The following is a 250569-nucleotide window of genomic DNA, read 5'->3' as shown; positions in this document are numbered from 1 at the left end:
CTGAGACTGTACAATTTATTCATCGTATCATGAGTGAAACATGCTGGTCAGAGATGAAAGCTATGATTCACTAAGCCATGGTGCTATTTCTGTCCATGCTTTTATTCGCTTTGATTTCCCTTTCTTAATCAACATAGATCAGTTCACAGCCTTAGAATTCATTATGTACAATCTATTCATTCTCACTTTCTACCAGATCTTTCAGTAGTTCACGACAGAGACTGATCCTCACTTAATCAAGTTTTTGTTCAGAAGTCAGTGGCACCTTGTGCTAGCTGTGATTAATTCCCTCACAATTCCATGGGCCATACAAATAGCTTCATTATAAAATAGCATATGGTCATGTTTAGAATTGGTTGAGGCTGAGACATTTTCATCTTTGACTGTCTTCTAATATTGACTGCCAGAGCAAATGAAATAACACGTATTTTTACTTTCACTCTAATGAGGAAAAATACTGAATTAAGGCTATCTGAATAGTAATAAATGCTGTCGCTCTTCTCTCACACAGAAGGAATCATACCCATCTGCATGGTGATGGTTTCTTACAAAGCAACAGATGGCTCTAGCAGCCAAGAACAAAAGCCCTGGGATTTGACTCTCACCTTCTGTACGTATTGTAAAATCTCAGTACAGCTAAGGTGTTTGTAGAGATTGTGGTAGTGGAATAAATACTTTTGGAATACAGTGTAGGTATGCAGAAAAGAGCCTGGTTTATTGTATTTCTTTTGTATAGATGTGAGTAAATTATTAACTTGACCCAAAATGTAAGAGAAACCTTTTTAAAAAAAGCATAAATTAAATTATACTTTTTTTTCAGTCTCAAATTAAAAAAAGAAATAAGAACATATTACAGGAAAAAAAAATTGTCTGTAAGCGAATGGAATACTTGAAGTTCTAGTTGAAGACCATTGTTACAAATCTAGAATGATGTGCATAGTTTTGGAAGGCAATTGAAAAACCTGTGTGTCTGTGTTTTCTCCTTTGTTTTTTACTGAGATAAAGCCACAATTGTTCCCATACTCCAGTTCAGGAACTACTTAGACTGTTTTACACTAAGTATAGATTCTCTTCTGAATTGGTGCTTCAAATATAAAAGTGATATGGAAAACAGTAGAAATTTGCTTCCAATTTAAGGAATTTTCTTTCTTCCCACCTCCTCAGAAAACTCAAAGGTACCTGCAGTATCTTTCCTATTGCTTTGGCTCTTCATCTTTTATTGAACTATTTCATATGTTTGCTGCTACTTTCCTTTGGGGGATGCATGAAATACTTTTTCACAAGTATAATGTGGAAAATAATGTAGAGAGCACTGTTTCCAACAGCAGCTACCAGGCAACCTTAAAGTTCAGGATTTTTCATTCTGACACTTCTTGATACTGGAAAGGAAATATTTTTGCTTTGACTGGTCTGATTTGTTAGATGGATTGAGTAGAGTACCCCAGGTGTTTGGAGCTCTAGCACAAAATAAAAGGATTAATTAATACGAGTTTAGATAATTTTAAAGATAATGACAGTGGTTTAATGGGAGAAAAATCTACTGTCTCCATTGTACAAAATGAAACAGAAATAGGCTGGTGCCAGCAGTTAAACAATGTAAAATAATGACATTGCGTTAGCTCTATGAGCCTGTTTAAAGTAACTGACTGAAATTATCCCAATGACACATTCACAGTTCAAAAGAAAAAAATGAACCCACAATGTCATGCATTTCTGGCCTTCATAATTCCACTCTCATTTCACTTCTGTATGCATTCTCCCTAGAATTTGGGATACCAGTGCAGGATTCTAGAAAGCTAAATTGCTGTCAGAGGGCTTGAAAAGGATTAATTATCACCATGCCAAATTAGAAGAGGTTTTATTTTTCCTTCCCTGATTTATAATCTGATTGCAGAGACAGAGAGCTTAATCAGTAGAGCATCCTATACATTTGTGAAGATACTGAGAACCTGAAGTAATTCTTGAGAAAGAAGAAAGCAAAGAGCTAAACTGGAAAGTATACATGAGCATTGAAATCCAACCTAGTTAGACTACTGACGGTCCCAAAGATGTTGTATTCTTCCACCCTCCTTTCCTTTCTGTGTCCTGTATTTTATAAGGAACTCTACAAGCTCATAAACATTCATCTTTCCAGAGTTTGTCTGCTAAATCTTTCTCTGCAATTAGCCTCCTTGACACGTTAAGACAGAGGGAGAAATCTATCACGTGAGCCAGTTGCTTTTCAAAAGTAATTTGCTCAATGACTTCTGCCAAATCAGTTAAAAATTCAGTAGACCAAAAGTGGGGATGATGAGTTATTTCACGGGAGCTAGTGGAAGCCTGAAGGCAAATATAAAGGAGCAGCAAACAGTAGAATGGCTGGCTGAGGTGTAGTGAGATGTTTCATTAATGTGCAAAAAGAAACAAACATCCTGAATCCAGCTTTATCTAGGCTACATGAGGATACCTCCTGTATCACAGGATGCAAATCTGTTGGTAGAAGGCGAACAGGATGCCTGACATTTGTAGGAAATAGACCCTTTTTTTTAATGAGATTTTTGAAACTAGTCAATAAGGGCTTTTTCTTTCTTGTAGCTCCATGTGCTTTTTAGCCCTGCTGTGAAAGAGGAGCCGGTGACAGATTGCCTGGGGGGAGAAAAAAAAGGGGGATTCCTAAGAGTCATTAAAATGCTGTGGCTCATTCCAGCATTTAAATAGTTATTGCAGCAAATTTAAATGTCTTTAAGCAAGAGGAAATTCTCTGGATAATTATCTTTGACCTCTTAACTTGGTAGGATGGAAGAGGGAGTGGATGCTTCTAGGCAAAATAGGAGATACGAAATGAAAAGCCTCCCTCAAACTACTGCAGAGTTGTGACTTTTGCAAATTTTGAGTGAAAGCCAGAGTTACCTGAAGCCACTGTTCAATCACTGCTGGTGAGATTATCCACTTAGTTAGGGAGTGGAAAGGGAGACAGTCCAAAGGTGGCTGAAGATATTCAGCTGTTTTGTATGTACCTGTTCAGTTTTCAGCTTGGTCTGAAATTGGGGAAGGAGGAAAATGTGCCTGTCTGTCACGGTGGCAGCAATTCCCTCTGCAAGGCTCGGACAAGGCAATATGGGACAAAGTCCTTTTCAGTCAGGGCGTAGTGCTTTTTGCTTTGTTCATTATGCAATGTGTTCTGGGATTTCTACTGCTGAGTGAAATCTCCTACATCCCCAGAGAGCTCAGCTTTATTATGCCCATTTTACAGGTGGTTAAAGAAGGAATTTGCATTGATTTGAGTCTACAAATTACTGATAAGACTGTATTAAGCATAGGGTAAGCGATTTTGATGATCACCCCTGCTTTACACCTAGCAGCTCAGGCTCTCAGCCTTGTGATGGAGGTTATAGTTCCTTAGCATCTAAGTCTTCTGTGTTTACCTCTGTATATTTTTGGAATTATATCCACACTATCAATATGGTTAACTACAAGTCCTGACTGAGCTGAAATTGCGACAGTAATTCCAAATATATTATGTGCTGTATTATACAGTAGAACAGGAGAGTTACAGCAAAATGTTTACCCTATAGGGCCAGCCAGAACATTATTTCGAAAGAAAATAGAAATAATTAAACCATTATGGCCTCTAACTCTCCAGCTTGGTTGACAAGGTGTAGTTGGTTAGAAGGTTAGATAAATTTGATGACTATGTTTAAATTACTAGATATGATGATAACTTTTTAAGAGGATATATATTTAGTAAATGTCTCTAATAAAGCACTGCTTCTAGAAGCTTTTACTCACATTTTCTTTAGAGCTATCAAGATGGCTCTTTAGCCAGTGACTGTTATTGCTTGTCTCTATACAATGTTTGTTGAGCAGCTGATTATCTGATAATAGAACAGTTTCTGGTATGCTATGTGATAGAAATTTTACTTTTATTTCTACTGCTTCAGCAGGACAATTTCATATCGAGTACAACTGTTATTAGTCATAGCTAAAGTAACATGAGGGAGCCCCGAGAAGCTATATAGATTTGTGACAGATATATTGCTTTATGACTCCCCACTGGCCTGATTTTTGACATATTTTGAAACGTGTTTAGCTGGAAGCATTTTTTAGGATTATTACTGTTAATTATTTTACTTAAAGTAACGAGATGCTTTTTTCATTTACACGGGAGAAGGTTGGTATATACATTAAACAGAATAGTCTGACTTCAGTGCTATTTTGGCATCTCATTTTTATTTTTTAGTGGAACTAGATGAATTAGGAACAATTGTTTGGTGTGTAATATGCAGTGTGGATGTTGTGGCTGTTCTTCTGTGTGTGGTCGTGCAGTTAACTCACATCAGTTTCCATATACTGGGCAGGGCCTGATTTTAGGAAGAAATCTCTAAGGAACACCACAGGCTGGGAGGGAATGGTGCTGTGATTTCAGCATCTGCGAGTGTTTACTGGTAGTCAGTGTAGCGCCGCACTTTAAAAAAAACGCAGTGGAAGCATAAAACAATCCCTGACATCTTATGTGTCATTCAGGATCCTGTGACATCTCTGAAACCATCAGCCTTTGTCTTGTCTGGGTTCTAGTCATGAATAGTTGCTCTGTGCCTCGCTGAATTACCTCGCTGTGTCAAAGGAGTGACCTGCCGGGGCTCTTGGTAGGACTGTGACTGTCGTCACATGCCTGGGACCTTATCACAAGACCTTGAGTTAATCATGAGATATATTAAATGAATATGGCTAATAGGGGCAGTAGAGCCCTCCTAATCCCTTCTGGTCTATCTGTGCCTCATGTCCCTCGGATACAGTGATTTTCCTACATGCATTGTTACTACTTGCTAAGCAGCTGCTGCAGTGTACCCCAGTGGGGAATGATTCCACTGTAGCTCATATATTGCATTGAATCTGCAAAATACAGTTGAGTTCTCTGGATGACGGTGTGTTATTACATCATGTTGTATTTTTACTTTAATATGTATATACCTACTGGAATGGTGATGTAATTAACAGTGTGTCATGTGACCAGCTCACTGCTGCTCTCCCAGGCTGGGTCTGTGGTGGACACAGAAAACTGCATACTCCTAGCAAAGGTCCTTGAAGTTTCTAATTGTTTGGCCCTCTCTGATAGTCCACCTATTTTTCTTTCGTTTTGATGCCTTGTACCTAAGGAGTGGATGCTGGTAAGAATGTCTCCTCTTATACATCAGCTGTAGATGCATTTCCTACTGAGCCTGCAATCTATTTCCTAAATCGCTATTTTTGTTTAATTTGCAGAAGACTTAAGGTCTTGTTCCTTGTAAAGTTGTGAGTAAAGCTCCCTCTGACTTTGGTTAGAATGGAATCAACAGGGACAATGGGTGAAATACCACTGCTTGCCTCTCCTTTCATCTAAAGGACTGTGTCTTAATGGGTTGCAAGCTTCCTCAGCTGAAGTCATCTTGCATTTGGAAGGGATTTATGTTTCTATTTCTTGCTGTATGGATTTCTTGGACTTTTTCATGTAGGTTTAAAATACACAGGAAGTGGCTGAACAGTCTGTCCACAGAGATGCCTGCTACACTGAAGTAATTAAACTTGTGCCAGTGTTTCCACTATAAAATGCATTTCTCCAAGTTTTATTACTCAGCTTCAATAGTTTGTTCTTGTAAACAAGATGTAACTCAGACACAAATTGTTTTCAAACGTGTTTTCAATGTCCATTTGCAAATTTTTGAGCTGTAACACAACCAGAGGAGAGACCTGAGCAGTCAGCTGACTTTTGGCTTTCATAGATCACAGAGAAATGTTTTATTTTTCTTAGTGAAATGGTGCAACTTGTACCTAATGAGCCTCACTGCTAGTGGGGATCTTAGGCTTAATGTTTGTTTCTGCTGTGATTGCAGAGAAACAGAAAAATGAGAAACAATTTCACATGGACTTTCAGCCTTTGCGCCTCTCCAAGTGTTATGGATACTAGGACATAAAGTACCTTGCGAGATCCTTTCCCTCTAACATCCTCAAAATCAGTGTTCGATACACGTTTTCCAGCTGATATTTTTTGCTTTGCTGACAGCGTAGCATGTATGTGCAGTCAAATTTTCAACTACTTCCTTTGAGCAATCTGCAGAAAGTCGAACAGTCCTCACCCAGGACTAAATGTGCCAAATTCCTAGTCAGTCAAGTGCTTACAAGCAACCTGTTCCTACTGCTGTGAGAAGCTCTCTCAGCTCTGGGCACTTCAGCAATGAGCTTTTTTGCCCAGTTTTCTTTGGCCAGGAGTGTGAGCAATTCCTGTTTAGCACTGGCTAGACACATCTGTGCTCAGAATTGTAGTGGTAGTCTCCCTGCATTGTTTTTCAAGTACTCTTACATATGTCAAGAAATTACTGTGTACTTTCTCCTTTTTGCTGAAGAGTTCTCCAACAGTTTGGTTCTTGCCTCCACACATTCATGCATTCAACTTTCACGTGTAGGTTAGAAATTGTATCTAGGCTTAGTTACCTATGGGGCGTGAGACCAGCTGGTCAGAAGTTAGACCGATATGATAGATAACATTTCCAGTCCTGCCCGCGTGCCATTTACACGTGGAGATTTCAGCTTTTCAGTAGTCATTTACACGAAGCATAAAATACAAGCTCTGTGTTTGCATCTGCCACTCAGCAGTTCCAGTCTTCAGGTTTTCATTACTCACATGTTGTAAGACAAGGTTTTCACCTACAGCACTGGTGATCTGCTGTTCCCCAGGGCTGTATGACACACTTTCACATGAATTTCCCACATTCTGCTCAACATTAGCTCCTCAGAAACTGACACTGGCTTTGACTGTAGCAGCAGTAAGTGGATTCCTCCTCTGATGAATGTTCAGTGATCTGTAGATCAAGAAGAAAGTTGAGGTAAAAGGCAAGTGCAAAACACATTAATGGGAGAAGGAATCAAAGCATGGAGAACTCTAACCTAAGCTTTCAGTGGATGGTAGAAGAGAGGGAGATATTTCAGTCTACTGTATACACACATACATAGCTTTGGTGTAGTTTGCTAATTTGAAGGTTTGTAATCTCTTTTCTGTACTTGTGCTGTTTCTACTGTACCCAGTGATTTAAGAAGAAGGAAGTCAGGAACGGCTATCAGTTAGAGCCTGACAAAATGGAAGAATAACTGTTTGTTTGCATAAACCAGATCACTGAAAGGATGTAGTTGAAAATATCTGTTAAAAAACAATTACTCTTTTCAGCTGTGTCATTTTGGTGTTTCAGACCCTGGCAACCCACAAGCCAGGTGTACTGGCACTGTCAAGGAGATAGTGACCTGTAGCCTGGAGTGGGAAAAAAAGGCCCAGGAATGAAGAACTCTGGAGTAGATGGCACCTTCAGAATTGGTGTGTTACACATTGGCTGCGCTCTGAAAGCTGGCACGGGCCTGCAGCAAGTACTTCTGAATGTCTCAATATTACTATAGAGTAAAATACATTACTTATTCTGATACATAGGAATTATTTCCTTCACCTCCTGTAGAGCATACTGTATTAATTCTCTCCTGATATATTCTTTCTGTTGGGGTATTGCCAACACTACCAGGGAAGAGATATGAGCCACCATCACTGTTTTACAGTTATTCAGTTTTCCATTCCTTAAGGGTAAATACCAACTTCATAAGAGAAGAAGAAAGTCTAATACAGGCACTTCAAAGTAGAACTATACAAATAATTGAATATGCATTCAAACTAAAAAATGTTTCAAAAAAGCCAACTTCTGTTTTTTTTCTGAGAGACAAAAAGGTGGATTGAAAGGAACACATATTGGTTGTTTCTGTTGTCCGATACCAAATCGAATGTTTCTTTTGTGTTTCTTTTGTGTTCTTAATTTCTTCTAAAATATTTAAAAGCGTACTTAAATTTTGTCTAAAAACATTAATTTATATGGAGAAAATCCAGAATATTTCATCTAGAAATTAAATGATTTTCCAGTGTTCCCATTCTGTGTCCAGTTTGGTCCTCCTATGACAAAAACCTGTTTGTCAGAAAAATGTCGTCCCTTTCACCAATTATATGAGCCATGTTTCTCTGGTTGTCATTGATAAAATCCTTTCATTAAAACTTGATAAAAAAAGGGGGAAAGACATTCTGCAGTTTACTTGAGAACATATTACTCTGCATTGTGTCATATCATTCACTCTGGGAGATTAACGGGGGGAATGAGGGAATGTGCAGGGATGAGGAGTCTTGCACTTCGATATAAATTATTTTATTACTTCCTTCTCCCACTTTTATTCTGTGTTCTTTTGCTTTCTCCCTCTAACGTGGCCAGGCTTGGCAATAACCCTAACGTCAGTTCTCCTCTCATAGCTGGAGATGTCTAATGAGGCAGCGCATCCTAGCAGGAGCTGCTTTCCTCCTCTGTGCTCCAGTCAATTTTTTCAGGGTTGGCAGAATCCAAAATCTGAACAGGTCCATCTTTTGCTCTTGAGGGACATACTTCTCTGGGGGTTTAATTACCAGTGAAAAGATTTGTTGATAAAGAAAGAGGACCTTGGTTTTTCACCTCAGCTGCTGTTTGTATGGAACTTCAGCCTTTGCATGCAGTCTCAGTTCTTCTTGTCTTAACAGCTGCCTCTGTGCCAGCACTACTCTGCCAGCTGCTTTAGTGCTGTGCTGACAATTCAGAGGAGGCTCCGTTGCATGCAGTGCTCAGAACAATTCTTGCACAAAGTTTTCAAGCAAGGATTCCTTTCATCACCCTATCTCCAGGCACCTTCTAACCCACTGGGATGTAGGTACGGTCAGAGAGGCCCCCTATTGTCAGCACATTTGTGGCAGATTTTTCATCCTTTGATTACCTCTGCATCTATGTGTAGGCAGAATATCTCCCAACTGTTACTTAGCTTAAGCGCAAATGACACATTAAGTCATTCTCCCCTCACAAACAGAAGCCAGAAGACAAACTTTTCACCTGACAGGGCTTCTGTCCCAGGCAGATGTTGGTAGGCGGGTTCCAACACTCAGCAATCTTAAAGGGCGTTTGCTGTACCGACAGGACAGCTGCTTCCTACCGTACAGATCTGGTCTGTCGCTCTATGTGTGTTTCCTATGGTCCAAAAGGCAGCATTTCCTTATGCCACTACCTACTGTAAGCAGGCGCTTCTGCGTGGTGGCATGCATCCACCTGCATGCTGTGTAGCATCTTTGTTTCAGAGTACAGTGCAGCGGGGAGCCCTTGTGCTGCTGCACTAGTGATCTTGTTCAGTCTCAGGTTTTGTCATGAACTTGGAGTGTCACGGGACCTAGCCAAAAGTAATTAACTCTGAAAAACAACCACAAAAATAAACCCTTACGAGACTTTATGGCAGTAGAGAAGTTAAAAAGACTTGAAGAAGAAAAACAATTTCAGTAGGTTGGATGTTAAAGACTATGATGTAACGATAAATATAGCCCAATTAAACTGAGTTGGACAAACTTTTCCAGCAGGTTGTATCCTGCTTTAATAGTTGGGATTTGCTGTCAGCAAACTCCGTCTCCTTGAGATTGATATAAATATAGACATAAAATGGCAAGCTTGACAAGTAGCATTTTATACCAGGCACGGTCTTGCTCGTTGTATTCTCCAGTCACTCATTGTCCTTTAATACCAAACTGTAAACCCAGCTTTTCAGTCAGTTTCAAACCAAATGTTCTGTATTATACTATAACAACCTCTTCAGTAAAAAAGGTTTTGGTTCTTCTGAGCAAAGAATTTGGTCTATGCATTAAACCCACACACATCTGGATTTCACTGTCGATTTTAAATATAATTTGTCATTATGGAGATTTCTTCCAGTTTCTGTTGTTTATGGGTGCCATTATAACTTTTTGGAAATTATAAATGATTTTCTTATTTGCAATTAAAATAACCTCTAGAAGCAAGATCTATGTCAGTAGGTAGTTTCAATCAGCATTGAAGTTCTAGTGAAATTTAAGTATGTGCTTACAAGAATTTGAGTTTTAAGAAGAGGGGACGTCTCCAGCCATAAGTAGCCATACCTGTTTTAGAACTCTGTAGGGGAAAACTGCTTGGTCTCTGCATTATGGAACAAATGGAGAGAAAGTCCTTTGAAGAAATTTAATTAATTCAAAGACTTATGTGAAAATCAGTATTCTAATTATTGTACAAACCAAGAAGAGCTAGTGATCTGTTGAACTTAACCTCGTTTAACTGTGTCTTGGGATCCAGGAACAGTGAAGTAGAGGTGGCTGTATGTTGCTCATGTTTTATACTAACATCTGAAAATGACTTGGTTCATTAAGGAAAAACTTTCAAACAAAAGCTGAAATTTCTACGCCTCCTGCTGGGTTTAACCACTGTGTGGAGGACTGTGCTGTGTTAATTACCTAAGTGAATCCTGCAAAGAACAAGAGCTGGAGGAAGTGCTTCTCCATGTGCTTAACCTCCACAGGGACCAGTGCACCTACTGCCAGAGGTTTTACAAAGGGAAGGTCATTCCCTAGCTGCTCATGGCGGGTTTCTAGTAGTCAGAACTCATCAGCTGTCTGTCTTGTGTCTGACAGCGTATTCGGGTGCGTTATTAGTTGTCAAAAGTAGCCTTAATGCTCTGTAATCGTCAGAGGTGAAAGCAAAGCATACTGCGCATCCCAGGAGGTCACACTGTTATTTTCTCAGGAAGACTTTCTTACTCTCATGCGACCGTGCTGGTGTATTTAGTGTATTTCAAACATTTGTAACAAAGGCTGACCACTGTGGTGCAGACTGAACAGGGACAGGGAGGCATTAGAAGCCCCTGTTTGTTTTGCATTGTGTTGGTCTAAGCAGTTCTGAAGCAGAAATAAGATCTAATGTTGCCTTGCCCTGTGGTTTTCTGATGCAAACCTGGAACTTTTTCTGAATACCTAGTGTCTCTGATGGAAGAAAAAAAAAATTTTTTAAAAATAAATTTGTTACCTTTTGTGTGACTGAACAATCCAGTGAAAAGGGGTGCTACTTTCATGTAACTGTGTTTTTCCATTTAAGATTCAACTAAACCAGACTTGGTTATTCCTGCGCAATCAACCCGCCTTTAATAATGCTGGAAATAAAAGGGAGAAAGCCCTAGATAGTAGGACACATATGTTGGTTGTTCAGGGAAGAAGAAAACTTATTAATGAAGGGAATACAAGATGACCATAATATATGGTTGAAAGGACAAACAGATGATATTAGCAGTAGGATATAAGGTCCTTTTCTGTGAGAAAGAAAGTGCCACGAAGAAGCACATTATTTGCACTGGAGCTGGATTAAGTGACTCAGTCGCCATAGAAGGTTTGACAATGTGAATGCAGCTGAACAGAAGGTCAGGGCATAACCTGGAAACTGCAGAGTAGAGCAAGGTGAGGAAACTGCAAAATCTAGATCTGCCAAGAGGGAACACTTGACATAATTACCATTCCACATGATATTAAATAACTTTAGAGGATGAAGTCTACATTTAATTTACGATTGGGAGACAATCTAGAAGGATTTGGATATCTTCTATTATTTTGCTTTTTCACATTGCAGAATTTGTGAGTGTGCACTTACAGTGGCCTTTGCCCACAGTTGAAATGACTGCTGCGTCGTTAAAAAATAAATTCAAGGACAAGCAGTTGAATCTTGTTAAAAATGTATGCAACAAAGGGGTATAGCTGTACTGGGATAGCATTTTGACTGCATGGCCTTGATACCTTGTTTATGGTGCTGTAAAGCTTCATTGTAAGAAATGACTCAAACGCTCTTTTTATTTCTCGAGTTTATTCTTATATACAGGCTTTGAATGTGAACATTTCCTGAGTGGTAAATTCTGTTTTGCCTTTGTATCGTCTATATCTTCTGTATCCATCTCTTGCCATCTCATAAAATGTTCATTATGTTGCACCCAAAGCAACTGGGCTGAACTTCCATTAGATGATTTAAGCTCAACAACAAAGCACAAGATCCAGCGCACTTGCCTGATCTCATAACTTTAAGCAAACAGTTGTAATCTCTGTGGATCCATAGCGCTCCTCTGACTTTAGAAAGTGCTTTGAGTTTTGTGGATGTAAAACATTATGTAGATGTATTGTTTTATTTATTTTCAACAAGTAAATATTGATGCTCAGAACGACGCTGGTGTTTTAAGAAGTAGGCTGTGGTGAATCTAAATGGTAATTTAGCAGTACATATGCCTGAGTTTACAGTTTGCGGTTACTTTGGGATACAGATATAAGAAGAGGCTCTTGAGATAATACCTCAGATACTCCTGTCAGTATGTTTCAACACTGTCCCATATATTTGTTTGTACTTCTGTTTCATTCTTAGTCTCTCTTTGTCTGTTTTGGGAATTAGGGCAGTGAAGTACATTTCCATGTTTCCTATAGTAATTTGCCTAAAATCTTCAACAACAGATGATGATGTCAACTACATTTGGAACTAATGAAATAGAGTAGTATGAAGTTCCTAATACGCTTCCATACTTCTTCTTCTGTAGCAATGGTTGGGTTCTCTTTAAAGTATGCTTTCACCTTTTTGTGTGTACAGGATCATAAGGATATAGAATATAATACAGGTTGGAGGGGACCTCAAGAGGTCTCTAATCCAACCTCCTGTTGAAACAGGGTCAACTATAAGGTCAAATTAGATTGCTTGGGGCTCTATCTTGTCTGGTATTGAAAACCTTCAAGGCTGGAGACTGCACAGCCTGTTGTGGGATGGTCAGGGGGACGCTGTGTAGGAAAAACTGAAGATTTAAAAGAGAGACTGATTTCTTGCAAACTCTGTTGTGGTCTTTCTGTTACAAAACGGGTTTTCTCAAGTTATCCACAAGAGGGAGTTTAAGCCTTTTCTATAGGGAAACAAAAGGTAGTACTAAAACGCATCATCAAGCACTGGTGCCGAAACTGGTTTCTTCAGATAATCCCAGTTAAAAGGGTTTAATGCATCGATATCCATTACCCAGATCCCAGGCTGAGGGAGTCGGAGGTGTTCACATTATTGCTGCACTTTAATCATGGGGTCTTTCAGGAAAAAGCTGTTTTCTCTGTTGTGTCTCCACGGCATCTATTTAGGTGCTCTGTTGTCACTTAATAGTCCTGTTTTTTTGGTAAACTGTGCATTAAGGATGGTGAATCTTCCTGCTGTGCAGGCAAGGAGCCTGTGGAACATGAGCGGGTGCCGTTCCTTCATCTCTTAACTCCAGGTTTGCTGTAACCTTTGGTTTGTGTGGTAGATAGGTAACTGCACACCAGGCATCTGCTATGTGTCAGCTCAGCACTTATTTTGTCATATGGCTGGTGAAAGGAGTGTTGACATCCTCATCCTCTTCTCTGAAGAGAAATCATATTAACTCCTTCACTGCTGATCTGCTGCTGCAGCTGCTCTGCTGTTCCTGTTCCACTGAAGCCACCTTAGTTCTGCTTTCTCTTGCAAAGACACAAATCAACCCCATCATCGGTTATCTAAAATGGTTTCCTTGAGGAGTTGTGTGTCTCCCCAGAAAAGCAGTAGGATAGAAGTATTTTTATTTGTAAGGGTTCAATTCAAATTAGTGGTTACTGAGATTTTTTCATAAGGTACCTGTTCAGAAACTCCTGAAATAAATATAAACCTCGTGCCAGTCTTTTGAAAAAGGTGGCCATCTCACGACTTAAATCATCACGATAAGCACTAATATGCCTCAGCAAATTCATCAGAGAGGCCCCAGCCCAGGTGGAGTCTGGAATTTGTGTATTACCTTCAGACTATCCTTTCACTGTGGAAACAAGGTGATTACCCTGAAGAGCTGTGAAAAGCTTTTTCTTCTGACTGTCCCTGTGAAATCTTTCTTCCCTGACATTTTAACTAGAAATGAAATGAAGAGTTAAAGTGCCTGCAGCCATTCCATAGCCTCCCTGCTTTTTTCTGTGTTTTTACATTTTTTGATCCACAAATGCAAAATGCTATTAGCTAAATCAGTCTCGATAAATCTCACTGTGTGTAGCTCTGTAGTCATTCTCTTAGGAAAGGCAGTATGAGAGGAAAGGTCTTCTGGTGAGAGCATTGGTCTGCAAATGCTAAGAAGCCTCACCTAACATTGGTCACTTCGGAAGTTTTACATTGGAGGCAGATGCATACACCATCTGTTGTTCAGGTGTGGTTTTCATCCTCTGACTAGAGGGAGTTAGTCAGAAGGCATAGCTTAGTCACAGAGAAATACAAGGATGAATATCAGATGGGTCTGTGGCCTTGAACTGACAAGCCGAGTAAATGATGCTGATTGATGCTGAAAGGCTCCGCTGTAAGGAAGCCAGAAATGGTCTTGCTCTTCACCCTTTAACAGCAACTGTTCCCCAGTTCTGGAGACATCCAGAACTCACCGTGCTTGGGAAGGTGAAAAATGTAAGGGGAGACTTTGAAAGTTACTCTGAGCAATTGATGATGATAATAGGGATGTTATTGTCCTTGTTAAAATTATTTATACAGAGAACAAGACAGAGCGTACTTGTCTCAGACCAGGCAGCCTCTCCAGTTCTGAGCTGCAAATTGTCAAAAATAAAATAAAAAAATTAAAGGGCTTTGAATTTTAGTGAATTTGAAAAACCTTATGATGAAAGTAAGGAATAAAGGAAGAAGTCTGTCTCTACTGAACTTCTCTGAAGCACTAGATCCAAAAAGAGACTTGCATTAGTAAAAGCTAACTGCTTTTAATCTATTGTGAGACTGCACTGTTATGAAAAACCTTCTGGCTGAATTATACATTCACTTATGTTTAACCAGAAAATCCATTAGAGGCACAGAGGCCACAGAATAGATCTTAATTTCAGATCGGATAAAAGGAAGCCAAGTCTGAAACACCAAGAATATGTGGCAGAATCTTAAAAAACTAAGTTAAAGGAATCAAATTAAAGAATTCAAAGAAATATGAAATAATTCAAAAGCCAAAAGAAGGCTGTCATAAAGACATTATATTTTTGATGCCAGCGAAGAGAGATGACACGTACACTGTTCTGCATTCACTGTTTTAAATTCTCAAATGTATTTTTTTCAGGTAACAAGTATGATGTTGGGAACACTGCCCAGTGATTAGCTTTCACCTGCAGAAACTTTCCTGATTTCTTTTCCAGAGTGCAAATAGTCCTTTTTCGGACACATGAACCCCTGGGGAACACCTCTTCCTATGGGCCTTTCTCCAGTGCACTCTCTCTGGAACTCTTGCAGCGTGAAGGGAGATTTGTGTCCTTAACACTGTGTAGGCTGCACAGTCTGATACAACTAGTAGCTGTATGCTCAGAAACATCTCCACGACAAACACAGACGTTTTCATATGGAGACAAACACAATTACTTTCAGCTAAGTGCCCTTCCTGCTTAAACAACTCAGTGCTGATTTAGGGGAATGATTATTATATATTAAATGCATATTCCTTGAGATCAAAACCATATTCCTCTTGGCCGAAGATGAGTGAGCTTTTACTACAGGGTAAGTCTCATCGTTGGTACTCCTGTATTTGTATGAGGTTCTGCTCTGTGGGAAGAAGTGGGTCCTCCTCTGAAGAAATACGTATTCCATGTGTTTACACAGGGTATTTGTTGGCGTGTTGGAAGGGTATGTCCACCTGAAACTTTTGCTTCTGTTATATGATTTCTTTCAACAGCATAATCTTTTATTTTGTCCATCTTCACTTTTTTAATAAAGGCAAATAACTTCCCATATTTATTGGTGATACATATACCCATAAAAATAAATATTCTAAGCAAATTTTAGGAATTCTCCTTTTAAAATATGAGGCATCACTGCCTGTGAGTTTAGAGAAAAGCCAGCACAGATTCTGTGGTAAATCAGTTTATGAGATTTGTCCAAAGCATTCTATAACGCTGCAGTCAATGTAACTCAACATCTTTTCTCTTTGTTAAAGAGAATGCTCAAATCCATTAGTTAATTCAAGCTGAATAAACTCTGTGGTGTTTTCCTGCCAAATGCTATAAAAGGGAATATTGAATTGTTCTTTGGAAAGGTCCCTAGGATCTGTCATGTCTATTCAGTAGTTTTTTACTAAGATGCAGATATGCTCCTGTGTCTTTATGAACCATCAAAATCTGAGGTTTGTTCCATATGACAAAGCAAGAATATAAGCCTGATGCTTCCCCCAATTACAAAACTTCATTAGAGTGCAGTGAATCCAGTGATGGTGCTGATGAAATGAGAGGTGCTGGGGTTTAGGTTCAGTCAGATGGCGATAGATTTCCTGTGTACAGATTTAGTTTTGTATCATTTCTCTTTGCATTGCTGACTTCTCCTTCAGGTTCCTACTTTGCCAGCAAGGGAGGGGTGATGATGAAGGAGACTTTTATTCGGTGATAATGGTGGATGACCCATGATACAGTTGTGCTCGTTTCTTCATAAGCATACGACATGGAAATGCTCGCCCTCCTTCAGCTGTTGTCTCTGGCAAAAGTAGCATAACATGGGCTGCCAGCTTTTGGAGAAGCCTCCTATTGCAGCAGTTCAGAATTCATTACCATTTGAGTTATTAATGATGCTATCACATTAGCTCATTCATGTGTCATTGCAAAATTGTGCAATGCCCCTACCAGGGAAAGGTGAACCTGGGAGAAACTAGGCAGGAGAAAAGATTCATAGGAAATGCTGAAGGTTTAGAGTGTTGCAACACGAAGTGAAGCAGCACTCCCATCTGCTTCAATACACAGGTCTTGGCATCTGCTATGAAGGTCAGAAAACAGATTACCCAAGCTGTTTTCTCTAGCTAGTTAAAATATGGTGAATGGCTGGAAGGTTGGTCAAAGAAATGTTACAGGGCATGCACGAAGGCAAATCTTGGCAGAAGCTGTTACACTGAGGCTGTCAAAACCAATCAAGCAAGATCAGATTGACACTTCTCTATGCAAAGGGCACCAGAGAAAAAAGAAGTGTGGGGAATACAAGAGGGTGCGCCTGTAACCTCTGCTATACTGTGAAGCCACAAAAGGTGAATATTCACATTTGCCTAACTGATAAGAGACGCTATGGTGTAATCTGTGGAACAAATCCATCTCTGCTGGGTGCTCTTCCTTTTGTCCGTATTCTGCTCAGCCTGAGTAATCAGTCCATCAGAGCACAAAACTTTTCCTCTGTAGCAAAACATCAGAACAATAAACAATAGGTCTTCTTTATATGGTAGTAATGTAGAGGCATTGGCACATATATGGGCTCAGAGCTATTCAACTGTTCGAGAGTAGTTACTCTACAATACAGTATATCATTTGGAAGCATAGCTGTAATGAGATTTTACAGATACGATTTCTCCATATTTAATTTATGCCGTGTGTATTCAGATAGTGAAAGATCATCCAGGGAGACCTTTTTGCCATTGGAATAGCAATGCCTTTTCTTTAGAGCCTTCTTCCTCTTTGTCCTGTTTTGAAACTTTATGCTATTTTTCTATAACTATGCTATCTTTATATAACCCAGGTAATATTTCACAAGCATTTCAATGGACAATGGTGCTGTCAAGGACTGTGGTGCTGCTTCCCACATTACATTGCTAAGCAACATACAATATAACAGCATGATATCCTCCTGCTGTTGGTAAGAAGTCAAGCTCCAATATTCAGTAAAATTATTCTGATCTACTTTTCCATCACACAAGAATCCACTTGTTTCAGCACATAAAGATTTCTATTAATAGTAACAAACTCATACACGAGTTGGACATTTATTTTTTTAAATTCCCAAGTGCTAAATACATATACAGTAATATTTTTTTCCTAATTGACCCTAGAGAAGTTGGGCTTTGCCATTTTGCCAGCTGTGTAGCTTTCACTGACTTTGACAAGACTTGCTTTTATCAAAGTGTCAGTTAAGTGAAATGCTTCAACTTTGAAGCAAGTTTGTTTGCTTACGTGCTTAAAATTCCACATGTGCTTGAATACCTTGCAGAACATGGGTCAGCTTGAGAGCAGAGACGGGATGTCTAATCTGTGTTCAGAACAACCCATATATTTTCATAACATCTGCCTGAAATACAAACTCTATTTGATGAGGTGAAATCTCAGTTTTTTCATTTATTCCAAACTCCTTTATTTAGATCCAAGTTAATTATGAATTTGAAAAATCTGATCTGTAATCCAGTTTGTAAATTCCCATATGACATTTCATGGAGACCACTTTTGCCAGCTGATCTCATCTCTATAGAAACAGATGCACTTTCAGTTCAATTTTTGTTTGTATAAATATTTTAAATACTTCAGTAGGATCATCACTTGAAATGTTAGCCTCCTTTGTAAAGGATAACGTCTCTAAAATATTTCAGTAGATCATGAGTGGAGAATTTTGGCTCTTGCAGATGTAATAAAGCCTTTCCTATTAGTTGTTTTTCACTGGCTTTTAAAAGCCATTAATACCAGTCCCGCTTATTGTGCCTGAGTATGCAAAACCTTCACATTGTTGCTGTCAAGAACTGTTCCAGCATTTTACTACTAGCGTTAGCCACTCTGATAGGGATCAAAGGAGACTTTGTATTATTAATCTTGTATCTTAAAGAGTTGGAGCACGAGGTTAAAATCAGTGTTACTTTCAGTAATGAAATCACAAACTACATAATATTGAGCAAGTCAGCAAAACCAGCAATGTGAAACAGTAATTATTTAGTGTGCTTCAAGGAGTTACTGCTAAGAATGGCTGGGCTGATCTAGTGGAGGTGAGGGATTCTGGCCCACTCGTTCCACAGAGGTGGTCTCCCCTGGCTGGGTGTGGAACCCGTGGTTTTGAATGCTGCTCCTCTGATAGCAGAATGGTGTCAGGACCTCCTCTTTCTTTTACATGGCTGCTTGGGAGTGAGAGAAGGCCTAAATCTGGATATCTCTCTTCTTCCCCATAGATCTCTATTTCCACGTCTTAATCTTAAAAAGAGAGATAACAATTTTGGAAGATCTATACCTCTGGAAGGGTAGTTAGCTCTCTAGGTGGCATACAAAAAAAAAAAATAATGGGCTTTGAGGATAATAATAGTGTGTATAAGGGTGAGAAAGAGCAGCTCAGTGTGTGAGAAATGGTCTTCATTTGAACAAGAGCAGAGTAAACAGATTGGCTGATACTGCTGAATACCATGCAATTTCCTTTTAAATTAGCAGATGGGGAGGGAAAGGAATATAAAAGGAAGTGAGAGAAAAAAAGAAGCTAATGATGAATGTTGAACGGGAACAAAATGTTGCCAAGACATCACACGAGAATGAAGAATTGATGAAGAAAGGGAAATTAAATTGTTGCTTCATATGGGAGCTCAAAGAGCTTTGAACCCCTGGCTCCAGTGTCTAAGGTGCACTTTATATAATCCTGTGAGAGACTTGTTTTACTGACATGCCCATTGTGGTGAGAGAATCCGACATGGGGAGGATTTTGTTTGATAATGATAGAGACCCGCAGCAGAAGAGGAACCCGACAGAGGATATCATAGCCTGTGCAGATGGAAGGGCATTTCCTAGAATCAGGCAAAGCTAGTTTCATCAGATACTAAAATTATTCTATCAAGTGATGGGAACTGATTACAGAAATTTGTTATATCTCCTAGTCAGAATAAAAAGGCAAACCAGGACACTGCTAAATCAGATAAAAGTAGGCTGCCAAAAAGGAGGAAAAAAAAGTACTTTAAATTTTTTCAACCATTCTAATAATTTCAGTTACTCCAACAAAGCTAGAAGAGAAGATCGAAGAGTCTGAAGATGATAATACTGCACAGGGAGAAGAACACACATCTGTCTGCAGAAGATGCTGAACAGTCAGTAGGATCAGCAACTGAATCTTAACGCAGTTATATACTGCAGTTAAGTCAGACTTGATAATTCCAGTTAGCCATCCCCCAGTTACAGCACATGCAGTATTCGTGGGGCCACGTGTTCGTGGAAGTAGAACAGGAAAGCTGATTGGAAGGGGTTTGTTTCTGAATATGCTTGAAAACGTGCACAGATATAGTAGGTATTTTCTTAAAGCTAAGCCACCTGGAGCAGTGTTTCTTAACCTGTGTGGTCTGCAGACCGTTCACAGTGTGTAAACTAGCAAAAAATGGTGTGGGAAATAGTAACAAAAGCCAAAGTTACAGAAAAAGCCATTTCCTGCACGCAGGTTTGGAAACAAGCAAATGAGAGGGAAAATAAAACAATAAATAAGCATTGAAAGTTTAGATAAAGTTTTTCTTGTTTGTAAATGAAAACAATTTGGTTAGGCTACATAATATAGCCCATAGTTTTTTCCAGAAAGGTGACACATTCCTTAAATTTCAAATGGATTGTGAAACAGTGACCTGAGGATTGCTTCTGTGACTAAACGCTGAAGTTATTCTTTTTGGCAGAAACGCCAGCAATCTGTGTTTTCAGTAAGGTAGGTACATCTGTGTGTATAAATATTATACGCGTATGGCCATTATATGTGGCCAGCTCTCCTCGGTGGGCAGGTGAAGCTTGTTTCTAGCGGAGCAGAAATGCAGGCACAGATAGACCGGGGTGCAGAGCAGCACAAGTGGGGTTCTGTGTCAGCTCCACCCCTTGCATCGCGGGCGCTCTGGGTGATAGGGACCGTGCCTGTCACAGAGTTGTGTAGGCTGCTCCTCCCCATCTGCTTCACAGCTACGCGGGGCTTTATAACCCACGTACTGGCCTTTGCATAGGTCTGAGTTACCTGTTTACATGTTCACAGGAGGTCGTTTGTAGAGGGGAATTTGACATAAAGTTGCAGAAAAATAAATGGGGAAAATTAACTGGAATCAATCGAATGGAAATATTTTTATTTTTTTGTTTTAAGAAAATGAGGCGATTTTGAAAATAAAAACCCAGATGGGGATGATACACTCTATTATCACTGAAGCAAAATGAAATTGTCAAAACAATAAGAGAAGCTTCTGCAGTTCACCAGGAACCATATGGGAAAAAAACCAAAGAGAAACCACAGATAAGCAAATTGTTAAATAAAGGTGAATACAACTTAAAGCTAATGAGAAAAAATAAATTTCAAGTGAGCAACAAGCAGAGCAAGAGTTACTAGACAAGTGTTACATTTGAAAGGATTGTTCGCTGTAGGAATGTTGCATCTCTGTAAGTTAGCTTGGAATGGCTAAAATCCATATAGCTTCATTAAGAAATTTCTGCTTTTACTACATCACGTTCTAAACCATTGGTTTAAATGATGGTTGTGTTTGTTAAGAAGGCAGACACTCCTTTGCAGTCACCTGTTAGCAGTTTTACAGAGCCAAATAGCTAGAAGGTTGGGGGACAGGAGGTGGCAGAGAGAGGCAGAAAGAATATAAATGGCTAGAAAAGATTATGGCTCGCAAGAGAGAATCTTTAGATGCAGAGACCTGATAATCTTGAGCAAGATAAATTGTTTATATTTGCAAAGGAAAATATCCCAAGGGAAGAGAAGGTTAAAAAATGAGCAATCGGGGCAGGAAATGGACAGAGCTCCTCAAAAGGAGACGTTCTTTCTCATTATCCTATTTTTACGCCGTTGAAGAAGTGGCAGATCTCAACCTTCTGTCGGAGCATTAGCAGCTCCTGCGTACCCTGTGCGCCTGCCCGTGCTGGGAGGTTTTTTAAAAATTAGAGCTGCTGGGGAATGGGGAAGACAGGTGAGGAATTAGACTTGATTAAGACTGAAATCCTTGAAATATTAGGGGACCTGGTCTCTTGTGGAAAAGAATCCTAGAAACTGGAAACAAAGACAGGAAGAGTGGTTACAAGAACAAAGACAATAAGTCAGGAAGAACAGAGGTGAAGTTTTGGAAAGAGGCAGTTGTTCAGCTCATGGGAGATGACAGTGGAAAGGTAAATGGAGGGATAAACACCAAAGTGCAGAGGACAGACTGGCTCGTTTGATTTGGCTGTGTATAGGTTTAGGAAACCTTGGGAAAAGGCAAAGCGAAAGGGCATAATGCACAGCTGACTTCTGAGTTCTTCACCATACCTGGCTGGTGAATGGCAGAAGTGCTATTCGTTGTTAACAATTCAACATGGGGTTTTTTGGTTAGGTTTGGTTGTTATAGGAACTTCATTTCGTGGTATCCCTAAATTAGAGGATAAAAGCCCAGAAGGGCTTCATGTCTGATTTAAGTCAAGAGCTACTAAAGAACTGAATGCATTTATCTCATTTAATTATTTCTATCAAGTGTACGTGTTAATTGTTAGGCAAATGTAAAATAAAAAATTCACAAATAAAATTATGCCCTGATTCCTTAAAGAGAAGATGGAAGTTTTATTCCTGGCTTAGACATGGAGTTACTAGTTTGCCAGTTGATCACAGGCAGTGACACTTGGTCTAGCAAAATGATATTTACATCCCCAGGAAAAAAAAATAACACTTAACTTACTTAGAGAAGCATCAAAATTATGTCCTAGGTAACCCAAACATATATTTTGTGGAGAAGGATGAAAGGGAAAAAGGATTAGGGAAAAAAGAAAAAGAAAATAAGTCTGTGAAAAGATGGAGAAGTAGGATACACTTCACTGGAGCTTCTCGAGGAGGTAAGGTATAGAAAAAGATTAGTTATAAAACCCAGCATGCTCCACCAGGAAAGGGTTTCTGTAATGAGTGGAACTTGTACACAGAAAGACAGAATGCCCGTATGTGAGCAAACCAATGGCATCAATCATCTACATATATATTTAACTTCGGTTTAAGTAGATGAAAACATTGTTCTTTTATTTCTTGTCTTTATAGCTGTGTTGCCTAAAATGCTGTAAATAAATGTTAATTCTATTTTACCTTAATCTGTGCTGAGTTAAGAAATATTGCAAGGTAAATGGAGAAGCATCCCTCACCTGAGGGCAAATCTGTGGCGTATCTATAAACCTAGATGGCGTGATTCCTAAATAGCTGTTCTAGATTCCCAACATATTCTGTAGAAAAAACAAAGGATAAACCCTCACAGTAGCAGCATGGACTGATTGGAGAAATATCATAGAGGTCAGGAAAGGAAGTGCGTGATAGATGATTGATTATTCAGGATTTTTTATTCATGAGGGTAATGAATAGCAGGTTTGAACCTTGCAGTCTCTTGTCACTTGCCAAGATGAGTATTTATTTTCTGTCTTTTCACCTTACCCTTCTTCCTGTTGATTTCTGTAAACATTTCTCATTTTCTAGCCAAGTCTGAAATTAGATTTGCTGTATGTACTTTATATCCACACCAGTATCTCAACAATTCTGTGGAAACCTTGGGTTAAAAAGTGGTTTATCTATGTCAGATAGTTAGATCTATTTCTGAAGCCTTAGCTCAGGCAAAACTAATTCAGTAGAAGCAGAGTCTGTATTCTCATACTTTTATTCTGCCTAAAGCAAGAAAGACTATTGAAAAAGTGAATGTGAAATCAGAAGATACTGGACAACAAAAAGGAAGAATGATAGTAATGTTCCAAAAAGAGACATTATAAGCCTTTTTTATTGGAACCAGATTAGAAACATGAGGAAAAAATAAGATATCATTCATCTTGTGTTTCACTTTTCGAGTGACAGCAGCAAACAAAACTTAGTTCGAAATATTTGCTTTTTGCTGTGTGAATTTCACATAAAGCAAGAGACCATATGGAGTAATTTAGCCTAAAAAAGCTATTAAAATGAAGAGACTGCTTGATCTGGAAGGACAACAATTGGCTGAATCTCTAAACAGAAAAGGAGAGGGAGGAAAAGACAGGAAATAATAAATGAAGGGAAGAAAAGAAAAACGAGCAGGCTCAGAGCAAGCATACTGACAGCCTTTAAGGATTCAGGATATGTGTCTTTCTCAATGCAAGGGCTTTGTTCGTGTGCCTAAACATTGTCTGGAATTTTTTATTCTTTCTAAGTTGCATGTATGTCTGTAGAGAACTTGCAAATGGAAAGCAATACATATTTTGATACCGTATTTCTGTGCTGTAACTGTGGATGCATGGGAATAATCTACTGATTTGTGGAACCCAAGATTTCAGAGGAGGAGATCCGGATGACTGAGTATGACGGTCGCTTTAATCTGGACAGGTCCCTTTCCATACAAAAGGCAAGGCCTTAATCACGTCACTTAACCTTGCTCCCATCTATTTTGGAATCACATAAAGTATACATCTGAACCTTGTATTTGTTTTTTGTAACCTTTCTTATTCTTGTAGAATTTTATGAATGTAGAATTTACTAAAAGCTCTCGGTGCGTGATCCAGGCTGGAGAAACAAATAACAGTTAGTCTTGGTCCCATCCTGTCCAATCAGCAATGTGCAGAAATAGCAGTCTAGCCCTCATCTGGAAGAGGGAAGAAAAGATGACTTTCAATATACAAAAAGAGATTTATAAATGCTCCACCAGGGCTATTTTTCCAGCAGATGTTGTCAAGGATATGTTAGTTTATTTGGATAGCATGTTATTTTAGCCTGAACCTTCACAGAAATGTCAGATGGAACTTCATGTTTCAAGAAACTGCACTTAATTTTCCCCATTTTGCTGTTCAGTAAGATATCCCTCAGAAGTTATGTTCATTATGAATTTAGCTTAATGCAAGGAGAAGTATGTGTAGCTTTTCAACATCTAGCCTACTCTTGTAAGATTATTAATGCAATGTTTGGATACCCTCAGGATCCTGGTTAAGTATCCAAATGCTGTTATGAGTATTTTTCTGAACTGCACTTTCCACTGGTACTTTTTGTCCAAGTTTTTATTAATGATACATCATTACGCCAGTTGCTATTGCATTACATTTACATAACATGGTATCAAAGAACAACCCATTCTTTAAGGCTGTCTATTGATTAAAGAAATACACGTTGATTACTTGTGCATCCTGAATGTGAAGAAAGCTGGTGCACAGTTTTTTCAAAAGAGCTGAGAAAACAGCAAATGCTTCTTGTTCCTGTTTCTAGGAGACAACTGCAGAAACATAGTTAGGAATCTGTAAAGTCAGCTAGGATGGAATCTCAACAGACAGCTCAGTAAATTGTGCACAGGACTCTGCGTGTTGCAGACCTTTTGTTATTTTTGCCCAGGAGTCAGTTCAGTTTTATTTTCCTCCATTAAACTGCCAGTAGGATTTTACTAAGGAAGTTCAAAGACACTTTCCTCAGTCTGAAGTGTACAGTAGGAAGAGGTAATGTTATATTCTAGCTACCCTGAAAGAATGTGCTGATAGTTATTATTAATTATGGGGGTCTTAAAAATATTGACTACGTTAAATTGATTGTTGGCATTTTTCATAGTAGAATATTTAATGTGTATTCCTGTCATAGTCATAGCTGTATTTTCTAATCACGATTCCTATAGAACCCGTAACTGAAGCATTTTGTTTGGTTTATTCTTTAGAATTTTGTTTGTTAATGATTCCAAGATTTAGTAGTTTGTGTCAGAGATTTGAACAGAGATATAAGGCTCCGTCTTTTCAGAAACTGAAGAACCGGTCTGTTTTAAAGTTTCTGCGATCAAAGATGGTTCAGTAAGTTACATGTTTTGGGCATGTATCAGATACTGAACTGCTCTTACAGCAGAGAACATTCTTCTAAACCAAAATTCCTAATGGTTTAAAAACCAGAGAGCACTGAAGGGAAAGATGTGACAGATGCCGATTCTTGAACTGGTATCTTAGCGAATATCTTTCATATAGACTCCTTCTCCAACACAGGTCTTCCAGCTTTTCTCACTCCACTTAATTGTTACACCTTTTTTCTTTTTTCTTTTTTTTTTTTTTTCTCTCTATGGTGGAGCTCTGCTGAGTTCTGGATGAAAAATTGCCACCTCAGATGTGTGATTAGAGCATCACCTTCTTCAGAAAATGAGGATAAAAGCCTGCTGATTTAAGAGTCTAGATTTCCATCTTCCCAAATAAAGGATCCTTAAAGGATGTCTGTCCTGTTGCTGCAGGTTATTCTGAACGGGGACGCAGCTGAGAACAGAGGCTTCCACACAGCACTGGGCAGCCCAGCAGGCAGATCGCCCGTTTGAAAGTTCTTGAGCAATAAGCTTTAAATAGCTGATAGTCTTCTCTTAACCAGCCTTGTGCTTTCTAGCAGGAGCATTTGGACCAATAGAGTCTCAGTAACCGGGGCTGCTCTGCAACTGGGGGGCTTCCTGAAGATCCCAGTTATATCTGAATTTATTAGATTAAACGGTTAAATTTCTATTCATTTCTGCTGAGGCTGGGACATTCTTCCTACCAATATGAAGTATCCAAGGATGCATTATTTTTCAGTTTGTGCTTGTGTCATATTCAAGCACATTTATGATAGATGTAGTTCAGTTCAAGCAGAAAACCAGCACAATAGGGCTTTGGCATGAACTTTTGGAGTAGGACGATCCCTGTGCTTGCTGTCCAGGGCAAGATAAGCTGCATTTCAATGGGAACAGACCCAGCCATGAGCAGTGACTTTGAAAACTTGCCAGGTAAAGCCAAAGAAACTGAAGCTGGTTACTTGGTATGAATTGTTATTCAGCCCTCACAAAAGAGGAGGCTTTGACAACACCCCCAGTAACCTTGGCAAACTGTTTTGTTAAGCAGGTCTGTGCTTCACTGGCTTTTCAACTTGCAGGCATTCATTGCTCCCTCCTACGTATGAATTTATGTTTCAAAGAAGGACTGTGTGGTGGCGGGCAGCTGTGGCATCATGCTGATCTTTTACACTGGCTAACAACGACTGCGTCAAACAGCGGGCAAAATAATATACCACTCTTCCGTTTCTCAAGGGTAAAAGCAACTGAACTTCTTCTCACTCATTTCTGTAGATATGCAGCCTAAAATGTTTTCTCCTTATTTTAAATAATGGAGACCTTTCCATCTCCAACTTGGTCTTCTCACATAGTGTGACACTGCTGAGGGGGCATGCTGAAAATGGATCCCCAGGAATCATTTTTGCAAGGATATTAGCAACTAAAATGTAATTGCTGAACTTTTTTACCTGCTTATACTGGAAAAGACTCATTTTAGGGCTATTAGAGCTTTTAACTATTTAAAGCTCTTCAAGTTTTTGTAACTGTCAAACTAAGTCACGTTCATGATTGCAAAGAAGGTGTCCTGCAGCTCTATGCTTCTGTGTCTCTTGTTACAATATGGAAATGGTAGTGTTTGTTTGGTGTGAGTAAGGCCTAATTGATGCTTGTGATGCACTTTGGCGACATTCTTAGGCTGTAAGGGATAGGCATTACGACAGCAGAATGATGTGTTACCAGAAATGACATAAAAATTATACCGACACTTCCTTCTGGATGAATAGAACATTATTTTGAAGAATGGAATATTGTTTTCAAAACGTTTGTTCGACTGTGCTTGTTTATACATACAAGTATTTCTACTTTTCCTGTAGATCCTTAAACACCTGGTAGAAAAGAAAGTAGTCTTGTCATAGTCTCTGTTGCCGTAATCCATTGCCACTATACATCAAGTAGCAAAACCTGGTCCAAACAGACCTATGAAGCAAATCCTCACCTGGAAATAAATCCAGTTATATCACCACATGCGTATTACTTCAAACTTAGACTATATTGCTTAATCTGAAACTATTAAATTACTTTATGATAAAGAATAACAAACGGGTTCAGTGCAGATCTGTGTAGCTGATAAAGGAGAGGTGAGGTAATTTTGCCCGAAGTTTTACAGCAAGCTAAAAGAAAGTGCCATCTCTCTTGTTTACGATTTCATGTTACAGTGTGAAATAAAGGCCAGCGTGAGCTACGATTCCCATCTTTTATGAAAAGAAACAGTAGTTAAGAAGTCATAGCTATCAATTCCTCCAAAGTAAAGTCTTACATACGGAGCACAACTGCAGTCTGGTATATAAATGATGTTGAAGTGAACATCATACACACATTAGGCAATTAGATATAACTTTATTTTTTGTCTCAAAACTAGCCATGTAGGGGCATGCGGAGATGCTCTGATTAGAAACTGAGTACGTTTAATTTCCACTTCCTTCCAACCATTTCAAAATTCCTTCCTTGAAGAGTAAGCTTTCCAAAACTCTAAATTTTGTGTTCTACTTAACCTCATAGGTATTCCAGAGAATATGTTAGCTAGAGTTCTCTTTCCACACTCATTAGTTCAGTGTGCTTGGCTCATTTCCTAGGATTTGGTCTAGCATAGCCTCTGACCATTTCAGGCCATTTTTTCTGAAAATCATTTCCCTCTTCACTCCTGCAATTTTCCATTCAGTGCCTGAGCAATTAAAATCCCTAGTGACCAAAGCCCTGGTCTTCCAACTGTCCCTTTCTTTTTAAAAACATTGCATGAGCTCCTTTTCCTAACTGCATGAGCTGTGCTCAAACAAAGAAGGTATGACAATTGCTCAATTGTTAGAAGTTGTGAATACTGTCTTAGCCAAAATATTGACATCATTCTGACTTGCACATTAAGGATTAATTTTTACTAGGGCTGTAACTACAGATGAGCAAATCATTTGGATGACATTAAAATCCAATCAGTTGTCATATAAAGTCACTGAGGTCCAAATAACTACTGTGTTTTCACTTTCCTATCTTGATTTCTTGATCTTGGCTGTTCTGTAGCATTCCAGGATTATTCCTGACTCTCCGCAGGGAAGGATTTCACAGGTGTTTATTCTTTTCTGGCACTAAATTGTCTGTGGAAGGTATGTATATGCAGCATCCGTTTCAGAGAAGAATACAAACAGTTTTTCTTTATGTATTTTGTCTGGATTCAGATGTTCATTACAGAACTATATATTCCTTTACATTGACAATCATGTTTCTGCAGGCATTTCTAGTCCTCTGTGACGGAGGTAGGCTGTTACTGACTCACTCTGTGTGTGCCTGTTTGTGTATCTCCACATCCTAGGATACAGAATAGACAGCTGGTATCTGTTCAGGACTCCTCACCCCCAAAACTTCTCTAAATCCCTTCTATAGCTATTACTGTCAGCTTTTGTTAGATCAGACTGGAGGGATGTAATATGTGTCAGTCAAGAGTTAACACACTTTTTTCTATCATATACTAACTCCTAGACTGTATACATGACCCAAAACAGGTGGAGGACTGTTAACAGGCAGAGTGCCATGTTCCTGCAGTCAGAGAGTAGGTGGTTTTGTGGGGAAGGTGGAAAGAGGGAGGTTTTTTGTTTTGTCAGCGAGTGGGAGAAGTAGTGAAGTTGTAAAGAACATAGGGAGCGTAGGGTGCGAGGAGAGAGAATATAGGGTTTGCAGCACTGTAATTTAGACCAAGGCAGAGATCTCAGAACATTATTTAATAGAGGCTATATACTGTGCAATACTTAAAACAAATAGATGGAAATGAGTTTTTCTTCTATTAATATGGCATAATCCTCAGGAACAGTACTAAAATGTTTTTGCAAGCTACAATTACAGTAGAGTCATCAACCTGCTAGGTTAATTTCTGCATACAGAGCTGCATGTTTTTCTCCCTTCAGCCAGCCATTCATTTGTCCACCTACAGCTTGTAGCACCAGGCATGAACAGTCAGCTCTAAAGCACTAGTTACATGACTCTGTAAAGAGTGAGCTAGTAAGGCAGAAGCATTACCCAGGAGCACCAAAATAGAAACTCCTGCCTGCCTCAGAATCCTGTGTCATCAGCTATGACAAACCCAAAATGCACTAAATTTGTTGTAGATGTTTAGAGTGGTCCTTGCCTTAGATTCAGACAAAAATGTACTTTTTCAACAAGATATGTTTTAATGCCTTAGCTGGAGTATTAAAGAAGGAGATTGAATCATAGGTTCAAAGTAAAATTGATCCGGAAAGTTTGGATTTGGAGCATTGTTTCAGGATTGTTGTAATGGCAATACGAATTTAACTTTCAGAGACGCATCTTGGTTTATAGTTGCACATTGTTATTTTTTTTCTGTTATTCTGCGGGCATGTGTTCAGAGAAGAGAAAATTTTTATTCCTCAGCTAGGTAATAAGGTCTTCCTCAGTCCTTGAACCATATCATTTATCCATGAAGTTCAAAGCATGTAAAGCTGGGAGGTTTCAGCTGTATTCCTGTGAGATAAGAGATATTTCAATGTCAATATCATAGAAAATTGAGGCAAAAAGAAGAGTTATGAATTATGTGAGGTCTCGGGGAGTTAGTGGCAGACCCAGTAGCAGAATGAAGGTGACCTGACTTCTAATACTGTGATCTAACTGTCAGCTACAACTGTCTCTGTAGAGAGAGGCTGCAGACTCTGGTATGATTTACCATATGAGTCTAGCAAAGCTGGTGCTTGCCCCTCCAGCTCATTTGCAGAAGGCTTTTTTAAAACGCCAACTTAGCAGCAGCTCCTGGCTCGGCAGAGGAGGTAAATGTAGGACGAGGTCTCCAGCAGACGGCTGTTGCTGCAGCAAGTTACAACTGCCCAGTGCGGAGTCATTGAGTTGCCTCCCTGTTAGGCACCGGCGGGTCTATTCATTCTGCAAACAGCCTCTTTCCTTTCCAAGACAGCCCTAGGGACACAAGGGAATGGCAGAGTTTATTATAAACTGAGTAAAGGAACAGACTATTGCTGGAGGAGATCCAGGGTTATAAAAGATTGTAGCAGGGGGGAGAAGGAGGAGGGAACGGGACATAATTCGTGTTTGTGTGTGAGGGGGTGCACACTGGTGGATTCAACGAGGCATTCCCCAAACCCTCAAGACCTTTGCTGGTTTTGGTGGGATTTTCTGCAGTGCATACTGTACTGTGTCAAACCCCACTTACTTTTTATTGTATCAATCATTTTCTTTATGCAGCAACACGAATCGGAGAACGCTGGCAGGTCCTGTTCTGAATGAGCTCCGCTCTCTGCCAGCTCAGCCTAGTTACTGCTGTAACTTAGTCTGGGGGATGGGAGAAAAAGGTTGCTGCTACTTTAAATATAATGCATTAAGAGGATGCTGGAAAAAGGCCTGCATGCTGTAATACCCAGCCATCTAGTTGGAAAAGGAGCCAGATGTAATACAAAAGAAGAAACACAGCCTCTTATGGATGCAGCACTAATTCATAAATCAGGTGAATCAGCTTAGGCAACTGCTGTGTTTTTATGCCTCTGCTGCATGGAGAACTGCATGTTGGATGCTTTTATTTGAAGTAATGGAACCAGATAATCCTTTGGACCAGGACAACTCCAATGGTAAGAAGTAGCAAACATAAAAAAAAAAAAAAAAGAGAGGAGAAAAAGGATAGTGAAAGAGTGTCTGAGTTACACATCCTACTAAAGGCACAGGGTTAGGCATGTGTTTTTACTGTCTTCTGCATGGATAAGTAGAAATGAATGTGGTAATGTGCTTCACAGTGTCTTAGAAATCACTCTGTTTACAGGGTTTGGACATAAACATCTAGTAGGCTGATACATACAGTGTATTGCAAGGAGCAGTAACCAGGCAGAATTAACCTATCTCCTGGACAGTCTCTGCAGAGAGAAGAGGAACCTATGCATTCTACATTCATCAGTTTGGGGGTCTTTTTTGCCAGTGAGAAAAGAATGTAACTTTATGCCGTATGTGCTGTCAAACGTAGCATTTGGAAACAGTTTCTTTATCTGCAGAAAGCTTTCCTACAGGCAGTTGCATGAGTAATTTACTTAGAAAGATATATTTAGCTAGGGACCGCATAAATTCACCCTGGAATTAAAGTCCATGGTTAAAACTGCAGCTATTCCCTGGATTTATAGCATTCCACATGCTGATGTTCTGGTATCTAGTCTATTGGAAGGCATACAAAAAAGCATAAACTGGGGTAAAAAGTTGCTTGCAATTGGAGTCTTATTTCTCTGTTAGTAGAGTGAATTGACTGCATTGAGGACAACAAATTGTTTACATTTATGAAAACAATTTAAGATGGTGATTTTTAGGATAAATTGATTCTCAGCTCTTTATTTGATACTATTCTGGATACAGTTTGCAATCCACAAAGAATTCCACTTTCTACTTGTATATTGTTGAAGAACTAGCTATGTGTTTCCCACAGCATATTCTCTGCTGATAACCTAGAGCTTCAAGTACGACATAACTGCAGTGTTAATATCACAGCAGACCTAAAAAACTCTGTGGAAGGAATGTGGTTAAAGGAATGAAGTAACATTTAAACTATGTGAACAGTTGACTGGGCATATATAAGTGGGTAGCACTGCTTTTCTTTGGGCTCTGTGCCATGCTCAAGTTGAATTGTATAAAATAATCAAGGACAGATTTCAGTGTTGTTTCAAATGATATTTCCATGAAAAGATTAAGAGGCGAGGATCACACTTTTTTTTTTTTTTCCCCATTTTTCTGTTGTCTTTCACATGTTATTATATTGATTTCTCTCTAGAACAGCACCTACCTCTCATGTCTTCTACCTCCTCTTAGACCAATGGGACACAGAATTAAATCTTATTTTCTTCTTTACAGCAGGAAGTTTTAGGATTATCAGAGAAGTGCATGCATAGTTTGGGCTGATGTTAACAAACGTATAAGCAAGTATTCTTGTCTGTCCCAACATTAGAATTGGGACTTTAGGAGTCACAGAGTGTCTGTGAGAAATAGAAGTTTAACTTCGGTTTCTCAAATATATTATAATGGCTTACTAAATTTAGAATACATGTTTTAAGATACACAGGTTTCTCATTCTTCTCCTTACAGACATGTAAAGTGCATTCTGTCACATTGTGTAGAGACTTGTTTTCCTACAAAATATTTGAATAAGTAGGCAGACACTGGAAATGTTCGTGAACTGGGAAATGAGAAGTAAATAAGCACTCGCGGTACCAAGTATCCTAAAAGAACCTTCACTGGTTCCCCTTCCTAACTACGTAAATCCCCATCTTCCTTTTAGAGTTTTTTGTAATTGCTTTGATTTAAACTATCCCATGGTAAAACAAATAGGTTGAACCATTCCTTGATCAGAAGGTCAGCTGCCGTGTGCTGCTGGGGCTGCAGCAGCAATATGCAGGACTGGAGGGTTAATCTATTATGATACAGCATGTATTATTTTGCATGAATTCAGTAGATAGAAAGTTCTCAAAAATATGCCAGCAGAGTGCCGTTAAGAAAGATTTTCCCCTTTGAGAATGTTTTCTTGTAGCTATCATTCTTGAAGCAGCCCATTTGTCCATTTTATTATCAAACAGCCAGTGAGCTGCTGTGAGCACAGTGATAACTGTGGTGTTTATCATACTGTATTGTTCATGTGACAAACAGTAATGCCTTGGGAAGTGACCAGAACTTGAAACTTCTGTGCTTACTCTAGAAGTGCCTTTTCACCACCAAGAATGTCCAGTCAAATTCCTTTTTCTGTTAGCAGAATGAAAAATGTTACGTAATTTTTGATCGACCTGGTAGTCCATATTGGTTAACCATCTACCTTCAGTGGTTAACCATCAGTGTCAGTTCATTCTTAATTGCTTACGGCCAGCCCAATCATTAATGACAGTAAAAGCTGTTCGGAAGAACATGTGGCAATAATATACTTTAGAGTTGCTCTTTTTGCCTCCTGCAGCCCTTTCATTTGCTTACAGAGATGTATGAAATCAGCTAGAAGGACATTAGTGGAATATTCAAGACTGAGAAGCTGTGTGTCTCATTCCTCAGCACAGCTTTTTTTTTCCCTAATCGGATTAGGTTGCCAGCTTTTTGTGGAGATAGCTCATAGATTTATTATTGCTTGTAACTGAAACAGGGAAGGACCGCTCGTTTATTTGGGTGCCTGAAATGAGATTTAAATTGTGTTAGTTGCCTTGACGTAATAGACCCTGGAATAAAATCATAACCTGTGGGTGAAATGGTTATTGGATTTTTCTCTAGGATTCTTCACTGAGCTGTAGTGCTTGCACTGTTGAACACAAGCTTGATAGCTTGCTATCCATTTTGACGTTTGTGAAAGGAGAAGGAAGTTCTGTAACTTTTTTCCATGTGTGCCCAGTATAAAGGCTCACATGAAGCTACAGATTCTTGTCAAGATTTCAAAAATCATTAAAGCATTCCTTTCTCCTCCTCTCCTATATTTTCTTTCTATTCTCTGAAATGCAGCAATATAAAGAAAGATTACTGTGATTTTATGATGGCTCACAGTTCTGAATTTTGATGTGTTCTTTTTAATGTACTGGCATGGTTTTACTTGATTCTTTAAAAAAAAAAAAAAAAAATTCTTGGAAGAAAAGTGCTGAAGAATGTGCTGATTCTGAAACCATAACCCTAAATTACCCATTTCAGAGGGATGACATATCAGAGCTACAGATTTCTCTTTTGTACTATAGCCACTTGCAGCTACAAGAATAGAAGGCAACTCAGCAGCTTTTTGCAAGCCAGTGAGGATTTATAAGATGTTTTATTTGTGTACAAACTCTTGAGTACAAAATATCTATGAATTGTGCATTCATTGTGTTTTCTAATTGCTCACATCGCAGTTTATATAGCTAGAGTGAACACTGCTACCACCTTTAAGTTTATATTCTTCTGTGTGTCCTGGCAGTATTTCTTTGTGAATTAGTTGTTGATCTTTTAGAGACACGGTATGTTTAGTGCAGTTTTTGAGCAACTTTGTAGACCAAATCCCAGCTGCTGGTTTTAGTGGAATGATATTCCCTACACAATAACTGTGAATCACAGATGCAGATTCCGTACTGCAAAGAAATGAAACCACTGTGCTTTAATAATACAATAATTATAGCATATTTTTTTCAGTCTCTGACATACACATTCAACCAGGTGAATTACATGGATGACAGCCAGGCTTGAACTTTGTCTGCTGTTCGTAATTCAGATTCTTCAAGCAGTGTTCTAGGGCAGTAATGAAATCCTAGCCTCAGTGACACCTTGATGTGCATTCAAAATCACACTTGGTAGGGAGAAAAATGGAAGCAAGAATTGGGAAACTAGAATTTTTTGTAGATTAGATATGAAGTTTGTTAGCAGGGTTGTGCGGGAACCCAAGACCAACAAATTATGGCTGCTGCAGGTGAAGGCTGAGGTGTTGTATTCAGAGAGACGGGGTAGATCTGCCGTAGAGCAGGAAAAGGCCCTGAACATTGCTACTGACCTGGCTTTGGAGATGATGCAGTTTGGGACATCTCATCCAGTATCTGAGCAGACAGCCAAAGGCTCATCACCACTCCAGGCTCTTCAGTTTCTCATACTTGACATTTACTTTCACTGTATGGACAATATATAGGTATTCTTAACCTTATATTATCTTCTTTTAGAGATAATTTGACGATCTTAGAGAGAACAAAGATTAAACTAAAAATAGGATGAAAAATAGCAAAATCTTTTGAAGTGTCTTTTTGAAAGTTCCACAGAAAAGGCTGTGAACCAGGAATTACCCATGCAGGAAGAATTTCTGTTGCTGAACAGTGAGGCAGAGGCTGGTAATAGCGGAGCGGATTTGTCATTTCTTTTCCAGAACTTCATTTTAGGCATATACTAATAAGAAAAAAAAGGAAAATAAGATAACAACACTAATTTTCAGTGCGGTACTCTGAAGCCCCTACTTTCTAAGTAGAAGTAGTACTGAAGATGCCATGCAGTTCTGTTTTGAAAAGTAAATTCCCACTTATCTACCAACAACTGAGTTACATTTTACAGTTGTAGTTCAGATACCTTGTTCTGGAACAAATCTTTTCCCTGATATGAATTCCCTAAGTGTGTGGAGACTTGGTCAGGAATCTATTTTAATAGATTTTGTGTTTTGTGGTTTAATATTGTACCTTGCCTGGAAATTAAATGTTAAATATTTCTTATAGGTGTTGCCATTTTGGCATGCTGTCTGAGGAAGCAAAGTTAATATTACTGACCATTTGTATCTGAGGAAGTAAAGAGAAAAAATAAAGATGCTGTGTGATTAGACTGGTAAGGAAGGTTTGATTTCAATACTGCAAAAGTATACGAGACACAGAAAGAGGTATAGAAGAAAAGAGTACCTGCTTGAAGGTTTTACAGAATAAATTAGGTTGACACAGTTGTCAGTCATAAACACATTAAATGTAGGGAAAGTGGGAGAGCTGAAGAAGATATGAAGTAATGCAGAGAACCAGTAGAAAATAATTATAATACAGTCTTAATATAGCACACTATACATTTTTGTCCGACATTGAAGTTAGTTCATTTTTGCTGTCTTTCTAATGGGCATGGGTCATAGTATATTGGCTTTTTTTTTTCTTTTTTTTTTTTTTGTAGGCTTGCACAAATTGCAAACAGCTTGCTCGGGTCTTTGAAAGGCAAGCACTGATCCTTTTCCTTATGTGAGAGAAAAGGGGGAGTTTTGTCTAGGAGCAGCCATCTTACAAAAGCTGCACAAAAACATTGGTGAACTTTGGCATTTCTTAGCCATGGTACTGTCCTGCCCTATTAAGTCTGAAAACTTGGTTTCTATATAGAGTGAATGTTGGAAAGTAATGAGTAGTAGTTTTAAATGGTAGTAGTTTTTAAAAGTTAATTTCCCATTATTGTCTACTGAAGGACTGAAGAAAAACGGTAATGAGTAGGCTGGCAATTAAACATATTAAACTATCATTACGTGATTAAATAGTGCTGTACTGTGGCCTGTGGCGCAGATCCTTAAAATATTGCTCTTTCTCTGCTTACCTCAGCCAACATTTATATTGTTTGCAAAGAACTCTTTGGGTTAAATACATTAAAGAAACAAAGTGTATATTATGACTAGAAATATTTATCCTAGACATCTGTGAGTAACCAGATTATTTAACAAGGTGTGTTATTTCGTGATATTCCATTAGAAAAGCGATGTCTCTTGAATAGTTTTTTAAAATCTTACATTTTTTTAGTGAATTTCAGCTTTCAAGGCTGAGCTAGCAGAGGACTATGGAGTGTTGGGACAGTTGTGCTTCATTCTTCTCTTGGTTGTAGTTCTTATACCATGTCTATCTTTTGGCTTCTGGCAAAAAAAGAGGTAAAAAACCATGTGCTTGATGGTAGAAAAAGTCGAAAAGAAAAAGACACATGGCAATGTAATACCTAGAGAAGATAAATGCAGACTGATTTCCTGATGAATTGTGCATAAAAGTGGTAGGCTTATTTTGGGTGGCAACCCTTTTCTTTATATTTTGCTGCAGTTTTTTTCATTTAACCTACACTGTATTCGGGTACTAACTTTTATTCATTGGAAGGATGTGTTGTACTGAAAGGTAAGTCTGAAACAGCTATACATATTTCTGGGAAAAATGTTCTAAATCTTGGTGGGCAAAACCCAAGTGGGATATCTACACATAAGAAATACTGGTGACAAAATCAAATAAAATGCCCTACCTGAGGGCGTTATTTATTGGCAAACATCTGAAATAGTGACAGATTCACCCTGCAAGTAACACTAGGCCACTGTTCCACATTATTTTCTGAGGTTCCTACAAGTTACATGATCAGTATTGGACTTACTCCAAAGACATGATCCAGGTATGTGTAATGATTGTTCAAAAAAGATCATAAATAATCTGCCTGAACTGTCAGTGACTGTGTGGCAAGTAGAACAAACGTCACAGAGTTTATAGTAGGTGGGGAGATGTAATTGGGTTTCTGTATTGTCACCAAAACTTTCTGGCAACAAAGGGAAAGATTTAAAAATAGATACAAGCACTATCTGGTAACCTCATTATAATTTACACTAAGGTGAAACAGAGAGATCCAATATAGCTTTAATAAAATGTCCAACAGTATCAAAAAGGCAGAAAGCTCCAGGGCAATAGGAGATGTAGAATTAAGAAGATTACTATATAATGATTAGTAGAACACATTCTACAATCTCCAAGTTTGTAGCTGAATGATGAACAACTGTTGCATGCAGTCTCTTCCTTTCTCTCCCTACTGAAATCTGTAGTAGAGCCAATCAGTAAAGAGGCACCCCACCAGATTATGAGCACACAGTAAGGTAGAACCATCTATATGAAGCCGTGAAGGAACACTAGATGAGCAGGATGTAACCATCCATACTTGGAGGTACTGGAAACAGTCCAAGTAGTGTCTTCCTTCTTTGGTAATAAAGAAGAGGGCCCTTTCATAGTCAAGCATGTTCAAGGCCTCTTATTTTTTTTCTAAAAGAGAGCAACTTCAAAGCACAGCATTGTGGAGCAACCTCCCAGTTCTCTCTCGAAAATACAACACTACCAGAAGTCTCTTTCAGAACTTTCTACATCAACAGCCTACTATTGGAGAGGTGAATTCAATATATTTAACTGGAACTGAAGACTGTACTCTAGTAATGTTTCTTCTGTGACGATTGAAATCTGTCCAGTCAGGACTTGGTGTCTAAAAGTAGTTGTTAATATTAGTGAGGTGCATCAGATGTGTGAGGATGCTACATAGCAAAATGCCTCAGCACGATGTTGCAGGAATAGTGAAGACAAGACAAGTTTTGTTCATGTGTCTGATTTGAAAAATAGGGGACAAAGGATTTCATGGGAGTAGAGACGACGAGGAGTTAAAAGCATGCATCTGTTTTATCAAGGTATTCATACGTCAGAAACTTTTAAATTCATAATGCTCTGGTCATAGGTAACAGAAACTGAAGAAGCTACAGAAGAAATTGTCAGTCCTTATTGACAGCTGAGACCCACATTTTGACAAAGGTTCGATAAATGTTTTTGTCTGAGACCTTAACCAAGGGTTATTGTGATAACATACATGTAACTGCTAAGATGTTGGACAGCAGCTTCCTCTTCTGGTGATGGCCAGAAAGATTGACAACCGCTGACGCTTTACATCCGCCTCTAACAAATGTACTGTACACGAGGGATGTAAAGAAGAAATAGCTCTTTGCCTTCAGCCACTTCACTGTAATACTCCTTAGTATGTCTGCTCAGGATGTTTGCCCGGGAGGTTTCTCAGTGCATACATGGGTTATCATGTCAGTTAGAGCATTATGGTAATAATGTTTACATTTAGATGTGCTTCCTCTCTGAGCATCTCCAAGGAGCTAGCATATGTAAAAGATTTAATTGCAAAGCACTGCTGCTGCTGATACGGGCTCGGAGGCCTACCAGATGCCTCGCTAAGTGAGTCAGTAGTCAATGATTTTGGCTGCTATAGAGCTTAATGCAGTGATCAGAAAATGTCTGCCAAAATGAAGTTTCAAGAAATGTTTGTTTTCTTACCCAATCTAGATATGCTTCTAGTTTGGTTTTACACCTTTAAATACTCCTCTAGATGTAGCTGGGAAGTTGGTAGGCAGCTGTGGCAGATGTAATAACACAAGCCATTGTTCTTTGTCCTGTAGCTGTCTGTGTGGGTTTGTTTGCTTAACCATTGGGTGGGCACAGCATGGCTTATGTAGCAAATTGATGCCTCTGAATGTAGGTCCTGCCGTTTATCCAAGCTGGAGAAATCCTGATGCTTGATGTTTTGAAAGTAGAAAGTAAGATGCTAATAGAGTTCTCTTATTTGTTCCAGAATGAAGAAAAAAAAAAATTACTTAGAAAAATAATAGTAAAAGTTAGACCAGAGTTCATGATGTTTTATTGTCTCTGCAATTGGTAGTCTGTTTTGCAGAAATGCTATTAGACCATTACTCATGGCAGAGAGAATATCCCTGAAGAGTTTTTCACAGTTCATGTGTCAGACAGGAATGCAAAGGATCAATTTACAGCCACAGACAAAGATCTGAAAATGTCCAGGGGGACCTGGGAGAATGCTTCTCACCCCAAATAGTTTTACTGATTTAACTGATTCCACTTGTCTGACTGCAGTGTGTTTTCAGCTAACCCAGAGTTAATTTCTGAGCGGCAGCAATAAAAACATTGTATGTAGACTGCAGTGAGAGCTGGGATAAGAGCATTAAACACAGTGTCACCTCCTTGCAGGCTTTTCTGTTATAAAACTAAGGAGAATCTCAGTATGTTTTGGAAGGCTCAGGAGTGCACTCCTGTATTCCAGGGAGAAACCTGCTGGTGCTGTGCAACTCTCTTTCCTTGAGTAACTTGCTTTGTTTAGCAGATCATCCTTTACTTCTGTGTTGCAGCTGTCAGAAAAAGGCAGGCATCAAGTTGAGGAGTTGTATTTAAAAGTGCTGTCTGGATGAGGCGGTTGCAGTGGTCTGTAAGCTACGCAAAGCAGTTGGAAGCAGTTTTCTGGCTGTTGGGCCAGCTTTTGGGTAGTGGTTGTACTTCACCTGAAAGTTGGTAGTCGCCATTAATTCATTTGCTTCTTAGATGCGTTCGGTTTATTGTCATTTAAAGTTTCCCGGTGAACTTTAGACAAAAGCAGAGGATTAATCTGTTAATCTGTTTAGGAGAGACAGTTTTCAAATTAACCTTTCTTCTTTTCGTATCATTTGCAACAGGATCTGTAAAGTTAGGCCTTAATCTTCAAAATATTTATGTACGTATTCAGCAAGAGATGGCATGTGGAGTTTCACTGAGTTACCTGGAAATTGTTTGTCTGGAAGAGCACGCACACAGTCCATCCTATTGTGACTCTTATAAATGTTTGTTGTTTTTAAGACTGAAGAAAAAAAAAAAAAGGAAAGATTTAATTCTTATTTTAAGTTCTAACCCAGGCTGAAGTTGATCACACAAATTAAAGATAAGGAAAATGTAATCAGCATTTAGGATTTAGGGAAAAAAAGCAGGTGCATTCAACTTGAAACCAGTGCTTAGTACAGTCAGGGTTGCTGAACTGCCTCCCTGTGCCTCTGACTAGGAGAGAGGCGTGTTTTATTTTCCCTGCTTATTCATTTTCTGAGTCATTCATCTTGTGCTATAGCTATTGAAAACTGTAACAGAGTCTGGGAAGCGCTTGGCTTTTGAGTGCTGCCTCCTGATTGGGCTAGGGAATGCTGCTGTTCGGGAATAATGTGTGAATACCATCTGCTCCGAGGAGCTGGGAGTCTCCGTGAATTTTGCTTGGAGAGGCACCTTTAGCCAGGACTACAGGCAAGAGGAGCAAGCTTGCTTTTCCTGTTTCTTATCCAAACTTTTAGTTGTTGCTGGATTTCCTTTCTGTTTCCCTGTTGAAGTTTTTTTGTGCATTGCTCAAGGGCTGAGGTGCTTCTCCTGTGAGTTTTGGGGTTGTTTTTCCTTTTTTTTTTTTTTTTCCTGCATGGGATTTCTTCTGGGGTTCAGCATGCACACCAAATGGGGAAATAAATCAGCAAGTATTGCAGCTGTTTATTGCAGCACAGCAGTTAACATGGAACGTCTGAGTTGCTTTGAGAAACTACTTCCAAAAATTTGACCTGCTCGTAAAAAGGTAAGCAGTTAAAGACTTCTGAATTTCAGGGACTGACTTTTTACTTGCATAGAGGTTTTGTTTCATTAGGAATGAGTATGTCTAATTTGAAATGAACAGTTGCCTTGTAGCAATGCCTGAGATCAAAGACTGTGTTTTGTCTCAGAATTTCTTTAATGAGCCCGAAGAAATGAGCAGAGTTGGAATGATTGTCTTTTGCTCTCTTGTACAGAAATTGTTTTACAACAGATTTTAACCCAAACTTTCTGCGGTGTAAATGTAATTCAAGACAGCATATATTTTTCGGTTTGCATTTTATGAAGAGAACTTTCTCAACTCTTGTTTTCCTGATTATGGAATCTCTTTTTCAGACTGTTATCTCAGACGAAACACAGCTATTTTCAGCAGTCCGGATTTGCAGTCAAATGATGCATTCCTCTTCAAGAAGACAAGATGTAGTTTGTGAGCCCATTAAATCCTGCTTGCTAATGACCTGCTGGTGTAGGCTCAGTTACTAGAGAGAAAACTGTAGCCATTCCTTTAACCTCAAAACAACAGGCCTGACACCACCATGATTGATGGCCACCACTCTCTCCTATTACTGTTAGCATATACTTAACTTTTAATGTTACCGTTTGAAAACAGTTATAATTTTTTTTTTTTTCCTGAAGGTTACATTTCAGTCAGACACTTCTCTCTACACAAGGCAAAGTTAGCTAAGGGAGGACATGAAATACTGTTTTACAAAATCTTACCCTTCCTTCCAGTGAGTCAGATTATTCAATTTACTGTTGTCTGTTCCAAGGAGAAAACTCCAAACCGTATTTTTAAGACTTTGTTTGCCGAAGGCTTCACTGTAATTTATTTTTGACAAATACCTGGTTTTTAGCTTTCTCTTTTGTGTTGGGATGTTAATTGTAGCGGTGTAGTGTATAAGTTTGCATGTTCTAAGAGAAATGTTTAGTACCTGTAAATAAAGGAACAGTGGATTTATGTAACTGATACTTGATCTAACCAAAACTTTTCATATCGAATCAGTTTTAAATAAACAAGATCTTACATCTACTCTGCTTTCTTACCCTCAGACCTTTTGAACTAATGTTCTTGTAATACAGAAAAGAGATGTTTCTGCTTGCAGTTTCACAAAACACCCCAAAAGATTAATAATTAGACATCTTTTCACTTAGTCATTTATGTGGCAAAATGCCATATCATCAAAAGCAACTCTTGTAATGAGATTAAAAACTACTTTGCTGAAGCCTGAATCAGGAAAATTGTTGCTAGCCAAAGAAGGAATGCCTGAATCACAGAGGTGCAACGCCACCAGTACAGTCCGTTGGCTGGTGGGCACTGTACTCACTTGGAATATAGAATATACAGATTAAGGTTTCACTGTGCCTGGTGCAAGCCAAGTGTGTGTCTCATTTTATGATGTTAAAGAACCTTGAAAGGTCATGCATGTACCAGTACAAATGGGGGTTTTCCAGTAATCATCACATTCCTGGAGTTAGAGAAACTATTTCTCATTCATTGCTGCTGCTAATAACAATAAATGCTCACTTAGGTCTTTTTTGGTGAGATTATATTGTCAACTGTAAATTTCCAGGTGTCCTTTTTCAGTCTGTCATTGGGCCAGACGTCATGATTGTAATGAAGTAGCATGAGAAATAAAATTCTGACCTTTGAACTCCGGAGGTGAAGATCACTCCCATTCCAGACATAGCAGAAGGTTTTTTAGCTGTTGGCAGTAGTGACTGAGTATCAGCAATAACCGACAGTATACGGGACTGGAATCAGAGCTTTTTAATTCAGTGCTATGTACATATGTACACTGACATCAAACACCAGCTGGTTGGAAAAGCGTGTTTATTTTTTGCTCAGAGTGGACAAGCTTTTTAAACTTCCCCTTCATCCCATGCAGTAGTTACTTGGTTCAGTGGTCTAACTGTGATACATGTTTTTGCATGGGTGGGGTTTGTTGTTTGAGAACTTAACATGCAACAAGCAGTTCCTGCTAGATCCCTCAACAAAGCTCTCCACAACTTAGTACTAGTTAGTATTTCCTTTTAATGTGATCCTATATAGCTGCAAAGCACTTTTTGTTTGCTTGCCTGTTGCTAATATGCTAGCATGATCGTCAATACTTCAATGCTTAAATGTTTTTCGCTCTCTAATCCACGTATCTTCATGCCAATTTAAATGTGTTGTCCTTATCCTGTTCTTATAAAGGGGAGCGGAATTAAAAGTGTCTTGCCCCGGGTCACACACATGAAGCTTTTGTCATTGTACTATAGTTATGTTGGAACTTGTGTTTGGCCATTCCTCTTGCTCCACGGTCTTCGTCCTTGCCCATTTCCCTTTCTTCATTCTTCTCTTCTTCATTCCCTGCCCCCTCAAAAAAAAAAAAAAAAAAAATTGCTGGAGGACATTTGTGGAGAGCATTAAATGTCTGACATGTCTATATGAATTTGGAAAATCTCAGTGCTGGGTTTTTTTCAGCAGACCAGGGTGTTTGTTTTCTTGAAGATGAAGAATTGTCATTTTCACTATAGGAAAGAGTACTTTCTTGCTAAAGTGGCAACGCTTGACAGTGCAACAACACTATTGTGCATTTACAGCTTAATTTCAGGAATCCACACAGATTTCTTTTCTCCACCACCACAACTCTCTTGTCTGACTTAGTTGCCAGACTTTCTCTGGCAGCTCAATCTCACTTAATTCACAAAGAATGTGGCTCCCTCTGCCATACTTGGTGCCTGGAGTTTAAATCAGTACATTTGAGTGAACTTCAGCTTCAGTCAAATCTGACCTACCTAGAATACAGGTTTCCAGTTTGCAGAAGTGAACCAGAGTGATGAGGCACGACCATGAACATTAAAGTACTTCGCATGTATCTGTGCTAGCTATTTCTATTGCCTTTTATATAATCGAATATTCCTTTGCCAAGGAGTAAAATGTAATAGGAACTATTTTTGTGTTCTTGGGAGTATCTTTGCTGACTCTAAGCTCCTCTGAATAGATGCCGCCTCCTGCTATGATATCATTGCTTCTGGTACTTGCCAGTAGACTACCAAACTGAAAAAAAATCAAGATAACAAAATCAAGATAACAAATTGCTATCTTGCCTCCATTTAGGTCAGATGAAGCATAGAAACTTGTGTTTTAAACAGAAGAGAAGCATTAATGGAGGGAGAAGGACTTCAGAGAAACTGGGACAGTCTAGTGGCAAGCACAGTAGACCAGAGAATTCCTGGTTTCTGTCTCAGACTATGTGAAATCATTTTTCAGAGCAGCTGTGGAAGTGAAAATCAGGAAAAGTGGGTTTGATTTTGAATTTCCTCATGGAAATTTGGAAAGTCCTTCTTTCTCTGAAGGTACTTAAGCCCACATCTGCTCTTTTCTCACAGGAGACTGTGCTAACTACCTTGCTCTGGGGTGGATTGTCTTTAGTTCCCCTGACCCAAGATGCCTCACCTCTTCTGCTGTGAACAATATATAGCGACTGCAACAGGGACTGAAAATGAACAGCTTCGCTTTCCTCCAGTCTTGGGAATTCAGTCTTGACAAAGTAGAGCTGTATGGCAATTGTGTGAAGGGCTTTTGAAGGATCAAAATCAGATTTTCTACAGCATAAATTATTTCCCAAAGAAAATTCAGCTAATTTCTTCTATGTCTCTTTTTTTTTTTTTTTTCCTCCAAACCTGTATTTTTAGAGTACTTCTTTAGCAAGTTACAATGTCTTACTCTTTGACTTTTATATTGTGTAAACCAATGCTATTCCTACTACCAGGAACAAAAAATGAAACATTTTACACTGCTAAGAGTATCAGATGATAGTGATATTTCTTTGAATTTATTAGTTTAGCATTTAATTCCTTAGAGTTAATGCTTTAAAATAGTTAACAGCTAGATTTAAATCAAACTTGGTCAAAACCTGAGTGGTTTTGTGTGGTTTTCCTGGTAATTTGCAAAAGTATACATTGCATTGTACTGCATGCTGAAAATTAATTGCAAAACCTATGCTGTGCTACCTCCTGGCCTTCTGTACTTGCCTGGCTGCAGTTTCCGTGGTTGGCGTCGTGAGTAGTGGAAGGCTGCTATCTAAACCCTAAACGCCGTGTGGGTGTTGTGCCAAGAGTATAGGAGACTAACCACAAAACTGTGTTAGTGATCCTCTCAGCCATGAACTGAAGATTTACCCCTCCTTTATAAGGATTAGTGTAGGCTTCAGAGCCCTTCTTTGTGGGGTTCTCCTTTCTGGGGACTGTCACTTGGCAAACTGCTGGGATAATTCTGTGTCATACGCCTTCAGCAGGCTGAGGGTGAAGCTGGAAGAGCCATGGGCTCTTCAGTAAAGGCTGTAGGTTAAACCAAAAGTGCATCATCAAATATAAAGCTGTTATATTGTAAAGGTCTTGTTTAAGGATTAGAATCCTTATTATTTCAAATAATAAATATTGGTAGATATTATGTGTATGTATCTACATATCATTATTAGACATATATACCTATATACCAAATAATAAGGCAATCTAAAAGGGGCAGCCTGCCATAATATTCCAAAATATGTATTTCCAGTCACTCTTGCTGAAGTCCCGTACAGCATCCTTAGCTTCTGATCCTGACCTCAGCAGCTTCAAGGCAGGACAAGCACCTCCCTTGTTTCGAAATTGTAATTTTTAATGAAGTAACACAGAGTTAAAGGCAAAGATTATTCTCAGTTCAAATGAGCTTTCTACTTAACTTCATTCTGCAGTCACGTGTCTAATAGAACTAAGATTAAATAGTTTATAGACAGTGTAGAAGAACTGAATCTCTGAAATAAAGTCAAGGATTGAAAATAGGTGCCTTGAGAAGAGAAGTGTTTGAAGAGAGTAATATTTTAAATGTGCATTAATACCTTTCGCTGAAAAAAGAGGATGTGGTTTAGATTAGGACAGTATGTTTTTCAAACTGCAGAATATGAAATGGCTGCTGGGTATGTCTGTAGTTCATAGATTTTCACAGAAGAACTTCCTGATAGTATTAATTAGAGAAATGTTGATAATTATTATTAGGATTAAAAAGAAATGGAGAATACTGATAATATATGCAAGCTTGTGCTTTTAATACAGTTCGTGTGGGTGAATTCAGGGGGGGGAGTAAGAGAGAACAAGTCTGTTCTTAAAAAAGAAATTCTTACAGAAAGAGTCATGCCTTAGTATGTATGGTTTCCTCTATTTTCTTATCATTTTATCCACATGACTTTATCTCTAAAAGCAAAGCCCACCACCACCACCCCCTACCCTCACCAGTATCAGCAGATGACACTCACTTTCCTCCTGAGAGTGCTGAATAACATTGTAGTTGTGGAAAATGTGGAAAAAGAGGATGTTCCAAGAGCCAGATTTTCAGGGCAGTGAAAAAGACTTTTTAATGAGTGGAATGAAAAGACTCAAGAAGAAAGAACAGGTTAACAGCTTGCTGGCCTGTTTGTCACACTATCATGCGCAAAAGGTGAAGATCTGCGGTGTTAGGAGCAAACCCCTGACTTTGGAAGAGCTACCAGTGTTCAGGGCTGAAGCAGTTACCTTAAGGGAATATCTAACACAAACGTGTTAACAGTCTTGAGCTTTGTGACAACAGGTTTATCCTTACTTTGTAAAAGGTCACCAGTCCAAAGAGGTCATTCGTGGCTTTAAATAAATTTGCAAATTAACAGGAAAGACCTTCTCCTCTCGTATTTCAAGTCTAAATTAAATTTAGGGTAAGAAGAATAAACTTGTTTTGAGCTTCATCCAGCGTTCTGTCAATACTATAACAGTCCAAGAAAGAATCAGACAGATTGTCTGATTTTGTGTTTTCCATTTACGTGTGTTGGGGATGGGAAGAGAACTGACAGCAGAGGGAAGTTCTGGTCTCCAGTAACGTATTTCGGTATTTTTGGTCAAGAAGGTCAAACACCAAGACCTAGAAGGTTTGATACCTAGGTGCCTGCTGCCTTTCTCCTGACCGTCTTCCTCTTTCCAGGCTTTTCTGGTACCTCATCCTGGTCTACTTTGTCATCATTAACCCTTGCCCCTCCTTAGCCACAATAGCAGAAATTAATGAAAGCTACTGAGCTTTTTTTTTTTTTAACATTTAATCCTGTCTGTAGGGCTGTTCTTATGGTGCCACTGCCCTACTCACGATTGTTCTGACTTTCAGTGGTAGCTTTTAATTCAAGACAAATTTAATTCCATCATGTTAAGGTTATATTTGTCTCATTTCTTGTTTATATATGGGATTTATACAGATAAACACCTGTGGCTGCAAAATATCTGCGAGTAGGCACCTTAACAGCATCCTAAGCGGGCATGAAACCAAGAAGCCAAGACATGGCTGCAGAAGTATGGACACAAGCTGCACATACAAGGCATCCTCTTTTCAAAAGATGTCATTTTGCTTTGGTGGGTTTTTTTCTAACTGCTGGTAAATTGGCATGTATAAAGGAGGCAGTGATTTCTCTTATACAGCCTCAAAATTTTGCATATATAAATATGTCCTAAGGTTGTGGATAAGCTCATCTTGGTTTGTCATGGGCCTTTTGAGATTGCTCTCTGACTTCTTGATCTCAGGCATTTGGTGCATCTAAAAGCAAAATGGAGGATTTTTTTTTTTTCAGGTTCCCCCCCCCAGCATTTTGTGGACAGATGATCAGATTTCTGTCCATCTCTCACCGCGTTTGCTCTCCTTCACACCCTGCTTCTATGTGTAGTGGAGTAGAACTGATTTTGTGGTAGTGCAAGCGGGAGGAGAATCAAGGCCTCTGCGTTCTTTATCTCATTGTAGTCCCATCTGCCCAATAACTGCTCCAAGATGTTAACCTGAAATATAACAAAAAGGATAAATAAACTCGTAGAACACTAATGATCAAAACTGTCTCTGTGAATACATCTCCTCAGCTGCAGGGACACCAGGATCACCCAGAGCTCATTATAAAAGATGTGCAATTTCCACTCCTTCCTCTGCTATTGCTAGGTTCACTGCCACCGAGGAACGGGCAGGTGAGAATCGCTCTCGCACACACGTAAAAATGCTGATGCCTGGCTCGGCAGTTACACCTCTGTGAAGAACCATTGTACAGCTGTTCTGTGCTAGATTTTGGGGTTTTGTTCCCTTCCCTCACGTTCGAAATACAAAAGGCAAAGAATGGAGGAGGAATAGGAGCACTTCAGTATTCAGTCCTGAACGTAACTGTGCTATAAACCATCAGCCTGGACGGTTCTTTAAAAAGGCACTCTGGATGTTGTTCAGGAAGAGCCCTGTAAAGTGACCAGGCTTAGAAAGAGTTGTAAAATTGTGGCATTTAAGTGATTAAATTCTGATATGTATATACTGCATATTTGGGAAATAAGACAGTTAAGTTCAATAGATTTACTTTTGCTTTTCATTTGACTTTAATCTTGCCTCTCGGACCTGAACCCTTCCTCCTTCTTGTTTGCGTACATTGTAGGTACCGAATCATTTCTTGTAACAGGTTCTGAAATCCTTGGTTTACATTCATCTCCTTTACCTCCTCTTTGATGACAGGAATCATGATCTTGACGGGAATTAATTACTGTGTTGACTGACCCGTGACACTGATTAAACTGTTAAATACAACACCATCTAGAAAAACAAAACTGGTCAAGCTGATGCCAATGTCTATAAAGCCCATTGTTAGTCTGGGTTTTTATATGCAGTACTAATCTGTATTTTCTTAGAACCTGGAACATTCTTTCTCTGATGAAGGGAACCAGTGTCCCGTCAGCTCTCTGGAAAGGTGTCACCATTTCATGTAGAATTACAAAAAAGGAGACTGAATCACTTTAATTTACTCTCTGTAACCAGGATGGCCAGGAGAGGGGTCATTACCAAGGGGAAGCAGAATTCTTCTGTCCTCTATGAACTACATATTCATAGAAATTAAGTTCCTTGGTGAGCCAGCGATTTATGCTTGCATTTTTTCAAGTCCTTTTTGCATTACAGTGCTGCTTAACTGAATTAAGAAATAATCTCAGCTAATAATGTGCTTTGATTTCTTCAAAGGGGACAAGTTTATGTGTGAAGTCTGGTCATGTTTGAGGAAATAGACCACGTGATTTTACTTGACATACTTCAGGGTGAAGATCTATGCGTTGTAAACTTGCCAATGTAATAGAAATTTGTAAATTATCAATTTCCATACTCTCTCACAACATAAATGTGTTTGAAAATATTGATGCTTTGTCAGTAAATCAGTTCAGTTTAGTCTTGGCCTTGCAAATGGATCCCACATCAAGGAATGTTCTTAAATATTTTAAGCTAATTATATATGTACATATTTTGGTGTAGGATAGAGATTAAATATAAATCAAAAACCAACACAGAGAAATATAGTCCCCATTGGATTATAATTAACTTCCTCCTACTCTAAAAAACTTGTATCCCAGTAGGTGTAACATATGGATATTTGGAAATCTCTGTAATGTTTAAGGGTTAAGTGTCCATCTCTTACAGATGCTTTGGATTTGTTCTCTGGAGGCCTAGCCAAGGAACAGTGCTTTCATCTGTCCTGATTCCTAATGAGTCAATCCCTAATTTTCAGGTAGTGAATGGGTAGATGCAAACCTTAAGATAAAAGATACTATTTTTTCTGTTTCTGATCTTCCCATGTTTCAGGGAGCATTGAAAACCGTCAACCCTTTACTAGCTGTTCCTTCTTTCACTGCTTGAAAATTTTCTTGGGAGATTTTATCTTGTTCTGTGAATTGCTTGGTGCATTTAGTATAGCTTCTGCTTGCCAGAGTTCTTACTAAATAGAACTGGTTTCAATAAATCATTGTAGCTTTGGAAATTCTGGAGTTCCAGTCATGGCAGTTCAGAAGAGGGAGGAGGAAACAGGAATACGAGAGCTTTGCCAGCTTGGTAAAAAGCAAAGGTTATTCTGAAGAGAGGAGTATGAACAGGGCGGTCTGTGATAGGAGAGGATCGTGGCTGTCATTCTCTTGCAGGACAGATTAATATTTCGTCTGTAGAGGTAGAACAGTTGTCTTATTGTGGGAAGTGGTAGAAAGTCAGTGGTTTTCCCTTACTTTGTCAAGTGTCTCCCTCAATATAAGAGTATAACATTTTTCTAGCCACAGAGAAGCAGTGACCTATCTGGAGTGAGTCCAGAGGTACTGGGGCAAGCTGCGTAGCATTTGTCTCAGGTAAATGCATTTGATCACTGCTTTGCTTTCCTGAGCTGTCAAATTCCCATTCCCAGATTTTAAATCTCCCTTTATCATTGATTCAGGCTAGTCCACAGCACAGTTATTTTATTCAAGATTTATTCCTGTAATTGCTTCAGATAACCAGTATCTGTTAAATTTTGGAGTAGCGATCTTATTTTAATAAATTCTTTAGTATGAAACTGGCTTTAAACCCCCTTGCTATTACTACTCCCTAGTGCATAGGGAGTTCCCTAAGATATATTCCTTTAAGATATTTATTTCTCATGGTAAGTGGGCATCAGTTCTTCATGTTAAAATCAAGTCTGACTAGAAACTTACTGCTGGTAATCTGCAACATGTGATGACAAAATTGTTTTGCAAACTGTCCTGTCCAGGGTAAGCTTGGAAATCTTTTTTCTTTCTTTCTTTTTTTTTTTTTTTTTTAATTGCTACTTGCTGTCGTAAGCCATATGATGCTTTTGATAACAGTCATCAAATTTTACAGCTATCACTATAATCTCACTGCTGTCAACCATCTGCATCACTCCTCGTGTTCTATAGAAACTGAAGAGAAAACAAATACATAGTTAATTTTAGACAGCACATCACTCCTGTTAATGGAGCTTTGTGTGCCAAGTATCATCAGTGTGTAATGTCTGTGCAAATAAGCTCATGGAAAACAGAAAGAATTGACACACAGGTAGATTCCTTAATGGTTTGAAGCCCTTAGGGCTGTGTTACAGGTACCTGGGGTGGGCTGCAAACTGAATCATACAAAAGTCGGGACACTTAGTGTTACAACCTCTGACAGGAGGATTTTCATTTCATGGAATCTGAACTTGACATCATCTGAACAAAGAAGTCAGGTGAAGAGCCTGCAAGTAGTTCTTGGTTATACACCTGCTGTGTACACCTGGTGAAGTGCTGCAAGCCATAGTGAGAGTACAGAGCACCCTCTGAGCTGCAGGGAAGAGAGAAAAAATTGTACTTGATTAAAGAAAACCCGGGGGAAAAAAAGTGGAGAAGCACTACTCTGTAAAATGGTTGGTCAGCATTTATATAAGCCTGTGATACTTTTGCTCTGATTCTGGAAAAGGGAAGACTATACAAAGACAGATGGAGAAAAGCAATTGCGTAGATAACAGGGTAGTCTGTGTTCTACAGCCTAATCCTGTCTATATGGTCTTTTGTTCTGTGGCTTTAGAGAAGTCATTTATTCCTCTTTACTTCTCATCATCCATCCGTAAATAAAATTTGCCAGATGTCGCACCTAATACGGGATTTCCTGTACTTCACCTTGAAATCCTGTGATTTGTTTAAAAACGTGGAATATTACCTTTCTTGTACTTCCCTTATACAGAACCTGAGTTGAAATATGGGAAATCACCTCACAGCCAGCTACCTCCCTTGCTGTGCTCTCTTAACTTCTTTTGGCTCCTTCGGAGTGCCCTCTGGGTAGTGCAGGCAGCGGTCAGAGAAGGTCCCATGGTGTTGGACAGGTGGAAATGGAGCTGCTAAACATCTGTCAGCTCTCTGTAAAACAGGGTAACGTACCCGATGCACAGGATATTCTTTCATGAGAGTTAGTCAGTGTTCTGCTTTTGCGTACCGGGTATCATAGGAAGAGCCACAAACTTAACAAATAATGGTATTTTATAATTCTACTACCTATTGCTTCCTAGGAGTACCAAGTGCTCAGCAGGTGCTGGCTTACATGAATAATGCACAGGAATTTGCCACCGATTGAAATATACATTAGAGGTAGGCTAAAGAGAAATATTTTTTTAACTTACCCCCCAAAGGACATAAAGTGAAACCTGTATCTCATTGTGTTGTTTCACTTCTTATTTTGTAAAAACCACAAAACAAAAGAAGGTTTATTTTTAATATAGAGTAATAGTAAAACATCACAGACAGAGGGCCTGATTCCGAGAGAGGGCTGTCATCTTGAGAGCAAAATTAGGCTTCATTTGAGTGGTCAGGATTGGTGCTTAAGATGACATCTGATTACAGCAAAGCCTTTCAGTGTTATATTTAGTCATTGTAGAGAGGTGGAAGGGGTCCCACAATAAAAATTACATGTTTTAAATGTCCTGATCACAGTGCTTTAACCTTTATATTATTGACACACAACAACAGATAAATTAGATTTTAAAAGGCATGTTCACTGAAACTCTGTAATTTTATCTCCTCAATTTTTTTCTTCACAGGGAATCCATTTAAAATTACACAATGAACCCCTCTTCATCTTTTGAATGTTTCACAGATTAGCATAATTTATAGCTAGTTCTTGTGAATGAGGTGATTGTACCCAGGTGATTGCAAAAAGGTCTGCGGATCTTAGCTTTATAAATATTATTCTGAATCTAACTTTGTTAAAGTAATTTATGTAACATGAGTGAGTGCCGTGCACAGCTCTTCAAATGCCAAGACCACACACTGTGTAATCTTTGGAGCCAATCCTCATTTTGGCTTTGCTTTTCTTAGCAAAAAAATTAACTCCATGATTATAATACTTTACCTCTGCAGTCGGAATCTTCTCACATGAGATTGTTCAACCCACGCTCTAAATCCTACCTTCATTATCTGTCATATTTTGCCTCAGAGAACTGGAAAACTGACTTTACAGTAGCTCAGCAGACCAAATATGTTCTTACATAGTGAGGTATTGCAGGAAAATAGTGGTAGGTAGATAAAGCACCTTTCAGACTGTCTCTGACAATTAGGAAAAAACATCCAAACCCTCCTCTTTGCATAATTGTTTTCATCCACAGCTGGCAAGGCGCTCTAGAAAGTGAAAAAGAGTTATTCTCTTAGCAGACAAAGCACTAACTAAAGGTCAGCAAGATTAATGGAGTTGCCCATGGCCATACAGCTTATTTGTCAAAGACACAGACAAAATCTCAAGGCTCCCAGTCTTGTGCTGAGGCCTGTCATGGAGTCCAGGGCAGCGCAGTGCTTGTGCTGCCAATGGCCAGGCTAGAAAATTAATTCTGCTGAGAAAGTCCCGGTCTCAGCGTGCAGCTGTTTGGCTGCTGAATTGTTCTTGTGCTTGTTGGATTTGCCTCTTTCTCCCATGTTTTCTTTCTACATGAATGCAGTGCTGCCAAAAGGGCTGGATTGTTGCCCGGGAGGTTTTAAATACTCTGGTCATGAATTGGTGGAAACCTTGTCAGTTGTGTTTGTACTTCTCTAAAAGAAGTTTTGTGGCTTGTTCCTAGTCCTGCTCACGACAAGGTTATTTTGAAAGAGGAGGAGAATGCAGGTAGCCTACTGTCAGAGCCCTGCCTCAGCTTGTCGGGGGAGTAACAGAAATGTGACAGGATCTAAAATTTTCTAGAAACTTGGTGTGATTTCTTTCTGTCTTGAAGCAAATTTCTGGAGAACTGCCAAGATGAAAACATGCACAGCTATCCTCTGTGCAAAAACTTGCATGTTCTATAAAGATGAGATTCAGGGAGAAGCTGGGATCCTTCTTACTGTGGAGTAGGGAAATAAAGATTTCCAGCTGTTAATAATAACAGGTCTAGGATTCTTCTTGTTCAAGCTGGAGCAGAACTGCCTGGAAGTCCCTGGTGAATTCCAGTCCAGCACTCCACATTCGAAAGATTTGGATCCTGGTCTGAAATAATTCCGTTGCTTGACTGAAACTCCAAAACTGAACTATTTTTTGTCATAGTCCAGTCAGAGAAATGAAATCTGTAGTGCTGTTGGCCATCCGTTTAAGTATTTTGATAGGAGTATCGTGACTAAAGTGTTTGCTGAGTCTGCAGATCATGAGCACCCACTTTGGAATAAGAAGAGACCTGGAAGAAACCGATGTGTGGTGCAGCTGACTTGTAAAGAAGTAACTAGCAATGTGTTTGAGGTTCTCTTATAGGTGAAAAAAAAGGGGAAAAAAAGCCAAAAGCCAGCATGGTGCACTGTCTGGGCACATTTTCAAGGCCTCTTTTGTTTTGAGTAATTAGTTCTGTGTTTTATTAGTAATGAAAGCAGGGGCTATTTTGTACAATGCTGGAGCAGTGAAGGGTGACTCAGCAGAAGGTTAAACTCTGATGTAGCATTACTTTTGCAATTTATCACCTGCCTGTAGCGCTTACTCAGTGTATAATACATGTTTATTGTTATTCAGACCAATTGTATTCTAAATTCACTTAATAATTACCTCTCAAAGACAGATAACTTTAAACAAGAGATTGTTTTATAAATAACTGGAAAAAATCTCTAGGGTGACATCTCTTCTTTGAGGCAGTCTAACCAGCAAGCTGTTTTTTTGGTGATCTGTTTTGTATAAAGTGATTTTATTGAATAAATATAGGCATTAGGGCTTGAGTGTGGTGCAGCCAGATGCTTGCAGCCTTTTAACAGATTTGTAATGATTGCAGCTGGGGTTTTTTTTTGATTTGGTGGATGAAAAATCCATTCTGTTCTGTCTTTGGTTAAAGAAACTTAAGATACTAGATTATATAAATGTACAGCTTTGAAATTGGTCACAATTATTGGTAGACTAATTGGCAGAATCGGCAGACATAAGAGCTGTGTAACCTGCATACTCCTTAACGTACCTTCCTGAAGCTGCGTTCAAGAAATTGTAGCAAAAGACACTGCTGGCCCGTTGCTCAAACAGAAACCTTTTCTAGCACGCATTGCATTTTGTATTTCCCATCTTGGAATCCCAGTAACACTGAATTCCAGGTAGAGTGAATCGAGGAGCATTGCTGACCTTGCCAGTGTTGCTTCCCAGGAGCTCTCACGGGCACCTGAAGCACTTTCACCATGTAGCAGAGCACTGGGAGGGACAGGCTGGTGCTCCTGACCCTTCGTCACGCTGTCTCATCTGAAAACCCAAAGCTTCTCTGTTGTGTATTTTGTGTTAAATCTACCGGTGCCCTGTTGGTTAGTTGTGCCTTGGTGAACCTTAGAAGCTACACTTCTTAATTTCTCTACAAGAACATTGCGGGCTACAGCGTTGACTTCAACAAGCCACGCCTGGTAACCAGCCTTCAGTAGAGCAAGGTTGGCAACTACCAGCTGAACACAATAGACTAAGCAAAAACTCTCCAAATGATTGCTAAGCTTTTATTTTCTGCATCTTTTTTTCTGCTTCTACAGGTGTAGAAGCCACTTTAACCTGTGGTGTGTCTGGAGCTGGCCCCCGAGGGTCTAAACACAGCTCTAATTGATTATCTGAAACGCGCAGCTTTAAGGGCCCTGCAGTTACTGCTCAAGCGCTGCTGAGTTACTGCACAGCTTTAGGCAGCAGAGTTTTACTGACTGCACCAAATAAATTTGCTGTGCTTTATGGAGCACGGAGAAGCTTGTTTTCTGAATTTTAATCGTCTCAATAAATTGTGTTAAGATTGTGTTCTATTAGACTCCATGAAATTAATGAGAGCGGTTCCAATATGGACATTATCGAGAAAGTGCGATGCTAACAGTACGGTTAGAAAAAAGTTTTAAAATTTGGCTGAGGCAATAATGGGGGCGATAAGGATTGTAGAGATACAGAGTGCAGCTGCCCAGGAATCCCCTTTCAGTCTTGCATTTTACCTATGGGGATTCTGTTGTCCCACTGGGGACTAACTGATGATGATTTTCAGGTTGCGCTTCACAGGGGTGAGGAAACATTTGTAACGGTGATCAAATAGCTCACATATAGAGATTGCGGAGAGGACATTTTCTTGTCAAACTCTAGTTCTGGATCATTTCCGATGAAAACAGGAATTACAACCACTGAAGTTAGCACTTTCATCCTTAGAAAGCTTCTTTGCTGGACATGATGTATACTTTAATATAGTAAGAAAAGTAATAAAGGAGAAAGATTGTATTTAATGGGGGAGTGCAGTAGGATGAGTGGAATGTCCTCTGATACCAACAAATCAATCAGACCAGCAACATCGACAAAAATATTTTGATTCCGTGACTTGAGAGTTTGGTGTTAATGACTGCAGCAAGGAAGATCAGCAAATTTTACTTTTGGCCTCTTCTTGCCCCTGCACTAAGTGGAGGAATATTGTTTTCCTTGAGGGAGTGGTTACGCACCTTAGGGTCAGAGAGTGCGTGGTCTCAGCCTTTCTAAGGCTTGTCATTTGGATAGCTTTCGGATCTTTATTTGCAAGATTAGAATGTTTTCAGTAAGATATACCAGGTTGAAGCCTCTTCATCACTCTATCTCAAAACATTATATTAGAAGGCTGTAATGATTGATGAGCATTTCTCGTTGCAATTACAGATGAAGAACAGCAACCAACAAATCATGCCCCACTGGTGTATGAATTACTGAGATGCTCTCTGTAGTCTGGCCAGCAAATCATTAAATCAAGCGAAGATGAGCAAGGGGCTGCCTGGATGTTCTCGCCTCAGCACAGCAGCTGAGTAAGCTGCTGTCTGTCTAAATCAATCCCCATTCTGGGAATTGAAACAGTGGAGACATGACGCCTCTCCGTAGCCACATAAAAGACACATTATGGCTGCAATTTAGGGGCCTACGCCTAAAGCAGTTCTTTGAATCCCTAATCCTGTCAGCTCAAAGGGAAGAAAATGGGGAGGCTATACATAACTATGTAAAACTTTTCTCTTGACTTTTACTTGAACTGGGGGATCTGGCCTGCAGTTAAGCCGATCGATGGGGAGTTTATGCACAGAGTATGTTGTAATGGGATTTTACAATGCGGATCTTGGCAGATATATTTAATATCTGACAATTAAAATAGCTTGGCTGCCAAACACACTGAACATTGCCAGATTTTTATAAGAGCCTGTGAATTCCTGACCTAGATATTCATTGGAGGAGGGAATTCAAGAAGAGGAGGGAAGCATGAACTAAGTATGGAAGACTGGACTCCTCACTTCGTACCCATTTCCCTTGCTTCTTCTGAGTAGTAAGAATCTAAAACATGCCAAATGGGGTTAATAAAATGATTTAGGGTGATCAGAAGGTCAGCTCACTCTTAAAGTTGTTCCAATTTCTTTATATTATTTACCTTATGTTTGGGGTACTGAATAATGAAAAATCTAAACAAACAGAGCACTAAGCCTCAATCCTACATGTAAATCTGTGCACATGTGCTGCAAACAAGATAGCACCCATGGACAGATTTGTTTGTGTTGCCATGTGAGCCAAATGCTATGTTTTTGCTTCTTTTAATTATTCAGTCCTGAAAGAATTTGCTGTGAAATCCCACCAGGCAGAGATAAGACTAAAAACCTTGTAATCTGCAACTGTACAGGAGGGTCAGTTTATGGCCTGAATGTGCTGGAGAATTTAGATGTGGAGGGAATCTTTCATAGTGAAATGGGTTGAAAACCTGTATTATTTTAGTGCTTTTCAGCATGCAAATTATTTCTCTTTATGATGAACCTAAAGCTTTGAAAAAACAAATGACTAAATCTAATCCAGATTTGCTATTCTGATGGTTTTTTTCATTCTCAAATTAATTCAGGTTGTCACATTAATTCAGTCCCAACATGGCAAAGGCAAGACAAATGAATTAGCTTAAGCTCCATGAGTTTTGAGGGTTTTGTCTCTGTGTACTTTGCGTGAGGATAACGCAGGGCACTGCCTTCAGATGATGAGCCACTAACAGGGGAAGGGTCCCTGTAACTTGCCACTCGCCCTAATGCCACTCCCAGCCAAATGAGAAGATTGTCAGTGAAAATATTTGAATGTTCTTACAGTTTGGAACTGGAGACCACATTCCTAGTGCAGTTACAATTATTAAACTCTTATGTATTCTCCTGAGACCGCTCAGGAATCACAAGTAATGTTTTAAAAAAAAAGACTGTTTAGCTGTAGAAAAAATGGCCCGGTCTGGTCTCATAAAAACAACCAGCCAATTTTTAAAAAATATTGGGTTACACAGTATCTGGAACTCTTAAATGTCGTAACCTTGTTACACGTTAGATAGTTATGGTAAATGGGTTTTCTGCAGGGGAATCCCCTGACATTCTTACTTGGAAGATTACCTCTGCCTCTATTACATACAGATTCTCCATCCGACTAAGAGTGAAGTCTCTCTCAACATCCTTTAAAAATATCACCAACCAAAGAGAAGACAAGACTTAATTCTTTTTTTTTTTTCTTTTTTTTTTTTTTTTTAAAAGGAAAAGAAAGTCATGTCTTGGGAAGAAGGGAAATCAAATAAAAAATTTAATGCTAGAGAAGAAAGGCAAGAAATGCAGTTGCCATGGAAACCAGAGCATAAGTAGAAACTTTCCAGCAAAGAGCAGAAACTAAAAATGAAAAACCAGAGTGGAGAGACTTGGCAGATAGCCAGCAGCTTCCACCACTACCTTCTCTCCTGTTAACTTGGTGAGATTTTCTTAGTCATCCTTGCCACATTTTGGAAGCGTTCTGTGCATTCAGAGAGTAACGCTGGCCTGTGGGTCTGTGCACTTCACAAGGGTGAGGGCACGACAATGTTGCTTGAGATAAGGCAGGCTGTGCCGAAAACCACACTCTGTATGATTCAGCTTGGTGCCACTTCCACTGAAAAAGGGGAAAATTGTCTGGGAGTGGGCATAAGGTCACAGGGAGGTAGGGAGATAACTCAGAGAGCAGAAGCTGTTTCATCTAATAGTCGCAAAACACCGAGCAAATGCTTCTTGATTCTTGTTCAAACCAAGGCTCTCAGAGTGCATTGTGACAAGAAGCCGCATAACTCTTGGTGAGATTGAACGCTTCTCTGATCCCTTTTTCGTAGGGAAAACCCCGACCACACTGAAGTCTGCTCCAAGTGCTGCTGTGACTCGGACAAGGCTGGAGCACTGTAACTCAGATCTCTGCTCCCCTGCTCTCAGCTCGGAGTCACACACTACTCCTTATGGCGGTCTGCCTTGGGCACAGGACGTGTTTCATGGTGGGTCATTAGTTGCAGCCGATGTACTTCTGAAAGCTGGGGTGTCTTTCAGACCTTCAGTGCTATCTAGGGCTCTGGGACTTTTTGTTGCTGGCACGTGTAAGTCAGTTTTTGCAGTAAAGTTAATATAGTCATTGGATTAGCAATTATTAAGTCCACATATGCTTTTTAGCACGCCATGGAAAAAAACAGGTTGGGAAAGCTGGGAAAACTACCAGGCAGTGCAGTAAAACCTTTGTTATGGCCAGGAACTGATTCGGGTGAAAGATTTTGAGCGCACCTAGGCCGGTGTGCTGTTACAGATGGAAGCAATAAACCTTACAGTGTTTAGATTTCATTTAGTCATATTCTTGAAATTAAGCATGCGTGTAAGAGTTCTGCTGATTTGACCTCAGACTGCTCAGCATCTTATATAAATGACTCCTTTTTCATAAACAAAATAGAAAATGCGGTGCAAGCCAAAAAATCCCAGCCAAGCTTCTTTGTACGTGAAGCCTGGACAATCTGACCTCGGACACAGCGCCGTGAGTTACGAACCCGCCCGTGTCTCAGTTTATCACTAGCGAGTCTGCTGGTTTGCCGCTGCCTTTACTACTGAGCTGTACCAGAACTGTCTCACCTGGACTATGCCTTGCCTATGTCTCATTTAAATATTATTCCAAAACAGAAGGGTTTGTGTGTTGTTTTTTAAGTTGGAAGTGTTGAAGCCTTGAGTAATTCACTCACTTGGATACTTCACTGGGGTTTCCGACCAAGTATAACGGATGTAATTTTTTTTAATGTTCTTTAGCATCTGTGCATGAAAATGACTGTACACAGCCATTGCAGAGCATGACCTTGTATTTATTTTCCTAGGCTATTTTTGATGCCAGAGGCAAAGTTTATTCAGCTAAAATAACAAGTATGAGAGGCCTGGCCGCGTGTTTCAGTTCCTGGTTTCGGGGGAGGGAGGAAGAGAAGAAAAAAAATTACTCTCGAAGCTCCGCAGAAAGGACTTTCTAAGAGGAAAACAGATCTCGGGAGGAAACGTAGCCACGTATCTGTTGGGTTAGCGGGGGTTCTGGGGGCTGATGTCCTCGGCAAGGCGGGTTCTTTCCGCGTACAAAACGCGCCCGGCAGCAGCAGCGCTTGGGCCGAGTGCCTGCGGAGCCGCCGCGCAGCCGCCTGCGGGAGGCAGCAGAGGCGTGCGGAGCGCTGCCGGCATCCCAGCGCCCCGGCCTAGCCCCAGCCCTGCCCCGGCCCCGGCCCCCGGCCCTGCCCCGGCCCCGGCCCCGGCTCTGGCTCTGCCCCGGCCTCAGCCCGGCCCCGGCCCTGCCCCGGCCCGGCCCCAGCCCTTGGCCTTCTCTTGCCCGCACCAGGGGCTCCCCATGGGAAGCCAAACACGGCGGAGAGCTCCTTAGAGGCGAACATGAATGTTCACTTGCTGGGTTAGAGGCACGGGAGTAATGAAGGAATTCACCTGGAAGGCCAGTTTTGACCAGAGTAGAGATTGTGCGTTAGATGCTTCCCAGGGGTGTTGCCATGTTATTCAAGAATCTGGTGTGATAAACTCCCCTCTAAGATGTATCTGAATGCAGGTCTATCTTAAGAATATAACAGTTTTCCAGTAGATGTAAAAGCGCAGACAAGGCGCTCAGTGTTTCTGGCATTTTCAGCTGAAAAGGCTTCCTCACATCTTCCCTGTTCTTCTGGGCTCACCGTATACAACAAATGTTTATCCTGTGTGCTCAGCACAGGCTGAGACCCTTGAAGTTGTCTTTGTTTTGTTATGATTTAATGTGAAACGATCCAGTTTCTCTTGGAATAGTCCAAGTATTGATGGACTCTGAGGGCTTCTTTGTTAGTTAGGAATTCTCAGAAAAGTCGAGGCAAATGGAATGGAGGTTCACACTCAATGTATGCAAAGCGTAGCACAGACAATAGCGTAGCAAATAAGGCATTGACACCATTGGCAAAAGCTTCCCAATCCCCTGGATTATGTTGATTTACATACAGCTATGTGTGTTGTGGTATGAAGTTTATGAGTGACATGATCTAAACAAAAAACAGCACTCCAGTTGCTGCCAAGATTAGATTCCAGATGACTCTGACTGTAACAAGATGCCTTCCATGTAGTATTACCACATAGTGTGTAAAGGTAACCATAGGCTACTTCATGGAATTGCAAAGAATGAGCATTTGGGGAAATTCCTGTTCCTGATGTCTGTTTTCAGCATTGCTCCTAAGTATTTTACCACTTCACATTTGTCAGCGTTTGCCAGACTGTCTTGTTTAGATGTGAATCTGGAGGCAATCTGTAGCTCTGACCCTAAGGAGTTCTGTTAGGAGCAAAAGAGCCTTTGTGTAATGAGCTAAACAGGACCCTCCCAAAGCCCTTCAGTTCAAGGAGTTCTGGAGCCTGTTGGGTTTAGCCTAACACAGTCAGTGCGGGGTTCCTGATCTGTGTGAGTGTCTCTGAAGAAAGGAGAGTCTGGCCTTTTCCAAGGCTGATTACTGTCTCTCAACTGCCAAGACAAATACAATGTCTGTAAATGTTCTCTACCCCACGTAGGATCACAGGGGTTTTGTATTTTAGCCTTGGCCAGCACGAATCCCCTTATACCAGTGCTGCCCAAGCTGTGATAATGGTGGTATCATCTGTTCCAGAGAGAGTTTCAGAAACAGTAAGGGGTATTTTTCAGCTAATGTCCTGACCTGAGAGGTCCTGCTATCAGAATTTAATCTCAAGATCTTCTTCAAACATTTCTTCTATCGGGGGTTGGAACTGAATTTCCCAGATTCTTCCCTGATCTCCTGTCCTACACCTTCCATTAGCAGTTCTGTGTACCCTTGTCATCCTATCAACCTTAACAGTCTTTAAATAGTCTATAGGCTCTGGGTGATGATTACCATATTGTTCCTCCTCCCTCTGCAAGCTGCTCCTGGAAGAAAAGGCGAGAATGCATTGGAAATTACTTGCTCATACATAGTTCATAGTCCAATTTTTAAATTATCTCCTGCTTGTATCATTTACCAGGTCCATCGAGCCAATAACCTACCCAGTTACCTGCCCTGTCCACCTCTCAGTGAGCAGCCTACATTGCCAAAGTTACCCTTAATTGCAGGGAGATCTTATCTACCCCCTCCTAACAGTAGGCATCAAAACCAGAGACGGTAGTATCGATGCTGAAAATGGGCTGCACATAAGGCGATCAGGAGATTGTTGCTATTTTTTTCTTGTCGAGGGGAATTCCCTTCCTCCCATTTCAGAAGAGCCTGTTAAACTCAGCCAGTACCAAACTCCCGATGAATGTCCTGTAATAGTTTCAGATTTCAGCTCCATGGCCTCTGACTGTGTATTCCTTTAATATGTTCACAGCTCCTCTGGGAGAACTAAGCCAGGAATAACTGACACTTTCTCAAGCCAGGCCTCCTGCTTTAAGGCACTCTGTGTTTCTCTTCCTGCCGTATATGTACTTGCTCATCTCCGCAGCTCACACGTCCTTATGCTTTCACATTGCCCGTACTGAAATTAGGTGTTACCCAGTGTCTGAGAAGAGAGTGCTGCGTCCACTGCTTTCGATTTTGCTGGCTGAAGGGGGACAAAGGACTCTTAACATTTCTCTGCAGTTGCCTCTTGGCTTGGCATACTGTTCGTTTCAATAATAAAGTGTTTCCTTTCATTCTCAAACAGTCAGGCCCCTGCCAGAGCCATAATTGTTCACAGATGACTCATTTTGGCTGCAGGATCAAAACGAGGGAAAAGTGCTGTTTGCACAGTCTTTGAAACGTACAAGATGGGAAGAGATGTTCACGCTTGATATTTGTACCATATGTTGTTTCTAAATTTTATTATAGAGCCTTTACATTTCAAAAGAGATTCTAGTCTTGTCCTGGGGATGATTTAGAAAGAAAAAGATATGTTGAGTTTTGAGTTAGACTGAGATTAGCAAAGACTGACTGTGTAGTTTCAGCTTTGAAGCAGCAGCCTGCAGGGGCTGGGTGGGAGGCTGCGCCACGGTGGACAGTCTGACGGGTCTCCTTCGGCTCCGATAGATAGATAGATATACGTATGCATTGTTTAGGCCCTGCAGACTCACTTGTGATTTTCATCAAAGTCACACTGAACTTTTCATTCTTTGTAGAATTTGTTTTGAAATCTTGCATTTTGAACTGTAGCAGGTGTTTGCATTTTCTTCTCTGTGATAAGAATCTAATGAATGTATGTAGAGCGCTCCTAACGAACAATCACACACAGGTATTGATCGGTTCTTTGCTCTGTTTGGGTGTTAGCTCTCTTTTTAAAGAGTTACGTGTTTACTCCACCAGTACCCGTTGTGAGGTTCAGCACAGAGGTGAAGAGCAAAGCTCTTCGTTAGGGTGGAGAATAAGGAAATGGCATGATGATTGCTGCGTTGCTGTTCATGAGCAAGCATGTGCTCTGTCAGTTAGGAGCTATTATTTGAGTCTCATAGGAAGTGTGTGTTGAAGCCACCCAACTATTTGAAATAAAACACCAAACAGGCATCAGAAAACCTCGCCTTCTTGTGTGTCAGTTTGACTAATGAATTGTACAAACCCTGCAAACCAGGTCATCCAAGACCGCTGCCACAGGGATATACTGGGATGCTGATGAGAAGCTATCCCTGGATAGCCCTTTGGAGGTGCCTGATGGAAAGAGTTAGACTTATTAAACCAGTAGAAGAGAGTATATTAGAAGACTAAGGGATATAAATTCAGTAGGAAGAGGTTTTGCTGTAGCTTCTTCCCTCTAAAAATATAATGGGCATATTAGCAGAATGGGTATGTGTAGGCTAGATAGTTACTCTTGTGAGTGGAAGAGCCGTACGAATAACTAGGACGATAAGCACAAAAAAATCCATTTGAACTGATACTGTAATAGAAGAACATTACGTCATCATTTGGCAGGAATAACTGTGTGCCTTGCTAGATGTTTTGTAACATTTTTATTTGGAGTGTAATTTATCAGATTATCAACCTGTTCTCTGCACAGAGCTTGTGAGGTCGCTGAGGTAAAGACGCAGCAGTGTGATAATTTGCAGGGGTGGATCGTGACTTGGTAGAGCTTGAGGACTGGAGACGTTAGTTGTTTTCACTGAGGTTCCACGCTTAAAAACATCCTGTCCCTGATCCTGCTCTTAGATTGTTTTTCATATTTCTGTTATTTTAAGGAGGGTCTTCATGTCTTGCAATCAGCTGGACAATAACTTCTCTCAGACCAGCACTGCGGTGTTGTGCCAGAAGGAAGAATGTAAATTAAAATAAACCACCCTCACAATGATATTTAAAAATTGATTGCAGGATTTCCAGTTGGTCTTGTAAACCGGTCTTTAAAAACAATAGCTACATTTTCATTTTGTTAACAGAGTATTCTTTTAAACTAGATGGTGTTTTCTGTGATACACTGTCATGTAAGCCTGATAAGGAAGATGGCTAAAGAACATTCTTGCCAAAACACTCCTTGGAAGAGTAATTTGATGCCAAAAATCAAATAAAACAAGCAACTATATTTGTAGTGTAGTTTGCAAATTATGTGGCAAGGAAAGGAAGAAAATAATCTGTCACAAATGAAGTTTGGATTGTGTGTATATAAATCTGTGATTTGTTATATGAGCGTAAGATCATTATCAGGCATTTAAACATGAATTGGAAGTGTCTAATCTATTAATTAATCAGGAAGTAAGTTTTACATAGCATGTGTAATCAAGTTAATCTTTCATTTCACTTGTCAACATAGATGCTGCTTTCAGCGTGATGTTGTGAGGAGATTAAACACCCCAAGTGTTGATTCATGCTGCTGTGTAAATCTCTTGTGTCCTTATATTGCACTTTGGAACCAGCTGTGCATCGGGAGGTGAGCGTAAAAGTGCTGCTTCCCTCGGAACAAACTGGATTCCTCAGATTAGGTAAATCCTTGTGCACAAACTGAGTTACTAGGCTACTCTACCACCTGTAAAACCCTTCTCTTCTCCCCACCTTGAGTTAAAACAGACTAGACTTCCATGCAAGCAAGGATACTGATGCCCTGCAGCAACTTTCAGAAATGTTGATTTTTTATTTTTTTTTTCTGACCTTTTAGCACACCACATTGGAAAGCTGTTATATTAGAACACACCATAAATAGCTGAGACTTCTGCTAATAATAACTAAGAAATTTGGCATGGAAAGCCAGTGATACCAAACTTCTATCAAATTGTTCCCTGCAGCAACACAACAGCAAGTTTACTGAAATACAAAGTAAAAATATTTTTAGGAGTTAATTTATTTCGTCATAGGAATATTTTGATCAAGCTTAATGCAGAATACATAGTTTATGACGATAATTTATTAATATGTATAATAATTAGATTCCTAGCCTAAAGTTTTGGTGTTTTTTTTAATTTAAATTTTCAGATAGGAAAGTAAGATGAGCACCTAATTCATGTCTGCATAGGTAGGGAACAGCATGTGAATGTGTTATTTGTATTAACTCTGATAACTAGTCATAATAACTGAATACCAGAGTTCCTCATGCAAGCTGTTCATTAGACATTAGGCTTCCCTCTTTATTTCTGAAATCCTGTTCTTCCTCAGTGGCATAGAGCAGTCTGCTAGCTCCTACTTTCTGCAAGATTTGACTAGCAGTGCTTTTCTTTGATGGTTCCACACTACCTACTGCAACGTTTAAGTCTTCTTTGATCATAAAGATTCATCATCTAGGCTCCCTTTCCCACAAAAAGTTGGACCAGATGATCTTTTAAGGTCCCTTCCAGCCCAGGCTGTTCTGTGATTCTACTCTATGGTTCTTGTACTGAACAAGTTGCATGTCTCTGCTGTTTACCATGAATAATGGAGACTGCATCTGGCCAGGATGGATAGATGTCTTCAGAAAGTCTAAATGACGGGAGCCAGATTTGGAAGGTGCAAACTTTGGGCTTCTGTGGTTGGTGTGGTCTCTGGGAAGCATGGAGCCACGCATCTTTAAGCTGCCTGGGAGCTTTGCTGTTACTTCAAAGCTTTCTTCGAAAACATTGGCTTTTCAGACAGTTATCCTCCAACCATCTTTTTAATCTTACCCATTGAGAACAGATCAAGTCCTCATCACTCACAGGAAATCTTACACACCTGCACAACAGTGAAAAATTGGAGAGAAGGCAGCTCACAGAGCAAACATTCCTCTGGAAAGCAAGATAGATGAGCTGTTTAAAAGGTGGTTAAAAAAAAAACAAGATAAGGACATTTTATTTTTTAAATAAGATAAATAACAGCTTTCCTATGCTGTGATGTTTTTGTAATAGGTTTCATTTTTTTCCCTCAAATTTTCAACGTGAGATTTGCAGGATCTTGTACACCTTCCAGTTTATTTTTTCATAGTAAATAAGCTGATTTTCTCATTTTTATCATACTAAAAAAGTGGTAGGGACCAATGTAAAAGTGCTTTTATTTCCAGCTTAAAAAATAATTTAAAAATCTTGACAGACCAGGGTTTTTTTTTTAATCTTTCATTTGAACAAAAACGCTGTTTTAAAAATAATCATAATAGTAAAAAGAAGTGCAAGGAGAAAAATTGCATTACCATATGGTAAATGTCATGGTTAATATAAGCACAAATCTGGGAATAAATTTTCATCATTGTGTATTATTGTAAATAAAAAATTTCCAAACAGTTGTATTACAAGACTGAAGTGAATCATCTCTGAGCAATCCAGACAACTTTTTTCATTCTCCTCTTGACAGAAATCTCTCGAGTCTCAAGCACTGGTGGCACACGGCGCGTTTGGTGCCTCTTGTGTAGCTCCTCCCGCACCAAGGGGGAACCAGCGCCGGTGGCGTCTGTCGGGGGGAACTTCTGCATGGCAGGGTCCTTCTGCTGAGAGGAAACGTGTTTGTTTGAGTCTGGCTGGCTGGGTGACCCCTGTAAATAGCAGTGTTGGCTCAACTGTACTCGGAAAACGAGTAAAAGAGTTTCAATGAATACATTCAAGTTGGCGTGAGTTGAGTTCACAGAAAGCCCCATGGGTCAGCTTACAGAGGGCATAGCAGAGAACTGCTTTAATTTTGTCTTGGAGAAGGAAATGGGAGATCTTTGGAAACGCAGAGCTGAAGTTACTCCGTTAATCACTCAATGGATCATTGTTAACATTTTATTTTAGTAATAAGGTTTTTTGTCAAGAATAATCAGGCTTAAACAAATATTTCCTCCCAGCAGCTACTCATGGAAGGCGCACGGTGCTAGGAAGTGTTGTATAGTTCCCATTTATGTATGAGGACCTTTGTTTCATGTGGGGTTTTGTACAAGATTTTTCTTTCTGGTATGGGAATTTTTGCTATACAATGGAGATTTTGCACTCATGGTTGTTGTTTTGTTGGTTTTTTTTTTTCTCCTGGGTTGTTTAAAGCAGCAGGCTGGTTTGAGGCATGGGATGTTTGATTCTGTTAAGTTTCTTCTTCAATTTATTTTGGACTCCATGTGCTTAATTACTTCATTAGGTCTGTGGAAATTATAGCACAAATCTTAAGATAGATTTTGACTTTCTAAATTTTCTTACCCTCATAACCAGTCAGGTCATAAACCAAATTATCTGAGTATTGTTTATCATTAGGAGTACATGTCAGTACATGTAGAGTAAGTTAACTAATTTTATTTTGGTCTCCCCCAGCTAGCTGAAAGCTGATGTGAAAAAGTTTATGTTCTTTAGCTCTATTGTTCTACTGGGAAGTAGTCAGGAAACATGTTCTGCTTTGAGGTCAGCGTGCGTGTTTCTTCCCTGTTCCCTCGCAGAGGAGTTCATTGCGTGGCACAGGAAACGTCTCCCATCGGGGTCTCAGACACACCGACTCTCCTTGGCGTTACTGTAACCTGCCCGGGGACTGAGCAACCCTTCCTATGTGAATCACTTTGTGTGTTTTTCACAAAGCACTACACGTCCTTCCAGCACAATGAATAACATGTTTGTCCACCTCCTGTTTGCCTGTTCCACATGGATTTGGAGCCGCTCTGTTGGACTGAATTCCTGCTGTCAAGAAGCTGCCTGCTCTGTGCAGAAATCAAGTGTGGTCCAAAACTCAGCTTGTTGATAGACTTGTTGGGAATTAGAGCTACAATTCCCAGGCTCTATTTTTATTTCTCTTGCTTTCTTTTTTTGTGTGTGATAGTTGAAAAACTCTTTCATTCACATGTTAAAAATATATTATGACTAGTTATCAGAATCAGGACATCATTTGTTAGAAGCAAATAACTGATTTTTCTGCTTAACATGGGGCACACTTCTTTGATTTTTTTTTTTTAACCTTAATGAAAAAGGGGAAGCTTGTATGTTTTAAGTACATTAAAAAGCTGAATAAGTATTTGCCAAAGCATCTGTGCTCTGTTGGAGGAAAGACACTGTAGAGAAAAAAGATATTATTATACTTAATACTTATTCATCCTGAGGGGATTGGCCTGAGAGAGTGAGGAAGCTCCATCAATTCTTTGGGAAGGGCTGAGGGATCCTGGGTATAGGCCTAGCTCTGCCCCAGCCTTCCCACGAGACCTTGGATAAATCCCTCCGGGTTTCGCTTCTCCCTGCGTGAGAGGGGCGCGGCAGTTACTGCGCCTGCGGTGTCTGCAGTACTGGGGCATTGAGTTAGATCATAAGTGCTGTGGACAAGGAATCATCTCTTAGTTGGTGGTGTGTGCAGATCCCCAAACAATGGGATGTTGATCTGTTTTTTTCATTTCTGGGCACCACCAGAGTAAATATATAATAAACATGATGCCAGTAAACAGTAGTAATAGTCTGTATGTAGGGAACACTAATGCTAAAAGAATTCATGTTCTATTTTAACTTCTGTAAGACCCCCTGAACGCTTGTTTAATATTAAATTATTCAGGCACACATTCTTCCCCTTTCTTTTTCTTTTTTTTATATATGGCATTGCTTTCTCTACTCATTAATATCATTAAATATCTTTATTATGTGTAACGACTACTTTCCATTGGCATTTGGATTTCATCACCATACAGACAGTGTAGTCCATAGTGTCTTGGTAGCTATGGCACCATTCAATAAATGGAGAGCAGTGAATTCTAGGCTTAAATTTAATATAAATGTTTATTTCTCATTTTGATCCTAAATCGGTGTACCACTTTGTTGCAAGGCTATCAAAAAGCTGCTGCATTCCACCCAAGTGGTAAGGAACTTAATTTGCCTATGCGTAGTCTTAAAATAACCATTGTTTTTCATTAAAATATTAAAAAGAAGTAGTTTGCTTTAAATTGCGTGTATGAAACTTTCCTTTTTAGGTCTTCAAACAAGTATGTCACTGAAGATTTTTGCTATGGGTACAGCTGAATTGAAACTTAAGTTATCCTTACACAAAGGAAATTGCCTTCCTCTCTGGCTCTGCATATGAATTTATGTATCCTTGGTAGCCTTGAGGCAATAAGCCTGGAAATCTTCCAGCTTCATAGTATGCTGAACTGAAGACTGCAACGGTCTTGTAAGCAAATGCAAGCAGACACATCTTGAGAGTGTCTAGGATCACTAACAAGAACAGTGTTATATTTCTCTTACGTTTTAAAAGACAGGTATTTTGTAAAGATTATTCCTGTATTCCTTTTGCCTCAGATTGTAAAAGGAATATAACCATTCTTCAAAGGTTGTGTAGTTACATGTGACAGGGATATCTGGGTTGCAACCTGATTTTTTTCAACTTCTCGATGATCTGTCTGCAGTTCACTGACCTAATGCAAATTAGAAATTAAGCTGATATCCACCACTCCTCTCTACTGGCCAAGGCAAAACCTTGTCTTGTTTGTTTATTTAACTTTTGAAAGCCTTCCTTTAGTTCTTTGCGAAAAAAATATGGGAAACTGAAATGAAATGACTAAAGCTGCTGTCTTCCCAAAGGTAGTCTAAATTCAGAGGCCATGAATTATGTGTGTGGACCCATCGGTGTATCCTCAGACCTGTACAGACAGAGCTTCTGGGGCCGGGCTGGGCCCTGCTGACAGAGCACGGAAACATTCACTTTCAGAGTAAGGAATTCCAGTTCCTTGCCATAAAATCAGAGGGAGTTAAGAGGAATGATTGTTTCCCTCTAAAGCCCTTTGGGAAAGCAAGAGGTTTAATGGTAGGGGCTGCCTTGGGAATGTGCATTCTGAAGTACAGTCATTATTTTTCCAGCACAAAGCAATAAACAAATGATAAAAAAGGCAAGTGTTAGCCGCTGGGGAGGCACGGCTTCTGTCGGCCGCCCTGGACCCCGCAGCCCCGCTATAGCTGAGCAAAGCCTCGGGCAACAGCCTGCTCCTTTTGATGTCAAAGCAAACAAGCCAATGTTTGTGTAGCTCTCCATTCCAGAATTTATTTTGGTGCTAATTTAAAATTTATTCACATGCTGTTAGTTTTGGTAAAGGAGCGAAGTAAATCCAGTTTTAAGAAGGCTTAATGGCAGGATAACAGAAGTAGATGACAGGGGATGTCAGGTCAGCTGTGGGTGCTCTGATTGTTTTCTGAAGCTCAACCGTGTATCAAACTGGATATTTTTCTGAGATGTTACAGCTTGGTAGATATTTAATTTCATGGGTTAGGTTTGTGTTCGGTGTTGGGGAGGAGGAGTTAATACCCCCAGAATCACTGCTACGTTTGGCTCCGTTTGCTCCTCTTATTGAGAGATTCAGCAGAGCCTGTGACTGAACTCGTCCTTCTGCGTTTTGGAGGGAACAACCAGACTGTGATGTGTTATTTTAGAGATAGAGATTTTAACGTTGTCAACTTTCCTCCAGAGCGGTTAATATATCTAACGTTTGCAAGTGATAGATTCTGCTATACACAAAAGAGCATTTGTATCGGGATGTGGCGTTCAAAAAGAAGAAAAAAAAAAAAGAAAGGGAAAAAAAAAGAGCAGTGCTGGATTAATTGGAAAGGTCCAGACCAGTCACATTCCCTCCCAGATGGGTCATTCATTTTGTTGCCTGCTGCTATGTAGCATCAGAACTTAAAGCCTTCAAAACCACTGTTGAAGTGAGAGGGACAGAGGCAAGCTGGCGAAACTTGAACAAAACTCCCGTCCATTTATGCTTTTATAGTAAGGCTGCTTTCTCTTGTCATGATAGTTTATAGTCCCTTATTAACTTCTCCTGTTTTATGGTCACCTGTATGGAGATTTCTGAAGGTACTAGATTAAAAATAAAAATCTTTAAACATGGAACAGATGCTCAAGTACATGTGGGTGAAGGCGCAGTGACTGCCGGCCCATCCTCCCCTATCTCCTGATCATTTCCACCTGCCCACAGTGGTTGGGAGATGAGCAGCGCCTGTGTCTCGCTGCAGCCCAGGTGGTTTGAGGATGAGTCACCTGGCTCCAATTACAAAAAAACAACACACGAACCTTCCCCTTTGAAATTGTCTGAATTTGAGTGAGCTTTTTAAGTGGTTTTGTTTAAACTTTCATTCCTATCCGTGCCTTTTTTTTTTTTTTTTGCTGTTGGGAATGACAAAAGGAAAAATAAATTGGCTAGGCTGTTTTAAAGACATTTCTAGTGATAAAAATGTAATTGTGAAAAGATTCTCTTAAGAGCTACTGGCTCACTTATGAGGACACAAAAGTGCAGAGAGACACCTGAATATTTGGCTTCTTGTCTATAGCAAATCTCTAACTGAACCTCAGTATTTTCAGACTTTCCCATCACTGTCTTCTAGATGTTCTCAGCTCTGTGAATTGAATCAGCTGCACAGGATGAGTCTCTGGTCACCTGGAAAATGGTTATAGTTGGAGTTTTTTAATAGTTTTTTTTTTTTAATATAGTTTTTGTTTGTTTGTTTGTTTCCTTTTTAATCTCCCCAAATATGAAAAAACCCACATTATTCTGGATAACAAGAAGAGGGCAGATGTGTAGTAACTGAAGCCTTTTCCTTTTTTCCTGGGATCTGATGTGAGATTTGGTGACTGCTGGTGCTTGGGGTGGAAGCAGCAGAGGAATGTCCCTGTGCAACATCCCCCTCCCAGAGGCATCGGAGCCTCTGCTGTCCAGCTGGGATCTGCCTCCTTGACCTGAACTTGTCGTTGCCCTCTTGATTGGCTCCGGCACTGCAAAGCCTGGTGCTGAATTCCTTACGTGTGGCCTCAAAACCAGGCATGGACTTCTCTGAAGATCGAGACTTGTTTTTTCCTCCTGGAAGGGCCTTTCTCTGCTGGGTTTACTCTAAATGTAAGCATCAGGGGTTTACTACTCACTTTTAAAATAAGAAAATACAGGTTTTGTAGAATTCTGATGTTTTCCATGACTGTACACGTTTCTGAAATCCTAAAATTAAGGTGCATGGTTGGTGGTAGGGAAGGGACTCCTGTCATGATGAAGGTGCTAAAGCCTGATCATTTCTGCCGCTTGTTATTGTGTCAGCCAGTTGAAGGTAGAACACAGCATAATCCAGGGAAGCTTTTAAACTTCTGAAGAAGCTCCTGCTAACTGGGAAACATAGCTCATCTTCAGCCAAGCCTGGCTAGTCCCGCAGCTTCCACAGACACCACAAAGATAAATTTGCACAAATATCTGGGAAAGATGACAAAACTAGGACACAATACAGAGAGGTATCGTGCAAATGTCATTTTGCAGTTCATCCCACTCTGGTGAGATTTTTCTGTTATCTGCCAACTTGTGAGAAGAAGTGGCAGCGCGTTCAGTTCTTGGCCACCGTTCTGGTTTTCTGAAATGTTGTCTATCGCTCTTCCTTCGGAGCGCTTTTTGTGCCAGCAAGGGAAGGAGCATAGATGAAGGATTCTGGACAATTCGATTCTGACCTCTTAAAACTGTAAACGTGGAGTGACATTTAGTATCTGGTTAGTCAATTTTTTTTTTTTTCCTCCTCTTTTCTTGCCCTCCGTGGCTTAAAGTGTTAATTCTGCCCATTGAAATGTAATTTTATTGAGCAATATGAGCCGGAGGCGGAATCTTCACTGCCATCAGATCCCAAATGGTAAATAGGCTCTTTCTCTAATTTGTGGGATGTGCTATAACTCAGTTTGAATGTTGAAAGGAAATGGGCCTCCAGGGGAGTCTGGAGCTCTGTTCGTTCAACTTCTAATTAAAGTTTTCCCCTCTCAAGTTTCACTTTATTTTCCGGGGCTTTTGCTCCATGATGATTATTAACATGTGTCCCATGGCCAGGAAATCATTATACCCTTCCCCAACGCAGTCTTTCGCAGATACCTTCTGCTGCAGACCCAGCCGCCCGAAGCTGCATCTCCGAAATGATCTGATGGCCAGGGCAGGTAGAAACTAGCTGGCACCCTAAGGCTACCCAGCCGTTTTCATGCAGCAAGCTGTTGATTTTTTTCCAGTACTGTTTGATCAGATGTTGCTGTCCGGCGGAGAGGATCCAGTCCAGGATTTCTTCCAGCCTATTCTTCACGTTTCAAGAGCCCAGGCCAACTCTGGCTTCCTATTCCAACTCCAGCAAGCTTATCTTTTTGGGGGCAGGAATTGTTAGTACAGTTTATCTTGCTTGCTGCAAGTCCTCCCTCAGCTGAGACATGTACTCCGGTGCCGCGGTCTTTTTTTTCCTCTCTCTCTCTTTTTTATGTTTTCTTCTTGTTGTTTTTCTTTTTAAATGTGTAAAGTGAGGAGTTCCTCTTCCCCCCTCTCCCTTTCCACTCCAAAGAACCAACCTCCAGTTAATTAAACGCTGGAACTGTTGCTACTTTGCCAGAAGGGAGAGTGAACCTGTGCCTGCATGTGTGTATGTGTAAAATAGATACAAAAATGTCAATGAACAGCAGGAAAAGTTCTGGGAGACCGTCTTACTACTATCGACTGCTCCGGAGGTCACGACTTCAGAGACAGCGCAGCAGATCCCGGAGCCGGAACAGGCCGCTTAGTAGGGGTAATTGCAACAACAGTTCTCTTTCATTGACAGTGCAAAGACATACGTGCTGTTGCTTACAGGTAGCTTCATTACTGTAGATGAGAATGACCAGTGTGAGTGTTTGTAAGCGTACCTGCTCCCTGTGAGGCGTATTTCGAGCTTTACAGAAGGTCAGTTGCTTGTGTCGTGCTGCAGTTACGCGTGGGGAGGGAGAACTGTTTAATTTGGAGTCCAGCTGGGGGAGTCAGGCTTGGGTGCTGTTCCTTACAGTGGCTGTAACACCCTGTGCAACTGTAACTAACCCAGTCTTTTCAGTTATCCATGCTTCTGGTTTTTTTCAGCGTGTATAATTAAGGTAACTACTTTTTTAGCTAACTGAGATGTTTGGAGGCCTAATTGGTGATTATAGAGATTTGAAAATCCTTGATTAAGAGATGGTATCTATATGCAAAGATGCGTTGCTAGAACTTCTTGTTCTTCACGAGCTGAGTATCACCAGGGGTTTTGAAATTACAAAGCTGAGTACAGTTTAGGGGTAGGATTTTCAAAAGAGCCTAAAGATTGTGGTCCTGAGGCATTGTGGAAACCTATGGGACTTGTATTCCCAAATCACTTTGCGCTTTTAAAAATCCTGCTCTAAAAGGGCCTATTTGTCCTCATCAGCAGGAGTTAGGTCCACAGAGTAATGTTTCTTTAGGGCATACTCACTCATGCAGCCCATTTATTCTACTTGAGGCAGCTCCTGACCCAGTTGCATTTTTAAAATAAGCTATTCTGGCTTTCTCTTCTAGTGTGAAATAAATGTTTATTGATGCTTATGCCTATCGTTAAAATAGTCAAAGAAAGCGGGAGTCTTTCAGTCATTTTGCTGTTGAACTGTCTTTTCAGAAAGGAGAGGGTTGTGTTTGGCCTCTGGTGTGACAATCCAGTCATATTTATAAAGTCTTGAGTTTAATCAAAGCCATTAATTAGAAAGATTTTTTTTTTTTTTTTTTTGTTACTGTGTGAATAAAAAGCCCGAATAAAAAGCCCAACTACAACACTGCATCAGGTGTTTGTGCAAATCCAGGCTTGTACTTGTCTCACTGGAGATAATTCTAATTTACAAAGCAGACTGTAAAGTAGGCTCTAGCACTACACGATTTAGCTTAGTGCAATGTCCTCTTCTTTTCCTGGCATACAGTACGTTTTTCAGGATTTTGAATCATCACTGAGAAAACAATAGGAAGCTAAATCAGTCCCTGAGCTTCATCTTTTCCTTTAATCAGACAGTGTTTTTCTTTCCATGATTTTTTGTTGTTTTGCCTGTCAGGGAGGAGTGTTTGTAAACTCAAGAATGTAGCAGTTTCCTTTCCCCCTTTATGTGTATGTATACTGTTCAGCCTATTTTACTGTCATTTCAGTTACTGTGACCAATGAATGTATTAGGTTCATTTAGGTAACCCAGTATGAACTTAACAATGTAATTTGTAACCAACACAAGGAAGACGCAGGCAGAGTTGATGGAAATGGAAATCAACCCTAATGTTTGTAAGAAATTGGATTTAAACCAACTGAAATCTTGCTGTTGATCCTTCCCTGAGTATTTTGTGTTTGTCACACCTTGTCTCAGGGTTCCCTGCCTGCCAGGGGGATCGTAATACTCAGCACTAGTTGAACTCTGCTTATCTGTAGATCTTAAAAGGGTTTGCAAATCTGCCTAAGAATTTTCTCTTTATTTTTGACCTGTTTATGTAAGAGGTGCAGAAAGCAAGTTGTGCAGTGGCAGTGCCATACAGCGAGGTCATGAGGTAGGTCAGTGGCAGGGCTTGGTCCAGAGCCTGGAGTTGCTGCCTGCTGCTCCAGCACCCTGGCTGCCACTCTGGACAGAGAGCAGGAGGTGCTAGAATACAGCAAAAGAAATACTTTCCTTGGCAGTTTTGATCCCACTGGAAGGTTAATGAACAGGGGACTGAAGGGTGTGGGAGCTACGGAGAATGCAGAAATCAGAATGAGGTTCTAGATTTTTGGAGTTTGATATGAAGTTAATTTCCAAAACCTTCAAATCTGAAGGAGAGCGCTGAGGGTCCCCTTCTCAAATGCTGGTCTGCAGTGTAATTTACTATCTCTAGCTGAAGATACTAAAAGATCAGGTGTCCTTAGTGGGCGGCTACCATGAATTTGGGAGTATTGGAGTTATTTCACGGGAAGTAGCAATGGTCTGGTTTGGCACACATGTGTTTCCCGGTCATGCAAGAGCAACTTTTTTGCTCTCTACAGTCTCTGGACCCTTTGCCCAGATCCCCGCCGAGCCCAGGTAAGCCTGCAGCCCTCTCTGGAGGAGCAGTGATACCTCAAGTTGAGCTTTTCCGAGGTGTGTCACTTCAGCAGATTATCAGCATATTTCTGGACAGGGAACTTGCTGAGGATCAGGCAGTTGTTATACATTTACCAGGGAGGAGGAGATCTCTGCTGGCAGACAACCCCATCTCCCCATCTGGAATCACTCACTGTTTGTGCTGCATCAGTCCTGGATGATAAATCCCTGATGCCGGAGCTGACAGTGAGCACCCATGAGATGCAGGTGCTGCCATCTGCTGCCAGCATGGCTCCTGTTCCAAAGCTGTAACGCGTTTGCTGTGAGTCAAAGAACCTCTTCCAGCCCACTCTAGTTTATATCAGTCAGTCTCTTTGAATAAAGAAGAGGTTGTGTCTAAAAGCATATACTTATATACTGCCACTTCCCACTCCCCCCCCTGAGGGGGCAGTGCCACCCTTGTGATGAGCACTGCTGCATGAATGCTGCCTGCTGGCCTTTTGTAAACCCGGAGCGCAGCCTGCCCGAGGACAAACAAACCCTGGGAGTCAGGCTGGGCTTGGAGCTTGCCCAGCTGTGCCGCAGTCACAGGCGGTGCCTGCTGTAGCCGAGACCTAGTTTGGGAAATTGGTCTTGCTTCCTGAGGTACAAAGCAAGAGAGAACCACTCCCTCAGGAAAGCTCCGTGGGAGCGCGTTTTTAGATGGGCGAAGTGAACAGAATTTGCATTTTCTGTGCCAGTATCTAAGGAAAGTAAGGAATTTCTTTCTGTCGGGACTCCAAATGGAGACAATCTGATGTAGCACTCAGAAAAAGGTACAGGCCTTTCAGCTGTTTGCAATGACAGCCAGCTTATTTGATGGATTGTGTGATGGTATCCTCCATTCTAGAGTGCTCTGGTTAGACCTGGTGCTTTTACCACATTCATCACGTGTTTCAGAGTGTTTGTCAGTCTGTCCCTCGGAGAGGTTTAGGGCCAGAGTAGGTGAAGAACAAAGAAACGGATGGGGAGGGCACATCAGACCAGAATGGGAAGGTATGCTGTCAGGAGGCTCCTGTGATCATAGCTCCAGCGTGTTTAAATTATTGCTGTTTGATAGCGGATAAACAAGACAGGTTTCACCCCGCTGTTAATCTTTGTTAGAATGATGATAATGTCTGAAATCTCCCGTCTCTGCTTTCCACAGAGATTTGGGACATGCTGCAGGTATACATTAGCTAGTTAAAAAAACCTAACTGCAGAAACCCTCTCTCTTCCTTGGACCATCTGTTCAGCTCAGAGATGTGTGTAACTATATGAGGAATCATGGCAGTAATTATGATTGCTACCAGGTGATCCATCTAATGTAGTGGAAGGTACTTGGGAGGCAGAGAGGATAGAAGGAAAATTATCGATAAAAGCAACACCTGCTTCTGACTGCAGTACTTTGGCCTGTGGCTTTCTTCATGGTATCTCTGTTTCTACTTAATTCTGGGTATAATGAAGGAACAGGGATCAGTGGCAAGTGTTCTGAAAATTCAGTTTGCTCACAGAAACTACTCACGGGTGCTCCGTTCACAGTTCCATATCTGAGCCAAATGCAGCTTTGGCTTCAGGTCTTTCTTCTGTAAAACTCTGTAGGCGATCAGTTGTCATCAAAGCTCTAAGAATCTGAGAACATTTGGAGTTCCTGATCTTGAAGGTTTAGTGTTCCTGATACTTCTGCCTCTGTCAGCTCCTTGGACATTAATGTCTTGCTCTAAGTTCTGTTTATCACAGATGCTTTTCAAGGTGTTCTACAAAAAGGATTTTTATTAAACAGGCTTTCTTCTTCTTTTCCTTTGATGGCTGCTGTGAAGAGAAAACTGACTGATCTTCAGCAAAACCCAGTATTTTAGTACACCAAACACCGAGAGCTTGGAGGCTAAGGTCAGACTGGTTTTTTGCTCAGTGCAGGCTATTCAGATGCACATCTCTTGAAACCGGCTGGAATTTAGTCTTTCTCTCTCTGTTTGATGAAATAAAAACCTTTTAAGTGATAAACGAGAGATCAACTTATACCCAAATAGCCAATACCTTAGAGGTTAAGGCACTCGCTTGGGACAAGGGAAGCAGAGACTTGAAAATTGTCCCAGCATGTAACACAATGACATAGCAACAAAGGAGGTTTTGGTATATTTAAAGCTATCTGAAATGTCGCACACTTCTCTTTAATCTTTTCTAGCTGTAGATCTGTTTTGCAGCATGTTAATAAAAAGTGATGTTTGACAAGGAATGTTGCCTAGAACTTCTCCCTTTCCACCTCCACAAGACTCTGTCCTGTAGCCCAGGGCTGTGCCTGTGCCCTGTGTTAGGTGTTGTGGGGAGAAAGGATCCCTCGTTTTGATCAGGAATTTTGGCCTTGCTGAAAATTCTCACTGTATTGTTAAGTAAGATTCAGGGTTCTGTAAATAAATAATTCACACGAAATGCTTAAACAATACTTTCTTCTTTTCATGACCCACAATTCACTTTTCTTTGACTTCCACTTAGCTACATGCCTTTCAGATTGCTGAAAGCATGTGTGCTTCAGTGTGTCTTTTGTCTGCGCTTATCTAAATGAAGTTTAATTTAGTTCTGGCTGTGGCAAGGGCCTGGGTGTTAGAATACCTGCATCATATCTGAACCTACTTTCCTGATAGATCAGTATTGACCAGACCTATCTATCTCAGAAGAACAGTGCCATAATCAACTAATGAATAAATAAGCAAAAAATTAATTTGTCATGTGCTGTCCAAACAGAACACCTCCCTACAATTACAATGCTGCTTTTTTTTGTTGTTTTTTTTTTTTTTCCTTTGGCATGCCAAACCAATATGTGCCACTGAGCCTTGATTTTTATTTCTGTGGTCTCTATTTTTAACAAATTTAAAAGTCATTGTGAATACAGTACCAGCACCAGAAGCCCGTTTATGCACCTGCCTGTAAAGGGCACACGTTACTATAACATCCTCTTTCACGCTCGCTTCTGTTACTGTGTTGTGCTTCTGATCTTTTGGGTTGCATCTAGAATGTTATATAATAAATTTGCTGAGAGAGAACATATCTATCTGACAAACGTTTAGCAGATTTTAATGCTCTGTATGACTAAAGAATATATTTTTTTTATTAAAAGAAACTGGTTCTGCATCAGCATGTAAAAGTTTGAAATACACAGTGTTACCCTTGCAAATACAAGCGTTGCATGTATTTATATTGGCAGGCAGAAATCTGAGTAAAGTGTTCCGGTTTTACCGTTGTTCTCTGACTCATATCCTACAAAATTTGAAAAGATGAGTGATTTTGTCTTTTCAGCACATCTTTCTGTACCAGTGGTTGGTACTGAATGAGGTATGGTCAGTAGGAAATCAAGTCTGGAAAGAAAGATGAGCATAATAACCTGATACTGGTCAGTCTGCCTGGTCGGTCTGGTCTCTGAGGCGAGACGGAGCCACTGCACCTTGGGGCTCCTCTGTGGTCTGCCCTGCTTGGCCACCTTCCCCTCGCAAGTGTCAGCGGGCTGCATTGGGGTCATTTCAAACTTAGACTCACCCTTCCTGTTCTTACTTTATCATTTACTTGATTTTAAGTTATAAGTTTTAAGTTACAAGTTTTAAGTTATTTACTTTAGTAACCAGTTGATAGTACAGTTCTACTGTATTATATTATTTTGCCTTATATTCTGGATAGCCAGAGGTGTACATGTGTACACTTCACCTGTCTCCTGTACGTGAGACTTCTTGAAGAATCCAAATCCTGTCCCTTAGAATACCTGTCATTTTTCTAAAAAATATTGCAAAACCAATTTTTTTCGTTTAAGGGCTGGAAGCAGGCAAGTAGAGAGTCCAGTAATAAACATTAGTGATAGGGTTGTTTTTTTTTTCCAAGGGTGGTATCTTTTAAATGTCAGGAAAAGGAGACCTTCCTGCTTCACAGTTTTCAATGACCATTGCTTTGTTTTTCAAGTCTCTTTTGTGGCATTTGCTATTTAATCACAGAACTTGTGCAGTTTTTCATTGAAATTTTAACAGCGTGGCTGACAGATGCCCATAGAAAAGATATGCAAAATTTTTAAAGCTGTACTGTTTGTAGGAAATATTCACTGGCAGTCATGCTATTTTTAGCACTAGTGCTCCAGCTGAGACTTTGCTCTATTTGTTCAATGCTTAATTGTCTAATAAAAATCTCTACTAAATTTAATAACTTGGGAAGTAGTGCATGATGGAGGAATACTTGAATTGTTTTGATAGCAGAACAATGGATGGAGAAATCTAAATATCCCTTTAATAAACAAAAAATTAGAGTGTATGTATTGTCTGTAGAGGCCAAGATTAGTTAGACCCTTCAGTAGGAGCAGGGTGGCAGTAGTGTCTTAAGCTCCTTAATTTGCTCTTACACCACCTCCTTTAGAAGTATGTCAGAAATGTAGAAACATCAAACTTAGTATTTTCTGTGACAAACGTGTTAATTCCTACTAGATTAAAAATGAAGTTTTAAAACTTCCCATTTGGTGCCATTGGAAACACCAGAGTGAATCTCCAGGGAGTGCTGGCCCTTCCGGTATTTGCATAGTAAGCTAGAAACCCCATGTGTAGTAAGTAAGATTTACAAATACCTCATCCCATTTTGCCATCATTAGTAGTGGAAGGAACTGCCTCTCTTTCCAGAGACGCAGACTCCCTGATCAGCCATGTTGTGAGTAACCACTGGTCAGCACTGCCGTTTAGTCTCTGGAGCTACTGTGCAGTTAAACCGTAATGTTAAGTCCAACACGAGCTGTTAACAATCTATGGGATAGTTTTTGGAGTATGTTTGGGATTTATGGGAACAGTTACTTCATTTGCTCTTGACAGGCTGAGGTAAGACCTGACTGTTTATTGCTCTTCACCTGTCCTCTTAATGACAATATCCTGCGGTTTTGAGAGCTCTGTATTTCCCTCCTTTGATTTTTATGTGCTGTAACCTCTGTCAAATTTTAGGAGGAACGTTGCAGAGGAGGTGATTTAAGACTTGCAGGATATGGAGTTTTGATAGTGAGATGCGAAAGGGGTAGGGGAAGGAAAGGAAGGAAAAGAGAGGTAGGAGAACTGTAGGGAGTAACTTGGAATGTGGGGAAAGGCTCATCCAGGGCAGCACAGCCACCTGCATTCAGTGTGAGCAGCTGTAGCTGTGTATGTGGGCTGAGGCAGGGACAGCGAGCTTTGCAAGTCAGATCAACAGCTTGAAAAGAAGCAGATTTGATGAAAGAACCCAGAATCTTGATGAAATTGGGCAACTGGAAACGTGTATGTGTCTGCTGATACCGTTAGTGTGGGCTGCATGCCCACTGTGTTGTTCTTGGCACGACCCAAACCAGTAAATGTCTTCTGAATATCTTCATGCGTAACCAAAACACTGCCTTTGAGAATTGTTTGATTTTCTTTAGCCCATTTATAAGAACTGCAAATACTCTGTGGATCTGAAAGAAGCCTTAGGTAGATGCATCCTTATTTAACCAGTGAGGTGTGCGGGGATGAATTGCAGGAAATCCTGTGGATGGTCAATGACAGAGTAATGGCACAAACTCCAGTAGCTCTGTATTCTTTTCTGAGACTTCCTTTTGCCCCAAGGTAGGAAGAGAACTCAGGAGTTTTGACTCTCATGTTCCTTCTCTAAAATCTTGACCACAGTCCCATACCTGAATGTCCCATGGTCCCAGCAGCTTCCATCTTTAAGAGGTAACTAAATACAGCAACAGTCTTGAAAAAATTGTGTCAATACTTCTTAAGAGTAACTCGGGAAATTACTATCCAAGCAACAACTCATTTAATGCCGTGACAGAAATTTGGAAATTGTACCAGCAACTTTCAGGCAACTTGAAGATTGACTGTTGTCTCTTTTTGCTCATCTTTTGCTTATCTCTACTTTAAGTCCTTTCCTTCTGATAGTAACCTTACTTTCCCCTAACAGTATTGCTAAGAGGGGCTGATTACTCCAAAAGGAAATAAGTAGGAGAGTTGCTCCCAAGTAATACAGAGTGAGTTTTTATCTAAAAGCCATAGGTAATAAATGAGAAAAAGGTTAAAAACCCTGGTCTGAGTCCAAAAAAGAATTGCTTCCAAAAGCATGCTTAGAGGGGTTTTAGCAGACTTTTCATGATCGCTTATGTATTAGAGTAAGTTTGTCTCCTTACAGCTGTGGCAGTCCAAACAATTTAGACACAGAGCTGCCTTTTAAAGCTTTTAAACCTATATTTCCCTTGAAGGTCTTCTAGTGTGCCACTAATCCCTTAAGTTATTGCACTGAAGGCACTCTATAATCCTTTAATTTACTTTGCTCTCAATAGAGACGGGGAACGAGCTGGGTCACTTCCCATATTTGGGCATTATCAGTTTTGCTTTTTTCGACTCAGACACTAGCTGAAGGTGGTTTTCTTTCCTTTTAAACACTGCCGAGAATATTGCAAATGTAGATATTAATTGCTTGGGTGTCTGTGTATATGTGCATTAAAAAAAAAAAGGCACACAAACCCCAGAACTTTCTTAGTCATCTCCCTGTTTTATTCAGCCTTAGGGTCATGTTTTTAAACTAAGTTTCCTCAGGCGCCTTTGGAAATAAAAATTGATGGCTTTTTGACAACTGTGAATCCATATCCAATATAGAGCTGGGGAGGGTCAAGAGACAGCATCAGCCACAGGTAATTTCTGGAAGCCTCATCTCCCCAGACCTACGGCAGACAAAGCTTCTGACTAAAATTTCTTTGGTGGTGCTGAAGGTAAAGCTTTACGGCGATGGGTAATGCTAGGTGAGTGTTAGGCTTGTTTTTAATAAGCAGAAATACTATAAAAGACTGTCTAGAGCAACAGACTGGTTGCATGAATTTGGAAGGTTTGTCCTGTCCATTGCTTCTTGCTTGCATGAGGGACACGTTTTCAGTGCAGGTTTGTTCTTGAGAGCTGGGCTGGGAGTCCTGATCTGCTCTCGGAGGTTTCGCTTATGAATGCTGGCTACTCAGCATTACTTCAGAAGTTCATTTTAAGTTGAGCGTTGAAGCATTCACTGTGGGGAAAAAACATGCCCTGCAATTGTATAGACTTTGAGAAACATTGACAAGAATAAAGACAGGCAAAGTTTTGCTTCATTAACATTTACACTGAGAAAGGAATCCTCAGATGCTGAGAACTTAATGTTTCTTTTTGAAGAAACCAATTTATTTGAAGTGCAAGTTTCTTTTGTACATTATGTACTCACATTTTTGATTTTTTACAGCACTTCTGCATCAGTGAATTTCTTGTAGAGTCGGAGATCAAGCCTGAGCTTGTTCTGAAGTATCCAAATGTGGTAATAGGTGGACTGTTGTAAAATTTGGCATCTGGAGTTAAATTACAGGATGCTTCCTAAGCTTCTTGGTTACTATAGGAACAAGTAATAGTCATCCTTCATGATTAAGCAGTGTCCATGGTAACCAAACGAGCAAATTTTAAATGAAAGATATTTTCCCTTTACATTTTTAGCAGTCAAAGGTTAACAGTTATTACCTTTATACCCTTAGATGGGAACAAATTTTGATCTGGCTGGCGAATTTAAAGTGAGAACATTTGATGTTCATTTACATAACTTTACTTCTAGGACCAACTGAATTTTGGGTGAATACCAAGATAAAATTTCTGAGAGTGAGGTATAGTGCATTAGTCTCCCCAGGAAGAGTGAATGCTGTTTGCAACATGTGCTAAATTGTTCTGCAGCGTTGCGGTGTGTTGCTGGAGGACTAGAGTATAGCTCCTCGGAGTGCCTGCAGTTCAGCAGTGGAGGGAGGAATCCGTACATACACCCTGCATATTTTTTAGGACAAAAAAATGCGTCAGTGTTAGTGTAGGTAAGAACATCCTCCCGCTCCCTCCCACTTCAAAAATATGATGGGGAATGTACAAGTGAATCCAGCCCTGCTAGATCCCTTTCTGTAATCTGCTACACATTTCTGTTTGTAGGTAAACAGTGGCTATCACTTTAAAAAGCCTGGCAACACAATCCCAAAGCTAGCACGATTGCTGTAGGTTACTTGCATAAAGGAATATTGTAGTTTGAATGGTGGTTTCTGTGTGTCCATCTGTGGCACACTATTATTTAGATGCAACAAGAAAACATGACTGCTTTTTAATGTTTTCTTTCCTATCTCTTTCTCTGGCAATGTTTGCTTGAAAATGAAGAAGTGAGCCCGTGAGGCTGGCACCTGCAAGTATGTTTTCAGAGCATGTATGTGTAAGAGAAGCAGAAATACCCACCCACCAGCAAAGGGAATAGAAGTATCAGTCACAATAAATTAGGATTTACATTCCACAACTAGGAATTGTGGAATGTAAAACAATTGCTTAAAAGAGTCTTCGTAGCTATAAGGAAGATGTATGAGTAACAGTAGTAAGGACAGGAAGCGTTTTCAGCGATATCCTAACCCTTGATCATGGTAACTGGGGGAAAAACAGTGATTTCAGACTTCCCCGTCACTGCTGGTTTTTAATGCTGTTGTTCTTTGAGTTGCTTCATCGGGAGAGATACTGTATTTTGTCCAGTAGCTACCAAAAATTACAGCTATTCAGTTAGTTAAAATTCCTTACTCTTCTTTAGGTGTTTTCAGTGAAACTGTATCCTAAATAGCCCAACCTTCTGCTTTCTTGAACAATACTAAGTTCCTTCAATGTTAAGGCAGTCTAACTTGGATTAATTGGCTCTGGGCATTAAGACTCTTTCAGGCTGATGTAAGAGCTGCATGTACTCTGCGAATTTCAAATCTTAATGTTTGCTCTATTATGCAGATGGATGTGAATAGAGATATGTATGTGACCCCATTTATCTCTCTAATGAAGTGCCATCAATAGAACATCTGTTTCTTTGCTGTAGAAGATGAAACCTCTGATGAATCATGCTTATAAATTAAGTATTTATTTATTTAATTTGCATTTTGCCAGTACAGACCTGTTACAGCAGCCACCATGCACGACTGGAAAAATGGTCTCGTAATTAAACTGTGCGAAGTTTTCCTTTGTACTGTGCTGCTACTCCACACAGAGTAAACTGTTCTGGTTTGTAGTTCACATGCCCAAGTCAACTATAAAGAAAGCCCCAGACCAACCAGAAGAACACTTTGCCAGCGAAACAAACCTCACTGATGGGAGACAAAAAGATGTGTATGTGCCATCTCACAGGGGTTGCCACTGCGGCACTCTGTGCCTCTATACTTGTTAGTTCTCTCTGAAATTGGAAGCAAAGAGGGCCAACGTGCCACGACGCAATCTGTTCTTGTGAGATTTCAAGCTCCCTTTTGCAATCCCAGGAGTTTTAATGAAACGGGAGGCCTGGCAGTCCTGGCGTGAGCTGCTCTGAAATCCCTGACGGAGGCTCAGCTGCTCAGGGACAGTCCGTTCCCCAGCCCGTTCGGCTGCAGGGATGCTGCGAGGTTCACCAAGGGCTGCCTGAGACCGTCTGGCCGGTGTCTGTGGGCCTCCACCACCACGTGCCGATGGCTGCCTTGTGTCGGGCCAGCAGTCTGCAGGGCCACCTGGCCACCGATGGTGCTTCAGGCCACTGGGGCTCCCGGCAGGTTCAAGTGGAAGAGGGTTGTGTTCCCCCTGCCCCGTCCCGGTGGTGTGTGTAGCTGCCATCGGTCACATCCGCAGCCACAGAGCATAGAGGGTGTAGAAGTTTCTCTTTGCCTTGGATTGCCTCTGAGAATAGCAGCCGTGCTGATGAAGTGCTGCAAGAAAGCAGCACAGTAACAGGGTGGAATCTTCGCAGAAATGTTAAGCATGATAGATGAACCTAATTTAAATCTCCCCAGAGCTGACTTCTCGTTCTCCAGACTCCATGTTGCTTGTCTTTATCATCACATAGGAGGAAGCTGATGTTCCGCTTCACTTTATCATCCTTGCCAGTTTAACCAGGGTATTAGCAGTCTCCATGATCTGGTCCCCAGCCAGGCTAGAATTTCAGCTTTTTCTGATGTATTTTTTAAGTCTGTGCTTGATTTCAGTTTTGCCTTGGAGAGAGGCTCCTAATGATATGCTGTTAGCAGAAGATGAATTTGTTTGCTAGATATCATACCAAAGAAAGGTAAATATCATATATATTTTATTTCAGAGACTGATAAATAAAGAATAACAATGCGATATATATATAGATAGATATATATATATATACACACACATATCTAATTAAAGAATACCAGACAGTAGAGTGGAGTTTGTAATAAAGGCTGCTCAATCAGCATGATTCGCTATTTATTTTTGGAAAGGGGAGGCTAATTTTCTGGATGCCTTATATTTTCTCCCTGTCACCACCCTGTCACCAGGTCTGGGGACCTGCAGCTATGTCTGTCTTTTGTACATGGATCTGATCTGTTTCTTCACTTTTGTAGTACAGAGAAGTTAGTGTGTATATTTTCAGACTCCCTACGTTGAGAATTATCTAAGCTTTCCTTTCCCATTTGTGCTGTTTTTTTCTCTCCTTTTTGCCTTCTGGGAGTATTTTTTTTTTTTTTTCTTGACAAATACGTCTAATCTCTCTCCTCAGGTAAAGAATATATTCCCCATCAACTTCTGTGAGGGCAGAATTTGCCCTAGGTGTCTCTCACTAAACTGCAAGAACGAAGGCAGTACATGGAGAGGGCCAGCATCTGCCGTGGGCACTGGCCAGAGGAGAGGTGTTGGCTGGCTAGCTGGGCAGGGAATGGCCCTCCACGGCAGCGAAAGGTACAGAGAAGCGTACAGGAGAACGGGGAAAGCCCTCTTAACTAGCAGCGATACTGAACGTCAACTAGACAGGCAAGTAAACAACACCAGAGAGAAATCCTCCACCTCACATCTGTGTCAGAAGCAGATTCTTCCAGGCAGAGCAGACCTCCTTTGTCCTCTCGCTGGGCCAGTGCTGTGGCTTATGTTGGCCAGGGAAGGGGCTTCAGCTCCCTCTAGTGAGGCAGCTGGATCTCTGCTGTAACACAGCAACGCTCCCGGTACCCCACTGCTGGGTGATGACACAAACCCCGGTTATTGCCCATTTGAAGGCTGGAAGACCTAACTGAGCTTTCCGGGAGGGAAGAGGCAGCACACTGAGCAGCCAAAGCCCTCAGAAAGACAAGAGGAAAGGGCAGTAAGTCCCTTTTCTGCTTGCATGCATCAAAAAGCATCTCAGTGTACTGCTGGGAATAGAATTCTCTTACTGAGTAATATTAGAGAAAACAGAGGAATGGATACATATCAAGTACACAGAAAAATAGCACAGCTTTTTTCAGTGCTAGATTTAAGAGCCATTAATAGCACTTGCTCAGGAGCGGTATGAAGAATATTAAATACTACACAGTACGTGATATCCGGGAACCTGACACAGAGATGATATGAGATCCATTAAAGAGCACAGCGTGCTATGGCAAAGGTCAATGTCACTTCAAATCATTATTTAACAAAGAAAAAGCTCCCCTTCCAGAAGATCTTAGTCCCGCTTTGAGAGAAGATGGTCATCATTTTTAGCTGATAGGAGACAGCGTGGTCTGATGTTTTCTGTGTGGTGTTTTCTGTTTTCCAGCCAGTTCTAATAAGGCTTTTCGGTTCACACGGCTGTCCCAGCCAGCATCCTTGTAGCTGCAGAGGATTGTATGGCTCTGAGTGGTGCTTCAGATGTCTTTTTATGCTTCCAGGCAGGGACACGGTTGAGTTAGAGATGGCATTCCCCCTGCTAAGCTGAATATAGTGGGGTTTGTAACACTTAAGTCATCTGTGAGGGAAACAAAGGTAATCATAAGAAGCTGGATCTGTTTGGTGTAGTCATTGTGGATAGCACTAGCTATAGGCATACCTCTAATTGTTTAATTCTAAATATTTTGTGCCAGAATGTAGCACAAAAGGCAAGTAATGTTCCCAATTTATTTTTTTATGTTGTATGTAAATGGTTAGATAAGTGAGAATTTTTTTACAACCTGTAGTTCTGTAATCAGTATTCTTAATTGTCTGAAAAGGTAGCGAGAGCATGAGAAAATGCGAGACTATTTCTGCTTAGAGCATTAAATGAGTGGGGAGTAAATTGCTGATTCTGATGTAGAAGAGTTGTGGCTACAGCCAGTGGGATTGCTGTGCTTTCTAGAAGTGTATTTAAGCTAGAGATTCTAAGATGCAAAAAAAAAAAGATTTTATTCTAACATAAAAAGTGGTGGTGATGCAAATGTTCATTAGCCTAGAGATTACCCACTTAGAGTGTTCATTAGCTTCGCTTTTAGATGAGTCTGATTTTTCAGAGGGCAGCATTACCTGCCCTAAACTTTTGCTTCACGACCATTTTTATTTAAAAGTTAATTTTATTGCCTAATAAAGGTTTGCCTTTTAATTAATTTGGTGTGGCATAATGGGTATAATATTGCTGTAAGGGATCAACTGGAATTCACTGAGGCATCAGCAGGGCATTGGGTGATATGTTCCAAAATGTGTTCTCCAGGTAATCCAACAACGAAACTGGCCTTGCAGCTGTATTTCTAGTCCAGCTGGTGGGAGCTGGAGGAGAGTGTTAGCAGTGGCTAACGTTCTTAACTGACCTCTGTCCACTGGAAATCAAGACATTTTGGCGTTTCAGCTTCCCATTCAAAGTTATTCGTGCTTCGTGAAGGGGAAAGTTGCCTCAACTCAATATTTATTATTTTCCGTCATTGTTTATTCCTGGGGTAATATTCTGCTTTTAAAAAGCGCCACTGTTCTAACAGCTGCTTCCAAATACCCCTCTGGATTCAGACTGAAGATCCGTCTTTCTTCCTGGACTCATTGTAGCCACCTGAAGCTCTCTGAAATGTAGATTTTTCTGCAGGCTCTCTTGAGTATTTGGAATCACACAGACACTACAAATATCCACTCTCCAGGGATTGTTTTTAATTCATAAATGCTACTGTGAGCCATGTTAAATAAATCACTCCTGTCACTATATGCCTCCTCCTCTCCTCCGTTGGGTTTGTAGTAAGGAGTTATTAGATAATGCAGAAATTAGAGGAATAACACCTAAATTCATTAAGCAATAAAACTAATTCACGGAATGTAATTGTATGAGCAGGAGACCGGTAATTCCTGTTCCCTCTGGTTTCACAGAAACTCCACCCTGGTAAGCTCTGGGGCACCCGGAGATGTCAAGCTCTGCGCCAATGGGGCAGGACAGGGAGGAGCACACCCTCGCTGGCAGATCCTTGCCGAAGGTGGGGAACCAGCCTGACCTCTCCCAGGGCTGCCTGCAGGATCTCTTCCACCAGCTCTGATGAACTCTTTAAGTTTTCTGCAGTGCATCCAGATGATCTGGTGAAGTTTTATTGTCCTCTAAAGTCTCCTTTCCTTAAAGCACGTCATACGGTGCAGGACCCCGGCCTCCTGCCGTGTCTCCCCAGCGCTGCTGGCTTGTCTGGCATTCCAGTCATACTTCTCTTTCTTGCTGCCTCTGATGAAGTCATCATCTCTACTTCTCTTATTCCTGGCTTGTTCGGAGTGCCATGGCATGTGCGTTGCTGACAAGCACGGCTTCCTTTTGGTGAGTTGAGGGGGATGTTTTCTCGTTGCTAACTTCGCTGATGGTCATGCAGATTCTACCCCCCTTTTCTTGTTCGGAGTCGAAAAAGTTTCATAGCAGAAAAATCAACTTGCTGGGAAGTGCCTGCTTGTTAGTTATTCCTTCCAGCTGGTTCTCTTTGCTGTTGTTCATACTGTCTCTTCCACTGGCTGATCCCTGGAATTGTGTGTGAGAGGAGAGCAGGAGAGGGGGAGAACATGAAGAGAGATGAACAGACAGAAGGAGTTAATGTATTTCATTCCCACTAATGAGAGCATAATCCTGATGATCTCTCGGACTAGCTGTGATTCACAAGAGCAGGTAATGCAAATGCAAAAACATCTCACTTGTGAAGTGAAAAGTAAACAGTATTAATATTTGTTTGTGTGTTTGTTACACGTAATGACCTGCTCTGTAGCAGTGTCAGCGAAGTTGCAACAAAGGCGACGGAGAAGTTGAGTGGGTTAAACAAGAGCTGGGGTGCCAGGAGTTCCTCACAGTCTGTTCTGCTGCCGATGTCCTGAAAGCCTTGGTGGGGATTGCTACGCTGCTCTGTAACTATTCCACAGCATGAAGAACAGGCATGGAAGAGTGTAGTAAAGGATTAATTATTCTGTCAACTCAAATGCTTTGAATTAGTTAACAAATCAACTGTGTTTATTACTGTACAGAAGCAGTTTCAGAAATATTCATAAGCCCTAGGTCCTAAATTAATGTGCAGTGTTTACAGTGCTCCGTGTGCTGTTGGCAGTGAACTCTATGAGATACTTTCAACCATGGCAGCTTAAAAAAAGTCCTGGTGCAGTACACACCAAGCAGCATTTTGGACCCAGCTATGTCCCAGCTGTGGGAGAGGTTTCAGGGGGGTTGATAATTTCAAGGAAGTTTCTCTTTGAAGATTTTATCGTGCACTGGGGAAAACCCAAAACATTGCAGCCTTCTCTAAATATTTGGAAAAGCAGGAAGCACTTTTATTTGTTTCTTCGTGCTCCTGCGGTTGTATAAAGGTGGGTGAGCCCCAGCCCAGCGTCGCTCTGTGGCAGACACAGGGAGATTTAGTACATGTTCATGAAAAAGAATTGGGAGGGCCCACAGGAGCACGGTGCTACAGGGTGAAAGTAAAACAGTGTGAGTAGAAATGCTTAGTTATCACTGGGCAAGCTTAGAAAAGTACATGAAAAATGCCATCAACCACGAGGAAAAAACTAGACGAATTTCTGTCAAAATGGTCATAGTTCTCCTCAGAGTGACTTATGAACCTTTTCCAGGACAATTTTGAGATTTTTAAGAGTTTCTAAAGGGGCAGGTAATAGGTGGGCCTGATTCAGCTGTCCAACAGTAATTAAACAACTTCTTATTGCTCATCCTTTATTTGGGTATTGCATTGCAGGCTGGTGGAATGGCAGAGAATCAGAAAGCCAGCCCCTTCGCGGGCATCCATTTCTGCAGGTTCTATCGCTGCTTAATGTGGCTTTCCTCGCTACACCTAAGGAGTCCGTTCTCAGATCCAGTATGATCCTCATTTAATAAACTGTTACTTCAGTGATTTTCAGGCCTCTGTGTCATAAAAGAAAGATTTGCATGTTTTAAGTTCATAACAAGTTGAGGACTTTGGGAGAGCAAATAGTGTCCTGAGATACTGTGTGTCTAAGTCCTCGGATCAAATCTGATGTAGAGCAAATAAATGGACAAATGAAGGTATAATCCTGGAATTTCTATGAGCTAAGGGATAGTATTAAGCTAACAGACGAATTCACTGTCTAGTGAGGATGTTATCTGATAATACTAAGTGCTTCTGGAAATGTCATTCCGCGGTTAGCTGCTTGCTTGACTCATTCTGGAGTCCTTTATCTTGGGATACAAAATGGATGGCAGACATTAATTAATGAAACCTTGCAGTGTTCCCCTGGGGTTTTCAAGGTTTTTATCAATTGTGAATCTGATGAAAAGCATTAAAATATCCAAGGGCCACACTGTGAGTCTATAACAGATGTCATGTAGGACCCTGGAGTCTGTGCTCTTGAGAGGTGCAAGAGAACCGCTGTAGAGTCTGTCCAGCCAGAAATGGAGTGGAAGTTCAGGAGAGGAGGAGGATGTGTTAGAGGTTGGGAAGAAAAGGCTGAAGTCGGATACTGAATCTGATCTCTTGTAGCTTGCTTGTCTTATGTACAAGTGGGCAAATTTGTCAGAAATCACAGAAAATAAGGCTGAAAGGGATTTCAGGACATCTTCTGGTATCCGTGTGCCCCAGAAGAGGGGAGGGAAGGAGGCTCAATGTACCTGAACCCCTCTTGACAGGGAGAGCTCTGCCACAGAAAGGTTTAAGATAGGCTTGAACATACATTTATCTCTCGGTTCGATCAATTCCAATGTATAACCGTCCGTGTCAAGCGAAGACTTTTTCCAATGGCTAACCTAAATATCTTCTGCTGTAAATGAAGACATTTCTTTTTCAGCCTCTAGTGGCTACGGAGAGTGTTTTTATTATTGCCTTACAGCAACCTTTTATGTGGTGGCTGGCTGCCGCGGTGTTACTGCAGGCTTGCTATGACAGACATCACTAATGCCAGTCTCTAGGCACAGTAGCCCGGCCTAAGACTTCTCCTCTAGCCTTGAAGAAGTAAAAAGGGCAGTTCAAGCCTTTCTGTATTCATACTGTTCGCTGTGCAAAACTGTTCTGCTGTACATTCCTGGCAGTTAGGAGTTACTAATTTACCTGTAAGCTATTTTTACTTCCCTTTAAAACAAACAGCTCCCCCCCCTGCCACCCCAAACACCCACACCCAACCCTCCTTCTAGTTATTTCTGGTTTCTTATAATGAGTTTTGTAATGTCTCTCCTGCAAAACCTCCCCTCTGCAGTGATACCCACCCAGTGATAGCCACCCACCCAGTGCTTGAACTAAGCTAAAAAGCAGATTTGACTCCAAACATTTGATGAACCATTATCTTAAGAATAATAGGAAGCTTTAGGTCCTAACCAATCGCTGTATGTTGGCCTGGGTCAAACTGGTGTTTGCTGGCTCTGCTTTGGGTATATTTTAATGATGAAGTAAGAATTTAAGAGCACGGTTTGTAACTTCAGTACTATCAGACCCAGATATTAATCAGCCCTGGGTTGTGGCACACTCTCCCTTTCTCTGAGGAGGTCTGACCTGTGTGGTTGAAAGAGGAAGCAGATTGACAGATTACAGAAAGTGAGACAATTGGTCTGACAAACCACTGTGGTGCAAGTCAGTAGTGCTGTAACCTCTGTGGAGCAGCAAGTACTTTCCTCTGTGCTGACGGCGAGAGGTGTGTTGGGCTGGGGAGCACAGCTCTGTGCCTGTGCTGCAGGCCTCTGGGGAAAGTAATTTCTTGCAGCTGCTTTTCACATAATCTCATCATTCCTGTTTTCCTGCTGTGTTTATGAGAAATGCTTTAAACAACATTTATTTTTCTGGTCATTAAGAAAATGCAAATCAGCTTCTTTAGTTGTCTTGTCATCTTGAACTCACTTTCAAAATACTGTAATCAAGTAGTTTCTTTATGATGGTCCAAATAAAAGAAGGAATGGTTCAAAGGAATGGTGTGGGAACCTTAATATGAAAGGAGAGGACACCAAAGGACTTGATTGCCTCCTTGAGATTCAAAGTGCAGCATTCTGCAAAGAAAGTGGCCAAGACTTTAGAAGGCTTGGCTGGAAGTTGTGAAAGCAATGAACTGGCTGATTTTGGCTGTCTGGCTCTCATACAGGTTACGTGGCCACTGGTGAGGAATTATGGGTGGGATCTGCAACTGAGGAGGATGCTGCTGAACAGGCACCTCACCCAGTCCATGGTGATTGTGAGTCCGTCTCACAATCTGTCCTTTTGGAATAGTTTAAGATACATCTCAGGAATTGTGGAGTGGAATTGCAGGTATTAGTTGTTTCTTACAGATCCCAGGTGATGGCAGTCTTTGGCAAGGGGACAACCTTGCTAAGGGGACAACTTTGCTAGGGGACAACCCTCCTTGCCAAGACCTGATGGCGGCAAACAGACTGCAGAGGATGAGAACTGCAAACAAGGCACCTCGAAGTTACACTAGTTACGAGAACAGCATTGGCTGAGACACCCTGAAGTATAGGTTGTTCCATCTTTAGATTTCTTTGCATACTAATTTGTAGAAGCCTCCCTCTAGCAGAGTCTACCATCTCATTTCCTTTTGCAGCAAGTATTCTTCTTCAGGACCTCTCATTCCCAACCAAGAATCCTAGCAATAATGTAATATTCATTGGCTTGCCTGTTGCCTGTGAAATTTTGTATTAGGAGTTCCCCCAATGTTTATTTCAGCTCAGTTTTTAAATTTATTTTTATGCTTATAATTTTTAAAAAGAGAGGAACAACTGTGTGAAAAGTCCGCTTTTCAGTGTCACTCTGAAATTGTTGTTGATTTGCTGTTGACTTTGCTTGGATCCCATAGTGTTTAGTAAACGACTCAGTGTTACATATCCAGTCCCTGTCTTTCAGAAGTTATAGGGATTTCTGTAGATCGGAAGGGTTTGTTGATAAGGTGACATGAAGGACAAAATATTTGTGGAAAACAAGCCTACAGAAAGAAATTCAGTTAACAGAAGTCCAACCCAGTGGGTGTGGATAAATAAAAGAGTAGAGAAGATTCTGGGGCCTGGGAGAATTAAGAAGTATGAGCTTCATTCATCTTCTCCAAAGCTTGCACTGTTCTGTATTCAGGAGACCGTGATTTGATGGCAGTAGACAATATTCTCTCATCTATTAGTGTGTGGCCAAAAAAAAACCCAACCAGAAGACAGGTTTTGACAAAAGCCTTCCCCCAGCTTGCACCTTACCAATGTATTTATATACCACCTTAGATTTGTTTAACTTTTGTACCTGTTTTGAGAATTTTAAATAGTTTGGGGCTGATTTTGACTGTCAAAATTCTTCATGACCCCAAAAGTCTGGCTGTGAATGGAAGTGATAGAGTTTCCATGGCTGGATGTGGTCAGTGCCACTGCGGGGCAGGGACAAGCAGAAAAGCAGCACCCAGCTCAAAGGAAGCCCGTGTGCTTAGTTTGAAAGGAGCAGCAAAGTAACTGGGGTTTGAAAATTAAGGTGCACTACTAGGAGATTTGCTCAGGCCTTTGTTTTGTACTCCTGATGCTTTAGATGGGCTTAAACTCCGCTCATCAATGTGATTGAGCTGTTACTTCTAACCTTCTTGCCTCGCTGTAGAGATCTATATTAAGACATTTTCTTAACCTGCAGAGCCACGTGGGGATCTCTGACCACGCAGATTCCTAGAGAAGACTCTGCAGTCCCCCCTCAGGCAGGGAACCTCCTGGCCGCCGGGAGAGCTGCAGCGCTGCTCGAGGAGAGCATTCTTCTGCCCTTGTCTCATGGGTCCGCTCCTGAGAACACTGGAGTCCTGAACCCTGATTTTTTTTCTTAAAATAATCACTAATTGCCTGCATGAGCATCATCACAGGCCCTGCCCATTTTCTAGACTTCCTGATCAACAGAGTGGAGATGACACAGCTCTGCCTTTGGGGCGATGGGGATGCTTGGCTAATAAGGACTCTTGAATGGTTTGAGAAGGGAAGCTTATTAACAGGGCCTGAACACCACTGAATGGCAGCTTGGCAATAGATCTATTTTTATGAGCTCCGTGGTGCTTTCAGAGAGGGTTTGTGAACTGAGAAAACACCACCTCATAATGCTGTTGCTGACCTTACCTAATACCTTTCTAAATCTTCTCAGTGTTAGGCATATTTGTTAATTTAGTCTTTCCAGCCCCCTCCCTTCCTCACCAGCAGGGAAGGAGGTAAGTATTCCCATCCACATTTTATATTTTAGCAAATGCAGGATTTAACAATTTTTTCCTAGTTACAAAGCAAATTGCTAGATGAATTAGAGAGGGAACTTAAGCATCCTGTGCCTGTAACCCCATTAGCATTTCCCTTAGGAGTATCAAGTCCACAAGTGCACGGGTCTGTACTTTGCATATAATTCTCACTCAGCTCAATACATTTTCTGTTTACCCATCTGCAGACTGGAAGTAATGATAATGCCAACCTGTCAGGCATTATCTGAAGCTTACAGTTGTATAAAAAATGCTAATTGTTGAAGGTGAAAGTCTTGCTGATTGAACGTTGTTCCAGGCGGCTGTGGGAAATACGAGCAGTTACAGTGGGGTGGTTGTGTTGGCTCATTTGCAAGGGCATCTCAAAGGAAGAAGTCACATTTTGCATGGCCTGCTGACATTCCTGGACTGTTCCTGTGCTTGTGTGTTTGTAATTGTCCTTTGTTTTCTGCTCATCCACAGAGTCCCCCCCGGAGAGGTGTGGGCAGAGGCGCAGCATGCCCAGCGGGGTCACGGAGAAGAACCCCACCATGGAGCCTGCTGCCACGACGCCCTTCCGGGTCACGGTAAGTGTCTCTTCCCGTCTTAATGATTGTTATGGCACCTTAATGATTATTACAGGGGTTTGCCAGGAGGGAGAGGATCTTCCTCACCCAGAGAGAAAAGGCGGTGTGTGTGAAACCAGGTGATTATTTATTTTTAAGTAAATGTGTTGTTGTTAGATACTGTTAGCAACAAGCAATTGTAAAATATTTCTTGGTAAAGCAACAAGATCTGAGTATGAATCTGGAGCAGGTTTAGGTAAGTTGTTTCACCTGGGAGACTTTCCTGGTGAGGTTTCCTTTGTGAATCCTAGGGCAGTGCAGTATATTCATAGACATATTTACTGGACTGCAAATGTACAGTACGTCCTTACTCCTACAGAGAGAAAATCTTCTGTAGAAGAGCCTGTCATTAACTAACAGGAAACCTGCCAAGCTGGTGATTCCCCAGAGCCTGGAATCCTCTCCCAGCAGGAGCCCAGAGGAGCCATTCACTGTTTTCCATTTCTTCAATCCTTTTTTCTTTGAGATGCTCTGCTAAGATCACTGTTTTGTTGTGACAGCAGTATGTAAAGAACACAAAGTCATTTGGGAGTGGAACAGAGCAGCACCACTAACAGGAGTAACAGTGATACCAAAATCAAGCAGGACAGAGAGGGTCTTGTGGGGAGGGCACTGCTGTGTCCATTTTACAGAAGGGAGCCAAAGACCCAGAGTCAGAGCTAGTGGTTGACAGCGGGATCTGTCAGTGCTGAGCCCTGGCTCTGTGAGCTGCAGGTGACAGAGTAGTTCCCAGCAGTTTCACTGCAGTATGAGGAAGGGTAATGAGTCTAACCACAAGACCCCCCTCTCCCTACCCTCCCTGCACTCCTACAAGATCAGATGTTTGGGCTGGCTTGTAGCTTTAGAAGATAGTCCCCGTCATGCCATGGAGATCTGTTCTGGAGTGAGTTAAAAGTCTTTGTTTCTTTAGTTAGAACGTGCACAGTGGTATTTATCACTGCCTCTCCACTGATATAAGTCATCTCTCTAACATCCTGCAGACATTAGATAGACTTCTAGAGTGGATCACAGTACTTTTTACCTCAAGGATTGTGTTATCTAACGAATAATATCGAATCCAAGTAATTATTCAATTTAGGAGTACACTCAGCTGACAAATAGAAGCACAACGGTGGGATCAAAATAAATGTTTTTTGACAGAGGGCAATAAACATGCAGCTGAGAGTAGCTGGGTTTGTTTTTTTTCTAATGTATCATCAGCCTGGACACGTTTATCGTTAATGCAATAGAGTCTTGGGAGGCTGGGGCTTTGTAATCTGCTGAAGTTACCAAGGTCTTTTAGGTAACGTTTAGGGTAACCTCCAGTAATAGTAAGAGAGAAATCTATTTAGAGATTTTTTTAAAAAAAAGTACAAGCCTAAAGTATACACAGCTGGAGATGGATATACCCAGTATGAGCAATAGCCAAGGCAATGAGAAGGTTATATTTTCAAGAGGAAAATGTCTGCTATATGTGAATAATAGGTTTGGACACAGGTATTTTTATTCAGAGAAGAGGCAAATGGTGTTGGAGCTGGTTTGCTGGATGTGTGGTTATAGGTTTTGTCTGCAGGCCACACCTACTTCACAGGCTCAGCTACTTCATAACAAACCTAGATAGGTAGAACCAGAATTTCAAAGGAAAGACAGTGGTGCAATCTAAAAAAAAAATCTGAGCACACCCAGTTCACCTGAGAACATTTGCACTGATGAATGAATCATTAATAGCAGTTTGTCTAAGTAGTTTATTTTAGTTCTATAAATTCCAAGTTTGTGTATGCATAGCATTGTCTGTGGACCTATATTCCGAGGCCATTATATGCAAACACATGCTGAATATATGAAGGTGTGGTTTTTCGTACTGTCTATTTGCTAAATGAAATGGAAAGAAGTGATGAAAACAGTGAGTGGATGGAAGAGATGAGTTCTGTTTTGAAGGAAAGTGTAGAGTAAGTGAAGACTATGAAACAGAAAAACAATGGAGAATGAGATGTATTTAAGCATTTGCTGGAGGGGCAGGTCTGGGGTTTTTTTTCCTGAAGTAGATGAAAGTTACTTTCCTAGGAGCTCCTTGTTCTAACAGGGCAAAGCACAGAGGGATCATCTTTTGGTCTGATTTTTTTTTGCTAAGCAAGATGCATCCTGTTTCAATGCCAAGAGGGAAACTAGTTTTTTTTCTCTAACCCCCTTGTTCCACAAGCCATATACCCTCTATTTAAATTGATTATCTGTTACAAATGCCCTAAAACTCTGAGCATGGCGGACAGAAACACAGTAAAACCAGCTGAATAGGCATGCTTTTGCTTTGTGCCTTTAATTTATCACGATCTTTCTATCGCAGTAAATGAGTATCTTTGAACCTTAGACAATGTACTGCTTGTTGATGAAGAAGGCAAAGAAAGATGGGAAAATCTGGGTTCTTCACAAGACAGAGGATTTGGGAGTACTTTTCTTAGTGTACTTGTAGTCGGTGAAGCTAGAATGCTGTTTGTACCTTTTCCAGTGGCATACGTCCTGCTTTATGTTTTTGGAGAAGTTGTTCCTGCCTTTAAGCAGGTTAGCTTTGTTAGTGAAACACCTTATGTGGGATGTGGCTGCTTGTTTTGACTGGCTCTGTCATTCAGTGTGGATTAAATAAGGGCAGTCACCACAACGATGATACATAGCATTTGTCTTCTCTGAGTTACAGTCCACTATCATCTCATTTCTGTTCCTTCTCAGCCCTCTGAATGTTATTTCCATTAATATGAATGGCTTCATTACATACAGTTTTTATGGCTGCCCAGATTTCAGCAGATGTCTGACTTAAGAAATATATTCTCCCTCACCTTCCTTCATTAACCAGAGGAACATTAGCAGTCAGTCCACTCCAGCCACTGGGAATAGTAATTAGTGCTTTAGTTTAGTGGTAATGGGATTATTACTTTTGAGCCTGCTGCTGTAGGTTTTGATGTTGTAAGCTTTTCATATTTTATAGCTGATTGTTCTTCCCTGACATCTCCATCCTTCTGCCGTTGAGTCTCCAGGGGACTAGGAAGCTCAGGAGCGATTGGATTCAGCTATTTTGACAGTGTTGCGCTCCCAGTTGCTTTCTTTCATGTGAAATCTAAAGCAAACTGGGGTGGAAGTGCTCCCTTCCCATACAGAAGTTTGCCAGGCAAGCTACAGTTAATTGGGCATTGTATCTTTTATAGTAACTTTGGAAAACATAGCTCATGCTAGATTTTTGTGTCATAGAATATAACCTTGAAAAACATGTCTTAAGATTTCTACATCTTAGTATGTGAACTGGCTGTTCTCACTCCTACAAAAAGAAGTTTTTAATAGAGCTTCTTAAACATGAAAAAATTGTGCCTAGTCCTATTTGTCTCATGTTGTGAAATTATTGTTTTCCATGTAAACCCACCTCACTTAACTTCTGGGCTATCAGAGCTTTGTATGACCTGATGCAGTGTAATAATTCAAGTCTCGAATCCAAGTGACTGCTCATCTGAGGTCCCTGATTCGGAATCAGCTCTAAGCACCAAGTTCCGTATTCAGTTTTCAGTCTGTCTGATTGGAAAACCAGGAATGTATTTCACATTGCCAGCTATACAGTGCCTTGCAGAAGAAACCTTCCTGACTGCTGCGTTGGGCCTAGGAACAGCAGATTTGGTGCGTGTCACTATAAAACTTAAATATAAGGAGGGAAATTCTGGTCCTAATGAGTTTGCTGTGTCTGATACACTCATGGAAGAGGCTGACTGTCCTCACACCCACGTTTGCAGGAGAAACCTTGGGAGTTAAAGTCTTGTTGGAACCCTTCCTATTTGTCATGATACTGCCTCTTAAATGGAGAGACCTAATTAACAAGTACTTCAAAAAAAGTCAATATCTAACAATAGAAAAGAAAGACAGAAAGCTTGACTTTGCCATGAGATGTCACTTAAAATGTTGCCTTCTTAGGTAGTGTGACCTTAGGTAGTGTCTCCACTGAGAATGGGTAATTGGCAGCCGCTGATAATGTTCAAGAGCTGTAGACACCAATGTAATCAACGGCAAAAGCTGGGCTCTTCTCCATGCTCAAGGGGAGATGAGTAGAGCCTTCCTGTGACTGACATTTACCTTTTAGGATTTAATAATTCAATGCAGAGAAGCATTTAACCTCTCTGAATTGAATCCAAATAGCTTAAGGTGTGAGATGGGTTAAACCTGAAATTTGGGTTGTATTTTATCAAACACGGGGACCAGAAGATGAGAAACTCTGCTGGGTACTAATTAAATCCTCTTGCTCTGCCCACCTTGCAGGGCAATCATGAGCAAGGGTGGGATTGCTGAGGCTTGCTGTGAGATGACTTCTCTCCCATCTCATTAGAGTACTGCCATCTATTGACTGCTTTCGTTAGAGCCTGATTTATTTAGTTCTCCCTGCAAATATCCCAGGCCAAGCAGAAGTCCAAATTGCCAAAGAACTTGTGCAAAAGAGTTGGGCTAAGTGATTAGATCAAGAAATCAGAATGATTTTTTGCTGTTAGTCTTCCTCACTGACTGTAAGGAGCCTCCTTCCAAATAGAATAAATTAATATAACATGTAGTCTGACTGTTTTTAAATGGTTTGAAAACAGTTCTCTTCCTTTCTTACAGAGCTGTATGAGGAAGCATCCGTATACTCTCTCTGACCCCAAAATGCTAGATAGAGTTTAAGATTTTCTTCAGACCTTTAATCCTCAGTTCTAATATCAATCATTTGCTTTCTCTGGATCTCAGAAAACACTTCTGCGCTTCTGCTTGAAGCCACGCTGGCTAAAAAAAAAAAAAAAAGCCCCAACAAAACAAACCCAAAACACATTGCAGCTGTAAGCTACGTGACCAGGCTGTCCATCCACGGAATTGTGTTGGAAGGGAACCAATTCTCAGAGAAGCTTCCAAGGCCAAGGCTGGTGGTATAAACACAGCCCTCACCAGCTCGTGGTCAGTCATGAAGATGAGTATTATCTCCTCGTTTCTCATGGTCCTTCATCATCTGCTTGCTGTCTTGTTCGGCACTTGCAGTGTGATGGCTTGGAGCAGGAGCTGTCCTTTGTGTCCATTTGTCATTGCTCTGCCTTTCGGGCCCTTTAATAATGAAGCATTTACAGTCACAAAGAAATATGAAATCTTTTTATGTTTTCTTTCTTCTTCTGCTTGTAATGTTAACTTGTTTTCCGGCAGTTTTTCTGCTTGTTTGGGTTGGGTACACAACTGAATTTACAGTGATACATTATAAGCTACTCTTACGGCATTCCTCCATCTATCCTGGTTTTAATCCTTGATAAATGAAGTATTTAACACTAATGGCATATCAGTAAATGGAAACTCCTGGAGAGATGAAAGCGAGCAACCCTTCTACCATTCCTCTTCATTGAACATCATACTAAATAACGGGATCCCAGTTCAAGCTGCTGTGGACAAGATATTAAAAGATTTTTTTCCCAAGTTTTTGCCCATGTGTAATATACTCTATTTTCCATTTTGTTTTAATTTTTTTTTTTTTCAAAAGCAGTCATGTAAATTATATTATAATCGTTTGACTTTGGAGAATTTATCTTCCTGTATTATGTGAAGAGCTGAATGGTGCTTCCCTCGGCATTATCACCCCATCTTTAATTGAAATGTAATTGTTTACTAAACCATTCCAACTAGAAGGGAAAATTACTGTCATTTTGGTCTGTGGCTGCATACATTAAAGTACCCCTTTTACGGGGACTGAATTTAAGGAGAATAGGAACATTATCACAGATGATATATAAACAGAAAGCTATTATCATTAAACTGTCAACTGCAATTGAATTTGGAAAACCAATGTTAGTGGCAACAAGAAATATGTAAATTACTTTGAGGATGTATCTGTCAGTTCAGTCACCGCTTGTGGAACAGGACATGCTTGGAAGCTTTGGGTTTCTGAGCGTTTTAGAGACTGGAAGAAAAACGAGGTCGTTTTGAGCATTTGCAGTTATTTCTAGTCTCACTGATACTGTTTTGCAGAAGTTAGGAGTGCTAACCTGACTGTCAGATTCCTTTTTGTCAGGTACAACAACAGCATGCGGGCTTGGCGCTCTTAAAGCATTTTTTGTTGATGGATTTCCAGGTTTTCCACAGAGGTGGCAAGTTATTAGCACCCTCAGTTTACAGCTGGGAAGGCTGAGGTAGGGAAAAGTTAACTAACTTAAGTTTGATCATGCAGCAAAACCAGGAAATACGTCTTGAGCCGAATTTCTTAATTTCTAATCCCCAGTCCTGGTGTTAACCACTAGCTAAGCTACTCCTAATTACTTCTCTGAAATCCTCCTTCAGTTTCAAGAGAATTAAATATTCTTCTCAAACTTGGTGCTGTCATGTGAAAATGAGTAAGTAGTTTTCTGGGCTCCCGAGTCACTGTTCCCAGGTCAGACGTGCCTGGCTTTCTTACTCTGCCAGCAGCCCATGTTGTCAAATTTCCAATTGCTTGTTATTAAAATTAGAGCCCTCTGGCTTGTTTTTCTAAGTCAGTCAGCTGTTAACATAAATCTCTGGGTATTTTTCCTCTTCAATTTTTTGCATGTACTTTATGGGACATAGGATAAATTCTAGTTAAGGCCTGTAAGATTTTGCTTTTAAATGGGAATCTTTTGCCATGCTCAGTTCTACCTAGCAGAGGAATTGGAAAATGAAGCTGATTGTAAGTATATGTTTAGCTATTTGAGTCTGACCTTGTATACTGAAAATTTTCGAAGTAAACTCGGAGTTTTCAGTTGGAGGAGTACTGGAAGACAGCATGGTTAAAGATACATGGGATTGTCAGATTTCAGCACAGAGCTGCAGTTCAAACCACTGTGGATTTATTATGTGCATCAAGCAGGAGACAGGAATGACAGGATAAAAGACATGGTGCTATGACCTGCTTCACTGAAAAGGACTCAGCAAGGCAGGTTATGGATTTTTTTTTTCCTTTTTGAACTGAGTATGTTCCAGGGAGGTCTCTTTTTCAGAGCCTGCAGCTGTCTAAAGGACAGTTTTTCAGAAAGGAAGAGGCATAAGGGTTCATCAACAGCTTAATTCACACACTGAGGCCACTTTTCTTTAAAAGTATTAGTAATCCTGTTTTAGTTTTTGTGGGGTGGAGCGTGGTTTTGGACTGCTTTTGTTTGCTATCAAACTGACCTGGCTGGACAGCAAAGGCCTCCGTTCCCCAGGGGCTGTACGGACAGCAGCGAGGCTCGCTCTGGTGTCTGGCAGTAAGGAGAGGATGGAAGATGACCCGGTATTGTTACCTTCTGTTAGATGCTTTCTATAAGAAGAATTACTAGAGCTTGGTCAGCTCCTAAAGGGTAAGGATCCACACAGTGCACAGTCAGACCCCTTATTTAATCTGCAGTGATGGCAGCTTCCACCAAGAGGGAAGTGGCCGTGAATCACTAAATTGCTGTGCCCCAACCATCACTGAAACATATTCAGGACTAGGAGAGGAACTCACGTTTTTGTTTCCTATGTTAGGCCCGGGCAGTGGATTAACAGGGGAGCTTATGTTTCTAGGGAAAATAAAGTCAAATACTGTGTGGTTTCCAGGCAAGAAAGGGGTAAACAAACATTTCAGCAAATTGGCTCTGCAGTGGGTGTAAATTAGTGCAATTCCATTGATTTAATTTAACTATTCCAAATGTTTACACTTGCTCATCCTTTGAGGACAGCTGGACCCGCTCCTCTGGGATATGTGAAGCCCAGCAGCTTTCAGAGGAGTGTTGTTCAGGGTCCCGAGGAGGCCAACAGCAGAAAATCCTTGGGGCTGTGACAAAAGATCCTATCCCTGAGCCAGGAAACAGATGGGAGACGGGGAAGGAGTGAGAGTGGGAAAGCAGCTCCAAACTCTTCCCAGAATTCCCGAGCAAGCTTTCGTGGGAGAAATCTGTGTCGTTCCACTGATTTTTTGACTCTTCTCTTTAAATCCCTCCATTCCTCCACTCCTGTAGAAGCAGTGTTGTAGCCATATGAGAAATACCAACAGTTCCTGCATGTTTTCGTGGAGAGAGCCCATGGGAGGAATATGTAAAATTTAGGCTGTAAGTAGGGCTAATAGGAAATGCTAATTCACATTTCATTCTTTTGATCAGTGTATATTGAATGATAATTACAGTGATAGTACTTGGCACTTCTGTAGCACCTTTCATCTGAGGCTGTTCGAGTGTTCTGCCAATCTGAATGAATTCAAGCTTGCAGTCGCTGTGAGGTTGCAATTTATCATAATGCCTTAAAATAAATGGGGAAACTAAGGCATGGAAAGATTGTGTGACTTTCCACATCTTCCATAATCTGTGTAAAGGAGTTGGGACTGCATAGTAGTGCTGCTGGTCATCTTACAAGGAACAGAACCAACTCAAGGCATCATTTAAAACAGTGAAAATTATTAAAACTGTCCAGATGACTGGCCTTTACTCTCTAAAACATGTTTGGCCTTTTGTTTTGTGGCAATTTCACAAGGTATATATGCTCAGGTGCTTTGCTGTATTTTTGCAATTGTCTATTGCAATTGTTTGAATTCGCCCCACAAAGGCCAACAAACAATCTTAAACTCTCACTGGATTTTTCATCAACATACTTGGATATATATAATTTCTTCAGACTCTTCCATTTCCAAAGGATGATTTGAACTGAAATGGCTAGCTTTTGCTCATTTCGAAACTACCTACAGGAAAAAATTTGGTAGTATTTCAAACTCTTCCCCGGAAGTCCAAATGCAAACACCTTGTGCTAATTAATAGGCTTTAGGGAGACAAATGAATCTGACTAGTTTCATTTCTATGAAATGGATGAAAGGCAAAAAGTAAACAAACAAAAGCTTTAAATTTTTTAAACCTGTAGGCACTGCAAAAAGTCTCAGATTGCTGGTAGCACAAAGACAACCATTAAAATATACAACTTGACAGTATCCCTTAATTTGTTTCTGGGTCACAGATAAAGAATTGTACTGCAGATATAAAAGGTAGGATAATAAACACATTCTGTTCTCCCTCTTTCAATAGCACTGATGCTGTGCTTTCAGAAAACAAGTCAAATAGTGGAAAGTGTTATTTGAAACTCTTAGAGCTCCAGTAGAACGTGTGCGTCCATTTAATCAGGACTTTTATCTTTGAACTGTCTCCGTTTGGGAATTTGTATTGCTTAGCTCATGGGTATTAGATGTTAACTTAGATATTAAATTGATTGCAGTGGAATTAATAGAAATGTGTGTCATTGCCACAGTTAACACTGAATGGTTATCAATAAATTTATTCCAAGTTTTAACTTAATTTCTGAGACATATTTTTTCTCACTTAGACTAAAAACTTCTCTTCAATAGCCGTAACTATGCCATATTTTGAGTCATAATTTCTTGGACTTTCACTGTGATAGATGGTTCACATGTCACCTGTGAAGTCTGGTGAGAGCTTCAGGTGCTGTGACAGGAAATCATGTAAGAGCTGCTCCCTCCCAGCTGGAAGTGACTTTGTCTGTGTTGTTCACCCCTGTGGATGTGTCTGACTTTGAACTTTAAGAGGCGTGGAAGAGCTTATGGCACTTTCTGTTGAGTAGGGCTGCTGAGTTAGATCATTTGGAGGTTGTTTTGCAGGTTTCTTCTTCCCATCCAGATCCCAAACTGGTGCTGCCTCATGTGCGAACGTTTCTCCAGGTGGTGACACTGTTGTTCCAAACCAAGCGCAGCTACTTGCAACAGCAGATCTGGATCGGGATGGTCTCATGATGATTACACGATCTCATGATACTTGCAGTTGAATAACTTTTGATTACTGTGGGTCTGTAGGTAAACATACATGTTAAGATGACATGGATTCTATATACTTTTTTCAAACTTTAGTTACCATGGAAACAAGGTTCACTTTCTGCTCCATACTGTCGCTTTTCCTCAGCGCTGCACTCTGATAAGGAATAGCCCGTATTTGTCCTCACCACCCTCTTTTTTTTCCTAGTGAACAGTGATAGTCATGGCTGAGGCATCACGGATAATTTGCGAGAGAAATGGTACAAGCTGTTAACGTCTTTCCTGAGGTGTTCAGGTATCCCTGGGCCTGGCGCTCTGCCAGCAACTTTCTTTTCTTTATCTTTTTCTATAATTACCGTGGATATCTTACCTGCAACATCCTTCAAAGCACCAAGGAAATGAGCTCCAGAACTAATCATGTCTTTATTTCCTGCAGCGCTCTCTGTAGTTGTGTACACGGTTCTGCAGAATGGGGTTCGCCGGCATCAACATAACCTGCCCCTGCCTGCCCTTGTCTCCTCCCTTCGTCCCTGTCACCTGCAAGATCGTATCCGCGTATTTCCCATGATGTGACGGTCTGGCCCATCATAGGAAACGATCAAGTTCCCACGCCTTCTTTGCAACTGGTGGGAGCTTTGCCCAAGTGTGTGTTCCAGGCTGTGACGTGCAGAGCTGTGTTGACCCGTGTCATGTTCAGAGAGCAGCTGGGAGTGCTGAGGGGCTGCACCACGCCTCTGCCTCCTTGCCACAACCAGGAGCGTTCCTGCTTGAGCTGCGCAGTGAGCTCGGCAGCCTGCTCCTCAGGGCATGCAGGGGGTATGAGGAAAGGTGGAGCCCACCTCTGTGTTCATCTGTTTTATGCAGATGTTGCAGGAGTGGGTGGAATCTAGGATTAGTTTTTTTTCTTTCTATACTAATCTTACTTAGCAGTTGATTACTTTAATACTGAGAGCAGGTATGACCGTGTCTTTAGACATACTTGGGACGTAGGGCTGTGGTATGGAACAAGGTGGGAACTCAGCATGTCCACATAATGCTCCCCTGTACCCCAACATCCGTCACCTTCCGAGCACTGCCCTCACCCTCCAGAAGAACAGGGGCAGAAAGGCGTCCGTATACCTTGCTTGGTGTTTCGTACCTCCCAGTCAAATCCAGATTTTTAAAAAGATTTACAAATAGTAATTCCGGTTTTGCTAATAGGAGGTAGAGGAGGATAGCTTCACAGGAAATGGCCCTCAGAAGGCTGGACAACTGGTGTGGCAGCTGGCCGTAACTGGGGGACAGCACGCAGGCCATGCCCGCCTCCTGGCTTCAGGCCTGCTTTAAATGAAGCCTTCCTTGATAATTAGCAAATGAGTCAAAGCCAGTTAAGGAATAAATGAATGAGACTTAAATCTGCTGATAGAATTGAAATTTCCTGCTGGGTGACAAAATTCTGCTTTAAAGGTAGTAAATCCACGGCTAATAATTAGGCAAGAAATAATCACAGCTAAGACCCAAAAATAAGATCTGCCACTTACAATGTCTGTCTTATTATTCTGAAGGATAAAACAGCAATGAACTTAATTTTTGCCTCCAATTCTTGAATGATACTCTTTTTGGTTTATATCTTTGGCAAACTTTCAATCTGAGTGTCCTGGGAAACATAATTGTCAGCTGCGTAGTTTATTGCTACCTCACAGCACATTTTCCGCCACCTTAACCCAAAGATCAGACACAAGGTACAAGCTTAGGAGGAAAAGGAAAGGAGCAAAGGTGGAGAAAAACAGCAGGGAGTAGTCTTGCATTGTTTTTAATTTCAGTTTAAACGGATGATTGAATATTTGTGATTGCATCTGAAAAGGAAAAACTGTTGGGTCCTTTTCATTTTGATTTTGCATAGAGGGGGCAGGTAGAGACCTCAATTCCAGTCTCTAGATGGAAGTGTGTGTATTTCTAGCCTCCAGTTTCTATTTTAATTAGGAGGGGACTTTGAGATTTTGAGAACTATTTTACAGATTTATCAAACCACCTGAAGTTCTTGATTTTTTTGTAGCATAATTTCGAAATATTCCTTCTACCCCATCCTAAGGATTATTGCCTGTTACAGTCCTAAGCTTTCTTAGTCAAAAAATTGTCTGACCTGTGTGTCATGAAGGACAGAAAAACGCCCGAAAGCAAGGCTGGTATACTCCTGTAAGTGCATATGTGTGTTATATTTATCCCTTCATTGTAATTTTTCTCCTTTTTTTCAAAGCTGTAAGCAGAAGGTGAATTAAACTGAAATACTCATTTTCATAATTTTTGAGGTTAGGACAAATGAGCTTCATCGAAGTATTTTCAGAGTGTCTGGAAATTAAGTTGTCTTGAAAGGTAGATAGGGAAAATGCAAGACTGATGTATTATCTGAATTATAGTAGGTATTCACTGTACCTTTACAAAAGTTAACATTTTTGTTTGATTGCAGCTGTAATTATTGCTGAATACAAATGTTCCAATTTAAGCTTCAGAAATGTGGTGAAAGTATTTGGAGCCAAGAGCATCTGCCTGAAACATGAGTTTCATATTTGAATGAGTAACTTTTACTGCAAAATTACACAATGAATCCCTACATTCAAAGGATAATAATAATTTTTTATTCTAAACATATCATCTACCAACTGCTTTTTCAAATTTATTGGCCTAGCAGCTGGTTTTGTAGAAAATGTGTTATTAAAAGCACACAAGATTTGTCAATGAAAATGCAGCAACTTGATGTTGATACCTTTCTGTAGGCTTAGAGGTGGTCATCAATATTGTGGAAAATGGGGTTATCTCTTGCAGTATTTGCTCTGCTCTGACGATTTCAAATGGAAGTGAGTAGGAAGATGCCTGATGACTAGATACAGCATGACATCCACACGCTGCTCCCAGGCCATAAATCAAAGTAAGGAAAGCGTGTATAAAACACACTCATGAAACAGTTTACTCTGTATCATATAGCAGAAGTGGACTTTAAGAGAGAACATTAATGTAAACAGATTTATGGAGATGGTTTTCTCATCTCCCCAGTGTGTTTATTGCTCATCTTGGAGAGCTCTGATACCTGGTTTAACGTGAGGCAATGTAGCTGAATGGTTAGACTGCTGGCATAGGAGCGAAGCGTTCCTGAGAAGTAATCCTGGCTTTGCGGTTTATCTGCTGTACAGTCGGTGTAGCAAATCACTTAGATGCCTCTACCTTCAAACTCGTTTCCTCTGTGACCTGCCAAAAGAATCTGTTTTGACAGTACGTCCTACCTGCTAGCCCACCTCTACCTGTGCTCCCTCAGTTCTCCCCTTCTCAGTAAGTTTGTGGAAGCATCTGCCTATGGACTGTCTTTTAAAAGGCACATTCTAATTTCTGATATTGTAAAAGAATTAAGTTAATCTGCTTTATATGAAAAAATACCTTTTTTTCCCGAAATCCAATGGCAGATTGGTTTATCTCAGCTACTCATATGCAGATTTACCTGATACCTTTACCTTTTTTACCTGATATAAATGTCATTTACCCACTGGAGCTGAAGTTCCACCCCCAGTAACTGTTCCAAAGTGCCACTCTGGGAAGCTCCTGGGCTTTGCAGACCACAGCAAAAGCACCAGAGGACGGTGGGTCAGGATGCCTGTGGCCGTCCGCCTGGCACTGAACTACTTACCACAGCAGGCAGGACCCTTTATATAGTTGTGTGCTGGTATCTTGTGCTCAGGCTCGAAGTCTTAAGAACGTGCAGGTGTTTTCACTTGGATGCCTTCTATAAAAAGTCTGGAGTGATAGAAACCATCAATCTTTGCAGAGTTTGGTTGTTTTTCATGCCTCAATGGGATCGCCAAGCATCCAAATAGACATTGCTACCATGTCCTATAAATTCTTTATTTTATCTTCAGTTAAATCACAACTAGCTTTTAAAAGCAGGTTCAGTGTAATGATTCACAGCTGATAGCGAATGCTTAAGTCATTATTATGCTACAAAAAGTATTGTGAAAGTTCAAATTTATAGGAGCGTGAATAATTTTCTGTCAGCTGGGGATTATCCCTTTTAATCTAAAAGGCACTCATTCTCTCCGTATCTGAGGTTTCAAAAATATTTGCCTGATTGGAATCTGTTGCTCTCCATTGTAAAATAAATCTCCTGCATGTACAGTGCGTGGGAGACTATAAAGTGAAAGTTCCTACATTTATTGAAAGTCAAATACTTAAAACTGTATCATAAACAATTGAAGTCTCTGAACTCAGGATATGTTTTCAGTGTTGAGTGATGGTGTAGTTGTGTATCTCCTGGATCTGGAGTTTTTGTTTAAAGTCACTTAAAATCTTAGGAGTCTAATCCAATTAAGTTGGTTCTTAAATAAAAAAAAAGCATAGAAAATTGTTGTGGGATTTCTTAGGAGGTAGAAATTGCTTTTCTACCTATGGCCTTCTATCCTGCATTGGGTATTTGCTGAAAACCTGGGTGTTTCCCCCAGCAGTACGATGGATGCCAGGTCTGTAGTAGCTATGCTTTTTGAGAAGCTGTCTGGAATAATTGCAGGCATATCTGCCATTCCACAAGTAAGAATGGGCATTTTCTGAATGCAAGCAAGGTATTAACACAGCTCATACAGCCTCACATGTAAAGTTTTGCAGCTGCATACTCCCTGCAGGCTTCCTCTCCGAGGTGCATGATCTGAACTGCACGAACAAGAGTGTACATCAGAAGCAAGCCATTAAAATAGTGTCTTGGAAATTATTTGAATAGAGCAGGGTATGTACGTGACAGTCAGCCACCCTGGCTGGCCTTCCAGAGTCAAGATTCAGTTGGTTGAACATGCAGGCAATTATCTGCAGTAAAACAGATTATAATACACATCTAAGCTTTGAGTTTTTAGGAAAAAAAAAAAAATAAATCATCCTGTAAGGCTAAACTGGGGGAGTGAGCATGTTTTGGTAGTGATGCTTTGAGGAGGGACAGTTCATCTCTACTGAAATGATTCTGGGCTTCCCCATTTTACATGATAAAGGGAAATGGAGTCTTAACAACCCCTGGCAGATTGTGAACATTTTTGGTATTCCCCTCTCCTCCCTGGCTGTATGAAACTCAGTCTCCAAAGCTCCAGATAAAACCAGCTTACTTTCACTATTAAGGGTAAATGCCTTATTTTTCTCATTGCATAAATAATAGTAAGAATGACTCTCTCCTAGAGGCCACAGATGTTGGGATGTTCCCTCAAATTTTCCTTGATGATCCTTACTGTGGATGGATTAATTTGTTTCTTAGAACCTTACTCGGAGAAACGTCTGTCTTTTTGTGTTACTCAGTTTTACTCTTTGCAGTAACGAATCCCAGAATATGGATAAAGTGATGCATTTTGTTTGCTTTCTAAATAACTGCCGTAATTATATTAGAAAGCAGGCTTCATGTACAGTGTGAATCCTTTCTTTCATTTAGACACTGCTGGGATCTTCGGGGACTATCAGAGTCACTTTGTTTAGTCCTGAGGTTGTCAGGACATAGTTTTGCCTCTGCTGCAATTACAACCTGCCATGGCGGTTGCCAGCGCTTGGTTTCGACTTCTGTTCAGCAGTGACAGCTTTGTTCTAGGGGACTAAAGATGCTCAAGAACCTAATTTGAGCACAGCTCTCTATGGAGAGAACTGAGGAGAGGTAAGCTCATAGTCTCTTTTCCTGCATTCCAAGGAGAAGCAGAGTCCTGGGATGGCCACGGCAAGCCTGGTTCATGGAGCTGGGAAACAGGTCCTGCAGGGTGTGACCTGGTCGCACTCTGTTCACCGTTGTGAAGCTGGCGCTGCCCAGGAGGTGCTCAGCTCCTGTCAGGATTGTTCTCACTAACGACGAGGAAGGTTTGTGTATGAACAATTTGTCCTCTGGGATGGTTGTCTCCAACGTGCTGGTTAAATTCTTTCCCAGGTGCCATCCTTGCTTGGCTTCATCTGGGCAGGTTTTTTTCTAGTCGCTCTTGTTTTTGTTCTTCAAGGTTACTTGCGTTCTACCTGTATCTCTGTTTCTGCATCATTCATCCCTGATTGCTCAATTACCCTTCTCCTGCCTTTCTAAGGAATATTTATCTGTCTTGTTCGGATATGAAATGTTGACAGTATGATAATTACAGAACTGTGAACAAAATAATCCAGAGTCGTGTGGTTTTGTTTTAATAGGAGAACAAAAGAATCCAAATTGAAGAATCAGGTGATCCCTGCATAACAATGACTGTTGAATTGCAGTTGTTTTTTAGCTTCTTCCTGGCAGTTGCACTCCTTCATTCAGACTCTGTTAACGTCCCACCTGTTCCATGTGCATGGTACATACAAGCACATGGCACATCAGCGCTAGTTGGAGAATGCAGACAGAGACTTCCCGAGTTTTCTGTTACTTGGCCTTGGCTTGCCTGAAGTTTTTTGGTAGTTTTCTTGGTCAGGGACTAAAGGTGTGTGCTGGCTGAGGGTGACTATTTCAGAAGCTGGGAGAGGAGTCTTTCCCTGGTAGAGAAGAGCAGAAAAGGAACAGAGCGAACTTCTGCAAAGAAACATTTAGCTGAATATCAGGAAAAATGTCCTGAGAGATAGGCAGCGCTGAGAGCTGCCAGTGTGTGTAATTCTTTCTCCAGGGCAGTGGGAGAAGACCCTGTGACTGAGACATTTTCAACAAGATAGGTAAAATCTTTACAAAACTAGTGCATAAGCAGCAATCCTTTACTGGCCAGAGGTGGAAAAAGGATGAGATGTTATGTGTTGAAGCTATTGCTTCTTCTATCTGTAATTTGCTGATACATGCATGTGTTAGATTTGCCATATTCATAATTAACCCTCAGTGCCTCTCATTTGACGTAATTCCAGTTTTCATGACCTAGACAGGCCCACACTGTCCCTTTGGTGACCTGTGGGACTTCAGTGCATCTTCATCTGATTTTTCAAATGGACTGAACTGAGTGTTTCCAATGACACTGCAAATTTGATTAATCTTTTGCCATAGAAGGGCAGTGTTGCTAAGCAGCACTTACCAACACGAGCTGTTTCTCACATTCCAGGACTGCTTTATGGCCTGGCTCACAGACATACCCTCTCGTGTGCTCATGTACTGTATCTCCGTGTTTATTCTCTAACTCTGGATGCCAGAGCACAAGTCTGCCCACAGCATGTGGAGCAGTAGGATTTGAGTTTTTGTTGCCATCTATCACTGGATCCGCAATGTTTTTGCAGCCATTTGTTCATTCTTTTGGGTATTATCCTAATTCCAAGGAACTTGTGTCTCAGAGGGACTTTCCTTATCCCTATAGAATAATGTTTTAAGGTAACATCAATCTGAGCAAGTTGGTGGCTCATGGATGGATGTTACTTGCTCTTCCTTTCAGATGTGAGAGCTCCTTACTTCACCTATCTGTGTGTTTCTTTAGGGGCTCACAGGATGACCAGGAATGGTCCTGAGATTTATGAAATAAAATTGAGAAACTGAAGGACTTTTCACCCACTTGAACGAAGTCATGTGCTCAGCCTCCTCTAAACAGAAGGGGTAATACATGTTAATCTGCGTGTGTGCATTTCTAGGTCCAGAGATAATCAACTGTTTTGGTTTTCCTTGTAAGTTCACATCTCTTGTGCTCTGCAGAGTTTGTAAGCTATTGCTCTCCTTTGCCCTTTCCCTGGGCTTGCATATTAGTCAAGTCTTACTGATTGGAGCAAGCTGGTTTTTGTAATCAAAACAGAATTTGGGTTTATCGGTTGATAAACTTGCAAGAATATAACTTCACGAGGTTACCTCAGCAAGGATTCTCATAAGTTTGGGGGTGTCTTCAAGTTCAGATGACACTCTGGCTGACCGTCTCCTGCCTACCGTATGCCCAAGTTCAAAAGGGATCCTCTGCAAGCGCTGCGGATGCTAGAAATGCCCTCCTGGGGGAGAGGCACTCCGAGGGGCTGCCTGTTCGGTCACCTCGTGAATAAAGCCCTTTATCGCATCTGACAGGAGGAGAACTGCATGATAGCAAAACAACTTATAACTTGCAAGTTCAAATCAAAAGAGCCGACAGTAATAAATTATATATGAAGTGTTTGAAAGGATACATATACTTACAGGCACATGCCTCTATACACTGAACAAATAAAAAATATTTGATCCACAAAGGTCAGTGCTATACATGAAATTCCCTTCCTTTCTTGTATCAGTGCCAGGAGACGGCTCGGTGGATTACTGCTGTTCTTGGACTTCTGAGAGACACATCTGATGCCTAAACTCACCCGCAGTGGGGTTTTTTTTGGTCTGTGCACTTCTTACTGTAGTTTAATGCAGTCATGTTCTACAAAGAGAATAGCAGAGATGTGCACTTAGATGTCTTTACCTGGTAACAAACTGGATCAAATGCTGCCCCGAAAAGGATTCTATTTGATTTTGAAAGCTAAGACTAACATTGGCAATTGTAGAAACAGGTAAACTCACTTTTTTTTTTGTACATTTACGGCTATAATGGAGTGCTTAGAATTGGCAAGACTCTACTTGGTTCACAAATACAAATATTAATTATCCATACAGTGGGGCCTCGGTAAAAGGGTGTTTCCATGTACTGTGGAAGAGCAGCATAGATACTGTGCAAGAGCAGAAAGAAAAAGCTGCTTCCTGAACTAAAGACTTTAATATCAAAATATAAACTGAGATTCTAAAGCCCAGAATAAGGACAGATCTGGTAGAAAATATTTACTCCCAGACTCCCAATTTTATACCTATAAGCTTATCTCTGACATACTAAAAAAATGGACAGCCGACATGAGATACTGCATTACACATTTATACTCACAGCAAGTGCTTATTTATGACAGTTTCATTATTAAGAGTAGCGGAAGAAAAATCTGACATCCTCTCAAGTCGTCTGTAGTTGAAACTTGCTAGAACTGAAACAAAAAGATATAGAACTATAAAAATACCCCCATCTGTTCACTAGTTCCTGTGATATGTCTTTACAGTGTTTACTTGGTGTGGTCTTTTAGCCCAGGACTTCTGTTCTTGAATGTTCTGTCGCACCAGCACTCTCCCAGTGCCCACGGGGCAGAGCCTCACACTTTACCCCATGTGTGTTTGCCCAGCCCCTCTCCCTCTTTTCCTTACTCCTTGGGCTTAGAAAATGCTGAGAGCTGCCAGGACTCTTCCAAAGAAAGCTGCTCCTGATGCATCCAGCTTGATTTATTGATATATTATTTTTAAATTTTATATATATTGTGTTTCCATGGTGCTGACTTTTTACCTTTCAAACTTTATCATGTCGGTTCACTACAAATGAATATTAATGGTGTGGGAATCAGTTCCAGATACGAGACTTGCATCATTACTTTATGTTTAATAAAACAGGAGCTCAAGATTTTGCTGTCTTTAACACTCTACTCAGTTTTGCACCCCTTCCTGTTTCTCCCTTCTTTCTAGTTTTCTTATAGTTGGCCCAGGGTGTATGGAAGTGCACAGTTCCTAACATCTCAAAGGCATATTGTTCTGATGGGTTTGCATGTATGCTTTAAAAGTATTACAACATTAAAAATATTTAAATATTATAATGTAAGATCATTTCCAGATCTAGAATAATTGTAAATGCCAAACTGAGAAGCAGGAAAAATTAAAATGAGAATCCCATCTTCCTCCATCTGCAGCAAGATGATGACATCAGATTTTGGGTTTGTCCAAGTAAGTAAGAAAAAACAGCCCAAATCACAGCAGACATAACTGTCCTGTTTTGAATTGTGCCTGTCCTGTTTTAGCTTAAGTAGCACTGGTTGTGATTAAGCCATTCCTCAAAAGGATTTGTTTTGGTTTTTTCCTGCCCTCGTCCTTTGTGTCTTATTATAACTTCAGTCAGCTTTTCTGATTAGAGCAGTTGTTTTCCAGACCTGAGGATGACAGAGTCAAAACTGCAGAAACAAAACAAGAAAAGCAAGGTCCTTGCACTTAAAAAAAAGTTAAAATCGCTGCACAGTCCAAGCTCTGTGTGTCTTTTTTCTTGCTTGGCTAATTGAGTGCTGTGCCACACTCTGCTGTGGGCTTTGATGGATGGGAAATTTCCATAAAACTGTGCCAGGTTTGCATGGTACTATATTCTTGAACCAGAATGGTTGTCTCTATTCCAGTGACCCTAAAATATCTCCTCTTACTCAGAAGAAGTTAGGCTGTGCAAGGGATTAATTTAAATAGTTAGTACCTCTGCTTACATTTAAGACGGTATTTCATGGTTTAATTGTCGTCCACTGCCTAAAAGGAAGTTAATATTAGCCTGAGTTTTGCTTCATTATATTCCAGCAGAACTCGAAAAGTCATTTGGGCTAAACAAAGACAAATCTGTACTAAATGAAGCAGAAGCATTATTCTCATTTGTGCAGATTTCGCCCTAGTTCTGACCGCGCTGACGTGCCCACACCTCGCCACGCGGCACAGCGTTGCATAGCGCAGGCCCCGCCGCCGCGCGACACCCTGGCTCTGCCCGCTCCAGGGCCAGGGTGTCTGCTCCGGGCTGAGCTCAGGCTTGGGTAAGGACCCTCAGCACCACAGGGTCTGTTCCCTCATGGTTTTCTGCTCTGCAAATTCTGAAGGGATTCTTGGGCTCTGCAGATTTCTATTTATTGTCATTTCATACAGTCTATTAACTTCTTCTGAATGAAACCTTCCAAAGTTAGTAGTTTAATCTTTTCTAAGATATTTTTACTGGTGGTAAAAGCTTCCCACACATCGGAAGACAAAATTCTGCCCCAGACAGCTCTCAGTATAAACTTAAAAGCATATGAAGAACATGTAATGTAAAGGGCAATACTTTAATTACTAGTGAACTCACAAGAATGCAGCTAGGCTAGAGGAGTAGGCAGTGTTCGTAGGGTAGGATTAGCCTCATTTGTCTGGAGATCAGAATCAAATGTTGTTTAAAGTTATAAATGAAGCAGAAATGGATGATGTTCTTATGATCTCACCAGGAAAGCACGGCAGTCACACCCCAGGTCAGATTCTCTCTCTTGTATTTATGGAGGCCAACTTCTCTCTCTTTTTTTCTTACCCCGTCTAAAAAAACTACAGAAGGTAGTAATTCACACATTCGACTTTCTGATCTCTGGCATGCGCTATGGAGGTGCAAAGTATTGCTATAGCAGCATAATTTATCAGCATTAAAATCTGACATATCATTCTCCCAAGGAAGCTAACAATGAAAACTGAAAATGGCACAGTGTGATCTCCTTCCTGTAGCAATGAATGCAAAAACAATGGGAAACAGAAGGAAAGTAATGTCTTACTGCAGCCTTAAATTCTAATTTCCAAATCCTGCACGAATCATCTAACAGTTGTCGAGATGTGAAATACAAGGTAGTGAAAGAAAGCTGTGATCCTTTGCCGCAGAAGGTATTTGGTTTTTTTCCTTATCAAGTCCCTGTCCAGAGTTCAAAGCTATTACAGGATTTGAAGAAGTGGCTTGATAATATGATGACATATTTGTGGCTAGGCTGACAGCGATAAAGGAAGTTCAGTCTCTTGCTTCTGGGCAAAACCTGCTCACCGGTGGTGTTTAGGGCAATATTGCATGATTGGCCCGCTGGATATTTTTGATCTTTTCCTTCACAGCAAATATTGGCCAGTCTCCATAGCAGGCAACCAGAGGCCTGATCCAGCCAGAAGAACAAGAGCATGAAGAGTTGGTATCATGAGTATGAGGCTGATATCATGTTGATATCATGAGTATGAGGCTGGCTAAGGTCTGAGTACCAAGGGAAATATCTTAGCAATGCTGTCGATAATGCAAATCCTCAGATTTGCTGTTTCATAGTCAGGTTTCTCTATACCGTAAAAATTCTCTAAAGCTGTTTCTCATGGACAAAACACTTTTGAAAAGGCCTTTGTTGTCTTATGTGTTGGCTTTCTGTAAGATGGCAAATTGTATAACCTGATGGCCTCTGTTATATACGTCGTGCTATTTCAATCATGCAAATAGCTCCCGGAGAAATACTCAGTTCACCTGAATGCATGTTACATACCTCGTTTGTAAGTAAAGTGGCACTTAATAAATGTGAAACACCTTTGGTTATCTGGATGTTTCAAATTCTTGATGCCCTTACAAACAGGAAAGTCACTTCCATAACAAGAGCTGCACAGTCCGCCCAAGGAAATTTTGCAACCTGAGAAAGACATAATGTGACCCATGAATACCCTAGGTGGGGAAGGAGTGTTCCGATGGCGTTGAACAAATGACAGGCTCAGTAGAAGTTAGACTGTGATTATCTTTCTGCAAGACATGTAAAGGGTATTAATTTATTAAAGGGAGCTGCTCAAGGCTACATGACCTCTATCCATTCCTTAAGGTTGACTGGGGAAACTCCTGAGACTCACGCCTGGAGTGGAGGAGTGCTCTGTGGGTACGGCTGGGGTGCTGGCTTAGTACCCAGTGGAAGGATACCTGTTCTCACACTTTGTTCCTTATGCATGTCAAAATCTGTGCTCGATGCAGAGGGGATCTTCCGCCCTCTCCTAGCGATGGGGAGGGGAAGCAGCGTGTGCAGAACCTCAGGTTGTGCAGGGATTTGCCAGGTTGTTTATATCTTATTATAGCTAATTTATTTCTGTGGCATGATGGTGCGTAAAAGGAACACTTCTTCAAGCTTCACCCCCAAATCCTGGTTTCTCTTTAAAACTACCCCGCTTTCTCCAGCTAACGTGCTTGACCCAGTATGACTGTTCTCATACACTGTAAATGCTGGACGCCACAGTAGTATTATACTTTTATTGCCTTATTTAGCCAAGAGATTAAATGTAATGTTCAGATTATGTAGAACATTAACTCCTAACAATAAGCAAATAACACATTAGAAGCTTTGCTATTAAAACGTTTAGTGCTGGCTTTGCTGTGGAACACTACAGGAGCTGTGACTTATGTTCCATGAGGGAGGAGGCACAGCGGAGAAGAAGGCGCTTGTACGTTCAGCGCAAGGGTCTCTTTCTTCTCTAAAGGTAGTGCCTATAGCTGCCGCGTCCACACGCTGGGGTTATGAATGCTTTATAGGAGATTTTTCCATGTAGCTAGAACACCTGAGTCCAATTCTGCCAGCCATGGCTGAAAATCTGGGGGGTTCCGATCAGGTAATTAAGTTCTTGCCTGTCTCATGGTTGCTGGTGAGGGGGTGATGTGTTGTACCTGTGCCTGCGAGATGGGGCTGCCAGCCTGGCCAGGCTGGGCCAGCCGGAGCCCCACATCGCAGCCTCTCCTCCCGTCAGGAGTTGTAATGTGCTAGTCTTGTCTTTCAGACAGTATTTTTATGTGAGCTGATGGTTGCCAGGGTAACGGAGGCTTCGGGGAGTCTCGCGCCGACGCAGCGCCCTGGCCTCGTCGAGCACTGGGAGCAGATGTTGGCTGCGAGCTGGGGAGCCGGGCTGGCAGCGAGGAGCGGCGTTGCCAACAGCCGCACATGAAGGGAGCTGGAGAGAACAATTTGCCTGGCTGCACTCGGTGCAAGAGAGCAGGTTCAGGGCTCGCTCTCTCTTTCTCCCTTTTTTGTTGTAATTTAGTATTCTTGTCTCACCCCACAGGGGTTCCTCAGCCGTCGGCTTAAAGGCTCCATCAAAAGGACAAAGAGCCAACCGAAGCTCGATAGGAACAGCAGCTTCCGGCACATTTTACCTGGCTTCAGGAGTGTGGACAATGAAAGGTAAGGGGACGTTTCTCGGAGGGCGGGGAGGAGGGTGTGTGAGAGAGAATGAGGATATTGATTTTCCCAGGTCTTGTTAATATCTTGCTTATCTTATTCGGAGCAAGGGCCACATCTGTGATAGAAGTAGACTTGCTTAATTGCAAGAGGGGTCATTTTAATTCGTTGGCGAGTACACAGTGCAAGCCCTCCCTTTTTTAGGTCAGATAACATGTACGGAGAAGCCTGACTGCTCTGCTTTCTTTTCCCCAATAAATCCTAAGTTGATGCACCAGCATATAAATAGCACATAGACGCAGCAGCCAAAGCCGACCGATGCAGGTGAGGGAGTGAGGGGAGGGATGCTCACACACTGGACTACATTGAACATTACTGGGTTACACGGTGTACGAACAATAACATAGAACAATAACAACCATCATCTCCCCAAATGCCTCTCTCCCCGTGCACACACGTAGATCCTCAGCATAGCCGTTGACTGCCGTCATTATACTGAGATGGATTCTCGGCGTGTGGCCAAAGCTGCTTTTTCTGTCTGAGCCATGGCAGGATCCTTCAGTCCAGGAGGGATGTGTTTGCAGGGAACGTGCAGACAGGTCGGATGAGGTGTTTGACACGGGATGGCCAGCATTGGAGCAAATTGCAAGCAAAATAAAGGAGAAGTGAGGCTTCGCTTTTATTCTTCAGCTCAGTTAGGAAGTATAGTAGGTCTTTAGTGGGTTTGTGTGTATTTATGTATATGCAGATTCACATCAGTGTGTGCATGAGACAGGCACACATTCCAGGTAGATTTATGTGTAAATTCACATGCAGATCAAGGTCATGGTTGGGTAAGACAGACTCCATTGCCAACCACAGAAACAAACTAGTGGTTTGCTTCCAAAAGGAAGATCTTTCAGCCTTACATGAATCATTGTGGGGAATGACACAGAAGTATTTAAGTGCCAAGAAAAGTCTGTGTCTGAAAAATACGCCAAATTGGATATACACTGATGTAACCATTTTGTAGCAGTGGCATTTTAAAATATCAAGATGGTACTTTAGAATCCATTGAGTAAATGCTTCACTTTTAAAAGCAATGACAACTTTTACTTTGTTTTAGCTATACTTACTCATTGGAGGGGCTGGGAATTTCTGAAGCCTGCCAATGACTGTTGTCAGTCTGGATTTTTCCTTGCCTGACCTATTACAGCCTCATAAGCTCTTTCCTTTTGGATTCTGCAAGTAAAAGAATTCTGCTGGTCAGTGCAGAGTAATATTTCAGGGGTTACTACCTGGGAAGACAAGAGTTGATTTGATTCCTGTGCTGCAGTTTTCACAAATGCTCGAAGTAGGGCACTGTGTTCCATACGGAAGATGAACAAGCGTAGCCGGGCGGCCGGGAACCTGCCTACAGTGCTGCTGCTTCACTCAAAGAACAGGCACGTTAGACAATATTTTCTTTCTACCTAGATGAGTTTTGTTTCTTTCTGTGAATTGGCAGTATAGACATGGGAATTAACTGTTTTGGCCAGCCCTGCAGCCAAAGTCATTTTCCCAAATTAAGCCTTGTAATTTCTCTGCGCTCCCAGCACAAGAGCCCTGGAGCTTGCTGGGCAGTGTCCTTTCAGAGAGAGCCAGATTTACTGCAACTTTTCTTTAAAGAGATTCAGTGAATGGCTGTAGCACATTTTTTACTGTAGAGCTTAAAGGGTGAGTTAGAGGAGAGGTAGCATTTGGCAGCCTTGAATAAAACCCAAGGATTTGCTTATCTGAGTATTTAGAAACTGAAAATGAAAGGCTTCTATTAGGCAGGTATCGCTCACCAATACACTTCACCTATGATACGCAGACGTGCCCTGATCTGGAGGAAACTGTCTGACACTAGGTAGCTTTTGACAGCGAGCTGTTAGTCCCCTAATTCCCACCGTAGTGTCAGATCTCTAGTGTAAGCAAGTGTCCTTCTGCAGAAGATCTTGGCCTTGGGTACTGTTGCTCTCAGAGAGGTGAAAGAAAAGCAGCAGCTGGGCTTCTCAGTCATGCATCGAGGTTTTGGTTACGGAAGATAATTTCATCTTCCTGAACATCCCCATCCATGTCTGCTAAAATGCACAAGGCACTCACTCCTGTATATGAAAGGGCTTGAGTCTTTTAAATCACTCTCGTGCATATTCTGCTGTGCTTCCTTGTCTGTCATGAAATCCAAGAACTGTTTCAATGAAGCATCTGGTATTGGAATATTTGCCTCTTAAATATTTGATTCTTGACTCCATCTTGTATCCAGGCTGATTGTTCACAAACTGCTCCTTTGCTCATGGAAGTAACCATTGTAACAGTGTTCTGTTCTGGAGCTTCACAGAATTTTTGCGGGAGATGCCATAGCAAAAATGAATAGTGCAATAAATGCAGTCAAAACACTCCAGGTTGAAATATTGAGCTATAATAGATCACAAATGATCCTGGTACTTGGCTTCTGTGTATCTAAATCGGTACTGTGTCATGCCTCTTAGTTCTTTATTTTTTCTTTGCTTGCATGTCCTGTTTATCCTGCTGTGTACAGCAGATGCGTATGAATATATGAAATGTGCACATACGTGTGCAGGCAGCTAACAAGGTGGATGTGGTGTGTATGTAGAGCAGAGCTGAGAATATAATCAAATATATCTATGCTTTTTATCCTGTGTTTGATTAATGCATGCATTTAAATACATCGTGTAAATTTTATGCGGAAAATTATTACCTCCTACAATAGTGAGAAATTTGTACAGAGTTTTATAACAAAGGAAAGCAGGGAAATAACATTAAACATTGGAAAAGTCACAGAATGTCTTACTGCCATCAGTTCGGAATCGCCTTGTTAATTCTGTCGGTAGAGTCTGGTTTTCATACCTTGCCTTGGCACAAAGAGAACAGCCAGGTTTCCAGCAGAGTCTTGCAGAGCTGCTCTTACAAAGCCTGGTTACTGCGTCCTGGGGAGGAGCTGACAGCTCTGAAATGGGGCTTTCTTTGTCGAGTTGACGTGCCATCTCCCAGGGTCCCATGTCCATTGCCAGGCAGCTGTTTGCAGTTCTGCCATGGCGTGTGCGTGCATGTTCAGAGCAACTATGAAAACTTTGAGAATTCTGCTTTACTAAAACCTCAGCCAACCATTTTTTTATCCGTAGAGAACATTGGAGGAATTGCTTAAAGTGGTGTGTTAGAAAAATACATTGATTGTAGTCAAGCACAGCTTATGTTTGTAGAAGAAACATGGTTGTTTCTCATGGTATTGGATTTTACATTGACTGAGAAGAGACCTTTTGCTTGAAAAAAGGTGGAATAAGGGGTTTGCACTAACTTCAGTAAATTACTGTGGGGTTCATATTGATGTAGTTGGCCAAATTTTGCCAGTCTTTTGCGCAACGATTTTTTTCTAGGAGTCCTGTTGCAGTAACAGTAATAAAATTGATTGCGAATAAGAGAAGCAAAATCAGACCAAGTGTAACGAGTATCCTGTATGAGAGGTGCATTAATCTGGCACAATCAGTGTATGTGAATGTGAGATTTAAAGGAGGATTGTGGAATGAGTGCTCCTTTCAATTTGTTGGCTGGTCAGATTGCTTGTTAGAGCTAAAAAGGGGTCCGTTAAAGTGGCTTTTGGCTAACAACGTCTCCTGCATCCTGATTTATTACAGCAGCTAACAAAGTTTTTATCATGGAGCTCTGAATGTTTGTCTTTGTAGCAGCCTCTCTGGAATCAGCCACAAATCAAGCATTTGGCAGATGGATGTTTCTTAATTGGACCCACATTTCTGCTACAAAATTTGCGATGGAGAAAGTTTCTAGGTTGGGATTTGGGCAGAGGGAGTAGAGTCAGAGAACGGAGAGAAGGTTATTCTGCTGCAGTTGTTGATTATTGTTGTTAGTGCATTTCGGATTGTTTTCTTGTTGTAGTGAACTTTTCAGTCACTGCTGTCACTTCATTACAGTAATCTTGTAAAGATAATTTCTGACAGTTTGGCAGGAATTTAGAAAGTAGCTTTATATGGGTGGGTTTGAATTTTTTTTTTTTTAAATCTAAATATATGAACTTGGTCCCATGTCCTCTGAAACTGTCAAAGGCTGCCGTGATTTTATACAAGCTCTGAGAGGGCAGGGGCACAGCATCGCTCCGCGGGACAGATCCCTTCAGCCTGTCTTGACGTGGTGGACAACGGGCACTCGGTGGAACTCCGTATTCCGATGTAATCCCCGAGCTGAGCATTCCTAGGGACACTCTTCCTCAGTGCACCTAGAATTTATTTAATGCTAAGGGACTCTCAATTAACTAACATGGGTGATTATTTCGCAAGGTTTTTTTTTCATAATTCCAGAAGATAACATTCTATTTAAGCTTTTTCTTGGCACTACAAACGTCTGAGCATATGGTTGATTGTTAAATGAGCCTCAGCCTTGGAAGGGGTACAGCCATGCATTAATAACAGCAGGGATTTGCACTATTGCTACTTCCTCCTTAAACTTTTTTTTTTTTAGTCCCATCAAAAATTTGTACTTATAACCCACAGAGGGAAGAGGAAGTGTACAAGTCATGTAGTGCAGCACATTTAATTCCTACTCTAGTGCTAATGCAGTCTGCTCTGTGGGTTTTCAAATGATCCTGAAGCTTATTTTGATGCAATAGGAAAGCATCAATAACTTATGAACATCTGTACTCTTATAGTAAACTTTGTGAGTTCTTTTTAGATCTAATTATAATTTGTTTATTCCCAACAAACTTGATATGCCAAATATTTTTAGGCATGATGAGATTGGTTAAATTTGATGAGGATATGGCGAGTGCTGCATTACAAAGGATGAAGAAGTCACTCCGTTTCCTTTGGCAAGAGGAATGACTCATCCTGCAGAACTAGGACACGAGCAGACCCCGGAACGCGTGAAGGGCTTTCAGATCTGTGTGAACAAGTGCTGGAGAGTTTCCTTTCTCTTCTGCCTCCTTACTCACACGGCATTACCCAGTGAAGCTTTCTAAGTTGGAAGACTTAGAATAGTAGGAGCACAGCGAAGGGTGACACTAACAGCATGTTAAGGACAGCGCAGGAGCCTCTAGTTTTCATGATAATGAAACTATTTTGAGGAAACACTGCTGAGTTCCTATCTGGAAATCATTCAGCACTGTCAACAATAACTAAAGTGCAAAATAAAACATCTGGAAAAGTCAGGAACGGGAGTGTCCAGCAGGTAACAATGTCTGATTTCTCCTGGAGTGAGTTGTGTCTGTTCCAAATCCCCTCACAGTCAGGGAACAAATGTACGTAGCTTGAAGATTCAAGGACGGTCTCAGGATTAAGACTGGCCTCATACTTATATCAAGGCTACTTTGTCCTGGATTATGCAAATCAGCCTTTTAATGGGGTTCCTTTGCAAAATATTTCTTGAACCATAAAGTTAATTACTGATCCCTAATTAATAGCTATGTTAGGAGGCTAAAGTAACATCAGAACATCAGAGAGAACTGCTTTGAAGGAGAGATGCAGGAGGAAATTACCAGTTCTCACCAGAAACTGTTATGTTCCTCATCTTCTTCTCGTGGTATTATGAAGTTTAGACACTGGTATTCAGATATTTTTAAAAGGAAAATACTCTTAACGAAAAGAGGGGATTTTGGAGGGGTTTTCTGAGAAGCATTGAAACAAAAAAATTAATCCTTTATATAGAAGAAAGACTAACACTGTGCTCTGTAAAACTAATGTACAGTTCCCTTATACAGGTGGTTCGGGTTTCCATTGTGTTAAGACTGGCATTTATTCCCCTTGGGAGTCAGTCTGATCCGCAGGTAACGGCTGATGTCAGGAGCAGTTAGGGCAGGAGTGTGTTTGAAACTGGGTGTGGGATGGGCAGTTTCCGTCCTCCTGAGCGTGGCAGCCCTGGCAGCGCCAGCGGAGGCTCCGCAAAGCTCACACCCTTTCCCAGACAGTGCTCTTTGCATTGCGTTTTCTTAATTAAGGGAAGTAGATCTCCTGGTAAATCTGGGAGGTTGAAAAATCAATTCCACCGGCCTGTGAACATAAAAATATTTGTTATAAAGCCCCGTTCAGGAGTGTGCTGCTCCTCGTGGCTAAAGCCGTTTAATACCCCCAAGAAGGGCAGAGTCAGACTGGAAACAATGTGGTGCCTTTCAGCTTCTCCCAAGGCAACAGCAAGGTCTCAACTATTCCTCCTCGTAATTAGGTTTTGTTACACACGCATGCACATATATATTTGTTCAGGCTTTTGCACAAGCATGTAAATCGGTGATTTGTATCTGAGGCTACCTGAGGTAAATGTATTTGACATTCTCAAAGAAATACATAAACACTTCCCCTTATCCTACATATTCAAATTAACTTCCTAATTGAACAGGGTGGCCATGTCTAATATCTCTCAGTAAAAGCCTATATTAATTCCTAGAAAAATTTTCAAGCCGTAGACAAGGGAAGGGCTAAGAGGCTGGAATTATTTAATAGCCTTCTTCACATTTCTCTGCTTCCTGGTTTCCTCACAGTCCAAACAAACAGCACAGTGCCCCAGAGGGTACAGCCTGTGCTTTGACTTGACTTGGAGTCATGTAGTAAAATTATAAAATCCTTCCTGCTTAGGCATATGCAGCGCTACTGGGATAATTGGCTTCATGCATCTTACAATTAGCTTGCAAAAATATGTTTTGCATTCCTGACCTTTTCTCTATAAGCAAGGCCATTGTTTCACTGTCCTGCTTAATTACAAAATATAGTGTTGTGTGAGGATAGAGATGACATCGTTGTATCGTTGGCTCTAATTTGACGAGACATCATAATGGGGAGTTTTCATACTGAGGGCACTGAATTAGTGTAGCATGAAGCCACATTTCTCTAAACCTACTAAATAAGGAGAAGTTAATTTTATGCTCTATCTTTTTGACATTTGTAATCAAAGCATTGTATTACAGCTGCAGATGGTTAGCATTTGAAGAATGTTTGGTAAATGCTGACAATCGGAAGGCATTGTTTCTGCAGCAGAAGATCAGGTTGATTAATGGATAGAAGGATGCTTTCCTTCATTTTACTGTTCTCACAGTCTGAATACGTATTATTGACTCATTTGGCCATTGCCCGACAGACATGATGTTGTGGTGCATCAGTGTACACCTCGGGGTTACAAGCAGATACTTCTGTTCGTATCCTTTCAGCCAAGACTCTGAGAGAGGGTGACAGTTAAGTTGCATTGTGGCTCATGGTGTCTTGATATTCTTCAGATCAAAGGCAGATACTGCTACTCCATTGCATTAACATTTTGTTTCCAAACAGACCATTTATTCTGACTTTGCCCTGGTGAGATTTTCATGTGCATGAATTTCAGTGCAATTACATTAGCATTACTCTTCATGTCAATAAACTCAAAGAAAAAAAAGAGAAAGAAGATGACATCACTACAGCTTTTATACCAGAAGATGTGTTCTGTTAGTTCTAGACTCTTCTGTTTGCTTTTTGAATTATTATTTGTTTACAGTAAAAACTAAGATACTTCTATCCCAGGCTTAATCATTCTGGCACACAAAGAAGACTGCTCATGATGAAAACATTACTTTTAAACTAAGAGGAATGGTCTTGCTTGCCCAAGCCCACTGCCTCCTGGCCACGTGTGCCCCTTGCAGCAGATCCAGTCATCACGCAGTCTTTAGCAAGTTGGTTCAGTGGGAAATTATTATTTAGGGGGATGATTTTCTGTTTGGTTAGGGCACTGATCCAACTCATGTAACTGCAGAGTAATGGGAAGGTGGCAGAAAAAGGATTTTTCCTTTCAGCAGCGGTGTACAGTTGCATTTAATGAGATAGAGTGTCAAACCATACTCTCAGTTTCGGCCCCGAGTGCTGTGTAGGCACAGGGGAGAGAGACCCACCTGACATCCGCCTCAGTTTTCCATCTTTCAAAATGGCACTTCCCATCTCATAGGAGAGGTACATTGCTTCATGGATCAAATTTTTCTGTCCTCTACTCAGTCATTTCTATTGGCAATTAGTGTTAGCAATAAATGTCTTTCTCTTTTGGAAGGAGGAAATGTTTAAAAACAAGTTCACTCTGTTCTTCACTGAAACGCTTCAAAACCTTGATTGGAAAATCTGCGTGAGGGACAAAGAGTTGAAAGTGAACATGTAACAACTGAGGTGGGCAAGGTTTTCAAGCCTTTGTTCAGAGAGCTGGAAGACGCAGATGTTTGACATGTATATCTTGTTATCCGATTTCATATTGCAGTGGTCGTGCTCAGGAATCCGCTGATTGTAGCTGGAGGCAGCCTGTGCATCGAGCTCACTGCTGGCAGTTAGTTGTACACAGCACTGGGTATAATGATGCTCAAGACTTGTGAATATAAAATAACTGTGTCAAGTTCATCCATCAGCTGGGAGGGAATCAAAAAACAGGCTGAGGAAAAATATTCTCCTCTGTCCTTCCTCCTTACCGTACTCTTTAATAATACCTTATGATCTGGAGCCTCTTCTTAAGTGATTATTAGAGAGACTAGTAGCTTGTTCACGTATGGATATCCTCTTATGATCCTGATATTATGATCTTGTTTATCTGGTTGGCAGTGTTTATAATTTTGATTTTTCAGTACAACTACAGAATGTCTCACTTATTTAGGTTCTCTTCAGCAAAATTCAGGTCAAGTGTGATGAAAAGAACCAAGAACTGATTTTAATTGAATTAAGCCAGTGCATTTTAGCTGGAATTAAAATATAATTTGTTTAAAAATACTTAACTGATTTGAATTAAACCCAGAAATATAAATTTAGCTTTAATCCATGTGTGTTATATAAGTAATTATATGAGAAAGGAATGTGGCATGCGTTGTACATGACTGATAGTGTGCAGGAGGGTGGCACTCATTCACAAAATGATTTAAATGTATTAGTAATTATAAAGCCATAGGTATTATATCAGGCTGTCCCCTTTGCTCGCGTTTACAAATGTCTCTGGGATTATGTTGGCCCTGTACAATAGCCCCCACGCTCCATTGCTGGTACATGAGAGATTACACACATCCCCTATTTGAACCGTTCAGTGCTTCTTCCCCACAGGAGTCCCTCTGCAAAGTAGTCCTGTGGTAGTTACCAAATGATTTACATAACTCTGTTGTATGTACCTTGAATAATTAATATTTTGCTGTCCTTGCTGTGTGGGGAGTTTTGTTCCATTATGGATATGTTTGTTGCTATATAGTAACACTTGAAATATGTATATATACAGAGAGGGGGAGAGAGAAGGATGATTTTTTTTTTTTTTTTGGTGACAGCAAAATTTCTGAAAAAGCATTGCTTCTGAGAATTGAAATGAAAAGCTGAAGGCTGCTATTAGCTCATCTTGGAATCTGTTGTTTATGCTCTGCCTGGCATAATCCTCCTGGGCACTGGGGAAGGCCAAGCGCCGTCCTGCCGGGGCGGGAACGCGGGGCAGGCTCTGCGTGAGCCGCCGGGAGACGATTCCCCGACGAGGGGTAACGGGCCACCCCATCGCTGCCTGGTCAGCCACTGCACTGCGGGTGGGATTTCCCTCTGGGCACAGACAGAGCAGTTCTGCAGCCAGCCCAGAGTGAAACACAGACGCTCTGGAGGCTTTTCTCAGTTATCCAAGGTCTCTTGAAGCTGTGGAGTCTGGAGTGTGTGTGTGTGTGTGTGTGAGAGATGTCTGGCATTTTCAATCACAATAAAAAAATGTTTCCTGCTACCTTGTGACGTATGAACAATTCAAGCCCTGGCTCTTGCTAAAAAACAGTAAGAAGATAATTTGAATTCAAGTTGCCGGTTGCTTGAATTTGGTGGTAGTTGGATGAGGAGGTTCGGTTTAGGACTACTGGAAAGGGAAGAGACATTTGCAGCGTAACATTTCTCCTACACGTTCACATTCTGAATCGGTGGAGGAGACTGAGGTATAAAACTGGGCTGTTTGTGAGCTCACTTTGATTTCAGTTTTTGTGCTTTCAGAAGATCGGGTTTGCACGGTTTAAAAACAACATTGCAGCATTTTTTCTTTTGAGACATGTTGAAATGGTTGCTTCCGTGCTCTACTTTAACACTTTTAATTACTGACATGACATTGCTCATGACTGCCCCATACTATGGCATTTTCACTATACCTTTACTAAGGCTCTAAGTAAATACAGAAGTACGCGTTGTTTGTGCAGTGTCTGTGTTGGTGAGCGCCGAGGGTTTGACCACCAAAGTGTAATTAGCAGAGTGATTACACCCAGGCTGTGTGCACGGGGGTGCCTTGGTGGGTGCTGGGTACCCAGGGGTACCGATGGGGAGCCGCCGAATGCTCGCCATGTGCTTCCTGAACTGGGGATCGCATCAGCAGAGGCTCGCGGCAGGAAACCTCTTCAGCTCACCCAGAATTAATTATTCACTGATCATCACTCAGACCTTATGGATTAGGGAGCAGGGAGGAGGGTTGGCAGGGGGTGGATAGAAGATGGAGCAATTTGGATTGCAATTAGTATTTCATTTCTTTCCTTACTCCCTGTTTGCTTAAATTGGAGATTGCATGTTAGAACCAAGCAAGGATTTATATCCCAGCAGTGGAAGTTCCCTGTGCACCAGAAACTAGCAAATCCACTACAGTCTTTAAGCTTCCCAAAGAGATAAAGCACTCAGACTGTTTGAGGAGTTGAAACATCAGGGGAGCAAGTTTTGCTTAGAAAACGTTGCAAGGAAACAGCAGTGCCCAGCCTGCCAAAGCAGGAACACTTCACTAGCCATATCCTACCCTTAGGATAAGAGCATTTAGATATTGTCTCTCTCCATCCATTATCTATCTTCTCCCTGTTCTACCTCCTTCAGTGCACTCCTTGCCAGGAGTCTTCTCTGAGGATTAAGGCTGTGGCAGATCCATAAGAGATACCCAAGCCCGTCCGGGTAAGCGGTCCTGCAGCAGACAGTGTAAACCCCAACCACTGGGTGCATCACCCAGTCCCAGAGAACGTAATTTTATGTTTAGTCATTACGGTAACGTTAGCCAACAGTTGAAAGTCTGCTTCATTGGTGAGATTGTGTCTAATGTTGAAACCTCAAGGGGTTTTCTTGATTATACCAGTAACCACAGTCTGGGTCACACTTTGCAATAATTATCCTGATGTCTGAAAGGTTGTTAGAAAGTCCCTAGAGGAAGGGGCCTGGTTGCATTGCAGAAGAATTTAGAGGTATATTCTGGCAAACCTTCAGCACTTAGAGATTTATTTAAGTTAGTTCTTTTAATTGCTTTCTTGCATCCCTATTCTATTATAAGCTCTGTGAGCCATCTAGGGAAGTAAGTCTAACTAATATTAATCTCCTCAATCCTTCTTCCTTTAACTGGTTACTCCTGGCTTCATTTACACAGACATTTGAGCCCTACAGAGTGGGTAATAATCTTGATTCTGTTTTAACATGTTCTAACAGAACATGTAACTTAGGAAAAATTCATCAGCTGACTTCTGCATTTGATTTTTTTTTTTTTTTTTAATTCTCATCTCTTAAATGTGGCTTATGATCTTTGTGTAACGTTGCTGCTTCCCAAGACTGTTGGCAGCTTCTGTGATATGTATTCATAAAGCAATTCCAGGTCCTTGAGTGAAACCTGCAAGAAAAGGGCAAAGAATTATTTGTCTTTTTTTCATTATCATGGCCCTCTTGTTCTGACATGCACTTGAGAGAAGTTTTCTTACTTGATGCCTTTATATCTAAAGCTCTCTCTTTGTACAAACTGAGGCAGGTTGTCTTGCCCTCCTTAGATAAAGTCACTCATGTTGAGGCTATCGCTCACTTTATTAGCTTTAGTTCCAACCCTCTCACCCAACAGGCAGAGCCTCCACGTACCCCTCAGCTAGAGCAAACGTTTTGGTAGCGGGGGAGTGAAAAACAGTATGATGAGAGCCCATCAGAGTGATGGCCCAAGGAGCCCAGTGCCAGTTCATGGTTGGCTTAGTCCCTGACTCAAGAGCGTGGTTATCTCTTCTGAATGTTATAAAAAGTTTCATTGTCTTAAAAAATAATAATCCCGTTTGAGTCGCGTGAAGTATTTTTTTTCTCAATTACATTTTGTATCAGTGGATTCCACAGACACAGTGAGATGTACAATACATAATTTATATCACTGACATTTTTTAATCTATTGTTAGTTATCTTTCATCTTTATTATCTATTCCTTGGCCATTTTAGTAAAAGACAGTAAATAGAAACAGCCGATTTCTTATTTTACCATGCATTATTTGCTGATAATTTGCTAAGGGGACATTTGTCATGTTGTCTCTCCTTGTCTTTTCCAGCTAAACAGACTCCTCTTAGACTATTTTCCATGGTTTATATCACTTCTTGAGGCTTTCCCGAATAAATGTATTGCACATGTACATTAGTATGCTGTTGGAAGAAACACCTTTTCCACACCTGTTTTTCTTGGAAGCGCTCTCTATGTTCTGTGCATCTGTGAGACAGGTGTCTTAGGGGAGTTGGGAGCTGCAACTGAGGAAGACTGAAACACGAGAAACATGAAGGTATTAGTTTGGTAGCATCCAGATTCTGCGCTTTTGGGACCTTAAGAGAAATTCTGGGGTGGAGGATGAAGGAGAAAACAGGGGTAGGCTGGCTGCCGGAAGACTTCAGCAGGTAGCGTTACTGAATGAGCAGCACTAGATGCGTGGTTCGAGCAGTGTGGGCCGTGGCACAAGGACAGTGGAGCGTCGGCACCTCTTCCCTCTCCAGGGCGGTCAGGGCGCTCGTGGGAACGGTGCCGATGGCTGCGAGCGAGAGCAGCAGGGACCTTAGTGCCGTGGCTGTACGAGTCTGTGTTGGGTGCCATGGCTCTGGGGGGTTACAGACATGTCGAAGCGGCGTGGCCCAGGCAAACCCCACACCTCTGGCAGGGGGACAACGCGCTGCCTCTGAGCGTGGTGCTCCTTGCCAGCACCCAGGAGGGTGCAGGCTGCCTCCCTCCCGCTTCGCTCCCCCCTCTGCTCCCCTGGGAGCCCTCGTCCAGGGCAGAGCACCCCGAGGGGACCCTCCTGAGCAGGAGGAGCAGCAGGGGCAGAGGCTCCAGGGCTCCCATGGGGACGGAGGTCCCAGGGCTCCCACGGGAGGCTCCAGGGCTCCCATGCCACCAGGCACTTCCTCAGCCCAGGCTCACCACGACCTGCTGCCTTTACTCCACCCTCCCTTTCCATCTCCCAGACTCCTCGTCCCTCCTTGTCTCGGAGGAACATATCCTTTTGTTAAAATGAAGTGATATAGAGTCAGCATTACACAGAGGAATGAGTTATAAAATAATGGGGCTAATAAGCATGTAAAATAACCTGACTGTACAAGAGTGCAGTCTATGGAACAGCAGCTGCAGCAAATACATTCAGGTTATCAGTGTGTGGCTATTTTGTGCTGAGAGGGCTTAGGTGTAATGAGAGTTACTGCATCACAGGAACTCTTGGCAATGAATAGTGACATTTTCCAATAACAACTTTTCCAAATGAAAAAAATCCCCTGTATGAATGCAGCCCTGACTGACAGCTTGGGGATGTCCCCTCTCTACCCTCACAACAGGTAGAGCATATGTGGCACTGCAGCCTTCCCTACGCCTCCCAGACAGCGTGCCTTGAGCCCCTGCCACAGAGCCCTCTGCGGGGGGCACCAGGCTGTTTGTGCCCCACAGCTCGTTCAGCCTACACGTGCCCCGGGGAGACTCAATTACTGTGAGCTGGGTCGGCAGCTCTTTGAGGATTAGGTACCTGCTGCTGAGAAGTGGGCTCAGGTCACCAGGATGGTTTCAGGCAACCAAATGGTAACTCTTAATTGCTTTAGTCCTACACCACTACCTGGGGTTTGAGGACTCATCAATAATTTCCTGCGCTAACTGTCCTGGCCTTGGTGTTCTGAAACTCAGGTTAGATTTTTTATTTTTTTTTTTAAATTAAAATGCAAAACAGGACTTGACCTAAATAATTCTACCAACCCAATCATAAGTCTGAAGGTTTTGGAAGTATCAAATTCCCTTAAACATTTAATTCCACAGTCTTGATTTCATCCAGACCATTATCCTACTTTGTTCCAAACTGGCATGTTGCATTCTTGCTCCTGACTAATAAGTTACAAGCAAGAGTAATGTGTCAGTATTTTCAGAATAGGATGAGTACTGTATCACCTGCATCTCTGGCATTTTTATTTTCTCCTATGTGATGTATTAAAACCACAGACCTTGTCACCAATAAGCTGAAAAAGCATCATTCAGCTCTGTAGTTTTTCTGGACACTTTCCTTCCTCTTACATTTTTTTTTTCTTTCTATAAATGTCAGTGCATAAAGAATACAGGATTCAATGTGATTCGTGCTGTTGGTGTTTGGTACACAAAGAATAACACTGTTTGGTATCAGTAAAATATATTGGAGAAATCGACGACTCCTAACTGTTCATCCTTATAATCGAGTTAAACATAAATAGATCTTCCAAACCCATTTTATACCTCTGTGGAGATTAGGGCAGGCCAACTGTTTGAAACAGTGATTAGTAAATTCGTACTTTAATAAATATTGTGAACTGGCCTTGCAGCTCTCCCTGTAATCTGACTATTGTTTACATCTATTTGTAAACCTTAAAAATGATACTCATTTTGTCTCACCTGAAAGATCTACTGAGAATTCTTCATTAGTTTTTTTGTTGAAAAATTATTTTAGTGATGAATCACCTGACCAAAAAAAAAAAAAAAAAAAAAAGTCTAATTCAGCAGTTTGTGATGGGCTATTTTGTCCAGTGATTTTATCTATCCTTTGTATCAAAAAGTACACTGGAAAATGTTTTATCTCAGTCAAGTGTCTAGCTCTGTGTAGTTGTTTCTTGTGCTGCTTCTGAGGTCAGAGAGCTCCAATTTTTCTGTGTCATGGCATCCAACTCATAGCAACCTCATCACAAACCTATTTTAAAGGTTCTACAGGTCGCTCCCATGGTCAACTTCATTTTGCATTAACTAGAAAGAGGTCCCAACCAAGTACACTGCTAGGAATCTTTGTCAGCAGTGGTCCCTTTTCCTGGAGCTCATCTTTGCACTGCCCTTTTCCATGATACAAGAGGTCACGTTATTCCGTGTCAGTAAGTTTGCAGAAAAATCTAACCTTTTTGTTATGGTCATGAGCTGCTGTCTCTGCTGAGCTGTAACAGGCTGAAACGGGCTGAGAATCTGCTAAGTGGTAAATTGTGAGATGGCATAATTATGGTTTACACAACACACACGCGCATGGACAAACCAGGGAATTAGTACGTAGGGTGGATTAGGGAAGTCTGCTTTGTACAGCTTTCATCACCAGTATTCCCTGCGAAAGGAATTTCTTCTGCTACTTAATTTAGTAACACGTATATCTGATTTTCAGTTTTCGGCAGAAGGTGGGAAGGAATGCGGCTGGATTTGCTTTGAGTTTAGGGGATTTTTGCTGTTGTCACTCTCTCTAATGACTCGGAAAGGTGGTGACTTTCCCCGAGTCCACATAGTGTTTTACCATCCTTGCTTGTCTGCGTGCAAGGGAGTGGTTTTCCACAACAACAATTGGCAATTACAGCTCTTATTTTAAATCAGATGAAACTAAAACAGACTGCTCCCACCCCGGACTCTGCAGATGGGCAGCGTTTTGAATCCTGCTTGAATAATCACTGATACTAATTATAGAATTCGGGGAAGACGGCGGGGCTGCCGCGCTGCGTCCGACCGGGGAGCGCTGTAATCTTCCAGCACAAACTCAAATGCAGCAAATCAGAATAATTTCTCCATTGTGATTTCTGCTGTTCGCTTTGTCTCTGCTTTTCTTCCCCTTTGCTGCCCTTGCACTTCTAGTAAGGGAGCTTGTAACCGCAATGTAGTAAGCACTTGAATGGCTGGAAAATCCTTTTATAGCAAAGAAGATGTGATTGTTACTTATTTATTTTATGTTTGGTTAATACAACCGGAATACAAACGGGGCTGCGATGCCTAAAGGCCTTGCATTCTTAGCGTAATTCCTTATGACATGTGTCAGGCTCTGTTTTATTCAGGTGGGTGGTATGATATTAAACAATAAAGCAAGCTTGCATTTCTCTGCAACTGTATTTATATGCACACTCCCCGGCACAGAGGTGCTTATTAGTGGAATGTCATACCCACGCTGGCTATACCCAGCCTGAAACATTTTGCAAATACTGTGTGGGCCTTAAGAGAAATCATCTTAAATCTATCAGATAACCTAACGCCAGCGTGTCCTTTCTGCCTTATCCTTTGTCGAGGCAAAGAGCCATTCCTTAAGTAATGCTCTAGATGGAATGTTCGTGTCTGAATGGAATATCGATTTTCTAATTGCTGTGCTGCTGTTAAATGAGTCGTTAGTGGGGAGTAGGGGAAAGCAAACTCAAATGTGTTGCAAGGTAGCTTTGGCTTGTCTTTGCTAAGCACACCCAGGGTGTTAATGTGTGAAATCCAACAAATGGGGTAAGGTGGAATTTTTTTTTGTATGACACAGACATAGAGAGGGCAAATGAGACTCTCCAGTGGGAGAGGCTTATTCTCTCACAAAGCACAAAGCAACCTCTCAGCTTCAGGTACTCACGCTGCAACTAGGGAGGAAAACAAATTGCAAAGCGGTGGCATCTTATGCAATAGTCCCCAGGAGGTGGGTCAGTCACTCTGAATCATCCTGCATGGTCTGCCTGAGCTCCTGCAGGCTCTCAAGTGCAGAACGGGGTTGTCTGTTCCTCAGACACATGCAGCAGACAAGTATTTCTGTTTCCCTGGTACGTATTTGCTGCTGTATGAACGTGGCCCGATGGACAGTCCCCAGTGCAGCCATGGAGAAATTTCCTTGGTTACACACCAGCCCCTGACCCTCCCAGGGGGTTCTCGCAGGCTGTGCAACTGCTGCTGGCTGCACCCACCCTCCTGCCTGCCGCCAGGTCGGCTCTGAGCCGGTGACCTCGAAGTCATTCCCTCCATCTCCTTCTAACAGTCCCTAGAAGCAACCTAGTGGGAGAGAAAGGGACTTATCTGGCTTTTTGAACGCCTCTAGTCAGGCACTTCGGAAAGTAAAATGCAGTCTCTGAGGTGAATTCTTTATTGCAAAGAATCTTCTTGAGACAATGGAAATAACTATCAGCTGTGCCACATCTAGCTGATAAATAATATTTCTTAATATAGTTTCAGAAAATACAGCTTATGTTTATGTGTTCAAACACATCCTCTTAGCAGAAAAATAGCTTCTTTATTTTTCTGAAGATTAAAATGCCAAATCAACTAATTACTTTTCTTTGAAAACCTCTACCACATAAAACACATACTCTCAGTGAACTAAATTGATTTATATTCAGCCATTAATTCTCTATAGCCCATAATTTGCAGAACAACAAAGCTAGTTGGAAAATGTGCCCTATTAAGGGACAAACAGCTTTCTGAATAAGACGGAGATATGTTGGCTTGGAAAAGAAACAGGGGTGCCGCCAAGGCTGGGGTGCACTGGGGCACAGGCACAGGCTCCGGGGGCAGCCCTGGAGAGTGTCCTGAGCTGCCGTACAAATTCCCTGTAAACTGAATTTCCTGTCCTTGCTAAGGTAACGGTGAGAGCAAGGTACGTGTCCGTGCAGCTGGGACAGTCAGTGGTACACGTGTAGCAGTAAATGTGTACAGCTCTGTGTTTTTTCCCAAACTATGGGATGCTCTCTCGTGTTCCTGCAGTTGAAGTCTGTGTATGTAATGCAATTAGGTGCCATGACCTTTCCTTTTGGGAGGCTTTTCCATTGGCTTAAGAATATTCAAAATTTCTCCTAACATCTCCATTGGTCTTATTTGCATTATCCGTGGAAGATTTTTATTTTTTATATTAGAAGAGTTAGAAAATTAGTAAAATTATATTAGGTTTCCTCCAGTATGTGCGTCATTGACTGGAATCGAGATCTTGATAATGAAATTGGAATTTGTCTACCTCTGGTTTGGGATAGTAATAAGAGGATGATAGAATAAGCTGGGCATTAGGTACAAAACTGCTGGGTTTTGGCAAATGACTGAGATGATATAGAATATTGTGATTGACAGGAGGATAGTTTGGACTGTGTGTGCAGACTGGACACGGAATTGGAGGCTGAGAGGGTGTGGGAGGCCTGAGAGAGTGGGAGGCCGTGATGGTGTGGGATGCCCAGAGAGGGGAGGCCGAGAGCATGGCACACCTGCTCAGGGGAGGGGCCCCTGGGGCACCCTTGGGTGGGACCGGCCTGTGTCCCTGGGCTGGGGTGGCCCCGGGGACAGGCGAGACCCGGGGCAGCTGAGGGAGGCTGCGGGGTGGCTGCCTGACATGGAGGCTTTGTTGCTCGTTCTCCAGAAGGCTCAGCTCTGCCGGGAGCTGCCGGGGAGGGTTTTGAACATTTGGGGACAAGCTGTGAGTCCTCATGAGTCACTGGATGGCGGGAAAGCCCCCGCTGTCCCTGCCCACGGCTGGCAGCTCCCCGAGAGCCCCGGGGCTGCGCGGCTGAAACCCCAACGGGCGCAGGGTCGGGACTTCCAGGAACAAACACGAGCAATAAAAGTGTATTTATCACCATTTGAATGGTGATTCTCTGATGTTGGATTTTAGGTGAGATCGCTCGCTCTGCCTGCAAGGCGTCATTCGGTGTGTGGTTTTATGGGAATCTTCTATTTGTTCCCCGAAATGGGAGTCTGTCAGGCACTGAATAAATGCAGGCAGAGCTAGCAGGGAGGTGTTACAGCACAGGAAACAGAAACATAGTCTTAAACAAATTAAAAGGATGGTAATTAACCAAATGAATTTAATCCTGGAGATAATCAGAGGAATACATTTAGAAGGAAAATAATCCCAATTCTCAGAAAACAGTAATTAAAATATACTCATTTTTGGGAGCTAGATTGGAGGCAGCAAAGTAGAATAAAGCCATGATGGATGCTCTTTGGGACAGCGTCTGGCGAGGCCCTGATGTGTGATCTAAACATAGCCCCTTGATAGGATCAAATTCAGAGTTTGGGAAACGTCTCTGAATAAATTCTTGAGATGCTGAACGGAGCACAGAGCACAGCCAGTTCTGTTATCTAGGTCGGCTGAGAGAAAACAGGGGATCAATTTCATAACCATGTATTTAACGGGTGTCAACAGTGGGGAGGTGAAAGAATTTAGGGTGGATAATTGACAGATAAACGTGGGACAAGGTGGGAAGATGCAGGCATCAGGGAATCACCTGCGTACGCCAACGTGTCAGGCTGGAGCAGGCTGCCGGGAGAAGCAGCGAAAGCGCTCCTGTGACTGACACGGTCCTTGAGGATGTGCTGGAGGAGTCAATCACCCAACAGGTCTCTTCTGCTTTGCATTAGCACTGGAGGATCCCCAGCGGGGTCTGAGAGCAGGGAGATTTAACGGGGGAAAGGGAGGTCTGGGAGGAAGAGCGGGAGATTGTATTGGTGCGTGTTGTTTGAAAATCCAGCCTGGGTGCCGTGTCTCGTTCTCTAGCAGACGTTAGCTAGGTGTGGGGGTCTCTGGTTTTTCCTTTGGGTTCTCTTGTCCAGGTCTCAGATGTTGTCTTTTGTGGACAAAACTAGAGACGGGTCATGGCAACAAAAGAGTGACTCGTGCCAATACACTGAAAGCTATAAAGTTTAAGGCAGTTTCAGGCTTTCTTACAGTTGAATCTGTTAGAGAGGGAGCAGTTGAATAGAGTACAGAACTAGAAAAAAAAACCCACAGCTATTTGTTTCCCAGAATAAAACCAGTTCCTTTTAGGATTTAGTCCACGAAACAGTTAAAGTGCCCAATCCTCTTTGGGAGTCCTACCTCTTTGGGGTTCTGAATGAGCAGATGCACCTTCTCTACAAAATATGTATAAATACTGTTTTTCTAGGAAACGCCCATCTGATCTGATCACAGCATATTGTGGTTTGACATCTGTTTGTGCACACAATAATTCATATTGGTCTAATTTATTATTGAAACTGCCAGCAGGTGAATCGATGGATTGATGAGAAGCATATTTGGGTATTAATTTTATTTTATCAAAATGCCTGCAGAGAGGAAAAATCATGCTGGGATCTCAGGGAAACAGACCTTTCTAGGATTGTCCGGTCTTTACCTGCCCAGTAAATGGCCAGAGGATGGAGAATGCCCTTGAAAGGAGTTCCATCCCCCAGGGGGTGGCTGGCATGGATGCACCGAAGGGTGTCTCTGAAGGGGAGGCAATGTCTGCTGTACCCTGCTCACTCAGATGTACTCAGTCTCATGCAAATAAACTAGATTAAACAAGATGCTCCTAGGATTATTAATGAACTTGAGATCTCTAAATTGCATATTAGGGGGTTTCCACTGGATTAAGTCCTCTGCACATCACAATGCTCTTATCTGGAATTTATCTGCGTGCAATAAAATGAATAAAAACTGAATTAGAAAGAAAATGTCAATAGAAATCACATAAATTAGCATGCAGATTTATAATCTCTAATAATTACTGTCTTTACAGAGTTTGTATATTTTTTACCTTCATCCAGACTTCAAATGTTTCATTTTAAATTTACATTCCTAGTCTTGCATCATCTAAATTTATGGTAGGTTGCCAGCCTCTAGAGCTTGGGCAGCAGCTTTGCACTGATTACACCAGCACTGGGCTGTGTCATACAACTCAGTTGCTCTTTTTAAAACCTCTGAGCCTTGTGCGTGTTGGAGACTCCTAATGGACATGGTAAAACAGGACATGTTGTCTAGCAGGTCACCTCCTACAATATTCAGCATCGAACTCAGAGGTTTGCTCTGTTCATTAAGGCTCTCAGGAGAAAATTGTTCACTGGTAGAGTATCTGGGGGGTGATCTGAAATGTGGTGTGGGCAAAGGAACTGTCTGTGGGGATTGAAGATGATACTGGACATGAGAAATAAATAGCACGAGAGCTAGCTTGGAAAAGCGGGCTAGTAACTGACCCCACAGATACCGCTGAGTAACACAGCCCGTGCTTCCCATTCTTGATCCTTCCCTCCAAGCTATCAGTCAGTCAGAAGGCTGTAAAATACTAAACAGCTTTAAAACACGTCAAGCTTAAAAGTAACATTTAATGAATAAGAATTCTCTGCTCTTGAAATAAATAAAGAACCCATTTTCCATCTGTATCTGCAGCACATTGCTCCTCACAACCTCTTGTTATAGAAATACTTTCTCAGTCTGGCATGTTTTTCCTTTCCCCAGCTAATTATGTTCAGTTTCAAGTAGGTGCTCTGGAGTAACAAGTGACTGTCATTTAGGAAGTCAGAGTCAGAAGGGATACAGAGTTTCATGAAACCCTTTGTGACCTTGGAATGTAGCAGACATTTTTCTTTTTTTTTTTTTGTTTGACTTCTTCAAAGGAAGACCTTCAGCCCTTCTCAGATTCAGCCATCTCTATATTGCAGTCATTAAAGATTCAGTAGCACCTTTTAAGTCCATGTTAGGAAATTCAAATTTTTCAATTTAGTAAAGTTGTGTCTCTTTTTCAAGTACCATACTGCTCATTTTTGAAGGTCTTCCAGGATTTCCATGGCTCCTCACAGAGCAAGAGCCAGAATGTGTTGTTTTAATCTAAAATCTCAGTGCAACAGGACTGCGTGTATTCTATGTCTACAAAGGTAAAAATGTCACCTAGGCTAAGAAGGAGCCCCTCAGGTCAACAGTGTATTTCTGCTGTGCTGCTGAAGTCCTTTTTGAGCATGGCTTGGTTATTTATCACTTATTTATTTATTTCTATATTTGGGATTGGACCAGAAGGAGAAGCCTCTTCTCTCCAAGGTCTGAGAGCTTTTAAATGTTGAAGGTTGAACCGCCTAGTCGTACTGAGCTAAACTGCAGTGTACTTTGAAATCTGCTTCAAGATCTGAACTTTGTTAAATGGCCCTTTCTCTGTTTAATGTTAGAGGAGGAAAAGTCTAAGCCTCTGAGTGGATTCATAGTCACACTTTAATTAATCATATTTTTACAGCATGCTGCCAGCAACTGTCAGGAGGAAGGACATGCCACTAATCCAAATTCACAACAAAAAATAAATGCACTAGAAATATCCCCAGCCAATAAACAGACTCATCCTCTAAGAAATAATACCCTTCCCGCAAACGAAACTCAGACAAACTGATGCGAAGCAGATTTCTTCCACTCTAGCCCCAATCAAACAAGGTACATTTGCTAAGCAGGAGCGAGTGCCAGGAGCAGCGCGCTCCAGGGGCCTCGTTTGAGCACAAGTGGAAGTGTAGGTGGTGAAAAGGAAAACTCTTTGGCAAGGAAATAGATTTCAGTTTCAGCCTCCCCAAAGGATCACTCTGAAGAGCGAAGGGTGGGGTAGGGAGTGGGAACAGGAACAGGATCTTGGAAATATCTGACACATTTTGGAATCCCATCTCAGGCTACGTTGAACTGAAGAAAGTCATTGACCATTATATGTGTGGGGGTGAAAATAACCCTTTTGTTGCTGCATGTGGGGGCTGCGCATTTCTCCAGGCTAATACTTTCTAAAACAAGAAAAATGACTGCAACGAAGCTCCACCAGACCGTGGTTCTTAGAGAGAGGCAGGGCAGAAGAGGCAGAGAAATGGTTGAAGCTGTGTTTGGGATGATGAATTTGAATCTTCCATAGTTTAAGTGTTCAGGAAAGGAAAGGCAACTCACTTTCCCTCACTGTGCTCTGGCTGCCTCGGCACACAAGGGAAAAATATTAACTTGGTAAAGGATGATGAGGACATTTTTCTCCAATTGACAGGGTGTGTTTGACTTGCCTGTATTTTGAGTTTGGAACTTTTTTCTTTTCTAGTTAATATTCAAGCAGCTGTTTGGAGAATATTTTAGCACTTGTCTTTAAAAAAAGGAATTCCTCATGCTGTTTATTTTCAATCTTTCGTTTTTTCCGATAATTGTGAGTCAGGGTAAGTATAAAGCAGCTGAGAAAGAGCAGGGCTTAGGAGAGAAATGTGTAGAAAGGATGGAATGCCTGTTATTTATTTACTCCTTAAGATGTCGGAGGAGTTACCTGGGATGCAGGGCTTCCCTACAGCTCAGGGTGGGATCAGCTGACTCAAGGGCAGCGCAGGTAGGGTCAAAACTTGTCCTCAAAGCCCCACACTCATGGGGAGATGGTTTAAATTACTGTGGCTGGGAAGAACTAAAGTGCATGCCACGGCCCTTAGAGATGCAGAGGGGTGGAGGGGAGAGAATGAGACGTCTCTGGTCAGGCCAGGTTGCAAACACCCAGGAGGGAGGAAGGAGAACAGGCAGATCCTGGCAGTTTCTCCCAGACCAGTAGCTTTCCTGTGCTGCTGGTTGGTGACACCACCCTCCTGTCTCACCCGCTATTAACAGTGCGAGACAAGAGGAACTTTTGGGGTGGACAATACTGTGTATTGAACAGAAGAGAAAAAGGGAGGATTGGCTCCTGGATCTAGCCAGGCCAGGCTGCACAGAGGGAGGAGAGAATTGGTTCGTACGTTGACTGCAAAGAGGGACGTTGCCATTGTCAGTGCTCATAACTCTTCTGCGACTAAGCACAAGTTATCTCTCTCCAGGGCTTTCACCAGTGCTAAAACCCAATTAAACCATGTTAAAAGAAACCTCCCAAGAATTGACAGCAAAAATATATTGACCTTCTCTGGCAAATGTTGGTGCTGTCATTGCGACTGTGTTTTTAGTTCCGTTCTGTCGGGGTGCCCGGTGCCACAGCCCTCGGGCAGGGCCTGGGCTTTGCTGCCTGTTTTGTCCCCCCGGGGGGAGCCAGCAGACGCCGCCTGCGCTCGCAGGTCTGTCTGTTTGTTCTCCCTGTCCCCGTGACACTGCTAAGCTGGTGTTCCCCAGAGCTTGTCCCGTTAGACTTTTCTTTTTATGCCTGTCACTGCTACTGTCTTCGAAATGTGCTCCAAAAAATCTGAGATAAGTTTTTTCTCCCTCTTTTTGAGTGGTTTAATTTATTTATTAATGACATCCAGAGGGCACAGTAGTGATGGATTCTATTATGATGACTGCAGTAAAACTCTGTACTTATACTAAGTTACTGGGAAAATAATATATTCATTAGACAGACTCTGGGGTTAACTCCGTGTAGTTTTGGTTTTCCTTGTTGATATATTTTTATGAACTTTAAAAAAAAAAAAAAAAAAAAAAAGACTTGCCGGAATTAAATTGGGAACAACACAAAAACCCAGGCATTTCTGAGCTCCCCTGGGGAAATCGCAGTAGAGCTTGGTCACATACATCCCTTGGCCTTTCTCTGAACCTGCAACCCTGAGAGAAAGTTTAACACTTTGTGGCTTCTGTGGCTACCTGTCCTCAGAGCTGGGGCCTCCAGCTTAACTGTTACCAGCCACTGCCTAGCACAGTCTGACCCCACTGCCTGACAGGACAACGTGCCTTGGTCTCGTTGCAGTCACCGTCACGCCGCGGGGCTGCTCTCAACCCTCTCTTTGTGCCTGCTGAGTCCTTAGCACACGGGTGGAGGTGATGGGCTGACACAGTAGAAGGCACAGGTCTGCTCAGAGAAAGCATATACTGACATTTTCCCTTTGTACCCACTCACAGTCTGTTAATACTGCTACTGCTTTTGCACATCAGTGGAGAAACTCAAGTGCCCCTGATCCCTCCCAGCTGCTGAGCTCCTTTCCAGTAAACAGCCTCTGGTATTCCCAGGGTGAGGGACAGTCCCCCTTCATGACAGCAAAACAGCTGACAGCACAATTCAGCCAGGAAACTCAAGCTACGTCCGTGCCTTTTGCTGCCTGTACCTCTACCCTCCGAGTCAATGGGAGCTTTGTCACTGACTTCAGGAGTGTCAAGTTTGAAGCATTAATAGCCCAGTGACCCAGGAGTACTGTCACGGCTTGGATGCAGCCAGGGGCCTTTGAGACTTTGATTTGGGGGATGTATTTGAGCGATTAATCATAGTCACAATAGACACGGAAGTCTTTATGGGCTGCCACAAGCTGTGATTCACCAGAGCGAACATCCAGGTTGTTTGCAGTCTTCCAACACTTTGTTTCGGCGAGTTGCTCTCCTGCAGTACTAGTCCAGGACTAGCCGCGGTGTGCCGGCGCTCCCAGCGGGGGCCGGGGCGGGAGGGACTCGCGTGGGGGATGCTGCAGCTCACCGAGCAGGTACGAGGTCGCCTGGGAAGGCAGCACACGTTGTCCCTGCTCTAACAGTTGTTTGGCTTTCCAGAACCTACCCTGATTCATGTCAACGCTCACAACATCCCTCATTTTCATAAAATCGTATTTTATAACATTGACATGATTTGAGTTTTCACTAGTCAAAAGCCACGAGTTTATTTCTTTCCTTCCTTCTATTTTTCCCCTTTTTTTTTCATGAAAAAGTTGAAAACTGTCTTGAAATGAGGTCATCGACTAGGTAGCCAGAAAAAGCCTGTATTTTCAATTAAAATAGCAAAACCATTTTTGTAAGACTTTTTTTCATGCAGTTTTAGAGGTAAACATCCTAATCGCTATGACATCTAATTTCTATGACATGGTGAAATATGCATAGAGGTATTTTTAAACTTTTGGTTACTATCATCATTGTTTCTTTAGTCTTTGCAGTGGTATGGTAACAACAGTGTCAAACTAAAAGCCTGCTGCATGTTTTCTCCCACAAAGAATAGTTTTCTTCTGTGAACGCTACAGAAGTTATATTTAACCCGGAGAGAACAATACACTGAAAGACAATACCGGTGACGGTCCCTGGTGAGAACATTTGTACAAGGCAACAAATTTGAAAGTAGCGGGGTGCTCCTGTGGGGCCAGGCTGTACCAGCCCCAACCCACACCTGCCTCTGCTGCAGAGCTGAGACATTTCTCCTTCAGAGGCTGGGGCTGGGCAGGGAACGCTCAGCTCCAGAGCCTTTTGTTCCTGGGGTGCAGAAGCCTGGGCAGGGCAGCGGGGCAGCTCTGTCAAAGGAAGAGTTCATGTGGCTGCCGGTGCTGCGGGCAGCAGGACTCTTGCCTCGTACCATTTAGAAAATGGTGTTTGATCTGATCCAGTTGCCTCTGTTTGCCTTTTCCTGCGAAGCTCTAGTCTAGTAAGTTCAGAAACAGCTGTAAACTAAAATTTCAAGTGGAATTTGAAAACAGGGCCTTGACTTTCAGGTATATGGACTCACGTGAAAGATCCATGTGACTTTCAGAATATTTTCTTATTTTTAAATTAACTCAGACTCGCATAAAAGTAAGGACTTTTTGGTGTGTTTTATTTTGGGGATGAGGATGGGTTGCGTTTTGGGGATTTTAAAATCTTTTAAGCTATTTGCCAGTGTGAGTTATGATTTTTAATTAGTATCCTTGTCTGAGGACTTCTTCCCATCTGATTTTTATTGCTGGCAGTGTCAGCTCCCATTGGAAATACAGCGTCTGGCACACCTCACGTTCACTTGAACAGCTTTAGCTCGCAGTATGGAGGAACGCAGTGTCTTGGTGCTGCAAGGGGTTGCTGGGAGCAGATACAGATGCTTTTATAAGTGTTCCCTCGCTAGGTTGTTCAGAGCAGATAAACTCACTCCTGTGCAGAGGGCTCACGTGTGGCCACAGCTGTGGTGAGTGTGCCCAGTGGGAGTGAGGGGATGGGGTGAAGGGGTCAGCACTGGGTTTAGGTGGGCTTTGAGGCCCACACGGGGCTTCTGCTGGCTCTCCACACAGGCACGATTCTCATTCTCATGCCTTTTGAGGGATTTGCCTGTTTGTTTCCTCAGAGCTGCTGAAGCACGTTCCCCACCAGAGGTCAGGGTGTTCTTTATTGAGTTATATGAAAAAGTTGGACAGGTAATAACAAAAATCTGGCCAGGGTGCCTTACACTGGGTTTTACTCAGGCAGCACTCTGCTATATCTCCACTGCTTTGCAGCTTAATTTTTTTTTTTTAATTTTCTACAAGTAAGTTGTCTCCACTCCCAACCAGATGTAATTTTCCTTACGCTTTTACCTGGGGCCAGAAAATGAAAACTTCCCATTCTGCCTAGGGTAAGTGAAACTTTACGGTCCTTCACTGTGGAAACCAAATTAGTTAATAGTATTTAACTTTTCCTCAAAGTCCAGATGCTCTGTTTGTATGTGATTTTTTGGGAAAGCCGCACCCTTACGCCCCTCTCCATTGTGGCCAAGGCAGAAAGGAGGCTGGTAGCATGGAGGGTGGCCAAACAGCCGGCAATATTGCTTTGTGTTAGGGGTTACCAAGGGCTGCATCACAGTCAACAGTAGATATCATCAAGTTTTTGATCCTATTTCTGTGCATGGAACCTCCTCACAGCACACCAAGACAATCTTATTGTGCCTACAGTAAGATACACAACAGGGAAATCCTCCTCAATAGCACTTTTATCATTAGTTTCTTTGGGGCCTCCAATGTCATTTTAGCTGAGCCAGTGGGTGAGACCACAAATAATCAAACCAATATATCCTGTAAACTGAACTGGTGGCCAGGGCATGTTGGCTGCCGCCTGTCTGCGGGCACCCTCTGTTCCGAAGACACTCTGTACCGACGCCCTCTGCGTGCCCGGCACCGTGTGCCCCACCTCGCTGCCTTCTGTCTGCTTAACAAATTGCACTAATTGTCCAGTTAAACACACTTGGGAATTGGGATATGCCATGCGCAGGGGAAAAATACAGGCACCATCTGTGTGTCTGTGTGCCCCCCTGCTTCCAGAAGCTGTCAGGGGGGTCTGCTTTGAATAATTCAGACTCTGAGCTGCAATTTGTAAGATAAAGGAAAATAAAAAGTAGCCTGTAGCTGTCTGCAGTGGCAGTAACTCTTTCTACCACAGTTCAATATCCTGCAATTGCCTTTAGGAGTGAGCTGGACAGTCAGAGTTCTCCACGCCTGTGCTGGCTTCGTGCCGAGTTCCTGTAGCGCCGTCGCAGTAACACACCTGCGCGCAAAGGCTCGTGCTGGAAGCTCGGCGCTGCTTGTTTCCTCGGAGCTGCTGGAGCACATTCCCCACCGGAGGTCAGGGTGTTCTTTATTGACTTGTATGAAAAAGCTGGACGGCGTTTTCATCCCAGATCGGGGTTTTCCCCCATTGCTTCCCATCAGTGGTCTGTGTCATTCCACAGGTGAACTCCAGCTGCTGACAGCTGTGCGAGTGCGAAAGCGCGGCAGGTCTGAGCTAAGCTCAGTTGTGGTTCCTCTCTGGGAATTTTTTAAGCTAGTGCAATTTTACAAACTTGCATACAGTGCTGTGTAAGCAAACCAGCGTGATAGAAGAGTCGGCAGAGAGAAGGAAGATCTGATGACTTTTCTTCAAAGTCAAGACTGAGGGACTGCAGTGCAGAATCTATCCTGCCCCTTCTTTTCCTTCATTTGAATCTGTGGATTCCCGTCACAATATTTCTCTGAGCAGTATTTCACTTCATTAGTTTGTATTGTTAACTGTGAAGGTCCTGTCAGTTTTTATCTATTGTTTCCTGCCAAGTGCTTTAAACAATCAGAGCTAAATTATACAGCTATTTCCTTAAGCAGCTAAATGACAGTCTGTTGATAGTCATTCAGTTGCACAAGATTAAAATAGATAAGTTGCCAGATAAGTAGCAGGTTGAGGAGTTCCTCTCCTGTGCATTAGCAAAAGGATCGTGCCTCATCGTTTTACAGCTGCCCTCCCCAGGAAAAACCTCTTGCTCAGTATCTTCCTGCTCCTCCGTGCCCCCTTCCCCTCCCTCACCCCACGGCCCTGCACCAAACAGGTTGCTGCAGAATGGGAAGCAGTTTTTTCAGTGTTGTTTAGCTTGCTGTGCTTTGAAGAACTAAGTACTTTCAGATGTTATAGCATGTTCCTAAGGTAAAGTGATGAGGCAGAAACAGTCTTCAAGGCTGCTGAGCCATTCCCATTGGGATCAGAAATTTTCTGTGGGGAGACAAAGATTCGTTCCCCATCTCAACCGAAGGAGCAGGAGAAAGCTATTAGCCTTGATTCACTGAAGTGCTTCTCTTCAGGAAGACATTAAGTTTGTGCCTAAGTGTTTTGCTAAGGAGACCTTACTGCAAGAAACTTTTAAGGGCACATTTTACAGCTTACATCTACCTCTACAATGAGAGACTTGCTGACAGAAATAAAGGGAACAACAGACTGACGCGTGCAGAGACGTCTCATGATTTTTAAAACGTAAGGTCATCGTTTACAAACTTGGCTCCTTCAAGTTAGGCATGCAGATGCTTATGTAGGTACATAAATAAGTGGCCTACTTTTCTGGGATGCTGAATCCATTAAAATCAATGGAAGTTCTGCATCTCTAAATAAAATGTCACTTATTTTGCTAGCTAATTTTAGGTCCCCAAATACAGAAACTTTGATCTGAAAGAAAAAGATTTTTTAAAACGCGGCTGAATTTTGCCATGCTTCTGGGACACCAAACTCCATGGCATGTGGTTAAGGCCTGGCCTTCAGCGGAATTCAGAGCAAAGTAGGATCGAGCCCTGCCTGGAGAATTTGTCTGGAATCACCTTAGCATAGAAGAAGGACATTGTCTGTGGCATGTGAAGTGCACGTGAAACTGTTCACTTTCAGCTCACAGCCTAAGTTAGAGGGCAAAGTGAAAGTATCAAGCAAAACATGTCAAAGCATGCTGTAAAGATCTCTCCATGGGATCAGCAATTCCTGTAAAGGCATTTCTGAAGCCATCACGTTGGTCAGGCCAGATGCAATCTCTGTGCATTGTCCCTCGCAAAGAAGTTGCCAGGTCACAACTTGTTTTCTTGCTCGATCTGATCAGTGCTTGTAATGTCAATGTGGTCTGAGTAAAATGAAGTAAGAGATTTGTCACATGCTTTAGTCTTTAGTTTTATAGCACTAAATCTAAAAAATGAGACAGGCAAGTGTCCTTTTGTCCTGTGAGGTCATTGATTTTCATTTCCTGCTGTGCATGGTAGCTGTGTCAGCCTCTGTTTTGCTCTGCAAAACATTAAATCAGAAAGTCGACATCAAGAACTTTTCTTCTAATGCATTCTCTCTCCTGAAAGTAAGAGCTCTTCCGATTAGCATTTCTGTCTTGTACTTGAACCATGCTCTGATCATGTCATAGATACCCCTTCTGAAGTCTCTCGAGCTACCCAGCTTGTGTAGCATCATGTTCAAATTGCCTTTCCCCTTCTCTTCCCAGCCTCAACATATTTCCACAGTGTGTATCTTGAACTCCTAAGTAGCATCCAGTCTTCTCCCTTATAATTTTCTTTATTTCCTTACCTGACTCTGGGTTTTGTGTCATCTTTGTGCCTTTTTGTCTGACAATGCCTATATTTAGAAACTGTAGCCCGTCCCCTCCACTCAGCACTCTCCATTCCCCGAGCATCTGTCATGCCCCTGCTCCAGGTCCTCCCTCAGTAACCATTCCTCCGCTCTAGTCCTCTAGACCCGATCTTCACCCACATGTGTCTGTTCTGGGGAGTTTTGTTCCTTTTCACATCGCCTGATTTCCAGTTAGACTCGGACCCAGTAGCCTTGTCTTTTCCTGCTTGCAGCACACCCGCTGTGAAGAGTAAAGGCCATTAACACCGGGTTGTGATGTACTTGTCTGCTCCTGCACAAAACATTTTCTATTGGTGAAATGCTCCACTGATGTCAGCAGTAAAAGTTTTCAGCAAATTTTTAATTTACTAAATACTTTCAGGTTAAGGATGAACCTGGAATGGCTTACATACACAAAACATTCAAAGGCCAGAGGGACCATGCAAAAAAGTATTCATTTGAATACAATTATTTTCCAAGAGAAAAAAAAAAAAAACAACTTTTTTTTTTTTTTTAAACTGGGTCAACACTACATCTGCAGCACTCAGCCATTTTACACATGACACGATCACCCACTCTGTTTATCTTTAGGCAATATGCTCTTGCAAACTGCCAATTAATTGCATATTTGGTGCCTGCTCTCTCCCAGCATCCTGGATAAACACAGCGAAGCCAATCAGAGGGGAGCTGCTCTTGGCTACGAGGGGAAGGAAATCTGTCATTGTCTCAGCCTTGTTATCTGCAACCAAGGCAGACTTTTAGCAGCATTCTGCTTGTAAACACCCTCTTTAGACACTTTCTGATTTACATAGATGGCATATCAGCCATCGTCTGCGGCACTACCTGAGGATTTTTAAATAATTGCTTTCCAAAATATTGGATGCAGGCTGTCCTTGATAAAAGGCAAGAGCCATCGATGTGAGTAAAATGTGGTAAGCAAAGTCCTTAAAATTAAAAGCTGAGTCCAGACAAATGTAAAAGAGAGAAAAGGGGAGAACGGGATATTGAGACTCAGTCTGTAGTTAGCTCGGCTCAGAGGGTCCTTCCTGTGGATTTTATCTGGCTCGCTTTGAGAAGGTTTGGGGGCAGCTCTGGTTGTGACGTGGCCTTTTCAGAAAGGTTCAATCTGTCGATGTTAGCCCAGGGCTACCTTCTCCTCCGCTCTAAGTTGGAAGTATTTCCTACTCTGCGCAAGAGTCACATGTTATTTAAATCTACATCCGGACAAAACAATGCGCCATAGGAATTAATCTCCATTGCATGCAGTGTTTTCAGACTGGCTGTATTCATCCTTTCTGTCTCTAATTTCTGTGACGACTGAAATCCCAAAAGAATACACTGGAGAGATGATCCTTCATTGGGTTTGGATGTGCACTAGCTGCAGCCTAGCAGGTCTTCTCCCTGTCTTTATTTCTATCGTGCTCTAAAACTGAGTGACTTCAAAAGAGGCTCAGCTGGATCTACAGTGGCTACAGAGAGCCAGGACAAAATCTTCTCCTAGGGCAATCCTCAAGAGGATTTTAAACTGCCATCTTGACATTGAGTTATTGTAAATTAACTGTTGCTTCCAGGCAAGGCATGATGAATGGTCTGAAATGAAGAGATAAGCGTACATATGGATACATTCTCCCAGGCTCTCATGGACCTTCTGTGTTACTAGCATCTGGGAATAATTCCTAAGACAGGGAATAGTCAATGCTGGGTCAATTCTTATTTTAATATGCCCATGTAATATAGAGAATAAACGAGCGGATTAGTTCCAACTGATAACCAGTGGTAATGCAGAAGAAAAGCAAGCTCCTTGTGTCCATGTTTTAATTGTGTCATTTAATACTTAACTACTGGCAATGCCCTAAGGCCATAAGTTGAGATGAGTTGTGACGTGTTTCTCTGCCAGCTTGATAGTACAGTTGGCTCAGAATCAGTGTGAGCAAGGAAGGGATCCCACAAAATGGGAGACTTGCAGTTACCTGTGACGGCTGCTTCAGTCAAATCCTGCCTCTGATAAATCAGTGAGAACAGAAACCTCAGTGGCAGTGGCATTTGGCCTGCAGACACCCAGCACGTGCTTGTCCCTCAGTTTTGCATATACCGTGATTTCTGGTGCAAGAACAACTGAGTTCAGAGGAAAAGCGATCCAGGCTGAAGGGAGTGCGTGCCCACGTGTCGTGAGAGCCAGCTGCACAAATTGCACTTGGGAGATTAGAAAGATGCTTATTTGCGTCGGAGGGACAGCGCAATACATATTGTGATTATCCACAAGTTGCAGGCAAGCTCTTGGCATAAGGCTGGGACACTGAACAGAGGTGTAATAGGAAACATCCTTGCAGTTCCGCCCTTCCACTTACTTCTCTCAATAAAAACATGTCCAGAAGAATACCAAATCCTTGCTCATTGCTCTCCTGAATCACGATGAGCCCTGGTTCATTGCAGATGCTCTCGGTTCCCTTTCTCATTAACTCAGGGAATGGTACAAACAGCTGAAAGAGCTAATCTGACCATCCCCACTGTTTGTGGTCATCACCAGAGCAGCGAATCCAAACATTTGCCATCGGAAATGAGTGAAAAGCACTGCCTCAAGGAGGATGTGTTTTGGGAGAGAGGGGAGGAACCGGGAGTTGTGGGAACTTGAACAAAATATTCCTTTTTTTTTTTTCCTTGATTTCTGTAATGTGCCAGAATTTTCTCATTGACATGGTGAAGTAAAATCTGTTGGATTGAGGCTGCTTACTAGGTCGTTGCAGAGTATTGTAATATTGAAATACGATGGAGATGAGATACATATGTTGCTGTCAGGAACTAGAGTTTATTATTGCACTGGGTATGGCTAATAATGCAAGTTTCAATTTCAAGAGGACTTGAGGATAATGTCCTTTAATTCCTGTATGTCTGGATTGTGGACATATTCCCGTATGTCTGGACATTTTTTTACAATTTAAAACGTGAATTGTAAATACCAATAGAAGGAGGCTGCAAGCTAAGCAGACAGCATTTATAGTTTCGGTTTTAAAGATTAACTCCCTTTAGGAAGTAGTAAAGATCAGAGCTGCCCGATCCCGATGCAGCTGCCTATGGAAACATGTAGACATTGCAAGGAGCAGTTGCTTCAGGAGCGGCACGTCTCGGGGAGGGTTTGGGAACGTGCCCTCTTCGAACGCACCCAGCAGCCGCCCAGCAGCGTCCAGTCTTCGGTAGCGCCGGCTGGCTGAGTGCCCCTCTCTCACAGGAATGGTGAACACATAACATTTTGGAAGCAATGGGAGCCTGTTACTGAATAAAGTAAGAGAAAATCTTAAAATTAATGAGAGGTGCGGACAGAGGAGCCTGCGCTTATGTGCAAACTCTCTCACTTCTTACCTGTATGTTTGCTGTACTGCACTAATTATGTATGAGAAAGAAAAATGCTAGATGAAGTTTAATTAGGAATGAGCTGCTTTGTCATGTAAACGCGGAGTGTGGTGCAGTTTCTTCAGCCTGGATCGCAGCCAGTACCTGTGTGCGCTCCCAGGCAGCAGGGAAGGGGCTGGGAGCAGATGCCTCTCCTCCAAAGCAGTGAGCCTCAAGGAAGGGTTTGAATTACAAAGGAAGGGAAGGGGCTGAGCTTCCCTCCCCCCCACCTCCCTCCACAAAGGGCAATAGTCAGTTTACTTTAATAACCACACTATCAGCTGCAGAGGAAGTCTTGCAGTCCGGGAGTCTGGGAGCAGTTTAAGAGCCAGCTAAACCCTAGAAGCCAAACTGCCACTGACCCGGCCAAGGGAGGGCAGCGCAGAAGATGGACCCGCACTGCTCTCCGAGGAGCTGACTTTCCTGCGGACCTCAGAACTGGTTTTCTATCCCGATCTTCTTTTTCTGTCCCGTGGAGGCTGAGGTAGGTGTCTGGTAGTTTTCCACTTACCTTTCTTTTTTGGTGGTTCACTAGGATTTGCAAAATTACAATGGAACTGCGATGACAAAGTATTTCCTGCACCTTCGTGATCTTGGTGCTGGAAGTCGATGATCCAGATTTGAAAAGCTGCACCTTTAAAATCTTTTGAATTCATATACTGCTTTTTTAAAAAGGGACAGGGAGCAAATACGGAGAAAACAGACTTTCCAGCGCGTTGTTTCAGCTGGTGGGGACTGCTGGGGCTACAGCATCTTGCAATGCGTTGGATTTTCAAATGTTGGATTGCTCTGAACAGAGATCTCCCGAGGTCTGTCAGTCGGTTCGATGGTGCAGATGTTTGTGCTGTTTCCTGTGAAATCAGCCTGTGGGGGTCGAGGCAGCTGCGCCTCTAGCCAACCTCTGTATTCAATCATCTGCCAAGAAAAGGAGTGTTCATGCTTTCTCTAGGCATTCGTGGGGGGAGAGAAAAAGATGCAGGAATCCAGCGGTAAAAGAGTTTGCTTGAAAGGTGTTTACTCGGGGCCCTGATACTGTGGCAAAAGGGATCCCGTGATTTGGGAGAGAGTGTGCAGGCAAGCAATTCCCTCACATCCACGGGGAGCAGAGCGTGTGGCACTGCATACAGAATTAATAGTTTTTTCAAAGCGTTTGTAAAAGATCTGTATGATTGAAGAAAAGAATTGGCCATGGACTGGGGTAGGGTGTGTTTGCAAGCAGTCCCGGGTGTGTGTAGGCGGCTGTGTACGTGGTAAGAGTACAGCAGAGCTAACTTTAAAGGGAGATGTGCTAAAACTTATGTAATGTATGAAACTGAATGTCCTTTTCTGACATCCCTGCTGTGAACCTGAAAAGACTAACCCTGAAATGATTTTTAAAGCTGTCTTTGTTAGTCATCCTTTATGCAATTTGTTTCTTTTCACGTTTCATTTTGAGTAAAAGGAGATAGGCTGGTTTCACTCCCCTCTCCACTCCTCCTCTATTGTTAGTCTCTCCCAGCTTCCCGTACAATCGTCCAGCTCTGCTCTTCTCAGAGCCCAGCGGAAAAGGATATTGTTGAAAAGAAAGAAAGTATTTCAAATTAAAGTCTGGCAAGCATTTGCGTCCTCATTAGGCTTCAGACACACTTCCTCCCTCCCATCTCTTTTTCCCCAAAAGTAGCAGGGTGACTAGTATTGCTTGCACTGTCTTAAACAGTGGCAGGATCCCTCTTAGCCATTCACTCTTCAATAAATGCAGCAAATACTAATCACAGTTTGAAAACGAAGCATATTTATAATAATATGTACAACCAGGAACACCTAACTAAAACGCAAGTAGTGAATTCTCAAGTTAAGAGAAGCCTCATTCAGCCTTGTGAGCTGGGGACGGCCGATGAGTTGCCCCAGCAGCGACACTGAGATCTGCCCCAGGCAGGGTCGGGGGCTGTGGCTTGTAGGAAGGGCGTAAGGAAAGGAGTGTGCAGTGAGGGAGAAAAGGTCAAGGCTGCGTCGGTATTTGTTCTCATTCGATCATAGCTTGATGTAGCAAATGGCAATTAATAGTCATGGTAATGTGCAGAGGTAAACTGATGCGACCCTCCTTGCTTCCTTTTGATTCCCAGCCATCGCTTCGGTCGTTTTCCTTTGAGCAGCACAGATGCAGCAGGGTTGGGCTGGATGATCTTTGGAGGGACCCAGCCAGGAGAGCACGTGGCCTTGCGGCATGTTTGCGCTGCGCGACGCTGCAGTGCCGTGGCTGGGCTCCGGGCACCACCCCCCTTCCCACTATGCAGCGAGTAGCGGGAGGTGTCCCCGGGCACGGCTGCAGTGCCCGGGAGAAGAGGCTGCCGTGGGGGCTGGAGAAATAACGTAGAGTCTTGTGAGGCTAAGCTGCCTCCTGTGGCCTCGTTAATGACAATATTAGGACAGGGAGATGTGAATGAAGCAGGTGGAAGAGCAAAAGGGAGCCTCAGTGCAGCAGGAGAGCTCGCTGTGGACCCCGGTGCCTGCTGCTCTGTTTGCTCCCAGGCCGAGCAGCAGCCCTGGCGTGGCTGGTGGTTTATCACAGCAAGTTGCCAGGATTTCGTGGCCCTTGGGTGCACACTTGGGAGGCTGGGAAGATAGTCAGTGGGATGAGAAAGCTCTCGGTAATTCTGTGAGTTTCCTCCTGCTGAAAGGGATAGGAATAACACTTTTCCTTATTTAAAAGGTTCCCTCAGCTCCACTGGGTATTGTACAGAAAGACCTTCTCTTTGGCTTTCACCATTTCAGAGACCTGCAATTTGATGACAGATTTAATAATAGAAGATACAATTGTGATTTGTGTTGAGAAGAGCTATTGAAAGAACTTGGAGTCCTATCACCTGGGATAGCAAAATGGAAAGGCACCGATTTGTTCAGTCCCAATTTTAGATACTTGAGACACAATTTTTAAGACTTGTTGGGCATTGATGTCTGCTGGAGTTGTGTTAAATGCTGGACCTAAGCTGCCAGTTACTCCCGTCAGTGACCGTTTTAGATATACAGGCTTATTCATTTTTCACAGGAGGTTCTCCTTTCCCGCAGCACTGGTTCCTTCTTCCACTCCTTCACCATGTAAGAGTTTTTGGTTGTTTGGGGGTTTTTTAAACAGAGCCTTCATCTCTTTTTCCTCATGATATCCATTCTACTGAGGTAATATCAGCACCCATTAATGGTAAAGGATAACGGGCCCCAGCTGGGGGCCATGTTGTTCACCGTGTGTCCCAGCAGCAGTGAGTGGGGCTGAGGAGGTCCATGGCCTGGGTCGGACCTTGCTGGTGGCACTGGAGATGCTCTGCATTTTGCTATGACTATTGCAGTGAGAGGTGGCAGCCTCTGCCCTGCTGCGATGGGAGGGTCTGGCACACTCCATTTCTCAGTAAAGAGCAGGATGCAGACTGGGCTGCAGTCAGTAGATTTACAGCAAAATACAAGAAAAATAAGAATTAGACTGATTGATAGAATGATAAAAAGGCTTTAACAAAGCCTCTAAGCAGTTTGTCATATCCTGCAAGGTGGTTGGCCAATGGGCTGGACAGGCACGTTCTCGAAGGGATTGCACAATGTGGTGCATGTGCTGGTGCCGTCCTGTGGGAGAGAGCAGAGCGCTCCAGCACAGAGATCCAAATTAGTCTTTCCACTTGCAGGACTGATCGTCACAATGCGGGACACTTCCCAGTGTTTATTATCCCAACAGTGCATTTCATATCTTTCAGTTCCCCTGTTAGTTTTATTTGCTCTTTCCCTCCCTGCAACTCAGAGAATGGGCAGCTGCACATTTTAGCAAACTCTCCCGCTGGAGTCTGGGAAAGGTGGTCAGCATCGAGGGAAAAGTGATTTGGAGAGAACATATAAAATAATGAGGAGAGTAGTCAGTGCCTGCAGAGCCTGAGGTCCTCACTGGGACTTGTAATGGTGGGCACGAGTAGGGCTGAGGGCATTAAATTACACAGACCATGCCGAGAGAGAAATGCCAGAGATGCCTCCTGTGTGGGACCAGGGCTCTCCCGGCCAAAGCACAGAGGAGATATTTAACTGTACTAACAGCAAGCCTCGTTTCTTTATGTAGAGCGCCACAGACGGCCTCGCAGAGCTCCTGAGGGTGTTGTCACTGAAATTGTAGTTTCTTTCGGGAGCCAGGTGACAGGGCTCCAAGTCACGCCCGTGACAGCCCTTCTGCGGTGCCGCAGCTCGCAGCCGACTGCTGAGAGAGCACTGCTGTGCCGAGAGAGCTGTGCCACCTCCGCTGTGTGTGTCTGTGTGTCTGTACATGTGCCGGGCCTCCGTCGTGTGGGGGCAGTCCGATACAGAGCCTGTGTCCTTGATAAATTGGGGTTACCCCCAGTCAGATGGCATCAACGGTTCAGGCTGCTTGCACTTCCCTGACTGTCCCCAGGTAGCTGCCCAGGGCACCTGCGGCACAAACCAGCCTTCTCCTGCATGGCCCCTCGGCCAGGACAACATCAATAAAAATGAGAATTTATGAGCTTTGTCATGTACAGCAAGCAAAGCATCATGCAACAAATTAATCACTGATTGCGCTGCAGTGCTGGCTGGGAGCTTTCTGGTTCTCTCTTGGCACCGTTGCAAGGCTGTTAGTTAAAAAATGAGTTTGATAAAGAGTGACTCCTTTGACTCCCAGCACTTCTGTTGCCTCTGTTACCTGCTCACCAAACAGGAGGCTTTGTTAGCCCAAAACATGCTTTTTACTGTGCAAGGTGCTCCAGCTTTTAGTCACCAGAATGGGACAGCACTAACAGTTCTCTGTGCTTGTCTGTTGCTTCCTATCCAATAATTTTGGGATGGTGTAACAGCCTGCCTTCCAGTTTGGGCTGGGAGGAGCTGGGTACTGCTGGTCTGCTGGAGACTTAAGGAACAAACAGTGCAGGAGCTTCTCTTTGGCCTTCAGCAGGAGGTTCACGGGGACCAAAAGGCCTTTGCCTCCAAGCTCTGTTTCTTCCTTCACACATTTACAAAGCAGCAAGAGAGTGTCTTAGCTCTAGTTTTAAAGCACTCCCAGGTGCTTTGAAGGGGCTGTGCCGTAGCAAAAGGAGTTGAAATTGGCTCTTGGTTCCTGCACGTGGCCTGTAAAAACTGATGGCATTGTTGAGTCAGCTGTCATCCTTTCCCTGAGCTCCAGATAGCATCCCCTGGCCTTCTGTAGGAAATTGTGTTCTGTATGTATACAAAGACAGCTGTATGTATATGCATGACTTCTAAAATACAAAGTAGAGCGTCATTATGTAGCAGAAGCATAAAAACCTTCTTAACACTTGATATAATTCTGACATGTCTGTTAGCAGTGCTTAGTGAGAGATCTCAAAGCATTTTTCAAACATGAACCCACAGCAGCATACATCTTCCTAGTCAGTAAGGAGAAGCCAGAGCAGCGGGTGGGTGTTTTATCCGAGTCACTTTTCGCACGGGAGAGCCGACCCATGCTGCCTGCACCCCCCCAGACCCTTCGCCTGGCTCCTGAGCACAGCAGGGCTTTGGAGTCGGGTGCTGGGGCCGCGGGTTCCTGCTAAGCTGCTTCCCTTTCCTACCAGAGAGGTTTTACTCATTGTTGTCTAATTTCAGCAGACAGGAAAAAACCCACCTTTAAATTGTGTTGCCTGCCCTGTCCCCACAGCTGGTGCTAGCAATTGTCCCAGTGTTCCTACCCAGACCCGTGCTCTTTGTTTTCCTACGGGTAGCTCTGCGAGGTTATTGTTTTTGCAGTAATTTTATTTCTCCCTGACTGAGACCAGACCACTGTTTCCTATTGACTCATGTCATCTGTTGATGGCCTCTTCCTTTCCCTCACATAACTCAGTGCAGGGGTGGGAGATGGCGGTGGGGCTGGTCCTCAGGGTTAGTGAGTGCTCACAGGTTACAGCAGGCCCCCGAGAAGCCCCGCAGAGGAGGAGCAGTAGAGCTGTAAGGCTGCTGCCGTGCTCTTCAGGCAGACGTGGACCCAGGCAAAGAGGCTGTAGGGGATGTTGTCACGTGTTTTGCCCCTTGGCATGGCAGACTAGTACCAGCTGAGCCCATCCAGCCTGATTTGCTCGTGATGGTGAACCCTGAGACCCCCGGCCACACAGGTGCCGCGTGCTGCCTCAGAGACCCGTCAGATTTCCAGGCATTGCCTCAGACACTCAATAGGTCCGTGGAACGAGCTGCCAGCAGGTCTGGTGTAGCTACAGGTTCTGTTTGGTTCACCAAGCTTGGTTCTTACTTCTTTTTCCTTTCCATTTTCTTTTTTAAGAGTGCTCTTACATCAGAGCCAGGCCCTGTTGCCCATCTTCGGTGTTGGAGGGTGACTTGTCTCCTCTGCATGGAATGGAGCCCCCTCTGTTCCTGTTAATGCTAATGGCAATTACCCAGGCGCCGGAGAGGGAACAGGGCATTCTACATCTTAGATGTAACATCAACATGAAATTTCATCACCTAGGTTTCAAGAAAAATAAAGTGTGGCTGGACTTAAAACACAGCGGTAAGGAGGAGTAAGGGCGAGAGCCTTTTATGAGCATTGAGAATATTTGTAGCTAAGCAACCAACATCAGCAGGAAGAATAAATCAAAAGTTTCAGGGCTCTGCCTGCCTGCCTTCAAGGGTCAGGAACTATATTTTCCCTCTGTTAACAAGATTGCCTTCCTTTGAAACATCAGCTATTAGCTACTGCTGGAGGCAGGATACTGTATTAGATAGACTAGAAGGTTGTTGTGGGATACTGGGCTAGAAACATAAATGGAAGGACAGAGAAGATAAGCATCTTGCCAAAGGCCATGAGTGAGTCAGGCCTCCCAGCAGCTTACAGGAAAATGCTCTTGGAAAAATAATGGCTAAGACATATAGAATATTTTCTAATTACTCTTGTGTAAGTCCTCCTAACAACTCATCAAGGTAGCAGCTATAGACTATGCTCCCATTTCACAGATGGCAAAGCTGAGTGACTGGATGACTGTAGCGGTTTATGTTTGAATCCGAGAATCTCTGTGGCTTTGTTCATTTTATATATTTGTACAGTTCCTGTTGCTCGGGGCACCGATCTCCATTGCTATGATTGCAACACAGATCTGAGGCCTATTAGATAATTGAGCTTTATTTTCTGCAAAGATATTATGCAGTGTTCTTCACTAGGTTGCACCAAAAAACCTAGAAGCAAGACATTTTACTTTAAAATATATTTTATTTATAAAGAGGAAATTCCCCAGAAATGCCAATGGGAATGGCAGCAAATCAAATCCCAGCAGTATTTTCTCAATGGAACTTCTTTTTTTAAATACCGTCTTATAACCTCAGGGCATTTTCCATCTCCGCTTCTCCCTCCTGCTTAGTCAAGAGCTGGTTAGAAATGACGCTCCAGTCTGCACCCTGCGCTGGCAGCCTCACCGCTCGCCTGAGAGACGGGGCTCGTGCATGATCCCCTTAAAGTACTCCTGAACCAAACTGCTGGAGCCCTGAGACCCTGCTAAATACACAGCTGTAATACACCGTAAATCTAGGCCTTAAATAGAGTTATTCCCTGATCGAGAACCCCAGAGACCTCTTAGCCTTCGTAGACACTAAAGTTGGTGTTAATTATAAAGCTGAGTGTATTAAGGCCAGATCTCATGGTATTTATAGGGAACTGTGTTCCTAAACCAGGTTTATTATTTTAAGGAGAGGAATGAACTGTAACACAGGATAACTCGTGTGGTCTTGGGCTTCAAGACCTGTCCCAGTACCGTTCACATTCCTTCTGGGCAGTGCTGCGCCAGAACAAGCTTCTCAGCAGGAGGACTGTCCACATATTTTAGCATTTTATATGGCATTTTCGCCTCCTTTCCACCTAGAAAGCTTCCTGTAGCATTGAGCATTTCAGTGTTTAAAAAAGTGCGTCTCAGTTTTTAAGTATTCGTGCTTTTTATATGTTGATCTCTATTCAGAGCATCCTTTTAAAGATGACAAGCATATAACTTTTAGGAGGCAAATGGCTGGTTTTTCTGTCTTATTTACTGATACAGCTGTAAGCCTGGCTGATGGTGACTGGAGTTACTCGGCTGTGAAAAGCACTTACGGGTTTGAAAGCAGAGGGTGTTTCTGTCCATTAACACCAGTGTTCGCGGAAGCCCAGCTGGGTGGGGAGTCCATTTAGTCCCAGTCCCACAGCTGGGCTCTGAGAGGCAGCTTGAGCTGACAGGTAGAGATTAAAGGGCTGCTGGGTGTATTTAGCAATAAGGCTATGGTAGCATGACAGTAAATGATTTGGGGGCCATTATTAATGTTAACATTCATTCAGGATGAATTTTATCTTTCATATTAGAGAAACTATCACTTTTGGAAGTAACACAAACACAGTTTGAAAGCGGTACCAACTCTTTTAAAAGAAAAAAAAAAATGCATTGGTAGTTGTGAGGGAGATGCTCTGGAAAGAGAAGTTACAGCCTGGGTTAAGAGAAACCCAATGCATTCATATAGATCTAAGCTTTTTTGTTTGACACTTTTTCTCTCCCTCCCACCCACCTTGGGACTGAAGTATGGTAGGACCCGATCTGCTCCCACTCCTCTGCGTGTAGGAGCTGAACCGCTCCGGCTGGTTCCCGAGTTATTCCCAGCTCCCAGTCCCTTCAGACCACGAAACAGCTCCCCGAGGCAGTGACAGAGTTTCTGAAATGCTTCCACAAATACAGATAAGCACAAACCATTGAAAAACAAACACTCCAACTCTCTCCCAACCCTTCCTCTGCCTGCAGTGAGTGTGCTGGAGGGCAGACCCAGGGAGTGGGGGGACAGCCGGGACACCCGTGGGGTGGGCAGCTCCTGCCCCTAGTTCACCCTCCTAGGGAAGGAAATACACCCAGACGATGGTGAAACGGTTTAAGGACACCACAGTCAACTTAAAATTCATGCTCAAAGTAGTTGTTTTAGCTTTCTTACTCCATTCGATGAGTTTTTCCCCCTTGTCTCCCTGATGGTATTTTGTTCAGACGGTTTCTCTCCAGTTTCATCAGTCTGGGTGTCTCTTACTGGAGGAAAGCATAACCCAGCATTGGCAGCTGCCTGGACTCAAACTACTCCGTCTTATGATTTTTAAGTTGAGTAGTTTTAGTACTGGCAGTGCCCCTGTGGTAGCTAATGTTATTTATTAATTAATTCTTTGAATTACAGCCAAGCATACATAGCAGTCCCAGCCCGTTGCTGCTACGTGCTGAGCAAATCCGTACCTAAAAGACAGCTGTTTGTGTGGGAAAATCTCCAGAGGTGAAAGGTTACAGAAAAATCTAAAACGACGAGGGACTTTTGGTCATTTCAAACAAAAATAACGCTGGTTTATTCAGACCTGCCAAGCTGGACCCAGCTTTCCTGAGATACCCCCAGCTCCTCGAAGCCGGAGCTCTTAATTGCACTTTGGTTGTAGTTGCAGGGAGGAGAGGGCTGAGCTGCCTGGCGGGGGCTGGCAGGAACAGAGCACGGCACGGCACAGCATGTTACAGCACACGGGCACCAGCGTGGCCTCGGGATGGCCAGGCCAGGGGTGAGCTGAGCGGCGGGGCCGTGGCCGTGGTGGCCCGACTGCCCATGAGGTGCCCATGGGTGCTGGCTGGTCCTTCCCGGCTCCATGCAGGTCCTGGGCTGCCTGGGACAGTCCTGCCCACACCACGGGTGCTGGGACTGCGCTGGGGGGGTCCCAGGCAGGTTTTTTGCTCTGAATATGAGGAGAAATTCTCTTCAGTGCTTCTTTTAGGGTATTTTCTCTACCTCCTTTTATGCCCCATACGTGCCTCTTTTTCACTGTTATCTTTTTTTTCCCCCAAATCACAGCCTCTTGTCTTTAATTTTTACATTTAATGAAATAGCCCTGTAATTAAATGTTCTTTAACAAATCCCTGGGCAGGGTATCTCCTGACAAAAAGCACTCTGATTTTATTATTATTACTAATGCAAAGTAATGTAATGTTTGAATCCCTATCAAGTGTAATTCAGAGGGTTAATCTAAGTTGAAAGGAAACGTTAGTTCTGTCCTTTATGCTGATCTGCACGGCGTCCTGTTCTTTACTGTTTATTTAGATCTTGAGACTATATTGCTCTGGCCTAGAACATACAATACATGGAGTTGCTCATATGATTGTATGAGCTTCTGTATGCTAGCACAGTGTGGTTGAGTATGTTTGGTTTTCTAGTTCACTGGGCAAACAGTAAGGAGTTAAATATGGGGGGAGCTGAACGAGAATAATAGACTTCTAATGTCCGTGATGTCTAGCTTGACAAACCTACTAAGCACCTCACTAAGAAAAAAGCAAAGTAAGCCTTAAAACCATCTGAATTTGCTGAAATGTTCTCATTGAGAAATAATTTTGCCTCTTCAATATGAACCACAAAAAACCCTCAACTCTCTGAATCAGACAATCCCACATTTCCTTCTGAACTGGACTAGCCAGCAGTTCATACTCTGCCATCTCCCGCTCTGAGCTGGTTGTGTTAATTCTTTCCAGACCCCAGCTGAAGGCTGAGAAAGCAGTTGGGGCAGATGTTGGCCACCTGGGCTCTAGGAACAAGGCTTTCCAAAGCCGGGACAGGTTCAGCTTCCCAGAGCGATGGTTTAGACATCGAACCATTGTCAAAACTAGGTCAGCTGGCTATCAAAATCTGTGTTTGCCGCATATCCTGCTCTGGGGCATTTAGGGCTGGGCAAGCGTAAGGCAACTGTGGGCTGTCAGCATACAGCAACGTGACTGTGTGAGACGGGTCTCCCCTGCTGCTGTCAGTACTGCGCTGATTAAGATGGCAACAGCAAGAGTCCTTTGGGTAACCAGAAACCAGCGTAGACGTTAAAAGCAGTCATTGTTTGGTATTTAGAGGCCCTACAGATAAAATTGCATATCTCTGGCAAAGGGCATCTGCAGCAGATGCAGATAGCCAGGGAATGTATTTAATACCTCACGAAGTAGCAGCCTGCAGGACAGGAGGCAGAACCTGCAGAACTGACAGTGCTGACGGTATCCCCAAATCTCTGTGTGTCGGAGCTCCGGGACGGGGCAGGGAGGCAAACAATACTGAAACAAGGCATAGGGTAAGGTAAATCATTCCAAAGAAGGACTTGGGAGGCTGGTGCCCAGGTTCAGGGCTGTGTCTGCACTGGATGTGAAGGCGCAGCAGTTTGTGTCCCCAGCGCCCCTCCATGCCCCCGCGCCCTGCCTGGAGCAGGCAGGATGTGTCCTGCACAGCCCTGCCTGACTCCTGCATCGCTACCTGAGCACTAATCCTTCCAGCTCTTCCACGGGAAGACACACTATCCTGTCCCACCCTGTCTTCAGTGATAGGATCACAGAATGGTTTGGGCTGGAAGGGACCTTAAAGCCCGTCCAACCTGCCCTTGAACCCGGTCAGTTTTCCATCCGCCAACACCTCCGAGTCCTTCCTCGCAGGGCTGCTCTCAATCCACTCCCTGCCCAGCCTGTGTTTGTGCTTGGGATTACCCTGGCCTGTGTGCAGGGCCTTGCACTGGGTTATTGCAAGGAATAGGAATTTCCTTGTGCCCAGTGCCACAAACAGAGTTCAACTCCTTCAGTGTGGCCTCATGGCCTCTGAGGCTCCACGTGGGCTTTGTGCTGGTGCCCGGTTCTTGTAATTCAAATGCCAGGAGGCCTGCCACAGAGGGAGGCAGTCTGTCGGGAACAGGAGAAGCACAGGTACATTTGGGGTAGTTCTGAGGCAGTGGAAGAGTAAGTTCAGCTGGAAGGAGGAGGGCGGAGGGTTAGGACTTGTTAGTCTGCATGTGGCCAGCTGAAACGTTCCTTTCTTCTGATCATCCTTCATCCCGTCTTTGATCTGAGCTGTGCTCTTTCCTGGAAGACTTCCAATATTCTTGGTGTAGCTGTGAAGCTCCCTTTTTTTCTCCCCTATACAGGCCACATCGCTCAAATTTAAGAAAGACACTGCGATGAAGTGAGACTGTTGTGTATAATTTCTGGATAAACATGTTTGACTTCTTCAGACGTTCTTGATCTCTCTTTATTCCTAGAACAAGCACCAAACAGGCAACAGCAGCACAGGCTCCCACATTCATCTAATAGTTTGACTTTGTGCAGTGTGGAAAATCACCCCCGTAAAGGGTTCAAGCTGTGGTTTGGGTACAGATGTCCAATAAATTGAGAACTCTTGGCGACCCTTATTTCTAGACTGATGTGTCAGACAGATTCACGTGCCAGAAGCACACTGGGAAGCAAAGACTGGGTTGGGACCGGTGCCAGGAGCCAAGATGCATTTGTACATCTTTGAAGCAGCAGCTTGGCCATCGCTGGCCTAGGCAGCGGGATGATGGAGAGAACCCCAAGGTAGCTAGCTAGATAACGATGTTGCTTTTAAAAAGGACAACAGAAAAAAAGTGTTTTACCCTGCTCCTGCTTAGGAGGCAAAAGAGAAGGCTTCTTTTTCTAGAGGTGAACAGTCACTTCTCCTTCCTAAAGCAGTAGAAGCCTGACACTAGATAAGTAACTGTGAGATGATTCATAAAAAACCAATTTATAATTTGCCAGAATATAATCCTATTTGATCAGTGTTATTCAGTTCCTCTTTCTTTTAAAATTCAGTGCACTTAAGTGTTCTACGAGGGTTTATGAATGTTTAAAAATTGCTTTGTGGTCCCTAAAGTAATTTGACAAGTCTGACAGCTATTGATTAAAAACCTGAAATTATTCAGACTGTAGGATGACTTGGGGGATTAGATAGAAAGTTTTTTCAAATGTGAAAGGAAATAAGATGTTGGAAAGTAAATATGTTCTTGAATATTTTTGAAAAATCCATTACAACTGTGAAATTAAATTGAAATGAGATACTTCGTGTGGAGATGAAGGAACTAAATGCTGGCTTTACTATTTAGGCATGGGGTAGAACTCACCACCCCAGGTCCAACAAATGTTTCCCTGGAAGATGCTGGTGACAGGGCTCTGGCCCGGATCCCACCACAGGGCGCTGCGGGGAGCCCCTGGGGAGCCCCATCCACCTGCCCGTGCCTGGCCAGGGCCCAGCCAGCTCCTTCCCTTCAGCCGTTCTGCATCATGGAGTTAGGCACCGAGCAAGGCCAGCAGCCAGCTGTGGGGCTGACGGGAATGTGGCTCTTTCCATCCGGCATGGACATTCCTGTCTGAGTCTCTGGGACAGGCGGGCGCTAATCGAGCCTCAGACTAAATGACAGCAGCCTCCCGGATTGTCCTAATTTGCACTCCTCATGAAGGGCTGCTGCGGTAGTTGGGAGCAGCTATTACGCTGGATACCTTGTGTCTCAACTTGTCCTTCTTCACCAGACCTCCAGGAAGGATATCCAAGAACTGGCTGTGCATCTCTGTACGTGCCGAAGAGACTCTCCTAGGAAATCATTAGACCAGCCAGGCCATTTTCCGTATGACCAGAAGGGACTTCTCTGTTCAGCAGATCCAGACCTGTTTTGTTACTGACAACCATGTTTTAGAATATCCTTCATGAACCTATTTTCTCCATCTTAACATCACTGAGGTTTTCTCCCCCATTCTCCCTCCTCCTGGAAGGCTAATCTCAAATTTCTCTTCTGTCATGGCTAAAAGCCCTCTTCTGATTTTCAGATCTGAATCTATTCACAGCCAGTTTTCAGCCACTCGTGCTGCCCTGTACCTTGAACACCTCTTGCCTTTCTCATGTACATACTCTGAAGTACGTATGGTCCTCATGCCCCTCAGTCTTTTGTTGTAGATTGAACAAGCTGAGTGTCACAACACTCCAGCATCGAGCCAAATATGACCCTGCGGGTGACATGTTCCTCCACCCCTCTCCGAATCAAGAGTCAGGTCAATCCCATGGGGCAGAGGTGGGCACTTCCCCAGCTTGGCTGCTGCACCCAGCATCCAGCCCAGCCAAAACACGGCAAATCTGTGCAGATGATCCATAGCCAAACACCTCCAGAAGCAACTACCCCGGCTTGCTGGCAGCTGGCTGGGAATAAGGGCAAACCCCAGTGTAGCAGCTGGGTTTGTGGGGCAGAAATGAGTTACCAGCTGCATGTGTTGTGGGAGAGCCCTCCTTCCCTGAGCCTGGGGGGAAACACGCTGCTGGGCATAGAAACCCCCCGTGCACCCTCCTCCGAACACAGAAACTGTCGCTATCTCCTCTGTACCTGAGAAAAATGTCTGGCTGCTCATTATCAGTGCTGTTGTCAGGGAACACGTGTCAGCTCAGGTGGAAGGGATCAAAATATGTGTCTGCAGGCTGGTACAAAGCATCTGGTCAGCTTTGCAGGGTGTCTGCCAAGCCAGGTAGTCCACAAAGACCTGGTGCTGCTTTCGACGGCAATATCACTGCTGGTATTTAATCAGATAATTGATGGCTCTTGGCATTGGTTAAATTCTTGAGTGATTCTGTCCCCATAGATAATAAAGTGCTTGTTATGATGATTCAGTTCCCTGGATTGAACAGTAGATTTGTGGATGGGGAGATATTAAATGAGCAGATCATAGTGGGCTTCCTTGGCCTGTTACCTCAGCAGGTACCCCGCAGCCCTTGCTCATCTCCAATAATTCTCAGCTTCACGGGGATCGACGTTAAACCACGTGTTCAAAAGCCTTAGTTAGGGGAGTCTGCAAGGTACCATACACAGCTTGTACATGGTGTCACCAGACTGTGCATGGTATTTTAAACCCTTGTGCTATATGTGGCCCTCAGTTATAATTCAGTGACAATATTATGCTTTAAAAAGATGAGTGGAAAGAAAGAAATTTAGTTACTGCCGGAAAATACTAGCACCACATAGTTGTCATTCTGCAGCAGACAGGGATTATCCATAAACCCTGTACCTCCAAAGTGAAGGACAGTAATAAAGCTGCCCCCGGGCGCACTTTGAACTTAGCTACCTCTGATTAATTAAGTTTTTCCTTCCTTGAGCCTGATTTAGTACTTATGCTCAGAATGAAGGATTTAAGTTAAGAAACTGTTGAGAAATTGAAGGACAGCTCTCATCCCTTCTTTCTCATCTCATCCCCTTCCCTATCACATGCACACACACGTGGGTTGAAGAGGGCTTGATGTGGCTGCTGAAAAAGCAGTCTCCAAAGAATTCCTGTCCTGGAATTCTTGTCATTCCTCCTGTAATTGCACCACTTTTCCTGTGGAATTTGGTTCCTGACAAGCTTGAAATGTCACTGGGGCATGGCAAGCACTTGACTAATACTGGCCATAGGTCTCAGGGCAGCGCAGAAGGTGTCATAGTGGTTTCTGTGCAGCTGTGGAGTATCTTCCATTCATTCATCTAATGAGTGAGCTTTCGGGGATGGTTAAAATCCATCAGTGGCAGGGCTGAGGCACAGCACGGCCAGATGGGACCCCAAGTGCAGAGAACTTTTCCTCTGCTTCAGACAGCAGGAGCTGGGAGTGGGGATCAGACTGTGGCTGGTTCTGTAGCTCCCCAGAGTGCTGGCTTGCACAACAACCCCGAAACTTCACAGCCCTCCTTGGTTAATAGCTATAATGGTTATAATACGAGTTCATTAACGTGCTGGTATTTACAGCCTTCTATATGGGCAGGGAACTGTTGAATAAAACATAGAGAAACCTTGCGCAGGTACAACGAAAACACCGGATTTAAAATTTTTGGTTGTCCTTGCGATGACTTGCCTAGACCAGAAGACAAGGTGGTTTGAAGCAGGACTGCCTGGTGGAAGCATGTGGCACCCCTGACTTCCAGGGCTGCCTGGCACTGCTGAAACCCCGTGGAACTGGAGCCCTGTGCTGGGAGCGGGGGCTCGGGGCTCCTCTGCCCGCGTGTGTCACTGCCAGTGTCACCGGCTGAGTGGCAGCGCTCAGAAGCGCCTGTCCTCACCCGGGCCTGAGCCAGCAGCCTGTTGCTGGGGCCTGGGCAGGTCCTGCGCCTCGTGCCCGTACACAGGAGAAGCCAGCTGTGGTGGGGGAATGGCGTTTGATAGCCCAGGGACAACTTTGTGACTTCTGACTGACAATCGCAGGGTTACAGCCACTCTGTAGTGACAGGGCCGTAGTGCAAGTCACCGCCGACGGACAGACACTGCCTTTGGGAGGTCTCTTACGGTACGGTTAGTGATAAGGAGAAGGGCAAATATGAGGCAGAATGGCTCGATTTCTTTTTTTTTCCTCTTCTTCGTTATTTGGTGACCAGGATAGAATTGTTTTGGTTTAGAAAGAGTTTTGTAGAAGATAGTTGGGGATATGTTTGCTCCTACCAACCAATTGAATCTGCTCCGTCCTGGAAAGTCACTGAACCACTACTTGCCTAATTTGATTGCTGTGGCTGGCGTGCTCTGCGCAGCACTGGTGCTCTATCCCAGTAAACGCTCAAGGATTTAGCGGGGTGGTGGTTTTACATGTGTAGTCAGATCTAAAAAAACTTGTCAGAAATGATTCTGCTGATCCCTCAATTAGAATTCTTGAGCCCACTTTTCGGAGGGGAAACAATTGTTTCATGAGAGAGTATGTTTTGATGGAAGGATGTACAATAATCTGCCCTGAATCTGCTCAGCTGCATTGTACCGAATTAACTTATTTCTCTATATTTGTTCATATTCAAAGCATAAATAATTTAGCATTTTGTCTCTCTCTGTGAATGTGAGAGGCATGCTTGCTGATCTCAGATCAGATGGAGCAGTGATGTTTATTACTCTGATGTTGGGGAATGATGGTTGCATATTTAATATCACCATAAATAAAAATCCTGTAGCTGTGTTCCCACTTGTGGGATTGGCACGTGGCTCTCTCCTAACACATCTGATCTACAGGACTCACAGCTTTTGTGTGATGAAAGCAGAGGATTTGCTTGCCCACAATAATACAGGGCCTGAGTGGCATTTACCAGCGTGCCCTGCCTGGCTGGTGTCCCCCAGCATCTTCCCGCAGCACTCTCAGCCCCCACCTGCTTAAGCAAAATCATTTATTTTACACAGGAATACTCGGAGACTTACAGCATGCGACAAAGCAAATACCAGAAGTAAAACAAATCTCATTAAAATAAAGTGGCTGGATGATAAAGCAAATGTTTAACATACCTTTTAAAGGCAGTAGTTCTTTCTTCATTTTATCTTACTAATGCCTTTAAAAACTGCCTGAAAGTATTTTAGAGTACTTCCCAAAGTAGCTGGAGTTTTTAGCATTCTTACAATGGGCACTGAACATCTCTGATTTTAGTAGGTTTCTTTCAAAGTGTGGGGGAAAATACCATGCAGTGGGTGAGTGTCTGGGCCATGCTGATTATTCCTATTTATAATTGAAATTTCTGGAAAGTGTAGCACAAGTATTACAGCATTCTGCAGTAATGGGCCCAGGTGTTCTGCTGCACAGTGGTAGTTTTGCAGCGTTGTGCTCCATTCTCTCCTGTGCGTGTATGCAGGATTTTGCTCGGGTGCCTTGCTGAACTCTGGCTTGTCACCCAGCACCGTTTTCCATTTTCTCCTCTAAAATTCACTGGCATGGGGATAAATTCTTGTACATTTTACCTAAGACACTTGCCAGAATAAAGGGAGCGAGGCACTGCTTGGCAATAGTGAAAAGCAAGGGAGAAAGAGAGAGCTTTGTCCATGAGCCATTTGCAAGCCAAGACAGTCCCACTAGGTCACATTCTTGTTCTCTCAGCCTTGGCATGGATCACCCCTTCTTAATGGAGTCCAGTGTTCCCAGCGTTTCCAAACTTGTTTCAGTGTTTGTGGCAAGCTGGGATGGTCTCTGAGAAACAGTTTGTCTGGATCTGATTTAGAGCAAGGCAGCGTCATTGTGCTGGAAGCCTGAGAGTCTCGGCACAGCTCTCCAGCCCTGGGAGTGCGAAGGGATGGACGTTGCTCCCACTTGGTGCCGAGGTCTCTGTGAGGGTCCACGTCCATGTCTCAGCATGGATCGGGCCCGTGTTTCTCAGGTGACTCTCCCAGTTGTCCCCACTTACTGGGCTTGGGTCTGCACCATGGAGCAGTCTCAGCGCCCGGTGAACACACCGGTGCGCCGCAGGAGCAGCGGGACACTGCTCCGGCCACCTCCCCTCCCCGCGGTACAGACAGGGCAGCAGTCCTCAGCACCAACTCTTCCTTCTTCAGGTTTGCTCCGTGCTACCTGCTAACGTGGTCACAATACAGCGTTACTGGGGTAGGAGAGCCGTGCGGAGGAGGAAAGCCCTCCCGTCCAGCCCTGAGGAGTAACTGCACTGAAGCCCCAATACCGGACAGTGTTAAACAGATGTGAATCAGAAATGGTTCAACCCCCTTCCTTTACTGGAACACAACCATTTTGCTTGTTTAGTATTCTAAAAGCAGCGTTAATAACTATTTTTGTCTCTATTCTCATTTTTCACGTACATATAAAGTCTCTGTTGATGCTTAGCTTGACAAGCGAGGCTGCAGTTACGATGCCAAAACTCTCAAAACTGTCATGGAGTGAGACAAGGATAAAGGAAAAAAACAACTTAGATAAAAGAGCTATGGACTCAGAAATGTTGCATGTGGCACATTTCCCAATCCTCAGGGAGACTTAGTAATTTACATCATGGAAGTCTGCATGGTGCACAAGTCAAGTGCCTTTCTGGCTCCACTTGGGGTCTCATTGGATGTACAAAGAAGCTGCTTTCACACTTCTACAGGCAAAAGCATTTAAAAGCATTTTTGTTTCTTAAAGTGCATAAGGTAATAAAGTGTATGAGGGGTAGTATAAGGGAAGCCACATGTCAAAGGTAGGCCAAGACTGTATTGAGAAATTGCACATCAACCCAACGCAGGGGGTTTTTTTATTGCTTTCTTCCAAACAATGGCTTTTAGAATTAGATTTAAGATTCAAGCCTTTGGTGCATCCTTGGTGCTTTCTGTCTGAGCAGGAAGATGACCTGGGTTAGGCACTGTCCTTACGTCACAGGCGGGCATTGGAACAAGCATTTGGGTTTCCTCCCCAAGCTTTCTTCCAGCTCCGTTTTCCTTTTGTCAAGACAATTATGTTGGTTGTTATTAAAATAAAACCAGAAGGGGAGTAGAATGATTCATCTTTGCAAGCAGCTTTTCTAAAGGGTGTCAGTAATTCAACATGGGCAGGAATATGTCTGCTTAGGAAAATGTGCTTTGTCCAAGGGCCAGGACTGCTCAAAAGGCCACGTCCTTTTTCACCTGGGAGGGCTCAAATGTAGCCCTGTGCTAGTGACCCATGTTTCTGACTGGGACCAAAAAATTGGCATTTGCCCTGGCTCCATCCCGTGGGCTCAGCCAGATCAGGGCGGGCAGACGTGAGGGCAGTCAGGCCTCGGCTCTCCCTCCGAGGTGAACCCGTCGGCAGGGCTGAAGCCCGCTGGCAGTGAACTGTTGTGGGAAGCACGTGCTGCTGCTGCCAGCCCGAACTAAAACTGCCTGTTGCCCAGGGACTGGGGTAACACTTTCCACTAACTCGGGTCTCTTTATAAAAAAAACAAAACTAAACAATAAAACCCCTTAAACAAAAAATCTTAAGTTATTATCCCATCATTTGTAAACATGGATGTGTGTGTTGTGGGCACTCCAGCGAGAAGGTGCTTGGCAGCTTTTCTGACGTTGTCTGTATGCTGCATGGCAGCTGCTGGTGCAGCTGGTTTTTGCAGAAGTGTGTAGGTTGGCGAGCACAGAGCATTTAACCCATCCTTCTGCATCAGGGAAAGATTGGCTTGAATTATCCTTGCATTACCCCCCCGTAATCAGATCTTCATCAGTTGTGCATTTCTCAAGTGTCTAAAGAAGAAGTGAAGAAATCATGGAACATTTTTCTCACTTGGCAATTGTTTGAGTTTCTCGGAAGTCTGCATCGTGGCAGTAACTGTCCCTGTCCCACCCCTCTGATGCCGAACGAGCCCAGCCATTTGAATTGTTGTCCTTGTGCTCTGTAAATGAGATATGACTGGGGGTTATGGAGTGACTTAGTCACAGAATGTACCCAGTTACTCATCAACAGCCAGAGTCCGTTCGTGTAATTCCTGTTGACATACTGATGATCTCCTAATGGAAAGACAGCCCTGACACCGCAGGCATGCGTGCGGCCTTCCAGCCAGGGCCTGGAGTGAATCATGCTCCACGTGATCACCTCCAGTGAGACCATTCTGTGCGTGCGTGTGTGTGTGTGTCTGGGTTTCAGAAGCAAGCAGCAATTGTACCGGTCTGGAGGATGAAGTCAGGGAGCTACAAATACAGCACAGGCAGAGAGGAGTAATGCAAGGGGGCTGATAATAGGAATGGAACCTTTTGCCTCACAGTTTGAAGCCAGTATGGGCTGAGATGGCCAGCTGCTGCTTTTGAGGGGCACTGGAGAAGTGGCACTGTATGAGGTCTCCAAGGTCATTCCCCCCTGCAGCCCCCCCCCCCCCCCCCCCCCCCGGCCGACAGCCTGGGCAGGGGACACCCGTCCAGGGGGGCAGTGGCTGGGCTCCTGCCTGGGCTCCTGGGCAGGGGGTGGCACAGCTCTTGGTGAAAAGAGCTCCCCTTTCATCTGAACTGGTTTGGGAGCTTCAGCTGGATCGCCAGCGCTCGGCTGTGCCGGCGTGTCCCCTGGATGAATCCTGCTCTGCCTCCGGCCCCGTAACAGAGACCTGGAGACGGCTGCGGGTCAGTCCTGTCTGAGAGGAGAGAAAGTACAACCCAGGGCCACACACATGTGCTTTTTAAATGGCTCCAGTTGTTTTATGAAGCCATTTTAGGTTTTAATGCTGCTTCTGCAGGACTGGTGACTGCAGTGGCTTACAGCTCCTGTTTGTAATGGCAAGTGGAAGGCAGTTGGGACTGGTTGAGCTGGGCTGGACTTTGCTTCGCAGCATTTACAGTGCTGTTGCTCATTTGGGAAATAACCTGCTGCTTTCAGTTTTGATCCACTGCAATGGTATATAAAGACATCCAGCCTCTCACCTGCGAGGCTGGCAGGGAGAAGAGGCAGCACAGCGGCCAGCTGGCTCCTGCCGCCGGAGAGAGGTGAGTCGCTCCTCTGCTGGCACCCCTGCTGGTGAGGTGCCGGGCCTGGCCCCTCAGTGCCCACCCAGGAGCACTGTTCTCCTCCTGCCCACCTTGCTCCGGCGCTGGCCACTGCCTCTGGGAGTTACAGGCAGGCTCCGGTCCCCAGCGGGAGCCTGCTGCCCCTCTGCCCTTTCCCACCTTCTGGGAATGCTGCAGGACCCACCTTCTTCTTGGCCAGCACTGGGTTTCTAGTAGCTTGCTTTTCTTTTAAGCCCGCTACCTGTGTTCCCATCTGACTGAGTTTTGGGCGGGACAAGCAGTGTAGGGAATGAGGAGAGCAGGTGGCAGGAGGCTGGGAACGGGGCAGAGCGGGGGCAGCAGGTGTTGGGACGGAATTTGCAGATCTGGACCCCAGAGTTCAGCCTTGTGCTTCGGGCCATGCCGGCTTGTCCTGCCCTAGCACTGGTCAGTCCTAAGTTGTCAGGTCCCCGGGCTCCGTGGCCCGGCCGGGACGCTCAGCGCTGAGCGAGGGACCAGCCGCGGCCGATGCTGCAGCGGCAGCTCTGGCTGTGGGCAGCTCGGCTCCCCAGGCCGGCGTGGCCCTGCTCAGTGAAGTAGGCTGAGCTTTACTGTCGCTTAAACCTACAAATCTGTCAGCTGCCTCCCCAAGTGGAGTAGGTTCTGATTTACCGATTTACAGCTTGTGTTACCAGAGTAAATCACCCTGCTAACAGCCAGCTGATGGGAGTCCGGCATCTTCACAGCCCCAAAGCTGGCGAAACCTCCCCAGCGAGCCAGAGATGTCCTGGCTGGGTGGGGACTCTGGCCCAGAACACTCTGCCTCTTCTCTTTGCCTCATCTTATTTGTCATCAGAGAGTGCACAGAGCCATCAGCCCCACATGCCCACGGACACACCCCCCTCTGAAACAGAGTCCGGTTTTAGCTGTGATGGTGTAAATCCAGGGCAGCCTCATCAGCTCGGGAGCAGATTGCAATTTTGTTAATGAGAACATACGCTGGCCCTGTGTATTCCCAGGGATTTGACCTCAGTTTAGCATCTGTCAGGATAAGAAAAAGTAGTTTAGTGGCACTGGCATAGTGGCAGTTGAGAGGATGGGGAGTGCGGCAGAGAGGATTGCTGCCTCTCCCCTTTTGAGGGACAGTTTTATATTCCAGCAGAGGAAGAAAAATGTTTGTGGAAATCAATATTTTAAGAAATAAAATGCAAGACAAAAAATCTAAACCCTAACTTTCCAGATCAAAATGTTTTTAATTTTCTCAGAAGAAAATAAGATAAGAATTTTTGTTTTCTGCTATGTAGGTTTAACCCTTCAGGGTTGGGGAACCACAGAGCAAAGCCAGTGACAGTGAGTAGAAAAGGCAAGTCAGGACTGTGTGTGAGAAGAGGAACCCAGGCTAGATCTGCAGTAAAAGATGTGTCCATGAGTCTGTGTTTATTTTAACTCAATCTAGTTACATCAGCTCCAGCTCATAGTATAGTGCATTTAAATGGTTTTAACTCTTCTTGTGATCGGTACCAGCTAGTGGCCTAAAACGTAGGTTCACACATTAAAAATGGAGTAAAATTGCAGATAAGGCAGGCACCTTTCTACCTCAAAGGAGTTAACTAAGGCCAGGCCAGGTTGTGGGGAGCTGTGTGGTCACCCCAAATACCTGCTGCAAAGGAAAAGCTTCCCAGATTCTGTCTCTAAAAATTCTGCACAGCACAACTATCAGTGTAAAATCCAGCCATCTTTGCAATGAAGATGAGCTGGAGTTTAATTTGGTTAATAACTGAGGCAAGTTAATCCTGTTCAGGCGAGGATCAAACCAGTTTCAGTGCATCTGTGTCAGTGCTTTGCATCTGTCTCACTAGATTGATTTAAAATAACTTGGTTACAAAAGCAAATTGTTTCTCCTGTAGAGCTGCTGAATGGGGGCTCAGACCTGGCCCTGCTCCTGCCTCCATTTCCCTCCTGCAGCATGAAGCTTTTGGTCAAGTTCCCTCCTGGTTCCCTTGTGTAGTAGACAAGGATGGAGGTTTTCATGTACCAGACAGGGCTGCTCACAGAGCTCGCTCAGGAATCTCTTCATGTCCCATCCAGGAGATGGTAAAAAGTGTTTCTGGTCAGAAGGATTGACTGGGTCTAATTTCATCTCTCTGACAGAAATAAGTAATCAAGTGTTGAGAAAACAAATGTTGGTTGACCTCCCTGTTTGAAGCTCATATGCTGGTAATGACAATTAGGGTTTTCTAAACTTGTTATCTTTCAGTGTCACAGACAACCCTTTAAAAAGAGAGCCAAGACCAAATTTAGAGTTGAGCTTTCATCCCGCGAAGGGAAGATGGGCGTGAGGTCCCTGCAGGCCTGACTGCTCTCAGCTGGCGGCTCGGTCGGAGCCCACGAGTGTCCAGGGAGGCAGCCCCGGCTCTCCAGGCGGGCAGATGGGCTCCAAGGCTCGCTCCCTCCCCGGGATCCCTGCGGAGGTGAGGCCTGGGTGCAGGTGCAGGGGCTGCCCCCGGGAAGCTCAGCAGCAGCGCTGACGGGGCTCAGGGGGAGGCTGTAGGTCCGTAGCTCCGTCGGTGAACGGTCAGAAGCAAAGCTGACATGCTGCTCGTCTTCTTTTAATTAGGATGTTATTCAGCCAGGTTGAGAGACTACGTACTTCTGAGGTCTGACGTAGATTTGCCAAGCTTGTTGCCACCGTGGCCGGCTTTGTCCTGCAGGTACCAGAAGGCACACTCTGTACAAACACATTCGCATTCAGAAACACATTTAAAGTCCAATACACTTACCGTGGCTTTGATAAGAGCCTGGCCCTCCCTTCCCTGGGGAGTGCCATCCTGACTACATTTTGAAATCACGAACCATGACTCTCATTTAAAGTAGAACAGCGTGTGTTTTCATCTTCGGGAAGCCACATCCTATTCTCAGTCCTGTGTAATCGTAACTAGCTCTTAACAGAGCCCAGCAGCTTTCACAGATTCACTGATGTAACAGCCTGTGTCCACAGCTGGGAAACTGAGGCACAAAAAGGCAGAGAGACTGCACCAACCCTGTGTAAAAAAGACAAAGCCTTTTTTTTTCAGGCTGTAGTTATACTCTAGGTATCACAGTGATGCCTTATCAGCTCTTGCTGTACAGAGATTTATAGTAAATCATTTCTATTCCATTGAAGTAATTTTCAGAGATTAATTTTTAGGGTATTAGCATTGATTCCTGAGTGCACGTGCCCTCCTCCTCCCGCCAGCAGTCCATATCCAGGGAGAGCTGCATTGTCTGAGTTGGAGGAAAGCTCACTTGCCCTAATTTATTGAAAAAATTAATTTTAGGTTTAAAATGGGCCTGTCATTTATGAACCCTGTTCAATCTGTTCTTCGCTCCTGAGTCTTCACCCTGACCTTTTCCATATCTTAAATCCTCTGGGCTGTACACTCTGTTCATTAGTTAAACTTCCAGAAGGGAGCAGCAGGTGTGGGTTGTGGATAAGGACTGCATGCAAGCTTGGCTCTGTGCTTATCCATGTACCCCTAGCAGGCTGCGGCTGTAATTTAATTTAGGGCAGTGCCAGGATTTGGAGTTTTTAAGAGTTTTTCACAGTTTGTAAGTTTTAATAATTTTGACATCAGCTCTGGAAGTAGCTGCCCCTGGCATTGCATGAAGTATGCAGTAATGATACTTGCACTTTAAAAAATGAGCCAGAGAACTGATGTAGTGCATCCCAGTAATTGCAAAGTTTAATTCCTGGTCAGGGAGTCTGAACTGTAAGAACCAGCCTGGCCAGAGAGGGTGGGGGGTCCCAGAGGCGTTGCTGGGGCTGACCCAGGCTCGGTGCAGAGCTGTACCACACGCTGCTCCAGGAAAAACAAACACGTCGTCCCTGGGAATGGCTTATCTGAGTCAGAAAGGAGGTACGGAGAGACCAGTAAAAAACAGCAAGGTTATCTTTAAAAATATCTTTCCTTTCCCTACCTGTATGTTGGGGCGGGTAGATGGGGAGTGTAGGCAGGATTTCCAGGCTTTCCAGTGCCGCCGGCTCTTCCCGAGGTCCCGTTCTGTCAGGGATTGCTGCGGGGATTCTGCAGAGACACGTCTCACTACTTGGGGACACGGGGATGTTTCTAGTATGGATGTGGCTGTCTGTGGAGGGGATGCGGCTCCTGCATCAGCATTCCTGATTTCGGCTGGTAGTTGGAGCACCCCAGAAGGGAAAGCCCCAGGCTGTCAGGAGAAGGGGGCTCGTAGCCACCTCCAGCATCTGTGCCTGTGAGACAAGCCCGGGGAGAGCGCTAATGGGCTGGGAGCTCACCCACACAGGCGTTGGGGCTGCCGTCAGCATCCCTCAGTGCTTTCTGATTTCCCTTTGCCTCGTCTGTGTATGCTCAGGTGCTGGGTACAAGAGTGCAAAAATATTCTGTGTCTTCCAAGGGCTTCTGTCTCCTATAACATGCCAGAGGAGAGGAGAGCAGGGGATAGATAGTGTGTGTGCTCCCTGGGATGGATTGCCTACAGTTACAGCTCTGAAAGCCATAGAAAAATCACCGACTTCATCGGTGTGAATCTCTCATTCCATCTGAAAAGAAGGTTCCCATGAGAAGGATGTGCTTTATATCCCTAAAAGACACTAAAATCTGTCTGGCTAGAAGGCAGATAGCAATTGGAAGAAATTAGCTTTATATCCTGGTGCCATCTCTGGATAGAATGCACACAATCAAAACAAACTTTAAAATGCTTTGAGCTTTGCTTTTTTTTTTTTTTAAGGAAGAGTTCATCAGCAGCAAAAGAACATTTTCCAAACTTTATTCTGATTTTAAACTTTTCATTGTTTTTTAAGCACATCGTTTTGTTTAAGAACATCATTCAGTCTCTGAAGTCAGCTATTACCTATTAAACTGAAGCTATTATATATGCCAATATTGTTAGACAGAAGGACAAATCAAAATAAAATGTAGTTTATATGCTGAAACATGTATTTGTGTTTGTCAGGCTCAAAGTCATATGCCATTGGTACCCCTGAGTAGTTTAGATTTGAAATTCAAAACTTGACTCCTGCAAATGCTCCTTGGCTCAAATTGTTGTTGAATGTTAAGTGGTGTCTCTGAAGCGAGACTAATAGCACAAAATTATATTGAATGTTTGCAGGAATGGGACCTCACAAAAAGGTTTATAAAAATCTGCTGCTAATAACGTTACGTTTTAAATAAAACCTCCAGAAAAGATGAGTGGCGTCTCAGTAAATACAGGTTTCCTGTTGATCGGGATTACATTCCTAGAGGAAAGTCTAATGCTTTGTTCAGGAGAGCAGAAAAGTGAGGCTAATTACAAGCAGAAAGAGAAATTGGCCGGTCCAGATCCACTGTCTAGCCACTCTGAAATACAGTGTAAAAGGCAGCATTAGTCAGAGGTTAAATATTCTTTCAGTGTAAATACCGTTTGATACGGTGCCTGATTTTTCAGAAGTGCTGGATGTCAATTCTGCTGCGGCTCGGCTTTTGTGAACAGCGAGCACATTTTAATAAAGCAGGTGAAGAAATCTCTTCATAATCTCTTAGTTTAATCTGGCCATTGTTCCTACAGTCTGCAAGGCCTGGGTAATTTCTGTGCCCTTCAGCCTCCGATTACCTTTTTGCTGAAATTGAATTGAAGGACAAAGTAAACAAACACAAGCACGGTCAAGGTTATGGGCTGTTGAGCTGGAGTTCTCCAGTGCTCGGAGGCTACTGTGTGAATATGCAGTTTGATGGAAGAACACTGGGAGCCCTGAGAGTCAATTTAATGATATCTGCAGTGAAATCTGTGCGTTGCTTGAGGGTGCTGTAGGCTGTAGCACATCCATTGAAGAGTTTTTCACAAGACCCCCCCCAATAATAACTATGCCCACCCCAACCCTTGATCAGCAACCCAGTGACAGCCAGCCAGTTGTGCAATTACACGTCTTTTAATTATGCTGAAACAGGGGATTGTTTAAATAAAATAAGTGATTTTTACAACATCAACAGGTATTTGATTTTAACTGTAAGTTTGGAATAAATCTGGAAATCACAGTCCCTTCCACTGCTAACTCTTCAAGGTTATCAGGGAATTCATTTTTCCCCAGTGATAGCGTGGTCATAAAGTGCTGGCTTCACAGACAATAAAAAGTGACTATAAATAATACAAATAATAATCACTGAGCCTAACTGTGAATGGAAAACTTACTCTAATAACCCACCGAAGGTACTATTTTACCTGCCCTCTGACGAAGCACAGTGGCTTTCCTTTCACAAATGCTGATTCTTAAACAGCGAGTCGTGTGGGTGGGTGCTGGCATCCCAAGAGTAACAGGAGGTGCGGATGTGAAGAAGGGGCAGCGGTCACGCACAGTGCCCCGGGGAGGATGCTGGCACTGGCACCATAAAAATAGCTCTGACCGTGTTGTACACCCGCGCATCACCCTCCAAACAGAGCTGCCTGTGGGGAGAACAGTCTGCAGGGAAACACCACCTTGTGCCAATGAGGAACGAGGTACAAGCTTGCTTGAAGGAAGCTGGGATAAACCCTGGCTCGGAATAAAATTAGCTGAGACTTTGACGTACAGGCTTTTTTTTGGTGGTAGTAATGCTTGCTGTAGCAGTATTTAAACATTGAGTCAACACAGTGTGGTTTCTTCACTGCCTGGCACTCCCTGGGGAGGAGGAAAGAGCAGTCCCCAAGGCCCTGGCCTGCAAAGTTTTAAGTTCTGTACCCTCTCAGCTACACAAGGATATTCAGTCCAGAGGCCGTGGGGAGGGGGAGTGGGCAGGCAGGAACAACCTGTGCATTAGACCTGTAGCCCAAGACGTTTGTGAGTTTCAGACACCAACCCCAGCGCAGTGTGATCAACGGGGCAGCCCTCCGGGGCAGGGGCACGGCACCACGTTACTTTTGGGAAACACATTTGTCATTCACAGAGGCGAGAGTGTGGAGAACAAACATGCAGCAGGACAGTACCCCAGAGCACCTGGGGGCTCCAAGTTCACATGTTACTTCATCTCCTGATGCCTGGCTCGTGTGCCAGTCCTGCACAGACTGGCTGTCTGGAATTTCAGGTTTGAGACAGGGGAAATTCAGCAGGGCACTTCCCAGCAAACTGAACTCTTTTGCTGGGTCTTGCTGGTCTCCTGCCTTGTCATCTGGTAGAAGCAGTTGAGCTGTGCTGGGTCCTTACGTCAGCTGGAGCTGCCACAGTTCCCAGCATATCTGGCTTCCTGCTGGAACACGGGCCAAAAGCACATGCTTCTTGGGTTCCGTACTTCCTTCCACAGTGTCCTAATAATGTGTCTGAACGTGCAACAGAAAATAGCCCAGTGCTGGGCTGCAGAGAGAACCTGGATTCTCCTTTCTCCCGCTGCCTTCACTCTGCTCCGCTCTCCACCCACTGCAAGTGCCAGGGCTCGTTCCAAAGTTCAGGTTCTGCGTTTTTGCCTCGCCAGAAAGATAAAAGGCTTGGTAAAACTGTAACTTGACCTTAGCGTTTCACTGCAGCGAGGGAGATAAGGTGCTGAAGGAAATACGGAGAGGAAAGCACTGATGGCTGTGGGAACGGGGACCCCACAAGATAAGGGCTCCCCGTTGAGGACCCAGGTACACGACTCGGGAGCTGCGGGTGAGCCCGGCTCGTGGGCGGGAATGGCTGTGGATCGCTGACCAGGATTTCAGTCTGGTGGGCACCATATTTTTGTTGTTCCGCACAAAGGACCCCTGTGCTGCTGCTGCTGCAGATTTGAGACCGAAAAGATTGACTGAAGCTGCCTGTTATTATTTTGGACTACTCCAGCGATGTATCAAAAACCAGACGCTGGGTTGATGCTGGTGCCCTACTTTACAGAAGCCCTGAAAAGCAGATCGAGGACAGCGAGCTTGTCTCTCTGCATGGCATCTGCCAGCAAAGGGTGAGAGAACTTCAAACCGCTGGCGGGCGAAATGAGGGGAGGGAAAAATGAGGCAAAACGTGTTCAATCCAGAGCACTGTTTGCAGACTGCAAGGGGAAAGGGTCTGCACGTGCTCTGCTAAGGAGGCGAGGTGGGAAGTGCACTGGCTGCGGTGTTCTGCTGCCAGCATGGCTGGTGAGCTGGTGCCGTTGTCCCTGGGGCGCGGTGGGGACCAGTTTACCCTGGAAGGAAGAAAAGGAACCCACTGGCCTTGGGAGACAGGCAGTGCTCCTTATTATTCAAGCCCAGCAATAATGCTGCCAGAGCCCTTCCCGTTTTCAGGATCCTTTGGAGGTGAGGTGAGAGGGGGTCATGCCCACCTCTCCGCCTGAGGAGGAGAGGCACGTGAGCGAGGACGTGCATGGAGTTAGTGTCGGAACTGGGCAGAGGACCGACGGATTTTGACTGTCGAGCACGCAGGTGCTGGCTGGAGGGACAGCGCGTCTGGGGATCCAGCGTGCAAGTCACGGGAGGAGGCGAAATCTTGCCCAGGACCTGCCCGTCTCCTGCGCTGAGACCTGCTGCCTTCCCCTTGGAGTATTTTCTGTGCAATCGGGGATATGTACCTTTGTTCTGGTTCTGTCCTCCAAGGCTGACCAGCGTTTGCAGCCCAGGTGCCTGATTTCTCCCCTGATCCGGAGCAGCCTTGCATGAGCTGGCGGATTTATGATTTGCTGCAGACACGGACGGTAGCCTTTGAGAAGTGGAAAAGGAAGCAGCCATAAATAACAGGCCGGGGACAGTGCCATGCGGTGGTTTTTCATTTACTAGATAGTCCTACTTTGTTCTTGATGAGTAATGGAGGCATCTGAATGCGCCACGACAGCAGCAGCCTGGCCCTGGGCAGGTGCCGGCACGGGCTGGGGGAGGATGGCGGCGGTGGGGACAGCTGCCCCATGCCGTGTGGCCTCCCCCGCCGGGCTCCGCTCTCTCGCATCCTCCTCTCCCGTTTACCTGCCGCTCCGGCCGGCCGTGACTCTGCCCTCCGGCAGCCCCGGAGCCGCGCCGGGGGCCGGCCGGTGCGGGCGGGGGGGCCGAGGGGATCATGGCTCACGCAGGTGCGGGCGGCTGCTGCTGCCGCCGCTCCTCCGTACTGTGGATCGCGCTGTTGCAAAGGTCAGTGACTCGCCTTTCCAAACCGGGAAAGGAATGCGCGTCTGCAGCCCGGGGCAGCCGGGCGGGCTGCCGCCTGCCTTCCCCCGCTCCCCGGTACGGGCAACCTGCGGGACAGCCCCCGGGCCCGGCGGCGGCGGGGCGGGCCGGGAAGAAGTGCCCCCAGTGCGCCCGCTGCAAAAAATCAAAAGCTCCCGGGGAAGGTTTCTCACAGCAGGATGAAAGCGGCGAACGGACACGGGACAGGCGGGCTCTGGCGAGGGGTGAGCGGCCGGGCCGGCGGGGAGGGCGGCGAGGCGGCGCTGCCCCGTCACCCGCAGCCCGGCCCCGGCTTCGCGCGGCCGTTCCGGGGGCGGCGGGGGGCGGCGGGCCCGGGGCGCTCTGCCCAGCTACAGCGCAGCCAATCCGGCGGCCCCGGCAGCGCCGGCCCGGGCGGGGCGGGGAGGCGGCGGCGGGGCCGGCCCGGGGCGGCGGGGGCCGGGGGGGGCCCGGCCGGGGCCGGCGGGAGCGCGGCATGGCCGAGGCGGAGCGGGGCGGGAGCCGAAGCCTGAGGGTGAGTGCGGGAAAAGGGGGTGCGGGGTGCGTGGGGGGGTCCTGTGCGTGTGTACGGGTGGGTGTGCGCACACGGGTGGGTGTCCTGTGCGTGTGTGTGTGTACGGGGGGGCGGCGGGGCTCCGCGGGCCGGGGAGGAGCCCGGAGCCCGGGGCCGGGGGGAGCCCGGAGCTCGCAGGAGGCCGCTGCGGCTGTTGGCGACCCAGCGCGCTCCTCGGCACGGAGCGTTGTTTATTTTTAGCAACGCTCCGTCCATGATTCTGTGTGTGAAGCGTTTTGTTTCCGGCGTTATTTATTAGAACGTCGCTGCCTCAGGCGGCTGCCCGCGGCCGGGCCCTGGAGCCAGGGCCGCGGTGTGGGAGATGGGCTTTGCGACTTGAGTTTCCCCGGGGTTAATCCGGGAGGAGAGATCCTGCCTTGCTTTTTCTTTCTCGTCCAGATTCTGCCTCCAGACTTACGTTAAGCAAAATCCCAGTGATAAAAATCGAAACCTTTATCCCCACCCTCCTTCCACCGTGGAAACTCGTGAGTCTCCGGTGCAGCCGGGGAGCGCCCGTGTTTCAGGTGGTGGCGCGCAGTGGGGGGCTCCGGGTCACGGTAACAGCAGCTCTCGGTACTGGTTTTGCTTGTGCCTCCTCGACGGTTCCCCCGGTGGTTTGGGGGGCCCTACAGTCCCTGCCTGCCCCGGAGAGGGGTGCTGTGAGAGCGACTTAGTCCTCAGGGCCGTGCCGGGGTTTGAGCTCAGCCGGGAGCGGTGGCTCTGTGACTGCGTCGGGTGCCACAGATACGGCACTGTTTGTGCTGGTTTAGGCTGGTGTGATAAGAAAAGGTAATTTTTTAATATAAATTGTCCGTTTCTGTTAAAAGCGAGACACTGGTGCCATCCTGCTTTTGGCAGAGAGGGGGCAAGATGCTTCCTTGGCTTCTTGGCAGCATGTTTGATTACTGAAACTCGAGTACGTTTCTGATCACTTTTTGCTTCTTGTCCTTGATGCATTTCACTTGTTTTTGCAGTTTCTCTCGTCTTGAGCATTGCAAACGCGGTCAGTGCCCTTGCTGGTTGTGCCGTGCTGGACTCTCAGGTTGTCACTGACAAACTTTGCAGTGGCACATTGTTAAACAAATACCCACGCTCGGTGAACGTCACAGGTTAAAATCATCCTTCAGGTTCGCTCTGGCAAAAACAACATTTGGAATCTGGTATGAGCTGACAGAGTCCTTTTGAACGTAATTAATTCTGCTGCCGGTTAAAACTGAGAACAGTCTAAAAACAAGGGCAGGCATTAATAAGTTTAATTACATGTCCTTTGTGTTGCTCAGCGAAGGTGTTGCGTTAGTGAGGTAACATGTGACAGCAGCTTCCCCTCGTGAGCACGCTGAGTTCCCAGCACCCTGCTGCCCGGAGAGCCCCAGAGGCTGCAGAGCACCCACCTCCGCTTCACCCCCCCGGCACAGCCAGGGCAGAGATCAGCCACCGGCCTTCAGAAATCTGCGGGAGAGAGTTCAGGGTAGCAGAGCGCGGGGAAGGATATGGTGCATGCTGAGACTTCATCCACGCGTCCTGTCCTACAAGGAGAAAAAAAAAAAAAAATATCTTCTGGAAGCGTGCAGGTTCTCTTGTGCTGCTGTTGTTGGTTATTCCCATAACATCACTTTCGTGTTTATTTGTTAAATTGAGGCAGGATGAGACATCGGGGAGGAATGGCTGAGAACTCCCCACAGTGGTCAGGGGTTAGCGGGAAGTCAGCACCAGGCAGGGGGGTGACACAGACACTGCTGAGCGAGGCAAGGAGAGCCCTTGGGGGAGAGTTGCTTTGTAGGGGAGCCTGGTTTGCATCTACCGCGGGAAGAAATGCAGCCATCGGGCCAGTCTGGGCTCTGCAGCCAGCGTGTCCCAGTTTGTAACTGGCAGCAGCGAGGCGCTGAGCCCCAGGTGGGACGGTCCGCGCGTGGCGGAGCTCCCCAGCACCCGATTCTGCTGCCCCCCGTGAGGCTGGCAGAGGATGGCCTGTGGTTCACTCCCATCTGCGACTGCTCAAATCCTTCTCCCATCTGATGTTGCAAATCAATTTGGTGGAGTTGTCTGCTTTGTTCTCGGTCATAACAAAACCTAATCCCCAGGCTGGAGACAGATTTAAATTCTGTCTATGCTGCACGTGGATCTCACGGTCTGTTCCACTGCATTTGCGCATGTAGGACCCCCTGCAGCAGACATGTGCTGGTAAGAGGGTAAGGACTGCCCTAAAGATCCTCTTCCCAGCTGGCCAGAGCAAAGGACTGTCAGTCCTTGAAAAACTGTGTGCAGGGAATGCTTCCTGACCAGGAGATGTGTTGCAGAGTCAAACCTGTAATTCAGGAGATCAGGTCCCTCTGTCAGTGGGGAGGTGTTCGTGTCGCAAAGGCTGACTCTCCAGCTGGTGTTAATGGGACATCTTCAGCTTAATGCCTGGACTTGCTTCAGAATTTCTCTATCTGCTTGTGCTTTCAGAGTGGAACAGTAGGAGATTTAAGAAAGGCTCTTTATTTTTTTTCCCCATTTTCAGTGTTACATTTTGTGTCTGCTCCATCCCTCTGCAGCTACCCAGCCAGGTTCCCTCTTCGTTTCTGTCTCTCAAAAATATCAGGAAAGTCCTCATCATAAAACCTCAGAAGCAGCAGCTGGGTAGTTTCAGGCAGGTGAGCTGCTGAAATGAAAACCCATGGGGTTGCCCCTTTGAGGGCTTGTCTTCACAAGAAAGCAATTCTGGAATAAGAGTGTATGAGTTTAAACACACAAGATCCATTCCAGAATAATTCTGTGTAGACAGGCCCTACATTTCTTTCTTCCTTGGAGCCTCAGCAGAGCATCTTTATTCTTGAAAGAACACTGAGCCTGGACTCCCGGGCAGCCCCTCCAGTCCCTCTGCGGAGCTGCTGCGTGCGTGGTGCCGCTGCTGCAGACGGACAGTTGCTGCCTCCGTTGCTCAAAATCCAGCCTTGAATTTTGTTGAGGAGGGAATGGATTGTCCCTCCACACTTGTTTCTCTGTGTCCACAAAGTCTTTGCTGCAGTCCACAAGGTCCTGCTCCGATGAGGTGTGCTGTCACAGCCTGATAATACTTGACATCCCTAATTGTGGCTGCCTGTGAGGGAAGCGGACAGAGGGGCATAGCATCCTTCACATGGTAATGTTTTATGACTTTCATTATTTAGAACAACAATCCTCTCTCATTGCTCTTGGGCAGTAAACCTCTTTCTTTAATAACCAGAGACTGGCTGCCTCTCTGTAGGACTCTCCAGGTCAGTGCCGGTAGCAGTAATGTTATTTCTCTTTAGAACTAATGTGGTCTTTTATGAGATTCCACCCCCCTTCATTTCAACTGAACTTTAGGCAAGTAAAAGGGGATTAGAATAAGGCCCATGGCAAAAAGAACCGAATGTGCTGTTTGGAAAGAGGGTTTCCTGCTGTGAGATGTCTCCGGGCAGCTGGCCATTCCCACCATATTAAAACAAAGGTGTAGGAACAGAATTTGATCAGCTCATGTAAGCTGGGACAGGACCTGGAATACACAGCGAGTTATTACAGCAAGAGACTGGATGGCCCCACAGGCAGCGTTCTGAAAAGCAATGGTGGAGAGATGAATTTGAACAAAGTACCTCTGTCATCTTGGAAGTGTATGTACACAGTAAGCAACGGATGTTCCAGGTGAGTTTGCCTGTTGGGATGCTGGATGGCTGAGGAAGAGCAGGAGTTGACAGGGACTCTGGTCTCTGTTGCCGTGGATGCTGCTCTCTGCCCTCACTCGGGGGAAGTACCTGGCCGCTGCTCCTTTCACTGCTGCCCCAGGGGCACTGATGTGTAGTCACACTCCTGTGGGGACATCAGGTTGTTAGGATAGAAACGTGCCTGTGTCTCCGAGATGAAATCCTGCCTGCGGGTGCTGAATCTCGGGGCTCAGCTGGAGGGAGCTGAGCTGAGTGTCCCAGCAGCTGGGGCACGCCAGCACAGCCGCAGCGGTGCCCCGTTCCAGGGTGAGTCCAGCCATCACGTTCTGTGCTTAGTATTTCTGCACTTCTTCATCAGCGAGTGGATTTGTTGGTTGGGGGTTTTTTAGCACTTGACAGTCCTTGCCCAGTAAACTTGTCTTTGGGTGAAGCCCTCCAGGTCTGCCATGGCCTGATGCAGTGCAGACAGAGCCCTCTCACTCCGAGGGCTTCGCTGTCACACACACGCAGTGGGCTTGTGTTCTCCCTGCCCAAACAGGGGCAACACTGAGGGGTCCTTCAGTACGAAGACCCTCACCCTCTGGGTCAGGGAAGCAGCTTGTGGCCTTGGCAGGACTTTTCTCTTACTGCTGGCACAAAGGGAAGCCTGTGGGAGCTGCAAGAGGCACTTGCAAACATCTTCCAGTAAATGGACTCCTGCTGCAAACGTCATTTTACCTACCAAAGGACATGAGAAGTGTTCTCTCCTCTAGAACGAGGTATTGAAATGACAGGACCGCGTGTCATTTGAAGACTGGTGGCGTACAGCCCTTCTTGCACTCCGGGGTGTTTGCAGCCCCCCCTGACTGTGCCAGGCTGCTGTGGGTTAAGGCTGGGGCCAGCTCTGGGGTGCTGGGGAGGGATGGGGCCAGTCGCCCCAGGAGGAGGCTGTGCACAGGCAGCACTCATCCTGCTCCGCCAGCCCTGGCACAGAGATCTCTCATCCCTTCCGCTGAGATTTCAGATGAGAGTCTCTAATTAATGACATCTCCCCACTTAGCTCGTGATACACAGGCAGATGCTGGGCCTTTTAGGGCTGGTTTGAGACCTGCAGCGCTCCCTCCGTACAGTGCAGCATCTGGTGAAAAATGTTTCTGTTTCTGACCTGGGTTGGATCTGAGCGGCCATTCAGGAGTAAAAGACATCATGGGAGCAGGTCCTGCCGAGGCAAGAATCTGACAAATAACCTCCTGCTTAAGAAAAATCCCGTTAATTTTAGGATTCCCAGAGGCATACGGCAGAGTATGGAGGGATATAAATATGCATTTGCTGAATCTGGTGAGAACATAATATGTCCTGAGAAACTCTCCCTTGGTAATTCTTAGTATTGCACATCTGCACTCCCACCCGTGGCCTTGCAGCTGCAGTAGTTTTAAATGAAAAATAGACTTGTTTTGTTTTAATTTTAACAAAAATTCTTAGGCCAGCATGAAGCAGTCCAGCTCGGTGATGTACTTGCGTGCGTTGCAGTATGTAGTTCCTGAGTTGTGGGTTTAGATTATCAATATTTATATTTGTCCACAAAAGAATGCAAGTCTCAGCTTGGCTACTTACCTTTTGTAATTTCATCTGTAAAATACAGAAATGAGATTTACCGTAAATGCCTTGATTCTGGGCTTATGGGGGCTTGGTGAGCAGTCTGTATTGTCAATTCTTGAGCTGCTGGATATTAGTTCTGCACTCAGCATCCAGAGGTAACTTGATCTGTCTGCCTGTATTAGAGTTAATTTACAGTATCATTCAGAGGAAAAGGATACGGACCCTTTTCTGTGAAAATAGTGTAAAATTGCCACAAAGTACTGGGAAATGACTGTGCTCAGTTCCTAAAGATCAATTTATTCACCATAGAGATACGGGGTGAGTGGGCAGTTTAGAGAATCGCTAATGGGATAGAAGCCTTTTGGTACAAAGCCACCGCTTCTGATCCAGCCCAGCGCTGTGCTCACCCAGGGCTTTTAACATTTGAGGGCTGGTCGTTGTCCCCTAAAAAAAAGCTTGTGGTGTCATCGTCTGTTTTTCTGCAGAAGCCTTAACAGGTACCACCACTGCTGGCCCTGGCTAACAGAGATGCAGGGAGGCGTCGCTGAGCCCGCAGGCAGCAGCAGGTCCCCAGGCTGGTTATCGGGGGGGGGGTGCTGCTGGTGAGGGGGGGTGGCTCGCAGCTTTCAGAGCCCTCCATTTAGCATGCTCAGCTGGAGAACCCAGCTGCGGCTGAGCGTTATCACCTGGGCGTTCATCCATGGCAGGAATCTTAATGGCAAATCTAGAAAAGCACCTGTTTATCTGCTGCTGCTCTTTATCTGAGAATCTCCTTTGGCTGTTTTCTAGATCCAACTTGGCGTGTGATTCACTGGAAGCTATGAATTTTGCATGCACTATTGACATTTCTCTGTGTTTTGGTCAGCTTTCTCCTAGAGAATGGCAAAACTCAGCACACAGAGACAAAGCAATCTGAGACTATACTGGAAGCATTGTTGTTTGGCTCATAAAATACCATGCTGAGAATATCTCAAACTCCTCTTATTTCTGTCCTTCTGTGCCTTTGAAGGAGGCATCGTACTCTCTTTGCAGACAGAGGGGCGTGTGGTCTTTTTAGAAGACCCTAAAGTCTTTAAAGGTCAGAGTTACTGGGAACAGAGCTTGTGTGAGCTGCCTGCTGTAGGAGCATTTTACATGGTGCTACAGAGAAGGCAACTGCTCCATTTGCTCTCAAGTTATTTTTTTCCCTTGCCACTTCATGGTTTTGCTGTGTTCTCCCTGGGAGTACCTAGCTATCTTCCTAGCTATCTTTTTTTTTTTTTTTTTTTTTCCTCCCCTTGAGCTCTCTGGTTTTGCTTTAAGAGTTACAGCACCATTGATTGTATTGGCTGTCTCAGAAGCGGTGTGCTGCTTGCTGTCTGTGGGCTCCCTGCTGCTAAATGCTGCCAGTGGGACTCCAGAGCATTTAGATCAATCGATTGGACTATCATGGCCTTATTTTCCACACTACCCCATCCCGGGGATGTGTGTAACAACTGGAGGGAGGGCACAAGCCCTCGGGTTGTTGGTTATGGAGTGCGGATCCAGACACCGGCTGCATCTGTGGGACAGATGTGTGCGTTTTGGTGGGGACAAGGGTACGAGGTCTGTGAGACAGATGTGTGCGTTTTGGTGGGGACAAGGGTACGAGGTCTGTGAGACAGATGTGTGCGTTTTGGTGGGGACAAGGGTACGGGGTCTGTGAGACAGATGTGTGCATTTTGGTGGGGACAAGGGTACAGGGTCCATGAGACAGATGTGTGCAGTTTGGTGGGGAGAAGGGCACATGCACACAGGGATGCATCTGCCCTGGCAGCACGAGCTGCTCCCTGGGCACGCTTGGTGTGCCATGAGCAAACACAGGTCTGGGGTTTTAGAAGGATCTGGCGTTAATTCCTCCCCGGTTGCAGGTAACTTCCTTCTGTCAGTAGGGTCTGGGTGCTGTGAAGCAGCCTGAAATGAAATAGGATGCTAATGGGATCTCCTACATGCATGCAAACCCAGTCCTGTGCTGGCAGTTGGAGCTCAGCACCCCCCCGGAGCTCAGCACCGGGTGCTGCAGACCCGGGTGCTGGACTGAGGAGCAGGGTAGCTGGTGCTGGGGCCACCTGGTCTCCCTGATCCACTGGAACCACGACACCCCTGGAAGGTCTCACGCAGCAGGTGTGATGGCCATTTAAAAAAACCTTCTCAGCTGTGCAGAGACCTGCAGTTTACAAACCTCTAATAATGTGCTTCTGACTGCATCGGAGTTTGGAAAAATGTTTTTACTGAATATACAGCCTGTAATAGAACCTGCTCACCAAATTATAAATGGGACAATGTAGCAATCCCTGCTATTCTGGGCCCACGGTTATCTCATGGCAAAAAATTCCCAGGAATATTCTGCAGTTGTTGCTAACAGATGTACTAAATAATTTCTCTGGGAAGGAAGGCATCCGCTGATACCGTTAAATTTTTCCTCTAGATCCCATCTAATGCCGAGGCTGAAAGAATCACGCTCCCACGAGTCTTTGCTCAGTCCCAGTAGTGCTGTTGAGGCTCTGGATCTCAGTATGGAGGAAGAAGTGGTCATCAAGCCAGTCCACAGTAGCATCCTGGGACAAGACTATTGCTTTGAGGTAAGAAGCCTTTCTGTCTGTCCCGGGGGCCGTTCCTGATGTGTGATGGGGCTGGCTGGGGAGCCAGGTGTGGGCTTGCATCATGGGCACTTGCTCTTATGAAACATTTCTGCTCTGAATTGCTACACAGAGACCATTTCATAGGCAGAAAATTACTCCCATCTTTACAAGGAGAATCGTATCTACAGAATCAGAGCAATGAGCTCTTTGTCTTGTAATCGTTGTTGCAGCAGAGCTTGCTACTGGCACAGGTGCTGAACTACTTAAGGCTGTGTGTTAGCAGAGCATAAATTTGTAGTTTATGTTCGTACAGATATCAGAAAGTGCTAATCCCTACTCAGTGTTCACAAAGACATTATACATGGTCACAAAGATAGCCTACTGTTGTCAGTGGGAGTCTTGAGGACTTTGTCTAGAAAACTGAAGCTTCACTTGTTCATGTAAATAGAAAAATCCGTAAGTATTTCAATTTTTTTTTTTAACATCTGTTGTGGCATGTGGTTAGGTCTGTACTAGCAGGAGGGAGCAAGACACGTACAAACCAGTCTGTAGTGGGATAATTTAATGTAGTATGTCTGGGGAATCATTTGTCCTACATCATGGATGGCAAAGTATTATTGCTTATGGCAGTGGCTGGATGTAGAACTGGGAAATGGTTTTCTTACTGTAATAAGGCGGTCAATGCTTGTGCTTCTGCGCAGAGAACATAACCTGTTTGTACTAAACGGTACATCCATGGTATATCCATGGTATATCCATGCTTGGACTGTGCTGTAGGGGGTTTCCTTGGCTTTCCTTGGGTGGGCAGTGCTAGGTGAAAACAGCCTTGGCAGTGTCCAGGAGGAGTCAGACTGGAGAGATGGAGTTGTTTTCCTTGCTGAAATTAGCACTCTTTGAAAGAAACAAGTTAAAAGATCCGTTTCTTAAAATACAAGCAGGTAACACAAAAACAGTCTTACGAAAAATAGCCCCAAACATAAACTCTGAAGTGGGCTGAGGTATAAATTTTCCAGTGTTGTTCATTCTCTGTAGAATTGAGCAAGTGCAGCAGGTCAGGAGGAGAACAGTTTTGTAAATTATATGGCCTCTATTACATTTCACTCAAGAAAGATAAAATGAAGCTAGATGGAAAATAGATGTGACATCCATAATATAAGAGTTGTTTACCAATTCTGTTCAGCGCACAAGAGCAGAGGAAGGGATATGAACAGTACTTGTAGAAAGTTGACTGAGAGGGAAATTACACAAGTCATGCACTTGCAAGGAGGAAGAAAATTTTATTTTTAAGTGAGTTGGATAAAGAAGAGTCATACAGGAAAAAAGAACATGTTAATTGCTGTTCTGCAAATCCTGCAGAGGAAAGGAAGAATGCCAGAAAACAAAAGGGACATTGATTTGTAGCTGACAGTTACTCATCAGCAAGCTCCAGCGGGAAGGACTGAGGTGAGAGCTAAATGGCATCTTGTGTTAATGTGTTGGTCTTGTACCTCCGGAGAGCCTCTTCCAAATTCCGAGTGAGGTCAGCACTGACAGGAGTTTGCAGGTCTCCCGGGATCCCTGGTGGGTAGCAGGCAGTGACCACAATCCGCCGTGCGCTTGGGTACCGCTGATGGAAGCAGAGGGTCAGCGTTGCCTCCAGGCAGCGCAGGGCTGGAGGGACGAGCCTGGGCCCTGGGCTGGGACGGGCTGGGCGGCTGCTGCTGGCCCTCTGCACCCCCTCCTGCATCGGCACATGCAGCTGAGGGACAAAACCACACGAGCATCTCCTCCTCAGTGCTTGACTGTTGCCTTCGGTTATCGTTATGTCCTGAGGGTCTCGTCTGTGGCCGGTGATCCTGAGTCCTTCAGCGTTGCTTTATCTGAAAGTGCAGGCAGGACTTGGCAAAGACTGCTGCTGCCCTTTAGTGGAAACTCAGCAAAGAGCAGTAAAACCTGTGGTGGTTGCTGTGGGCTGGAACTGGGAAAGCTCTGCCTGAAATCTGCACAAGGCTGAAGGGAAAACAAGCCAATGGCCAAGAGCCATCACGCTGCTGGGTGTGGGAACACTGAAGAGGGAGAAGCTCAGCTGGGGTCCTGGAAAAGGAGCCCTGCCCAAGAAATGTCACGTGAGAAGGGCCTGCCAGAGTCACAGAGACAAGGGAAACCGAGATATTTTCTGCACAGTGGGTTGGGAAGGTGCTGCCGGTTGGTGATGCCACCTTGTCCCTGCACTTTGAGGCTGTTGTGGATCTGTTCTCTCGGGAGATCTGTCAGGAACGGCCAAGTTTGCTATCACAAATGGAGAAGCGAAGCGTTGCTGCTGCTGGGCAGTGCCAGCCTTCTTAACTGCCTTCTCCTTGCGGTGGGGTGGTCGGGCAGTGGTCAGTGCCTAGGAAGCAGCTTCCATTGCCAGCGGCCTGGGGTCTGTTCGTGGCCACTTGTGCAAGGTACGGCGTGCCACGGGCCATCCTCCCCCGAGCTGCAGCGGCCTTGTGGCTCGGAGAACAAGATGGCAGGATCTGACATGGCTGCAGATGGAGTCGCGCTGAAGAGGGCAGGTTCAGAGAGGGAACTGGCAGCACACCCGAATGGAGACAAAAGCGAGAGGTGCCAAAGCCATCTGCAGTGGAAGAAAACCAAGCGGCTCGTTTGGAGGCAGCTAGCTGTGTGAAGGTGCAATTGGTTCTCTCCTTTAGCTCCACCGACCTGCATTAAGACGTGCCGAGGCTGGCTGCTCAGCCCTGCTCCCCCTCAGCTGGGCTCTGCCGGGGGTGAGGAGAGTCAGCAGTAATGCACTGCTTTTCCAAATGCTGCATTTGGCTTTTTCTGCTTATTTAGTTCCATGAAACTCGCCTTTTTCTGACTTGCTGAGTACTTGGCAGTCGGTATTTACTTGTTTTCTTCATTGATTTTTTTAAAAAAAGTTACTCAACATCATCTTCTTTCTCCTTATGAGACTTCCCAGTCAGCATAATCATCTAGTGCCACTGCATATGCTGCGTGTGCTGAATATACAGTGGGCGTCTTAGTCCAGGAACGGAGACTCAGCATCCAGACCCCCAGCGCCTGTTCCTGGCTCTGCTGTTTGTGGGGTCCGGGTGCCTCGGGCCGGGCAGGGGTGTCAGGACTGAAGGGTTCTGTACCCTCTTGACAGACCGGAGTCTCGTCCTGTCGCACAGCTCGTGTCTGGGCTGTTGGCAGGACGTAGCTGGGGGATGCGGAGCAGGGGAAAGAAAAACTGTAGGTGCTCCAGTACAACTGAAACCATGTCACCTCCTCCTGGCCTTGCCTGAGCAAGGAAGAATTTAGCGGAGCTAAATGTAGCTCTGCTAAATTTAATCCAGCTGTGCAAATGCTCGCCGTTGCTCGCGTGGCCCTTCAGACACCCCGAGCAGTCGTCACGGGTCTGCGGGGATGGCCCAGGCAGCGCTGGTTTGCCCCCTGCACTTGGTTCTGGGGGTATTTACCAGCCTGAGCCTCGGCTTTTCCTCCTAAAATCTTTGGAAGACTTTCAGTAAAGCAGCTTCAGTACCTCAGATACCTTCTCTGTTGTTACTCCAGTGAGATTCCTTCAAGTGTACTTTGAGAAACCCGTGCTGTACCGAAGACATTCTTAAAATGACAAGATTTTGTCTGATATAAGAGATCACCCATCCGAGGACTGGGGATAATGAATGCGAATAAGTAACATTTTAGAAATTGATGAATTTTATTAATTGAGTTTATCCTGTACATTAATAGTATACTAGCATATCCAAAATCTTGATAAGACCAGAATACTCTCTTTATCAAGATAATTAATAGCTCATGAAGATCACTAATGCCATATGATGTTTAGGTCAGAGCTCAAAGCTGGGATGTTATTGCAGATCAGGGGAAAATTACATTTTTGGTCACACATGGTAGCTATGACCTTCAACTCCCATCAGATCACAAGGGCTTCATATCTGACACATGAGGATTTTCCCCTTCTCTCACTTAAGTATGGCAGTTACAGTTTTTTTAGGTTTTGAGTGATTAGTTAATCAGTAATTGTTTTGGAATTGAATCATAAATTTTACCTTGATAACTCAATGATAATATGTTGACTTAAATGTGGCAAGAAAATACATTAGATATTCAGCCTAACAGATAGCTGGTGAAAACCTGACAGTTAACAGATTCAGTAGAAGGACAGCTAAATTGCATGCTTATTTATTTGGATATGAATCTTCTAGGCAGCTGTGGGGTCCATGTGTGTCACCGAGGAGAACTTGGCTTTCAGAGAGCATCTTTCAACAGCAATCAAAGAAGTCATAATTCTCTTTTATGGAAGAGCTTCCAAGTTTCCTACCAAATTCTCTGGATCTGAGAACATGGTTTCCAAATGCGTTTGTATACCAAACTGCTATCAAAACAAAAGAGCTAACCAAAAAGATAGATGAGAAATGGCCTTTGAGGCAACGGACTAATGATATAGTTTACTGAAAGCTGTATTTGACTTATTCCATCTTTATTAACTGATTTCTAAGCACTCAGTGGGGACTGAGTATCAGTGGGAGGGTTTTTCCTGCTGTGGAGTACAGAAACGCGGCCGTAACACCTCCAGGGCAGGGTGGCTCTACCAGGCGTGTCAGGACTTTGATGTTTTGGACTTGAGCATGTATGATTTGATACATTTCGCAGCTGAATTAGATGGGCCAAATAAGACAGGGCTCAAGGTCTGCATTGTTAGATTCTTGCCTGAAGAATGGTTTTGAAGCCCTAGAAATTCACATTGATCGAGCAGCTGTTGCTCAGTGGTACTTCTGGGATCTTTGTAGTTGTAATTTGGTGTTAAGACAGTACAGCACCATGTCAGCAGTAGTGCAGCTGTGCGTTGCTTCTCTTTAGGTGTCATCACCAGCCAGGTGTATGGCCATGCTCGGCTTGAACGCCGCTGCAGGAACTCTCACTGAGCAAAAGCTCGAGATGCAAAACTGCCATGTGCTCTGACAGAGCAAGGTGTAGGCATCGCATGTGGATGTGGTCTTGCAAGTGATGCAGCTGTTGTGCCACCAGAAGTCTGTTTGTGAAGGTTCAGGGATGGAGGTTCACATGAGCATGTGCAGCAGCAAACAGAAGATGGAGCAGGCCAGATTTGTGATGGGAAACTTTGGAGAAGCTGGAAGTACACTGAAGTGTGAAAGGAAGCTGAAAACGTCATACTACTGTGCTAATATGAGGTCTTCTTTTCTTGGAAATAGAAGATAACTTGTGCTCAGAAGTATATATAGTTTTACAGGACAGAGGATGAAAGCCTGTAAGGACAGGGAAGAGTGTCTGTCAGAAGGAGAGAGGTTCTGGAATATCGAGGGGTAGAAGATTTCTTGTGTTTGTTGTGTAAAGATAGGGTAGGCCTCTTCTCATTTTGTCCTGGTTAGAAGATGTCTGCATTCAAAGGAAGGGATGTGCTCAGCTCATCACTGAGGTTAGCTAATGACAAATCTTAGCAAGTGCCAGCTCTGCTGTAAAAACGGGTTGGGCTTCTGGGAGACAGATGAAATTAAAGGAAGTTGCGTCTCCCAGAAGCAGATTAACGCAGCGTGCAGTGTGTAAACACAAACACCGAGATGAGAAAGTACTGAGAAACAATCCAGCAGCTTGAGACTGGTGGAAAGGAAGCTCAGAGGGGAGTTATTTAAAGTACTGGCCAGGTCCATTTGGCCTGCAAGCAGAAATGCGTGTAAAGAATATTACTGGGCGTCTCCAGAAGCAGCAGAGAAGGGCGGAGCAGCTGGCGGAGGGCTTTGTGGGCTGTGCAGAGTTCTGGTGCCGTGGTCATGGGCTGTCCACTTGCCGGCAGGGTCTGGAGGAGACAGCGGCTTGAGGAGTGTGTGCGTGAGAAGGTGCGGAGAACTTTTGGCCTTTTAGACCTTGGCTCAGTAATGATGCCAAGGAACTCGGTGTGATGGATAGGAAGAAATGTTTGGTGCCTGTCGTCCTGGGGCCGCCGCACAGTGGCTGCTTCAGAGGGCTCTCAGCAGGGTTGGGTTTCCGTGTGGTAGCAGGGATGCGGTAATGAACGAGGGGCATTTGCACCACTGGAAACGTCACTGCTGCGAGCATGCTGCTTCAGACCTGGCTACACAATCCCCGTGGCCAGAGAGTGTCACACCGATGCTGCAGAAAGATCTCTTGGAGCGATGCGGGAAGCGTGAGAGGTGACGGGAGGGCTCAGCAGCACTTCACCCGCCATCTCCAGGCCCAGAGCCCCGACCTGGTTCTCCCCGACTGGGGGCTGGGGGCTGTGAGCACGGGAGTGCCCCTGCCCGGGGGTGGGCTGCTGCTCGTACGGCTGCCAGCAGCGGGCTGTGTGTACCTGTCCCGTGTTCTTCACAGCACGGGCTGCAGCAGCAACAGGACACCGAGGGGAAAGGTAGGAATCCAGCCTTTCCAGGCCTGACGCTCTGCTGAAAACAAGGACCGGGTTGTTACTATCACAGGCTTTGGGCTGAATCTGGAGGAATGCCAAGTGGTTGCAATTTATCTTTAGTTCACCTAAGGATTTGCACTCTCTCAGTTGTGGAACTTGGTGGTTTAAATCGTCGCATGCATGGGGCCCATTATTTAGTGTTTTCTGGTGTGGAAGGGGAGAAGTAATTGGAATTTGCTTCCATGATTATTTCTGTGACATAGAGAGTTGCCCTGTTTTTCCTCTAGCCTTAGGGGCTGTTGCTTCATGCTTGGATAAAGCTGTTTACTTAAAAAAAAAAAAAAAATTCACTAGCATCTTTCCTAACTCCCCCTCTCCCCCCACATCACAGTCTGCAGTGTGCTGGTCAAGACATAATCCTGTTCCTTTCCCTGTAGGTGACGACTTCATCAGGAAGTAAGTGCTTCTCGTGTCGTTCTGCAGCAGAGCGAGATAAATGGATGGAAAACCTGCGGCGTGCCGTGCACCCAAATAAGGTAGTGGCTTTGAGGAATCGCCTCTGCTATAGTTCAGTTCCTCGTTATTACATTTTATAGCCCAGTGCATCGTAGCAGCAGGGGACGTATTGTCATTTTAGTGAGTAAGTGTAACTGTGGGTCAGCCTTTTTCCATATTGCTTTCTTCCACAATCATATTTACAGGCAAGTGCCAATTATTTCTACCCTCTTTTCTCAGCACATGCTGCTTAGCTGTTGCTAAAAATTGATCAGACCTGAAGAATCTTCAGTCTTGCTCTGTTACTGATGAGACTTGCCACTTACGTAGGACTTTCCACCTCCCGAAAGCTCTGGGACACATGTCGGGTAGCTGCCAGCAGAGTTACAAGACCAAATAGTCTGAAGAATTCACATATTGCACTTTCTGACTCTGGTAGTACCTGCAGTGTCTGCTTTAGTGGTGGAGAAACTCGGATGCCCATTGCAGCGAGTTCTCTGAGGCGATAATGGAATGTAGCTTGCCCTTCTCCAGTTGGTTGAGGTGACAAAGTCATCCCCTCTGGGGTCTACAGAAACAAATGCTTCTCTCCACTAAAACACGGGGACACCCAATATATGGTTTTATGGCCCGCAAAGACTAAGCACATCCTAAAATAAAATCTGCAGCTGCTTCTTCCTCACCGCACTGGAGTTAGCTAACAAAGATTGATCAGGACTAATCAGCTTCAGGATTTCACAACTGATGAGCTCAATCAACAAGTCTTTTTCTGCTGATCAGAGAAGACAGAAATGATGGGATCCTGTGAATTCACTCCCGGCATCAGAGACACAGAACTGCGCATGCAAGTTAGGTCCAGGCCTGGCGGGTTGCAGAAGGAGCCCTCTGTGTTGGAGTTTATTGTTCCCAGCACAGTGCCAAACGTCAGTATAAAAGATTTCCTTCAGTGTCAGAACAGGAGCAGCAGGGGGGAGAGGCGGACTTCAGCCTCTAGCAGCATGTTCCTGTATGTGGAGTTCAGGGACTCCGGTGCTTTCCGAGCGCAGTAGCCTGGTAACAATGGTCTGAAAGAGCTGTGTAAGGTTTGTGTGGTCACACTTACCATGAGAAAAGTCCCAGGAATTGAGTTGGAGCTGGGCATGTCACTGCCTTTGAGATGCAGTGGTCAGTGGAAATTCATTTGGAAGTGTGCCCTCTTCTCAAAACATGCCATTAACTGATGGCTAACTTTCCATCTTTGTTTGAGTTCACAGACAATAAACTCTCAGTATCTGATTTGATATTTCTGTCAGGAATTCAGTGTTCTTGTATAGTTCCTGTGTGTACTTCCTGACCCTACAGTACCCCATTGCGGGCTTCCAGCAGAAATGTTCCTGCCCAGACTCCTAGGCCGAGCAGAGTAAGCCGTGGTTGCTGTTTCACTGAGGGGTTTCCAAACAAAACAGGTTACTGCAGAATCCCTAGCGGCGGTTCAGCTGTGAGTGCTTTATCTTTCAAGTCACTCCTGCAACAAATGTCCCTGGGTCTCCTTCCAGGATGAGGTCAGCATCACTGGGGAGCTCTTAAAGATCCACAGTATCATTTGCTCCATTACTCTTTAAAAAATATCCAAGCCAGATAACTATTTCTGAATTGTAATGATTCTCCTGTGAAACTCACTCTGTCTCCCATAATTCCCCTCAATGTTTTAGTTGGGTGTTCTGGGCTTCTGCCCTAAAATATCATGAGGTTTTGTAAATGCTTCTTTCCCTGCCAGAGGTAGGTTCCAGCCATGGTTGAGGTGACCCTGGGTGTGTGTTCAGATCCCTTTATTGTTGCTCTGTTACATTTAAAGAAAATGTACTCCTCTGTACTGAAAAAGGAGGTGGTTGTGAGATACCTGTAACGTAGCTTCTGTGTTTTGGTGAGGTTCTTTCGGATTCTTCTGAGGCCCTCTTAGCAGTGAATGGGAAATGGTACATTTATGATTTGGAGAGTTTTATCTTCCTTGTTGCTTATATTAATTGGCACCAACAGACATGGAGAGCATGGTGATATTTGGAAAATTAACATAAGTAGTGTTATTATGCAAATTCCTGAGAGCCAGTATTTCCTTAAAATAAAATGTAATTAAGCCTCTGCTCATTTAGAACATCCGAAATAATTAACTCATATCTCCAGTTTTGTTGTGCTTGGCTTTGTGTATTTTTATTGACCTTTTTTCTTTGCATCTTTTTTTTCAGGACAACAGCAGAAGGGTAGAGAATATGTTAAAGTTATGGATTATTGAAGCCAAGGACCTGCCAGCTAAGAAAAAGTACTTGTGTGAATTATGCCTGGATGACGTTCTTTATGCACGAACTACCTGTAAATTGAAAACTGATAATGTATTTTGGGGGGAGCACTTTGAATTTAATAACCTCCCATCGCTCAAAAACATTACGGTGCACTTATACAAAGAGACTGACAAGAAGAAGAAGAAGGACAAGACCAATTTCATTGGACAAGTGAACATCCCCGTCAGCTCCGTCACGGGCCGGCAGTTTGTAGAGAAATGGTACCCAGTGGTCAGCCCCAACCCCGGTAAGGGCAAGTCCCCGGGGCCCATGATCCGCATCAAGTCACGCTACCAGAGTATGAGCATTCTTCCCATGGAGATGTACAAAGAGTTTGCTGAGTACATCACTAACAATTACATGGTGCTGTGCTCGGTGCTGGAGCCCTCGCTGAGCGTGAAGAACAAAGAGGAGATGGCGTCTGCGCTGGTGCACATCCTGCAGAGTACGGGCAAGGCCAAGGTAAGACCCTTCGTCATCCGTACCGGCCCACCGGAGACCGTCAGGAGCAGACTCCTGTGTTGGGTTTTGGAAATCACCACATCAGTTGGGCTTCAGGCCTAGCCGTCATTAATACACTCTTAATTTTGTCTTTAATTGCAAACAAGTTGGTAGCGTGTGCTGTGCAAATTGCTTAATTAGCAGAGAGGGTGGTGGGACCACAAGATCCCAACCAAGTCATTTTTGTCTCCCGGAGGCTCAGGGGCCAGGCTCTTACTTCATAAACAGGCACAGATGTGAACATAAGCCAGAAAGCCGTTTTCAGGGATGAAACGTAAGCAGTGCTGGCTTCAGCGAAGCAGCCCGTGTGTGGTGGGTGTTCTGTGGGAGCCCAGCAGGTTCCCCGCTCCCTCCCTGTCGCCGTGCCGCGGTGCCAAGCACCCAGCATGGCAGGAGCTGGAGGGGAGCGAGCAGCCTCTGGGGAATTTCAGAGTAAAGTCCGCCTGCAGACACGTGTGTCTGAATTGGCTCGCAGTTTCGGGACCTGTCCTCATGCTTTTGGAAGGGAGGTGTGAGGGGGGGGCAGTGGTGTGGGAGAGCGTGGCGTCCTGGGCTGCCCCCAGGGCAGTGCTCAGTGCGGGGTTGGTGCCAGCCAGCTTGCGAGTGGCAGAAGTTTAGTTTTTGTGGACGGCTTTGTCTGAACATCCTTCATGGTTGGGAATCCCTCGCCAGATCTGGGGAAGAAGCAGGCCAGGAGGAGGCAGAGAGTGGGTTTTACTCCTGGTGGTGATCTGTGAGGGTACAGGCAGGGTGAGCAGAGCTGGAACTGCCCTCACCGGAGAGCACGGGCCAGCGCTGAGGTCCCCGGCACAGGGGTGTGGAGTCGCGTCCTTCGTCCCCAGGTGGCATGGCCCAGCCGTGGCGGGCAGTGCCAGCCTCAGGACTGCAGGAGTTCAAGCATCTGCGTTTTCCTCTGTTAATATCTCCCTGAACTCTACAGGGGGGAGCTGGGGAAGAGCAATATTTCCAAGGCTTTTGCAGCACTGAAGAGACATGAGCTCCTCACCTGAGGGGCAGTCGCAAGGCTCTGCTTCCTCCGCAGCTGCCACTGCTGCCTGGGACCGTGGCGGGGTTCGTGGATTAGGTTTAGTTACCATCTGTCGCACAGAGGTGTGGCTTGGCCTCCTGATGTAGTTCAAGGCACGCAAAGCTCACAGAGAGGATTGCAGGGCTGTGGGCCTGCTATTGCAGAGACAGAAAATACCTCAGTTAAAGCCTTCCTGATCCCAGGCAGGAGCGCAGGGACAGCCCTGGTCCCCTTGGCTGTGTTGCCCTCAGAGGTGACAGAAGTGGCTTGTGGTTCATGGTGTGTGAAAGGACACACTGTGGTCACACAGGGAGAGCGGTGTAGGCGTCTCCCCCTCACTCCCCACGCCGGGGCTCCATCAGCGGGTGGTTTCTGGGCACAGCCCTGGGTTCTGCTGGTACCACTCCTCCCCGCGTGGGGCCTGTCCTGCCCCTCGCCGCGGCTCTGCCCGTCCAAGTGCCAGGGTTCCTCTCGGAACGACATTGCCATGAAAGACCCTGCCCGTGGCTTACACGGTTCTGGTGCAAAAGGCTTCAAATGTCACCCTGATCTCAGTCACCATGGGTCATCTGCGGGCGTGGCTGAGAGCTGTTGTGACTGCTCCTGACTTTTCCCTCTTCTTGTTGGTATTGGAGAGGCTCCGGAGAGAGCAAGTGTGTTTCCAGACATGTGTCTGCATCAGTGCTTGAGATCCCAGAGGCGCTACACGAGGGACACGGCAAACAGTAAACAGGCTTGATGAATTTCCCCCTAAAATGGAGCTTCTGCTTTCCCTGCCTGTCATCTGCCGTCAGCATTAGCACAGGGTTTAGGGAGCTGTCAGAGCCACAGGAGTTATTGGAGCATGGGAATCAGGCGGTGCATCCTTTGTGGAGGAGTTGGACAAGCAGAGAAAGGGAAAAGCAGCAGTAAAGTAAAAAACAATGAATAGGAGAGGAAAACACCCCCTTACCCTGCTTGTGTGACATGGGTGCACCCCGCCATGGCTCAGGAAAGCTCCCCTGTGGCTAAGCACTGCGACCCGGCGAGGGGACACAGCCGCAGGACACGGGGAGGCTGTGCTGGTGTTGCAGCCCCTGCCCTCCGCCAGCAGCCCCTCTCAGCCTGCCCCGGGGAGAAGGGCTGAACAGGATGAGTCCAGGCGCTGGTTGCCGCGCAGCTTGCTCTCCCTCTCCGTGGGCATCACCTGGCTGGCGCCTTGGCAGGGCTCGGGGCACCCCCCTGGAGTTTCAACACAGAAACAACAGCCTCTTTCTTCCCAGGTAACGTGCAGGAGAAACGGTTTGTTTCATTTTTCTTTTTTGTTTGTCAGTAAGGTGGCTCTGTAGGTGTTTGCATGTGTTGGGGAAGGCAGGTGCCTGCGGGCAGGTCTGGCTCTGAACTCATCTGGTTTTAGTGCTGAGGACACGGTTCTGTCACCCAGCACCAAACGCCTGCTTGTTCAGAGGCGACACTGAGCAGGGAGGTAGAACACCCATGGCCCCGAGTGGGGCACAGTGGGGTTTGAAATGGGGTTCAGGGCCTGGGAGGAGAACAGATCCCCATGGGCCAGGAGCCCCCCGGGCAGGCATGGTGCCAGGGAAGCTGGCGAGCTGCTGGATGAGGCTGGAAGTTTTAGGAAGTGGGGTTGGGTCCCAGCCTCTGCTGGGTGAGGACCGCAGCCCAGTCCGGCACGGTGAGCACCCCGCTCCCTGGCACTGGTGTGTGGGGGGCAGCGGAGCGGTGACCCCCTCCTCCAGGCCTCTGGCCTCCTGTGACCTTCTGAAGCTTGCCTGGGCTAGAGGTGGGTTCCCGGTCCTTGTGCCTCACCAGGAGCCTTTCCAACGACCTCTTCAGAGCAATTCCCTGCCCTGAAGAGTGCAGACGTGGCAATCAGCAACCACTAATTTATTTTGCTGATAAAGGGGTTTTTGTGGATCTTGGCTGTGTAGCTGACGCTAAAGCAGCAATTACAGTTGGACTGGGGAACAAGTGTCCGGTAGATTATCTATGAAGACTCGTTAGCAGCTAATTGCTCTTGCACTGTTTCGGGCCCTGTTTTCCCGTCGTGATTTGCTGTAAATATGGTGTAATCCCTTAATGAGGCACGGTCGATTGGGTACACGTGGCCACCCAGAGCCTCGCCGCAGGAGTTCCGGCGCAGGGGAGGCGCGATGCCGGGCTGCGCGGGTGCTGCTGTGTGTGCCCCCCTGCCAGCCCCCGGCCACCAGCGTCCCCGTGCAGCCCCGCCGGCGGCAGAGGGGCGATCCTACCCACAGACACCCCACTTGGCTCCTTCGCAGTATTGAGCCATCTCCCACCAGCCAGGTGGTGTTGTCTGAAGCCGCTAAAACTCAGAGGCACAGCCTGAGTCCCTGCTGCTGGGGAGGCAGAGCACGTAAAGCTGCAGGCAGGAGGGGGACAAGGGCTGTAGCTGAATTTTCTCCCTAAATACCTGCTTTTTCCTGGGCTTCATGGCCATATCACAATAGATTAGAAGGTGGAGAATGAAAGCAGAGTGCTCTTTGGAGTCCAAGCCCATTTTTCCTTTGTTCTCTGTTTGGGAAAGGGAAAAGCTTCACCCCTGCAGGCAGTGCTGTATAAGGGTTTGGTGTGCATCAGGGCACACCTGGAAACCCTGACCAGCCGCCAAGGCAAATAGTTGGAGAGGGGGGCAAAATCATTGTGATAAAGTTAAAGAGAGCAGACACTGTGCCTGAGGGAGCTGCGCCAGCCCCCTGGAAAGTCTGACAAACATCAACATTAAACCGCTCTCGGTGCAAGCGGTTGTTCACTGTCTCTTTTTATGGCAAGTGGGGACTGGAAGAGGCATCGCTGGGCTGGAAGAGGGACAGTTCTGTGGCTAAACAGAGACGCCAGCTCTCAGAATCTGTCCTTGACTTGGTATGTGCTTCATCTTCCCAGCGAGAGCACTGATAAAAGGTTACCTGTACAGGTGTGGAGAGATGCCTAACTATTTTCATGTGTTTTGCAACCCATAGACAAAAGACACAAAGTCATAATTAAAAGTAATTCTCTTGCCATCCTTGGTGTTACTGGGAGAGCTCACCCCTGCCATTAGCATGGCTTGATGTGGGCTGTGTGATGCGGTTACGGAGAGGCAGGCTGCATCCTTCCCAAAGCGAGACCTGTTGTGACTTTCGATGCTTCCAGAATATTTTCCATGCTTAGATTTGTTTCAGGGCTGTCTTACAGCTTTTGGAGCTCAGTTCATGACCATAAATATGTACAAAAAAACCTTCTCTTGTCCAGAATGGTTGGTAGATCAAACCCAGCATTAGACAAAACTCCATAACCAGCTGCTCACTTGATATAAATATTTACTGTGTTGTGAATGGAGTGAAGAATAAACATGTGTCCCTGTTTGTTTATGCTGCAAGGATTTGCTTCAGCTAAGCAGATGTATTTACTCCCCCCGTGCGAGCCTGCAGGAAACTCCACACGTTCCCCTCCTTGGTGGTGCAGGGTGTTTGGTCAGAGCTTTGCTGGCAGCGACAGCTTAAGCGCAGGACCTGCAGATACTGTCCAGGGCTGCCTAGAAGTGACTGCTCAGCTCGGGAGGGGACCTGGAAAGGGGTGGCACGGCCCAGGAAGCTGCTGGGCTTGGAGGCTGGTGGCACCAGGGTTTGGTCCGTCCCTAGGGGAGCACCACTCCCTTATCTGCACTGGAAAGGCTCTGGATACAGGGACGCTGCACGCGTTCAGCAGCAGCCATGTCATTTCCCCCACAAAGAGTTTATCTCCCAGATAATATTTTATAGCAGCTATAGTTGAGATAATAAGCCTTTTAATCAGTTTTATGAGCACCCCCACTGGTTTTCTCCCTGTCCCTAAAAGCAGCGGTCGGGCTGGTTGACAGGACGGAGAAGGCCGGTGAGCGGCAGCTGCAGGGTCCGTGTTCTGGCTGTCGGGGCAGTCTGAGGTTTCTCAGCCTCCTGCTTGGGATCTGACCCCTCTGCCCTCATGGGCAGGTGGTGGTCGATCAGTGTGTTGTATCCCGCAGGTTTTCTTACTGCCATGAGCAAGGTGATGGACACAGATTCTTGGGTGTTAACCCTCACATTGCCGCTTCACCTCCTTTTCCCAAGGAGAATTAGAAAATGCCAGAAGTGTTGAGGATGAGCTCCAGTGCCCAAGGGAGGGAACATCGCTGCATTTCCCGGCAGAGAAGTGTCCAGCACAGATCCTCAGAGGAACTGTGTGGTGGTGAGGAGTTGAGGACTAGTGGCTGGGGTCCTTGGTTTCGCACCAGCTGCCCAGGGCCCAGCTCTGCCCCTCCTCTGCTCTCCTCACACAGCTCAGCACCCTCGAGTGTTGCGTTTCTCAGCCTCTGCAGCGCTGACACGTAGCTGTGTCCTGACACTGTCCACCTGTAACCCACAGCCCGGCCCAGCCGCTGGTGGCTTTCACCTTTGCATAAAAGCCCAGCTGGACTCTGGGCTAGTCTTTGAAATAAACAGTAATCTTATTACCTTTATCAATTCAATCCTCTTAAGGTTAAGTCAATCCTATTAATCAGGCATGTGATGTGGAGAACCTTATTATTTCAAAGTCAATCTGCCCGTCAGGCACGATACTGGGAACGATCAGCTCCAGCCCAGAGGGCTGCCTTGGGGCCGCGGGTCCCACCAGCTCCAGCCATGGACACGCTGCTGGGAGGCCGGGGCTGGAGGACCTTCCCCAGGATGGGAGGTGCAGAATCCTTCCTGGGTGTGGGCAGGATACATCCTGCAAGACTTGTGTTGCTTGTTGGCTCCCTTTGCCTAGGAAACACTCCTGCTCTCGCTCCATCTTTCTGCACCTCCGGGCTCAGGAGCTGGAGGGTGCAGGCATTGCCTGGAGACACCCCCCGGGGCACAGGCACTGGCACCTTGAACCCCTTCGGGCCTGGGATACCTGGTGCAGACAGAGCCCTCGCCCAGGTGGGTGGCTTTCTGGGTGCTGGCAAGCACAAGCATTGTAAGCTTCAAGCACCACGGGGTGCTCGTCCCCGCCAGCCCGGCGGGGCTGAGGGGTGCTGGTGCTCTGGCAGGCAGGGCTCTCAGCCCTCGGTCAGACGTGTGACTGCGGTAGCTGTCTTCTCCACTCCGGCCTCATCCCCTGGGAAGAAGCTTTTTCTTCCCATTTTTTGTGTTTGAGCAATGCAATTAGTCCGCTTCCTTGGCCCTATTGACACGGGCAATGAGGGTTTGTTTTCTTGAGCAGGTGTTGGTTTTTCTCTTGGTGGACTTCACGTTTGAATGAGCCTTTTCCAGTTCAGGCCCCCCGGGGCAGCTGGTCCCCGGGCTAGTGCTGATGCAGATGAGGGCTGACATGGGGCGGCAGCTTTGGCCGGCCACCTGCGGGGACCTCGTGCGGGGCTGTGCTCGTTTCCAGGGCATCACCCCTGCTTCCAGACTCTCCCACCACCTTCCCCAGGGAAGGGTTTGGGGGATCCGCCATGGCAGTCCTGCTGCGAGATGACTGATTGAGTCAGACGTCCTGAATTGCCACATGTGTGAGGGTCAAGGCAGGGGATAGGGGACGTTTCCTCACCCACAGGAAGATGCTGTTTGGTTGGGGTTTGAGACAAAAAGATGAATTCACCCAAGTGGGGTAGGGGAGGCAGCATCTGTCGCTGACCTGATGAAGACCCAGGGGAAATGGAAATGTTTTTAGGCTACACTACAGGTAAATCAGGATGGAGACTCTTGAGGGGCAGAGCAAAGCCAGGCTCAGGGCAGGGGGTGACACAGCCCGTCCGTCCAGGGGATGCTGTGCCTGAGGATGTGGGGAGCTGAGCTGCAGAGCGGCGCGGGCATCCCAAGGCAGAGGGCAGGCTGCAGCCCTGGAAGCACTTCGTGGTAGCATGTTTGAGCCCTGAGGTGGTGCTGAGGACTCTGCCTGCTGCTGCCTGCTGCAGGGACCGGGCTGCCACTCCGGCAGCAAAACTCCTGTGTGCATTTCTAGAGTGGAGGAGCTGCCTTAGACTAGCACATGTGGGCTCATGCTTGGTTTATTTGAAAAGTGTTGGAAACCAGTGCTGCCTTGTGCTGTCATGCTCTGAATTTATTTATTTATGAATTGCTCTTCTTTATCAGCATATGTGCAGTGACTGAAGTTGGACAGGTTCAGCTGTGTCCAGTCAGAAGCAAATATCCTTAAAATAAACACGGGAGCAAGCTTGAAGAACACTGCCACAGCCCTTAATTTTTACTGTAGACCTTTTCCTTCCCCTCTCGACTCCGATGTAATGAAATAAAGCATCTTATTTTCTTCCATTGCCAGGGGCCCTAACTGAAAACAACCCCCTGCTGATCTCTGCTGCTCAGAAACAGGGAGTTTTATTGGCTTTAGTTATTGCATTTTATTCAGAGCCTTGTATGTGGGTGAGTGAGGCCCCCGGAGGGATTCAACAAGTATTTGCATTCCATTTGTGTCTTCCGAGTGCTGGCTGCTGGCGTACTTAAGGCAGAGATACCAGACGTGTGATCCAGAACTGATGTGGCTTTCTTGTGACCAGGGAAGACAAAATCTGGAAGATGGCCCTGGGACAGAAATTGCAGGATGTCATGGGAACTGACCCACGGATGAGGCTCCTTTCCTGTGGCTAGCAGAGCTCCTCTGGGCTGCTGAGAGCGGTCTCTGCAGAGGAGCTCACTCAGGGACATTGGCTGTGGGTGTTTTGATCCCTGATGCATCTGGACACCAGTTTGTACAGCCTGGCAAGATGCCTCCTGCAGACTGGGGAAGCTGGACCTGCTGGGGATGGTGAGAAGCCCTGGATGCTGTTGGCTGTCCTGACTCTCGCCTCCATCCCCTGGTTACAAGGCCAGATTCTGCCACGTCACACCTCAGCTTTGGGTGCTGTGCTGTAATGGAGCTCTGGGATTTCAGCAGCTTTCCTCTCCGCTTTGGATTCAAGGGGTTGTTTTCTCAGCTGTCAAGCTGCAGGAGCTCCATAGGGCATAAGGACTGCAACAGAGGTTTTAGGGGGATCTTTTCAAGCTTTGTGTTGATTCCCACAGTGGAATTTTGCCTCATTTTAAATTTTAGTGAATTCTGTAGATCAGCTAAAATCATCAAAATTCCCATTATCGCTGGCTAAAACTTGCCCCCTGGCTTTCCACCGCTCAGCAGCCCTGGCTGGCAGTTGGGTGGCACATCACAGCTTGGCCCCACGTCCCGCGGCTCCCAGTCCTCGGCCGACCAGAGGAGGGGAAAAAGCAAACACTTGGCTAAGAGGAGCTGTAAAACTCAGTGTTCCTGAGATAATTAGTATGTTGGGAAAGTGACAGGAAAGAGAATCAAGCAAAGCCAAGGTCAGCGGCTGCTAATTAAGAATCAGCACCTTGTGTTAGTCTGAGCTGTGGCTTGGAATTGAAACGTACCCTGGGAGAGACCCAGGAAGATAAAGGTGATAGAGTTACCCCGATAGCAGCTAACGGGATTTGAGCAGGGGTTTAACGTTTCGTTCCAGTTTGGCTGATAAAAGGGGCAAAAGGAGAGAAAATAGTGGGGGGAGGCGTGTGCTTTGCTTCCAGGAGGGATTTTTGCCTGCAACTGCTGGAGCATTGCAGACATAGCAGGATCTGAGGAAGGGGATCTTCTGTCTAAAGAAATAATGGAAGTGACTTTTTTTTTAATTTTAGCAAAGCTACTTATTTGGCTTTTTTGAACGCTTTTCTGGGAAGGTCATGGCAGCGTGTCACCCCCAGTCACAGTCTTGTGGGAAGGTGGGAGGGATTGGGCTGTTGGGTGCTGCAGAGATGCCAGCCTTCCCCCCTCCTGTTCTCAGATGGGAGATGTACCTGTCTGCTGCCTGGATTTTCCTTTGTCTGGGACAGAAGCACAATAACGAAGGGCCTGGGGAATAAACTATTTGGGTCTGGAACAGGCTGCTGTTGGGTTCAGGTGGAGCTGTTTGTTGAACCTTGATTAAACTTCCATTGCGGGGACATCTGCATGAAAAATGAAATGGAGCCAAGTGCCTCCCTGGCCAGTCTCCGGCCAGCCGCTGGCAGGGGACGGGACCCGAGTGTCCCCTCTCCCCAGTCTGGGCTGGAGCAGGCTGGGGCACGGCCACGGTGCTTCGGGGGGCTCTGGGAGCTGCTTTTCACTTGGGGAGGGCAAGGACAGGACCTGGGTGTCTGCACAGCAGCTCTGGGGTGCTCCTGCTGCCAGGGATGGGGTTACATCTGGTATGGTCAAGACAAGTGAAGGAGAATTTCTTAGTGAAAGGTTATTACTAAGCAGATTGTTTTATTTAGAGGAAGGCAGTTATAAAAAGGTGCCCTTGGTTGTAGAAGTGAATTTGTATGTCAACATTTCTCCGTCTCCTGCATGAGGAAGCAGTCAGAGGTTTAATGCCTGTGATTTACAGGGTGCCAGCAGCCTGTTTGCCTTTGTCATCCAGGTGAGTGGTGCTGGGTGGGAGGAGGTCGACCCTTTCAGCACCCAGCGCAGCGAGGAGCTGGGCCGGGGCCCAGAGCTGCTTTTCCCATTAGCAGTGCAGATAGCAGAGCTGAATATATATCAGCATTAAAACCTGCCTGGCATTTCTCCTGCATTAACACTAGCTACAGCACACTAAATACTACACCACATAGTGGATTTTCAGCAGAATGCACGGGGAGCTACGTGACCCTCTCTGAGCGGCGAACGCTGTTGCTGAAGCAGAAGCGGAGCTGGGTCTGAAGTGCTGTTTTTCTTTTAGAATTTGGAATTCAGTAGCCTGGATTGATGCACGGGGCAGCTGTCAGCATGCGGTCTGCTCCTGCTCACCCCTTCATTGCTCTGCACAGAGGGTTATAAAATCGCACGGTACTTGGTTGTGTGCACATCAGACCAAAAACGTCCCCAAAATGTGTGCTGTTGCGGCGCTGTTTATTTCCATGAATACTAAGGAAATAGGACATTCGAGCATCTTGATGCATATTACAGGCTTGATTCTCAGCCATTAACTGTGGGGCACAGCTCATGATACCTGAGTATGCCCCTGTTTCGCAACCAGTGCAGTTAGACACCAGTGCAGCTGCATTTAACAGTGAAGTCGATATTTCACCTACAAAATGTGAGGCTGATACGAGGCCCAGCTGAAAACCAGCACTGATGGAGAGGCAAATGTGGTGCAGGTCTGGAATGAATCATTTTTTGGGGTGCAAAAGTTGTGACTCTCCAGACATTGATTTCTCCTCTCGGCTCTGTGAGGTTGGAGAAACAGGAGGAAAGGCAGGCTGGTGGCCACACAGCGTGCCCGCACAGGATCACCCGCGGCACCTCCGCTCCCTCTTGTGTCTTACGAAGGTGGGACCTCTCTGGAGAAGGGGAGGCTGCCTGCTCTGCCGGACAAAGCGTCTGTCAGTGCGTGGTGACCCACCATGGGCTTTGCTTTCCAGGATTTCTTGACTGACCTGATGATGTCTGAAGTTGATCGCTGTGGTGAGAATGAGCATCTCATTTTCAGGGAGAATACACTGGCCACCAAAGCAATCGAAGAATACCTGAAGCTGGTGGGGCAGAAATACTTGCAAGATGCCTTAGGTACGTACAGAGCATTGGCAAGTCTCACCCAGAGAGGTCCTCCCCGAAGCTGCAGGGTGCTCTGCGCGGTGGAGACCATCAGCTGAGCCCTGATAGCTGTGAGAGGCACCAGCGTTCACCTGCCTGGGGGTTTCTGTGGCAGCGGGGTCCGAGCCCGGGGCACAGCCGTGGCCGCAGCGGGCATCTCTCTGCTCCCAGGTGAAGGTCACCGCTGAGTTAGCGCTTTAATCTGCTTTCAGAGGAGGTAACAAATTGATATTTGAAGGCATTATGCTGCCTGCCAAGTCTCCTGTCTCGGCGCTGGCAGTGTCACGGAGGCTGATTGAATCCTTCCCCTGATTGCACCCCCCCGCCAGAGACGCTCCCCCGGCTCCTCGCAGCGCTCGTGAGTCAGATGAAATCTCCCAAGTTACAGTGATGAGAGTTGCCTCCCAGATCACGCTGGGAACCCTCCTGGTGGTTTTTTGTTTTTTGTTTTTTTAAAGTGCTGGCTATGTTTATGGCTCCAAAAATATTACTCTTGATGCAAATGAAAATAATTAGAGCTTCTACTTCTGGGCAGGTCAGGAAGGAGTTGGCTGTGTTGCTGTGTGCAGCCAGCACAGCGCGAGGATGGGGAGAGGCTGCCCTTGAAGCATTATGTCTGAACCTCAGCTGAAGGCGGCTAGATTGGATCCACAGCCTAGCAGGCGGATGAGCAGAGTTTCTGTTGAGGTGTTAATTTTTCAGTGTGTTGGGTTCCTACTAGTGGATTTGTGTAATTGCAGCAAGGAGCAAAGAAGCGTAAATACTTTATTAAGATAATAATGACAGCGTTGAGGATGGGGAGATCACTGAGCAAATTCACTCAAACCAACAGATAGCCTGCAAGAATAGGAAAAGGAATATTATTTATTTCTGCCTTGTAATGCTCTCTGGTTGAAGGGAAGTCTGTAAGTAGATTACCTCATAAGATTTCTAAAAAGCCAGGAGATTAATGAAGGCAGAGAATTTTGAAATATTCCTGTTTCAGGGCTCAATGCAAATGCTGCCAAGCCAGCTCCATCTAGTGCAGGAGGAGCCTGCAGTTCTTGCTCGCTGTTCGGGGCACTGATTCTGTGTAGACCTTTTATCAGTGAAATGATTCATCTGTGTGTCACAAGGTAACACAATACAGCATAGCGCTTTCCTTTAAACCATGGAGCACAAGCCAGTAATAGGGCCGGATAATAACAGCAGGCATCACCTGCAGGCAAGCAGAGAGGCTCCAGAGCCCCCGGCAGAGCTGAAAATACATTGGAGAGGCTCTCCGGTACGTAATTAAAATCTGTTTTGGCAATAGGGGAGGAATGCAGACTAGAGCGGGCAAAACGCAGGAGGATGGGAAAATCCAAGATGGTCAGGAATTAGGAGATGAGCAAACCAAGTGGAATTAAAAGAAAACCAAAGCAAACCTTTCTCCCTACCTAAACACTGCCTCTTAATCCCCGTTATCCATCCCCCAGTCTCCCCAGTCACTGCTCACTGGGACGGATGACTGCCCCCCCCCAGGTGGGCATGTGTTGAAGTGGTGGGCAGCACCCTCAGCCTGGGCAGGGGGTCCCTGCCAGGCACCCCGGGGTGAAAGGAGAGCAAGGAGCAGGCAAAGCAGGCCCATGGCATGAGCCTCCACAAGGGTGAGGAGCAGCCAGGCAGCAAACAGGAGTTCAGGGAAACGCAGAGCAATATTTTAATTTAATTTTGTGTGATGTTCAGCTCAAAATAAACCAAGTAAATTGTTTCTTTCCTTTAATTACCTATTTCTCCTGTGAATCACACTGGCTTGTCAGTGCCAGGGCACAGTCTGCAGTAGCAGGCCATCCTAGAAATAATTACAGAACTTGCCAGCATACTTCCTACTGGATTAGCCTGAGGGAGCGTCTCTGGAACTGGTGTAATGGGGGGTCGGGGCAGGCTGGGGAAGCGGGTGTTTTGGCAGTGGAGCTCTGATGCAACAGCCCATAGCCACAGAGGCAGAGCTGCCAACTGGGGAAGAGGGATGAAACGTGCTCCTTGGGAGCCCGGGTGCCTTCCTGCAGGCTGTGCTGTGGTGTTTTGTGAGCTCCCGAGGCAGTGCCGCCTGCTCCTGGGTCTGCTCGGAGATCCTGAGAGCTGGCTGGGGCACAGCCCGCCCCGGGAGCCAGCACCACTGCTCCCACACCCGGCTTCTGTCCAGCCAGTGTGATGGGCTGTAAGGGACCTGCTCGGGCGCTGGGGCTCAGGAACAGAATTGCTTGAAGTCTGTGTGTCTCATGTCTCTAAAACCCATCACCGACTGTTTTACAGGGGAATTTATCAAGGCACTGTACGAATCAGATGAAAATTGTGAGGTGGATCCCAGTAAGTGTTCATCTTCGGACCTTCCTGAACATCAGAGCAACCTGAAGATGTGCTGTGAGCTGGCCTTCTGCAAAATCATCAACTCCTACTGGTCAGTGTCCTGCGAGCATCGCTCCCCTCCACGTGCCCTCGGCCAGCGCAGGGTCGAGGGTGGCAGCGGTCCCTCTTCAGCCCCGGTACCTCCCTTAGCTGTGCTGACGGGCAGCCTGTGGAGAGCTGTGGAGGGAGAGCTGCCGGGGCCCAAAGGGAGCCCGCGTGGCCCGGGAGCAAGGGTGAGGGTGGCCGGGGGGTGAGACAGCGGGTCCTGCTCAGCCAGTTTGGAGTCTCTGCTCTGGGGGTGTGACGGCCTCACTGATTCTCCACGACGCTTGTGTTCAGGGGGTCCTGAAGGGTTATTGACACACAGACATGGGGACAGGGCAGTGGAGTCAAGAAACACAAAATGCCTTTGCCAGTGTGACCAGTTCAGAGAGGGCCTTGATGCCAACTCTGCATGAAAGTCTGGAATCTGGGTCTCGTAGCCGGGTAACGATTCAGTCTGGGTCAGACTGACAGACTCTGCCTCCCTCCCCAGAGCACCAGGTGAAGTTCTGAAACCCTCTCTGCAGCAGGCAGGGTCTGTGGCACTCCTCCTGCCTGCAAGGAAGCTGCGCTGACACAGGGAGCTTTTGTTGAGGCAGATGTTCTCTTGTTGCCGAGTGCTGGAGCCGGGAGGATGCTGCTGTTACTCCCGGGTTGCTGTTTGGCTCAGCATCCTGCTCTCCCCTGGGTTAACCCCTCCGTCTCCCAGCCCCAGGGTGCTGGCTGAGGTGGAGGTGGGGAGCCCATTGCCTCCTTGGCCCAAGGCCTGGTATGCAGTTTGAGGCATTTCCTAGTTGTTTGTTCTCAGGATAAAGGTTGGGACAGGCCCGAATATGCAAAATTGATTGGAGTAAAGTAGTATCTTCTTGTGGAGGTGGCTGCCAAGCATTGCTGTGCTCACGGTTTACCCGCTGCTCAGCCCTGGGTCTGTTACAGGTGTTGCCTGCAAAAGTGACCTGAAAGGGGGAAAAAATGGGCTTGTGATTCTCTTGGAGAAATAAAAATATTTTCTTTCTGTTTCTTGCTAACATACCCAGAGACTCTTGCCCTGATCATACAAGAGAATGATCATTTTTGCCTTGCTGGTTTTGCAGCCTTCCTGCTTAAAAGTCTGGGCTTAGTTTTTATTAATGCATTTAGTAGCAGCACTGTTGTTGCAAAACATCAACTAAGGATAATATTAGAGGAAGGCAGTCTTTGATAATAAGCATTTCTCGTTTTCTCTCCTATCCCAGCTGTTGTGTCGAGCTCTGAAAACTCATTATAGGTAATCTCCCAGGATACCAAGTTGTGCCCTCCTGCATCCTCAGGAAGGGAATTGTTCTTCCTGATACTGCTCAGGGAGAGAACAAGCAGCGAGAGGCTCACCAGACTTCCTCCTTCTGCCACAAATAAGCAACGGGCAGGTTTCTTTGGAGGTACCCTATACCTTAACCTGAGCCAGTTAATAACTCGGCCTCAGGAGTGGCGTTTACCTGCTGTCCCAGGAGGGATTCACTGCTTTTAGTCACCAGTGGATTATCATTGTTTGAATTATTGTCTTCCTGAAAATAACCAAAGCAGCACTAAAAGGCTGCTCTAAAAATAGTCTTGAAAAGTGACCTAAGGAAAGTCAAGAATGCACGGGAAGTTTGTTCCTCCAGGCCTGCCTTTCCAAGGAAGGCTGGAGCAGCTGAGCTGCTGCTCTGAGTGGTTCCCCCTCCGTCCTTTGTGCTCAGCGGTTCTTGGGGATTAATTGGGCTGATGAGTGTTTGGGATTGGCCAAGGTATCCTGACAGCTAACGATCGTGCTTTAAATAGAGTGCCAGAGTGTGCATGCTCATCTGCCGGAGAGAGTCAGAGAGAGGAAAGAGGTTTACAATAACTGAAAATTGTTATAATTATGACATAATTTGGACATCTGGAAAGTTTCAGTGTAAGCAGAATTTCAGCATGTGGAAGCTCGTTACAGGAAAGTTGGGTAATGAATTACGGGCCCGTTTGTCACATAAAGCCAGCTAACTGAATTCCATCCGCTGTTACACAATTAAACTTTTATGGTCTCCCAGCCTGTGAGAGTGAACAGCACTCGCGGGCTGTAGGCAGCCGGTACATACATTTTCAAGGGTTTACTTTCCAGTAACTGTACAACCTGTCCTGATCATTCAAGCCTTAAATTGCTTAAAGAATTCTCCTGTTTCTGGGCAAATACCATGAAGTAAAAGGGCTTTGTCCAATTGTGTGGATCAAGCCAAAGACAGAGCAGAATTTATCCAGCCAGCGACATTGGTTAATGTTATTTGTAAAGCACCCCGTAAAAGCTCATGAGTGTGTAAGTCTGAAGCCAGCAGGGAGCAGAAGCTGAACATGATGGCAGCGTGTGCCGAGCACTTCTGTGGGGTGTCACAGCCCCTGTCAGAAAGACAGAGAGAGACCTGGAGACCCAGAGCGCAGCGACAGGCACCTCCGTCTGCAGCGGGGCTGGGCTGGGCTGAGCCTGGGGAGGGAAGCGCATGGCGGGGTGGCCGCTGGCTGGGAGGAACAGCAGCACCCCCAGACCCGGGACGTGTGGCCGGGCAGTGCCGCTGGCAGGTGAATGAAATGAGGGGTGAGGGCTCTGCCTGCTGAGCCTGCCTGGCTCGGAGCCTCCCACCCGGTGCTGCTGGACGGTGGATGGTGTCTCTGGCCACGTGAGCCCACGGTCTCCTCCTCCTCCCAACTCGTGAGGCTCAGCCGCAGGGGAGCAGGCCAGTGGGAAGCCAGCTGACATGGCTTTGCTTCTCCCACATAGTCCCTGCAGCAAAACTGGGAAACTGTCCTCTGAAATGGCTGTGTGTTGAGGAGGTTTATGGCCTAAAATGGAGTCTGACCCCTCGTCGGTCTGCTTTTGTACATCCAGCTCTGTTGGTAAACAGCTCTGGTTTTGAAACAAAGACAGTGGTTGCTGCCCCAGGGCGAGTGGGGTCTGTACTGGGGACCCAGGGGACCGACACAGCGCAGTGGGACACATCGCCTGCCTGCTCCCGTGGGTGGGAGTATCCAGCTGAATAAATAACACATGCTGGGAACAGGATAAGGTGGGAGCAGGGAGCTGGGGAGGGCCGAGCAGAAACAGGCAGCAAGTTCTCCGGAGATAAGGGCTGCTGCAGCAAGTGTCTGCTGGCCCTGGGGGAATTCTGGTATCCAGGAAAGCCAGACTGAGGGCTGTGCAGTTACAAGGCTGGAGTAACTCCCGTGGGGCTCCGCGTTTGTACTAGTCGCAGTGGGAGTTGATCCAGGTGCTTGAACACGAGTATTACAATTTGCAGAGCCCTCCCTCCAGGCACCAGCTGTGCCGGTGACCCCGGTACTGTTGGTGTTTCTGCCGAGGGGTCCCATGGTGCTGTGTGGGCAGAGCTTCCCCTGGGTTGGAAGTGCCCCGTGACACAGCCAACTGGCTTGTGATGAGCTGCTTGTCACAGTGCGTTTCGTAGCTCTGTCTTCCCAGTCGTCTGGGGTTTTGACACCCAGCACAACCAGGAACGTTAGTCTGATGAAAACTGCTTTGCTTTTTCCAGTGCAGTTTAAGTCTCCTGACACTCTGCAAAAAAAAAAAAAAAGAAGAAGAGCCTGTGCCCGGTGTAGATCGTGGTGCTGCTGTGGGTCCGCAGGGCGAGAGGGTTCCACCCTTGTGCCGGTCTGGGTGTCGTACCCCACAGCTGATCCGTGCTTGGTGACTGCTCTCTGGCAGTTCGAACACCCTGGCCTTGAACTTGCCATCCCTGCATGTCCTTCTGTCATTTCAGTGTCTTCCCAAGGGAGCTCAAAGAAGTTTTTGCCTCATGGAGACAAGAATGCAGCAACCGAGGCCGCCCAGACATCAGCGAGCGACTGATCAGTGCCTCCCTGTTCCTCCGGTTCCTCTGCCCGGCCATCATGTCCCCGTCCCTCTTCAGTCTCCTGCAAGAGTACCCGGATGACCGCACTGCACGCACTTTGACCCTCATTGCCAAGGTCACCCAGAACCTCGCCAACTTCGCCAAGTAAGCCGGGGCGCAGGAGTGGGCGCGGGCAGGTCTGGAGAGGGGGAAGGAAACTGCGGGTGTGTGGGCAGAGCCCGGGCTCTGCCCTCAGGAATCCCACACTGGCCGCTCCTTCCCTCGATGGAAAGGGCCTGTTTGTTTCCTGTTGGCTTTTTCCCCCGGATCTCTGTGGGACCCATTCCCTCCCTGTCGGGTCCGGGAGATCCTTCCAGTTTCCAAAACAGGAGATGTTTTATGAGCAGGAAGAGAGGCTGCTTTGAGCCCCGTGACGAGCAGGCGGGGGGGCAGGAAGGCCCCGGCACAGGCAGGTGCTTCGTGCTGTGCAGGGCACGCTGGTGGCGGGGCAGCTCCTGCCTCCCCTCAGGGGCACCAGCAGGACCAGAACCCAAACAGCAGCAGTGGTGCGTGGAGCTCCGGAGCTGGCCCTTCCCTCCTGTGAGCTCTGAGACCTTCCCTGCTATCAAATGGCAGTTGTCTGAACTGGGAAGGTACAAAAAGAGAACGGGGACACTATCTATTTCTAACTAAGCCCATTGGTTCGATGGAAACAACGTGAGAGCGTTCCGAAAATCTTTCCACTGGCTGCAGCTCTGAGCTACTTATCCTGAGCTCTGATAACAAAGTGATGAGCTTTCCAAAACATGAATGGACAGTTTCTGTCTAAAGCTTCTTAGATTTAGAGACGAGCTTAGTACACACGCTCGCAGTCAGGAATGTGCATACACACACGCAGACGGAAGACATACAAGTGTGTTACACTAGATGACAGAAATTCTCTATATTCCTGACCAATCCCTAACTAAAGGGTTTTCAGATTTTCAGCAGTTTGCAGGAAAGTCTCTTTAACTAAGCTGACATTAGTCAAGCCAACGTGATCAAGCTGAGCTGCCCTGCAGATGGCACAGAGCCAAGCCTCTCCTCGTGGAATCGCTGGCACTGGCACAGCACCAACTGCTGCTGGTCCAGTTGACCCATGAGGCCCTCCCTGTTGTGCCCTAAATGAGACATCTAACCACGAGCGAAGACTGGGTGGAGGGCGTGAAGGGCAGGAGGAGGTTGCAGGAAGCCCGAGGGGACGAGCGGGCTGGCCCAGCTGCAGGTGTAGCTCTCCAGGGTGATCCCGGTTGTGCCGGGGCAGCAGTGGCCGGCGAAGAGCCAGGAGAGTGCAGGATTCCTGCCACCATCATTCACTGAGCGTCAGTCAGCTGACGGTGCTGGGTATTACAGTTCCTTTATTTCCAGTGACAGGTCCCATTTCTGGAGGCTGTGCCCTGAGGTGGCAGTGAGATACACTCCCTTACCAGGAACAGCTTTGTTTCTCGAGCTTTCCCCTTCATTTCTATGTGGAGATCCCATGCTGACGAGGGCTTAGCTGGATTAGGCTGGACTTAATTTTGGTTCCGTGATCAGTGAGGTGTACCGGGTGCCTGCTGGCAACCCAGGGACCCCAAAGGCTTTGAAGGTTCAGATGGAAGGCTCTGGCGTTCTCACCTGTGTATGTACCCACCCGTTCTGCTGACTGCACTTTTGTTTACAGGATTTAGCTGAAATTCGTATTGCTGTCTTGACAGGTTTGGCAGCAAAGAGGAATACATGTCCTTTATGAATCAGTTCCTGGAACACGAATGGACTAACATGCAGAGATTTCTCCTGGAGATTTCCAATCCCGAAACCATCTCAAACACAGCTGGATTTGAAGGCTACATCGACCTGGGCCGGGAACTGTCCACTTTGCACTCACTGCTCTGGGAAGTCATTTCCCAGCTGGAGCAGGTATCCGGGGGGATCCAGGGGCAGGCTCTGGGGGAGGCGCAGTGCTGGGCACACGTACCACACCTCCCCCCTCCCCGTGCCCAGCAGGTATCGGTCCGTTAGTGTAGCGGGGCGCAGCACAGCCGTTAGGAACCCTTAGCACCTCCCCAGCCTTTGCACAGCTGCAGAAGTATCTGATTCTTTACATCCTTCTTTGAGGGGGGTCAGTACAGCATTTTCCCTCCTCCAGTGTTTATATCATTGAGGGGTGAGGATAGAGGGGCAGATGGATGAGAAGGCAGAGCTGCTGAACCTGAAAAGACAGGATTTTGTCTGTCCCAGCAAATTCAAAAGGTTTCTTTTTAATTAAAAGGATTTTTGTCCAGAGACCTGGACCAGGATTGGCTATAGCTGTCGTCTTCTATATCTGAACTTTGTTAATCACTCCTTCCCCTGCCGCACAGCAGCAAATGGTTTCTAAAGCCACATGTTCTGGGACATCCCATAGCCTCAGCAGTGGGGGTAAATGGCGGAGAAAATGAACGTAGTTAATGGGATTCGCCGAAGAGGCTGTCCAGCAACTGGCAAAACCCACAGTTCTCTAGCAGAAATACAAGGTGTTGGTAGTAATTCTGCTCTCCTTTCTGCCCAGGGCACTGCAACAAAACTCGGGCCTCTGCCTCGGATCCTGAGGGATGTCAACTCGGCGCTGAGTAACCCGGCCTGCGTGCAGGTCTCGGTCACGGCCGATCACTCCGCATCCACGCCCAATGCTGGCAACAGCATCTCTGTGGGGCTTCAGAAAATGGTGATAGAGAATGACTTATCTGGGTAAGAGCATAAAAGATGGCCTGGCCACAGACCAGGGAAATACTGAATATTCATCTGCTGCCAAAACCTGAGCACCTGCAGGGACAGGCAGGACAGGGTGTAGTGTGGAGTTGCCTGATCCACTGACTGCGCTTCCGATGGCAGAACTGATAGTGGCTGTGGTTCTGCTCTGAATCCAGACAAAGCCCTGGGCAGTGGGCAAGCACAGGGCTCCGTCCTGCCTCCCTGAGAACTAAAACTGGGGATATGGTCGGGGAAGTCAGGAACGTGGCGGTTCTGTCGAGATGTGGCTGCAGAAGCAAGGTGTTAACCTTTGAGGGCCTGTTGGGGCTCACCTCCAAGGGATGGGTATCGCCATTAAGCTCATTAGGTCTCTGAGTATGCAAGATTTATAGGATTCACTGAGATCCAAATCTGGACATTTCTCTAGTAGTTGCCAAGGTGTAGAGGCCTAACAATGAATTCCAGTCTACTTTGTCCAGTTTTTATAACACGGGGTGTTTTTAATGATGAGCAGTGATTCATAGACACAGTCACCTAACGTTCTATTTGGCCTAATTACGTGAGGCGTTTCATTCATGTGGAAGATGACTGTTGCAGACCTATAATGTTTCTGTTTGTGGAAAATGAAATGGAGCCCGCACAAATTGAAAGACTGCGCTAGTATAATAGTTTGTAAGTGGAAACTACATAATATTTAACAGTTTAATTAGGAATGAAAGGCAAGCAATGGTGCTGGACTTGCTCTAATCAGAGCTTTCATCTCTAATGCTTCCCAGCGTGAGGCTCGGTTGTTTAAATCTAATGCTGTGGAGGATCTCTGACAACATGCTTTCACCCAAATACTTTCTTACAGTGCCCCATCTTTGATCAGTGGTATATTCACATTAGGCTACTGCAAAGCTCTTTCTTCCTATCCCCAAGAAATCAATATTGCATGAATGTATGTTCCAGCAGGAGGAGCGGGTGGATAACCTCTGGTTGCTAAGCTTTAGCTCTGCCGTTAGAGCTCCCTGTGCGGATCAGGCCCCCGCGGTGTTCCGTGCCGTACAGATGCTGGCCCGGGTGCCCTCAGGACCCACTGCCCAGCTGCAGGGGACACGCGAGTGGTGTGGAGACAGCGGTGAAGCAGCAAAGGGTGATGAGCAGGTCCGGCCAGGGAGGCCGAGCCCCCGCGAGTGTGTCCGACACCTCCTGCCCAGGCCAGGCCCCCGCCACGCAGCCGCAGGGCCCTTGCTCGCCTGCCTGCAGCTGCCTGCTCTCACAGGGCTGGCCCGGGGCTGCTCTGCGCCCCCTGTCCCCCCCGTTGCCCTCGCCCTGTCCCTCCCCACAGGCAGACTGGGCCGGGCCAGCGCTGTCGTGGGGGCTGGGTTATGTCCCCGTCCCGCACAGCTGCGCCACGCTGATTTCTTCTGAGTGATTTCGTTTTCCTGCTCCAGTGCAGCATTCACAACTCTTCTTTTTTGTTTTGTTTTCCTCTCCTCTTCCTTACGCACTGACTTCCCCGCAGTCTGATAGATTTCACACGGTTACCATCTCCAACCCCTGAAAACAAGGACTTGTTTTTTGTCACAAGGTCTGCTGGGGCCCAGCCCTCGCCTGCCCGAAGCTCCAGTTACTCAGAGGCCAATGAGCCCGACGTGCAGATGTCTAATGGCAGCAAGAGTTTGTCCATGGTGGACTTGCAGGACAATCGGCTCTTGGACAGTGGGGCCAACGCGCCCGGCACGGCTGACTCCCTCAATGACAGTCAGTCGTCCCTGGGGCAGTTGCAGGGCGTATGGACCGCACGGACTCAGCAGAACAGCGTGACGGCCATGGCCACCGTGCGCCGGGTGGGCCAGACCCCCACCACGCCGAGCGGCGAGAGCGCGCCCGGCCGGCCCCAGCTGCTGGCGCCCCTCTCCTTCCAGAACCCCGTCTACCAGATGGCCGCCGGGCTGCCGCTCTCGCCCCGTGGCCTGGGTGACTCCAGCTCCGAGTGCCACAGCTCACTCAGCTCCCACAGCAACAGCGAGGAGCTGACGGCCAACAAGCACGGCTTCACCGGCCCCGCCGCCACCGAGGACTTCACGCGGCGGACGGGGGAGCTGGCCCGCCGGCAGCTCTCGCTGACGGAGAAGGGCGGCCAGCCCACCATGCCGCGGCAGAACAGCGCAGGGCCGCAGAGGCGGATAGACCAGCCGCCCCCGCCGCCCCCGCCCGTCACCCGGGGCCGGACGCCGCCCTCTCTGCTAAACACGGTTCAGTACCAGCGACCCTCCAGCGGCAGCATGATGTCCTCCTCGCCCGACTGGCCCGGCAGCGGGGCCCGCCTCCGGCAGCAGTCCTCCTCCTCCAAGGGCGATAGCCCTGAGATGAAGCAGCGCACGATGCACAAACAGGTGAGTTCGGGGGCGTTGAAGGGGCCGGGCGGGGTCAGCCCGTGGATTTGGAGAAGAATTTGGCTGGTGAGGATTGCTGCAGTGGAAAGGGATGTCACAAGTTACCATGTCGGTGCCAACCCCGTGGTGGCATCGCATGTGGGGATGTACTTTGGCTCTTGCACCCAGCTTGGCCTGAGACGGAGGCCCTCCAGGAACGGGGACACAGACCAGAGTTCATTCTCTGTGCTCCCCTGCGCGTGGCACGTTGGCGTGCGGCTGCCGCAGGGCGGTAGGTGGCAGAGACACGAGGGCGAGGGCAGCCGTGCCTCTGTCCTGCGCTACCATCTTGTCACTGCTTTGCCTCTCCATGCCCAGGCTCTCATCCCATGCCATAGTCAACCCCACGCCATCTCCCAGACTCGGGCCAGGCCCTAAGCTCCTCCTGTAACTAAGAGTCTCCCTGCTGCTGCTCCCGTCCCAGCAGAGCCGCGGCATCCCTGGACACTCCTGTCTGTTTGCTCTGAGACCCTCCTGTAAGTGCACCGGGGGAGGTGAGAGCAGCGAGGAAGGAGTGTGCTCCCCGCCAGCGTGACGGCCCTGCTGTGCAGAGCTCGGCAGTGACTCGCATCCCAGGCCACGTGCTGGTCTGCACAGAAACAAATTTCACTCTTCGTGGTGCTAAAATTGAAAGCAGTAGGTCACAGACCCAGGGCCCTCTGGTTTTCCTGGCATGGATAAATTGTTTTTCTAGTGCTCATTTATTCATCTGCATTTCAGAACTAACCCTATAGAAAATTAACACAGTAGGGCCTCTCAGTGCCTAAAGGAAGAAGTTTTAAAAGTAATACAAACCCAGAGAATGTGGACAACCAGCAAGAGCTCGCTGCACCTCAACCCAGACATAGTATTGAGGCACCTTTTCAGCAGAACGGTGTTGAAAGAGCAACAGAGTTGGTGTAACTACCTCCCCTTCACACGGCAGCCGCGGAGGCCCGTTCAGGGCTGTGTTATCAGCCCCATCTGGAGCTCCTCCGTGCCTACGGTATCGATTCATAAGCGCTGGCATTAGCAAGCGTGCCGTGTAGCAGCATTTGTATAATGTGGATCAATTCTCATTAGGTACAGAGGGCACAGAGCTCTGCCAGCAGCAGCAGCCTCTTGGGTAGCAGAGTGTCTGCCAGAAGGACCACGCTGAACTCTGGGTGACCTTTGGAAAGCCCCCGCCAAGTTGCTTTCTCAGGTCTTTCCTCCACCCACCCCTATTGTCCTCTCAAAGTTTCTCTCAAGACCTGAAGCCCTCAGAATGTCTCTCCTACCCTTAATCTGCACATTTTACTTGTATATTGGCAGCGTCTGTAAACCATAATGAAACTGCTTGCTCAAAGAAATCCCATTTGGTGTCAAGTTTAGTAGAAGACCATGAACCTCATTCCTGCACGCCAGAACCGCATCCTCCGCTTCTCTAAGTTCATCTGCTGAACTGACTTCCAAGCTGTCCCAGCCCGGTCAGGTGTCAGAGAAGGAAGAAAGAGGCAGAAAGACCCGTGTGCAGTGGGCTGAGCTCTGTTCATTGATGTGCTTTACCAGTGGCCTTTACACTGCTGAAATGAACCTGGGTGGCCACTGCTCCTTGGAACCAGAAATTCTGAGTGGCCACCAGAAGTGCAGTGCCTGAGCTGGACCTGCAAGAAAAAGCAGAAAGCCACAAGCCAGGTGAGGCATTATGGCAAGTGATGTTCATGAGCCGAGTGTGAAACTTCTGATTTAAAATGCTGGACTGGAAGATGGCATGGGAAAGCCCCCAACCCCAGTGAGATGATGAAACCAGTCCCACTCCTCCTGAGTACAGAACCTCCTGTTCTGCTGCTTGCCAGTGGCTGGGTTTCTCTACTGTGCAGAGGTTTGAAGGAGAAAATCCCTGACATTTCTGACTTGTTAACTTGAATTCCCTTGACCAAGTCATCCAGATCGCTTGTGTTCATCCAAGAAACTGTTTACTGCAGTTTATAATGAGCCAGGATGGAGGGAATTAGCTGGAGATTCACTTCCTCAACCTTGTCATGTGGTTGGAAGATATATAGGCAGGGCCATTTGCAGCCCTGCCCGGGGTAGGACTGAGAAGCAGCGGCCGTGGCTGTAGCTCACTGCCCGTAGAGCAGCACCGCTCCGTGAGCTCCTGTAGCCACACGAACAGACCTAGAGATGAACTAAACGTCGAGTGTTGAGATCTCTCCAGCATCGTAAGTGTAACTTCAGCCAAAAAGAAACCTTGATTTTCCAGGAAGGCACCTGCACAACCAGAAGTAGCATTTCAGTTAGCAGATCTGGTTTTATCTGCAGGGAATCTCCACAACGAGCAAAAAGACGGCTCAGTAGAAGGGGCTGAAGAGTTGGTTGAAATCTCAGCTTGTGCAGTGAATACGCCACGTCAAACCACAGCTCGGTGCCTTTCAGCTCGTGTCCTTCCGAGGTGGCAGGAGCTGCTCAGAAACCTGGGCCCGTTGCTTCCAGCAGGGCCCCGCTGCCGTGCGCCGTTGTACGTCTGTTCTGTGGGGGTGGCACAGGGAAGAACTTGGCCTGTCAGAGGCTGTTTGACCTAAGATAACATGCAGATGCAGAACAGGAGTTGTTCCTGCCCCTCAGCCGTGACTGCTCTGGTAGCTCAGACTTGTTCGTTGCTGTTTGAGCAGCATGGGAGAGGGCTTGCTTGGAAGGAAATTCTCTCTTCAGCTTCATGACCATTTCTGTTACAGGTTTTTCTTTTGTTATGGTTGTATGTTTCATTGTAGGCCCCTTCTCCTGTGAACCCCAATGCCCTGGACCGCACTGCTGCTTGGCTTTTGAATATGAACATGCAGTTTTTAGAAGATGAAAGCATTGACCCAGATTCCAAGCACAGGGATAAGCTCAGGAATAAGGACGAGCTCAGCCAAGCAGAAAAGGTAAAACCTGATTGGATTGAAACAAGTTTCTAAATAGAGAGAGGATTTCCTTGAATGTCATTCATCTGAGCACCCTGGGGACAAGGTGGGCTGTGTGGCACGTCCCTGCCCAGGAGAGAGGGGTGTCAGGTCGCTCTCTGCCCTGCTCCGCCTCACAGGGCACTTCTGGGGAAGGTTTGGGAGGTTTTCACACTGTGACTGGAATTACGCTCTGATGAAAGCAAGTAAGAAAAACAGGAGCCAGGAATCAAGTGCTGGTGCTGCTCTGCAACAAACTGAAGCCAGACAGTGCCCATTACTTCCCCCATTCCTACTCCCCCCCAGCTGCAGAAAAAAACTTTAAAACTGAACTAAGCACAGCTATAAAAGAGATGAGCGTAAGGTACAGGCAGCTTCGTGCCTCACAATAGGGATATGTAGCAAGAAGTAGCTTCCATGGCAAAAGGCTGTAAAACAGACCTAAAAATTAAGACCAGAGACAGAACTGGATCATGGGGTGACCTCACCGGTGCAGTGACACTGCCCGAGCTGACGGCCGTGTCACACGGACGAGGGCGCTGTCGGGAGGTCAGTGCCAGAGCTCTCGGCCTGAGCCCACCGTCCCGGCGAGGCAGAGGGGTGCTGCTCACCTCCCCTCCTTCCCGGCCGAGCCTGGGGTGGGACAAGCAGGGAAGAGGCAGAGTAGGCCTGGTCAGGGGTGAAGGAGGAGGGTAAGGAACAAGGATGCAGCAGTCAGGAGCTGAGAAGAGCCCACCTCTGCTGATTGCTGCTCCTGCACGGTGCGTTCTCAGCAGCCTGGCTCTGCCGGGACCGCTGCAGTTGGGCACAGTCAGCAGTTGGGGGGTTTCCTCAGTGTGCTTCTGCCACACCAGCCACGTTACCACCCAGTCCCACAGAACTCACCCCCTGAACCTCCTTCCTGTTTTTCCAGCACAGACATTTTTCTGTTTTGTTACAGTAGCCTTCCTGTTCTCATTCTGCTGTGCTGTATCATTTGGGGACTGTCACCTGTTAAATTCAAGTGAGATGCCAAAGGCAGGTAGCATAGGGACTGGGAGGTGCAAGGCAACAGCTCCCAGCTGCCCCAGGAAGAGCATGGCAGAGTTTTTTGAGAGTTCAGCCCATTTCTTACTGGCCTTCTGCTCCTTGGGTACTCCTGGAATTCCACGTACTGATCAGATGGCAGATGACACAGAAAAAGGTACATATTTAGCAGACTTTGTTGGCAGAGAGAGAGAAATCTTGACTATCACCTAAGCAGAGACACCAATAGGCAGCAAATCAAAGAGGCAGCGTTGTCAGACTGGTGCATCCCGCCCTGGGTTATTGCTGCATTTCGTCACTGAAGGGCTTCTGAAAGGGGTCGGTGCTCACACGAGGCGGCAGGGCCGAGCCCTGCTGCTGCACCAGACGGGGGTGAGCTGAAGTGCCGAGGGACCACGCGCTGAGGACTCTGTGCTGGCCCTCTCCAGCTCGCTGCTGCCAGCCCCCGCAGGCAGGCAGATGGCCCTCCGGTGCCGCACGGGCATGCCAAGCCTTGTCACTAATCCCCCTCCTGGCACCTCTTCCTGCGGCGCTGGCTCAGCCTTTCCCTGTGGCTCTCGCAGGCTCCGCTCTGCTTCTGTGCCAGCCCGAGCGGCCGCTGCCCCGGGACGTGCCAGGCTCGCGGGCCCTGCTCAGGGCACACGGTGGCAGGGTTACAAACGCTGACAGTGCTGCAGCAAACCAGTCCCTGTCCCAGATTCAGAGGGAGCCCCCACCCCAGGAGCCTGCTGTCTCATTCCCATGCAGCATCTTTTGTTACTTTGCTGTCACATCAGTCACTGACATTAAAGATCACCATTAGCATAATCTCTCTCCCCATTACTGTAAGACGTGAAATGGTAACCAAGAATGAGACAAGTGTTCTAGAGACAGGAGCGACTCCTTCGGTCTCTGAGGCCTCTCCTGCTATCATTTGAGCTCACTTACGCTGCTCCTATTTTAAGGCTAGGGTAGGTATTTAATCTTTCCTCTTCAAGCAACTCCCTTCTGTTTGACTGACTTTAGTGCTTCTGTGCAACTGTCTGGGTGTTCGTGTTCCCTCATTGCTCCAGATTACATGTGCAAACCGTGTTGTTGCAGTGCTGCAGTAAAAGCTTTGCTAAAGGAGAAACAGTGCTTTGTTGTGCCTGTCCGTGCCCAGGCAGAAGGAGCTCAGCGGTCCTGCCCATCTGCCAGCCACGGCTGGAATACTTTGGCAATTCAGGAAGACCATCAGCATCATAAAATTTTCAGTCCCTGGGAGTTACGGTTACTTTTGCCATCAGCCAGTCGGTTAGTGGAGTGATATTAGCAAAGAAATGTGGGTTTATACACGCTGGGGGTCTGGCTGACAGGTACACAGGCAGCAGCCTGGCTCCTTCCCCTCTCCCCAGGAGCCGATCTGCTGGTCAGACCCTGCAGCAGGACTCTCAAAACTGGGACACAACCAAGGCCAGTGTTTGTGTGCTCACGCAGGCGGCGATGGCCGGAGGGGAAGCTGCACTTCAGCTAGCCAAGTCAGAGCACAATTAAGGGCGTTTCTGTCAGTTCATGAATAACGCAGCTTTGTAACAGACTTCATGACTCAGATGGAAGCCTTTTTCCCATATCTGACTCTTTAAGAGCAGCTTCTCAAATTATCAGCTGCATGTTAATTATTCTAAGGTTGTTCCAGTTATTTTTTTTTTTTGAAGACTTATTTCCAAAGATAATTTTCTAAAATTAAAGTGGGGGTTTTTTTGTATAGATACACACTGGATTTTCCTTTAGCAAAGCAAGTTGTACTGAACGCTGTGCTTCTGCAATAGCTGAACCCAGTTTTACTGAGTTAGAAAGCTCTTTAATTTTTTTAATTGCTTCATGTGATTCTTCTGCTGCTGATTTTTAGCTCCTATCGGAATGAACAGTACAACTGTGGGGTCTTGGCTTCATGCAGCAGCTCTTCTCGGAGTGCACCCCGATTTGCCATCTGGTTGCCTTGTTTACAGTGCTGGCCCCCAAAAGCCAGCAGTGCTCAGTGCCCCGCAGGTTGCCCTTCCCTCGATGAAGAGCGACTGCTTTGTGCCGAGGCCTGTCACTGCTCAGACTCTGCTGCCTGGCAGGAGGCTGCTGCTTGGCTTCCAGCACGTCCAAAGTGCCCACATTTACTGGTGTAGACCAAAGAGCTCATGTATAAACCCAAAATCCCACCAGCAGCTTCTCCTGCCTGTTTCGCCCTGCGCTGCTAGCGTGAGGAAGATGCCAGCTGCGTTTGCATTCGCTCTCTAACCTGCATTCCCCTGTGAAATGCCAGACTCTGCTAACAACCCATTCTCTGAACCTGCCAGTGACCTGCCCGCCCAGCGGAACGCAGCATCGCTCCTAGCGCAGTGTGGAGAAGACTGAAGAGGAGGTGTCGGCGAGCGGGGTTGTCTGATACGGGTTTGCAGCTAGTCTAATGCAAGGAGAGGGGCATAATCGGGTCATGGGGAAACCCTGGCAAGGGCAGAGCCCTACTAGGTAACATGCCACATGTGTTTTCTCCTCCTGTGTCTGTCCTTGCGTGCCGTAGTACCAGCAGGACCTAGTGGTGCTGCAGGACAAGCTTCGCATCTCCAACAAGAAGCTGGAGGAGTATGAGACTCGCTTCAAGTGCCAGGAGGAGACAACGCAGAAGCTGATGCTGGAGTACCAGGCCAGGCTGGAGGAGAGCGAGGAGCGGCTCCGCAGGCAGCAGGAGGACAAGGAGATCCAGATGAAGGGCATCATCAGCAGGTACGGGAGTGCTGGCGCTGACAGCGAGGCAGGCAGCCTGGCTGCTGTTACACCTGACCCTGCTCAGGACAAGCAGGTTTCTCTGGGGGTACAGGCAGGTTTCCTCTGTGGATTTCCCAGCATTTATTCACTTCCTCCTGGGGGGGGCATTTCAAGTCCTGACTCTTTGGGTCCCCCCGTCAGTATTACCTGGGACAAGGAAGAGCCTGACATTTTCCTGACTCACAAAGGCAAAACTTGAGGAGGGGGGAGCTGGCAGCCTGCCCCAGTTCTTGGAGGATCTGGCAGGTTTGCTCTTCTGTTCATGCAAGCAATAGATGTAAAGATCAAAATGTTCTTTTCCTGATGTTTAACTGAATATCTCATCACCATCCCATTACTCCCAGCTAGAAATCCCTTTCTCTCACCCAGCAGGATGAGGTGTTTACATTTGTCTGGGACATAGACTGTTCCAGTGCAGGAAGCTTCCCCTTTCCCTGAGCCAAGCTAACTTAGTGCTTTTAATCAGCCCTCATAAACGGGTCAGCCTTCACTGGTCTGTAAGCTTCGGGACAGTCTGCTGTGGAGATCTCTGGTGAAGAGCAAGTGCCAGAACAAAGACTGGTTCTAAGTGATCAGTTTGTGTGTAAGAAGAGGTAGTGCCCGTGACCCTGAGTCTCCTTTGTGCTCAGAGGCACAACTGCGGGTCCTGGGAGCATGTCCGTTGTGCCTCAGCACTGCGATGCCAGGTGAGGTGGTCTGACGTGGTACGGATGGTGGGGGCTGCTGCGTGAGGCCAGTTCCATCTGTAGACTGGCTTCACTGGTATTTCTCATCTCTCCGTGCTGCAGAGATGTACATCGCCCCTTTGCTTCCTTGGTGTCAGGGGCCAAACGAGGACGTGATCTGTGTCATTCACTCTGGGTGGCTGATATAGCTGTGTATGAAATGAGTATCTGGGCTTTGCAGAGCCCAACAAATGTAATTGTTTTTTTGTCTGTTTGGCTACCAGACTGATGTCAGTTGAGGAGGAGTTAAAGAAGGACCATGCTGAAATGCAGGCTGCCGTGGATTCCAAGCAGAAGATTATCGATGCACAGGTGAGTTCCCGACACCAAGGGCTGTGGCGCTTTTCAGGGTGAGTCTGCCAACGTGCAGCCTCCCTGCCATGCAGCAGCGAGACCGTGCATGTGGGTGAGTCAGCACCAAGCTGCAGTCAGCGAGAGGGCCGGCCAGACTTCAGCAGGATGCGATTTATTGTCCCAGCATTCGTGTTTGTACAGCTGGTTCCAGCCTTGGAGCTTGTCAGGTGACACAGAGGATGTGGGGGGTGGCAGTTTGTGGAAGGATCATGCCCACAGTTCAGTCAGTTGGCAGGAGGATCGTATCCTCGCTGGCTCAGCCTGAGGTCCCCAGAGCTTTGCGGGGTGCTGCATGTTCCAGTAATGCTTGCAGGACCTGGATACAAGGAACACAAGGCCTGGCCAGAGCAAAACCAACATGTTTTCTCAGCTTTTGGGTTGTGGCTTGCAGGATTGGGAAGCTCAGTTATTGCTAGTGATTACAATGGGAGAGGAGAATCAGGTGATATGTGCAAAACACTGTGCTTGGAGAAGATAACCTAAAAATACAGTCCATAATCTTTTAATTTGTCGAGGCAGAGATCAGCATCTTCTCAGCAGCTGGGCCTTCCTACAGGTTGTGGCTAAGTGATAGGATATTCTAGGCTTACTCTTAAAAACCCTATTAATCACTTGTGAGTCACTACTCATGACTAATTTGCTGTATAGCTAATTAAAAAGGAGATGAGACAGTAGTAACTTTGTCACCAGAATCACTGGTTTTCTGTAGAGTAATTTGTTCAAAGCTAGTAAATCATACTCCCTTCTGCGCTCCGCAGAGCCCAGCAGACACTGGATGTCTGTGGGGTGGGAGCAGTGCTGCAGCAGCCTGCCAGCAGCTCTGCACAGGCTGTCCTGTCCCCTGCCACCTCCCGTGTCACCGGCAAGGGCCCTGCCACGAGCCCTGCACAGCCCAACATGTTCTCATTGTGTCACCTCGGGCTGTACCGCAGTCTTGGACCTGTTCGTACATGGACCTTCAAAGTTAGACGCAGGCAAACTGCTGTGCCCCTCTGAGCTCTGTTCCCTTGTGCTAGTGGCAGGCAGAGGTTGATGACTTGTTCAGTGTCACGAAGAGCGGGAGTGGCAGAGTCAGGCTGCAACAGGGAAGCTCTTGCTCCCATCCTTATGATACTGTAATTGGTGAGAGTTGCCATCAAAGCCATCCTGGGAGGCCACAAGTCATTTAAACTATTAATTTACACTCACAATATCAATTAAACACTGACAAGAATAACTATCTTGGGAGAGCTTGGTTTTAAAAAAGAAATCTTACCATCTTTGTAACAGCTGCAGTTAGAGTAAACAACACAATGAATTTCTGTATAACTGAAGAATTAGAGAAACCACGATATCTCCATTCTGTTCAGGATGCCAGATTGAATTCGGCTCACATCACACAGGCAAAGGGCATTTGTGGCCCTGCTCTTAGCAGTGGGTTTCAAAAAATACTGTATAGCACTTAAAAACCCCACAGCTAAGAATGCCAGCGAGGAAGGTGCTGGGCCAAGAGGCCTCTGGGTCGCTGTCTCGGGACAAGCCCTGGCATTGCGGGGGGACGGGTCTCCGTGCGTTCCCACTGACGGTTCCCCTGTGCCCCTCTGTTTGCAGGAGAAACGCATTGCTTCACTGGATGCTGCCAACGCACGGTTAATGAGTGCCCTTACTCAGCTGAAAGAGAGGTACAGCATGCAGACACGTAATGGGATCTCCCCCACAAACCCAACTAAATTGCAGATTACAGAGAATGGAGAATTCAGAAACAGCAGTAATTGTTAACCCATGGAGGGTGCTGCCGCAGGAGAGGAGGCCTGGCCAGAGAGACCGTGCAGCAGCAGGTGTGAGCCGCGGCTTCAAAGAACGGCTGCTCTCCCCCCCCCAGAGAAACCAGCTCCTTACTGCGGACGGCGCGCTTGACTGAGCCTTTGTGGGAGATGCTAATGCCAGCACATTGAGGGGACGGAAAGATCGAGTGTGAGATGAGTGGCATAAGGAAATAACATATATTTGAGAATCGCTGTCACTGTTGGATTTAAATCAGTGTTTAATGTTTAAACAGAAGTAACCTTTTCCTTCTAAATGGCCCAAAGGATATGCCTCACCCCTCCCAGCAAGGAATAACGTCCTTGTCATTGCAGTAGGCGAAATGAAGGGAGCTGGGCAGAGCCTGCAGCAGGCAGTGGCCCAGTAAGCCCAGTTAAAGCGTGCTGCTGGGTGTAGCCATAGGAGGGCTGGCAGCAAAGCCTGGCCCGCTCCGCCTGTGCCTCCCCCCCGGAGCACAGCCCTCTCCCAGAGCAGAGCCCGAGCCCAGCCCGGCCGTCTCTCCTTAGGTGGCTTTTGGGAGGCCACTGACTTTTCCAGCGGGTGACCGGCCGCAGGGCATTTACGCCGCTCATTAGTGTTTAATTAACTCCACCCATCTAGGGAGCGCAGTCCAGCTGAAGGTCAGGGCGCACCCCGTGTGATGCGGTAGCCAAAGGGGTGCTGCGTGGGGAACCGGCGTGTTGGGGCAGTGAGAAGGGCATGGCTGGGGCTCCTGGGGGGGCCTGGGCAGCCCAGGGGAGCAGAGCAAGCCCCAGGCTCTGGCACGCAAGTGGAGGGAGGAGCTGGCACCTGGTGAATGGAGACTTGATTCCTCGCTACAGCTTCTGCTCTTTCACAAATAATGGGGAAGAGTCTGTGTAAGCAATAGCCCCAGGGCACTGTGTCCCCCATCTCCCAATACTCCTAGCCACAGAATAAAGTAAATGTTGCCTGAGCTTGGTCCCCGAGCTGTGAATGAGGTACAGGGGCTGGATTTCCTGGTGCCCGTCGCGGTAGAGGGGGAGTGAGGGGCTCCGTGAACTGGCCAGCGTCTTGCTTGACAAAGGGTTCGTTATGGGGATGTAATGCTCTGTGCAGAGATTTGTGCTATTTCTGGGGAGAAAATCAGACAAAGAAACAAGAAAAAAGCCCTGAAGAACCATGAAGATCGGTAATTGTATTTCTTTTCTTTCACAGTATGCATTAGAAAAAAAAAGATCCCATTTTCTGGAATACTGTCCTCTTTAAATTGGGAATGAGCACTGCATGGAAATTAACCGGCTTGAAGAATGTAAAACATGGTCATAAGGGAGTAACCACCAAGAACAGCAGCCACCACCGAAAGCCCCCTTGTCAGGAGCACTGTGCAGGCATAAGCCAGGATTAGACTTTTCCTAACTGCTGAAACACGCAGATTCGGCACATTCAGACACGTTGCGCTCAGCGGAGGGGTCACCTCCTTAACGGGGGATTGTGCCGCTGACCTGCCGCCACGGTGTGTTTGTTGGTTTGTGGTTTTTTTTTAAGTTAGTACTTCATGACTCCCACTCTCAGAGCAGGTCACTCGTACCAAGAGCCAGAGAGCTTTCTCTGAGATACGGATGACAGTGTACAGTGTACAGGACATCTGCCTATTCCTCCCACTAAAGTTTAATACACTGCTCAACGCCTGTCCTAGCTCCTCCTGCCATGTGTAAATGTACAGTCAAAGGGACTAGGATGTTCCCTGAGCTCTGCACAGCTTAGGTACCGTCTCCAGCCTCACACTACCTAGGCTGCCTGAGCAGGACACTGTTTGCCAGTAAGCTCTGCATTGCCATGCTGCCCCACAGCCATAAGGCTCATTAACAGCATTCTTCCACATGCAATTGTTTTCAAAATTAAAGATGCTTTTTTTCCTAAACGTTTTTCTGTTCCCTGGAAGCCCTGGGCCAAGCCCGGTGCGGCTTGATCCTTGGAGGAGCGAACGTGTTGCACCGAGGTCTCCGCGCCCCGCCAACGCCTGCAGAGTGGTGCAATCACACAGCAGACCCCAAACGGAGCTCCTCAGAGAAAAGTCATAACTAAGTATTTATGACAAGTACAGTCACCTTTGAATTTTGGAGACTAGCACAGATGGCTTTGAAGAACCTCACAAAACTGACAAGGTTACAACTGGAGAAAGACCCAGACAGGTTAGGAGTACACAGGGTACTGTGAACCGTTGGGTGTGTGCACTTACATCCGCCACTGTCTCAGAGTCAAACCCATTATAAGAACCCTGCAAAAAGACTATTTTAAACCACTGTTGCCCTGAGTTGTATGTTTAGAGCTGATTGTTTTTTTGAGTTCCAAAATATTTGTGTTGCGAGAGCTGAAAGTGTTTCGAGACGTAACGTAGAGGGACGGCAATGCTAACAGGGCACGGGGGCAGGCGCCCCACCAGCAGCACGTTTCCATTCATACACAGAAGTAATTTTGGGATGCAGTCAGTGCTCTCCATAAGAGCTGGAAAAAAAAACGCCCACAAAACAATTGTTTAGTACTGAAGCTAAGCACAGTACATCTTCTCAACCACAAGCCAAGGCACTGCTCCCCCCTTCCCGATCTGTCAGAAACTCCTGGTTAACCTCAGACTTGCAAATTACTGAACAAACATTGTTCTGCTGAAAAAGCAGGAACGCTTAAATCCTTCCACAGCGAGTTATAAAAATCCTAAAAGTTTCAGTGCCAACACTTTCTGGAGTTGTTGCTTAGTTTTCTGAGCCAGTATGAAAAGAAATTCAAAACAGGATAAAGTCTGGTTACAGTAGAGCTTCCCCCCCCGCCCTTTTGCCCCATCTCCTTCCCCTGCGACTCTCAACAACTGGACCTAAACGTGACCCCCGCAAAGGTTTGGGGGTTGGTTTTAAGATCCAGGCTCAGTTCAGTTCTGTTACTTCAGTTTGTGTTTCTGTTATTTATAAAACTGTACATTTATCTATGTGTGTGTGTGTGTGTGGTGTGTGTGTGTGCGTGAGGGAGCCAGCGAGCGTGCCAGAGCCCTGCCTGGCCGGGCTGCCCGACGTGGCCTCGGGCCTGGTACCTGGCGTAGCAATACCAGAGCAGCCCCCCGAGGTGCGTGCGGCACCAGGGCCAAGCCACCACTAGCCGTAACGGTTTGTGAGCAGCTCCACTTTCTTTTTCGTTCTTGCGCTTCCTACAGTAAGAGGCTGTTCTAGTGCAAACTCGTCAAAGTGTAAACGAAACAAAAACAACACTCAGATTTTTATCTTAATACAAGTCTTAATATTTTTTTGTAAATGTTTTCAGTGTTTACTGTAACGTATCTATCTCACTAACAGTTGTATATAGTAACTTACTTCTGGTGCTGCTTATTCGGTCAGGATTTGGCTGTATCTCACTGCTGTTCTGGAGAGGTGGACTCACACTACCAAATCTGGATCCCAACACAGGTTATCGTTTCAGGCTCCTCCCTTCGGGGATCTGAGGGAAGGGGAAGGGAGAGCAGCCAGGGGATCCAGATTTGGGGTTGGTCCGCCTCAAGGTTTCTGTTTTAAGAGTTTTGATTTGGGGTTTTGTTAAACTGTAGTGACCGCTTCTGAAAAACGAGCAAAAGTTTTGCGTAAAGGGGGATGAAATGGACCAAACAGTATCCCAAGGTCTCCGCGGACTGTAAGTATCATCTTTTTGGACAGGGGTCATGGCTCAGTGCCAAATGATTGGAGGGACCCACGTCCTTCCCCAGGCCAACTAATCCTACAGTGTAGTCACCAGCCCCTTTTGCACCAGTTTAAGCAAATCCTGCCGCCATCCAAAGAGTCCTGTGTCACTCTGCATTGTCATTTGAGTCTGGTTGGTTTTGTTTCCTGCTTCTGCAGTTGTAAAGCACTGATTGCACTGTGAGAACACGCTGAAGCCTCTGGCCTGGCAGCCAGCCCCGTAGGTTGCTGCAGGGTGCAGGACACAGGTTCTGCTACTACAAATATTCCTAAAGGGAGAAGGGACTTGGTGGACCCGAGCGAGGCATCACAGGCTCTCCTAGAAGAGCAATCAGCACGTGATCGATCGTTTTCAAAGTTGAGGCTTTTCCCCATCACTAATGTCCATCCCCAGATGCAATAGAGAACACTGAGGTCTGTTCTGTGCTGAACGAGGAGAGGATTGTTCGTAGATGTGACGCGCAAGGGGCTCGTTTCCCCAGCGATCCCAGGGCAGGGGCAGCAGCCCTGGGGAGATGCCCATGACCAGCCATGCCCAGCAGCTCCACCGAGGTCCCTGCCCGCCCGTGGACACGGAGCTTTGCCTGGAGAGCGCGAAAGTCCCGAGGGAACAACAGTGGCGGTGTCCCTGGGTGGGCGGGAGGGCTCCCGTGCAGCGCTCCGGCCCTCCCGCACGCCGTGGCCGTTGGGGCAAGCCTCCTCCCCAAAGCTTTGCCTTCAGAGCACTCGAGGCCTCCAGCCTGGCAGCGCTGGGACCTGACACAGGTCAGAGTGCATGGCCCCGTGGCCACCAGGACATCCCTTAACTAGCCCCAGGAAGGGACACTGCCCATCTCCAGGGAGGTCTCTGACTCCTCTGGGTAATGTCAGAGGAGACTCCTCACCCGCGAGGCTCGGACATGGGGCCAAGCCCTGTGCTAACCCTGCTCAGAGAGCTGCTGCCTCTTCCCTTGGGGAAGGCCTCACATGGAGGGAGAGGGAGGGCAACAGCACCATGGTAACATGCAGCTCATGGGCTTTAGAAACCAAATCCAATCTTGAGGGTATTGCACAACATCCAGAAACAACCAAGCTTTGAAAAAAGAGCGTCACGTTCAAGCATTGACTTTCACAGATCACCTGAGCTGTGACATTGCTGTAAATGCCATGTGGTTCTGCATCAGCTACCAGTACCCCAGAGTGCAGTCTCCATGTTCACATATTCCTTTATCATACATCACTGTGTCTTAAGATATACCTCTCTCTGTATATCTGCTTAGGCTGATACTTGTTCCTGATAAGCAGTCGCTATGTTTTATATCCTCTTATAAAGAAAAACAAATTTTTTTTGTAAGTATGTTTAAAAACAAAAAAGCAAAGTGGAAGTGTTTGCTGAATCTCCTTCAGCTCCTTTTAAACTATGTAATAATGTACAGAGAAAGTTGTTGGTGTTCAAAGAAATGATGTGGCCGTGCAATTTATGTACATTTGCAATTAGAAATATTAAAGATTTATTTAGATATTTTAAATAAGTGCTCCAGCACCTTTGCTCAGTCATTTACAGTTTTTAGAGCATCCTGGCCACACACTGCCCCCACACACACACACACGAATATTTGTCTAACCAGTCTCCCCAGACAGATGATGGCCTGGCTGGCCACCACCTTCCCTTCTAGCCCCCATCATGCAGCTTTAGGGGAGGGCCAGGCACTCGGAGAGGGACAAGCAGCTCCCCAGATGTGGCCAGGAGCCCTGATTTGGGCATTCTCAGCAGCAGTGGGGGCCAAATGCTGCGGGAGGCAGCAGCAAACACAGTGACTCCCCCACCGCTGACACCAGCCGGTGCGCTGCGGGCCAGAGCCGGGCTTGGGGACCGAAGGTGTGGAACAGGCCGGACACACGCTCCCGTGGGCCGAGGCAGCTCCAGCAGGAGGGTGAGCGCAGCAGAGGAGCGTGGCTGCAGACCGGGAGGGCGGTTGGCTGACCGAGGGCACCAGAGTGTCCCCCGCAAACCCTTCTCCAGCCCCGCTGGGCCTGCTGACCCGCCGAGCTGCCTGGACGGCGGCACAGGGCTGGGAGCGCCCGGCCGGCCCCGGGGAAGGCAGGCAGGCTTTCTGCTGCCCGCAGCCTGCCTGTGTGGCCCCCGCCCTCCTCTCCTGCCAAACCGCCCCGCTTCTGTCGCTCCAGTAAAAGTAGCAGGAAACTTGGAGGAGTCATTAAAACCTTGGGCCGCATCAGCACCTCTGTCTCATTAACATCATCGTAATTAGCTCCTCCGAGAGAGGGGGAAGACATGCTGCCTGCATCAAAACGACTCGGGATGTGGAGAGTGCCTGTGGCTATTCCTGTGCTCCGACAGCAGCTCTGTGGCAGCGGCTCTGGGCCCAGGCTGGTCGCTGGGCTCCACTGGCTCCCAGCTGCTCTGCCAGGAACCGGCAGCTGCCCAAGAAGCAAAGGCAAAAGCCACCCAGGCTAAAATCCTCCTGCTGGGCCCTCCCTGCCTCCCCCCAGACCCTTTTCCAGTCACGCTGCAGCATTTTACAGAGTCACCTGCATTTAACTGCATCAGTCCTTTTGGGTAGGAGCCCTACAGCCCTTCACAGGGCAGCAGCGTCTCCATTAAAAGGGTGCAAACACAGCCTGTCCTGCTCTCGCACTCCTCCCTGCACCACCTCAAGGTCAAGGTCCCTGGGCAGCAGCTCTTCCAGCACCTCCCCAGTGTCCAGGTAGCAGCAAATGCTCCTGCTGCCCTTTCTGCCCTGGCTACAAGAGCCCTGAGCATCTTCCACACCACACCAAGTGCTCGACGCTTTGGTACCTGAGGGCTAATAATGCCTGAGCCCTCCTCGCAACCCACCCGGGCGCTGAAACTGTGCTCTGGGGGAGGTTTGAACCTTTGGTCCTCGCTGCAGATGGCCAGAGCCTTGGCCACCTGCCTGCCGCTGGGCACCGTGGTGAGGCCATCGCCTGAACCACACTTGCACCCGCAACCTGAGCCCCCTGGGGAAGGTCCTGCCGGCTCCACCGACCACATATCTGCTCCTTGGTGTTACCACGCTGGGCTGGGGAGCTCGTGTGCCTCCAAGTTTAACCTTGTTGATTTTGAAGGTTGAGAGGGAGAGAGAAAGAAAAAAATCAGCCTAGGAGACACGGGGCATCTCAGAAGCTGCTGCAAGGAGGGATTGCTCAAGAACACCTTGATTTGAATAAAACCTCTTTAGTGGGCTGTTACGGCTTCATTAGAGCAGAGCTAAACTCTCAGCTGAAAACCTCCAGAACTCTCTGTGCACTTGACAGCTTTCAGCACCTGAGGCTCAGGCGCTCACCTGCAGCCGCTCCCAGCAGGCCCAGGCACCGAAGAAGGGCAGAGGCTGGGGGAAGCGAGACACTGAATTGCAGATGAGCAGCCAGAACAACAGGAACGGGGGGCTGGGAGGCTGGGGACCGCAGAGGTGTGTGTTGGGAGGGTTTTTTAATCTGAAGAGCCCAAGACTCATCAGCAATAATGATGTTCTAGTAATTGCACCGTTACAGGTTTGTACTGAGTTCAGTAAGCGAGAGTCACTAGACTGTGCAGTGCTGGCAGTGCCAGCCAACATCCTCTCCAGTATCAGCCATAGCCCAGTAAGCAGCAGAGCCTCTGCCCAGACAAGGCTGAGGTGGTGCAGTTGTGGTCCCGCTCTATCACCCCAGCAAAGCCAACTGCCACAGCAGCAGCTGGGAGATGGCAGAACCAGGCACATGGGGCTGGACGTCCTTTACAAACACTGGGGCCCCTGAGCAAGACCATCCAAGGAAAAACTCACTGGCCAGAGTAAAACTCTATAAAATGTGTGCATGAAGCAGAAGGATGAATCCAGCAGCTCTCCCGATCCTGTGCTGGGAGTCCCAGCCCTTGCAGCTGCAGGGCAAAGTTCGGCAGTGACACCCTGAAACCTTAACAAGCAGAGGACAAACTTAAAAACAACCATCTAAAGTTTTAAGTATCAAGCTTTTTAAGCCAGCCTTACAGATAGAGTCCTGATTTTTAAACACTTGGGACTGGTGATTTTATGGACCAAAATCCTCATTTGCAGGGCACATAAAAGTGGGACATCACACAGAACAAAGCATCACTGCAAAGTGATTTGGTGTGTGGGCTAAAGCTGGTTTGAAAGACCTTCAGTGAAGAGAAATAAGTTAAAAAATACTTCAGGATTTTGTGTGTACATGTATGTAACCCCTCCATTACAGCACGGCTTTCCAGAGACCTGCTCTTCTCACCATTGTCACTAGAAGCTTAAACTCAACACAGAAACAACTGGGGGTCCCTCACTCTTGGACAGCCCCAGACATGTCGCAGGTGCTCCCCGCATAGGAATGCTTTGCTGGGCCTGGGGGAAAGCATGTTCTTGGGATTAAGACAAAAGGAAAAAAAAAAACGCTAACTTGAGCTCAGATCCCCTCATGAGTGCAGGCTCAGAGGCCCTGCTGAGAAGTTACTGAAACCCAAACAGCCATGGAAAAGGCTCGTTCCGTTCTCTACTTCACCAAGTCTGGCTCATATTGATACACCATGCTGGGGTGAGCGTGGGCATCCCCAGGAGTGCTGTCCCAGCACTGGCTTTCTCCAGAGCCAGCCACCTAGAACAAGCTCTGAATGAGCTCCCACTTCATTCCCAACACAGCGTGTTTGCCTTGAGTCTGTAACACAGCTTTTCACTGCCAGTCTCACTGGTCAGGATCCCAACACTGCTGAGGGGCAGCAACTCTCCCACCCTCCCTCTGCTCCACCCTCTTCCCTCTCCGGGTGAGCCCCATCCATGCCAGCCTCAGCTCCAGTTGCACCTCGCACATCCCAGGAATGAGTAGCCACAGCTCCCCTGGGCATCTGCCAGGGATCAGATCCCCTCGGCCACCGTCTCAAACCTGGGGAAGCTGCAGGTTTCCAGCACCTTGGAAACAGGCAAATGCGAGGGTCCTGCCCACCACGCAGCTGAGGACAAAGCAACAGCCACCACAGTGGCACTGACAGCGGAGTAAATGATGGCATTAAGTCAACACTGGTCAAGCTGGGTTCTTAATGGCACAAAAGAGCCTTCCTGGTCCAGTGGGAGAGAGACAGGGACATGCAGAGACGAGGTTTATAGCTATGGAGGGCATGGAAAGAAACAGCTTGTTTCTGCTCCTCTGCTAATAATCTGCTCCTGTCAAGCATCTTTCACTCACAGCTTCCCAAGCCCCTCACAAGCAGTCAGCTCCCTCCCTCCGCTGCAGCGGATGAACGTCAGCATCCTTATTTTTACAACTGGAGACATGCAGAAGGAGCACAACTTTCCCAAGGCCTCTAGCAAGCTACAAAAGCCAAACAGCTGATTTTCCTCCCTCCCCCTCCTGCACACAGCCATCCCACGCACATCAGCCCAAGCTCCAGAGCAATCATCCTCTGGAGAAGTAATTCAAAGCCAGCCAGTAAACAAACCTGCGAAGCCTTGGCCCCAGAGACAGGGGGAGCGCAGCCGCTCCCTGCTAGAGAAGTCAGTAATGACAGGCGAGCAGAAAGGAAGGGACTGGAAGAACAAGAGTCATTAGTGGAAACTTGTTGTTTGTGCTAATTAGATCATTATCTGGAAACTGCTATTGATGTTGCTATTTCAACTCCCGCTGCTGTTCACAACTTTATTTTACCCGTGTCTATCGACTGCCCACACTTCCGCGTCCTGCAGAAAGGCCTGGCCATGCTGGCCCGCAGCCAGGCCGGGACGGAGACGCTCAGATGCTCTGACCTGAGCCCACCGAGGCCAGCACCGGCCCGGCACCGTGTGGACACCGCAGCGAGGTGACCACGACTGTGCCAGGGACGAACACAACCAGCCGCCCTGGGGACAAAGGCTGCAGGCCTTCCCAGCAACAAATTCGCGTCGCTTTTAACTTTTCAGCGCTCACTGCACAGCCTAAGGACTTGTACAAGGTTTCCACAAGGGGACATCTCCCTCCTTTGGGTCAGCGTGTGGTATTGGCTCAACCCAGGCACACCAAGTGCACTCCTTGTCCTGCCTGTGTCTCCAGCACAGAGGTGGCTGCACTGGGGCAAGGGGGGCGTGAGGTACCCGGGGCAGAGGGAGGAAGGCACAGAACAGACAGCAGATCAGTCTGTAGAAAGTGTAATTAACATTACTTTGCAAAGAAGTATGAAATGTTATGCAGACCATTCCCTAATCCTCCTCCTCTCCCACACGCTGGCAGGCAGCACTGTGGCACTGGGCAGATAAATCCTGCAGAGCCTGTGTTTGATGCTGCCGGCCTGCGGCAGCTGCCTCAGTCGCTGCCTCCACACTGTGCCCCCTCTGCGATTGCTGCTGCCGCAATCCCCACCCACGGAGCCACTTCCCAGCCCCTGGCAAACCATCACACACACCAGGGAGCAGCTACAGCTCTCACAGAGAGGCCAAGGCACCACGGGCACATACTGCACAGCGCCACGTGCCAAGTGGTTGAAGACGACCAACGTTCATGAACGCTGCCCCCAGAAGGGATGAACCGTAGAGAGGCTCCGACCTGCGCTGTAACGTGCGGGTAACTAGTGCGGAGTGCCCCAGCAGCCACGCTGGCCACGGAGACCAACCCTGTGCCAGATGCTGGGGCTACACTTAACAACTCCTGACCCAAAGAGGCAGCGTGTCCCTCCCCACTGGCACCTTGGCAGCTCTCCCGCAGCCCGACTCATCTCACCTTGCACGTTAAGGAGTCAGAGCACCCAAGGAGACAAGACGTATCTTCAAACTTAGCAGTTCTGCCCAGGGGCTGGGAGGTCAAGGCTGCAGGCTCCACGCCAGGCCCCCCACACAGAGGGCAACACCCCCAGCTCTGTGCAGCACATGGGGGAGCTCACAGGCTGCTGAGCAGGAGCCAGCTCCCAACCACCACCCTGAAATACCAATTCAGAACAACGTGGGTGCAGCAGGAGGGCGGCAGGAGCCAGCTGCATGCTGCTTTCATTTTCCCTGCCGTGCTACCTCTGTCTGGCTCTATTAGGATGAAAACTGCTCACAGGCTCTGTTTTGAGAGATTTCACTCCGGGGAAAACGTTTTCCAGTTTGTCATTATGTGCCCTGTACTATTATTGATCTTAGAGAGACATCATATTAGGTTATTCGATTATTAAAAAAGGAGGTGAGGGGAAGAGAGAGAAAGATTTGGACACCTGTAGGATTTCTGCCGCTTCCCACCTGACAGCAAGGACAACTCCTCTCCACATAAATAATATTGATGCAGCCCCGTTACACTGTCAGATTTCCCCATTGGTGGTACGAGCGATAATACCCTCGATCATTTGATTTTTGTGCCACATCTTCAAGGAATGAAACCTGAATAACAGCGATCCCAAGCTGATTGACTTTGATTTACTACAGTCACTATTTTTCCTTCCTGGAAGCCCTGGTCCTCCCTCACCCCCCAGCTGAGGAGAGCGATGTGCTGGGGGGACTGGGCTGACAAGAAGACAAACATGAAGCTCAAGACTGAGTCTACAAATTACAAATCCGGGAGCTGGGTTTGTGTCTGTAACTGGCATTCCCACTGTCTCCTGGGGTCCCTGTGAGCAGGCAGATGACACCTAGCTCCAGCACATTTCCCACCACGCTGCTGTTGGCTTCAGGGAGCTGGAGGGGCACAAAGGTGAATATCCCCCCACCCCACCCCACAGTGAGGGATGGGCAGCATATGTGCACACTTATCTGGTAGCTTAGCTGCTACCAGACCAACCTTGCAAGGATCAAACAGTTTAACAAGGGGTTGATTTTTAACAGAAACCAGTCTGGACTGATAAAAAAAATCAGCCTGGAGGTTTACAGAACCACAGCCCCCCTTCCTTCCTCCACACGACTGGCAACACCTGGCATGATGCTTTGTCCTTGGGCTATTTACACACCAGCTGGAGCACACACACCTGGCTGGGTGTCACAGGCACGCTGGAGGGGGCTTCTGCAGCACGATGGAAACCACCCAATTATTAAAAGCCTCAACTACTGCTCCTGAACTGCTGCCGTAGCGTCTCAGTAGTTCAGCTCCCTGTGGCTGGTGTTCCCAGCACAGCTGCTCGCACCCCAGACCCTGACTGCGTCCAAGCCTGGCTCGCTGATTACTGCGTCTGACCCTGACCTGCAAAAGGGCTTTTATACTTCCACTGAGAAGGAGGAAAAGGAGGGAAAATTGCATCACACCACTGTAATAGGCTTTTGATTTTGTCCTTTACAGCAATTTCATACCAATTCTACCCTACACCTGCAGTAAATTGTCAAAAATCAGCAACGACACCAGTGAACTTGTTTCTGCCATCAGAACCACAAAAAATAATCATCTCCCATAGAGCCAGTCAAGGGAGAGGGCAGGGAGCAGCATGCAGGGCAGCCCGTGGCATGTCACCTCCTTCCCAGGAAGCTGCAGAAGGCAGGGGTGTACCACCCGCTCCCCCCCACCCCAGGGATGGTGACAACAGGCACACAGGCGCTGGGACTGCCTGGATCTCTTGCTACACGCAGCCAGAAACACCTACTCCCAGTTACTAACACTTGCTTTACTGGGCCGGTGGTGAGGAATGGGAATACTGGGACCCTCGTGTGGGAGGCACGAAGCCAGGCTGCCTTTGGCTGCTGTGACCTTGGCACTGCAGAGCCCCTCGCTGAGCTCCTCTTAAAACACCAACGCGCAACCCCCGCTGCACTACGAAACAGAAACGTGTTCAAATAAATCACCTCAAACTTAAAAGATGCCATTAGCTATTAGCAAACACTCGAGGCCTATGGGTGAAGGTAATTCAATATGATATGCTTGGGCATGCAAGGTAATAGGTTTCAGCTGAATACCATGTGATACAATCTCTTCAATGGGAGGTTAAATGAGGCTGAGACAGAGACCAGATGGATTTATCTGGGTAGTGCTGCTGATTTTTTTTTTTTTTTTTTTGGTGTGCTTAAGGTGAAGTGAAGGTAAGGAAGGCGGAAATAATCCGAGAGAAAAAACACGAACTTGGCTGAGTGTGGTCAGGGCAGGGTTAGCAGGAGGCTCAGGATCTCATCCTGCTGGAACAAACCAAGCAAGTAGGAGGATGCTCGCAAGGCAGAACCAACGGAAACAGTCGGACAAAAATAAACACTTTATCAATGTCACCTTACAGAGGAACAACCAGAGGGCAGAGCGAGACAAGTCGAGCCTAGCTGGGCAGGTGTTGACACCTAAGTTCTGAGATTTCAGCAGAACTCAGGAGCGCAGACGCCATCTCCCATCCACCAAGGACCTGTTCTCCCTCTCCATGGAGAAAGCTTCATAAACCTCACCAAGGCAGAGATGTTCTTCCCACTGCCTTCTAAATTGCACAGGAGTTGCTGAAATGTGACACCCCCCCCCCAAAAAACTACGTGCTTGCCTCGAGCTCTCCAAGAGGATATCTGTTAGGTGGTTAAACCAAAATGTTTTCAGGAAAAAAAGGGTGTTTAGAACATCTAACAAAATCCCAATCACTTTCCCCTCAGATTTCAGCTTCCCAGTATTTCAGCAGGTTGTGAAATTTGAGTCAAAGCACACTTTCTGCTCAATTTGCTAAAATTTTGTCTTAAAGATGCTGAAAGACAGATTATCAGTGTTTGGATTTGCAGGTCTTTGGTTGAAAACCCCAAACGTTGTCATCATAAAACAAATCTCTCACAGCAGGTTTTTCCTTACAGTGCAGCTATTCACAGTTTTTTTGTTGTTGAAACCAAAACCCAAACTTGTCTTAAAGCCCTCAGACATTAGTCAGAAGCTCAACATAGAAAGGGAATCAGCTTTAAAGGTTCTTTAATAAGGTCTCAAGGGCAGTCTGTTTATTTATTTGGACCAAGACCGAGGTCATTTTGTTGTAACCCCCCACAAACCAGGGATTACCCATGTCCCCCGCAGAGTGCACAGCTCTGGCAGTGAAGAACAGGACTATCTCCATCGCACAGCAGCTGAACGGAGCGTGGGCAGGCTGCTGACGGGGCAGACGAGAGGTTTTTAAGCAAAGTGTCAGTGCCCCACGATGCCCCTTTTAACACTGCATGCCAATACCAATTTTCACATTTTTGTAAACAAGGGAAATGATAGTACAAGTTAAATACAACAGTTGACCACGTCTGACGGACAGTACGTTTTGTGGCCCTGGGAGGCTGCAGGGCGCCAACAGAGCGAGGAGGACGATGCAAAGAGGAGTGCTGGGCCCGGAGCCTCCCCCATCCCGGGGATGTGCAGCGGGGAACAATACTCTGGCACTCATGGCAAACCTGCTTCCCAGCATTTCCTCCTACAGGCTTCCAAACCAGAACAAAACTCCTGCATTCAGAGCTTAGTGTTCAAGTAAAAGAGCTCATTCTTGAAAACAAAAGCAATTCTCTATGGAGAGGTAGCACATGGATGAGACTTACTGTAGACCACCAAATGACAGCACATTTGTCCATGAATTTTAATTGTCAAGAGCTGATCATAGTTCTTCCTCCCTTATAATTCAAGAGCAGATGCAAGATTGGACAAGGCTGTTATGGAAAAAAGTAGACAGCAATAAAGAAAGTTTAAATTAAACTCCTTGAAATGTGGTGGTGCTAGGTAAACACCAGCACAGGATTTACAGGGCCACATCTGGCCAAGAGGCATTAATAGCTCCTGTGCAGCACCTGCATTCTTGGGAGAGCCTCGTGCCTGCTGCTGGTGTGCAGAGGGGAATGCAATTACACCACGTGCCTGTGGCACAAATTAATGCCACTGCTCCAGCAGGGACTGACGGAAAAATGAGGCTCCTGATGGGAGAGAAACGTATAACAAAAAGGAATCTCAGCAGTGGGCTGAAGATGGTGATGCAGCCAGATTGGACAAGTGAACAATAAACATTTCTCTCCTCCGCCCAGAGCTGGGCAAACCTAACGCCACATGTTTCTGTGAGTGGGATCAGGACACAAGTGCCCCAGTAACGTGAAAGCCAGAAACTGTCCGAGGCTCTGAACAAGCTCATTTCTCCTTTGCAGACATCTAGGATTCACAGTGCCTGGTACGCATGCTGGCCTCAGGATGCTTTTTTCCCTGTGGAACCCTGATGCAGTGAGATGGCTGAAGCCATCCCACTTGCCTCTCACATGCCAGCACAAACTGTCCCTTTCAAGAAGAGATGCGCAGGGATCGTGCATGGAGTGGCTGATGGTAACAGTACACAAAGACAAAACTCTGCTGCTGCCCAGGCATGGCCATCTCGGTGCCAGGCATGCACAAGCAGCTCTCCCCCGTCAGCAGCAGTCTGGTTCCCCCGCGCCGGGCTTCAGGAGGTAGCACAGGAGGGGTGGGAAAGAGCCGGCTCCTCCTGCTCACTGGTCTGGCCTCCAGCACACTTGTACCTTGCGACTCGAGGCCAACAAACCCGCACCATGGGGCAGAACTCAGGCTTCTTCCCAGGGTCAGGGAGGAGCTGGGAGCTCAGGTTCCCAACCTTGCTGTCACCAGAAATGGTTAAGCAGCTCCTCCAGCGTTTCACCAGCGCTATCTAGAACACAGACACAGCACAGAACACAGACACGGTGATCATGTCCTTTCTTGCTATAATCATCTCCTTCCAGGCAACTCTTACCGAACAGCCCACTGACGGGAAAGGATACCAGCAAAAGAAGCCTCTGGGACTGACAGATCCTTCTCCAAGCACTGCAGATGTACCTGAGCTTCTAGATTACTCTAGTCACCTCAGGGAAAAAGGATGGGTACAGAAAAGAGCTCTAGCCAAACCCACGGTGAACCAACACTAAGCATTTCAGCTGTGCTCTTCTCTCTACCTGGCTAATGGTGAGGTATCAGACATTCTGCATGCTCACAGTCTGCTGCTGCTGGAAGGCTCTGCTGGTAAGTCAACTCAGAAGACAAGAGTGCTCTCATTCCTCCTCCCAAAACTATGCACAAGAAGAAAAGGGGAATAAATATCTCTCCCACACAAAAACAAGTTTGAAAGCAGAGACAGGTAACAAAACCAGTAATTGAGCAGCAGAACTGCTTGACACAGACACAGAGACAGGTGGTGACAGCACTCACATTTTTTTTGGACAGGTTTCTAATTACTGAACACACTTGAGTGCTTGCTACAGAACCTGTGTGTGTGCTTGCAGGCAGAGGCGCATTAGCAGTCATGCCAGTCAGCATCTCCAAAAGGAGGTGACAGCTCTATAAACAGTCATTACCCAAGAACAGCGAGTGCTCAGATTGTGCTTGGAGCAGTTTGTTCTTGCTCAAGTGGGCAGCAAGGAGCACACTGCAGGATCTTGGGGAGGAGCAGCACCTCTGCTCCAGCTACTGCAGCTTGGTCTGGCACAAAGTTGGGAAAAGTTTACACTGCACAGAAAACTATCTAGGATTTTACAACAGTGAAATCAGTAGGTGAACAACACAACAGCAAAGCACCGACAGAGTATCAGGCTAAGCAGCCGGGGCCAGTGCCAGGCCATGAGCAGACAGACACTTTTTGTCAGGGGTGGGGAGGAGTTGAGCCTTTGCCCGGCAATGCAGCTGGGAGACATCGTCTGGAGCCCTGCACAGTGAATAATCCCAGTCCATAGAAAGTCCCACCAGCTCCAAGACAGAAACACTAATACGAAGAGAGGATAAAGCTGATGCCCGTGAGCTGAGCTGCACAGGACAGAGCACCTCTGGAGTCCCCTGGCCCAGCCAGCTTGCCTGCAGCTCATCCCTGGCAGCAAACTGGCACATACGTGGGGAGAACAGGCCAGTGTGAGCCTCAGGTAAGCAAGGCAGAGGGATGAGCACAGGGATGAGCACAGGGTTTGTTTCTGACAGCAAGCTGGCAAGACAGGCCACAAGGCAGCCGCTGCAGGGATGGCAGCGCGGGGTGCAAATAAGCATGGCCACAAGCTATTCCTAAATGCTTGTAAAAGGTGGCATTCAATGCCATCACTGTAATCACTGACTCAGCTAGTAAGAGATCTTTACAATCATTTTGTAAGCACAGGTAATACAGAAGTACCCATCCACAGACCCGTTTGTTTGCCAGAGAAATTAGAACTGCCACAAACACTTTAAACAGTGGCAGATGCTGGCAGAGTCACCCACATACTGAAAGGCTGCAGGTAACAGCATCAGGTAGCACCAAGTCCGTGCTGAGGTCCAGCCCCGCTCTGCAGCCACACACAGCAGGAGGTACCTGGGCGCAGAGGAGGGAGAACAAGGCACGGCTCAGGGAGACTGGTGTGGAATGAACTGAACTACCAGACTCCCTGTCCGGGGAGCTGGGCTGCTACGGGGAGCTCCCAGTTCCTCAGTCAAAGCTTCCCTGCAAAGCAACCCTCCCCAAAGCTGGCAACATCAATGAGAACCACAGAGTTCAATAATTTAACTTCTTGATAATACCAAAAAACCCAAGATCGGGAGAGGGAAGGTGAGAAAGTTCAGTTCTCCCCTCCATCATGACAATAAGGGAGGGAAAAGTAGGAAGATAAAGGAGAAAAGTAAGGTAAAAACACAGAAGTTAAAAGCTGTAGGAACAAGAGTTTCAAGGAAAATTAAACGAAGCAAAGTTCTTTGATTAAAACACAGAGGGCAACGGGTGAGCAGAGGGGAGGAAAAAAAAGAAAAAGAAAAAAAAATAAAACCACTTTTCTAAAGATCTGTTCATGTTCCACTAAAGATCACTGGCTCTTTCAGCTGGCTGTGATCCCCAGGGCCCCCACAGCCCTCCTGCCTGCGCTCCCACCCACTGCTGGGGAGCAACCGAGACCTGGGCTCTTCATCTCCCCGTCTGCATGGAGTCTGGGCATAATCTGTCTGGGACTTGGCACTGAGGTACTTCCTAACAATATTTATAAACCACTACTGAATTGGGGTCCGTTTAATAGTAACTGAATGATACTAGCAAAGCCAGCAGTAAGCACAGCCCCGACGTCAGGCCCTTGTGAGGGACTCGCAGCAGAGGATCCTCCCGCTCATGCCACCGCGCTGTCCCCACCTCACAGGGGATGCCCCGCACAGCGCCCGGCTTTAGGAGGCTTTGATCAGCCTCTGCGGGACGGAAATCAGAGGTGGAAAAAAGCACAATCCGCAACAGATGCGCCAGTTACTTCAACCCCGTCTCCCCATTTCAAACCAACCAACCGTGCAGCGGTGCCTCAGCACGCTCACCCAGCCCCTGGCAGCGTACA

The 250569-nt window shown here is 45.2% G+C and overlaps 1 protein-coding gene across 12 annotated transcripts; it reads left to right on the top strand.

Annotated features, from left to right (window-relative positions):
• Positions 1-30544: 30544 nt before the first annotated feature.
• DAB2IP (DAB2 interacting protein) lies at positions 30545-237909 on the top strand. Of its 12 annotated transcripts, XM_074923654.1 has the most exons (17): positions 73584-73872; positions 95989-96092; positions 119390-119508; positions 191318-191471; positions 198282-198380; positions 200562-201116; positions 211560-211704; positions 214009-214153; positions 217908-218144; positions 219716-219917; positions 220549-220727; positions 222238-223111; positions 225883-226035; positions 229610-229812; positions 230804-230891; positions 232524-232594; positions 233913-237909. In XM_074923654.1, exons 1-17 carry the CDS (start codon positions 73731-73733, stop codon positions 233920-233922), a joined length of 3480 nt encoding a protein of 1159 aa, XP_074779755.1. In that variant the 5' UTR covers positions 73584-73730; the 3' UTR covers positions 233923-237909. The 12 variants fall into 12 exon arrangements, with proteins under 12 accessions (XP_074779754.1, XP_074779757.1, XP_074779755.1 ...); XM_074923653.1 differs by lacking the exons at positions 73584-73872; positions 233913-237909 and adding an exon at positions 30545-30956 and having other exon boundaries at positions 232524-232935; XM_074923656.1 differs by lacking the exons at positions 73584-73872; positions 233913-237909 and adding an exon at positions 40903-40995 and having other exon boundaries at positions 232524-232935.
• The last annotated feature ends 12660 nt before the right edge of the window (positions 237910-250569 follow it).

This window comes from Athene noctua, chromosome 20 (genome assembly GCF_965140245.1).
Source record: "Athene noctua chromosome 20, bAthNoc1.hap1.1, whole genome shotgun sequence".
Lineage (NCBI taxonomy): Eukaryota > Metazoa > Chordata > Aves > Strigiformes > Strigidae > Athene > Athene noctua.
Note: the sequence above shows the minus strand (reverse complement) of the source record. Positions and strands in the feature narration are given on the sequence as shown.

What these genes read in the sequence shown, in the direction of transcription:
- DAB2IP (XM_074923650.1), top strand. Translation starts at nt 73,731, where the DNA reads ATGTGTAAAATAGATACAAAAATGTCAATGAACAGCAGGAAAAGTTCT. An exon ending in TCATTTCCCAGCTGGAGCAG is followed by an intron (nt 219,918 to 220,548) that starts GTATCCGGGGGG and finishes CTTTCTGCCCAG; the next exon opens with GGCACTGCAACAAAACTCGG. An exon ending in AGCTCAGCCAAGCAGAAAAG is followed by an intron (nt 226,036 to 229,609) that starts GTAAAACCTGAT and finishes TGCGTGCCGTAG; the next exon opens with TACCAGCAGGACCTAGTGGT.